General features: G+C 43.9%; 12 protein-coding genes and 1 non-coding gene across 25 annotated transcripts in view; 7 read left to right on the top strand and 6 right to left on the bottom strand.

Moving 5' to 3' along the window:
- Nucleotides 1-19,780, top strand: part of EIF2AK1 (eukaryotic translation initiation factor 2 alpha kinase 1) — a 22,132-nt gene extending 2,352 nt beyond the window's left edge. The window contains exons 2-15 of the mRNA XM_087912713.1: nt 1,435-1,593; nt 2,580-2,716; nt 4,538-4,569; nt 5,026-5,125; nt 6,414-6,494; nt 7,528-7,628; nt 9,081-9,137; nt 10,148-10,439; nt 10,562-10,670; nt 10,831-10,937; nt 17,649-17,769; nt 17,869-17,948; nt 18,797-19,030; nt 19,573-19,780. Of these exons, the coding sequence (XP_087768839.1) occupies nt 1,435-1,593; nt 2,580-2,716; nt 4,538-4,569; nt 5,026-5,125; nt 6,414-6,494; nt 7,528-7,628; nt 9,081-9,137; nt 10,148-10,439; nt 10,562-10,670; nt 10,831-10,937; nt 17,649-17,769; nt 17,869-17,948; nt 18,797-19,030; nt 19,573-19,704 (1,742 nt within the window). The 3' untranslated portion in view covers nt 19,705-19,780. The remainder of the gene's footprint in view (nt 1-1,434; nt 1,594-2,579; nt 2,717-4,537; nt 4,570-5,025; nt 5,126-6,413; nt 6,495-7,527; nt 7,629-9,080; nt 9,138-10,147; nt 10,440-10,561; nt 10,671-10,830; nt 10,938-17,648; nt 17,770-17,868; nt 17,949-18,796; nt 19,031-19,572) is intronic.
- Nucleotides 11,756-25,402, bottom strand: AIMP2 (aminoacyl tRNA synthetase complex interacting multifunctional protein 2). Of its 5 annotated transcripts, none has more exons than XM_087912710.1 (6): nt 25,196-25,402; nt 23,474-23,680; nt 21,998-22,229; nt 16,658-16,785; nt 15,094-15,146; nt 11,756-13,837 (listed from the first exon to the last, which is right to left on the bottom strand). In XM_087912710.1, the coding sequence occupies exons 1-6, from the start codon at nt 25,382-25,384 to the stop codon at nt 12,817-12,819; spliced, it is 1,830 nt and encodes a 609-aa protein (XP_087768836.1). In that variant the 5' UTR covers nt 25,385-25,402; the 3' UTR covers nt 11,756-12,816. The 5 variants fall into 5 exon arrangements, with proteins under 5 accessions (XP_087768836.1, XP_087768838.1, XP_026579937.1 ...); XM_087912712.1 differs by having other exon boundaries at nt 25,340-25,402; XM_026724152.2 differs by lacking the exons at nt 11,756-13,837; nt 15,094-15,146; nt 16,658-16,785 and adding an exon at nt 20,749-21,270 and having other exon boundaries at nt 21,998-22,232.
- Nucleotides 25,403-26,941: 1,539 nt separating this feature from the next.
- PMS2 (PMS1 homolog 2, mismatch repair system component) lies at nt 26,942-40,596 on the top strand. The gene is made up of 15 exons (XM_087912709.1): nt 26,942-27,232; nt 28,166-28,299; nt 28,437-28,523; nt 29,182-29,284; nt 30,126-30,309; nt 30,629-30,796; nt 30,983-31,080; nt 32,132-32,231; nt 32,943-33,027; nt 33,224-33,376; nt 34,205-35,054; nt 36,100-36,267; nt 37,226-37,326; nt 37,674-37,843; nt 37,988-40,596. The coding sequence occupies exons 1-15, from the start codon at nt 27,216-27,218 to the stop codon at nt 38,129-38,131; spliced, it is 2,562 nt and encodes an 853-aa protein (XP_087768835.1). The 5' UTR covers nt 26,942-27,215; the 3' UTR covers nt 38,132-40,596.
- Nucleotides 39,511-62,533, top strand: LOC113438966 (radial spoke head 10 homolog B). Its single transcript, XM_087912708.1, has 21 exons — nt 39,511-39,640; nt 41,005-41,275; nt 41,752-41,827; nt 42,102-42,170; nt 43,814-43,987; nt 45,097-45,182; nt 45,964-46,084; nt 46,812-46,988; nt 47,954-48,095; nt 48,831-48,952; nt 49,660-49,849; nt 52,884-52,992; nt 53,633-53,712; nt 54,708-54,856; nt 55,689-55,796; nt 56,117-56,296; nt 56,845-56,992; nt 58,352-58,432; nt 59,211-59,327; nt 60,397-60,595; nt 61,520-62,533. Exons 1-21 carry the CDS (start codon nt 39,511-39,513, stop codon nt 61,728-61,730), a joined length of 2,940 nt encoding a protein of 979 aa, XP_087768834.1. The 3' UTR covers nt 61,731-62,533.
- On the top strand, nt 51,252-51,442 carry LOC113439018 (U2 spliceosomal RNA). Its single transcript, XR_003374490.1, has one exon. It is a non-coding gene; the product is annotated as a U2 spliceosomal RNA (small nuclear RNA).
- On the bottom strand, nt 62,515-78,728 carry LOC113438766 (vacuolar fusion protein CCZ1 homolog). Its single transcript, XM_026704293.2, has 15 exons — nt 78,225-78,728; nt 76,319-76,416; nt 75,670-75,763; nt 75,068-75,142; nt 74,151-74,198; nt 73,393-73,476; nt 72,423-72,598; nt 68,830-68,911; nt 68,627-68,688; nt 67,912-68,023; nt 67,002-67,035; nt 64,978-65,095; nt 64,308-64,466; nt 63,152-63,279; nt 62,515-62,898 (listed from the first exon to the last, which is right to left on the bottom strand). Exons 1-15 carry the CDS (start codon nt 78,333-78,335, stop codon nt 62,843-62,845), a joined length of 1,437 nt encoding a protein of 478 aa, XP_026560078.1. The 5' UTR covers nt 78,336-78,728; the 3' UTR covers nt 62,515-62,842.
- A 520-nt stretch (nt 78,729-79,248) lies between these two features.
- Nucleotides 79,249-83,271, bottom strand: LOC113439005 (parvalbumin, thymic CPV3-like). Its single transcript, XM_026704639.2, has 4 exons — nt 83,079-83,271; nt 81,865-81,997; nt 81,158-81,267; nt 79,249-80,342 (listed from the first exon to the last, which is right to left on the bottom strand). Exons 1-4 carry the CDS (start codon nt 83,137-83,139, stop codon nt 80,317-80,319), a joined length of 330 nt encoding a protein of 109 aa, XP_026560424.1. The 5' UTR covers nt 83,140-83,271; the 3' UTR covers nt 79,249-80,316.
- Nucleotides 83,272-88,581: 5,310 nt separating this feature from the next.
- On the bottom strand, nt 88,582-95,326 carry LOC113438767 (parvalbumin beta). The gene is made up of 5 exons (XM_026704294.2): nt 95,256-95,326; nt 94,328-94,395; nt 90,954-91,086; nt 89,824-89,933; nt 88,582-89,113 (listed from the first exon to the last, which is right to left on the bottom strand). The coding sequence occupies exons 2-5, from the start codon at nt 94,386-94,388 to the stop codon at nt 89,085-89,087; spliced, it is 333 nt and encodes a 110-aa protein (XP_026560079.1). The 5' UTR covers nt 94,389-94,395; nt 95,256-95,326; the 3' UTR covers nt 88,582-89,084.
- Nucleotides 95,327-120,833: 25,507 nt separating this feature from the next.
- LMTK2 (lemur tail kinase 2) lies at nt 120,834-158,424 on the top strand. Of its 3 annotated transcripts, XR_015739553.1 has the most exons (15): nt 120,834-121,187; nt 134,073-134,197; nt 135,674-135,818; nt 137,487-137,560; nt 137,846-137,964; nt 138,339-138,426; nt 143,154-143,287; nt 143,728-143,812; nt 144,802-144,923; nt 145,387-145,536; nt 146,252-149,006; nt 150,797-150,923; nt 151,601-151,849; nt 153,991-157,675; nt 157,712-158,424. XR_015739553.1 is itself a non-coding variant. In XM_026704297.2 (14 exons), the coding sequence occupies exons 1-14, from the start codon at nt 121,082-121,084 to the stop codon at nt 154,017-154,019; spliced, it is 4,305 nt and encodes a 1,434-aa protein (XP_026560082.1). In that variant the 5' UTR covers nt 120,834-121,081; the 3' UTR covers nt 154,020-158,424. The 3 variants fall into 3 exon arrangements, 2 of the variants coding, with proteins under 2 accessions (XP_026560082.1, XP_026560080.1); XM_026704297.2 differs by having other exon boundaries at nt 137,490-137,560; nt 153,991-158,424; XM_026704295.2 differs by having other exon boundaries at nt 153,991-158,424.
- A 1,028-nt stretch (nt 158,425-159,452) lies between these two features.
- On the top strand, nt 159,453-164,348 carry BHLHA15 (basic helix-loop-helix family member a15). Its single transcript, XM_026704298.2, has 2 exons — nt 159,453-159,573; nt 162,505-164,348. Exon 2 carries the CDS (start codon nt 162,705-162,707, stop codon nt 163,215-163,217), a length of 513 nt encoding a protein of 170 aa, XP_026560083.1. The 5' UTR covers nt 159,453-159,573; nt 162,505-162,704; the 3' UTR covers nt 163,218-164,348.
- Nucleotides 164,349-169,764: 5,416 nt separating this feature from the next.
- Nucleotides 169,765-202,144, bottom strand: TECPR1 (tectonin beta-propeller repeat containing 1). Of its 5 annotated transcripts, none has more exons than XM_087912707.1 (25): nt 202,070-202,137; nt 198,916-199,148; nt 198,307-198,489; nt 195,539-195,661; nt 194,288-194,413; nt 193,506-193,680; nt 193,314-193,414; nt 192,509-192,610; nt 191,219-191,364; nt 190,364-190,833; nt 188,689-188,834; nt 187,008-187,163; nt 184,438-184,587; nt 183,414-183,571; nt 182,086-182,213; nt 181,582-181,684; nt 180,875-180,971; nt 179,681-179,760; nt 178,722-178,778; nt 177,348-177,522; nt 176,105-176,240; nt 174,297-174,389; nt 173,004-173,110; nt 172,509-172,628; nt 169,765-172,163 (listed from the first exon to the last, which is right to left on the bottom strand). In XM_087912707.1, exons 2-25 carry the CDS (start codon nt 199,144-199,146, stop codon nt 171,978-171,980), a joined length of 3,549 nt encoding a protein of 1,182 aa, XP_087768833.1. In that variant the 5' UTR covers nt 199,147-199,148; nt 202,070-202,137; the 3' UTR covers nt 169,765-171,977. The 5 variants fall into 5 exon arrangements, with proteins under 5 accessions (XP_087768833.1, XP_087768829.1, XP_087768830.1 ...); XM_087912703.1 differs by lacking the exon at nt 202,070-202,137 and adding an exon at nt 201,643-201,700; XM_087912704.1 differs by lacking the exon at nt 194,288-194,413 and having other exon boundaries at nt 202,070-202,144.
- A 2,285-nt stretch (nt 202,145-204,429) lies between these two features.
- Nucleotides 204,430-211,174, top strand: BRI3 (brain protein I3). The gene is made up of 3 exons (XM_026704299.2): nt 204,430-204,933; nt 208,090-208,207; nt 210,887-211,174. Exons 1-3 carry the CDS (start codon nt 204,792-204,794, stop codon nt 211,017-211,019), a joined length of 393 nt encoding a protein of 130 aa, XP_026560084.1. The 5' UTR covers nt 204,430-204,791; the 3' UTR covers nt 211,020-211,174.
- A 1,739-nt stretch (nt 211,175-212,913) lies between these two features.
- BAIAP2L1 (BAR/IMD domain containing adaptor protein 2 like 1) lies at nt 212,914-258,462 on the bottom strand. 3 transcript variants are annotated; one of them, XM_026704300.2, is made up of 14 exons: nt 258,167-258,462; nt 242,507-242,582; nt 236,840-236,926; nt 226,118-226,179; nt 225,945-226,016; nt 224,944-225,081; nt 223,160-223,312; nt 221,972-222,139; nt 220,899-221,049; nt 219,824-220,022; nt 218,458-218,535; nt 217,664-217,826; nt 215,098-215,138; nt 212,914-213,688 (listed from the first exon to the last, which is right to left on the bottom strand). In XM_026704300.2, exons 1-14 carry the CDS (start codon nt 258,215-258,217, stop codon nt 213,613-213,615), a joined length of 1,515 nt encoding a protein of 504 aa, XP_026560085.1. In that variant the 5' UTR covers nt 258,218-258,462; the 3' UTR covers nt 212,914-213,612. The 3 variants fall into 3 exon arrangements, with proteins under 3 accessions (XP_026560085.1, XP_087798175.1, XP_087798176.1); XM_087942049.1 differs by lacking the exon at nt 258,167-258,462 and adding an exon at nt 244,947-245,075; XM_087942050.1 differs by lacking the exon at nt 258,167-258,462 and adding an exon at nt 244,728-244,929.
- Between the last annotated feature and the right edge of the window lie 22,921 nt (nt 258,463-281,383).

Here is a 281,383-nt window from a genome sequence, read left to right as displayed (position 1 = left end):
ATATTTTCAGTTAAATAGCTACTTCCTTATGTAATTCTGTTGCCACTTTTAAGTTTTCCTTGCTTGCCTGCGTTTGAAAATGTTGCCTTTGTGCAACAGTGTTTGAAATATTACACTCCAAATGCTGAAGGGTATGGAACGGCTGAAATTTTACCTTATTGATCTCATGTCTTTATCTTGAGGCAGGTAAGGGAAGGAGCCATTTCATCATTTCTCAGAATGGGTCTTGTGACTCCGTTTGCAATATCGTTGCATCAGGCGTCCTCTTTTTGGCTTCAGGGGCAAACCACAGCAATTCTGAAATATGTTCGATTAGTCTGCTGCACACATGCTGCACAAGTGTTAGTGGCCTCCAAAATAAATTCTACAGTCAGGTATAAATCACACAAACTTTTTAGCACATCAATTGATGTGAAAGGGATGAAGAAAATCAGCATTGAGCTACTTCCCATTTAGAATTGATTTATCCTAAGATAAGCATAAGGCTAATTAGCCGGATGTGAATTAATAGGAGTTGGAATTCCACAGTTTGAAGAGCAATCACTCATGCCCAAATACTTCAGCCTAGGTGCGTCGGTATTTTTTTTTTCACAACCCTACAGCGTATACATTGGTGAATCTTCATAAATGCATCTGCATTTCCAGCTATGGTGTTAACTCTCTGAGATGGAATCAGTTTAGTTGTTTGCACAGAGATAAATCCGGCAAAATTATCCTACGTGTTAATTTATATTTTTCTCTCGGGTTTTTGTTCTTAAAAATCTTAATAACTACCGTAGCTCATGCCATAAATATAAAGCAAGTAGGCGGAAAGAATCGTAAAGCTTTTTAGAAATGAGTAACAGCGCTTTGTCCATATAACTATATATGTGACTAATAAATAGTTGGTATAATAATTCTGGGGATGATTGCTTCTTATATACAGGCCCTTATAAAGCCTTAGAAGTGGATGGCATGTTTATTACATCCCATTTGTCATGAAAAGCAAGCATATCTCTTTACGAGCACAGATCTTACAGCTTCACAGGGCTATAAAACAGCATTGCAGCATGGATATTCCAGGGCATAAATAGGAAGCAGAGATAAATAATGGATGATTGCTTCACTCTGCACCCGTTTCCATCTGTTCCAGAAAAAAAAAATATAGAAAGAAGGGGAAAGAAAGCAAAATTGCCTTTCAGTGCATCTGGGTTCTTTACACAGGAGGTGTCAAACCTGGGGAATTTTAAGACCTGTGGACTTCAACTCCCAGAATTCCAACTGGGGAATTCTGGGAGTTGAAGTCCACAAGTCTTAAAAGATGCCGAGGTCGGACACCCCCGATTTACACGTTGTACTTCAAATACACCAATGTCTTTGAAACACCTTTAAATCTTATTTTCAGGGCCCTGAAGATGTAAAACAAGTTTCATTTTTGTTCTTTTTTTTTTTCAGATTCTGACTGGCCTGCCGAATTTCGGGGTGCAAATGGTTCCCAGAAATTAATGAACATCAAGTCCTCCTTTGCCAATCAGCTCCTGCTGGTTTCTCTGCTGGAGCATCTTTGCCACGTCTACGCTCAAGATCGGACGTGTTCGAGACGATTGTTTCAACGTTAGTGAAGGGTTTGCGTTGGCCTTATGGAATAGTTTGGGGTTGATAGCTTCCCAGAGAGTAGCACCACAGAACAGTGTTCCTTTGAGCTCGGTTTTGTTAAATCCAACCGACGCGTTCAATAGGTAAAAAATTAACACGTTCAAGATGCATTTTGTGTGAACTTAAATATTTTATGAGCTCTATGGACATGCTTTGCCATTTGTCTGGCCCACAGCACTATTGAGGGTGTGGCCAGTGATGTCATCAGGACATCCGGTGGGTGGGGCTGATTTTGATCCTTCCTTCCTTCCTTCCTTCCTTCCTTCCTTCCTTCCTTCCTTCCTTCCTTCCTTCCTTCCTTCCTTCCTCAATAGAAGATAATATGGTAGCTCAGGATTGAACTGTGGAGTCCCCTGGGGCTCTTGACCTTGGTTGTTTTCTTGCAGACATTTCATGACCCAACTAGGTAACATCATCAATGCTAGGAGGGAGTTGGGTTTGCAGAATGAAGAAGGGGAGGAGGGGGAGCAAGGAGGTGAAAGAAGACCATGTGGTCCCTGGTGTTCTCTAAGCTTGTTTTCTTGGAAACATTTCATTACCTATCTAGGTAACATCATCAATGCTAGAAGGGAATGGGGTTTGCTCTCTGTTTATATACAAGTGGCCTCACCATTATAGACTTACAGGAAAGCTTAACACCCGTTTCTCCTGTTTCGTTGCTTTTTTTATTTATCTCCCCATGGTTTGCAGCTGCTGTATTTTACTGGATTTTACATTTGGAGAGCTGGACAAGGCTAGTTTTATTATAACCGATAGTTGTATTAATACCTTAACATTTTATTATTCTTAAATCCAACCCCAGGGACTTATAAACATAATTTAAATGAAATGAAAGCAATTGAAGGACTGTAGATGGGAGGTCATAAAAACATAATGAAGGCAAGCACTGAAGAGTCTTCGGTTTATTTTCAAATGGGCTTCTTTCCTCCTTCCCCCAAATACAGTACTCTGTAAAACATTTACTGAGATGGGCTTGCTTTCCGATTTTGCCATCTGTGAAGAATTCAGCAGTTTGCGACTGCAGCATAATCGAGCCATTACTGAACTAATGAAAGCAGCGGAGAAGCAAATACGCAATGAGGTAATTCTCTCTCTCTCTCTCTCTCTCTCTCTCTCTCTCTCTCTCTCTCTCTCTCTCTCTCACTGTTTCCTGGTAAGCCCATTAAAAGCATGCTAGAACAATATTTGGAGTTACAGGTCATCTCCTTTTAATCCTTGTGCAAAATCGGGATGCTTGGCCAGTTCATTGCTATGGCTGTGGTGAAGTATTTTTGTTCTGTTTTTTAACCACCGAGGCAGGGGTGGGTTGCTGGGGGCTGAGGAGAGCTCCTAATTAAGATTCTGCGGGGCTCAGAGAGCCCCCGATAACCTTAAAAAGACAAGCAGCAAGGGAAAGTGCTTCATAGGCTTAATTGAACTTCTGGGCGTTCCGCCAAGAGCATTTCACACCTGGTAAAAGTGTTGCAAGCTAGATAAACAATCCACTTTTGAGGGAGAGCCACTGAGAAAACCAGATAACAGAGCCACTAGTGCCCAAGAGGTTTAATTTCCAAATAATAAGAACCACATAACTCATCAGAAACTCCACTAAGACTCCAAGATCTCTCTCACAGTCACTGCTATTAAGCCTGGTTTCACCCAGTCTCTTATTTAAGTATTGAGTGCACGAAATAATAAACAACTTTTTGGTGTGTGTGTATGTGTGTATGTAATTAGAACAAAGAAGCAACATCGATTTGGACGCACACGCACACATCCAGTCACACAACCACCTAGCTGCACCCACCCAATCACATGACCACCCGATCACATGACCACCTAGCCACATGACCACCCAGCCACACCTACCCAGCCAGTCATTAGGGCAGAGAGCCCCTTGCTAAGAAACCTGAAGCACTGAGGCATCTTATTCTGCTGGCCCAAAGGCATTAAAAACCAGCATTAACGTATTCCAGTTTGTTTGGATATCATGCCAAACAATAGGCCATGTTATAACTGCATGGTGGAATATAAACCTCAACCTTGTCTCTCAACCTTGGCAGCTTGAAGATGCGGGGACTTCAACTCCCAGAATTCCCCAGCAGCCAGCCAAGGAAATCAAATTGCCAAGGTCAAGATTGCCAAGGTTAAGAAACCCTGAATTAGAGATGCAGCTTTCAGATCTAAAAAGGCAACCATGGTTTGGAGCAGCGCCAACGTTATTTATTTATATCCCCGTCTTTATTATTTTTACAAATAACTCAAAAGTGGCAAACATATCCAGCACAGCTTCCTCTTCCTGATTTCCCCACAACTGTGAGGTGGATTGGGCTGAGAGAGAGTGACTGGCCCAAGGTCACCCACCTGGCTTTCATGCCTAGGATGGGACTAGAACTCACCCTGTCCTGGTAATGGGCCCAAAATCATCCAGACAGCTTTCATGCCTAAAGCAGGACTTGAACTCATGGTCTCTGATTTCTAGGCTGGTGCTTTAACTACTATACCAAACCACCCTTTTTCTTATGCTCAGCATCCTAAACATTATTCCCTTTTCAAGAAATGCCCAAACTTCCTATTAAAGCACAATTAATACAAACCTTTGCTTTGCAAACAAGACCTTCAAATCATGGATCTGATTTCTTAAGTGTCTGGAAAATGTATTTTGATTTTTTTAAAAAATTCATTGTTCAGTTTTCTTAGCTAGGAAACTGGAGAGTAAGAATAACATTGGAAAAGAAGCTCAAAACTGCTTCTGTCTCGGATAGACATTTGTGCTTAAAGACCGCTGATTTTTGCTATCTTGGCTTTTCGTTTTATTTTCACATAAAATGTGAAAATAAATGTTTATTTTATTTTATCTTTGTTTTTCGATTGTGCATTTGTTACTGATCGCAACATTTTTTTTCATTTCTCTGTTACATAGGAAGTTGGTCATGGTGATTCCTACAGAAACAAGTACGTATTCAAAGCTCCAGGAGTAATGTTTAAACCAGCTACCTATTTTATTTAACATGTTGACTTTACAATTGCTTTAAGCATCGGCTTCTGGAGTCCCTGCATTGCAGAAATAAAATTCAGATTAACGTCACGTTGGAACCGTAAATTATGTAACATAAAAAGTCTAAAGAAGAGACGGTTGGTTTCTGTTCTGAATGAGAATTTGAGAATTGAATGAGAATTATTCCATGTCTGAATTGTAAAAAGCTGAAGTGCACCTAACTCAGGACATAAATCAGTAGTTTGATCCTTGGTAGGCTGTCACCAATCTGGATATTTTTCTACATCGATGTCTCATTTCTATTTCCATACTTCGCTCCTTTATCTGTGAAAGAAAGTGCTACAGTGGAATGTTTCTCCCTCTTAAATTATTTTTATAACTTCTCCATATTGATACACTCTTTTAAAAACCAGGGAGAACGAAATCCTTTTTGAAGCACAGACATCCCGTTACGTTAACGAATTTGATGAGATTTCGAAGCTTGGGAAAGGAGGGTATGGAACAGTATATAAGGTATGTATAACTGACTGTATCAACCACATTAGCATTGCTTAGAATCGAATGGAGAATAAGGCTCATTGGTGGTGTTGGGTAGAAATTGTGGCAGGCCTTCTTTTGATATATCTTAAGACTTTATTCTGAGCAAAGTTATAGAATATGACCTAAGAGTATGCTCTTAAGACAACAGATGGTTGGAGTTGCTGAATTACATAATTTGTACTGTTTGGGCAATGATGTCTGTCAACTCATAAAATATTTCTATGGTCTTTTTAGAGTTGCCAACAGAAAGGGAGGGGGGAAAGGGGTTTGAAAGAGCAGTTGCGGCAGCTTGGAAATCGAAAGTGCATTCCATAAATAGTTTGTCAAAGATAGTAACTAGATGACTGAAGTGTCTGCCGCGCAAAATTCTAACTGTAGAATATGATTGATGATTCTTGGCTATGGATGTGCCTCGTTGGAGAATATGAATTATGATACACCTAAGGTGGGTGGGGGGGAAAACCAGGGTCAAGCAGTGGTGGTATTTGACCGGTTCTGCCTGGTTCTGGAGAGCCGGTAGCGGCAATGAGCAGTGGAGACCGAACCGGTTCTCTTCGCTGCTCTGTGTTTGGCCCACCCGCCTGCCCAGGCTCCCATACTCACTTTTATGGCCAGAATTCAAAGCACAGCTGCTTTGTGTGGTGCAGAATAGCGTTGCGTGGCAGCTGCTGCAGCAACCAGCATCGTGCAGGCTTGCAGGAGGCAAGTTAGATCGCCTCTGCGCCTGCGCAAAGTGCGTGTTTGGCGCGCGCGTGCACGCAAAGTGTATGCACGCGTGCAAAGCGCGGCCACCAAGCCATGCCCACCGAACCGGTGGCAACTAGTTGAATACCACCACTGGGGTCAAGGGTGACAATGAATGATGTGTCTCAGAGTCAGCTGCACACAGGCAGTGCCGGCATGTCAACTCCCAATAAATCCTTTTGAAGTTTTGGAAGTTTGGCTCAAGACTCATGATTAAAATGGGGGTGACTGCCGGAATCCTGACAATGTCACGATACCCATGTGGCCTTTTTCCCTATTTGCCACCCAAAAACCATATTCTGAATCCAGCAGATGTTATTTTATTTCATTTCATTTCAGTCCTCCTCTTACTGTATGTTGTGAAATCCCAGGGTTTTGTATTGATTTTTTTTTAATTCTCTCTTTTTTTTTTTTTTTGCAAAAAGGATGCTTGCCCTTCGTTCTGAATTTTATCATATAAATTTTATTTTGTTCTACATTTTCTTTACATCCTTCTGCCTTATTGATCTCCTTTCAGGTCAAAAATAAACTTGACGGTCAATTCTACGCGATTAAAAAAATCCTGATTAAGAAAGCCACCAAACGAGACTGCATGAAGGTATGGGCTTGTTTTATGTTGTCTGAAGGGTGTGGTGCAAAGACAGGCATCACAGTTCCCGGCTCGGGGTTAGTCCATATTTAATGTTGAAAGAAACCTGTGAATCGCAAGCAGAAACTTGTCTATTTTATTGCCTTGCTTCAAAAAATCTGCTAACCCCCAAAGTCCTGCATTTCCAGCAAGAATGGAGAGAGAGAGAGAGACAGAGAGAGAGAGAGAGAGAGAGAGAGAGAGAACAGGAAGTTGGGAGCCCCACCCACTTTTGACTTTGGCACTTCCTGCCGATTAATCCCGCCCACTATTTCTTGCTTGTACTCCCTATATAATGTTGAAGAGGGGTGGGGTAGGAGGAGAAGTTGCCCAGCTTTTCAGGAGTCTTCCCCATCACCCAATTCAAACCATTTGCTTGGGGGTGCAGAGTTTTTCAAGGGGTGCCCTTGGGCTTGCAATGCCCGTATAGTGGACATTCCCTCTTATGGTGACTATGGAAATTCATCCAGGTCATGAATGCCCCAAAGGTGTTTTTGGAAAAGGCAACCGGACTTCCTTTGTTTTTCTTCGAAGACGTTTCGCTTCTCATCCCAGAAGCAGAAGAAGCTTCTTGGGATGAGGAGCGAAACGTCTTCAAAGAAAAACCAGGAAGTCTGGTGGCCTTTTGAAAAAGCACCTTTGGGGCATCTTTTGGTGACATAAGAGATGACCAGGCAGAGCCCGAGGAAGAGGTCCAGCGCGTCATCAGTTTTGAATCACGCCCACAAGAGATCTAAGTCTGGCCCACCTGGAACCTTGTTGACTCTTTTATCATTTTGCTTTGACCGTTAATAGTTCAGATTCTTGTAGAAGAATGTTAGCATGCAACAAACCTGCCTTCACATAAATGCCCTTGATTCCTTGATTTCTGGCACCTGACAAGACAGGGCAAAAGCGAAAGGCGCCCTTAGTTCCGTTTCCGGAAACTCCATGGGCATCTTGGGAAAGAGCGGTTTGTCTGGCCATACCAAATGTGATCAAGTCCTTTCTGATTTTTCTGTAGGTCCTACGGGAAGTGAAAGTCTTGGCTCAGTTGCAGCATCCTAACATTGTTGGTTACCACACGGCTTGGATGGAACATGTTCAACCAGCATGTCCAAAAGGGGAGCATTTGTTTGTTGGTTGGTTTGTTTGTCTGTCCATCCGTCCATCCATCCATCCTCCAATATCTATACCCCCACCCCCACCCTGGTCTCATCTGCCTGACTGTGGACAGTTTGCAGCAGTTTATAATTTGTGAGTTTCATCCCACCTTCTCAACTTTATTTATTGATTGATTACCTTTATAAGCCCTCTCTCTCACTGTCTCGAGTGGGCAGCTTACAATATCATGAACACACAGGTGTTAAAACCACTAAAATTAAAATGTACAGCCGTTAAAGGATTAAAACCAAGAGCACGAAAGACACGAGGTCCGTATGGTGGGTTTTTGTCTACAATTCATAAAAATGCTTTTTAAAGTTTTGCTCCCTTGGCAGGCACCTGATAAGGTTTACACTCTTTAATAAATACGTCACTAATATCCTTTCAACCTGGAAGTGCCTCGGTGCTTCTAACTTGAGTGCAAGGCCCCTGTCAGAAAGACTCACAGAGACTAGGAGACTGGAATTAAATTCCAAGCTCCATTGACGGCTGCAGGTTCTGGCCTTTCATCACTATCTTTATAAAGCTGAATAACATGAAAGTGTCACGGTATTAATAACAGTTTGGATACATACTTAAACGTTTTAAACCTGGTTGTGGTGACCCAGGGCATGGCACAAAGGCAACACAGTCACATAAGTAAGAAGAGTCCATTTAGTACCTCCAATTTTGCTCCCAATGTCCAGGTTATCTTTGGCTGGAGAAAAAATTCTCCCCAAGTACAGTCTTTAAGTGGAGGAAATTCAGCCCAAAAACAAAGTACATACAAACTGTAAATAAAAATCCACACAAACCATGCTGCAGTAATTAACTTGACAGGGCAGGAGAAGGAATTGCAGACTTGAAAGGCCAGCAAAACACACACAGTTGGGAAGATGCCAGGAACACAGATAAGCCTCGACAATAACAGATAATTCACGATTTGCTCTCAACAGTTGGCTGTGCGCAACTCCCCTTTTTAAACACTGTGTTCCCAGCTGCAGCTAATGAAGGGAATCAGGGCCCTTTCCTTCCCCGTAAGCCACGCAACTCATGTTGCTCCCTTCTCCATAGCTCCCTGCGTGCCCTAAGATGAAGAGGGGGAGGGCCTGGGTCTTCCTCCGAATTCCCTCTCCCTTTCTCTACCTCTCCCCTGCTCTGCCCAGCCAGCCTTTGCCCTTCCCCAGTTTCCTCCACAGCCAAAGGAGCCACACTCCCACTCCCTGTCAGCTGCTCGGCCTCCCCCTCAGAATCAGATTCTGACAGGGGCATGACACTGGTTTAGCTGACCTGTCCACATGACCCATGACGGCCCCAACAAATAAATTGCATTAACATTAACAACAGTAAAATCCAATTTGATTTTCACCTACTCCGTCTCGTACAAACCCGCCGTTACAAAATTGATGAAGTGCCCTGTTTCTCCACTACAGGTGGCTTAGTCTTAGATCTTCCATCTCTCAAAATATCTTCGGAGCCAGGAAATTCTGAGTACGTATTCTAAGATTCCACACACAAAAAAAATCTGCCTCTTTTTTTTTGAACGAATTCTTTTTTATAAATAAAATTATTTGGGGGGTAGGGTTAGTCCATGAAGGGTGTACAGTTGCCTTCCCTGACTTGATTTTTGATATTATTATCTCTTTTATTCATTAAACATGAAACTCAGTCAACTGAACATTAAAAAATGTATCACAAATACCAGTGACTGGTGCTAATGGATACGGATTACTGCCAGCATCCTGGATATCAACCAAGTATCTTCTTAAAATGTACTATTATTGTTATATACTTTATTCATTTAATATGAAACTCAAGTCAACTGAACATTTAAAAATGTATCACAATTATTAACTGGAACTGATGGTTGATACGGGTTGCTGCCAGCATTCTAAGTATCAACCCGAGTATTTTCTTCAAATATATGATGTCCTGGTGTCATTGCAGGAAGCTGCAATTTCTTGATGTACTGTGAGAAATTCTTGGACGTGGTGCCAAGTGCCCCGATGACAATGGGTATCGCTGTCACATGTTTCATTTATTTTTATTTTATTATTATTATTATTCATCACAGAGTCAGCCAGATGTTCAGACTGGGTTTGGCATTTTTGCCTACCTATCGAGTCCTTTACCTGGGATAGGCAAATCTGGATGTTTGATGGGGTTACAGATATCGCCGCAGGATGGAAGCTGTTCCAAGGCAAGCTGCCTTCTGCAATTGACTGATGGCAAATGTGTCAATGCCAATGATGGTGTTCAGGTGGTGCTCCACTTTTGGGACTGCACCCAAGGCGCCCATTACTATTGATACTACCCTTGCTTGACTTTGCCACAGTCGTTCTATTTCTGTTTGTAGGTCTTTGTATTTTGTTATCTTCTCCAGTTCTTTCTTTTCTGTTCTGCTATCTCCAGGCACTGCCACATCCACTATCCAGATTTTTTTGTCTTTCTTATCGACAACTGTTGTTCTTGTTGTTGTTATTACTATTATTATTATGCAGGGACCAGAGTTGCATTCAAGAAATGGAAGGCAGTTCCATCATCTTTGCCAATCAGACTCCGGAGGATTCTTTCGGCAGAAATGCTAAAGGAAGCAAAGGGAATTCTTGCACGCTTCCTCCTGGGACATACGGCGGCAGCAGTGACAATGACACAAGCAACAAATCGAGGGACAACGGAAATCAGGCCTCGCTCTTACGTTGCTGCGATGAAAATGGGGGCCACGCCAATGCGAATGATTCTTACAGTGATGAAGACTCAAAAGTGGAGATACCTTCACCCCAGTCTTGTACGGTAAATACAAATTCGTCTCAAATGGGTGATAATCATGCTCTGGTGCTTCTGCGGGATAGTTTTAAGCACCTTTGTAAATGCGAAATCTGGCTTCCCTTCTGAAATTTTATTCCTCTTCTTAGACCGAATATCACCTCATGCTTCACATACAAATGCAACTGTGCGAAACCTCCTTGTGCGACTGGATTAGCACCAGGAATGACGTATGTCTGACAGCCAGGGATGCCTCTAGTAAGTCTCAAAGTCTAAGCAACTATCCTGGGAAAAGGTACTTGCTTGCTTCTCATTTTGTTTTAAAAAACAAATAAACACATTTTAAACAGATGCATGAAAAAGCTGTTCTAAAGGCTGTGTGTGCACAACTGTCCTGTTTTTTTAAATGTTTTTAAAGATCCTTATCATCATATCGAGAAACATTGGACCTTAAAGATTTTCCAGGAGCTGCTAGAAGGAGTGTACTATATCCACACTAACGGAGTCATGCACCGGGACATTAAAGTAAGTAAAATACTCCTTCAAAGCTATACTAGGTATTTCATAAAGTTGCGGCTTACTTAGGGCCCAGAGGAAATGTATGAAAAAATCCTGCACTCAAATAATGCATTAAGAACTTGGATATATTTAAATATTCAGAATCAAGAAACCGTTCTATATCGGCATTATATTCATAACTAGCTTGATATCAATGCTTTGCTACAAAACTATGTGGTGGGGCTTAGTTTTTGGGGAGGAAAATAAGGGGCGGGGAATCTGCCTCTGCTTACCAGCATCCATCGGTATTCATCTGGCTAGCGTCCTGTCAGTGTGTGAGAGAGTTGAGGGCTGTTTGGAAACTGAAATGGTATTTGGTGTGTGAGCAAGAAGGAGGCAGCAAGGAGCCTGGGCGTGGCTTAGCTCAACTGTTCTGGGCTAAAGCTGCTTGGTGCTGCTGGGAAACTAAAACTGAAACTGAAATTCCTCTCCTCTGCTTGTGTTTTGCATTTGGAAGAGATTTTCCAGGTGGGGAGGGGGAGTAGAACTCCTTAGAGTATATTAATAACAACAACAACAATAATAATAATATACGAGATACTAAAGCTCTGATGGTCATTTTGAAAAATCCTTTCTTAGTGAGCACCTAGAAGCCAAGAGGAACAGACGTGCCAAATTTCAAGTTTGTAGGCTTTACGGTTCTGGAGATTTTGTGATGATGCGTGAATGGCATTTCGCGTTTATACATAGATATGTGAGAAAATTATACAAGAAAAGCAAGTGGTAGAAGTTTCTACTTATCCAAATCTCTGTTGTTTCAAACCAATGAACACCTTTTTAAATATACATTTGCAGGCAGTTTATTTTGTGACCGTTCAACATTACAACAGCACTGAAAAAAGTTGAGTTATGACCGTTCTTCACACTTACCACCGTTGCAGCATTCCCAAGGTCAGCGATTAAAAATTCAGACCCTTGGCAGCTGACTCATGTTTATGACGGTTACAGTGACCCAGGGTCATGGGATCCCCTTTTACGACCTCTCTGACAAGCACAGTCAAGGGGGAAGCCTGATCCACTTAACTGCAGTGATTCACTTAACTATGGCAAAAAAGGTCGTAAAACGGGATGAAATTCACCTAACAAATGTCTTGCATAGCAACAGATATTTTGGGCTCAATTGTGGTTGTAAGTTGAGGACAACCTGTATTTACTGTGCAGGCCAGCTCCTTCCCACCTCCACAATTTCTGTCCCATTCAGCTATGAATCGCGTTGTTTCCAGCAGGGTTTTTAAAAAGGCTCTGCTAAATAGCACTTAGCAATTGCACTTAGACTTATATACCACTTCACAGAGCTTTCCAGCCCTCTCTAAGCAGTTTACAGAGTCAGCCTATGGCCCTCAACAATCTGGGTCCTCATTTTACCCACCTGGGAAGGATGGAAGGCTGAGTCAGCCTTGAGCCTATCAGGATCGAACTCCTGGCAGTAGGCAGAGTCACCCTGCGATACTGCATTCTAACCACTGCACATCATGGATGGATGGATGGAAGGAAGGAAGAAGAAAAGGGAAGGAAAAGAAAAGAAGAGCAATAGCACTTAAGACTTATATACCGCTTCACAGATCTTTCCAGCCCTCTCTAAGCAGTTTACAGAGTCAGCCTATGGCCCTCAACAATCTTGGTCCTCATTTTACCCACCTCGGAAGGACGGAAGGTTGAGTCAACCTTCCAGTCGTCTGTTGCACCTCTCCAAGGCAGAAATCCCTCTCTGTTTTTCTTCTCTAAATATTCCAACGGACGGAGTGCGCCCCACTGAAAGCAATGTCTGCGAGGATTGACTCAGAACACAAAGTTTTGAAAACACTTTTGGTTTTATTTGATTTTTCACACACACACACACCACAGCTCAGCATCCCAGGAAAAGTGGGTCCTGCCACAGCGCAGGGATCATGCTAAGGAGAAAAAGGAGGAGGGGACTGGCATCCGAGGGCCTTTCGCTTACTTCGGGTTGGCGGCGTCCGGCATCAAAAATCCTTTCGACGACGTTCGAGGCGTACGAGAACGGTTGGCTCGTGTAGATCGAGTCCCATAGCTCGACGGGCATCGCCTCCTTGAGCCAGTACCTCGAGTCTCCCCCGTAGACCTTCCGGATGTTGAATTTGCAGATGTCCTGTAAGGACCACACTTGGGAAGACACCTGGAGGAGTATGTCCTTCAGTGGCTCCCAGTGGGGGTCATCCAACAGTTGGGGTAGGCGGCCCTCAGCGTTAGTGAGCTTCACTGGGTAGGATAGGCTCAGCAGCTTCCAGAGAATGTTGGCCTTCTTGAGGTTGCTTGCTTTTTCCAGGAAGAGGAAAAGGCAGGACTCCGCTTGCGATGTTACGGCATTGGCATCTGCTCCATAACTCAGAAGGAGGTGAATGAGGTCCTCCCGGCCGTTTCGGCAAGCGTGGTGGAGCGCTGCCTGGCCTTTCCAGTCTTTCAGGCCTACGTCGGCACCATTCAGCAGCAGCAGCTCCACGCACGTCCCGTCGGCTCCTAGGACAATGCCGGCCTTGCTGGATGAGGTGTGGACAGCCAGATGGAGCGGGGTCTCTTGGGTTGTTGGAGTGGTGGAGTTCACCTGGGCTCCACAGTGGAGCAACGTCTGAATGGCTGCTTGGTTGAGGGTTCTGGAGGCCAGGTGAAGAGCTGTTTGTCCGGATTTCGTCCTATCGTCGATTCGGGCCCCCCGCTTCAGCAGGTCGGGGATTAGGTGGTGACACCCAATGGCTACTGCCAGATGGAGGGGGTGGTGATCGTGGTGGCCAACCACGTCAGCATGCGTGGCCTTGACGCCCTTCTTGGATTTGATGGGGAGATGTTTCCCATCATTCCTTTCTTCTGCTCTGTGGCGGTTCTCCGTGGAACATTCTGCTTTTGGGGGGCTAAACAGGCAGAGATAAAAAATAAATATTTGCAAGTTCTTTTCCTCTCTAATAGAATATCTAATACAGCGGGAGTAAACTACACAATGTTGTCTAGATATCCAGGATGACATCAACTCCAGGCAAGCCAACAAATATGACTTCTGTCAGGGTTCCAGCAATCGCCCTAATTAAATCATGATTCTCGAGCCCAACTTCAAAAAACTTCAAAGGGTTTAATTGAGGCAACATACTGGCCCCGCCCTGTACAAAGCCAACTCTGGCATACGTCATTTACAGTCCCCCGTGATCCTGTTTCCCACCTCCCCCGAGTGTCTCATAAATCACATTCTCCAACTGAGCACATTTGTGGGCTGGGTGTCATCAATCACATTCTCCAATTAAATATATTTGCGGGCAAAAGCTCTGGTATTTTACTTACAATCTTTTAAAGATAAGAGTTGGAATATACTTTTGATTTAAAACTGCTGCACTGCTCTTCCAGATATCCTTCCTCTCCCCCCCCCTCCTTTTTTTATGGCAACTTTTAAAACAGGCACAGGAATATTTTATGAGTTGACAACCTCATTCTTTGGTCCTTCACTGCTAAACAGCTTGATTTGGCAGTGTTAATGGGTATTTGCAGGAAAAGGACAAGTAGAGAGTCCAGGGGTGGAGGAATCAAGAGAGGAACCAGCCTAGAATCATTACATTCCCACAAACGGTCTAAGCCCAATCCCTCTTGAATTCTATTGACTCTTCTTCTAGCGCCAACCTAGTGCTGACCGTTAGTCAACTAGATTCTTGTGTGCAGGTAGTCCTCAACTTACAACAGCCTATTAAATCACCATTCACAATGACGACGCTGAAAAATACGACCATTACAGCATCCCCATGGTCACGTGATCAGAATTGGAATGCTTGGCAACTGATTCATATTTATGACGGTTGCAGTGTCCTGGGGGGGTCCCCTTTTGCGACCTTCTGGCAAGCAAAGTTAGTGAGGAAGCTGTGTGACCAACTTAACCACTTGCAGCGATTCACTGCACAACTGCAGCAAGATGGTCGTAAAATGGGACAAATTTGACTTAATACACGTTTCACTTAGCGACAGAAATTTTGGGCTCCATTGTGGTTGTTTAAATGGAGGACTGCCTCAATGAGCCATAAATCAGATTGGCTGGAATTTAAAGGGTGGTCCTAATTCTTTGCATCGTACAGTTCTTGCTGTTAAGCATTTCCCAAATCCCGTATTATAATATTTGTTAAAATATTACCTCCTTTCAGGATCTCCACTTTGTGTATTGTCTTGCACAAACCTCCCTTTTTCCTTTGACGGTTGGGGAGAAAAAGATATAAAAGTCGTAATTGGCAACATATAAGCTAGCAGAGCAATCTATGTGTATAGGTGAAATACCCCTCACGCATCATCACAAAATCTCCAGAACTGTAAAGCCGATAAAATTGAATTTTATGCTCCTCTTGGCTTCTAGGTACTCACTAAGAAAGGATCTTTCGAAATGACCATCAGAGCATTAGTATTTCCTATATTATTATTATTAACATGCTCTGATGCTAAGGAGTTCTATTTCCCCCTCTCCACCTGAAAAGAAATCTGTTCCAAATGCAAAACACAAGCAGAGGAGTTTGTTTCAGAGCACCAAGCAGCTTTAGTACAGAACAGTTGAGATAAGCCACGCCCAGGCTCCTTGCTGTCTGCTTACTCATACAGTAAGTACTGTTTCAGTTTCCAAACAGCCCTCAACTCTCTCACACACTGACAGGACGCTAGCCAGATGAATACTAATGGATGCTGGTAGGCAGAGGCAGAATTTTTTCCCCCTTACTTCCTCTCCAAAAACAAAGTCTGACCACAGTTTCGTAGCGAAGCACGGGTAACGAGCTAGTCTATCAGATTTGACGTGGTTTAATCAAGACCATCTGAAGGCTATTTATGCCATCATGCTCTGCTGTCTTAAAGAAGTAGCTTATTCTTTGAATCTGATCTGATCTGAACATTGGCTAACTTTTCAGGTGTCCAGAAAGTGATTGCAGAAAATTTCAATTGTAACACCTTTTGCTGGTAGTTTTTAAAATATGGAAAGCCCGCTAAAATATTCTATAATCTACATTATAATAACTATCAGAAGGATTGACCAAAGAACACTTCACTTTTTCAGCGAGGGCTTAATCCAAATGTATTTGTAAGGTTTTATTTTATCACCATAGTCAAATTTATAGAGCCGCCTGTCTCACCGTCTCACTCTCAGTGACTCTGGGCAAGTGTATAAGATAACAGCCTTATCACATAACGTTGTGAATTAGATTTAAGTCCCATTTAACTTTCCAAGAGTTGATCAGTGGAAATTACTTTTAATTAGATGTGCATCAGATTGTACAAATCATTCTACTGCTTGTCAAAATGTTTAGATCAAAAAAAAAAAAAAAGTCACATTTAAAGACCCTTTGGAATGAAATCTGTGATTCTGAATTAAACCTCTTTTCAGAAGTACTGGCTTTGGACATGCTATATAAAATTTTACGTACAGGTAGTCCCTGACTTACAATGGTTCATTGGACCATTTTACAACGGTTGCACCCTGGTCACGTGATCAAAATTCGGACACTTGGCAACTGACTCCTATTTATGACGGTTGCAGTGTTCTCGGGGGGCGGGTTAAAAAAAAGGTTAAAAAAATGGGAGAAAGCGCACTTAAACCCATGTTTTGCTTAGCAACAGGAATTTGGGGCTCCATTGTCGTCGTAAACCGAGGACTACCTGCATTATGTTTTTAATTCTATTTGTTAAGTCTTTTAGATTGAGCAAGGTAGATAGTTTACCTGGCAGATGACCGTTTGGTAAACTGAATGGGAGGGCAGTAAATCTTGAAGCATGGAGGTGTCGTTGGTCATAATCGCGTCAATTAATATTTTGTCCGTCGATTCGTTTTCCCATCTGTGGGGACGTCCTATCAAGTTACCCATGTTGAGGGGAGGGAGGAAAAAAAATTGGGTAGTTTTGAGCATGGAGAAAAGGCATTTGGGAGCCTCACACTTGAGCCATTGTTCCTTTGTGACGATGACGCTTGGTTCTGGAACCGGTTAGATGATCTCACAGATCTAAAGGCTTCAGGCCAACGGAGAAGATGCGCGGTCTCTAAAAAGATGTCCTGTTCAGCGCAGGCTTACCTCTCCCCTTGTTGGAGAGCAACCTTCGGAGCAGGGGGGGGTCAAGTGAGGAATTAGGCTGGATTCCCTACGTAAACACCCAAGAGCTAGGTCCGAATTCCCTGAAAGCCTTATCTAGTTAGTTATCTCATGTGAAACTGGGGAGAGTCCTGTGTAATAGGCAGAGAGCAATAAAGTAGTCGACTGAAACCTCACCCCTATGGGTCTCTGGGTGTTTGCACCTGTCGCCACCAGAGAAGACGTCTCAAAGCCGATTCACTGCTCACCACCAGAATCTCATCGGCTGTATTTCGACACTTTCGGTTGATTTAAATCTTTTCACACCGAGTGTTAATTGAAATGCAATTTGAAATTTCTCAAATGCATTTGTTTTGTACCAATAAAGGAGGATGTTTGTAGCTTGGGGTTGAAAGGAGGGGTCCTTGGTGCATTCTGAGCTTGTTTGCTTTTGCAGACGTTTCACTACCTGACCATGTCATGTCATCAGGGCTAGGAGGGAAAGTGGGGGGAGGGGTTGGAGGAGAGGAGGAGGAGGAACAGAACCCAAGGAGTCTCTGGTGCTTTCTGAGCTTCATTGCTTTCTTGCAGACGTTTCATTACCCAGCTGGGTAACATCATCAGTGCACTGGTTTTGTTTTCACAGCCCCGGAATATCTTTCTCCAAGGACCTAACCATCATGTGAAAATAGGGGACTTTGGGTTAGCCTGTAGAGACATTATAGAGGAAGATACAATCCAACTGCTAAGCGCAGAGAATAATTATGGTAATTATTCCACTCTAATAGTGCTTTGGTTGTTGATTTGCAATGCCTGATTTTTTTTTTTTTAAAAAATGCTAACATTCTCCCTCTATTTTGGGTTAGCGCTCATCCATACCTCCGGAGTGGGCACTTGTCTGTACGCTTCACCTGAACAACTCCAAGGATCCCATTATGATTTCAAGGTACAGCCACCCCAACTTCCAATCTAACTGGGCCCTTTTTTTTTTTTTTTAGACAAACAGGACCTCGGCGGTTAAATTCCATCTTTCAGATGTCAAAAGACATATTAAGAATAGCAGTTACGCTTATAAACTGCTCCATAGTGCTTTTCAGCACTCAAAACAATCTGGGTCCTCATTTTACCCAATCTCGGAAAGATGGAAGGCTGAGTCAACCGTGAGACAGTCAGGATCGAACTCCCGGCAGTGGGCAGTCAGCCTGCCATACTGCATTCTAACTACTGATTAAAAGGGCATAAAACCCTCAGTGTGAAAAATGATTGAACTACAGATGCTCCCAACAAAGCAGCCGTGAGAAACAACAGAATGATTGCAAGCAGCGACCGTTATTCCTTCCCAAACCATTTAGCCATAAACTTTGAAAATATCAAGCGCCACCGCTCTTTAAAAAGCGAAGAGCTCTCTGCAGCGCCTTACAAAATGACAGCAATGATATTATAGCACCTTAGAAGTCTGGTGGAAAGAAATAAATACAGAAGAAATAAATACACACCCAAGCAAGCTTAGAGGGAGCCCTGGGAACAAGGCTGATCCCAGTTATTTGGGCTTGACACCTAGAAAGCAACACCGCACAGCCTTGAAATTGCCAGGCTGGCCCAGAATGTCAACCCTGGAAAAGTTTCTGCCTTTGGTGAAAAATTTTCCTCCCTTGCAAGAATCACTCCATAGCTGTTCCTGTACAATGCACATCCCTTTATTAATTCTGATAGGCAGGAATAACAAAAAGATGTATTAAAATATGAGAAAAAAAAAAAGTGTGTTCTGACACGGAATATTTCTTCTCTCTCTAGTCGGATATGTACAGTTTGGGCGTCATCCTGTTTGAACTCTTCCAGCCGTTTGGGACAGAAATGGAGAGGACGGAAGTTCTGATGGGCTTAAGACGGGGAAGCCTCCCGCTCACTTTTTGTGCGAAGTGGCCGATACAGGCCAGATACGTGAAGCTGCTGACCAGCCACGCATCCTCGCGGAGACCGACAGCCCTTCAGCTGCTGGAAAGTGAACTCTTCCATAACTCAGCAAATGTGAGCCTTGGCGAGATCCGGTCCTCCTGATGATCCAAATTATCATATACTTATCACATACTTATCATAAAAATTGGAGGTTTTTAAGAAAAGATTGGACAACCATTTCTCTGAAATGGTCTAGGGTTTCCTGCCTCACCAAGGGGTTGGACTAGAAGACCTCCAAGGTCCCTTCCAACTCTTACTATTCTGTTAAAGCCTGAACATAATTTGATTGTAAGACCAATTAGCCCCTAATTATAATTTATGATTATAATTTATGATAATGAGCCCATAATTGTCATAATTTATGGCAGTGAGTTAGATAAATAGCCCCTAATTTTGAATATCATTTCTCCTGTGTTGGTTAACGACCACAATAAAGAAAAAAAAAAGAAAGGAATATAATTTAAATAAAATTAAGATGGCTATTCTTAATTTTAAAAAAAGGAAGTGACCAGCCATGTAGAAAAGTGATCCCTTCCTATCTGGCGGTTCACTTCCCGTGCTGGCATTACTCTATATGGGACTGCGGCAATAATTGTCTGCTCTGCTTTGTTTAGGTCATTTGTGTTCTTCAGCAGAAAGTGTTGGAGCAAGAAGAAGAAATCAAACTGCTGAAAGAAAAAATTAAGCTACTCTTACAAGAGAGGGACGAAAGAGACAGAATTAAGCCACTCGGCTCTCCTGTTTAAGTGAACCAAAAGTGTTTGTCGTTGTGTTACCGTTAACATGTCTTTTATTTTTTTTATATAAAATATTCCAAATCTATAAGGGTATATTTCTCATTTGAGCTAAGTACAAAACAGACTCCTGAAGTCCTTTTGTTCAGTGGTCGCCAACCAATGGGCCGGGGACCACTGGTGGTCCGCAAGAAAATGTTGGTGGTCCGCAGAGAAATGTCACCCCCAAAGCAATTAATCCAGGCTGTGCGGGAACACGAGGCTGCGCCGCCCACATGGCCCCTGGGAACACAAGGCTTGCGTCGCTTGCATTGCAAACAACACAAGGTAGTGAGGGGATGGGGGAAAGGGTAGAGTGGGGGGACTTGCCCCACTCGCCCCATGCGCTTCACCTGGCCACCAGGCTGCTTCTTTCTTTTCTGCTTTTGGCTGCAGGCAAGGAAAGCAGCAAAAGTCTTTCTTTCTCTCCCCCAAACTCCGCCAGAAATGAGTCTTTGGGACTCTGCAAGGCCTCCTGCTCCAAGAGGCTGTGCTGGCAAAGACTCATTTACGGCAGAGTTTGGGGGAGAGAAAGAAAGACTTCTGCTGCTTTCCTTGCACAAAGCCAAAAGTCTCTCTCTCTCTCTCCCTGAGAACAGAGCTGGATCCTGTGATCCCAAATAAAGAACGATCGATCGGTAGGAAAACGGGGTAGGGAGTTTTCCTGCAGACATTTTGGGGGGGATTTTCCCAGGGTCTCTGGTCTGCAGGATTTAAAATTACGAGTTTGGTGGTCCCTGGGGTCCAAAAGGTTGGTGACCCCTGCTTTAGTGTTTCCGACATTAACAGTAATGCTGTAGTTACAGCAGGTAGCCAGATCAGACAATCTTGGTTAATCCCAAAGAAGCTAATCAGGATTGGGCTTGTTAACTCTTAGATGGGAGCAATTAGGAAAACTGGGAGAAAACTGTCTCAGAAGGAAAACCTTCTGGTTACCAAGACTAGGTGGGTGTGACCGGGAAGTGTTTGTGTTGGGGGGGGGCAGTTTTCTTGCTGAAAAAGCACCATTTTACAAAGGACAATTCTGATGAACTTTATTGGCATAACACCTTTGGTTATTTTTCAAATCTGATTTATCCAAATGTCACCCCAGCTTTCATAACCAGAGAGGTCGAAAAAGTGGGATCTGCTTGCCTGTCCATGGGAGAGAAAGCTACTTCAGCAGCTTGAGAGCAGCATTGAAAGGCGCCAGGTTCTCACAAGACCGGAGCCATTTCTGCACGTTGGCTGGGACGGCTTCCGTGCCCCCTGCCTGCTGAAGGGCGCACCAGGTCACGACGTCGGCTACCGTCAATTCGTTGCCCACCAGCCAGGAGGTCTTGCCAAGGGTCGCATTCATGCCCCGCAGAACGGCTGCCTTTTCTTTATTGCTTCCTCCTTGGAGTTGGAAGAGGGCGGTGTCCACCCAGCTGTCTATCAACGTGGCTGCGACTGTGTTGTGCTTTGCGCCGAGCAAGGAGAATAAGAACCGAGCAATGTTCCCTTCGCCTTCAATGGGGCACATGGTTTGAATGCTGAACTTCATCTGGGGTTTTGGCACTGGAAGGATAATCCCAAGGGAGGATTAGACACCGAGGACGCTTGGAGAGCTGGTGGATGCAGGTAGTCCTTGACTTACGGCCACAATGGAGCTCAGCGTTTCTGTGGCTGAGCAAGACAGCAGGACAGTGACTTTTCCCCCTTTTGTGGCTTTCCTTGCCACAGTTGTTGAGTGAGTCGCTGCAGTTCTTAAATTAGTAACACAGTTTGTTAAATGAATCTGGCTTCCCCATTGACTTCTCAGAAGGTCCTAAAAGGTGATCACATGACCCCAAGAGACTACAGCCAGTGTCCAAATTTTGATCATGTGACCATGGGGGGGGTGCTGCAATGGTTATAAGTGTGAAACGGCCATAAGCCACTGTTTTCAGAGCCCTTGTAACATCGAGGCGTCACTAAACAAATGGTTGTAAGTCAAGGACTTCCTGTATTCACCATTCCTTCTCTCATGTTTTACGATACCTCACATAGTTAGAGGAGACATTTTCCTGGCTGCCAGTCTTAGAATATATTGCCCGGCAAGGAACAAATACCCCCAAGCAAGCAACAAATCTACCTTCAAGTACCTCCCCCCCATTTCCATCTTACATCAGATTTATTTAAAATATACAGCCACACAGTTCCAACCGGGGCCCATCCAATCAAGACCCATTCTCTCATTAAGAAATGAAATAAAGATGAAGGCTTAACTCTGTAAGCATCTATTCGTAAGTGCACATGGACTTACCATCTTTCCAAATTAAAGTAACGCCCAACTGGTACTCGTGACGCGACTGTTTCTTTGCCTGCTCACCAAAGCATTTGAGCAGCTTTTCTGGCACGTTTTTCACAGATGAGTGTGTGTGAACCGTTGAAAGTATCTTGTACTTCTCACACAGCATGCTGTGGAGTATTAATAATGAGAGTGGAGGGAAAGTGGGGTTTGCATTGATCACGATGTCCTTCAGAGCACCATAATCCTGCTTTAAAACAAACTTGATTTCATTGAGTGGTTAGGAGATTTTCACTTTATCCTAAAAGCTTTTCCACATATAGTTTTAACATCCTGCAGGGTTTTTTGTTTAGTACTGTTATCTTGCCATAAATTAACTGCACTGCAGTTCTACACTGCCTATTCATTTTCCACACTGCTTAAACTAGCTGTGGAGTAGAAATGGGATAAGTGACATGAGTAGCTCTCATAGGTGACAAAAGATGAACCAGATATTATATATGTCAGTTGAGAGCTTAAAAATGCTAGGCCTCTAAGAACATTACAAGAAAAAACATGGATTTCTGTCCTAAACAGATGGTGAACTGGATCTGGATTTAGTCATAGAAATTAATTGTACATTATGACCACAACATTTGAACACATCCTATAAACACACACAGTAGTTAGAATATGAAATAACGCTAAGCAATATTTTCCAAAATATTCCAAATCATACATTTTTTTATCAGTACCCATTAGTCACTGGCAATTACTACTGATAGAAACTGAGTAATTAGGCGACAATATTCTGCAGAGGTTGGAACTGTGCAGAAAATCTGTTCCAACTTAAGATATTCCAAGCCATCAGAAACAGGAGATGAGACTCAAATGACACTCCCAAATAAAGGAGAAGGAGCTAGTTATTTTTACTTGACTAGCTATTAATATACAAAGTGGCATTTATCGCTAACAGTTTCATTTAAATAGCTTTTTGCTCCTGCTAGCTGACGTAACTGTTTGTAAACAATTAAAAGCAAACAAGTTCCTCTCTTATAATTAAGTATATCTTCTATTTCCTTAAAAGCCCTGAAATTTAAACCTGGCATCAGTGTTGGCTTGGGACAAAATTACAGTATATTGCTATTTGGCTGATACTTTTGCAATATAACTTTGGAGAATCACTATCGCCCCAAAGGTGCAACTGGACTTCGTTTTTATTTGAAGATGTTTTGCTTCTCATCCAAGAAACTTCTTCCATTCTTCAGTCAGAACTGGAAGAAGCTTCTTGGATGAGAAGTGAAATGTCTTCAAGGAAAAATAAAATCCAGTTAGTTTTTGAAAAAGCACCTTTGGGACAACCACGACCTAGATGACTGAGAATTTCCATAGGTATCACTAAATGTACGTTTGGCCAGATTGCAACTTATTTGTTGCAACAAAAAAAAACCACACCAACTTTTGCCAAACCATTCAGTAGGCAGAATGCAAACAGTTCAGAGTCCGACTTGCCTTCCCAAGCAGACTATCGAGTTCTGCAGAGCTGACAGTTAGAGAAACAGGGTCATCTGTTTGAATTATGTTGGTGGCATCGAAGTCCGCATCTGGTGTCTGGATCATTTTTGAGAGCCCATCCACAGCAGCTTTCAATTCATACAAACGTTTCAAGATCTCTTCCTGGCGGAATTCAAGCGCTTGGAGTGATGGGTCAACTTCATCCTGAATGAAAATTAAGTTAGCATTCACTTCGTTTTGTATTGTCTCAGAACAAAACCAAGTATTCTGGCTATCCCTTTTTATATGCAATTTATATTTATATATTTATTTATATATATATATATAAACCTATATGTTTCTAGACTGCCCATCTCCCTCAAGGAGGGGCTGTTGGCACTGATAAGTCAATGGGTTTCAATAAAGGAGAATATTTGTAGCTCAGGGTTGACATGAGGGGTCCTTGGTGCTCTCTGAGCATGTTTATTTTTTGCACACATTTCATTACCCAAACTAGGTAATGTCATCAGTGCTAGAAAAAGTAAAATTTGCAGGGAGGAGGAAGAAGGGAGCAGGAGGAAGAGGAAGCAGAACTGTGGGGTCCTTGGTGCTCTCTGAGCTTGGTAGTTTTCTTGCAGACTTTCACTCCCCAAATTAGGTAATATAATTACCATCATAACATCAGTAGTACTGATGATGTTACCTAGTTTGGGTAATGAACAGCCTGCAAGAAGGATCCCTTCAATGGGTTTATATCAGAGCTTATTCCAAATTCTAATTCTCTCTGTACCATTTGATTTTTATTTGCAAGCTACACAGAGTCACTTTGCGTTAATGCTGTAAATAAATTTCAATACATCTGATATGATCACCAATACACACAAAGCAGTCATTGCAAATAGGTTCCCTGAGGGAAAAGAAAGTGAAAGAATCCAGGGATCAGATCCAGCCACAGAAAGTGATCAGATCCAGGCACTCAAGGGAGGGGGGGGTTCCCCCTTCTCCTACCCCAGCCTGTGTGGGGTCCCAAAGGGTCTCTGAGGAAGGCCGCCTCTCCAAACCGTTCGAACTACAACTCCCACCATCCTGGGCTGGGGCTGATGGGATTCGGAGCCAGGCACCTTCAGGAGCGTCAGAAGGATTTTTTTTAAAGCAAACTCGAAAGAAGTGGCCGGGATGGGAAGGATGGGGATTGTAGTCTGAAAGAGTGGCGGCTTGGAGCAGGGCGAAAAGCACGGGGGTGGGGAGGATGGGGATTGTAGTCTGAAAAGGGAGTGGCTTGGAGCGAGATGGAAAACGGGGGCTGGGGAGGATGGGGATTGTAGTCTGAAAGAGTGGCTTGGGGAAGGGCGAAAAGCACGGGATGGGGATGGTAGTCCGAATAGGGAGTGGCTTGGGACGGGGCAGAAACCAGAGGCTGGGGAGGATGGGGATTGTAGTTTGAAGGAAGAATGGTTTGAGGCAGGGAGAAAACCGGGGAGTGAAGAGAATGGGGACTGTAGTCCGAATAGGGTCATGGAAGAAAACGGGGGAGGGGGATCGGGGAGGATGGGGAGTGTAATCCAAGGGGGGAGTGGCTTGGGGCGGGGCAGAAAACGGGGGCCGGGGAGGATGGGAACGTTAGTCCGAAGGCGGAAACCTTTCCAGGGCGGTCTTGGGGGACCAGGGAGCGCGGCCTGCCCGTCAACCACCCCCATCCCCAGGTCCAAGTGAGGCGCCGCAGGGCCGAGCGGCTCCTACCTGCTGAGGCGGCGGCGGCGAGGAGGCAAGGCCGGAGTCCCCGTTGACCTCGGCCGGGCGGTGGGCGCAGCGCACGCGGTACATGCAGGTGGGGAGGTGCTCGGCCAGAACCGCCGGGCCGGAGCCGTCCTGAAAGGGCCTCACCTTGTACATCGGCATCGCGGCCGCCTCACCGCCGCTTCTCCTCATGCCACGGCTCGCTGACGCGCCGGCGCACCCACTCGCCTCCCATTGGAGGAGCCCTTGCCTGACGCCCCGCCCGTCCCGCCTCCCATTGGCGGCTTGCCACGGCCGCCAAGACTATTGGCCGAAAGAGGCGGGGCTCCCCCGTCGGCCGCGTGCGGTCTTTTTGCTGCCAGCTGATGCAAGCTCCAAAGGGATGGTGGGGGTGTAGAAGGCGGGTGAAGCAGCTCTTGACCTTAGACTTCGGGTTAAAAAGCGAAGCTATGCCTCATGAGGGGAAGGGGGGGGGCTTCTATCCAGATACGTTTCTTGGGGGTCAGGAGAGGAAGGCTCAGCGGACGCCTCTAAAGCTCCTGCTAGGCTTAACTTCGCCTCCTCTCCAAGTAGGTGGAGGACTCTGAGATACTGGGGAGAGAATTTTTTAAATTTTATTTTATTTATTTGATTTGTCAATCACTTACAAGATGATATAAGTATGAACATGAGTAAGAATACTACTACTACTACTACTACTACTACTACTACTACTACGAAGAAGAAGAAGAAGAAGAAGAAGAAGAAGAAGAAGAAGAAGAAGAAGAAGAAGAAGAAGAAGAGGAGGAGGAGGAGAGTAATAATAAGAGTAAGGTACAAATAATTGGGGACAATAGGACAGGGACGGTAGGCGCGATTGTGCACTTGTGCACACCCCTCACACGAACTCTTAGGAACTGGGTGAGGTCAATAGTGGATAGTTTGAGGTTGAAGGAGTGGAGGTTTGAGGATGTAACAACAGAGTGAGATAGTGCATTTCAGGCATTGACCACTGTTGCTGAAGTTGTACTTTCTGCAATCAAGTTTGGAGTGGTTTACTTTGAGTTTGTATCAGTTGTGTGCTCTTGTATTGTTGTGGTTGAAGCGGAAGTGGTCATTGACTGGTAGGACATTGTAGCAGATAATTTTGTGTACTACACTTAAGTCCAACCGTAGGTGGCGTAGTTCAAGGTTGTCCAAGCCCAAACTTTCAACCCTGGTGGTGTAGGGTATTGTGTTGCAAGCAGAGGAGTGTAGTAATCTTCTTGTGAAATACTTCTGGACTCGCACAATTGTATTAATGTCCAATGTACAGTGCAGATTCCAGACTGATGAACTGTATTCCAGTATTGGTCTAGCAAAGGTTTTGTACGCCCTAGTTAGCAATTCTATATTTCTAGAGGAGAAGCTTTGTAAGATTTGATTTACAACTCTTAATGCCTTTTGGGCAATGCTGTTACAATGAGCCCTGGCACTTAAGTCATATGCCATGAAACAGGTGAATTCAGAAAACCAGGTCAGCGTTTCTTGTGAACACAGCTCCAGAAAATAAACAAAGAACCAAAGGAAAAGTTGCTTGAGAAATACTGCTTTGCACGTTTCAGGATCTGGGGATGAGAATATTGGGTTCCATGGTATACCCGAAGCGTTGGTTGTTCACACCGACCCCCTTCCCCTATATACTAAGCTTCGTTAAGATTCCGCTCCACCTTCCTCTCCTCCCCGATTGGTGCGTCGATGGACCAATGAGAAAGCTTCTCCCCGGTGATTGGAGGAGAAGAATTCTACCCAGAAGACATCGCGAGCCTGGGGAACCGGAGGGATGCGCGGAAGGAAGCGAGCCTGGCTCGCCCGGGAAGAAGCGCGGCGACCCAACTGTGGGCGCCCCGAAGGGAGTTGGGGGCTCCGGCCCGTGAAATCGATTGACGGGGAAATGGGCGGGGGAAAAACCGGGCCGCCCCTTTAGGCTCATTTGCATGCCATTTGCATACTTCGTTTGAAAAGTGAGCAGGCAGCAAAGGGTTAAATTGCATCAGGAAAGAGAATGGAAGCTCCTCCAGTGTAAGTGCATTTATTGCATTGCTTTATTTTAGATTCTTTGATGTTATTTTAATTGGAATGGAATTTCAGTGCATGTGTATTTATTGCCTTATTTTATTTTAGTCTTATTTGATGTTATTTTAATTGGAATGGAATTTTGGTGCAAGTGTATTTACTGCATTGCTTTATTTTAATTATGTTATTTTAATTGGAATGGAATTTCGGTGTAAATGTATTTATTACATTGCATTGCTTGATTTTATTGTTATTTTACTTGGAATGGAATGTCAGTATAAGTGTATATATCGCATTGCATTGCATTGCATTACTTTATTATTATTTTTATTCTATTTATAGCCCACCTTTATTAATTTCATAAATTGCTCAAGGCAGCGGACATACCCAGTATTCCTTCCTCCTCCTGTTTTTCCCACAACAACCCTTTGAGGTGGGTTGGGCTGAAATGGAGCCAAAGCCGCCCAACTGGCAGGACTCTGGCAGGACATCAGACTCACCACCTCCTGGTTTCTTGCCTGACGTTTTAACTGCTAGACCAAATTGACTGAAACTATAAAGTCTGACTTCTTGTAAATAGGAATCACTCTTTTAAAATTATTTTTAGTATTAAATTTATATGCTGCTTGACTCCTGGCAACTTGGGTGGTTTACACATAGTTACACACACATACACAGAACAAGCACTTTGGACAAATGTCTGCAAAGGTTTTTTTCCTGCAGCATAGCTCGGAGGAAAGTGAATTGTGCAATTTGGTTTTAAGACACAACATTTTGCTCATCCACCAAAGCTGCCTTTCAGAGCTGTTTAAAACCTGTTTCAGAAGGAAGGTATAACCTTACAGTCTGAAAGCAGAAGTGAAACGAAACCACCGACTACAGTCCTGTGAACTGCGATATTTTCTGAGTGTAAAGCTTTGTTATTTTCCTTTTTTAAAGAGTGGAAAAAACTATCAAGCCAATCGATCACAGATCAGTTCATCAGATCTGCTCAGGCCAAGTGGTGCTGAATCTATGTGCTGCTGTAAAAGAGCTGGTGGAAAACAGCCTCGATGCTGGCGCTACTAACGTCGGTCAGTTACTTGTTGTTTTAAAGTTTAGAGTAACTCAAGACTGTTTTAGTCATGCTATTACTCTCTAGTGGTGTTTGGAGGGAAGAAGACAGAAAATTGTAGAGATTTAATCTTCATGATTTTTGTTTCATTTATAGAAGTGAAGCTTAAAGATTATGGAACGGGTCTTATTGAAGTCTCTGATAATGGTTGTGGCGTAGAAGAGGATAACTTTGCAGGCTTGAGTATGCTGTATCTCTATGTCTAAATCTAAATCTATTAATTTGTAATATTATTTACAGTTAATACGTTAGTTCTTCCACAAAGAACTACTTTTATCCCATCTTTTTAAAAAAGGCAACTGTTTTTGTATGGTAAGATATTTGAACCTCTTGGACCTGTTTTTTTATAATGCAAAGTTTGGAAACCTGGGTACCCCAAACCACAAAGCCTTACGCATTCCTAAAACTAAATATAAAGTGTTTCAAAATGTGCTAGGATTAGCATCATCTTACAACATTTCTGCACGGTTTTACAATGCTGTGAGAGTGTGAGGAGGGAGCGAACACACGGTTCCCTATCTTTTTGCAGCATTTCCACACCACCCAGTCAGATGACCCTGATAGGGTCCAAAATCATCAGTACAATAAGGATCATTTAGTGACCTTTTCCTCCTCCGAAACAAGTAGGAAAATTAAAAGAGTCATAACTTGTTCCTTGCTAGGGGCCACAGCCTGGTTAAAATATATATATAATTTTCAGTGCTGTCTGAATTGAACCAGTAAATAAGTGGGAGGCAATGAACCCTTGGCATCAACCTAACCCGTAATGTGGGAGCCAGCCTAGAGAATCCCTGTCTCCTGGCCCATCCCTTTTCTCACCTCTGTCAAATATCTCTTCCAGCGCTGAAGCATTATACTTCCAAGATCCAAGACTTCTCTGACCTCATCAACGTGGAAACGTTTGGTTTTCGAGGTGAAGCTCTGAGCTCTTTGTGCGCATTAAGGTAAGAAGTGTGTTCAGGTGAGAAGCATGCTAGTTAAAACAATTGATGAATCTCAGGAAGGAAGACCAAGGAGAAACCATGGCACAGAATCTGGTTCGCTGCCCAGTTGCTGGGTGGGCGTGGCCATGGTGGGCCTGGCCTACTGGAACTTCCTGTTTCTGGCTTCCAGTGGGCCTCCAGAGCCCGGAAGAGGCCATTTTTCACCCTCCCAGTGGTCCAGAGGCCTTCCCCCGGGCCTCTGGGTGGGCGAAAACAGCCTCTCCTGGACCCTGGAAGCTGTCAGGAAACTGGAAACAGGCCCGTTTCCAGACTTCCAGAAGGCCCATTTTCCCCCCTCCCAGAGCCTCCATGTAGACCCTACACTTACCTACATCCAAAATGGGCCACATGGAGACTCCGGGGAGGGGAGGGGACGGGTGGGCAGGGCCAGCCGGTCGGTTGAAATACCGAGAGTTATTCCTTGTCTGGCCTACAGGCACTTTAGAAAATAGCTTGACCCCTTCCTCCTCCCTGTGGCAGCCCCTCAAATATTGGAAGATTGCTATCCTGTCTTCCCTGGTCCTTCTCTTTACTAGACTAGCCAAGCCCGGTTCCTGCAACTGTTCGTTGTATGTTTTAGCCTCCAGTCCCCTAATCATCCTGGTTTCTCTTCTCTGTACTTTTTCTAGAGTCTCAACATCTTTTTTATAATGTGAACAAAACTGGATGCAGTACTCTAGGTGTGGCCTTACTAAGGCTATATAGAGTGGTATTAGTACTTCCCTTATCTTGACTGTATCCCTCTGTTAATACAACTTAGGATTGCATTAGCTGAAATGAAATTGCATTCCTTTGCACACAGCAATGTTTCCATTGTCACTTGTCACAAGTCTTCCAATATTGGGACCCGGCTGGAGTTTGATCACAGCGGGAAGATCACTCGGAGAGTCCCATTCTCCCGGCCACAGGGGACCACCGTCAGTGTCCAGCAGCTGTTTCATACTTTGCCGGTTCGACACAAAGAATTTCAGCGTAACATAAAGAAGGTAAGAACCAGTCAGCTCGTTATTAACACGGGCAGGAAGAAGAAGAGAATAGAATATAACTTTATTATGGTCTTAGACCAGCAATAGACATCGCTATTTGCAATATATATAAAAAAGTACTGACACGTTATAATACATTAATGGTGGATAAAAACATCCCTGTTAAGAAAATACATGTTCTCAAACAGCTAGGGGCACTCCCTATAGAATATAGGCTGGTCTTTGATCATAATAAAGATCTGATCAAATCACCTTTTTTCCCCTCTGACACACCCAAAGGAGTGTAACTTTTCTCTCTCTCTTTTTCCACACCTAAAAGGAGTTTGCCAAAATGGTCCAGATACTGCAAGCGTATTGTATCATTTGCACTGGGGTTCGAATTAACTGCACCAACCAAGTTGGCCAAGGGAAGAAACAGGCTGTGGTGTCCACCAGCGGAAGTTCTACTTTAAAAGAAAACATCAGTGCCATATTTGGACACAAACAGGTAAAGGAACAGGGCTGATGGGATTGGCTAATTTGGGTGATGAAACACCTGCAAGAAAACAAGCTCAGAAGAGCACCTAGGACCCCTCGTCATGTGGTTAGTTTGATTCTGGCATGGTGCAGGGTGGTTTGCAAATTAAAAGGCCTGGGGAGTCAGTTTCAATATAGGTTGTTATTTTCTTCCTAGGTGCAAACCCTGATTCCCTTTGTACAGCTGCTGCCCAGCGAAGAAGTCTGCGAAGAATACGGCTTGAATGTTTCTGCTCTGCCCACTAAGCTTTATACGTAAGTATAAAATTGGAAATATATATATATATATATTTGTATTCTTTCTTGTTGTTGTTCATTTGGGCTTAAAAACCAGAGATCCAGGGCTACCGGACACAACGTATATACAACATAGGTAGTTTCCCTAGCACGTCCATGCTAGTCATTCCCAGATCTAGGGGGTGGTGCTCATCTCCGTTACAAAACCCAAGGGCCAGCGCTGTCCGAAGACGTCTCCGTGGTCATGTGGCCGGCATGACTAAATGCGGAAGGCGCACGGAACACTGTTCCCTTCTTCCCACCACAGTGGTCCCTATTTTTCTACTTGCGTTTTTTATGTGCTTTCGAACTGCCAGCTTGGCAGAAGCTGGGACAAGAAACGGGAGCTCACTCCATCACGCGGCGCTAGGGATTCGAACCGCCGAACTGCCGACCTTTCTTATCAACAAGCTCAGCATGTTATCCCCTGAGCCACCGCATCCCTAGCATATACCACATATAAAAAGGACAATACAAGTAGTCCTCATCTTATGATCAGTTGCTTAGCAACGGTTTGAAATTATGAGAGACCCCTCCCAAAGGTAATTATGATGTAGTTCTAATGGTTATACCTCCACCCCAGTGTCACGGACTGCAACTGCCCTGCATTTATGGCCATTTCCAGCGTTCTGGACCACCATTTATGGCGTTTTTGTTGAAAAACTTGTTCATTTCTGGTTTCCAGCAAAAAAGGCCTATAGCAAACAATGGGTTTGCTTAATGACCATTGATTCACTTAAAGACTATACCGATTTGCTTAACACCCCACTGCAAAAAAAAAAAAAAAGGTTGTCAAATCAGGTCGGTCACATGATGATCTCCTTTATGACCGACACGACTTGCAGCCATAACCGGACGACTCCGTTACGGTTGTAAGTCAAGGACTGCTTCTATACGATGGTCTTGAGCTAGCGCAGGGGAGAATTTCTCCAAGTTGGTTTAGATTCCCTTCTAAAATACGTCAAATGACTTTTTTCGGTCTACTTTGTTTTTATGGGACTCTCTTAATGACACGTTCCTTTTTAAACAGCATCACAGGATTTGTTTCACAATGCAATCATGGCGATGGGAGGAGCACAACGGATAGGCAGTACTTTTTTATTAACCAGCGGCCATGCGACCCCGGAAAGGTATGTTTTTCTCCTGCAGGGGTAAATTCTCAATTTATAAAAAAAAAAATTCACTCTGCCAGTCAAGACCCTCGCTTGGAATAGTGCGGTAGCCTGGAGGTGGAGCTCTTGCTTCACAATCAGGAGGCTGTGAGTTCGATCCTAGGTAGAAGCAGATACTTCTTTCTCTCTTTCTGGGAACATTGAGAATATATCAGCTGAACAAAACTCCGCATTGGCAACAGGGAACGGCATCTGGCCACTAAAACACTTTGCTAGCTCCGTTCAGTTGCCCAGACTCCGCCCTGCAAGGGATTATGGCAGTGATGGCTAACCTTTGCACATGTGTGCCTGCATCCATAATGCAATGCATGCACAACACCCCCCGTGTTCCCCCGCCCCCTGCTCATGCACATGCAAACCCCCGTGTTCCCCCTGTGCATGCACACTCATCTCCCGCACACGCCCCCTGCACATGTGTGGTAGATACCCGAAAATCAGCTGGCTGGCAGGAGGTGCGTGCACATATGTAGTGGAACTGAGCCGGGGCAACGGCCTGCGTGCCAGCAGAGATGGCTCTGCACACCACTTCTGGCACACACATGCCATAGGTTCGCCTTCACGGGATTATGGGATCTTTAAATGAAGATGATTCAAGAGCCTTTATATCTTTTTAAATCTCAACCAAATTCAACTAACGTGTGTTGTTTTTTCTTTCTGTTTTCTGAACAGGTTTCCAAAGTTGTAAATGAGGTCTATCATATGTATAATAGGCACCAATATCCATTCATTGTTCTTAACATCTGTGCAGAATCTGGTGAGTTTTATAAATTGTCATCATCGTTCGCTGCTGTATATTTTGTAAATTAGGGTAATTTAGCCTGCTTAATTATTATCATAACATTCCGATGAGGAGTACCTAGTTATCATAATGAGCCCGAACGGTGGAGCCCATCCGTAGGTGCGAAGAAAGAGAAAGATAACCAAAGAATGGTGAATGTTTTTGATTTCAGGATGCGTGGACATCAACGTGACTCCGGATAAAAGGCAGATCTTGCTCCAGGAAGAGAAGCTTTTATTAGCAATTCTGAAAACATCACTGATGGCGATGTTTGGCAGTGACGTTAATAAATTGGTGGTGAATCAAAAGTTGACCTATGTTGAAGGTAGGAAGTCAAGTTGCCATTTAAGCAAAACCTATTTATTTATTTGCATTATTTTAGACAGTCAGGTAACAATAGCTAAGATTTTCCTCTTATTAGCTAGCTGGAAGCTTATAAGCTATTTGCACCAAGACAAATTCCTTGTGTGTCCAATCATACTTGGCCAATAAAGAATTCTATTCTATTTTATTCCTTGTGGAAGAAGGCAGGGCAGAATTTTATGATATATATATATTTATGTAATTTTTATTGGATATATCATATTGGCACAGGCTGGCGAAAACCGAGTCTGAAGTTTCACCTAATTAAAAGTAAACGTTTTTCCCCTTCTCCAAACCATCAGTCACATGGTCCAATCAAAGTGTTGTCTGGTTGCCTGGTAACATTGCTGCTCCTCTCTCCAACCACCTGCGGAAATGTCCTTGGTTCCCAGGAGAAAGTATTTTGTTTCAGCTACCAGCTATCTTTATTCTTCCCTCTGTCTCCCTCAGCTCCAGTGTGGCAACACTGAAGCCTAAAAAATGGCTTCGGTCAGGTCAGCTTCTGAGTTGACATTCACACACTTGGCAACTGACTCGTACTTATGACGGTGGCAGGGTCCCAAAGTCACGTGAGCCTCTTTTGCAACCATCTGACCAGCAAAGTCAATGGGGAAGCCAGATTCACTTAAATTAACGGCTGCAGTGATTCACTTAGCAACTGTGGCAAGAAAGGTCTTAAAATAGGGGGTGGGGGGAATCACTTAGCAACAGAAATTGTGGGCTCAATTGAGGGCATAAGTCGAGGACAATCTGTACTTAGCAAATCACAACGGTTCTCTCTTTTTGGCAGGGAACTTGAAAAGCTTCGTCCGAAACGAGAAAGAAGTGTCTCCTTTGGAATCGTCTACCAGTCCTTTGCCTCCAAATCAGGGTGAGAAATCAGAAATAATTGCTCGTCTGAAGGAATCCTTTTCTCGAGGGAAAACCTCTGCTTTTCAGGAGACCGAAAAGGCACAACCAAAACACAGGCCCACCAACCAAGGAATGTTCCAGATGTTTGCCGCTTTCTCCGCCTCCCCCCGAAAGAAAATTCTTCCCAACGAGGAATCTGAAGACGGAAGCAAGGTAGATTCAAGGGATTCCATGTTTGCAGGCAGGAAGTTGGAGAAATCGAATGAAGATACGGACTCTGGTTTGGGGAGCGTCTCCGCCGAGTCTGATGGGGGTTTGAGCACCCCAGAAACGGGCGTCCATTTTAGAGCCGAAAGCACTGCGGGTTCTTCCAATCGAGAGTCCCGTTGTTTGGGCGCAGAAATCCAGAGCAGCGAATGTGGATCTAGCGGCCTTTCCTGCCCCTCCGAACCAAACCAGAGTGAAGAAGGTGGCTTCTCTCAACGAGCCACTTCACCCCCTAAAGCAAAACGTTTTAAGAGCCTTCAGTCTCTTTCACCAAAAGCCAATTTATCAGCGGCAACCCCTGAGCAGGATTCTGGCGCACAGCCCTTGTACGACATCCCGGTCAAAATGGAAAAGAGGACGGTTCCTTTAGCCTTCTCTTGGAGCACCTTGACGGACCGGATCCAGAGGCAAATTAAGCGCCAGGAGACCGAAGGAGAAATGTTGAAATTCAGACAATTCAAGGCAAAGATTAGCCCGGAAGAAAACAAAATGGCGGAGGATGAATTAAGAAAGGAAATAAGGTATGGCGACTCGCCTCTCTTCGCCAGAGAAGAGAGGCGTTCCCAGAAATGCTGTTGGCTGATGCGACCTTCGTATCTTTGTTTATTCTTTTGTCTTACATTTAGAAAGATTCACACAGGTGGTCTTCGACTTACGACCACAATGGAGCCCAAAACTTCTGGTGCTAAACGAGATTAATTGTTAAGGCAGTTTTGCTCCATTGTACGACCTTGTCACCACTGTTAAGTGAATCCCTGCAGTTATTGAGTCACATGGTTGTTAAGTGAATCCAGCTTCCCCATTGACTTGGCATGTCAGAAGGTCACAAAAGGGGGATCACATGACCCCCCTGGGACACTGCAACTGTCGTAAATATGAACCAGTTGCCAAGCATCCGAATTTGTGTGAAAAACGGTCATAAGTCACTTTTTTCAACTGCCATTGTAACTTTGATGGTCACTATAACAAATATTTGTAAGTGGAGAACTACTTGACAGATTTATAGGATGTCCCTAATTAAGGACGTGGTGGCTCAGTGGCCAAGACGCTGAGCTTGTCGATCAGAAAGGTCGGCGGTTCGAATCCGCAGTGCCACGTAACGGAGTGAGCTCCCGTTACTTGTCCCAGCTTCTGCCAACCTAGCAGTTCGAAAGCATGTAAAAATGCAAGTAGAAAAATAGGGACCCCTTTGGTGGGAAGGGAACAGCGTTCCTCCGTGTGCCTTTGGCATTGAATCATGCTAGCCACATGACCATGGAGACGTCTTCGGACAGCGCTGGCTCTTCGGCTTTGTCATGAAGATGAGCCGAAAATGACTAGCACGTAGGTGTGAGGGGAACCTTTGCCCTGAGTGATTCTACAGTCCTTGACATACGATCACAATTGGGATTTGAACTTCCTTGCCGAAGCCATGCGGTCTTCCAGTGAGTCGCACCTAATTTTGCAACATTTTTTTGAGGGGGGGTGTCACTGGTATTAAGTGAATGGGGGGGGGGGGACCCAGGCTTTAAACAACAGGCAGCTCTGACCATCTATGTCTTTATGGGTTTCTCCCTCTGCGTGCAGGAAAGAGATGTTTGCTAAAATGGACATCGTTGGCCAGTTTAATCTGGGGTTTATCATTGCCAAGCTGAAATCGGACCTCTTCATCATCGATCAGCACGCTACCGACGAAAAATACAACTTTGAGATGCTGCAAGAACACACGGTCCTGCAGGGGCAGAAGCTGATCCAGTGAGCGTCTTCTCTACAGTTTGGGGTGGGGGAGGGGGTGTTCCTGAACTGAGCCGTAATTGGTTCATCTAAGATGCCAAGCCATGAACAAGCAAATCTCACCTGCCATCATCAGGCTTCTGTATTGTGTTCGTCTGTGAGTCAGACTTTTACAGTTGTTTCAGTTTTTTTTCAAAGTTTTTTACACACACACATACACACACATATACTTTGTTCGGGTATTTTCCCACGTCATTATAGTTGTACTTTTAAAGTTGTAGCAACATTTCGGCAGAATCTCATTTGCCATCATCAGGCTTCTGTATTGTGTTCGTCTGATACAGAAACCTGATGATACAGAAGCCTGAGGATGGAAGATGAGATTCTGCTGAAACTTTGCTACAACTTTAAAAGCACAACTATAATGATGTGGGAAAATACCCGAACAAAGCTGAATACCATATATATATAATCTATCTATCTATCTATCTATCTATCATCTATCTATCTGTCTATCTAATCAGTGGTGGGATTCAAATTTTTTTACTACTGGTTCTGTGGGCGTGGCTTGGTAGGCGTGGCAGGGGAAGGACACTATAAAATCTCCAATCAGATGGTATTTGCCGGTTCTCCGAACTACTCATAATTTCTGCTACCAGTTCTACAGAACTTGTCAAAACCTGCTGACCACCTTTGATCTATATCTAGCTATCTATCTACCCACCCATCTATATCTACCTATCCCATCTATGTCTGTCTGTCTGTCTATCGCCATTGACCCACCCAGTTATCCGTCTACACACACACTAACTATCCACACATACTCTGTCTACACATCTATTTTTCTTCGTCTGTCTGTCTGTCTATCTACCCACTTACATACATACATACCACACACAATAGATACACACAGTTCCAGAAGGGCTGCCTTCAGATTTAATAGTTGTTGCTTCCTTTTTTCTGTGTCCCGCTTTTTCAGGCCTCAAAATCTTAATTTAACTGCTGTAAGTGAAAGTATCTTGATGGATAATCTGGAGATCTTCCAAAAAAATGGATTTGATTTTGTGGTTGATGAAAACGGTGAGTTCTACCCTACCATCTTTCCTAGCTTTGGTAGAGGAAGTGGGGAGAGAGTGACTGTCTCTGCTTTGGGACTATGAAACATCTTTCAAATAATTAAAATGGAAAAATTAGCATGCCAAACAATTCCATTTTAAAACAGTCTGAAAGAGTGCTCTTCTAATCGTCTTTGAAATTGGAGCTCAATTGGATATTCTTTTCATGCAAAGAAAAAAAAATACACTCAGTTTAAAACTTAACCTGCAAGATTTAGCTCCTTATTGGCAATTATTACACAAGTAGTTGGGTTAAACATTATCTCCGTGTAAAGAGACTGTGACCATTATGTTGTTTTGAAAACCTTTCAGCTCCTGTAACTCAGAGAGTGAAGCTCATATCTTTACCAACCAGCAAAAACTGGACTTTTGGTCCTCAGGATGTAGAAGAATTAATCTTTATGTTAAGCGATTCTCCGGGAATCATGTGCAGGCCCTCCAGAGTAAGGCAAATGTTCGCCTCTCGAGCGTGTCGAAAATCCGTAAGTATAACAGTTGCTGTAAACTGAAGCTTGGATGGATGGATGGATGGAGCGTTGATACCTGAATGGGTTATTTCAAGGAACAAGGAAGCAGCTAAGCCAAAAGGAATTGATACTGAACTCTAGACTTTGCTCCTGTTACAGGTGATGATTGGAACCGCCCTCACCGCCGGTGAAATGAAGAAACTGATTTCTCACATGGGTGAAATTGAGCATCCTTGGAATTGTCCGCACGGAAGGCCCACCATACGGCATTTAGTCAACCTGGACCTCATTACACAAGAGTGACAGGATTCTAGCACTTACTTTACTGTGGAACGCAACCGCAGTCTCATTTTAGAATCATAAGCTGTCACAAAGCTCTCGATTTTGCTGGACCAGAAGCTTAAATAATGGCTGCAAAAGAAGAACATGTGTGTTTTTTTCTTTTTCTCTCTTTCTCTCAAATGGTTCATGTAGACACAATAACTTTCCATCTCCTGCCCTCTGAAAAAAGACTTTTCACATTTTTGTTTAAAAAAGCAGCCAGAAAATAGAGATTTTTACCCGTCCACCCCCCCAAATGGACTTGTTTTACGGCTACCTTTGTGGAAAGATTGGCTTTCTGTCCATTTTATCGATTTCCTCTGGACAGGAAGAATTAAGTGCACATAACTGACTTTTTAGAGGATTTTCTATTTTAGAACAGACCTGTTTTATAAATAAAGAATAAAAAAAAAATACACAAAACTTCTTTGTGCTTTAACAGAATGGTTTCCATCTACAGTGTACAATGTGATGGCCAGTTCCTGTAGGTATGATAGAGATGGTTGATGCCAGTTGTGAGTTTTATGTCGTCACAGCATTTTAATAATTGGAAAACGAAAGGCTTAAACAATTCTCTACTATTACAGCCTTTAGTATCTGATTTGTCTTCATTGTTTTGAGCATAACATTCACCCTTAAATTCCTTTCTCATCTTCTGTATCTACATGAATTTTCTTGCTCCTGAGTAATAGAAAAGCAATAGGTTTAATAAATAAGGGAGGAATTGGGCCATTTCTAAAATCGGAGCTTGACCGACTTGGAAGTTATCTGTCACTTTGCATCAACTTCTTTATAAAATTAGCTTGAATTTAAAATTAAAAAAAAATAATTTGTGCCTGTTATGTCCTTCTAAAGAATAATTTTGAAAGCATCCAATTAATCGCAAACAAGAGCAGGCAGACCTGATCAATCTCAGATGATCTGTAAAGAATAAAAAAGTTCATATTCTAATTCATCAAATAATGAAGTTAATATACATTATCTCTGCATGCGTACGCTTTTTATTGTCGTGAAAAAGAAATTGGACAACTTGTTTGTCTGGGATGGTGTAAGATGATCTGCTCAAGCAGAGGGTTAGACTAGAAGACCTCCCAGGTCCCTTCCCATCCTGTGATTTTATGTTCTGTGTTCTCAATGTGATGCATATACACAAACAAACAACTATCTAAAGGTGGGACATTTGTGTGCTATTCCGCAGTTGTGCAATTGGGCCGGACTTTCAAAATCAAAACTCCCCCTTTGCAAATCCGAGCCAGTTTTCTACTGTTGTTATACCGAAAAGTCAACCCGGAAGAAGAGCTGACCAAAGCCCCGCCCAACCAGGAAGCTTCTGTCTCGCCCCGCCCAGTCCTGTGGTTGCTATGGCCACCGCCCAAGCCCCATACCATCGTTGCTATGGCTACGACTCAGTCCTCTTAGCAACTGGCGTCGCAGGGAAACTTCAGCCAACTTTTTGCAAAGGGTTGCAAAATAGGAGGGATTTCCAAAGAGGTGGATTTTAATATATATTCCCCCCCCTTGATTTTCTTCGTGGCTTTCAAGTTTGCATTTGCTGCCCAGCCCCTGATAGCTGAAGGACTACAATTCCCCTAATCCCCACCCCACTCCTGTGTTTTGCTAGTACGGTTATTGCAAATTCTTGAACATCCCTCCCAACCTTGCTGGCCCATGCAGTGATTTGGGGGCTAGTTATTATTCTTATTTTCGTTATTGAGTCAAATTTGGATCCATTCTGGGTCTCTCTGTTTGTTCTTAAAAGGCCTTAAAAGCTGGTTAAAAGTTACAGTTTGGAGTGGTCTTTTGCAGTTACATTTGGAGTTTTCAAATGTTGCTTTCTGGAATAGAAGCATTTCCCACCCCAAAAATCCTTACAATCCAAGGGCTATTAAAAATAATAACAATGAGAAAAAGCTCCCGGTTTTTAGAAAGAGGTCGGGGTTGTTCTTTTTTTAAACATGTGTATAATGTATAATGACCATATTTTCTTGGAAATAAAAATATAAAGGCTCCATCAGGGTAAAGAATGTTGTTTATGGATGTAACTTGGCTTTACAAAGGACAATTCAAGAACAAAACTAAAAAAAAAATCAGAAAAATGTGCAGTTTAACATTAATATCTAAAAACATCTAAAAATGATTTTTATTAAGTTATAAACTTTAAACTGAAGGTATAAGAAGTAAGCATTAAAAACAATTTCTGCACTTAGGCTGTGCATTAAGCAGGCCCATTTGTACAACAGAAGGGAAATGGGCAAAATAAAAGTGAATTTTTGAAAAAAATAAATAAATCCATAGGACAATTTTCTGAAATAAAGAACTCTTCTTTGTAATATAACAACATAAAGTAAAAATTTAATAAGGCTTCTATGAAGGCTTTTTTTGTATGTACGTTTCACTATGTTACAAAGTAGTAAATTCTTCGAACATCAATAAAAATTATAATTTTTTTGATTATGTTTCGGGTTTTATTTATTCTACTAGATTGTTGGTCAACAACTATAAATAAGTTTTTATTACATTCAATATGTCATCATTGCCTTTTAATTGCTCAACAAAGAAAATAAGTAATAAACTTAACTAATTTTAAATTTTACTGACCATGTGAGTCACTTAACAACTGTAGTGATTCACTTAAGAACCATGGCAAAAAAAGTTCAGAATGTTGGGTATGATTCACTTAACAACCACCTTGGTTGGCAACATACATTCTGATCTCGTTGTGGTTGTATGTTGAGGAATACCTGTATAATCATTGTTCAATCATTTCTCTCTCTCTGAAGTGTAGGCACGCCTCCTAATGAAGTATTTATTTTTCCCACCTCAAGATTAAAAAGAGGAGCTGCACTCTTTCCCAGGACGCCTAATTCTGTCCTACGTCAGAGCGATGGGTAAAGATAAGAAGAAAGAGAGTAAAAAGGGAGACAAGTCGGCGACTACTCCAGCCCATGACACATCCATGGAGTTAGCCGTTTCCAACCAGAATGTCCCACCTCTGGCAGACCAGGGGGACGAACACTTGGCTTCTCAGGTAGCTTCCAAAGAAGAAAACAAGGACGCAGAGCCTCCCCCTGTCCCTGAACCCATTGAGTATGAAGAACCCATCCTCACACAACTGATTGTTGAAAGGTAAAACCAGAGTTTTGCTAAAAAAATGGAGTATGGTCACAGGGTGCTGGTATCCAGGGGTGGGCTGCTGGGGGCTCGCAGGGGCTCAGAGAGCCCCTGATAACCTCAGAAAGACAAGCAGCAAGGGAAAGCGCTTCCTAGGCTTAATTGAACTTCTGGGCATTCCGCCAAGAGCATTTCACACCTGGTAAAAGTGTTGCAAGCTAGATAAACAATCCACTCAGTGCTTGCAAAGGAGAGCCATTGAGAAAATCAGATAACATAGCCCCTAGCCTCTGAGGGGATTAATCCCCAAATAATAAGAATCATGTAACTCACCAGAAACTTCATTAATTTTAATGGCTTGCATTGATTTTATGATACCGCGAGCTGCCCAGAGTCGCTTGGCAGTAAAACGGGCAGCATACCAATTTAGTAATTCAACAAACCAACCAACAAACAAATAAATTTTCATCTTGAATTTATGTTTTCCATAGCTACGAGGGAGAAAAGGTCCGAGGCTTGTATGAAGGGGAAGGAACTGCCTATTTTCAAGGAGGCAACGTCTACAAGGTGACAATATCTATGTGTTAAATCTTAAGGATATAGAATTTCCTTCCGTGGGATAGGCCATTTCATTATTTCCTTGAGGAGTAGGGTGGATTTAAAGGCTAGCTTCTTTTATTTCCTGTATGTGGATTGAAAGAGTGGCGTGAACTCAACCCTGGTGAGAAAACCAGGGCTGAGTGACTTTCTGGCAGACGTGTAGAAATCTGACTTTCCTTACTGTTCTGCAATTTGAGGGATCATGCCATCCACTCGTCAGCTTCTTCTTGCCATTTTGTAGGGCATGTTTTCAGAAGGGCTCATGCACGGACGAGGGACTTACACGTGGGCCGATGGAGTGCAGTACGAGGTGAGTAACTGTCCCAGAATTTTTAGCAAGACGGGCTATTTTACATGGAGATGTTGGGAGTCAGACTTCCATCTGGAAGGTTCCTGGTTGGGAAGGCCTGGTCTGTCTTCAAATGACGTTCGTCCATTTTTGAAGAGGACCTTGACATCTAACGAGTTGTGGCTGTCCACGGAGTGTCCACAGGTGGCCAGTAAGGCCTCTATGGACATGGAATGTTCTGCCACGTGTTGGGCAGAGATGTGCGGGTACCACTATTGCAGCATTTGCAGCTCTGGCTCTGCGGAGTGCTCTCTTCTGTTGTGCTGTGGTTGTCCTTCCGTCTTCAAATGTCTGGCAGCCTCGGTGGATCAGCGTGGGCCATGTCAATCAATCTCATGCCAGGGTTTCCCAGGAGGTAGGGTCACTATCCAGGGGACTTGAGAGAGGCTTTCAGCATGTCTTTGTGTCGCTTCCTTTGTCCCCCTCCCCTTGTGATCGCTTTCCTTGAGACAGCTCACCCTAGGGGAACTGTTTGTTGTGGTTCGGCGGCAGCCTGTGCAGATGGCAGTGTAATTGGACAATGGGGAAGAACGGGGACCAATCAGGGAGTCTGGAGAGGACTCGAACGAGGGTCCTGCATCCGATGCAGAGATGGGGCCAGGACCAACTGGGGTTGGAGTGCTGACTCCGGAGCTTCCAGAATCTGACAGCAGCAAGGCCGAGGAGCCAGGGGAGCCTGTTCCCAGTGCACACATGCACAGAGCTGCTAGAAGGCGAGAGGTCTTAAAGAAGACAACTGTTTGTCTAAAATATTACAGGGTTTATTACCTGAGCAGGGGATTGGACTAGAACTTGCAGCGGTGGTATTCAGCAGGTTCTGACCAGTTCTGGAGAACCGGTAGCGGAAATTTTGAGTAGTTCGGAGAACCGGTAGCAGAAATTTTCAGTAGTTGAGAATACCACCTCTGACTGGCCTGCCCCCATCTCTTCTCCGCCTCCCTTTGAGTCCCAGCTGATCGGCTGGGTCTTCTTTTGTTGCCCTGCACAGAAGAACAGAGCTGGAAAGCAGGTTAGTGGGGCAGGGAGGGAATGGGGATTTTACAGTATCCTTCCCCTGCCATGCCCACCAAGCCACACCCACAGAACCGGTAGTAAAAAATTTGGAATCCCACCACTGACTGGAAGACTTCTAAGGTCCTTTCACTTCGTTATTCCATTCAGTGTTCCAATATCTAAGGCAAGGGTCTTCCAACTTGGCAAGTTTAAGACTTGTGGACCTCAACTCCCAGAATTCCTGAGCTAACTTGACTGGATTCTGAGAGTTGAAGTCCACAAGTCTTAAAGCTGTCAGGTTTCGAAGACCCCTGATCTAAGGGGATCCCACAAAGAAGAGGGAGTCAAGCTATTCTCCGAAGCACCCGAGGGCAGGACAAGAAGCAATTCATGGAAACTCCTCATCACTGGAGGTTTTTAAGAAGAGATCAGACAGTTCACTTGTCCGAAATGGCTGCCTGGGGGATTCTGGGAGTTGAAGTCCACAAGACTTAAAATTGCCAAGTTTGGAGACCTTCCCTCCTGCTCGACGTGGTCGAGTTTTCCTACCTTTCAAGGTGAAAGGTAAAAGAATGAGCTGCTTCTTACTCCTACACTTTCCTCTCTTGCAGGGAAACTTCGTCAAGAATGTGCAAATGGATCATGGCACTTACAAGTGGCTGGACGGCAGCACGTACGAAGGTGAAGTGAAGAATGGGATCAGAAACGGTTTCGGCATGTACAAATGTGGCACCTATCCTGTTTCGTACATTGGCCAGTGGGTGGAAGGCAAGAGACACGGCAAGGTAGCGAAAACGTGGTCGCTGGAAGCATGCACGGAGTCCTTGTTTTAGAACCGTTCCTTTAGTGACCGTTCAAAGTTACAAAGGCACTGAGAAAAGTGACTTATGACCATTTTTCACACATGCAACCATTGCAGCCTCCCCATGGTCACACGATCTAAATCCAGCCGCTTGGCAACTGACTCGTATTTATGGCAGTTACAATTTCCCGGGGACATGTAATCCCCCTTTTTGTGACCTTCTGACAAGCCAAATCAGTGGGGAAAGCGAGATTCACCTCACAACTATGTCACTAACTGAACAACCGCAGTGATTCCTTTAACAACTTGCAGCAAGAAAGGGACAAAATTTACCTCAGAACTGTCTCACCTAGCAACAGAAATGTTGAGCTCAATTGTGGTTATAAGGGTGAAGTTACCTGTAGTTGCCATGATTGGATTCTGGGCAGGAAGGTCTTCTTTGCAGAGATGTTGAGACTCTTGAAAGAGTGCAGAGAAGAGCGACCAGGACGATGAGGGGTCTCTGGAGGCTAAAACATACGATGAACGGTTGCAGGAACTGGGCCTGGCTAGTCTAGTAAAGAGAAGGACCAGGGGAGACAGGATAGCAGCCTTCCAATATTTGAGGGGCTGCCCCAGAGAGAAGGAGGGGGATCAAGCTATTTTCTAAAGCCCCCAAAGGCCAGACAAGGGAGATTCAACCTAGAAATAAAGTGAAATTTCCTCACAGTGAGAACAATCAACCAATGGAACAGCTTTCCCTCAAAAGTTGTGGGAACATCATCACTTGAGATTTTCAAGAAGCGATTGGACTCCCATCTGTCAGAAATGATGTTCGGTCTCCTGCTTGGGCAGGGGGTTGGACTAGATGACCTACAAGGTCCCTTACAACTCTGATTATCTGAGATCATGGCTGTCCCATCCAGCATCAACTTAAAATCCTCTTCCGGGCCTTTCCTTCTCCCAGCCACAAAGGAGGAAATCTTGGGGTTGGCTTCTTAGCAGACTGACGGATAATCTGAAGTGTTTTAGTAACATGTCTTCTGCTGGTGTAAAAACCTGATGGTTGAGTCGTCTTAAGTGCATTAAAGTATTTGTGCAATTGATTTTCAGGGCACCATTTACTACAACGAGTCCGGTTCTTCTTGGTACGAAGGAGACTTTGTGAATAACATAAAAAGTGGATGGGGAGTAAGACGGTAAGACGATCCTTTCTTCTCTGTGGGGAAGTTAGAACTTTCGGAGGAGTTACATAATGGAATGACAGAGTTGGAAGGGACCTTGGAGGTCTTCTAGTCCAACCCCCTGCCTAGGCAGGAAACCCTACACCATTTCAGACAAATGGTTATCCAATCTGTCCATCACTTCCAGTGATGGAGCATTTACAACTTCTGGAGGCAAGCAGTTCCACTGGTTAATTGTTCTCACTGTCAGGAAATTTCTCCTTAGTTCTTGGTTGCTCTTCTCCTTGATCAGTTTCCATCCATTGTTTCTTGTCCTGCCCTCAGGAGCTTTCGAGAAGAGGTTGACTCCCCCTTTTCTTCGTGGCAGCCCCTTAGATATTGTCCCCCCTGGATCACAAGAATGTTCACCCCAATTTTATGGAGCCAGTAGGACAAGGACCAGAATAAAATGCAACTGCTAGATTTTAGGAAATACTGTTTGGCTCAGAAACCAAGTTTTGGGATGAAGAAAGGGATGATAAGGCTTCAAACTCAGTGGTGTTCCTGAAGAAAATTGCTCCTGCATATTCTGTTTTTGTTTTTTTGTTTTAATGAGAGGAAAGCTTCTGATGTATGACATTTGATCTACACAGGACTTCCAGAATTTTCAACAAAAAGGGCTATTTTCGATGGAGATGCTGGGAGCTGAACTTCCATCTGGAAGGTTCCTTTTTGGGAAGGCCTGGTCTGCCTTAAAATGATTTTCCTCCGTTTATTGAACTATAGTGTTGATGTTCTTCTCGGTCTCTTTGAACAGTTACAAATCTGGAAATATCTATGAAGGGCAATGGGAGAGAGACCTACGCCATGGAGAAGGACGAATGAGGTGGCTAACATCAAACCAGGAATACACTGGAATGTGGGTTAATGGTGTACAGGTGAGACCAAATAGAACAGTTTTTCTTTTCCCAAATCCTCCAACTATAGAGAGTTGCGGCCATGTCACGTGTGGGAATTCACTGGAGAAAGCAATTGTGTTTGGAAGAGTTAGTGGTAAAAGGAAGTCAGGCCATCAAAGAACATGATGGTGGGAGACCATCAAACGGACATCAGCCAGAGCATAGAACAACTCAGAGAAGTCGTGCAAGACTGGAAGATGTTGAGAGACCAGGCCCATAAAATTGCCAACAGTCAGACACCACTGAATGAATAACAGCTTCATCACCATCATCTTCATCGATGGTTATGGCTTAGTCTTGTATGGACCTAAGGGTTTCTCTAGACTTTGTTTCTCAAAGTTTGGATATAGAATTCATTTGGACATCTAAACAATGGCTGAGTTAGATGTGTTAAAAGTCCATGTGTTTCCCCCCCGTAAAACCATAAAATCAGGGGGTCTCCGACCTTGGCAACTTTAAGACTTCTGTACTTCAACTCCCAGAATTGTTGGCTGAGGGATTCTGGGAGTTGAAGTCCAAAAATCTTAAACTGGCAAGGTTGGAGACCTCTAGGACAAGCAAACTTCAGTACCTTTAAGATATTGTAGACTTCATCTCCCAGGATTCCCCAGCCAGCATGAATTCTGGGAGTTGAAGTCCACACCCCTTCAAGTCACTAAGATTGAAAATCACTGCTCTAGGGAAATGTTCTGGTTGATTTCCTTAGCACGGGCAAGGTACCCACACCTGGTATCTGAAGAGGATCGCTGGGTCACAGTATCCCCTAAGGAATGAGTACGTGGGAGAGTTCGTCAACGGTGATCGGCACGGACACGGGAAATTCTTCTTTGCCAGCGGCGCCATGTACGACGGAGAATGGGTGCTGAACAAAAAACATGGCGCGGTAAGGATGAAGAATTTTGGGGAAAGAGCGAGAAGATCAGAGCAGTCATTTTGCTCTTCTAAACACGTAGCCCATCCTTGTTTCTCTCTCCTCTTTCCTAGATCTTTCGTTCCGTTCCTGTTCACACAATCCCCTTATTCTTGTGAATTAAGCCATAGTTTATTCCATGAACCCGTTTTCTGGGTTTGTAGAGCATCATTAACTCCTTGGGCTTAGTCCCCATCACATGTTAGACTGAAAAGTGATCAGCTACTGAGGGTTTGGTCCATCTCAGACATGTTCATGCCAACACTTTTTGGAGGCAGGATCCTGTTTCTTATTTATACATACTTCTGTACGATAGGTAGATATTTTACATCTTCAGTCCCTTAAAATGGATGTTATGCACCTACCCAAGCAATGGAGGTTTTCCATAGGTCTTCATTTTTGCTTCTCCTGAATTTAGGAGTTTGGAAGTTAAGCTCCTTGGCTTGTGATCTCTGAGCTTCCTCCAAAGCCTGCGAGCAAGATTTTATGGTGAAAAACAAACCAAGATTATAAACAATTTCTCTAACACATTAATACGTCAAATTTACCACAGAGCAAAATAACAATCATTTTAAGACCAATTTCTTCAAGTTGAACTCAACTCATTGAACACCTTGATCATTTTCTTGGCAATCACACGCGGAGAATGTTCAACACTACTACCTTTTCTCATATATTTTTTTGGCTTTCTATTCTTCTACATTCTCTGAAATTTAGTCACCTTCCCATCCATGTGCTACTCAGCTCCAACCCTGCTTAGCTGCTAAAATGTTCCCAGCCATGACCTAGCACCCGTTTCTAGCCTACAGTCCCGTCTCTTCCTCTAATGTTGCAAACTCAACAGCCCAGGAGAAGAGAGATCGTGTGTGGGTCTAGTATGGGTAAAAGTTAACCAGGTTTTAAAAGCAGAACCCTGTTCCTTTCCCCCCACCCTTCAGGGCAAGCTGGTTTTCAAGAACGGCCGTGTGTACGAAGGCGAATTTAACTACGATCACATAACGGAATGCCCATCCTTGCAAATAGACATGACCAATATGGAAGCACTGAGCAACCGCTCTTTGAAGGGTTTTTCTGGCATAGGTGAGTTGCTTCAAAGTAGGTAGAAGAAAAGATTAGACTTGATGAGCTTTATCTAACATTCTTGAAACCTTCTCAGCTTTTAAAATAGAAGAAGTTTCAAAATAGAGGTAGTCCTCACCTTTGGACCACAATTGAGCCTGAAATTTCTTATTGCGAAGTGAAATATGAGTGAGTTTGGTCCCATTTTACACCCTTTCCTGCCACAGCTGTTAAGTGAATCAGCTGCACTTGTTAAATTAATAACACAGTTGTGAAGCAAATCTGGCTTCCCCATTGACTTTGTCAGAAGGAGATCACATGGACCCTGTTGGTCATTTGCATCCTTTTTAGAGAGTCGTTGAGGCCACTTGGAGGTTGATCTGCAGCAGTTCCAAAAAGGCTTCACTCTCATTTGCACTCCCCGGGTGACCCTCAGGACACAGATAAACCACTAAGTGGCCTCAGCGACTCTAAAATGGATGCAAATGACCAGCTCCGCCTGCAAGGAGTATCAATGCTTCCCTTCCCCACTATCCAGTTAGAGCTGAAGAAGCTTCTTGGATGAGAAGCGAAACATCTTCAAAGAAAAACCAGAAAGTCCAGGTGCCTCTTGAAAAAAAGCACCTCTGGGACAACCTGGATGAAACATTTGTGTTTGCGTTTATCCTTCCCTGTAGATGCCCTCAGTTTCCACGACGGTGCCTTTCTTTTAAAGAAGGTTGAAGCATTTGTCATTTTCTCTTTTTCACCGCCCAGATAGTGTCAAAGTTGTCGATCATTCCAGGATCTCCTCTTTGTCAGGACCAAACATCGAAATAGATCTTTCGACCTTGTTGGCTTTATTTCCGGAAAAAGATAAGGAAGATGAAATGAAACAGGTATGGAAAGCTTGGTCTACACTCACAACACTGGGGGCCCAAACGATAGAACCAAAACAAGACACTAACAGAAGAAGAAAAAGTTAAGATCCTGGTCTTCCAACCAAGATGGAAAGGGTTGTTGCAATGAACAAAAGGAAGAGCCAAACTCTCTTAGGGTGTTTGGAAGTGGTGTCCACGGTTTATATAATTTGGAAGCTTCACAAAGCAACGTGAGAGGCTGACGTTGCGCGGAATTGTCTGCTGGAAAGAGACGCCGGCAGACACATCATACCACTCCGGGACCAACAGAAGGGAATATTTGTAGCTCAGAGTTTGAACTGTGAGGTCTTTGACGCTCTCTGAGCTTGGTGGTTTTCTTGCAGAGGTTTCATTACCCAAAGAGGTAACATCATCAGTGCTAGAAAGGAGTGGAGATTGTGGAGAGGAGGAGGAGGGGGGAGGGGGAGGAGGAGGAGGAGGAGGAGAACTATTGGATCCTTGGTGCTTTCTGAGCTTGGAGTTTTCTTTCGTTTCATTACTCAACTAGGTAGCTAGCACCGATGAAAGAAAACTGATGACGTTACCTAGTTCAGTAAAGAAATGTCTGCAAGAAACCCACCAAGGATCCCCACACATCTCCAGGCGGGCCCTACTCGCTGAAACATCAACGGGGGCCCATATCAACCCTCCTCTCTTACTCTCGATCCATTCTTCGCTTCTCCTAGACAGAATACGCTGTGCTGAGATACATTTCTGAGCTGAGGAGGATCTACACCTTCTACAGCAGCCTGGGCTATGACCACTCGCTGGACAACACCTTCCTGATGACCAAGCTTCAGTTCTGGAGGTTCTTGAAGGACTGCAGGTTTCACTACTGCAACCAGACCCTCGCTTCCATGGACCGCATTCTCAACGGTGCGTCTTTCTTGTTGCAAGGCCATGACTTCGTGATGGGGTCCTGGTTTATCCCAAACTGTCATGCCCCTGACAGCTGACAGGGCGTGGGAGTGTGGCTCCATTGGCTGGGGAAGAAACTGGGGAAGGGCACAGCCTGGCTGGGCTGAGCAGGGGAGAGGCAGAGCGAGGCAATTTCAACCATTTTCCCAAACGGGATAATATTCCAGAGTCTTCCTTGTCCTTTAACTCTTAAGGTGAGTGGATCCATTTCTGTGCAATCTAAGATCTTTCGGAGTACTAAACAATCTGTCGGTATAGTGACCATTTTCCAGGATTGTGCGAGTGCAATTCTCGCTGCTGTGGTTTATGTGTAAAATCAAATATTTTATCTTTTGTGGTGGGTACGTTCCATTAATAACCGCCAGAACAAACAGTTCTGGCTTCAATTCTATTCGGCATGTTGTAATTTCATACAACCGTTTTTGTATTTTGGTCCAATATTTTTTAACTTCAGGGCAAAGTATGTTTGTGTGTGTATGTGTGTGATTTTAGGTCATTGTTGACTCCTGGCGACTTTGACTTTTAACATGCCCAGCAACTGTGTAAATTGCTCACCCACATTTTTTGCATTTTACAAGATAATCAATCAGTCCTTGAAGTATTCAAATGTAAATTTTCAGTCTCTCTCTCTCTCTCTCTCTCTCTCTCTCTCTCTCTCTCTCACAGACACACACACACACACACACACACACACACACACCTCTCTTACATACTTCTTTCCTTTTGGAATTTTTTTCTGAATGTTTTTAGGATTTAAATGCCTTTTTTTTTTTTTTTTTTTTTGCAAGAAGGAATGAAAGAGAAAAAGGGTTCAAATGACAAAAGGTTGAAAGAAATAGAAACCGGAAGCAAGGGGCTGGAATCGGTAGAGAGATAAATACAGAAACAGATTTCTCTCTCTTTTAAAAAATTTCACATCCAAATCTCTGCAGGATTTGCAAAAACCAGTTGTGTATTGTTGCTGTTTCTTAGCAGAAGATAATAAAACAACATGCAATCTTAAGCTAAAGAGTTTTGGGGTTGTTGTTTTTTTAAAGCGACAAGCTGTTGAAAGGAAACTTAACCAATCCGGAAGATGTAGGGGGCGGAGCTATGCAAATCTAAAACCGACGGCCAGGGCAGAAAGCCCCAAATTTGACATAATCCAGGGAAAAACGATAAATTCTGCAGATCCTCATAACTGGAAGGACTTTGTTCTGGTGGGATTTGGAAAGGGCGTGTTTTTCAGAGGCTAATCCTGAGAGCAGGAACCGGCCAGACCTGGCTTTAGTACTTAGCCCACGCGCAACTCCGATGCGGTCGCACAAACCTGTGATTTCAAGAAAAGGGAAGCCCTTGTGCATCCCGCCAACCCTCAGGTATCGCTTCTCGGCCTTTTGGCTAAGATCAAGTGTAGTATCTGTTCTTATCAGTTTAATATCTGATATGTCTTCTATCTGAAGACTATGTATTAAATGGATTTTTGCAACTGGGAGATGGAACAGGGGCTTGCTCCATCCACTCCACGCATTGACCTGGTATTGCAGTACTTCCAGGCCCAGTGCACCCCCCTAATGTGGTTCAAAATTAGATTTCAGTATTTTTTTTTCTGTTTTCTTTTATTTGTTCTATTTTATAATGCATCTCCTTCTATTCTTTCTTACTTTTCTCTTCTTCGTTCAACATTTTTCTTGTTTCTTCCTCTTTTCCTCCTAGGCTTTCTCTATTCACTTCTAACTCTTCTCCTTGTTTTTTTCCCTTTATTTTAGTTCCTTCCATTTTTTTCCCTTATATGTTTTTCGCATCTCCTTCTATTCTTCCTTCTCTCTTCTTCGTTCAACATTTTTCTTGTTCTTTCTTCCTCTTTTCCTCCTAGGCTTTCTCTATTCACTTCTAACTCTTCTCCTTCTTGCTTTTCCTCCTTTATTTCAGTTCCTTCCATTTTTTCCCTTTATATGTTTTCTTCTGTTTGTTCCATTCTATAATGCATCTCCTTCTGTTTTTCCTTTCTCTCTTCTTCGTGCAACGTTTTTCTTGTTCTTTCTTCCTCTTTTCCTCCTAGGCTTTCTCTATTCACTTCTAACTCTTCTCCTTCTTGTTTTTTTCCCCTTTATTTCAGTTCCTTCCATTTTTTTCCCTTATATGTTTTCTTCTGTTTGTTCCATTCTATAATGCGTCTCCTTCTGTTCTTCCTTTCTCTCTTCTTCGTTCAACATTTTTCTTGTTCTTTCTTCCTCTTTTCCTCCTAGGCTTTCTCTATTCACTTCTAACTCTTCTCCTTCTTGCTTTTCCTCCTTTATTTCAGTTCCTTCCATTTTTTCCCTTTATATGTTTTCTTCTGTTTGTTCCATTCTATAATGCATCTCCTTCTGTTCTTCCTTTCTCTCTTCTTCGTGCAAGGTTTTTCTTGTTCTTTCTTCCTCTTTTCCTCCTAGGCTTTCTCTATTCACTTCTAACTCTTCTCCTTCTTGTTTTTTTCCCCTTTATTTCAGTTCCTTCCATTTTTTCCCCTTATATGTTTTCTTCTGTTTGTTCCATTCTATAATGCGTCTCCTTCTGTTCTTCCTTTCTCTCTTCTTCGTGCAAGGTTTTTCTTGTTCTTTCTTCCTCTTTTCCTCCTAGGCTTTCTCTATTCACTGCTTCTCCTTCTTGTTTTTTCCCCTTTATTTCAGTTCCTTCCATGTTTTCTTTCTATTCCTCCTCCCTCCAACTTTATTTCAAGTTCTCATCCTTTTCTTATTCCATTCTTCTCCTTTCCTTTCATTTTCTTTCCGCCTCTTTCTTTTCCTTCTTTGCGGATGATATTTCTGTGTGATAGATAGGTAAATGAAGCTGGCTACCTACCTACCTAGGTAGATAGAAGATAGATAATAGATGATAAAGATAGATAGGATGTTAGATGATGATAGATAATGGGTAAGATGATAGACAAATGATAGCTAGCTAGGTGGTAGATAGATGACAGGCAGATAAATCTCCTGTTTCTGTGCATGATGGTATTTGTGTTTTTCAGATAAAACGTTACTGGAAGAGATTCATTCTCCATATGAGACTTTGCTACTTCGGATGTTTTTGACGTACCTGATTTACCTGTCCTTCCACATTTATCACAAGGATTTTGAGTAAGTAGAGCGCAGTTGATGACCTGGTCACACCGTTTGAGACCCCTCTGCCCACGTCTATCCAATGGAGGGTATATCTGAGTTTCTGTGCCTCCGGTTTAGATGGGTTTAAAAGGAATTTAGACCAAGTTATGGAGATTTTTTTTACGCCTGGAGAAACCTTTTCCTCGCTGTTTGATAAATATGGATGACTTCCATCACAAGGAGAGGCAAAGATGAGGGGCGTGGGCGGTTGTCGCTTTTTATCACATCAAGGCCAGTGACATTTACCACCTGCAGTTAATTCTCAGGGAAGTTTTTATATTATTGTTTTTCTAAGCGCTGTCCAATTAATCGAAGTGGCTTTTTATTTCGCTAACGCTGTGGCTTTGCACTTTTGCATGTGGCCCAGCCTTCTCTCACTCAACCCTCTTCAGGTGAGTTGGATCTGAACTCCCAGAATTAAGTTTTGGACCAAGCTGAGTATGGAAAGGACCAGGTTGGGTTGAGCACTGAATGCATCTCAGCACTCAGCGCAATGGGGATAGCCTCTCAGATGTAAAATGAACTCGACTTGATTTATTTTTCCCCGAATTTTTGAACCTGCTTTTGTTGGTTCTTCCAATAGCAACCTTATAATAGTAGTCTTCTCTAACCCTAGTGACACAAGCCCTCGCCTATTCAAGTGCTTCTCCAAGCTGATGGTCAAGAATATTTGTCCCCATGCCTGCCGTATCAAAGGTAGGGTCAACTTTTGCGTGGCTGGTGGATTTTCTGACCTTCTTCAGTTTCCCCTCTTATGTTGTCTGACCAATTAATATCCCTGTAGTAACTAGCTAAGGAGCACAGTGGCTGGGGTGGTTAGAATGCTGGAGTGCAGGTTAGCAAGCTCGCGTTCGAGTCCCAAGTGCTGCCGTTGGGCAGGGTTGAGCTCCCGTCCTTCGCTCCAGCTCCTGCCAGAGCCATGAAAGGAGCTGTGATGATCTGGGGCGTGGCACAAAGGTAACACAGTCACATAAGTAAGAAAAGTCCCTTTAGTACCTCCAACTTTGTCCCCAATGTCCAGGTTACCTTCAGCTGGAGAAAAAAACTCTCTCAGGAACAGCCTTTAAGTGGAGGAAATTCAGTCCAAAAACAAAGTACATACAAACTGTAAATAAAAATCCACACAAACCACGCTGCAGTAATTAACTGGACAGGGCAGAAGAAGGAATTGCAGACTTGAAAGGCCAGCAAAACACACACAGTTGGGATGATGGCAGGAACCCAGATAAGACTCAACAATACCAGATAATTCATGATTTGCTCTCAACCATTGGCTGTGCGCAGCTTCCTGTTTAAAACACTGTGTTCCCAGATACGGCTAATTAAGGGAATCAGGGCCCTTTCCTCCCCCTTAAGTCACGCAACCCACGTTGCTCTCTTCTCCGTTCCTCCCTGCATGCCCTAGGATGAAGAGGGGGTGGGCCTGGGTCTTCCTCTGAACTCCCTCTCCCTTGTTCTACCTCTGCCCAGCCAGACTATGCCCTTCCCTAGTATCTTCCACAGCCAACATAGCCAGACTCCCACTCCCTGTCAGCTGCTTGGCCTCCCCCTCAGAATCAGATTCCGACAGGGGCACGACAGGAGCCCTCAACTGGGCAACCATGATGTCACCAGCTAATCCTTTCAACCCGGAAGCGCCTTGTTTTCCCGAGTGCTATGTTAATCCTCTCACCTTCTCCTCACCTTCCCAGGCATTTTGTTCAGCGACCGACAGCAAGCCGTCTATGCGCTCAGCTACATCGATAAGTGCTGGGAGGTTTTCCAGGCGTTCTGTAGACCAAGCACTCTCCCTCCTTACGAACCTACAATGAAGATGAGACACTTCATTTGGATGCTGGAAGTAATCTTAACTCTCAGAAACTTTAGCAGCAGGTCTCTTTAACCCACCTTGACCGACCTGATCTTATGGCATTTCAAGGCCGCACACGATCCAATCTGGGTTCGGTCAGCAGGATCCAGCGACTGGCTCAGATTGGATCTTGCAACTGTCAACTCGTAAAATATTTCTGTGGTCTTTTTAGCGTTGCCAACAGAACGGGAGGAGGGAAAGGGGTTTGAAAGAGCAGTGTGGAGTTTGCAAAACCGAAAGCGCATTCCATAAATGTTCTCAAAGATAGTAACTAGGTGACTGAAGTTTCTACCATGCAAAATTCTAACTGGAGAGCATGATGGATGACTCTTGGCTATGGCTGTGTCCCATTGGAGAATATGAATTAGGATACACCCAGGGTGTGGGGGGAAAACCAGGGTCAAAGGTGACAATGAATGAGGTGTCTCAGAGTCAGCTACACCCAGGCAGTGCCGGCATGTTTACTCCTAATAAATCTTTAAGTTTGGAAGTTCAACTAGAGACTCATGATTTAAATGGGGTTAAGTGTTGGAATCCTGACAACAACATTATCCTGGGACACATATATTTACCTTCCTTTGTAATCTCAAGGTTATTAACATTGCAAAAGTGCTTTTTTTTCAAGAGGCAACTGGAGTTTTCTGGTTTTTCTTTGAAGACGTTTCACTTCTCATCCACGAAGCTTTTTCTTCAGCTCTGGGCTGGAGACATCACACCCTCCTATCTAGGTCCTGCCTCAATCAATCATTGAAGTGCGATTCTTAAGACAAACATGGCTAAAACTAACCTTCTTTTGGGGGGGGGGTTATTTTTCTATCTTTAGGATTTAAGACTCATAAGCAAACAACTAACAGCTACCAAGGTTGTGGGTATCTTGGCCAAAGACAATCCTTTCGTCTCGGAGGCAGAGATTCTGAATTTGGAGCACGAGGTATGAACTGAAAAGAGCTTGTGATGGACAGATTGGCAACAGGCGAAACAATTTCAAGAGAAAGGTTTTAGAGCTTAGAAGTCTTCTGCCTCAGGGTTTTCCAATTTTAGCAACTTTAAGACTTGTGGCTTTCAACTCCCAGAGTTCCTCAGCCATTCATTCCCAGCGTTGAAATAAAACAAGATTTGTTTGGGCTAAACATGTGCTTAATTATGGTTTCAGGAAGCCTTGGTCAGAACATTATCCTTGAATCCTCTTGACTTCTCAGGACTTCTCTTGACTTCTTTGCCTGGCCTTGTCTTCTTCGGTTTCTCTTTCAGCTTGTCTTCCTCGAGTTCTTTGAAGCTCTGGTAGACTGCGCTCTTCTTTATGTCACCGACGAGATGTTAAAGCAGCAGGCTGATGAGGTGGCCCAAGCGGTCACGGCCTCTTACCGACCAGACGAGCTGACAGACAAGAGTGAAGCTGCCTCTTTGCCTCCCGAATTGCCTTCTCCTCAGGTTAGCCCAGCTCTGGTTCCTTGGATGTGCTCACGCCACTAGCAGATAACAGATAATCAGAGTTGGAAGGGACCTCGTAGGTGAAGAAGTCAAGAAGAGACCAAATAAGTTTAGGCTAAGTTTAAATAGTGGTAACCTTGGATAATGTTTGTCATGGCTTAGTGTGTCGAGCGGAGTCTATGCGATTGGTTTAAGCTTTAGCGCAGGGGTGTCCAACCCTGGCAACTTTAAAACTTGTGGACTTCGGCTCCCAGAATTCCATGCCAGCTGGGGAATTCTGGGAGAGGAAGTCCATAAGTCTTGAAGTTGCCAAGGTTGGACACCCCTGCTTTAAATGTGTTGTGGAAAACCAGCCAGGAACTCCCTTGTGGGAATGCAGCTATAGACAATACGCCAAAACTGTGGTTAATGAAATGCGTGTTCCTCCAAGATGGTTGGTAAGAGGGGTTGTTGGCCTAGTCCTGGCCAGATTTTGGAGACAGGCGCGGAAAATGAGGTGCCTTGGCTTCCTTTTTCTACTCACACTGTGTTCTGTTTTCAACCGCTAGTCCACTCGTACTAGAAGCACCAGCAGTGACAGCACTGAAGCCACCGACGCCAGCACCATCCAAATTGGCTCCAAATATTCCTCAAGCAAGATTGTGCATTTCGTGGAAGTGGGCAAGAGCAAGAAGCCGGAAGGCCACAAAAAGGGAAGTCCTCACCCCCTTTCCTTGGCCAGGCGCTGGGTGGGTGGTAGCATAGGCAAAGGAAGAGAAGTCAATGGCCCTTCAGTTCCACCAGCCCTTCCAAAACGGGAGCCAACGGGATGGCAGGGACCTTGGAGGTCTTCTAGTCCAACCCCCTGCTCAAACAGGAGACCCTAAATGGTTGTCCAACCTCTTCTGGAAAGCTTCCAGTGATGGGACGCCCACAACTTCTGAAGGCAACCCGTTTCCACGGGTTAATCAGTTTGTCAGGAAATTTCTCCTTCGTTCTAGGTTGGGCCTCTCTTTGTAAGCTTCCCCCCGTTGCTTCTTGCTCTGCCTTCAGGTGCTTTAGGGAATGGAGTTTGCAGAGTGGAGGAGGAGGAGGAGGAGGAGGAGAGGAGGAGGGGGGGAGGAGGAGGACAACAACTGTGGGGGCCCTTGGTGCTCTCTGAGCTTGGTTATTTTCTTGCAGACATTTCATTACCCAACTAGGTAACCTCATCAGTGTTAGGAGGACGTGGGGTTACGCTGAGCAACTGTCCCCAGTTCTGCACAGGGCAATTCAAAAGGAATGAATTGAGAGGAATCTGCATATCTATTTTTCTGGAGAGAAACATCACACTGTGTCCTTCTGTATCACTCCTTCTTTTCTGTGGTGCCATGCCAAATTTTGCTAACCCACCCTTCCCTTCCTTCCTTCCTTTTCCTTCCTTCCTTCCTTCCTTCCTTCCTTCCTTCCTTCCTTCCTTTTCCTTCATTCTTTCCCTTCCTTCCTTCCCTTCCTTCCTTCCTTCTTTCTTTCCTTCCTTTTCCTTCATTCTTTCCTTCCTTCCTTTTCCTTCATTCTTTCCTTCCTTCCTTCCCCTTCCTTCCTTCCTTCCTTCCTTCCTTTTCCTTCCTTCCTTCCTTCCTTCCCTTTCCTTCCTTCCTTCCTTCCTTCCTTCCTTCCTTTTCCTTCCTTCCTTCCTTCCTTCCTTCCTTCCTTCCTTTTCCTTCATTCTTTCCTTCCTTCCTTCCCTTCCTTCCTTCCTTCCTTCTTTCTTTCCTTCCTTCCTTTTCCTTCATTCTTTCCTTCCTTCCTTCCTTCCTTCCTTCCTTCCTTCCTTCCTTTTCCTTCTTTCTTTCCTTCCTTCCTTCCTTCCTTCCTTCCTTCCTTCCTTCCTTCCTTCCTTCCTTCCTTCCTTCCTTCCTTCCTTCCTTCCTTCCTTCCTTCCTTCCTTCCTTCCTTCCTTCCTTCCTTCCTTTCCTTCCTTCCTTCCTTCCTTCCTTCCTTCCTTCCTTCCTTCCTTCCTTCCTTCCTTCCTTCCTTCCTCTGGTTCCCGATTTATCCTCTTTTTTTCTGTTTACCTTTTCTTTTCTCAGAAAGGGAAAAGCAAGGAGGGGAAGAAAGAGGAGAAATCCCACAGAGGAAAGTCCCATGGCAAAGAAAAACTTGCTTCCCCTCAAAGTGAGTGTGAAACATCCAGGCCGTATAATCCATGAATTTTGGGTGGCTCTCCAGAGAAATAAATGAGGGCAGAATTAAGAGTTTGTCCTTCCTTGAGATGATGTTCCAGGCATCACACCAATCACACCAGGGAAGTTGTCCTTGTGTATGTCAGGCTCAAAGGACCAAGAACAACACAAGGAGTTATTTGGGAGTAGTTTCTTTATTGTTGCTCACCTACAGACAGAATCTTGCCAGACTAAAGCAACTACAGGCAGAATCTTGCCAGACTAAAGCAACTATCTGCATAAGTATAAGCAGTGCCTGACTTACATTCACACTTTCTGTTATTGAGACATTTGTTAAGTGAGGTTTGCCCCATTTTATGAACCTTTCTTGCCACAGTTGCTAAGTGAATTGCTGCGGTTGATAAGTCAGCAACCTGGTTGTTAAACGAATCCGGCTTCCCCATTGACGTTCCTTGTCAGGAGGTCGCAAAAGGGACACAGCAACGGTCGTAAGTATGAACCAGTTGCCAAGCCTCTGAATTTTGATCCCGTGACCACGGGGATGCTGCCAAGGCTGTAGTTGTGAAAAATGATCATGTCACTTTTTCCAGAGCCGTTGTAACTTTGGTCATTAAATGAACTGTAGTTAGTCCAGGACTACCTGTAGTGTGGAAAGGCATCGCGACTCTGCATTTATTTTTTTCCCAACATAATTGGAGGCTTTCCCCACTCTTAAAGGCAAAGAAAGCACTGTTTGATTATTTATTAGTTCTGTGTTTTTTTTCTTTCAGGCGTAACTGTGAATGTCGTGTTTTCTCCCATACCGGAAGAGAAAGAAGCAGTCATTGGACCTCCACCCGTCTTAGAAAAGGAGAAGGATAAAAGTAGTCCAATGAAGGAATTAGCAGGTGTGAGGTTTGCAAGGTGTTTTTGGAAACAAAGGCAATATCACAATTCTGGCTGCCTTTTTTTCCTGCAAGGTTTAATCAGTTGACTTTTTAAGGTGTGAGTGATTAAAAGAAGTAAATATCTTTTCATGTTAGCTTATGAAACTGATTTAATCTAGGATGGATGGATGGATGGATGGATGGATGGATGGATGGATGGATAGATGGATAGATAGATAGATAGATAGATAGATAGATAGATAGATGATAAATGGATAGATAGATGATAGATGGATAGATGATAGATAGATATAGGTAGATAGAATAGAATAAGAATAGAATAGAATAGAATAGAATAGAATAGAATAGAATAGAATAGAATAGAATAGAATTCTTTATTGGCCAAGTGTGATTGGACACACAAGGAATTTGTCTTGGCGCAAATGCTCTCAGGGTATATAAAAAGAAAAGATACATTCGTCAAGAGTCATAAGACCCAACACTTAATGATAGTCACAGGGTACAATAAGCCATCAAATCCTACTAGGAAACTGTCAATATAAATCATAAGGATACAAGCGACAACGTTACAGTCCTACAGTCACAAGTGGGAGGGGATGGGTGATAAGGAGTGATGAGAAGATTAATAGCAATAATAGTGCTGACTTTGTAAATAATTGGACAGTGTTGAGGGAATTATTTGTGTAGCAGAGTGATGGCATTCAGGAAGAAAACTGTCCTTGTGTCTAGTTCTGGTGTGCAATGCTCAGAGAGAGAGAAATGTAGATATAAAATTTCTGGATTTGCCTGTGTTTCGTCTAAAGCAACACATTTTTTTTAATTTTAATTCCAAAATTCCCCCTTTGAAATGGACTTTCCAGACTGTACAATTAGACAGTCAGAAATATTACATTGGATAAATGGGTATTTTCTGCAAGTATCCATGTTCTCACTGGAGGGCGGTAAAGGAACACCAGAGGATAGTAGAAGCTTCTCTTCCTGAGCTATGCAGGGTGCATCATTAAAAGGATGCACAGATCAGATCAGGACGACCTTCCCGCTACCGTTTATTTTGTTGATTCTTTTCCAGAAAAGCTCGAAAAAGAGAAAAACAAGGAAAAAGACAAGCTGAATCTCTGGATGAGCCAGATGTACATTTTCTTTGTCAAAAAGTTTTTTGCCAGCTACAAGAATTGGCAGGTGGTGAACGAAACCATCGTCGATAACAGAGCTCGGGAAGCTGAACTCTTAATCCTGAGGAAAAAACAAGAGGAGGAAGAAGAGGCCAAGTAAGCCAACGTGGTTTGTTCACACGGAATAACGGTGGGTTGGGGGATCTGAATGTAGCCAAGGGGATGACTGCAACCTGAAAGGTCTCTATCCGTGGTCCAAGTTGGGTTGATTTGGATCAAAGCTGCAGCACGAGGTATCAAGACTCCGGTAGTTACCCCCATTTAAATCATGAGTCTCCAGCCGGATTTTCAAACTTAAAGATGATTTATTAGGAGTAAACATGCCGGCGTTGCCTGGGTGTAGCCGACTCTGAGGCACATCATTCATTGTGACCCTTGACCCTGGTTTTCCCCCCTCACCCCCTGGGTGTATCGTAATTCATATTCTCCAATGGGACACATCCATAGCCGAGAGTCATCCATCATGGTCTCCAATTAGAATTTTGCTTGGCAGAAACTTCGGTGCCAGAAGTGGCACACAGAGCCATTTGTGCCGGCACGTGAGCTGTAGGCAAGCTTACCTTACTACACAGGCGCGTCCCTCAGAGCTGATTTTTCGGCTGGTTTGAGGCCTTTTTCGGCCTCCAAGAGGCTTGGAAAAAGCCTCTGCAAGGCTTTCAGGACGAACAATAGGCCCGTTTTGTCACTTCTTGTAATACCGGAAGTGACGAAACAGGCCTATTGTTCGTCCTGAAAGCCTTGCAGAGGCTTTTTCCAAGCCTCTGGGAGGCCGAAAAAGGCCTCAAACCAGCCAAAAATTAGCTCTGAGGCACAGTGCAGGTAAGGGGGTAGTAAGTGGAGGTGGAGATTGCATACACATGCGCAGGGGGCACAGGGGTGGGCAAATTGTATTCTGGATGCTGGCACATGAGTGCGCACAATTTTTGGCACAGGAGCCCAAAAAAGGTTAGCCACCGCTGGGTTGAGGAATCCCACCGCTGGTTTAAAGAGCCTGACAGATCTTTCCTTTCGGTTGGACAGGCTCAAGGCACTGAAAGAGGCTGAGGAGGCCCGAAAATTAGAAGAAGCGGCCGCTGAGAAAGCAGCCTTGGAACTGGAAGAAAATCTGACTCGGGAAATGGAGGAAAATCTAAGCCAGGCCCAATCCCCCCCGAAGGAGGACTCCCCAACATTGGTTCAGAGCACAGCCGGCAGCAAGGCAGTCGTCGCAGGGAAGAAGAAGAAGAAGTGAGACGGGGCCACCCACGGCCACCGTTACAGACAGTTCTCGGCCTACAACCGCCACGGAGCCTGGCATTTGTCGCCAAGTGAGACAGTAGTTGAGCTGAACTTTGCCCCCCTTTTGCGACCTTTCTCGCCACGCGTTCTGAAGCAAATCACTGCTGCGCCCGTTAAGTTAGTAACGCGGTTGTAAAACAAACCAGGCTTGTCCAAAGGTCACAAAAAAGAACGACGACTCCGGGACGCTGCAACTGTCGTTAAGTACATGCCAGTTGCCAAGCTGATGGATTCTGATCACGAGACCGTGAGGATGTTACGACGAGGTCATGAAAAAGTCACCAGTCCCTTTGCCGTATGTCCGTTTAGTGACCGTTTGGAGTTACAGTCACTGAACTGTTTTTCACGCTAACAGCCGTTGCAGCGTCCCCAGGGTCACATTATCTAAATCCAGACTCTTGGCCACCAGTTCATATTTATGACACTTGCCATAACCCAGAGTCACCTGATCTCCCTTTTTGCAACCTCCCGACAAGCAAAATCCGTGGGGAAGCCAGATTCCCTTCACAACCATGTGGCTAACTTAACAACTGCAGTGGTTCACTTAACAACGGTGGCAAGAAAGGTCGTAAAATGGGGCAGAACTCCCTTCAGAAACGTCTCATTCAATGACAAGAAATGGTGGGCTCCGTCGTGGTCACGAGCCAAGGACGATTTACAGGCCCTCAAAACATTCGCAAGGCAAATAGCTGCCTATAAAACCAGCTTATTTTATTAACAAAGAGCACGAAAGAGGATTAAAGTGGTAACAATTCAGTTTTATTTTTCCAGTAAAGTCAAGTTTCCGCCGTGACTGAGACAAGGAACGACACGGGTTTCCTTCTGTCCAAATTTAATCCAGTTGAACATAAATATACTTTAAAATCTTTAAAAAAGACACACACAACGGTTTGCTCCGAGAGGACGTGGTTTTTGTAGAAAGTGAGATTCTGAGAAAGCAAGTATTGCTTTACTATTGCCATTAGGCCAGTCAGTAATACGACTCGACTGACTGGTCCCAGTAAACAAATGACACCTCTTTTAGGGGTCCTGAATCCGTCTTCAAAGAATGAGAGCTGCAGCTGATCAATCCAAGAAGAAAATATTGTTGAACTGGGTTGCACAAAGTTTCTTTACTTCTTCTGAAGAGGAGAAAGGAGTTGTAAGCTGTTACACTACACATTGATGGAATCAAAATGCAAATTCTAGGCCTGCCTCACTCACACCTGCCTTTCCTTCTCTTTCTTCTGCCTCAAAACCTACAGCCACCTCCTCATGGCTCTTCCCCCCCGCTTCACAATGATGGTTCTAGATTAAAAAGGGTGCCAAAACAGGCGAACGATTCGTATTTCCCAGTGAGATTAAAGCCGTATACAATTTCGGAGAGTACCTTACCGTTCACTTCAATCAGGTTGGCGTTCTTCTGATTCAAAATAACGTACAGTTCCCGCTGATCCGACTTCTTGCCGACAATCCAGTAGTCGCTCATGGCTTTCACAATGATTTCTTCATCATCCTCCACCCTTCAAAAGAGGAAGAGGAGGAGATCAGATTCTGATAAAAGAAAATATCTGTAGCTCAGCATTAAAGTGAGGGATCCTTGGTGGCCTCTGAGCCTGGTTGTTTTCTTGCAGACGTTTCATTACCCAACTAGGTAACATCATCAGTGCTAGAAGGAAGTGGAGTTGGTGGGGAGGAGGAGGACGAGGAGGAGGAGGAGGAGGACTGTGAAGTCCTTGGTGCTCTCTGAGTTTGGTTGTTCTCGTGTAGATGTTTCGTTACCCAACTAGATAACTTCAGTACAAGTACTGATGATGTTACCTAGTTTGGGTAATGAAATATCTGGCAAGAAAACAATCAAGGTCAGAGATCCATTTCCAGAAGTATGGAAAACTCAATTAGAAATAAAGTCAGGAGGGAAAAATTGAAAAAAAAAATAAATCATCTAATCAACTGAGGATTAAACAAAAATGTCCACAACCATTTTCTTAGAAACTAAGTGGTTTGTCCTTCCCTTTTCCCTCTGTGGTATCTGTGTCTGTCTGTCTGTCTGTCTGTCTTAACTTCCCAGTCCAATCTACCTCAGACTTTGTGGTCTTCAACCAAATACTACACACAGCTTGTTCAAGAACAATGTAGGTCAGACAGATTGTGAGCCAATCCTAAATACACCAAGGCTTAAATATCCCCTGAAGAAGCAAGCTTTGATTTTTGCTCAGTCCCACATTTAGGGATAAAAACTGCAGTTTTCAACGTTTTGGGCATTCACACACAAAGTAACTGCCCTGATGTGTGTGACACAGTAAAAAACAACAACACCCATATACAAGAAGACTAACCAACAAACAGACCCCAATTTTATTTCGTGGAAAAGTATCCAGGATGTTCTTGATGCCCGCTGGCGTTGTTGGAGGTGCCAATTCCACTTAAAAGAGGCTTAAGATAAAGTCATGAACAAACATGGGTCAAAAATGGACGTATTATTCATCCTGTCATCTGAAACGATAAGGAGAGCGATAAATAGTTAGTGGGGGACAAGAAGGCAGATCACCTCGTAAAATCGTTGTTGATATCGCCAAGGATCTTCATCAAGTCAGGATGGACGGATGTGAGGGAGAAGCTGGACGTTCTCCTCAGATGGATGGTGCTCTTCTCAGCCAGATTCATATGATTGAAGTAGATAAATTTAAACTGAGGCTCCTTCTCGGACCTAAGAAAGAGAGGAACGGAGAGATCAAAGGAGGCACCAGAACTCTTTCCGAGAACAGGACGGAGGTACCTTTCAGGTATATCAGAACTCCTAGTAATTGGTTCATCTATCAACCTGAGGTGGGGATGAAGCCAAGCCCACCGTCGATGGCTTGATTTGTTCAGAGTGCTGAACCCTGGTGCTTTTTCAAGGGGCAACTGGAATTTTCTGGTTTTTCTTTGGAGATGTTTCACTTCTCATCCAAGAAGCTTCTTCAGCTCCGACTGGATGGTGAGGAATGGAAGGATTTCTACTCCTTTTGCAGACAGCTGGTCGTTTGCATCCTTTCTATTGAGTCATTGAGGCCACTTGGTGGTTTATCTGTGTCCTCACGATCACCTCAGTAGTGCAAATGTCCCTGCGGTCTGCAATATTTCTCTGGAAATCCCATTCATACTCCCACACCATTTGAAAGATGTTCATCCCAAACTCTTCCCACCCACCTCAAATTTTTTTTTTTAAAGGAACTGACCCAGATATCCTTTTCTTGAGGTTGTATTGTTCGCAGATATCCGAAGCTAAGACAGTAAGTTGAGGGCCCACCAGGCCATCGAGTCGGCGGCAGAAATCCAACGTAGGTTGCACAGAGGCTGGGAAAGATTTAGGGGTTGAGGAGGGGGGGGAGGAAGGGGAGAAGAAAGGTGAGAATTGCCCCACCTGGAGCACAGGTGGCAGATCCACAGGGCACAGAGGAAAGGTTCCAGGCCTGAGGGTGACACATGCCCAAGGCAGGGCTGCAAGGCCCGGACACACAAAGGGACCGGTTTCCATAAACGTTGAGGTGCCGAGATTTGGACTTCACAAAATTACGTGCCAAAAGGTAAAGAATCTGAAAGGCGCTAGTCAGATCTGAGTTCTCAATACTTCCAGAAAAGGCAGAGCATTTTTTTAAAATAATCACCTTGTTCCTCTGCTCCCAAATTAGAAAGCAAGTAGACCTGCTTGAAGGTAATTTGAGTATGAACATTTGCGATAGGGCAGGCGGTTGATCAGGGTGGGATACAAAACAAACACAGTCACAGAAAACAGGTGAAGCCCCTTTTATTCCCTCACTTTGCTTCCAAGCTCCGAATATCTTTGACGGAAGACAAAAAAACCCACAAACAGTTACATGAAGAAGGAATAAAGCAATGCAAACCAGGCAAGATAAGGGCTGGAGGATGTCCACAGATAACCCACACTGGGAAGGACGCCAAACTCAGAGAGGAACTATAAACTAGAGATATTGACAAGCTTTGTTTCCAGCGTTTGCCAGTACGCAGATCCATCCTCTTATTCAGTTGTCACAGCTGCAGCCCATGAAGGGGATCAAGGCCCTTTCCTCCTGAGCAGACCAGTCTGTTCCTTATCCTCTCCTCCCCAGGATGGAGAGGGGATGGGCCTGGGTCCTTCTCTGACTGCCCAGCCGGCCTCTGCCCTTCCCCAGCCTCCTCCACAACCTCTGGAGTCACCCTTCTACTCCCTGTCGGCTGTTCCTCCTCTCCCTTGGAATCAGTCTCCAACAGGGGCATGGCACAGGGAGAGGATAGTAAGAGTCTCAGAGCCACAATGTGGGGAGAGATATTTATGTACGTGTTAAGATTTTCATCCCACCTTTATTATTTTTATAAGCAACCCAAGGCAATGAAGATAGCCAATAATTGTCCTTCGTCCTCTTATTTTTCCCGTAGCAACAACCCTGCGAGATGGGTGAGGCTGAGAAAGAGAGGGACTGTCCCAAAGTTACCCAGTTGGCTTTCATGCCTAAGGCGGGACTAGAATTCACAGCTTCCCGGTAATCGGCTCAAAATCACCCAGTCAGCTTTCATAGCTAACGTGGGACTAGAACTCACCGTCTCCTGGTGATTGGGTCAAAGTCACTCAGCCGGCTTTCGTGCCTAAGGTGAGATTGGAACTCACCGCCTTCTGGTGATTGGCCCAAAATCACCCAACCGGCTTTCATGCCTAAGGTGGAACTAGAACTCACAGACACCTGGTTTCTAGGCCAGCATCCTAAGTACTACACCAAACTGGCACATGTAATAGAGATTGGGCCAGGCCTTGCTACTAGTTGGGCCCAGGGATTTTATTTGATTCGTTCAGGGGTGGAATATTTCCCTCAAAACTTTTGTCAGGGCTATTTTAGGATTGATGCTACAGTTCCTGCATTGCTAAGTACAAAGAAATAGGAAAAAGCATTCTAGTTTTGACCATCACAGCACCATTTGTCTAAACCCCAGTTTAGACAAATCTTTACTCTGTTCTTGAAGTTTTATTATTTGATGACTTGCTGGCAAACTGTGGCTCTTTGAAAAAAAAACAAAAAATGTATTTTCTCTTTCCTGTGTAACAGGAAATTATTCAAACAATTCGCTCATTACAAGATTCTGGAAACCTTGCAGAGAACAGACTATCGCACTCATATCCAAACGACCATGGAGAATGTTCAAAGGATGGGATGTGGGGAACCGAGACAGGAATGGAATAATAATTCAACAATTATTATTTGATACTCACCATCAATCATAAAGCAGACAGCTGCACTCATTGCCTGGAAGGGACAAAAGATTTATCATACCAGCCATTTTTGAGCTATCTCGTTACTATAATCCGGCTTTATGGCTAGGCGAAGAATGTCGGCCCAAGCTAGCATAACAAAGACTTCTAGTTTGAAGATGTTCTCTTGAGATGAAAGGATAACTTAAGATTGTGGAAGGGGAAGGTCTGGTACCTCCCAAAGTTGGGCTCCATCATCAAACCCAGCTAGCGTGGCCAACGGGTGGAGACAATGGTAGTTGCAACGCCACAAGCACAGGATTCTTGTCTTAGATTCCCCAATGACCTCTAGAAGAATCCATCATCTATACCATGGGTGTCCAACCTTGGCAACTTTAAGACCTGTGTCAATTAAAAAGATACTCCTTTGGTCTTTTTAGCTGCCAGAAAAAGGGTGTGGGGGCATTCTTGAAATGCCTAAATAATCACCTTGGCAGCCCAAAGTTGTCGGAGCATAAGGTGGTTATTGGAGAGCATGATGGATGACTCTTGGAGATGGATGTGTCCCATTGGATAAGTCACATCCAGGGGGTTGGGGAAAGACCAGGGTTAAGGGGGAAATGTATGATGTGATTTAGTACTGGCTGCACCCAGCCACACCCCAACATGGCAATTTCTGATAAACCAATTTACTTTTCCTGAGATGCGGCTAGAGACTTTTGATTTGAATGAGGGTGGATTTGTTGGGGCCCTGACAACCTGTCCTGATTTCAAATCCCAGAATTCCCCAGCCATTTAACTCTGGGAGTTGAAGTCCATGTATCTTACGAGTCGTAAAGTTGAGAAACAGAGCTCTAGGGCACAGCCCCTTTCCATCCAAAATTACGAATTCTCTAGAAGAATTCACTACCTCCTAGAGAACTGAGGTTACCTTATACACAATTAAATGAAGCTCTTCGTAAGCACCGTCCGTGTTCACAAATATTTTGGGGAACCTGCATTTTGCTTCGGGGCCATTCAGATTCAGGGGTCCAGTCAGGAACCTAAAAAGAAAAGATGGGTGTCAGGGTTCCTCAAAAGCACAGGCAACTCGAGAGTAAGGCTGCAAAGTGATGGGCCCTCCCTTAAGAGATAAAAGCCAGCTTTTACTGGACTTCTTTGCAGGAAGCAAAGACGTTTTTGCACTCAAGTAGACGTTCGGAATATCTTAGTTGGTGTTTGAAGACTCTTTTGTGTTTGAAATATTTCTTAGTAACTTTATCTAGTGTTCTTGGCAGCCTTGCACAAGCTTGGCAAGGCTCTCGTTCTTATCAGAGACCATTAGTTTTAATAGCTTTTTAACCGTGAATTAATGGAATTCACAGAGAAGCATTAAAAGGTCTTGCTTTTATCTCTGTTTGGTGTTTGTTTACTTGGAACAAGGTTTGGGTCAGAACACCTGTTTGGGGAGGACTTTGTTATTGTCATTAAGCTTTCCAAGCCTTGTATTATTATTTTTTGCGCGGTTTCAAAATGGCGGAAACCAATGCTGTCCGTTGTCAGTTGTTGGTGCTGGTGTGGCGGGAAAAGGTACAACCAGAACTAGGGAGCCCTCAGACCGAACACTCCATTGGGCATGGAGCGACGGAGAGATAAGGAATGCCCACCTGCCATAGTGTTGCAGATTTCCGGATATTTCTATATGGATGGGGGAATCCCTTCCGGCCAACTGAAACAGAAGAGACAGTCAAGGAAAATTTTCAGGGTTGTTTTTTTTTTTTAAAAGCAAATGAGACTTGTGCCTGACATTGTTTCCCTTTGAACCAGGGTTACCGCATGTGCCCGAGGGAAGGCAGGGCACCCCGCTCACCTCAGGTTCCATGTGTCTTGGAAAGAGCGAAGTGGTGAGGTATTTGTACAAAATCCTCATGTCCTCTTGTTCCAATCCACTCCTGTGAAGTTAAAAAAAAAGTAAAAAGTTACCCCTGTCCAAATGTGTCCAATTTTAGGGCATGGTGCTCATCTCCGTTTGTTTCTTGGCTGAGGGAGCCAGGGTTGTCCGAAGACATTTCTGTGGTCATGTGGCGATACAGCAAAGGCTCACAGAACACTGTTACCTTCCCACCAAAGTGGTACCTATTTATCTACTTGCATGCTTTCGAATTGTTAGTGGTACATATTTATCTACTCGCATTTGCAGGCTTTCAAACTGCTAGTGGTACCTATTTATCTACTCGCATTTGCAGGCTTTTGAACTGCTAGTGGTACCTATTTATCTACTTTCATTTGCAGGCTTTCAAACTGCTAGTGGTACCTATTTATCTACTCACATTTGCAGGCTTTCAAACTGCTAGCATGCTTTCGAATTGTTAGTGGTACCTATTTATCTACTCACATTTGCATGCTTTTGAACTGCTAGTGGTACCTATTTATCTACTTGCATTTGTAGGCTTTCGAACTGCTAGTGGTATCTATTTATCTACTTGCATGCTTTTGAATTGTTAGTGGTACCTATTTATCCACTCACATTTGCAGGCTTTCAAACTGCTAGTGGTACCTATTTATCTACTCACATTTGCAGGCTTTCGAACTGCTAGTAGTACCTATTTATTTACTTGCATTTGCAGGCTTTCGAACTGCTACTGGTATCTAATTCTCTACTCACATTTGCATGCTTTCGAACTACTGCTGGTACCTATTTATCTATTTGCATGCTTTCAAACTGCTAGGGGTGCCTATTTAACTGGTCAATGTGTAGAACTGAAGTAAACACACTTGCCTCCAATCTGAAGCCAACGTTTTGTAGTAAAACCTGGAGGATCCTCTATAGAATCCCATTTGAATCGGTAATTATTTTACACAGGGCTCTAGAATCCCATTTGAATCGGTAATTATTTTACGCAGGGCTCCATCGATCGCTTTTTATCTAAGCCTCTTCTCTCGGCTCCTTAATCACTTCTGAATAGGAAACCTCTTGAGCTCTTGCTCTGAAAAATGAAACTGGAGGCGGCTGGCAGCTGTGCCATGTCAATAAACACTCTTGAAAGCAAACACAGCTGAAGAGAAGCCCTTTGGTTCCTGTTACAAGCTGCAGGCAGCCCTCCTCTGTTTCTGTTTAAAATCCAACATTTTTTCTGCGTGAGGTCAAAAGAGAGAAGTGGGGAAAAAAACCAGCTACTGTTCAACGTTGGGCACGGGCTTTCTTTCTTTCAACATTGAAGCTCTTCTTCCAAGTTTGGGAGGGGGAAAGAAACCTAAGATTCTGGGAGGCTGAGGATCAGATTTATAAAAAAAAATGATTTCATCCTTTTTTCCCTCTGGCCTGCAGTTGGCACAAGGATGTCCTTAGGTCCAAAACAATGGCTGCTATTCAGCTAGTCCCCTGCTTAAAAACTGCTCTGTTTCCTTTGTTAACCGATCTTTTTAGTATAGTTGAGGAAAAAAATAACTAACAGAATAAAGGTGCCGGGAGCAGCTTTGGAGAAAGGAAACAAAAAGTGGATGAGAAAATAAAATAGAATAACAGAGTTGGAAGGGACCCGGGAGGTCTTCTAGTCCAACCTCCTGCCTAGACAGGAAACCCTCCACCGTTTCATACAAATGGTTATCCAGTCTCTTAAAAATGCTCCAGTGTTGGAGCATTTACTAGTTCATTCCATTGATTAGTTGTTCTAACGGTCAGGAAATTACTCCTGAGTTCTAAGTTGCTTCTCTCCTTGATGAGTTTCCACCTATCGCTTCTTGTCCTGCCTTCTGGGGCTTTGGAGAATAGCTTGACTCCCTCTTCTTTGGGGCAGCCCCTGAGATACTGGAACACTGCTATCATGTCTCCCCTAGTCCTTCTTTCCATCAAACTAGACATACCCAGTTCCAGCAACTGTTCTTCATATGTTTGAGCCTCCATTCCCCCTAATCGTCTTTGTTGCTCTTCTCTAGAGTCTCAACATCTTTTTTTACAATGTGGTGAAAAGACGACAAAATATCAGGAGATGGAAGGAGAACACTGAACATAGAATAACGCAGCTGGAAGGGACCTTGTAGGTCATCTAGTCCAACCCCCTGCTCAAGCAGGAGACCCTATCGCATTTCACACAAGTGGCTGTCCAGTCTCTTCTTAAAAGACTCTGCTTTGACTGCCAAAGTCGGTTAGAAGACAGCTGGATTAAGAATTTTACAAGTAGTGTAAATCATATGTGGACAACCAGGTGGCCTGACAGGGAAATAATATATCCTGTGGCCTGGGAAATGCATGGGAATTTTCTCCTTCTTATGCCTAGGTCCCATCCTTGGCACATTCCTACCCTTATGGTGAGACCTACGTGTGCAGGGAAGAATGCTGAGCGTGCCCAGAGAGATTCTACGCCACAAGTGTGCACACAAGCACCCTACTTTATCCTGTATCATGTTATTCCACATTCCACTGGATTTAGGGGACTGGGGACTAAAACATATGAGGAACGATTACAGGAACTGGGCCTGGCTAGTCTAAGGAAGAGAAGGACCAAGGGAGACAGGATAGCAGTTTTCCAATATTTGAGGGTCTGCCACAGAGAGGAGGAAGGGGTCAAACTTTTCTGAAGGAAGGAAGGAAAGAAAGGAAAGAAAGAAGGAAGGAAGGAAGGAAGGAAGGAAGGAAGGAAGGAAGGAAGGAAGGAAGGAGAGAGAGAGGGAGAAAGAGAAAGAAAGAAAGAAAGAAAGAAAGAAAGAAAGAAAGAAAGAAAGAAAGAGAGAGAGAGAGAGAAAGAAAGAAAGAAAGAAAGAAAGAAAGAAAGAAAGAAAGAAAGAAAGAAAGAAAGAAAGAAAGAAAGAAAGAAAGAAAGATATCTGAGCAAACCATGGATGGACAGAAGACATGTCTAGTTTAAGGAAAAGAAGGATGGGGTGACATGAGAGCAGTCTTCCAGTATCTCAGGGGCTGCCCCAAAGTAGAGGGAGTCAAGCTATTCTCCAAAGCACCTGAAGGCAGGACAAGAAGCAATGGATGGATAATCAAGGAGAGAAGCAACCTGGAACTAAGGAGAAATAGTGGCAGGAATTTGGTATGTCTAAGGAAGAGAAGGACCAGGGGGGTGACATGATGATAGCAGTCTTCTGATATCTCAGGGGCTACCCCAAAGAAGAGGGAGTCAAGCTATTTTCCAAAGCACCTGTAGGCCAGACAAAGAACAATGGATGGAAGCTGATCAAGGAGAGATTCAACCTTAAAATAAGGAGAAACTTTCTGACAGTGAGAACCATCAACCAGTGGAACAGAAGTTGCTTTTTTCAGAAGTTGTGGGAGTTTCATCCCTGGAGACTTTCAAGAAGAGACTGGATTCCCATCCGTCAGAAATGGTGTAGGGTTTCCTACTTGGGCAGGGAGGTTGGCCTAGATGACCTACAAGGTCCTTTCCAACTCTGATTATCTGTTATCCCCTGAGACAGCCATCTGCAGAAGCTCCTCCAAAGCTTTCCGGTGCTCACCAGATCAGCTGATCGTTGTACAGGAAGGCCGTGTACTTGACAAGGCTCAAGCTCTCCTCCATCTTGTTGATGAATGACTGGATCTTTAAGTAGGTCATCTTATCTAACGGGAAGAAGCTGATGCCGCAGAAGACATCCAGCAGGTCGCAGGACTGCAAGTGAAGCGTCTGCAAGTACTGAAACACAAGGGGGAAGGGTCTTGAGGAGGAGGAGAACGATCAGCAGGCAGGTGGAAGGACTCCGTTACGGTGGTGATGGGGGGGGGAGGGGCAGCATCGGGAGTGCTGAAGGACCCGATCCGGGACAGATTGTCATGGGTAAAATTTATCTAGGTGGCTCCTAAAAGTCAACATTGACTTATTGACACATAATCCGTTGATCAATATTCTCCTGATAAACAGTTACAGGAGAAAGTAAGGGTTGAGAGCATACTTTAAAAAATATCTAGTGGATATTCTGAGTCACCTTATTATAGAATCTTGCCAGGATTCTAAATTAACTCCATCCATCCATCCATCCATCCATCCATCTGTTTTTCCTATCCCATTATTGAAGTCCTTGGTTCTCTCTGAGCTTGGTTGTTTCCTTGCAGAAGTTTCATGACCTAACTAGGAAACCTCATCAGTGCCAGGAGGAGTGGAGTTGGAGGAGGAGGAGGAGAGGAGGAGATGGCAAAGTAGAAGGAAGAATAGAAAAAAGAGAAGGAATAAGAAACAGGAGGAAAGAAGAGATGGAGTGCAGGAAGGTAAAGCTTGGCTGTTTTCTTGCAGATGTTCCATGATCCAACTAGCACTGATGACGTTGCTTAGTTGGGTCATGAAACGTCTGCCAGAAAACCACCAAGCACATTTCAATCCTGAGCTACAAATACTCTCTTCTATCGGCAATCCATTGTATTTCTCTAGTAGAAGTACTAACACCTTAACTAACACCCACTTGTTCCGATAAAAAGAAGGGGAAAATGTCTCACCCGATGGAAGAATTTCTCCAGTCTTTCTTTCAGAACCCGGATGCCTCCATCTTCCATGGCTTTTTGGAACGTGCCATTAAAAAGCTAATCATTTATTTTCAAGAGGAAAAAAATAATGGGTTAACTAAATCATCATTTAATCGCTTGTTTTTCAAGACATAAATATTGAACTGAGTGTTGGCCCTGGGATTCCAGCTTCCCTGGATTCAAAGGAAAAAATCGCACTCCATTATTTTAGGAATAATGCTTGCATAGCACTTAGGAGTCTATTTACGGAAAGCTTATAACAGATGACAAACACTGTGTATTTCTGATTGCTAATGGGTAACATCTTTCCCCTCAACCTATATATTCCCAAAAATAGCACGCAACTCATCAATGAGACATACATGACAGTCAACAGTACACATTATTTTATTCATTCCTTTTGCATCCTATTGCAATCCAAAGTGATTATCACCTGCAATTGCCTTGTCTTCCTTTTTCTTTCTACAACAGACTAGATTTTAATCCTTTTTAAAAAAAATCTGTGTGCCATCTGGAAGGCATACATACAAAAATGGAATAGTTCATGACAAGAAATAATATGAAGGAAACGTGACACGGAATAAGTATCAATAAATATTCAGCGCTGGATTCATATTTCTGCTGCTCACACTTCAGAAAAACTGAAGCAAAGTATTCCATTTTACTTTGGGGAAGTAAAAGCTGTTTTACCCACTCTTAACTTAATTAACAAATATTATGGTGAAACTGACCTTATACATGTTGTAACATTGCTGTAACACTGAGCTATAAACTTTGTCCTGTAAGAGATTCGGAATCAGTCAGAAAGTCATTATCACAAAGACACAAAGGCAGTTATTTTGACTAAGGATGCAGTTACACAGGCTTATTTTTTTAAAAAAACAACATCAACAACCTCAAACAAAAACAGAACTGCCCATCGGTACTTTTCCATCCATCTATAAACGACAACTCCATTTTTTTTACGCTTTGTATGTGGCAGCCTTTCTCTCAAACCATATTCCCAGAGGAATGCCTGTGAGAAAAAAAAACCACTCCAAGAAGTTGCAAATCGCACCATTAGATAACTGCTGTTTTCAAGAGAAAACTTTTTCAGGGAAATAAGTTTAACAACTCATGAAAACCAGCTGCAATTGGATCGGATCCAGATGTAATAATCTTAGAAACAGTGGCTCTGGCTTCTGAATAGGTATTGATCACACTACAGGTAGGTAGTCCTTGGCTTATGACCAAAATTGCGCCAGAAATCTGGGCATAATGTGTTACCATAGTAAGTCAAGGCATTCATGCAACCGGAAATATATTTTTTTTCAATGGTCATTAAGCAAAGTCATTCATTTGAATGGGAACAAGGAAAAATGCAATAAACTAATACGATAAAATGATTAAAAAAAAAAAAAAGAATAATGGTCACCGCTGAAGAATGGCCATTATGGGCCAGAAAGCTGATCCCTTGCTGTGCTGTCACTTTATTTTAGAAGCGAAATGAGGGGAAAGGGGTGCACTCTGGAGGTCAGAATTTCAGAAACTATTTACAGATGTTGGGAGAAAGAAAAGACGACTCTTAAGGGGTTCAAGTCGTCAAAGAAAAGGAAAACAACACCTAGATATATTTGCTAACATTTCCAACGTGACATTTCATTCTTACCAGCAGCTCTTCTTCTTGGTATTCGACAACTGTTTTGCCATCTTTGTGTTTTTCTATCACCGGATTCCGTACGACCTTGAAAACGGAACAAAACAGTTCATTTAAGCAATTTTGTTTTGCCTGTTTTAGCTTCTATAGGCTCTTTTGAGAACCTTTATAGAGAGCAGCGGGCAAATAATGGTGGATTAAGCACTATTTTGGCTCCGGATAAGGGTCATTGGAATTCATTTGTGCCTACGTAGGGATTCTAGACTGATTCTTCTTTTGACCCCGCCTCCAGATGCTACCATTCCTTCTCCTACAACTTCTGGTCAAACTGTCATCCAACAACAGTTATTCCACCAGACTCCTGAATTGTTTCACTGCAACCATCATTTCTAATCATCATAGCTTAGCAAATGGGACCTTGGTTTTTATTTATTTACTCCTCCTAGCCATCCCTTTTATTCCCCTTTTGGAATCTGATAGCATGGATTGTCCAATTATTCATCTGTAAACCGTTTCAGAGAAATTTTCAGCATAAAGGGTATAAAAATATGACAGGACATTCAGAAAGTACAGAAAAAAATTGCTTCAAAGAACAGCACGATGCATTTATATACCATAACCATCCAGAAGTTTTCTTCCGGTTCATTGAAGAACTGTCTATTTTTCTGGGTATGTAGTGATTTTGCAGGTTTTGTAGGACTGAAGGTTCTACGAAGAAAAAATATATTATTATGAATTAGCAGAGTTTAAATGTTCATCAGGACCAGGAGAGCATGAAATAATCCATTATTGTGTTTATTTCCTCATAAAGGAGGAAACTATTCATTACAGTGTTCTCAAATCTCCTCGTTTAAGTAATATGTAAACAAATCAAGATGGACTGTAGAAATTTAGTTTAAACCTTAATTAGCCAAGAAATTCACAGGGCAATTTTAGTTCTATAATTCTCCCAGGCTGTTTTTCATTTTTGGGGGCGGGGGACGGGGGGGGTGATCAAAACATCAGAAAAAAGTAGATACACTGTTTTGGGTGAAATGTGGGATTTGAAGCATCAGTAACATGCCTCAAGAACATCAAGATGACATGAGTTATGTCATCATTACGGAAATGAAACAATTTAATATTTTTGGCCAAGGTTTCGTTTCGTTTACTTTACTTTATTGTCATAGCACCTTGTTCACGCCACTGATCCAAGAGGCAAGTAAGTTTCATTTTTCCCAAATAAATGAAATACTAGACATGCAGTCCTAGGGAGTGTGGTACCTTGTAAACTGAACAATGGCCTCACATAATCCAACATTTCTGATTTTTTCATTCTTCTCTGCTTCATTTGGGTAATAGAAGAGAATCTTCTTTTCTTCCTGAATTTAGAAACGAAACACCTAATTCATTATTTTAAATATTATCCGTGCAGCACCTTTAAATACAAGGCCTTCACAACTTATTGCATTTTACAATTATTAACCCATTTTAAATTAATTCACAAGTCTATGAATAGGGCCCTTAAAAGATACATTGTGCTGAAACGTTAACATTCTGAAATATATCTGTTAAGTTTTTTTGTGAAAAAGGAATTTGCATGTACTCAAGACAGAAAAAGTACACTTGGGTCTGTGTACACGTATGCAATATGTACACGCATGTAAGTGTACACATGTATCCAAAAGGGGAAAGAGAATAGAGGTGTGTGAAAAAGTGTAAAGGATCTGGGAAGTCTTCTAGCCCAACCTGCTCCTCTAGCAGGAGGTAGGTGCTAAATGAGACATTTGTTTTGCCCCATTTTATGACTTTTCTTGCCATCGTCGTTAAATGAATCACTGTGGCTGTTCAGTTAGTAACCCAGTTGTTAAGTGAATCCGGCTTCCCCATTGACTTTGCTCATCAGAAGGTCCCAAAAGGGGATCCTGTGACCCCAGATTACTGCACTATGAATCAGTAGCTAAGAATCTGAATTTTGATCTCCTGATAATGGAGATGCTGCCACAGTCTGAGAAGCGGTCATTATAAGTCACTTCTGCCGACTGCCTGAAATCTGGCGGTTCAAATCTCACCAGGCTCAAGGTTGACCCATCCTTCCATCCTTCCGAGGTGGGTCAAATGAGGACCCAGATTGTTGGGGGCAAGAGGCTGACTCTGTAAACCACTTAGAGAGGGCTGAGAAGTTCTGTGAAGTGATATATAAGTCTGCTACTGTTAAGGAAGGGAAGGGAAGGGAGGAAGGAAGGAAGAAAGGAAGGTGGGTAGTAGATAGGTAGGTAGGTATAGTGGCAGAGTAGTTAAAATGCAGTGTTTGAGGCTAACTCTGCCCACTGCCAGGAGTTTGATCAAGGTTGACCCATCCTTCCATCCTTCCGAGGTGGGTCAAATGAGGACCCAGATTGTTGGGGGCAAAGAGGCTGACTCTGTAAACCACTTCGAGAGGGCTGGGAAGTTCTGTGAAGTGATATATAAGTCTAAGTGCTATTGCTATTTTCCGTGCCATTGTAACTTCAAACGGTCCCTAAGTGAACTGTTGTTAAGTTGGGGATCACCTGCACCAGAAGCATTCAGCCTTGGCCACTTTTAAGACCTGTCAGCTGGGCCATTCTGGGTGTTGAAGTCCAAAAGTCTTAAAAGCAGCCAAGGCTGGACACACCTGTCCTCTACCCATCCCACACAGACAGCCGTCCAGTCTCTTCTTAAAAAGCCCCCAGTAACTGAGCACCCACAACTTCCTTTACCTACTTACTTGCTTACAGATTAACAGAGTTGGAAGGCCCCTTGTAGGTCATCTAGTCCGACCCCCACCCACCCAAGCAGGAGACCCTACCTGCACCATTTCAGTCACTATTGCAATTGTACAAAATAGTCCCACACAACAACCCTAATCCACATCTATGTCTCTCTAGTTTGTTACACACACAGACACAAAACAACACCTCCCACACACCCCAATTGTGCATCCACCCCCTCCACCACCCCCCAGCCGTGCAAGCGCTCCCGTCCCTCCTGCCGGCCGGGCCTCGGCCTGTCCGGAGAGAAGGGCCGCCTCTCGCTTGCGTCCCTCCGCTGGGCCCGGCCGCCAGAGCCGCTCCCCCGCGAGGAAGCCCCGGCCGGCCCTCCGTCTCCCCTGCCCGCCCTCTCGCCAGAGGGTCCCGGCTCTCCCTTCTCGTCCTTCCGCCCGCCCCACCTCGCCCTCTCGCGGGCCCAGCCGCGGGTTGTAGACGAAGAAGCCGAGCAGGGCCGGCCCCAACAGCTTCTCCGGCCCGGTCCCCGACTCCGCCGCCGCCGCCGCCGCCATCCTGCCGGGGGTGGGAGGGGACCGCGGAGCAGAGCAGCCTCGGGGCGGCCGCTTTCGCCTCCTCCTCGTCCGCCTCTCCGGCCCGCGGCCTGCCCGCCGTCCGAAGCCCCGGACTCGCCTGGCCCGCCTTGCCGCTGCGCGCGCGCCCGCCCAACCCGGCCCAGAGGAGGGCGGCCGCGGCAGGCAGGCAGGCAGGGAGGCAGGCAGGCCGAGCCCGGAGCGAGTGAGGGGAAGCGGGAGGATGCGGCCGCCTCGGGACTGCTCTGTTAAAATGGAAGAGGAGGAAGGCCTGCGCCGCCCGGTTCTGCCCTGTCTTGGTGGTTAATAAAGTTTATTAAAAGTTTTAAAGTGGGCATAAAAACTTAAGACGAAAGGGGGGAAGAGGTCCAGTAAAAAGGAAGGAGAAGAAAGAAAAGAGAGAGAAGGAAAAGAAAGGAAAGGAAGGCAGGCAGGCAAGCAAGAAGGAAGGAAGGAGAGAAAGAAAGAAAGAAGCAAAAGCATTGTGAGAAAGAAGAGAACTTCCAATTTCCACCGCAACAAATACAATTGCAGAATTTATGAAATTATTTTAAAAGCTCATTTTTTATCTTTACCTTTTTATATATATTCAGCAAAGTTGACATTTGTGCATTTCCCCCCCCCTCGCTTTCATGCAGAAAATGTATAAGGGATTTCCCATCAACAATAAACAAATTCTTTCCTACAATCAAGGAAGTTAATTTAATCATCTTTGCAATAATACGGGTTAATGATGCACTATAAACTATGGCTTCTGCCTTTTAGGTTCAACCACCAACTAGCAGAGATCCAGCAGACAGTAACATTGCCCCGTTTCCTTACTATATTTGTTTTCATTTGTAGTTTGCAAAGTTTCAATAATGTCTGTTTTTAAAAATAATGGAGTCGAGAAAAGTGGAATTCAAACACGTTTATTTCTGTGCAAAAGCAAATTGTCAAACAATTTCAAAGACAGGCTAATATCAGATTTTTATACTGTTTGCATAAGTAGACAAGGTTACAGTTTCATTCATTGGTTATTTACCGCTTCCCGGATTTGCTTACTATGCATGGACTCAAGTCTACAGTAATCCTCAACCTAACGACCATAAATGAGCCCAAAATTTCTGTGGCTAACCAAGGCAGTCGTTAAGTGAGTTTTGACCCATTTCGCAATCTTTCTTGCCACGGTTGTTAAGTGGTTAAGTTATTAACACAGTGAATCTGGCTTCCCCACTGCAACCATTATAAATGTGAGTCAGATGCCAAGTGTCCAAATTTTGATCACGTGACCATTGGGGAGGCTACAATGGTTTTAAGTGTGAGAAACGGTCATAAGTCACTTTCCAATGCCGTTGTAACTTTGAATGATCACTAAAGGAACTGTTGTAAGTCGAGGTCTTATCTGTACATCCAAAATCTTTTGTCCAGGTCTAGAAGCCATAGAAGAAATGCTGACAGCCCACCTTGGGGTCAACAGGCTTAGTTTTTATTTTCCCCACCTCCCCTTGTGTCTGATACCTGAAATGGCAAGTTGTCATCCTGACTTGGAAAACAGATGTCCCTGTTCAAAGAGAGATATCTGTCCGTTGTACCACAGAGACAGTGACTTTGAAATGATCTTTATTTGGTAGCTTGAGAGAATTAAGGAAATTGGACAGCTTTGGAAATTGGACAGCTAGTCCTTGTGATGTGACATGTTCACCATTACAACAGAGGGTCCCAAATGACGTATGACCCTGTTTCAAAGTTACAACAGTGGTCATTCATCCTTATGAGCAACCACAGGGATAGAGCTGGGGTATGCGGTCAAGCTTTAACTTAACGACTGTCACAATTGTAATGGGCATTACGGTCGTATCTTGAGGACTATGTGCAGCGCACCACTGAATAGGAGGCAAAGCATAACAAAGGATCCTTGGATTTGAAAGTTTCAAGAGAACTTTTTCGGGTTAGCAGAAGTTCTTCCGCCACTTCCGGTCCTTTAGGACTGCACCATCTCCTGGAATTCTGCAATAAAAAGGAGAAGCAGTTCGAAAATTTTTGAGTGGACTCATTCTTCAATAGAAGAGTTGAAGTTGAACTACCAACACTAAACTTTTCATATCCAGAAGTTCTAAACTCTTGATGGAGACCATGGTTGGCTTCACACACAATTTATAGTCAACAATAACTTGTGTGCCTGCTTCACAAGGAGGGGTGGAGTTACTATTTTTGAAGTATATTTATCAGCGTTCAACTATAGGGACAATTAATTTGTGTGTGTGTGTGTGTATGACTTGTTTTTTTCATTTTATACACTCTTGTGTCTTATTCTGTTGTTTTTGCATTACTTAGGGAGTTTGTATTTTAATTGGAATAAAATAAAAAAAAATAGATTATTAAAAATAAAAAGGGAGGCTATTGTTACCTTGCTAGACTTTTTCAGTGACCATTGTTGGAAATGGTTCCCAAGGAACCTTTTTTTCACCAAGGGCAGAGTTTTAATTTGAATTCTCTCTTCCTTTTTCTTCTCACTGCCTCCTACATAAACCTTCTCCGTTGAAGGTGATGGGCAAAACAAAGGCACTCCCAGGGAACAAGAGAATATCTCAGATAACTCTAGAAAACTTCTTTCCACACCTTAGCTTGTTATGAGTAATGGGTCATCTCAAACCATTTGCTCACTTCACGTTTTGAAACTAGAATTTGGCTAGGAGCTCCTCTGTCGATGGTGCCTGGAGCAATGATCCCATTCCTCCCTCAAAAAGATCCATCTATGGATTGCATTTTTCTCTTCGGGAGAGACGGCATGACAGAACAAATCCGAGTCAACCAACTCGTACCTTCAGTCCCAACTCTGCCATCTCCATCGTGGTCTGCTGCCGCCATAAATTTTTCAATTTCTGTCGCTGTTAACAAGCGAGCCCCGGGATCAAATCTCTGGAGGAAGTATCTAGAGAGAGGAGGAGGAAAGCAATTTCATGCGGTGAAATTCTTTTGAGCCGAGTTGATACGTTAGGAATGCCAGATAAAACTCTAGGCCAGTTTTTCTCAATCGTGGCAACTTTAAGCTGTGTTGACTACCAATTCCTAGAATTCCATGCTGGCTGGGGAATTCTGGGAGTTGAAGTCCACACAGCTTGAAGTTGCCAAAGTTGTGAAACATTGCGCTAAGTCATTTGGCATTTTCTCTTTTTTAATTGGCTTTCCGCTAAGTCTTTTAACTATTTTTTATTTTGAAATCTCTTGATATATGAGGACAGACGTTAGTATATCATGTGCCATAAGTTCAAGAAATATTCTTACATGCATAAAAAGATTTTAAATTCAAAAATGTTTGCCTTTTACACCAAAAGTTTTCTCAGTGCGTAGATGCAATTTTAAACGAGAAGCCAGAGATCTGCAGCACCATTTCAGACAATCCTGTCAGGAAGGAAAGTCCACAGATTTTATTTGGGCTTCCCTCCCACGTAAAACAAACCAGGATTGTACCTACAGTACTCAGAATATATTTAAAGAAAGACAGAAGAAAATTGTGGGGCTTCCTTACGTTAACTCTTGTTCTTCAATAAATCCACTTTGATTGTGGTCTAATATTTGGAAAATGTCCTTGATTTGGCTGCTGCTCTTTTTGGACATTCCAATAAGCTGGAAGAATTTTCTGTGGTTGAAACTATCTGGAGCTAGGAAGACAAGAAGAAGAAGGGGAAAAAAGAACCATTGTGAAGGACCTTGGAAGGGACCTTGGAGGTCTTCTAGTCCAACCCCCTGCTCAATCAGTAAACCCTATAACAGTTCAGACAAATGGCTGTCCATTTTTGGAGCAGCCACAACTTCTGGAGGCAAGTTGTTCCACTGATGAATTGTTCTGACTGTCAGGAAATTTCTCCTTAATTCTAGATTGATTCTCTTTTTGATTAGTTTCCACCTGTTGCTTCTTGTTTTGCCTTCTGGTGCTTTGCAAAATAGACTGACCCCCCGTCTTCTTTGTGGCGGCCCCTTAGATATTGGCAGGCTGCTATCACGTCACCCCTAACCCTTCTTTTCATTAAACTAGCCACACCCAGTTCTTACTTACTTACTTACAAATTAAGTCCTTGCAACGGTTCTTCGTATGTTTTAACCTCCAGTTCCCTAATCATCTGTGTTGCTGTGGTTTTGCTGTATACATTACATTCTCTTACTAAAGATGCTCAGTTTGTAAAACTTCCATGTGGAAGACAAGTCGACTTGGTTTGCACAGACACGGTTCTTCCAAGATGCTAAACCCAATCCCGTCGACAACAACCACACACACACACAAATCCAAAACATGGACTGATAATTTTAAAAGGAAAGTCATATCTAGGGGAAAGTCCACATTTGGATGTCAACATGTCGGTAAGAGCCTACAGTCTTCAACTCTTATTAAGAATCAAAATCATTAGTTACACATCCTACTTGTTAGCCAGACAGCCACGATAGAACTATAATAGAAACATCTCAATTCAAGAGGTAGTTTTGGACAAACATTAATTAACAGGCCACCCGCATCCCCAATTTTGAAGGGATCAAGACACATTTAACGTGCAAGGCACCATCTAAATTGGTGGCCTAATAATTACTTCCTTGCCCAACTCATCCTTTGTCTAGAACGCTGGAAATTCAGCTCTGTTTGTAAATTTCTCAATCTAAGACTCACAAAAACAGTCTTAGGCTGCATCGGAGCTTTTGATCTGCCCTAGTAAAACAACTCTTAATTTATTTACCCCAATGTCCTCTTACCTTGACAATCTTGGAGTGCAGCAGCAATATCCGAAGGACTAAGGAAGTCACTTATGCTCATCTTGGACCCTGATAAAGGAAGGTATAGCAAAGCAGTATTACAAGGAAAGGAAAGGCAGTATTTTCACTCAAGCAATGTAAGAGAAATAAGAAGAAAGAGAAGAAACAACCTCTTACAAATTGCCTTACAAATGGCATAACCACTATAACCAGTATAATCATTCATCAATCACTCTTGTTTTTATCCATCATATTCAAATAGTCCTCTCTCCCTTCCTCCCTTCCTTCCTTCCTTCCTTCCTGCCTGCCTTCCTGCCTTCCTGCCTTCCTGCCTCCCAGTATCAGACTAGAATTTTTCAGCTTTGTAGTTCATCCAAGTCACAACAATCTAATCACAATTAAGAGCGGAGGCACTTTTGTGAGATGCTTTTTTTTCATACGTGTCTCCTTTACACTATTCCTCGAAGGCAAATTGCAAACTCCACTTCACAGGGACTGGTTTGTACTTTCTGCTTACTTTCCTTTGTACGGATTAGCAGAGCAGGGATGATGGAGCCCCAAAGCGCAAATAATGTCTAGCCAGGCGGCACCTTTGGCAAAGAGTTCTCTATCGAATTTATATGAGATTCAGTGAATGACAAGAGCTACTTGGGTTACCTTTTTGAGGATTAGGTGCTCCATGTGAGACTGGGCTCAGGTGTCGCGTTTAACTAATGAAATGGGTTTTGTCCCCCCGCCCTCCCCCGTCTATTTATACCCAAGGAGGATAGGATGGGGAGAACTCTAGAGATTCCCACATCTAATAACACAGAAAGAGAATGAAAATGGGTGGCAGGCCAACTTTTGTGCTTAGCCCAGCATCAAGGCCCACTAAAGCTAGATGGTCTGGAAAGGAGAGATTAGTACTCAATGCTTTGAACAAGGAACGACATCTCCTGGGGGGGAGGGAGGGAGGGAGGAAGGGAGGAATCTAGCTATATTTATTGAAGAACCTAGAAAGAGAGAACAGAAGGTTGTCATCTAGCTATAGGTATTCAAAGAAAAAAAGAAGGAAGGAAGGAAGGAAGGAAGGAAGGAAGGAAGGAAGGAAGGAAGGGAGGGAGGCAGGGAGGGAGGGAGGAATCTAGCTATATTTATTGAAGAACCCAGAAAGAGAGAACAGAAGGTTGTCATCTAGCTATAGGTATTCAAAGAACGAAGGAAGGAAGGAAGGAAGGAAGGAAGGAGGGAGGGAGGGAGGGAGGAAGGAAGGAAGGAAGGAAGGAAGGAAGGAAGGAAGGAAGGAAGGAAGGTGATTCCCCACTGATAACTCATAGAAGTCTTACCCCAACTTGGATTCTGGCAGCGAAGGAAATAGCTGTGATATTACCATGTGGGCATCTTTTAGAACGTGCACATATGTGGTGCAGGAGATCCTTTGGTCTTGTTGTGGGTTTGACTGACGCATGTCCTTCCCAAGGTCCATGCAGAGATAATGAGGACACTATGACACTATTTGAGCTCCTGCTCTGGCTGCGGTATGCATTTTGCCTTCCGTAGGAATGCTTGTCTTATCAATATTCAGATAGTGCAGAAATCAGGGACATCCAATTGTGAAATAACTTTTTGCCCAATCTTGTCCTTCAGCAATGACCTGGGAAGAATGAAATGGTTCAAGAGAATTGACTGGTTCTGTAAGGAGCCCAGAAAAATCAAGAAAGTAAGTGAAATGAATCCATTTCGTCTCACGTTAAGGCACCAGGCTAGAAAGCAAGAGACAATGAATTCTAGTCCAGTTTACGCATGAAAGCTGGCTGGAGGAATTTGGGCCAATCACTAGGAGACAGTGAGTTCTAGTTCTGCCTTACTCCTGAAAGCCGGCTGGGTGACTTTGGACCAACCACTAGGAGACAATGAGTTCTAGTTCTGCCTTAGGCATGAAAGCTGGCTTTGGACCAGGAGATGATGAGATCTAGTCCCACCTTAAGCATAAAAGGCAGCTGGGAGGGCCACTACCTCTGTCAGCCCAACCCACCTCACAGGGTTGTTGTTGTGGGGAAAACAGAAGGAGGAAGGTATGTTGGGTATGTTCTCTACCTTGAGTTGTTTGTAAAAATAATAATGACAGGATACAAACAAATAAACAAAGAGAAGATTGGATGAAATCTCATCCCGGAGTTCCGGATAATACTAATCCTATCCAAACGTGTCTCCAAAGTGAAGCAGAATTGCATTTCAGAACTATTCTTCCACAGGCGACAATCTTTAGTTACTGATGCTTCTTTATTCATTGATGATAGCTTTCATCTCAGGCATTGCTTTCTGCCTCCCTTAATTAGAATAATGACATGATTGGGGTCAGCCGGACTAATGAGAGGGCTTTTCTTACCTCTCTCCACAAATAGGCCCTGAAATAACAGAATAACAGAAGACTTGGAGGCCTTCTAGTCCAACTCCCCTGCCCAAGCGGGAGACCCTACACCAGTAGACTTCCTACTAAGGCCTCTGAGATAGTTTCCTGTTTTGAAATATTAAAAGGAAACCCATGACTAGCGAATAATACATATTTTCTGGGGACAATTGGTGAGTCTCTCCCAAGACGAGGCCATCGGCACGAAGTATGAAACCTCCTGCCTTCTCTGTAGGAAAATGTCCAAATTAGAGACGTGTTTTCGGAGTGACCTTATCGTTCCGGCCTCTTGGAGAGAGATTAAGATTCTGCTCGATCCGCAATTGGAAACCAAATGGCTCTAAGCTGCCGTTTGATATTCTCCACCTGAGGATTGTCAAAACAGATCATCTAGAATCACCCTGGCGACTCCGTAACCGTATCTCACCGGCTGGGGCCGTCGGTGATGTAATCCGGGAGAGCCATCCCTTAAATTGTTGAATTATTTAGGTTTTCTTCCTTTCGCTCAACAATAAGATAGCCCCTAAAGATTAAGGGAGAGTTAACCATCTAGAAAACAGCTCTTAAGAATGGTTGGGAAAAGCCACAAGTGCCAGCATTGGAAGCTGTTTTTTTTCTTGAGAGCTTCAAGGCTGCCACATTCAGTGCCTAGGAATTTGGGAGCGGGGGGATTTCATAGAAGAATAGACACAACAACATTCCTTTCTCAGAGAGTCAAGGACAAGTTGCCCTGCACCTGGAGGGGAGTGACTGAAGGGATGTCTCCAAGTGGGGCGAAGGTTTGATTGGGCCATGTGATGGACTGATGGGTGCAGGGGGTGGATCTTTGATTTCTCTTTTGGGAAGGGAAAACACGCGACTCTCAGATTTGAGTTTTCCCAGATGTGCCATTAGGACAACTCTAATAAAATGGACCCTGGAGGAAATGTTGATCTGGGGAGTTTATTGATTTGGAGCTGGCTAGTTGGAATGCTGACAGCAAGTATTCAGCGGTGGACAATTGACACATCCATTCCAATACACTGTTGGCCACCAGCTGAAAATAATCGTTGCCCCACGCATGAAGTTTGTAGTAGGGTTGAAAGGAAGACGTGCTTAGAACAGCAGGACAGGCAAAAATAGTCCTCGGTTATGGGATATGTCTTTAACTCTTGGCCGCATTAGAGACACAGACGAGAGGACAGTTTTGAAAGAAGAACAGATGCCTTCTTGAAGAGTCAACCACAGGCCCCAGCCTTGACGATTGAAAGAATTTATTTGCAAAATATGAGGACAGAGAACTCAAAAGTGTGTTTATGGTGTCCCATGTGGCTTAGATTTTTTTTTAAATCTTTTAATAAAGCCATTTGCAATGGGGAGTTGGGGTGTTACAAGGCAAACCTTCACTTTCTAGCATTCCTCATAAGAGTGCTTCATAAGATACCACTTGAGTATTTCTAGCAATTGAAGCTGTTGGATAGCTACAGGGCAGCCAGTAGCAATAGCACTTAGATTTATATACCGCTTTATAGTGCCTGACAGCCCTCTCTAAGCAGTTTACAGAGTCCGCATTTTGCCCCTAACCATCTGGGTTCTCATTTTACCATCCTTGGAAGGATAGAAGGCTGAGTCAACCTTGAGCTGGTCAGGATCGAACTCGTGGCAGTGGGCAGAGTCAGCTTGCAATACTGCTTTCTAACCACTGTGCCACCATGGGAGTTTCTTTTGGAGATGACTCCCTCAGTCAGGAGGGACTTTTTCCCGAGTCTGAGGACTAGAAGGTGGGATGAAGGTGATTATCCAACATTGCTAGCCAGTAGGGGCCACTGAACTGGTGTTTAAACCCAACCATCAAATCCGATGGTTAAGGATCAAGTGCCAAAAGCCATCAATATCTATTCTCATATCATTGTTTTCTTTCTTTTTTTTCTGGTTTATTCTGTTGTTCCATCACTTTATGTTTACGCTTCTTTTCATTCCTCCATTTTTTATTGTTGTAAGCTGCCTAGAACAGCCGGCAAATAAATTGAACCAACAACAAATAGTCATTTTGTTATAGGAGCTGTATCCTAGGTTATATGGTTTTCCTTTTTTGTTTTTTAAAGGAGAACGGAACAGAAGCAAAATAGATGTGGAAAGCTTCCACATTGATTTTGCTTTTTAAAAAAACCAAAACATTATGTCATTACCATGCCTATGACTGGGACAATGCACTGTTGTTGTTTTTATTGGTCCTATCTGGATTTTGAACATCTCCAGAGGATCAGGACTTCAAGTGAGACTTTGAATCATGTACGATTTCTTGCTATCAATCAGTCAGTCCAATGCACGTTGATATGACCCCTAATTTAGACCCTGCTTTAAATACAGATATTCTGAGCTTCCGGGTTCTTTCCTGATTTATGATGGACCAGAGTTAAAGATCTAGCACAGACCTCCAACCCACCCAGCAATGCTCTATTTAAAACTCTAAATGAATTTTGAAGCCAGACTCTCTCTCTCTCTCTCTCTCTCTCTCTCAAATTATGGCGTGTTCATTCATCATTTGAAGCAGCCTTTTTCAATCTCGGCAACTCTGCGTGGACTCCCAATTTCCACGGTTCCCAAGCCAGCATGCTGCCCTGGGAAATTCTGGGAGTTGAAGTCCGCGCATCTTAAAAATTGCAAGGTTGAGAGTGATGAAGGTATTGTGAAGAGAAGGACCAGGGGAGACATGAGAGCAGCCTGTCCAATATTTGAGGGGCTGCCACAGAGAGGAGGAAGGGGGTCAAGCTATTCTCCAAAGCACCCGAAGGCCAGACAAGGAATAATGGATGGAAAGTGATCCAGGAGAGATTCAACCAGGAAATGAGGAGAAATTTTCTGACAGGGAGAATAATCAGCTAATGGAACTGAAGTTGCCTTCAGAAGATATGGGAGCTTCATCACTGGAGGCTTTCAAGAAGAGGCTGGACCGCCGTCTGTCAGAAATGGTGCTAGATCTCCTGCTTGGGTGGAGGGTGGGGGTGGACTAGATGACCCACAAGTTCCCTTCCAACTCTGTTAATCTGTTAAATCTGATGGATTGAAACTAAGCAAGGACAGGAGGGGTGTCACCATGGTAATTGCATCCGGCAAAGAAACAGGCTCAAAATCTGTGAATGATGAAGTCACTTTATATGGATGAATGGACAATTCCACGGGTATGACTAGTAAAGGGTTTTGTGAACCTGGTTAGGTAAGGCAAAAACTTCTTATTTAACTGTTTTTCCAATATCATGTCATATACTAGGTTGGGAAGGAAGGCGGTCGCTTGGTTAACTCTTGATGAAATTTCTTAGAAAACTCCCCTCAACTGAGTTGTCGTCTTAAATGGACCCTACCAACAAAACGAAATATCCAATTTCTTTTCCCTTGGGCCGCGACTCTGTCCTGCTTTTTGATGTAGAAAGCCCTTTTAATTATGAATTTTACAACAATGGACAATAATAAAGGTCGAACAGTGCATTGGGAGTTAACACAGTTCCCAAATAGTAAGAAACAACTTGCTGGCCACTGTCAATGCTGTTTCACTGTATAAAATGTATAAATAAATAGTTGACTTGCAATAAGAAAGGATGTTGTACAATACAATTGGCTTGGTCTTCCCTTGAATCGCTTTAACACTTGGAAACCAGGACTACAAACTCTGGAAAAGAAAAGAAAAAAAGGGAAAGGGGAGGAAAAGGGGAGGAAAAGGAAAGGAAAGGTTATATTTTTTTGAATCTTGTCTACTCAAGTCCATAGATAACAGGTTTCTAGATTATCGTGGATAGCAGATGCTAAAGAAAACAGTTTCTATCCATTTCAAGTGGCTGACTTGTTTTACTTATTAATGTATATCGATTTATTATCTAACCTTAGGAATTAATTCCAGGGATTGTCGCCATATGAAGGTGGCAGACGTAACACTTACCTCACTACATTCTCGTGGCAACCACCCCTTCCCCTTCACCATCTGTCTCTGAGTCCTGTTTTTCCCCTCTGTAATTTTTAAATTTGAAATAGCCTAATTTTCATATTTTAACTATTTATCTCTTGGTCTTTTTACAATCTGCAAGATTGCACCCAGACAGTCGCCTTATAAGGGAGATGGGCAGCATATCAATGTAAATAAATATATAAAATAAAAAATATTTGCCCTCCCTCTGGACAATTGATCGGTTGATTGATTAATTGATTTCATATGCCAGTGTAATTATTTAGGCTCTCAGCAGTTAGCTACAGAATTAACTCAACTCTGCTAAATAATTCTAAACCTGCGGATGTTCGCTGTCTACTGTCTGAGGGAATGATATTTGAGTAACATGGCCATCGTTCTGGACATTGGAGAGGGGGGATCCGTGAAGTCTTCCTTACCATCCACGCCAATTTTGCCATCTCCATCGGTGTCACCTGCTTTCAGAAACTCCAAAGTCTCCTTATCAGTCAGCACTCTGGCTTTCCCATCAAAATTCTGCATGAACATTCTAAGGGACAGATAAACAAGAGGTAACTAACAAGGTGATTGGAGTGCCATGACAGTTGCAATAGCACTTAGACTTATATACCGCCTTCACAGTGCTTTACACAGCCCACTTTAAGCGGTTTACAAAAGTCAGCCTCTTGCTCCCCAACAATCTGGCTCCTCATTTTACCCACCTCGGAAGGATGGAAGGCTGAGTCAACCTTGAACTGGTCAGGATCGAACTCCTGGCAGGTGGCAGAGTTTGCCGGCAGTGCTGCATTCTAACCACTGTGCCCGCACAGCTTCCTTCCTTCCTTCCTTCCTTCCTTCTTTCCTTCCGTCCTTCGCAAGCAATAGCAGACTTATATACCGCTTCACAGTGCTTTTACAGCCCTCTCAGAGTCAGCCTCTTGCCCCCATAATCTGGGTCCTCATTTTACTGAGCTCGGAAGGAACGAAGGCTGAGTCAACTTTGAACCGGTCAGGATCAAACTCCTGGCAGGGGGCAGAGTCAGCCTGCAGAACTGCATTCTTACCACTGCGCCCCCACAGCTAATCAGCAATAGCTCTTAGACTTATATACCGCTTCACAGCGCTTGACGGCTCTCTCTAAGCGGTTTACAGAGTCAGCCTCTTGTCCCCAACAATCTGGGTCCTCATTTTACTGACCTCGGAAGGATGGAAGTCTGAGTCATTATTAGATCTTTTTTTTTTTTTTTTTGGCTAGAAAAGAGATGTAAACGCTGGTGTCCGGTAAATAAATAATGCAAATCACAACTGTGTAACTGCAAGGTGCTGCAATCAGCTATAAATATGGGCTAGTTTGTGATCATATAACTATGGGGGCGAGGGCGGCGATGTCACAATTTTGAATCTGGGTTGTAAGTCTCTTTTGGTGTGTCTTTCATAATGCCCATCACTCAGCGACCGGTCATTAAGAGAGGATAAGGCAGTACAAAGGATTGATGATGTGTTTGTATTTGGAAATGGCCGCTTGGGTCCCTAATCAGGGATGGAGGGAGGTTGTTTAAGTTTGACTCACTTCAGCTCCCCTTCCTCAATGTATCCACTCTTGTCTTGATCAATAACTTCAAATACTTTTGTTAGCTGATCCTTGGATTTGCCCTGCAAACCGGATTTGGCAAAGAATGTCTTGCAGCTGAAGGAATCGGCAGCTGCGGAAAAGGAAACCGAAAGAGGAAGAGAAAAAGAGGACAAAATATCAGGAGATGTAAGACGTGGTCAGCGTAAAGGCGGGTCATAAATCATTTACCCCACTGCCATTGTAACTCGGAACGATTGCCCCCAAAATGATTAAGTTTGAGGACTTCCCGTAAATCCAGCATCACCTTTTTTGCTGTCCCAATCATGTCAGTTGGGGGTGAAGTAGACATTTGAGGTGCTGACCTTAATTGACTTTACGCTTGGACACCAATTAAAAAAAAAGTTTAGGGACAGATTAAATATCAGCCACCCCAAAAAAGCAAAGTAAATAGGAACTGATTTTTAAATCTAGATGTGCCCTGAACTTCTTGGTTGCGTGGCCAGTTCTGACTCAAATTCTCTGTAGCTATGTTCTGACATCAATCCTGGGCTGGTGGGTAGGGGCCGGTGGGTTTTCAAGCAGCCAGAATGTTCCATTTCGAACAAAACATTCCTCGTTTTTCAAAACCCAGGTGACGAGTTTAAGGAATTACGTTAGGTAGGCAATAATATTTCCTGCAGAATTTTGTAGGGGGTTAGAATTTGTCTGTGCCTGCTCTGTCTTTTTCTAATGGGAATTGAGACATAAACATCTTCCATCGTGTTCCCGATCAAGGGTGGCATTGTAGTTTGCCTCCTTCCTTTCTTTCTTCCTCCCTCCCTCCCTCCCTCCCTCCTTTCCTTCCTTCCTTCCTTCCTTCCTTCCTTCCTTCCTTCCTTCCTTCTTTCCTCCCTCCCTCCCTCTTTCCCCTCCCTTCCTTCCCTCTTTCCTTCCCTCCCTCTCTTCCTCACTCACTCACTCCTTCCTTTCTTCCTGCCTCCCTCTTTCCTCTTCCTTTCTTCCTCCCTCCTTCTTTCCCCTCCCTTCCATCTCTCCTTCCCTCCCTCCCTTGCTCTTTCCTTCCTTCCTTCTCTCCTCCCGCCCTCCCTCCCTCTTTCCCCTCCCTTCCCTCCCTCTCTCCTTCCCTCTCTCCCTCCCTTCCTCACTCACTCACTCACTCTTTCTTTCTTCCTCCCTCCCTCTTTCCCCTCCCTTCCATCTCTCCTTCCCTCCCTTCCTTGTTCTTTCCTTCCTTCCTTCTCTACTTCCTTCCTTCCTTCCTTCCTTCCTTCCTTCCTTCCTTCCTTCCTTCCTTCCTTCCTTCCTTCCTTCTTTCCTTCCTTCCTTCCAGCCAGCTAGCCTCACTCCTTCCTTCTTCTCTCCCTCCCTTCCCTCTCTCCTTCCTTCTTTCCTTCTTTTCTTCCATCCATCCACCCAGCAACTGGGAAGTATAGAAGTTAACATCCACTATATCTGAAAGGCATTAACTTAGGAGATGCTTATACAGAGAGGGCCGATGAATTTTCCGAGACCCTTCTCAGCTCCAAAATACCTATCACTCATCCCTGGAGGACTTCCTTCAGATTCTTTGATCTCCTGAAGCTACTGCAGGAAGCGTAAAGCCCAGAGCAGCACACTCTCCAGAAGAGAACCATGGACAACCCTGCCACCCACAGCCCAGACAGCATCTCTGTACTATCCCTCCTCCCTTGGGAGAAGAATGTGTCAAACCCAAGAGCCTTCCAGCCTTTGAGCTCTCAAGCTTTAGGTCGGCATGTAAAGAACACAGTTTCCTTAAGAAGCTGTTGAGCTAGAAGCTTCAATCACCCTGCTTCGCTTTGTGGTCAACATGGCGTCCTTACAACATCTACTAACCTCATCGCTACAATCCGTTCTAATGGATCCTCCTGAGCAGGGGTCGCCAACCTTTTGGGCCTCAGGGATCACCAAACTCATAATTTTAGAGACCCTGGGAAAAATCCCCCCCAAAAGTCTGCAAGAAAATCCCCCACCCCGTTTTCCTACCGATCGATCATTTTTTATTTGGGATCGAAGGGTACCGTCTCCAGCTTTGTTCTCAGGGGGAGAGAGAGAGAGAGAGACTTTTGGCTTCATGCAAGGAAAGCAGCAGAAGCCGCAGAAGTCTTTCTTTCTCTCCCCCAAACTCTACCAGAAATGAGTCTTTGTGAGACTCGTCACACCAGCGCAGCCTCTTGGAGTCGGATGCCTTGCAGGGTCCCAAAGATCCATTTCTGGTGGAGTTTGGGGGAGAGAAAGAAAGACTTTGGCTGCTTTCCTTGCGTACAGCTAGAAGCAGAAGAAAGAAGTGGAAAGAAACAGACCGGTGACCAGTCGAGGTGTGTGGGGCGAGTGGGGCAAGTTCCCCCCCTCTACCCTTTCCCCCCTCCCCTCACTACTTCGCGCTGTTCACAAAGCAAGCGACACAAGCCTTGTGTTCCCACGGGCCATGTGGGCGGCGCAGCCTTGCGTTCCTGAGCAGCCTGGATTAATTGCTTTGGGGGAGACATTTCTCTGCGGACCACCAAAATTTTCTTGTGGATCACCAGTGGTCCCCAGCCCACTGGTTAGCGACCACTGCTCCAGAGAAGTAGTTCGGTCCCATTTTTTCATACAGGAAAAATATCATCTCTCTTCTTGTCTGAATTATACGTGGGCTTTGCAGGGCCATATTTAGAGACAGGAAGGAATGTCTGGGGTCACATTTCAATACTAGGCAGAGTTCATAAGTGGGCGGATAGGTATCTAAATCCCTAGAAAAGTCCTTCATCCACTGTGCACATCCACTGATCACACACCAAAGTTGAGGAAATGCTCCAGATGTTTTGGCTTGCAGTACTCCCTGCCCCATCAGCCCTGCTGGCTGGGGATGATGGCTACTATAGTCCAGAACAGAGCAGCAGACGATGGGGAAATGCTAAATTGTAACCATCCTAAATATTACAGTCAAGAGATTTAAGGGGCGGAAAATCGATCACCTCTGTCCAAGGTCAGAAAATAACTCAAAAATGCTTTACAATGACTGATTTTTAGTTGCGTAATCTGCACTTTCTTTGGGAATTTGTTAACCTTAAAAACAGGTGTGCTGGTTTAAGATGTTAAATTTAGGAAGAACTGTTTTGTCTCTAAAATATTAAAACTGTAAAACATTCAGAGACCTAACAGCAAAAATACCAGATGGTTGTTTTTTTTTTTCTAAAATCACCCAAGACATTTGGGAATTTTGGAGTGCTGATGGTGGGGGTCAGGACAAAAGTTGGAAAGTTTATGACCTCTCCTCTCCAATATTTGAATCCAAAAGTTTTTTTTTCCAATACACAAGTTTATTTTTTAAAAAAATAATCTGTATATAGGCATATGTATATAGAAATTACCTTGGCAGCTTTTCAAAGCAGCTGCAATGTCAGCATCATTCAGTATTCCAGAGAATGCCATCTCAGAGCTGGGAAGAGGTTAAAAAAAAAAAAAAAGAGAGAGAGAGAGAGAGAGAGAGAAGGAGTTTGAATTTCATTGCACACAAGTAACATTTTTGGACGAGATCTGCAAAACGCAGGAATCTTTGCAAGGAAGAACACTTGCAGAATCAAGGAAGCAAATTTGCAGCCTCCCAATGCATTTCTAGAAGTGGAGTTAGAGGGTAGATTAAGATATTAAAAACAGCCAAAAACTAGCAAACAGAATGTCTTTCATGAAATCTCCCTGCCTCTTTATCTCTTCATCTCTATTCCCCTCTCTCTCTCCCTTTCTCTCTCTCTTTAATTCTATTTCTGTCTCTCTATTTCACTTTAGCTCTTTCTGTCTTTCTTTCTGTCTTTCTTTCTTTTTTTCTCTCTCAATCTTTTTCTTTTTTGCTTTCCTCGTTCTTTCTCTTTTCCTTTCTCGTTCTCTCTCCTTTTATCTTTCTTTTCATTTCTCTTTATCTTTACTTACCTCTATTTCTTTCTGTTTCTTGCTCTCTCTCTTTATTTCTCTTTCTCTCTTTATTCCTCTCTCTTTATTTCTCTTTCTCTCTTTCTCTTTCTCTCTTTAGTTCTCTCTTTATTTCTGTTTCTCTCTCTCTTTCAGTCCCACTGAGATGGTCAAAGGTAGCTTCCACATCAGATTCCCAGTTTGCGCAATTTCAGCAACTTTGGCCTGGCCGAAAACCCACAACAAAACACAACTGCCGGCTTCCTGTCTTGGAGATGCCAAATTCCTCCCGTGCAGTTGTGCTTCTTAAGATCCTAAGGCTTGCTCTGGACTGGAACAACAACAAAAATCATCATCGTCATAGTAAGTGTTCTTGGCTAGGCTCAAACTCACCTTGAAGCTGCTTTTCAACGCAGGGAGAAGAGGCAAGACAATGATCTAAGGAGTTATCTTCCCTTGCAGTCTTGGCCGAAGCTCAGCCCCTGTCTTATATAGGTTTGAGTTAAGACCCCACAGCCTTTTACAGAAACCTTCAGACCACGTCATCGCTCAAATGACCGAGGAGATGAGACACTGTATCTGACAAGACCTGCTAGCTAATCAAATTGATATTTATATCTCACCGGAATGTACATTCGGCCTTAGACAATCTAAGAAGTTTTCAAGTTGCAGCATTTCCTTCTGAATTGCTGATTCTCAGCAGAAACAGAGGTTTTTCAGAGCTGTGGTGGGCTTACATAAACAAGGCCAGCAAGTCAACAATATTGGTTTATACAGGGAGTCCTCAACTTACACTAGTTCTTTGTTCAAAGTTAGAACGGCGCTGAAAAAAGTGACTTACAAATGTTTTTTTGGACACTCACACACGCAACCATTGCAGCATCTCCAGGATTACTGATCAAATTTCAGATGCTTGGCAGCAGATTCCTATTTATGACAGTTGCAAGTGTCCGGGGTGGAGATGGTGGCGTTATGTGATTCGCCTTCTGATGAGCAAAGTCAACAGGAAAACCGGATTCACTGAAGAACCACGTTGCTAACTTAACAACTGCACTGATTCACTTAAGCAACTGCGGCAAGAAAGGGGGCGTAAAATGGGGTGAAGCACACTTAGCAAACACTTCGCTTTTAGCCACAGAAATTTTGGGCTCCGTTGGGGTCGTAACTCGAGGACTACCCGTATTTGATATTTTAATGATTTGCCTTTGAGTTTTATTTACTTCTCTGAATGTTTCGCTGGTGTTCCGTGAAATGAGCTGCCGGGGACATTTTCCAGGGATCCTGGATCACTCTGGGAAGTATAAGCCGCTGGAACCAATAACGAAAGGAAAATAAATAGTGAAGAGACAAAGGAAGAGCCAGAAATTGCAGGCTTAATCTGTCTGCTTCGTAAACAATGATTGGCCTCCCATTCTCTGGTTGTTGGGAATATTGTTTGCTCTTTGATGACGAAGAATGCAATCCTTGGTTGTATAAACAAAGGCATAGAATCAAAATCACGTGAAGTATTACTACCGCTTTATAAATCTTTTTAGTAAGGCCACGCCTGGAATATTTTGCATCCAGTTTTGGTCACCCCATTACCAAAAAAAGGATGTTGAGACTTTGGAAAAGGTGCAGAAAAGAGCAACTAAGATGATTAAAGGCCCGGAGACTAAACCATAAGAAAAACGGTTGCAGGATTTGGATTTGGCTAGCTTAGAAAAAAGAAAGACCAGGGGGTTATATGTTAGCGGTATTCCAGTATTGGAGGGGTGCCACAAAGAAGAGGGGGGAATCAACTTATTTTCCAAAGCATCAAAAGGCAAGATAAGAAGCAACGGATGGAAACTAATCAAGGAGAGAAGCAACCTGGAATTAAGGAGAAATTACTTCCTAATAGTGAGTGGAATGGCTTGACCCCGGAAGTTGTAGGTGCTTCATCACCAGATAGCAAAGACTGGGCGGCCACTTATTTGAAATACGAGGGCTATCCACAAAATAGATTACGTTTTCGTCTGCAGCAAGAAGGGGCGGAGCTAGCACGGCCATCTTTGGCCTGTGCATCCGCCGCTCAGTCTGCATCTAGTCGTGCTAGTGGGAGGTTCATATCGTTGCCCGTTATTTCACAGCAAACATTTGAAATGTGTGCTGCAATTGAAAATCCCACGAGTAGTGAGGTGCGACCAGTGATCAGGTTTTTGTTGGCAAAAAACCATAAACCGATTGAAATTTTTCGGCAACTGTGTGAAGTGTACGGGGACAACATCATCACTGAAGGTGGAGTGCGCCAATGGTGCATTAAGTTTAAAAATGGCCGAACTACGGCACTCAAGAAGTCCTGAATGCTTTCAAGTGGGAGATTTTTCCTCGTCCGCCCTACAGCCCCGATCTTGCACCAAGCGACTACCACTTGTTTCCGAGGATGAAGACCTGGCTTGGAACACAGCGTTTTGACGACGACGTGGAAACTGCGGGTGGGCGTGACTGACTGGCTCAAATCTCAGGCGGATGAATTTTATGACAATGGAATTACAAAGCTTGTTCACCGCTATGATAAGTGCCTCAATTGGTTCGGTGAATATGTTGAAAAGTAGTATTTAAGTGTCACTTTCAAGTGTATATAATAAAAATTTTTTCCTACACTTTGTTTTTTTTCTATCGCAAAACATAATCTATTTTGTGGATAGCCCTCGTAGTATAGGATCGCCTGTTTGAGCAGGGGGGGTTGGATTAGAAGACTTCCAGCTCTGGACGGATTCTGAACAAGACCACTAGGACAATGGTATTATCTAATTTGCCCCCTGGAAGCCATTCCGGTTAGAGATTGACCCCGCCCTGCAGACCAAATGTGTTATATACTGTATATACTCTCTGACCTTAAAAGTTGCCTATTGCAGTTTTTTCCCTCCGGGTTTCACGGAGGCTTATCCTGCTTAGAGATGCTAGGGATCACATTTCAGTTGCTCTGCCACTCTTCCATGGCTCTCGGGCTCCTTCCAAAGATGGTGACCCCGACACAAATCGGGAACTCCGCAACAGCTTCCTCTTCTACTGGCTGTTGTGAGCCAGGTTTCCACGGACATCCCAGATCCATAAGCTCCAGAAGAATGCTTGGCCCTCGGACTATTTAGACCCCCATGAATGTCATGCATTCGAGTCGGGATAACTTTGTCTTCGCTGTCTCGTGGCTGCCTCTACATTTGCAACTTCTCCTGGCAGGGAGACGAAAGGGGCACATGTTGGAGAGTGAGTTGGAGACGCACCAGAAATATGTCACTTGGAGAAGGAACTCCCTGTACGATATTTCACCGTGCTGGAGATCGGCCCATGACCGAGCGATGAGCTCTTTTAAATCCAGCAGCTGAATGCAATGAAGCTCCTTGCAGAAGACCTCATGCCACCAGACTTGAAATTCTAGACCTAGAAAACCTAGAACTACGCTGCCTTCGGTCCGATCTAAGTATAGTATATAAAATTATCTACTGCCATGTCCTACCTGTCAATGAATACTTCAGCTTCAACCATAACAACACAAGAGCACACAATAGGTACAAACTCAAGGTAAACCGCACCCAACTTGATTGCAGGAAATACGACTTCAGCAATGGGCTCGATTGTGGAAGACTTGAGTTTCTCCGTTGCTTTTTTAATGGGAAGTATGTTTATAAATGTTGGTTTTGCTTTCACGCTGTTTCTCTCCCGCTTTAACTGCCAACCGCTTGTAATTATGTAAATGAAATGGATGGCTGTATAAATCTAAAAAATAAATAAACAATCATTTCACCGAAGCTTTTTGGAGAACCGTGTGTAGCTAAGCTATTTAGCTGTAAAGTGTAGGTGACTGAATGGCTTGGTGATGGGTGCCGTTGTGCCAATAGGTGGCACCAAAGGAAGTAACTTCTACGGAAAATGCTTCTGATGTTTTCTACAGAGGAATGGCAGTCTCTTCTCGCCACCTCATCCTCTGGCACCATAAATGGGGCCTGGATCCATGTTCCTACAGAGATGTGGTCTCCTCTTGAATGGACCTGTTCAAAGATGGCCATGTTTCAATTTGGATTCTTCCACCAAGCAAACAATCTAGAACCACGGTGGCCTGTTCTGACCCTGTTTCTATTATTAAAATAATTTAATTCTTCCAAAGAGGAAACTAGAGTTTCCTTAAGAGATCTTAGTCTCATGCCAAGAACTGCTTCCTGAGGTCTCTTTGGGCTCCGTTCTATGAGGAAGTCTCTATTCAATCTCCTCTGTGGTCATTCCTGGTATCTCCAGGTCGGGCTGGGAAATTAAATGTGCCTCTGTTGGATGAGACCCAACGACTTTCTAGAGCAATGCTTTCTCCACAACAGCTGGTGGATGAGAAGCCTGCAAAGATTAGAAGCACACCCAGCCCTTCGTCTGTGGATGGAAGTTGCTGGAACTTGCAGCTTCCAAGATCTAAAGTAACGTAGGACCTTCCTACCCAGCGGCCATCGACAGCTTTCTCCTCCTTTCTAAATTGGTCAACCGTGATGGCTACCCACAAGTTCATTTTGCAAGTGGAATTTGCACTCCGTGAGGGTGTTTATCCCGTTAACCCCCGTAAATCATGGATGAGCCATGTCCAACTCTTAGCTCAATATTAGGCCTTCTGTAAGGCTCTCATCCATACCGATATGGATATTTTTCATTTGTTGACCTCCTCTTCTTCCTTCTCCTGGCTGGCTTCTAAGCATGACCCACGGTTGGTCTGATCCAGAATTAGGGTCAGGAATAGCACTCAAGAGACCTGAATTCCCAGTGCTACTCGTAACATGGGGACGCAAGGCAAATACTTGTCTTCTTCTTAAAAAAATGGAGCACTTATGTTAGCAGCTCCGGTGGCCTAGAGGTGGACTTCTCACCTCACAATCAGGAGGCTGTGAGTTCAATCCCAGATAGAGGCTAATGTTTGAAATAGACTCTCCTGCTTGAGCAAGGGGTTGGACTAGATGACCTTCAAGGTCCTTTGCAACTCTGTTATTCCATGAAGCCTACAACTTCAGGAGGAAAAAGCCTTTCCACTGATTACTTGCTCTCCCCGTCAGGAAATTTCTCCTTAAGTTCTAAATTGCTTCTCTCCTTGATGAGTTTCCATCCGTTGCTTCTTGTCCTGCCTTCAGGGGCTTTGGAGAATAGCTTGACCCCCCTCTTCTTCTTTGTGACGCCCCTGCAAATACTGGAAGACATCTATCACATCACCCCTAGTCCTTCTTTTCATCAAACTTCATTCAGTCCTGCTGAAGCCCACAACTTCCTGTCTCTTCAGTTGGGCTCCGAGTTTTGCCCTCTTCTTTAAGGGCTGGCAGAGTTCTGCAGGAATCTCAAAGTTTGTTTATCGTTGCTGCAACAGGCAAAATCAACCCAATGTACCTACCTACATTTGTAAAAAAAAAAAAAAGCACAGCCATGGGGATTTACATCCTAGATAAGATTTGGGACTTTTTTTTTTTGATGTTGTTGTTGCAAGAAAACCAAACGGCTGCAAATTCCATCCTGGCGGAGTGAGAGACAGCGCCCGTGTTTTAACATTTGGGAAATCAAGGTGAGACTGAAAGCTTTGAGGGTCGCAATAATTTGGCAAGAAGCCCGTTTGCCAAGGCATTTGGGGAGAAAGCTCCGGAGATTTCCTTCTCGGAGTTCACAGCCTTACATTTGACATGGGGCTTAGCTTCGGTTTTGGCTGTAATCGAGCTGCCCTCCGCATTACGTGATCGGCTTGAAATTCAGGGCTATGCTAGCGTTGAAAGTTATATAAATGTCCCAAGATGCTTCAATGGGGCAGTTCTTTTTGAAAAATAAAGAGGAGGAAGGAAGGAAGGAAGGAAGGAAGGAAGGAAGGAAGGAAGGAAGGGAGGGAGGGAGGGAGAGGGAGGAAGGAAGGAAGGAAGGAAGGAAGGAAGGAAGGAAGGAAGGAAGGAAGGTTGACATCTAGCTATATGTATTCAAAGAACCCAAAGAAGAGAGAGAGAGAGAGAGAAGGAAGGAAAGACAAGGAAGGAAAATAAAAAGAAGGGTGGAAGGAAACAAGGAGAGAGAGAGGTAAGGAAGTCAGGAAGGAAAGAAGGAAGGAAGAGAGAAAGGAAGGTTGACATCTAGCTATATGTATTCAAAGAACCCAAAGAAAGAGAAAGAGAGAAGGAAGGAAAGAGAAGGAAGGAAGATAAAAGGAAGGGTGGAAGGCAACAAGGAGAGAGGGAAGGAAGGGAGAGAGGGAGGGAGGAAGAAATCTAGCTATATTTATTAAGAACCTAGGAAGGAAAGGAAGAAGGGAGAACAGAAGGTTGATATCTAGCTATATGTGTTGAAAGAACCAAAAGAAGGAGAGAGAGAGAGAGAGAGAGAGAGAGAGAGAGAGAGAGAGAGAAGGAAGATAAAAGGGAGGGTCGATGGATGGATGGAAGGAAGAAGAGAGAAGGAAGACGAAAAGGAGGATGGAAGGAAGCAAGGAGAGGGAGATAAGTCAGGAAGGAAGGAAGGAAGGAAGGAAGGAAGGAAGGAAGGAAGGAAGGAAGGAAGGAAGGAAGGAAGGAAGGGGCAAGCAGACCAACTGTAACCCTCCTACATACCTGCCTCACCTGGTCTCCTGTTCACAGGTCTTGCTAAGATGACTGCAAATGCTGGCAAAGAGGACTCTGTTCTCCCTGATGTTTCTCTGCAGCTGGAAAGTTGCAGCTGATCGGTTTTGCAAGGAGAAATCAGAGAGGGTCCATCTTAAATCAGCATTTATGCCTGCAGCTAGAGCCAGTTCTCTGCCAAAGTTAGCTCAGGAATTTTGGGAGTTGAAGTCCACAAGTCTTAAACTTGCCAAGTTTGAAGACCCTTGACATATTGGGACAATCTTTTGGGGTGTACCCATCATTCTTTAGTATCTTCTCCACTCACTTAGTCAACCATCTCATGGACCAAAGGTCAGTGGAGCCCATTCCCTGCACGTCCCAAAGAGGCTCTTTCAACAGGCAACTGGACTTCCTGGTTCTCTTTGAAGACATTTTGCTTCTCATCCAAGAAGCTGTTCTCAGAACCAAAGAAGCTTCCTGGTTGAGAAGCGAGACCTCTTCAAGGAAAGCAAGAAAGTCCAGTTGCCTCTTGGGAGTAAAAACTGTGACCTGGATGATCGAGGATCTCCATAACCTTCCCTGGGTGGATGATGTGGTCTCCCATAGGAGGTCCACAGATAGAAGATGGAGATGCTACCTCTGGATTTCATGCATCAACAAGAGGACCGAGATGGTAAAGGTCCACCCAACTGACGTGACCTCATTCCCTCACCTCACCCTGCCCAGGAGGGCGTTCCCTTTCGGATGCGGGAGGCAAGTATAAAATGAAAATAGACAGAAAAGCTACTGCCCCACTGCAGCACATTTTCAAAAGAATGGGATGGCCCAAAGAATTGGCAAGATTGAGCCATGACAGCTCCTGCCATGTTTAACCTCTGGCGCTGGAATTTGTGCGTAATTTGGAGTCTCTCTCTCCCTCTCTCTCCGCCCCTCTCTCCCTCCCTCCCTCTCTCCCTCTCTCTCTGTCTCTCCAACAGATGGGTTGCTTTCGGTTTCACGCCTACGTCTTCCTTGCCAGGTTGGACATTCAGCCACCCGAAGTCCTGGGTGGTGAGCAGATGTTCAGCGAAACACCTGTTCCGCAACACCGGTTTGGCATGTCCCGATTTTTCACATACCTCCCTTTTTCCTCTCTCAATGAGATGCAGTAAATGCAAGCTTTGGGGTCGCCGTGGGAGGAGGAGGAGGAGGAGGAAAGAGAACGGGAAAAGCATCGGACAAACAGAAAGAGCTGGAAGAGATGCCCAATTAGGGCCTTTGAAGGAGAAGACACAGGAGCTGCTGTGGAAGCACATTCCAGCCGAGTGTCTCCCTCCTCTCTCAAGCTCTGGCTAAGATTAGCCTATGCGCCAACAAGAGATGACACCTGTTCGTCTTGGGCCGAAGCAGCCCAGCGTTTCACAACACCCTCCCCTCCTCGGGCATGGTCGAACAGAGAGATGCCCTGGTTCTTCTTCTTCTTCTTCTTCTTCTTCTTCTTCTTCTTCTTCTTCTTCTTCTTCTTCTCCTCCTCCTCCTCCTCCTCCTCCTCCTCCTCCTCCTCTTCTTCTTCTTCTTCTTCTTCCTCCTCCTCTCCTCCTCCTCCTCCTCCTCCTCCTCTTCTTCCTCCTCCTCCTCCTCCTCCTCCTCCTCCTCCTCCTCCTCCTCCTCTTCTTCTTCTTCTTCTTCTTCTTCTTCTTCTTCTTCTTCTTCCTCTCCTCCTCCTCCTCCTCCTCCTCCTCCTCCTCCTCCTCCTCCTCCTCCTCCTCCTCCTCCTCCTCCTCCTCCTCCTCCTCCCTACAAAGATGAATATGAAATTGAGTTTGTGTCTGTATGGAAAAGGGACAACCCAAGATCATGCTATTCTCAAAAAAAAAGATATTTTATTTGTATTATGTTTTGTGAAAAACCAAATAAAATTTTTTACCAAAAAAAAAAAAAATCGGGCAAGTTGTCTTTTTTTCTCCCAGCTGTGGTGATACACCAACTTTGTGATTAAGCCCCACGCCCTAACATGTGTAAACCATCCTTCCTAGGGCTAATGATGATCTATCTCAAAAAGAATTCTCGTCCTTTCAAATGTTCTATGGACAGTATAATCTAAAAACAAGGTTTGTAATCATCTTGTCTTCTAGTTGCCATTTTGCAACTCACAGCTGAGGTTCCTCTCGGATCGTCTAATACATTCGGAGTCCAAGCAAAATTCGAAAGAAAGGAACATGCAGATTTCTTTAAAAGAGCCAGACCCTGAACGAGTTAATTCCATTTACATTCAAATATAATTAAAAATGAGGATAATTTAATATCACGAATATACAGTACACTCTGAAACAGAGGTGGGGATTCAGCAGGTTCTGACCAGTTCTGGAGAACCGGGAGCGGACATTTTGGGTAGTTCGGAGAACCGGCAAATCCCACCTCTGACTGGCCCCGCCCCCACCTATTCTCCGCCTCCCATCGAGTCCCAGCTGATTGGCTGGGTCTCCTGTGGTTGCCCTGCACAGGAGAATGGAGCTGGAAAGCAGGTTAGTGGGGTGGGGAGGGAAATGGGGATTTTGCAGTATCCTTCCCCTGCCACACCCACCAAGCCACACCCATCAAGCCACGCCCACACAACTGGTAGTAAAAAAAATTGAATACTACCACTGCTCTGAACCTATTGAAAACTTTCTTCGGTCACATTTAAAATTAAAAATGGTTGAAGGGAGTCCGTGAGCCATTCTCAAGGTTTTTACGGCCGCATTCAGCTCTTAATTCTAAAGTGAAGTCCTTTGAGCTATGAAGCCATGTTAGATATTCCGTTGCAAGGTCAGTTAATACCTCTCTTGAGACAAAAGAGAGCTTAATTAATTCTTGAAGTAACTCAGCATTTGGCCTAAGCTTCCCTTTTCTTGCAAGAAACATGGCACACACATCGGGGCAGCCAAAATACGACTTTATTTATTTACGGATGAAATAAATCGAGGGGGCGTACATAAGTACACTGGCGTGCCTATCGTCCCTGTCGTTGTATTTTTTTTCCCTTATTCTTGTTCTCGTCTTTGTTTGACAAATTCCAATAAAGAGATAAAATAAATAAAATACAGTATATAAAGTTGCCTGGCTCCATAATGGTTTCAAACGGGGTACAATATATTTATTTTTTTTAAAAAAGCAACAGCAATGACCACTTTTAATGGGTGACCCCCACCAGATGGCACTTCGTTGGTCTTTGGGCTGCCATCTAGTGGAAGTCCTTAGTATTACCCCCCCAGATAGGATAAACCTCCTTCCCCCCCCAAAAAAAATGCAGAAAAAAATGTAGGAAAAACCCTCAAAAGTCTCCTCCTTCCTCTGCTGAGAGTTTTGCCTGAGAAGCGGAGCCCGTAAAAAGACCTTTCCCTTCATCCAGAGGAGCATTTCCGAATTGTGATCGCATGGAATGAGGCTGAGCATGTCCATCTGCTAAAAAAAAGAAAGAAAGAAAGAAAGCCGACTGGCATTGTAACATCACTCCTTCGCTCTGGCAGCTGGAAAGGAGAGAGAGAGAGAGAGAGAGAGATGGAGAGAGAGAGACAGAGAGACAGAGAGAGAGCGACGGGGAGAGGGAGAGAGCGACAGAGAGATGGAGAGAGACAGAGAGAGAGAGAGAGAGAAAGACGGAGAGAGAGAGAGAGAGAGAGAGAGAGAGAGAGAGAGAGAGAGACGGAGAGAGAGAGAGAGAGAGAGAGACGGGGAGAGAGAGAGAAGAGAGAGAGAGACGGGGAGAGAGAGAGCAGAGAGAGAGAGAGAGAGAGAGAGAGAGAGAGAGAGAGAGAGAGAGAGAGAGAGAGAGAGAGAGAGAGAGAGAGAGAGAGAGAGAGAGACGGAGAGAGAGAGAGAGAGAGAGAGAGAGAGAGACAGGGAGAGAGAGAGAGAGAGACGGGGAGAGAGAGACAGAGAGAGAGAGAGAGGGAGAGAGAGAGAGAGAGAGAGAGAGACGGGAGAGAGAGAGAGAGAGACGGGGAAAGAGAGAGAGAGAGACGGGAGAGAGAGACAGAGAGAGAGAGAGAGAGACGGGAGAGAGAGAGAGACGGGAGAGAGACGAGAGAGAGAGAGAGAGAGAGAGACGGGAGAGAGAGAGAGAGAGAGAGACGGGGAGAGAAAGACAGAGAGAGACGGGGAGAGAGAGAGAGAGAGAGACGGGGGAGAGAGAGAGAGAGAGAGACGGGGAAAGAGAGAGAGGAGAGAGAGAGAGAGAGAGAGAGAGAGAGGCTCAAAAACATTTGCAGGAATTACATTCGTGGCATTGAGTATGCATTAGTGAGATAAGCAATTTAGTCCTTAAAATAACTCCTACATCCTGGGGTAAGGCTGGGTTGGAGCCTGGGACCCTTCCTGAGCTAGAATACAACAGAGATAGGAGGGACCTTGGGGGTCCTCTAGTCCAGCCCACTTCTCAAGCAGGAGAACCCATATGCAATCTGTACTGTTTCGGATAAGGGACTCTTCTTACAAACTTCCAGTGATAGAGCACCCACGATTTCTGAAGGCAAATGGTCCCACTGGTTAAATTGTCCTCACTGTTAGGAAGTTAATTCCAGGTTGCTTCTCTCCTTGTTGAGTTTCCATCCATTGTTCCTTGTCCTGCCTTCGGGTGCCTGGGAAAATAGCTCGACCCCCTCTTCTTTAAGGCAGCCCCTCAAATATTGGAAGACTGCTATTATGTCACCTTCCACCAGACTAGACATACCCAGTTCCAGCAATCGTTCTTTATAGGTTTTAGCCTCCGGTCCCCTAATCATCTTTGTTGCTCTTCTGTAGAGTCTCAACATCTTAGTATCAACTCTGACATTGAATAAAAGAATAACAGAATTTGGAAGGAACCCTGGAGATCTACTTGTGCTACTCAAGCAGGAAATTTTATATCCTTTCCGACAGATGGTTGGCGAATCTCTTATCCAAAACCTCCATTGTTAGAGCAGTATTGTGTTGTTGTGTTGTTGCAAAATACCCCTCATGCATCATCCCAAAATCTCCAGAACCGTAAAGCCTACAAACTTGAAATTTGGCACATGTGTTCCTCTTGGATTCTAGGGGCTCACTAAGAAAGGATTTTTCGAAATGACCATCAGAGCTTTAGTATTTCATCTATCATCTATTATTATTATTAACTCGCTCTGATGCTAAGGAGTTCTACTCCCCCTCCCCATCTGAAAAGAAATCCCTTCCAAATGCAAAACACAAGCAGAGGAGAGGAATTTCAGTTTCAGCTTTAGTTTCACACCACCAAGCAGATTTAGTACAGAACAGTTGAGCTAAGCCACGCCCAGGCTCCTTGCTGTCTCCTTCTTGCTCACACAGCAAATACCATTTCAGTTTCCAAACAGCCTTAAAGTCTGTCACACAAACCGACAGGACGCTAGCCAGATGAATACCGATGGATGCTGGTAGCTTATTTTCCTCCCTCAAAACTAAGCCCAAGCACATAGTTTCATAGCGAAGCACGGGTATCAATATGATATATATATATCTTTTCTTTGCATCCTTCACATGTCTGTTGGCCGGCATTAATCCCACTCTGCAAAAAAAAAAAAAAAATAGATTTTTAAACCCGCAACCATTCTCTCTCGCTCTTCTCTCTTCCCCCAATGTCTTTCAAAGATAATTTTTAAATTGCCCAACAGTGGCTGTACCATACTATGTTCACACAGCCTGCTTATTCCCAGAACGTTTCACAGGGTTGATCGAACTGACTGGGAGTTTGCACGATGCCACCGATAAACAAACCCACTGCAATTTAAGATAGATGCTAAACTAAGATACAGGGATTATCCAGCCCCTTGAAATCATCTGGTGCTCTGTGTCATAAGCCTGTTTCTTTCTCTCTCTCTCTTGAAAAAAACAAGCTGAATATATTTTTTTTTCTTAAAGAAAGAGGGAAGAATATATCAAATCCTCAAGGGAGCAGATGAGAAATCAATCTTAAGCAATATCTTTTATTTTATTTCATTTATTACGTATGCTTGCCGCTCTCTCGCGGCAACATTCCTGCTTCAAACCAAAAACGACACCAGGATGCGATCCAACATCCTGCTGGGTTGTGAAAGTCTTCCAAAAATTGGGAAGCCAGGTTGTTTCGCTCCTTCCACCTAATAATAAGAGGTTATAAACCTGTTTTCTTTGTCATCCCTCTAAAGGTGATCTCAGGTGAGCTAGGGTAGAATACTTCAGCAGCTGAAGTGCCCCTTGGTGGAGCTTTAGAGAGCTGCAACATGGAACAAGGGGCTTTTCCTGTTTATTTGGGGCAGGGGTGTTTCATTTTCCAAGGAATTTTATTTTTCCTTATGGCACTTATCGCTTGGCTCTCTTCTTCCAACACGTTTAAGCAGGTTTATTAATTAATCCGCATTTGAAGTTTGTTCACATACAATGACTCACCCATGAATCATGCACCCATGCAATGATTTTCACACCTAACTAATATTAAAGCCGATCTAATTTTGCAGGTTGGGCAAATATAATGTTGGAAGTTAGCACCCACACCTCTCCTAGGAAAATGAAATATTTGAAAATGAAATAATATGAAATGTCTGCAAGAAAGCAACCAATCTCAGAGAGCACCAAAGACCCCACAGTTGTTATCCTTGTTGTCGTTGTCCTCTATTACTCCCCGCTTCTCTTCCACTCCACAAAGCCCACTGCCTTCTAGCACTGGTGATGTTACCTAATTGGGTCATGAAATGTCTTCAAGAAAGCAACCAAGCTCAGAGAGCGGCAAGAGGCCCTGCCCATTGCATCATGTACATGATGACCTCACGATGCAATGTGAAGCCATCGTGATGTCCTACAAACGCCAACGGAGGACATTGCACCTGGATCTAAGGTGGCACCGTGACTTCAGTTCCCATGATGACACTCTTAGTTGACTCTACTGTGGTTTACTCAAAGAATCCCCTTTTTAAAAGCTCATCACCACCGACTAACCATACACCATATACGTATGTACAAGGCTGACATGAGGTTGACCACTTGGCAGAAGCTCTTGACTAAGCGGGTTCTAGATTGCCCAGGTTCTAAGCTGAGTCCTCGGTTCCTCCCAACAGTGAAGGTTGAAAAGTAGTTTCTTCTCCTGAAAAAAGCCAAACAACCTGAAAGGTTTGTCCTTAAGTCACTAAAAAGGATTTTGCTGAGGGCCTTTGAGCTATTTTCGGGGGATTCTGTTTACGTAAGATCTGCTGACTTGGAAGCAGAGAGAGAGAGAGAGAGAGAGAGAGAGAGAGGGAGGCTTTCCCAAAATGATCTCTTTCAAAGATCCCCTTGCCCCCACCTCTCCCGACCACGATTTTACCAAGTTTCACGCCATGGCTTAATTTAAGCTCATTTTTTTGCGGGGAACGGTTTAGCCCGAGTTCTACGGTTTCAGCCAGTAAGGAAATTCCATCTTGGTTTGTGCAGATCAGATATCTCTGCTTGACCCAAATCCCCCCATGGGGCCTGCTTTCACACCATTCTTAAGGAATATCACAGGCTTGCTTGGAAGAAGCTGTTTTGCAGCATTGCTACGACAAACTTACAAGCGTTGAAGATTATTTTGTCCCGATTTGGGAGCACTCGCGCACACACACGAAAAAGTGCTCTTCCCAGCCCTTCACTCCATACCATGTTGGATTTCGTGCAGTTCCTACACAACGCTTCTGGCAGACTTCCTGATTAAGTGCCCCCAGCTATTTAAGAGATGGGGTAGATTCTACTAAGCCATTTACTCACAGTGGATTGCGTAAACCATCACTGGCTAACGGGTTGGTGCAGTCCACGAAGCCTAAATCGTCAATGTATGCATTATAAATTTATGAATTATAAGGGCTTCTAAATTATATTTATAATTTATAAGGGCTTCTAAATTATATTTATAAATGATAAAGCCTTCTAAATTATATTTATAATGTATGAATTATAAAGCTCTAGTAAGGCCACCACCTGGGATATTCTGCATCCAGATTTGGTCACCGCATTACAAAAAAGATGTTGAGACTTTGGAAAAAAGTGCCAAGAAGAACAACTCAGATGATTAAAAGCCTGCAGACTAAAACATACGAAAAACAGTTGCAGGATTTGGGTATGGCCGGTCTAGAGAAAGGAAGGACGAGAGGGAAGATGATAGCAATATTCCAGTATTTTAGGGGCTACCAACAAAGAAAAGGGGGGTCAATTTGTTTTCCCAAGCATTAGGGGACAGGATAAGAAACAATGGATGGAAACTAATCAAGGAAGGAAGCAGCCTGGAATTACTTCCTAACAGAGAGGACAATTAACCAGTGGAACAGCTTGCTACCAAACATTGGACTGGAACTGAAATTTGCTTAGCGCACTTGAACTAATTTTTCAGTGCTTTATTCCCACTCAGGAGAAGGAATATGTTCTCATTCTTAAACTAAAAGTGGTCCTTGATTTACAATTATGGATTTAGAGACAGTTCAAGGTGTCAACAGCATGGGGGAAAAAGTGAATTACATGCCCGGATCTCGCACTTATGGCCACTGCAGCATGTGACCAAAATTTTGGCACTTAGCAACGAACATGTATTTATGATAGTTACAGCATCCACGTGATGGACATTTGCGAGCTTCACAACTGGCTTCGAAGAAGCAAAATTCATGGGGAAACTGGATTTACTTAACAAGCGCATGGTTGATTAAGAGCCGTGGTGGCGCAGTGGGGAGAATGCAGCATTGCGGGCTAACTCTGCCGACTGCCAGCCGTTCGATCCTGACCGGCTCAAAGTTGACTCAGCCTTCCATCCTTCCGAGGTGGGTAAAATGAGGACCCAGATTGTTGGGGGGCAAGAGGCTGACCCTTCAAACCACTTAGAGAGGGCTGGGAAGCACTGGGAAGCTTGGGAAGGAAGGAAGGAAGGAAGGAAGGAAGGAGGAAGGAAGGAAGGAAGGAAGGAGGAAGGAAGGAAGGAAGGAGGAAGGAGGAAGGAAGGAAGGAAGGAAGGAAGCCCTAGTGGCGCACTTGTTACAATGCAGTGTTGCAGGCTAACTCTGCCCACTGCCAGGAGTTCAATCAAGGTTGATTCAGCCTTCCATCCTTCCAAAGTGGGTAAAATGAGGACGCAGATTTGGGGGATGATAGGCTGACTCTGTAAAGTGCGTAGAGAGGGCAGTAAAAGCACTATAAAGCGGTATATAAGTCTATGTGCTATTGCTCTTCCTTTCCTTCCTTCCTTCCTTCCTTCCTTCCTTCCTTCCTTCCTTCCTTCCTTCCCAACATTTCTGTTGCTAACTGAGACAGTCGTCAAGCAAGTTTTGCCCCCTTTCACGACCTCTCTTGCCACTGTTGTTAAGCGAATCATTGCAGTGTCGAAGTTACTAACACAGTTGTTAAGTGAATCAGGCTTGCCCCATGGACTTGGCTCATCAGAAGGCTGCAAAAAGGGGGGAAATTGCGTGACCCCTCGACTCTACAACGGTCGTAAAGACAAGCTGCTTGCTGGGCGTCTCAATTTGGATCACGTGATCCTGGGACTACCGCAGAGGTTGTGTCGGTGAAGAACAGTCCTGGTTTGTTTAGCGGGGCCATCGTATCTTCCAACGGCCAGTAAGTGAAGCCGTTGTAAGCCGAGGACTGCCTGTCAGGATGTCCAAAAGCCGTTTTCCCTTGGGGCTTCGGGGGACAAGGTCATAAGGACGCACTGAGGGATGTGGCAAACGCTCCCGGGTGGCGACACCCAACCACGAAGAGCGTTTGATGAAATATCCGGGCTCCTCCAAAGAAGCCTAAATCCTCTGAGAGCAGCCTGCAGATCTCGGACGGAGCTATAAGGTTACCGCCTTGCCCGGGCCCTGCAAGGCTGACGCGCCGCTTCAGGCATAGCGCTAGATTAGGGCTATATTTAACCCAAAAAAGCTGCAATTCAGTGTCGTGGGTTGTTTGTTTTTTTCCTCCTCCCCCAGGAGAGTAAAAGATGCAAACTCCACTCTTTGGATCGGGGCATCGAAGGTCACGTCGTGAAACCTCGCTGGATTTCCCGCTTCACTGATTGGAGATGTCCCTTCAATATATTGTAGTTTATGCCATCTTGTAGCTTTATGTACACTGAGAGCTTATGCACCAAAGACAAGTTCCTTGTGTGTCCGATCACAATTGGCCAATAAAGCTTTGCTCTTCCCTTCGCCTCTACTCCTATTCTGCTCCTACTCCACTCCATATACTGTTGTCCTATTCTATTCTATTCTATTCTATTCTATTCTGTTCTGTTCTGTTCTGTTCTGTTCTGTTCTGTTCTGTTCTGTTCTATTCTATTCTATTCTTATTCCTATTCCTATTCCTATTCTAATTCTATTCTATTATTCTATCCTAATTCTATTCTTTTATTCTATTCTAATCCTATTCTATTCTTCTATTGTATTCTATTCTAATTCTATTCTATTCAAATTCTATTCTATTCTATTCTTATTCCTATTCCTATTCCAATTCTATTCTAATTCTATTCTAATTCTATTCTATTATTCTATCCTAATTCTATTCTTTTATTCTATTCTAATCCTATTCTATTCTTCTATTCCATTCTATTCTAATTCTATTCTATTCAAATTCTATTCTATTCTTCTATTCCTCTTCTCTTCTCTTCTCTTCTCTTCTCTTCTCTTCTCTTCTACCCTAATTTCTATCCTAATTTCTATTCTATTCTATTCTATCCTATCCTATCCTATCCTATCCTATCCTATCCTATCCTATCCTAATTTCTATCCTATCCTATCCTATCCTATCCTATCCTATCCTATCCTATCCTATCCTATCCTATCCTAATTTCTATTCTATTCTATTCTATTCTATTCTATTCTATTCTATTCTATTCTATTCTATTCTATTCTATTCTATTCTCTCTTGTATTTTATATTTCTCTAGTATGTCTCTTCTGCCCCCATGTTTGGGAATTAGCCTCACAGATTTAGGAGGGAACTTAAGAAGCCATCTAGTTGGATCCTCCGGTCCGTGCAGGGTATCTGGGGCGGGCGGCCATCTCTTTGGCCATTGCAAGAGGCCGGGGGCTAAGATGGACCTTCGGCTGTCCAGCGAGAACGATTTGTGTGTCCTCCTGGCTGGATGAAGCATGACCTACACTTGGGATTTCTATCTTCCACTGCAAAGTCATCTCGCCAGCGGTGTAAAGACTTTCGGCTTCCCACATTCCCGTCGGATCTCGAGCAAATCCCTTAAACTCCTCTGCTCCTTCGGAAGTCCAGGCAACCCGGAAGATCTCTAATGTCATGGTTCTTCCAAGTAATAGGCCCAGGGGTTGGCTACTGGGGTTTTTTTTTCAGGGATTCAGGAGAGCCCCTAGCTAAGATTCTGCGCAGCTGGGAGAACCCCCCCCCCAAATCCCACTTCTGGCTGGCCCCGCCCATTGCTCCCCTCCCCTCCCAGAAATCCCCAGGTGGCCCGTCTTGGGTGCAGGTAAATGCAGGGCACACACAGACACTCCACGAGGGCGAAAAACGGGCCTCCCGGAAGTTTGGGAAGGCCGGAAATGGGCCCGTTCCAGCTTCCAGAGACTCCCTGGAGCCTGGGGAGGGCAAAGACATTCCCCCCAGCCGGCACCGTGGTGCAAGAGGACGACTAGGCCATGCCCACCATGCCCACACCCACCCAGCAACTGGGCAGAGTTACTAAAAAAATCGAAGCCCACCCCTGAATACGCCCATAGCAGAGGTGGTATATTCAGCCGGTTCTGACCGGTTCTGCAGAACCGGTGCGGAAATTTGAGTAGTTCGGAGAACCTTCCTCTGCCTCTCTTCCTCCCTTCCTCCCTCTCTTCGTCTCTCCCTCCCTTCCTCTCTCTCTCCCTCCCTTCCTCTCCCTCCCTCTCTTCCTCCTTCTCTTTCCTCTCTCCATCCCTCTTCCTCCCTCTCTCCCTCCCACTCCTCCTCTCTCTCCCACTCTTCCTCTCTCTCCCTCCCTTCCTCTCTTTCTCCCTCCCTTCCTCCCTCCCTCTCTCCCTCCCGTCCTCTCTCTCTCTCTCCCTCCCTTCTTCTCTCTCCCTCTCTTCCTCCCTTTCTTCCTCCCTCTCTTCCTCTCTCCCTCCCTCTCTCCCTCCCACTCTCCCTCCCACTCTTCCTTTCTCACCCTCCCTTCCCTCCCTCCCTCCCTCCCTCTCTCTCTCCCTCCCTCCCTTCCTCTCCCTCCCTCCCTCCCTTTCTTCCTCTCTTCCTGCCTCCCTCCTTCTCTTCCTGCCTCCCTCCTTCTCTTCCTCTCTCTCTCCCACCCTTTCTCTCCCTCCCTCTCTCTCTTCCTATCTCTCTCCCTCCCTCTCCCTCTCTTCCTCCCACCCTTCCTCCCTCTCTCTTCCTCTCCCCCCCCTCATATCTATCCATCATCTATTTACTATATATAGTGTGTATACATATTCACACACCGATCCACACGCCATACCCTTAGTGACACACAACCTCTAGGTCTATTATTTGTGCCTGTGTATCCCCAGGTAGCCAACTCTGCACGGACGCCTTCGGACCAGGCTAAATTTGTCCGGGTGTTGGGTTCCCCTTGGCCCGGGTTGCATAATGGTAAGGGGAGGACACCACGGGAAGGAGGGAGGGAGGGAGGTGAGGGACTGCCTGGCTCCCCTGGGCCCTTCTCCTCCTCCTCCTCCTCCCCCTCCCCCCATGACTGGGTGTTGGTGAAGATCGGCAAGATCCCCTAGCCCCTAGACAAGGGGTCCCTGGATCCGGTGCCCCCACATTCTTGGGGGATGATGTCATTCTTGGAGGCAGTTGGAGGCCTGGGACGTTCCAGGAAGCACCGGCCGGACTGTCTCTGACTTCGGGACTTATATGGGGCAGCTTGAGTAGAAGGCTGCTTACCGCTGCCTGCAGGATCCAGGCTTCCCACCTCACCTGTGTCTTTCTTGGTTTACTTAGCGTATTTTATGTTGATTTGATTTGATTTATCAGTCGCTTATGAGATAATAGGAATAAGTCTAAACAGGTGTGAGAATACAGGAAATAGGTACAAATCAACGGGGATAAGAGGACAGGGACGATAGGCAAGATCGTGCACTTATGCACGCCCCTTACAGACCTCTTAGGAATGGGTATTCTCTCCCTTCCTTTCTCTCCTCCTTCCATTCTTTTCTCTCCTCCCTTCCTTCCTTCTTTCCTTCCTTCTTTTATTTTTTTATTTTATTTATTTATTTGATTTGTCAGTCGCTTACAAGATAATAGGTATAAGCATAAACACGAGTAAGAATACAGGAAATAGGTTCGGATAAATGGGGACAGTAGAACAGGGACGGTAGGCACGATGGTGCGCTTATGCACGCCCCGTTACAGACCTGTTAGGAACGGGAGTGAGGTCAGTAGTGGATAGTTTGAGGTTAAAGGAGTGGGGGTTTGAGCAGGCGACAACAGAGTCAGGTAGTGCGTTCCAGGCATTGACCACTCTGTTGCTCAAGTCGTACTTTCTGCAATCGAGTTTGGAGCGGTTTACATTGAGTTTGTTGTGTGCTCTTGTGTTGTTGTGGTTGAAGCTGGAGTAGTCACTGACTGGTAGGACATTGTAGCAGATAATTTTGTGTACTATGCTTAAGTCTAACTGTAGGCACCGTCGTTCAAGGTTGTCCAAGCCCCAAATTTCAGGCCTGGTGGTGTAGGGTATTCCGTCCTTCCTTTTTCTCAGTCCCTTTCTTCCTCCTTCCCTCCCTCCTTCCCGTCCTTCTACCCTCCCTCCCTTGCACCCTCCCTCCTTTCCTCCCTTTTTTTTATCAGTCCCTTCCATCATCTTCCTCCCTCCTTCCCTTTCCCTCCCTTCTTCCCTCCCTCCCTTTTTCTATCAGTCGCTTCCTTCCTCTTTCCATCTCTTCCTCCCTCTCTCCCTTCTTTCCTTTTCCCCATCTATATTTCCTTCCTGTTCTCTTTATCTCTCCTTCCCTTTCTCCCTCCCTCCCCTCCACTTAGGGGAGCATCAGTGGGCTCCCCAAATGCCGCGGGGGTGGTGGTGACCCCTCCTAATAGCCAACCTCCTTCCACAGCCCCGGAAAGACTCGTTACTCCAATTATCTGGCCTTGTAACAGGAGAAGGGACAGCCCTTCGGGATGGGGCGAGGACGTGGGAAAGAATCCGCAGGCCATACAGGTGGCATTTGAAGATTTAGAGCCCTCGCCTGGATTCCACAGATGCTGCTGGCACTTACAGGGAAGCCCAGAGAAATGTGAAGAACGTCAACACCATAGAGACGGTCAACACCAAGGTTAGTTCCCGGAATACTCACTGAAAGGAGAGCAAACAATGAATGGTGTGTCATGCTGGAGGACAAACCAGTCTTCCTTCAGCTTCTCCCCGAGGTTTTACACCCCTGTAAGGGTTCAAGGATGTGCCCGGCTGGTTCTCCTGGACAGAGAGAAGGTCCATCCATGCTCTTGGAGACTCTTCACTGGCCCGGCTTAGTCCTCTTGCAACAGGGCGCCATCTTGTGGCGATCTGGCTCCAGGCTCTCACTAATTCGCAGCTGGCAAAAACACTCTCGGCCTCCCTCGTCTGCGGGACGGCCCAGGGAAATTCGCCAGCACACCAGATATCATGACATCCATCCATCAATCCATCTCGATCCATCGTCTCCGAGAAAAAGAAGTTTATTTCCATTCTGCCAAATGATTTTCTCGACGGAGCCCCGTTTTCCACCTACAGATTAACCCCATCCAATCTTGCTTAGCTTCCAAATCCAGATAAGGTGGGTTATTTATATTTACTCACCAGCTCTCTTCTCTATAATTTCTGCTGCCTTCGCTTACGTCTCAAAATAATCTCCTGGGTTTGCATGGCATAATGGAAAAAAATAAAACCATATCTAGCTAGATTGCGAGACTCCTTAAGGAAACAAACAAACAAAACCCCAACTCTAGCAATCAACATCCAGATAAGCAGGGATTAACACCAGACAAACGATCAAGCAGAAAACAATACCCTAGATAAGCAAGGATTAACACCAGAGAAACAATCAAGCAGAACACAATACCCTAATCAAGGAATTAGCAAGGAGAAAACCACACCCTCATCGACATTGGCAGGGCAAGCTATTGTACGTAAACTATGGAGTGGGGGAACAAACCTTACACCCCTTCACACTGATACTGTTACCTAGTCGGGTCCTGCAACGTCTGCAAGAGACCAGCCAAGCTCAGAGAGCACCAAGGACCCTATTGAAAATTTGGAAGTACACCCCTCTTAAAAAACTTGGTCAAGGTTGAAAAACGTTGTCTTAGAAGGAGGAAGGATCTCTCACGCGGTAAGATATTACTGTGTCAATGGGGCATCGCGTGCATGATGATGTCACGACAAAGATGGCATCATTATGGCTTCTAGCATACACTCATGCTCCTACGGCAGTTAATCAGGCCGGGCACTAACTCAGAGGTGGGATTCAGCCGGTTCTGACCCGTTTTGGAGAACCGGTAGTGGAAATTTTGAGTAGTTTGGAGACCCGGCCAATCCCACCTCTGACTGGCCCCGCCAACCCCATCTATTCCTTGCCTCCCATCGAGTCCCAGCTGATCGGCTGGGTCTTCTTTGGTTGCCCTGCACAGGAGAACGGAGCTGGAAAGCAGGTTAGTGGGGTGGGCAGGGAATGGGGATTTTGCAGTAACCTTCCCCTGCCGCGCCCACCAAGCCGCGTCATGCCCACCAAGCCAGGCCCACAGAACCGGTAGTAAAATTTTTTGAATCCAACCATTGCACTGACTCATCCTTAGATAAAAAGCCAATTCTGAGGCAGGCGAAATCATTGGAGAATTAAATTATATGAACTCTTTCCTAGCCATTAAAGGTCATTATTTTAATTAATTCCCCCCTCGCTCTCTCTCTCCTAAAATGTCTGCCTTGTGACCCTGGGGCATTGCTGAAGAATAAAAGCAATTCAACAGACTAAGGCAGAGCCAAAACTTCATTATTCTGCTGATAATCAGTGCAATTTATTCCTGCATAAAATTAAAATAAACGATTGCGCCTTCAGACAAAGCATCCGTACAGGTAATTCTCGACTTAGGACCACCATTGAACCCGAAATTTCTATTGCTAAGCGAAACATTAGTCCAGTCAATTTAACAGATCCACAACTTAACAGATAACAGATAACCAGAGATGGAAGGCACCTTGTAGGTCATCTAGTCCAACCCCCTGCCCAAGCGGGAAACCCTACACCATTTCTGACAGATGGGAGTCCAATCTCTTCTTGAAGGTCTCAAGGGATGAAGCTCCCACAACTTCCGAGGGCAACTTCTGTTCCATGGGTCAATTGTCCTCACTGTCAGAAAGTTTCTCCTTATTTCCAGGTTGAATCTCTGTAGTAATAGTCGCAGAACACCAGCATGATTAAAAGTGGGTTGTATTATTAATATTAACAGTGCATTAAAATATATTGTTGAATTTAAAACTTTTAAGGATTAGAAATTGCAGGGATTTTGAGATATAATCCCAGGATTGACTGACTTTGGTTAATATTTGGTCTGATTAGTAGTTTGGGTTATATGAGGATATTGAAAGTATGGTGTAATAATGAGTAATTTTTAAAATATTAAATATAAGTGACTTAATAGGGGATGGTGAAAAGAAACGTTTAAATGAAGTAATGGAAAAAATGAGAAAGAATTATCAAGAGAGAATGGTATTGTTGACGTTGGAAGATTAGGATTATATATACTTATTTGTATTGTCATTGTTAGCATTGTTTAAAAAGGACATTGGCCCAGTCAACGCAGTGTCCACAAAATATGTATGCTGTGGAAGGAAAACTGTAAATAAACATTTTTTTTTTTTAAAGTGAGAGATGAAAACAGATTTAAACTGGTGCTTTAACCCATAGAAAAGCTTTTCGAACAAGCCACTTTCGTATTGAAATACAGGAATTATTTTTTTTCCCCTTCGTACCAAAAATTGGGTTATCTAACCCAAACAGCTGCAGGTTTCTTAATTATGCACCGCTATTGTCACCAGCAGGCTTACGCAAATTGCTTGGCGTGGGAAGTGTTGGAAAAAAAAATCTTTTTTTAGAGGATGTTAATTGGATCTTGAACAAGAGGTGGGATGTTTTTCTTTCTCTCTTTTCCCCCTCTCTTCTTCTGCTTGTTTTTTTTTTTTTAAGTATTTCTCCTTTTTGTAGAGAGCCTGGCTGAGTCTACCTGAAATACAGAGAAGGAAAGGGGAAATAAGCAACGGAGCTTCCAGGGAGAATGCCTCTGTTAAACCGCTAAGGACTCACTCAGTCCTTGAGTAGAGCTAGTTCTTGGCTTACAACCACAATTGAGCCCAAAATGTATGTTGTTAAGGGACAAATTTGTTAAGTGACTTCTGCCCCAGGTTGCAACTTTTCTGGCCACCTTTGTTAAGGGAAGCACTGCAAGTCGTTAAAATTACAGTTGTTAAGTGAATCTGTCTCTCCTATTGATTCGGCTTGTCGGAAGGTCGCAAAGCGGAATGACATAACCCTGGGACATTGCAACCATCATATTCTATTCTATTCTATTCTATTCTATTCTATTCTATTCTATTCTATTCTATTCTATTCTATTCTATTCTATTCTTTTTCCATTTCTGTTCTATTCTCTATTCTCTTCTCTTCTATTTTCTCATCTCTTCTATATTCTATTCTATTCTATTTTCTATTCTATTCTATTCTATTCTATTCTATTCTATTCTATTCTATTCTAATCACGTGACCGAGGAGATGCCGCAGTGGTCATAAGCGTCAAAAACAGTCCTAAGTCACTTTTTTCAGTGCTGTTGTAACTTTGAGCAGTCATTAAACAAAACTGCTGTAAGTCAAGGACTATCTGTAATTTAAAATAAAGGGTTTGGAGCTTCATAGCAACGGGTTCAAACCACTTCCTAGGATGTTTACCACACAAATACCAAGGAATATGGTCATTTGCTCTTTTATAATAAGAAGGCTCTGTTCAGTAACCAGTTTAACTTGCGCTGCTGTATAATTTGAACAAGTTTAATTTGCATTTAGCTGGGTTTGGCTGGTCTTGGAAAGGTACGCAGGCTTGTGCCTCCAATTGATTTCACAAAGAGAAAACTATTTCCCCCGCCCGCCCAAGAAATATTAAATCCATTACAGTGCAGCTTATGTAACAGTTTTTTTTCCCCTCCTGGGCAAATATATGCAGAATTAGCCAAATTGAGTACTGTACTCAAGAATCACAGACTAATATTTAATTAGAATAGAATAGAGCTGGAAGGGATCTTGAAGGTCATCCAGTCCAGCCCCCTTCTCAAGCAGAAGAACCTATAATATTTCAGATAAGTGACTGTTTAGTCTCTTCTTAAAAACCTCCAGTGACGGAGCACCCACAATTTCTGAAGGCAAATTGTTCCACCGGTTAATTGCCCTCCCTCTTAGGGAGTTTCTCCTTAATTCCAGGTCGCTTCTCTCTTTGATTAGTTTCCATTTATTGTTTCTTGTCTTGCCTTCTGGTGCTTTGGAAAATAAATTGAAAATAAATCCTCTTTGTGGCAGCCTCTAAAATACTGCAACACTACTGTTATGTCACCCCTAATTCTTCTTTTCTTTAGACTAGGCAGACCCAAAAACCTGCAGCAGTTCTTCATACGGTTTAGTCTCCAGGCCTTTGATCATCTTAGTTGCTCTATTTTTATTTTATTATTCATTTAATTTATCATCTTATTTATATGTCAGGTTGTCCCAAGATAGAAATTGGGACAGGGGCCGTGACTCAAAGAACACCAGTCATTCACTTTACCCTTAACTCCAAGCTCTCGCAGGCACCAGTTAAGATAAGGAGAAAGAGTTAAACGATAAGAATGGGTGTTTTGAATTTTTCCTTTTATCCTTTCCTTCTGTGTTATGTTTTCCAAGTCTGCAAATCTCCCTTCACTTATCATTTGCTTTATTTATTTATTTTAAAAATCAAGCTTATTAAGGAAATTAGCCGTAGAATAAAGTGCAGAAATAAAACATCACACACACCCCTGAGCATGCACAGAGCGCATTTGGAAGGTTTGAACCAGGACAGTCTTAAAAAGCCTTTTTTTTTCCGTTCCAGGCCCGCCCTCGCTCTTATCCGATTGGTGGCGCCTCTTGCCAATTATAAATCTCAGCCGCCAACTCTATACTGTCCCCTCCCTCCTTGGAGTGAAGATGAAAAAAAAAAAAAGGTGCAACATTTTAATTGCTCGCTTCTCCTGCCAATCTGGACAGCCAAAGCCCGCCTCTTGCAGCTTCACCTTCTTCCCCCACCCCTCCTCACGCGCTGCTGTCTTAACGCGGAGGAGGAGGGCTCACGCCTCCGGTTGGCTGCGACGCGGCTGTCACTCCACGGCGGACTCCCACCCCCGCCGCGCTGGGGCGCCTCCGCCTCCTCGGGGAGCGGATCCCGCGCCGATTGGCGCGCCGGCCAGCCAATCCGTCTCCGGCGACCAATCCCCGCGTCGCCCTCTCTCAGGTAACCCGGAAGATGGCGGCGGCGGCGGCGGCGGCGGGGACGAGGCGAGGCGCCGTTGCCGGCCGTGCCGCGTGAGGGAAACGGCGGCGGCTCCAGCGGGCCTCCCTCCTCGGCCTTCTCCTCCTCCTTCTGCTGCTTTGCGCCGTCGTTCTCCGGCGGGAACCCATGCCGGCCCCTCCGAGGAGCCCCGCGGGCTGAGGCGAGACAGGCCTGGCCGCGCTGAGGACTCGGCTGGAGCCTCCTCTGAGGCGGCGGAGGGATGTCGGGCCAGCTGCTGCTCCCCGGGCTGGGCTGGGGCGGCCTCAGACTCTTCTGCTTGTGGCTGGGCAGCGGGCAGGCGGCTCCGCTGCCCCCGGCAGGGCCAGGTGAGAATCGATCAATCAAAAATAGAGCTGGAAGGGACCCTGGAGGTCTTCTAGTCCAGCCCCTAAAGCCGGGAGGGGCGGAAAGACCCCTTCTCAGGGAGAGAGGCAGGGCGGGGGAGAAAGCGCGTTTGAGGAGGGGCGGGGATTGGATTGCCCCCCACCCGCAGCCATGACCCCCTTTCTCCCCCCGCTCAGCCTGGCCTACCTGGCAGGGTTGTTGTGAGCCCTCAAAGGCCGGGGGAAGTGGGGTGGGGGTCTGAAGCCCCTGCAAGGAAACCGGCGAGGCGGGTTTCGGTCGAGGGGGTGGGTGACATCAGCAGCTTTTCTTTGAATTCGGTTTTCCCCCCAGTTTATCCTTATTTATATTTATTTATTATAAGACAAATCTCTTCTGTGTCCAATCACACTTGGGCAATAAAGAATATTCTGTTCTATTCTATATTCTATTCCTGTTCTCTTCTCTTCTATTCTTTCCATTATTTTATTCTGTTCTGTTCCATTCCATTCCATTCTATTCTTTATTCTATTCCTGTTCTGTTCTATTCTATTCCATTCCATTCCATTCTATTCTATATTTTATTCCATTCTGTTCTATATTCTATTCTATTCTGTTCCTTATTCTATTCTATATTCTATTCCTGTTCTGTTCTATTCTTTCTATTATTTTATTCTGTTCTATTCTATTCTCTATTCTCTATTCTGTCTCTCTGGGATTCATGGATTCAACCATTCTGGGCCTGGGGAGTGGGGGGGGGGAAATGACCCCAGAGGGGGATGGAGACCTTCAAAGGGGCTCATTTGATTGATGGTTGTTGCGAGGTTGAGTGTGTGTGTGTGTCATTGTGTGGGGGAGGTGGTAGTGGTGTTATTGCTTGTATTCTTTTTATATTGAGATTATATACGGTCATCCAAAGGGAGTTTTATGGTGTGTAAGCTGCCTACGGTCACTGAAAATGACTGAACGGCCAAAGGAATCCAGTCAATAAGTCCAGCCAATCAATAAATCCAAATCAATAAATATAGCCCTATAAATCCAATAAATAAATATTATTGCCATATCAGTCCAATAAGTAAGTAAATAAATAAATATAGCCATATAAATCCAAGAAAGGGAAGGGGAGGGAAGGAAGGAAGGAAAAAGAAAGAAAGAAAGAAAAAGAGAAAGAAAGATATAGTTCATTGGGGGTGGGTGGGTGTTTTTTCTTTCTCTGGTTGCCTTTCCTATTATGGTTCACCACCACCACCACCAGCTTGGAACCTTGCACTGACCCTTTCCCCAAGGCTCCAGCATCCATCCTCCCCACTGTTAAGTGTTGCCCTGGTAGGCCAATATCTCTGGAGAGGGCTGGAATGCAATAATAATTATAATTAATAATAATAATCTGGCTTGGTTTGATTAGTTTCATTTCAAGATCCACTGCTGCTTGTTCTGCCTTCAGGTGCTTTGGGAAATAGGTTGACCAACTCTTCCTTGTGGCAACCCCTCGAATATGGACCGCTGCCATCATATTGAAGCGTTTCTGTTTAAACATCTGGACTGAAGGAGACTTCACTGTCTCCTGAGGCAGCCTAGTTCATGGTTAGTCTCACAGGCTTAGGAAATTCTTCCAATCTAAAATAATAGGGAAAGGCGATCAAGTCCCACTCCTGCCCTTTGCTTAACAAGTGCCTGGCTAGTCTCTGTTTAAACATCTGTATTTCCCAAGGTAATCTTTTCCATTATGAAATAGCTGACCGTCATGACATTCTTCCAGATGTTCAACTTTCTGTTTTAAGTCCTTGGCCTCTTAACCTGCTTTCATGTCCTCCCTGATCCATTCGTCTGATCCTTTTCTTATGGCACTTCTTCATCATTAACATCCATTTGCTGACCACAATCAGTGATTACAATTCTTTATTTGTATCTTCCATTGGGGTACATCCTAGGAAGTGCACAGCTTGCAAGGGGCTTTGGTAGAAAAAAAAGTAACATGGAAACAGCAAAGAATGTAGGTGTAATATCTCTCCATCTTTCTATCTCTCCGATGTTATATATTTGCAGATGTGTGTGTTGATGTGAGAAAGAAAGCATCTCACCTTACACGGAAGGGGGAGGGGAAGTGAGGATAAAAGAAAGATTCTTCAGCTCTGCTGTTATAAATGACACTTCGCATATTTTCTAAACAAACCTGAGTTTTGGGTAGAAACATCACAGCCTTAAGATTCTTTTTGCATTTTGACCTGCTTTTGTGTGTTTGTGTGTTGATGTCTAAAAATTACCCAGATAACAAAAATGCTTCGTGCCAATAGTGATGGTATGCTTTAGTTTGTGAAAAGAGCTATGTTAAGCAGGTTAATTTTTAAAATGCCATGAAACTCTTGACCTCTGAGAATACAAGAGAGATAAATATAGGTACTTATAGGCTATCATCTTCAAACCTTCCCTTACACATGCGTAAAGGCTTTCCTTCACTGGAGCAAGCCTATTGTGTAGGCAACGGACACAAACATTTAGTAGCACAACATAAAAAAAGGAACTAGAATGGATAAGAATCACTATCTTATCACTATCCGGTCTTGATTCTATTTGTTCTCAGGGATTTAAGAACCCCACAAATCATTCAGTGTCTTTTTGTGTCTAAACCTAGATATTCAGTCTGTGACAAGTTGTGACAAATAACCAGAGATAACCATTCTGAATGTTTTTAGAAACAACTTATTGGTTATTAACATGCTTTTAGATTTCAAACATTTTATGAAATGGTTCCCCATAGTGATTCAGATGCTAACCAGTCTTAAGGGAAGTAATACAATTGAATCTGTTAGCTTGATTAATTGAGTCATCTTTGTTTTATTAATCTCTAATCTCTGTAAATCTCAGGTCTTGAATAAATTATAATTGCCCTGAGGAGATTATTGTTGTTGTCTGAAGTTTGGTAGAGATCAAAAATAAGCTTATCCTAATATTTTCCCATCTATCTTTTGCTGCAACTGGTGCAACCTTTCGTCTTCCATATTTTTCCCTCGAATTTGGAAACTATTAGAATGTGGTTCATGAAGTATAAATTCAGCAGGGGCAAAAGGGGATTTTAAAATAACCAAAGGGCAACGTTTGAAAGAGTTCTTGATATTGTTGGGAGGAGCTTTCAAAACATAGTGTGTGTATATAGGGTAAATATATTGTATTTTGCTTTGTAATGGTAGACATGGGAGCCATGATGTGCAATACCTGAAGTGCATATTTTCGCTCTCGCACTTTCACAGTTTCTGTGTTGAAACAGGAAGCGTAGCTACCTTAAAACTGACTGGTGTACCTTGATCAATTTCCTTCTGCTTTTAAAGTAGAGAGTCATCTTATTTGTAACAAAATTCCCACGTACTGTACTAAGACTTTGCTTCTGTGCACCCTTGCTAGATGCCAGCTCCGTTGTTGAACGTAACAGCTTTCAAAGTCAATAACAGAATAACAGAACAAACTAAGAGTAGAGGCCTTCAACCTTCTGCTCAGGCAGGAAACCTTATTCCAGGGGTCTCAAACACAATTTACCTGGGGGCCGCTGGACGCAGAGTCTGGGTGAGGCTGGGCCGCATAATATTATACTTTATATTATACTTTATATTTATATTATACACTAATATTATACTTTCATATCACGGTGGGGGCCACAGGATATCGTCCTGCGGGCCGCAATTGGGCCGCGAGAATGAGACCTCTGCCCTATACCATTCCCGACAAATGGTTGTCCAATCTCTCCTTAAAAAATTCCAGTGTTAGCATAGATAAGTTTCAAGAGTAATCGTCCTTAATATATAAAGATTTACAGCCTTACATTTCCATTATTTAAACTGGGACAAGGGCTGTCGTCCTGTTCAGAACTGGATGATGAAATGCATAGGCCAGCAAAACACCGAAGGAAGAATTTAAGCAGACTTTTTTTGTCAGTTTTGGTGCCATGCCCCTTGGCTATGCTATTAATAAAAGCTAAGGAAATTTGTTCTTCCGAGTAACTGATTTATCAGAGTCTGTCCTTGCAATCTCAGAATTGAGTGAAGATATCTGCTCTTTTTTTTGTTTTTTTAGAAAGTCAGTGAATGTGTGGTCATAGTGTACATTCAGGTGTGAAAGCAAAGCACCTTTGACCTTTGATCTCATGCCATGAGACACAAGTTTTACCTTTGGCAAGGAATTAATTATTACTTTAAAATGTAAAGATCTTCATTTTGCTTTCCAAGTATACCTGCTTGATGGTCTGAATCAGCGTTTCTCAACCTTGGCAACTCTAAGATCTGCAGAATTCAACTCCCAGAGTTCCGCAGCCAGCCAGGCTGACTGGGGAATTCTGGGACTTGGAAGTTCACCTATGCCAAGTTTGAAAGACACTGATATAAGATGAAACTACTGCAGTTGTGTTGCCCTTCTTAAGTCTTCTCAAAGTGGTGGAATCCAGATGTTTGGACCAACTTCACAGAGTGACAATTAAAGCACCACCACCCCCATCTGCCAAACATAAGATTAGCAAGCTTGCCTGACTCTGTGTAGATCTTGTGTATAGATTGAACATTGTGAGCACAAAATACACATACTGTGTGATAGGAGTAACTTTGCCCCTTCAATTGAAAGTCCTAAAATTTGGGGTACTTTTAGTTCAATCCCAGGTCTTTACGAAATTACAATGACCCGCCTTTTCTTTCTGAGCTGTTCCAACTGTTGTTTTCATATATATTTTTCCTCCTCTTTTATTGTGCTTTCTTTGGGGGTTTGGTCTTCTGTATGCAGACAATTTCTTCCTGCTTTCTGTACACAAGGATTTTGTTTCTTGCTACTCCAGTTTTGTTACATACCTCCCTGGGTTCTCACTGCTCTGCATCATTGAACTTACCAGATGTCTTTTGGGTTAGGTTTTAGTGCAATCTTTATGATTCAGAGTTCTCTCTTTTCTTAAAACATTTTACAGTTCTGTTTTTCCCCATGCCGGGGCAACGTTTGAAATGGAAAATGCAACTTCCAGTAAAATGAAGTGTTGTATTATTGCCGTTGTAAGAATGAATGAGAAGGCCCTCCTTTGTTTAACCCCAATCATTAAATGCCTGTGCAAACAGTGAATCTCACAGAGTTAACTGAAAACAGCAAGTCTTAATTTTTGAATTGAATCAGGAAAGTAATATATATAACCAGCCACAAATCTTTTGATGGATTGGCGCCTACCTTTTGCTTCATAGGTTATGTACAAATTACACTGCAGGTATCTATCCTTTACCCAACAGGAACAAATGGCTCCTCCCTCCTCCCTTTTTTGGCTACTGCTTGGAATCTGCTTATTTTTCCCATCTTCTCTCCTTTTGTCCTTGGCAGTGTTGTTGAAGGGCTGGTAAAAGGTTCTGTCACAGTGCACTGAAAAATAATTGACCAGATTTCCTGCCCGTTTCATGGGAATCTGGAAACGCAGAAGTGGAAACTCATCTCCAGCTTTTCGGAGGTTTGCGCAGCTGCCTTTTGTGGTTTTCTTGTGCTTAACGATTAGAAACATTTAACTGTCCTGCAGATAATAGGTTGCTTATATTAGCCTAGAAGATAGTTGAGAAGCACCCTCCACGGATTTGCTATTTTGAGTTTGCTATATTACTGAGAGATTTAGAATTCAAGATTATCTGGAGCATGGAAAGGGGATAGGGAGGTTTGCCTGATTGCCCCTGAGATTATGACAGAAGTTAAACAGACCAGGAATTGTGTCTGTGGCTTCTTCGGGATTATTATGCAGGAGTTGCCTTTTTTTTTTTTTTTTTAAGGGAGCTGTCTTTGGTATCATGTTAAACAGTGATTTGGCTATCCTGACTTGATGCAATTCGGCTCTGATTCTGTTTGGATCATTGATGCAATAATCATGTTCATTAGGGAAAGTGAGTTGATTTGATAAAATAGTTTTTGTGATGAGCAAAATCTTCCCAGCAGTGTGGAATATGTCTTGGTTATTCCAGGAGAGGTCAAAAAGCTGCTTTAGAGCTGGGATTGATTTGCATTTGAAGTTCAATTTCCAGACTTGAATCTTTGTGAAACTGGGGTACTTCCTCATTCAAGGGTGGGAGATAGGGAATCTGAACACATCGAAACATGCCAGGTAATAAAAGCTGTTATAAGATTTTGAGGGCATGTATGTCTGTGGCTTTTTTTTTTTTTTAATAGAATAAATCTGGTGGTGATGAGCAAATTCCCTTGGCTTGAATAACCCTACTAGACTTGACTGGCTGATCATCTTCAATATTGGAGGCTCTGCTTGGAATGAACACATCTTTTTACATGTACTGCTTTCTGAGTTGAAAGCGGGATTAATAGCTGCGATTATTTTGTTTGTTAAGGGAGAGGCAAGGTGACTTAGCAACTTCAGATTGGGTGTGATATAATTGTGGCACACTCTTTCCCTGTTCTTCTAGCTAGTTAATTTCCGGCTTTGCTGGTACTCCTACAAATAGGCCTCAAATAACCATTTGTTTAACTTCTGATTGTACAGTTGCATGATGATCATATGTTGTGTCTGTGTACAGAGCTCCTTCTCTTTTCAAATTATTATTTTGTCTCTGTGCAAGAGTAACATTGGCACTATATTAAAACTTACCTGGCTAACATTTAAAGAAGTATTTCCAAGATGAAGACTCAGAATAATTCTTAGAGATAGAGAAGAACGTTCATTTTGGATAGGTCCAGGCCGAAAGGCCATTGGCAATCATAAAAAGTATTGCATGTAACAATCCATTTTTCAGAGTGTGCATTATTTGCTAAAGGTGAATTTATCCATTAATAGGAAAAAAGCATATATTTCTAACCAATGAAAAGCCCAAGAAAACAAGCCCAAGAGGAATTTGGAGCTGGGACACCATCATTTAAAAAAAAAACACACGAGTGGGTATCATAGGTAGGCCTCCTGGAGTGACTGCCTTGTACAACAACCACTCACAGTTATGATGTTGATGAAAAGAGTAATTTTGTGACTAATCTTCAAATTGCTTTATAAAGCAAAGAAGCCGAAGTGAGATAATAAACAAATGCACTGTTTCACTTAGCAGCCAGTTCTCTTTAAGTTCCATTTGCCAGCCCCAGTTGTGGTTGCTAAATGAGGACGATCTGTGACAGACAGTTCATCTCACTTAAGTATATTGAAAGAGAAAACCCTTAGCTAGGCCTTGGATCTTAGGAATTAAATTGGAAACTGCCATCCATCTTTCAAGGACCCTGGCACTTTAATGTCCCAAAAATGATTTTTCAGGAGGCAACTGGACTTTCTTCTTCTTGTTGTTGCTGTTTTTTTTGAAGACATTTTGCTTCTCATCCAAGAAGCTTCTTCAGCTCTGACCGGATGGGTGGGGAATGGAAGGATATATATTCCTTGCAGGCAGCTGGTCAGAGCGAAACGTCTTCGGAGAAAAAAACCAGAAAGTCCAGATGCCTCTTAAAAAAGCACCTTTGGTGACTACAGTTGACCTGTATGACTAAGAATCTCCATAGCCTTCTGGCACCTTAATGTTTAGCTCCACGAAGATCCATGGTGAAGGAAGTCTTCAAGAACAGCCCCTTTGATGTCTCCTTTTTTTTTTTTGAGTCAAACTCCATAAAGCCAACTCTTTAACAAGCGAGGTCAAGCATCCTCACGGCTTCCTGTCCAAGCAGCCTGGATAAAATTGCAGCGGGAACGTCTTTCTACCAGTAGCCAGAAAAGGAACCAAGATAAAGAAAGCCGGTCCTTCTCAGGTTCAGGCACGCTCGCTTAAAAATTAATTTACATTCATGACTTCGCTTATGTTTTGGGATGACTTCCAGCGCCCCATGAGGCATGCCTGTATAAGCACGTCTCTCAGAGACCCTCAGGGCCAATAGAGTATGCAGATGAAGTAGAGGTTGAAGACTTGCTCTTTGATCTTTTGGGGGGTGATCTCCAACTAAACCCCTTTAGAAGGGAGCTGTATGCTCTTGTCCTCTCCTCGTTTTCAATAGAGCATCTTAGCAACTGTCTCCGCTGTGATTATTCAGTAGTTCAATTCTTCTGCCTTTGAGACTCCCACCTGCCTTCTGTCAAAACAGGGCTGTAGTTTTATTCTTGCTGAGGTTTCTTACCCAGCATGGGTGTGTGTGTGTGTGTGTGTGTGTGTGTGTGTGTGTGTCCCTGTACAGATTATCCTCGGCATACGACCACAGTTGAATCCCAGATTCCTGCTGCTAAGCGAAACATTCATTAACTGAATTTTGCCCCATTTAATGACCATTCTTGCCACAGTTGTTAAGCGAATCCCCGAAGTTTTTACATTAATATCACAGTGGTTAAGTAAATCTGGCTTCCCCATTGGACGTTGCTTGTCAGAAGGTCCCAAATGGGGATCGTGTGAAATTTGAGTCAGTTGCCAAGTGGCCAAATTTTGATCACGCGACCACAGAGGGGTGCTGCAAGTGTGAAAAACAGTCATAAGTCACTTTTTTCAGCACTGTGTAACTTTGAACAGTCACTAAATGAACTGCTATAAATCGAGGACTGCCTGTATGTTGTGAGCCTTTATGGCCAGCCTAAAGCGTAGATTTTTTTAAAAAATTGCTATAATAAAATGTTGAACTGGTTTTTGAAGAAAAATACATAAAGTTCAGACAACTTCATTGGCATTTATTACAGGTAGTCCTTACTGTTGTAGTCCTCGACTTACAACAGTTCACTTAGTGACAGTTCAAAGTTACAACACCACTGAAAAAATGGACTTATGACCATTTTTCACACTTAACGACCTATGAGGCATCCCCATGGTGATTTACATTCAGATTCTTGGCAACTGACTCATTTATGACGGTTGCAGTGCCTCGGGGTCACGTGATCCCCTTTTGCGACCTTCTGGCAAGCGAAGTCCATAGGGAAGCCAGCTCCACTTAACGACCATCTGACTAATTTTAACAATTGCCGTGATTCGCTTAACAAATGTGGCAAGAAAGGTTGTAAAATGGGGCAAACTCAACAAATTTCTCAGCAACCTGTATTCTGGGCTTAGTTGTGGTTGTAAGGTAAGGATACCTGTACATTATTTTTTTTTAGGTTGCTATTGTTTTTAGGAGATGCTGTATGTATCACAAGGCTCCACTGCTCATTTTGTTGAATTTTCAAAGCACTGTTTTCCACCAAAATATAATTCTGATTCTTCCTAGGTGGAAACAAAGCTATTACTGAACTATTTATTTATTTATTGCCCATTGTATCTGGCTGATAGTTATTTAAAAACTGGAATGTAACCTCAGAATTTCGTCTTTACAGCTTAATTTAGAGTCATTTCATCCTTCTCAGTCTCCTCTATCTTCTGTATAATTTCTTTTAGAGATTCTTATTGATCGTAGGTACTACTCAAAGACTTTGACCTATTGGAGTGGGATTAAAATTCTGTAGCAAAATATGAATACATTTTTATACTTATCGTATTCATCTCATAGTGCTCCTATTACATTTCAAAATAGCTTTTGTTCTAATCAAAACAAATTATAATACTTAGCTAACAGCTTGGCAAAGAAGCTTTAGGCAGTAATTTAAAAATAATTGCCAATGCATGCCATCAGTGGATCCCTCCAAGACATAATAATTAAAAATCTTTTTAGCCTGTGCAGGTGTTATATGTGGGAAGACTTATAACTTCTGTTAGTTGAGAGAAAGATGTAATAATCTTGGACAAAATCCCGTCTTCATCTAACCTTTGGTTTAAGGTGTGTCCAGTCAGATGCTGCTAGACTTTCATGGAGAAATCTGTCTTTTCCCAACCTCTGAAGAGCTGGAGACATCCTGCTACTGAATGTGGAGATCCCGTTGTGGTTATACCACATGTCTAATTTAGATAATTTGAAAGTCGTTCACTTGTAATAACTTGCTTCTAGTGCAAGATATTCTGTGGTTGATTTAAAGCATATAACCCATTTTATGCCCAGGATAACAAACAAACAATAAAAGGATATCCACTTCTTCTTGCAATGGAATTTTCTCATTTTTCCAATTTTTTGCAAATACAATCCTAGCAGCAGTCAATACATTTACAATCAAATATTTCAACTCTTTACTATAAGTATCTGGTAGTATTCCCAATAGAAAAAACTCCGGTTTCAAGTCTATATGCTTCTTTGTCATTTTTTCCAGCCACATGTGGATTTTAGTCCAATATTTTCTAGCATCCTCACAAGTCCACCACATGTGATAGTATGAACCAGGTTTCTGATGACATTTCCAGCATTTTTCGGATTTGTTCTTAAACATTCTTGCTATCCTTGTCGGGGGAAAATGCCACCTGTAAAACATCTTATACAAGTTTTCTTTATAGGCTGTAGACATTGTCATTTTATAATTTTGCGACCATAATTTCTGCCATTTCTCTAAATCAATCCCATATCCAAAATTCCTCCCCCACGCAATCATAGTTTCTTTAACTTGTTCTTCCTCAAGCTTAATTTGCAATAAATAACCATACAATTTTTTAATCACCTTTTCATCAGTACCCATCAAAATCTTATCCAAGTCAGTTTGCTTATCATAAAATCCCTCTGCTTTGGAATCCTCATAGTACTTTGAATATATTTGCAAATATGAAAACCAATTCATCCGTATACCTTGTTCTTCCAATTTTTGCATCGATTTAAGTTCACCCTTTTCATCTAATAATTCCCCATAGTTAACTGTTTGTTCCTTTTTATAGATTATAGGATAAGAAAACGCTTCTATCGTCGATAACCAAACTGGAATTTTCAAATAACACTGTTTTTTATCTTCTCCCAATTCAACCACAGAGACTCCCGTATATAATGCCTTCTAAAATACCCTGTGTTTTAGTTCCCTTGTACCATAAAAAGCATGCCAGCCCAACAACAAATCATGACCTTCTAATGTCAACAATCTAGTTTTCCTTAATGTTATCCATTCTTTAACCCACGTCAAGTTTGCAGCTTGGTAGTACAACTCCCAATTAGGCAGTCCAAACCCTCCTCTAAATCTAGCATCCTGTAAAAGCTTTAACTTTATTCTTGCTTTCTTACCTTGCCATATATACTTCAAAACAATTTTATTTAAATCCTCAAAATATTCTTTTCCAAGCCTAATTGGTATTGTTTGAAACAAAAATAAGACTCTGGGTAAAATGTTCATCTTAATTGTTGAAATCCTTCCTATTAATGACAATTGTAAGTTCTCCCATTTTTTCAAGTCTTGAGCTATCTGTTGTTTAAGTTTAATATAATTATTCTCCTTCAATGTACTACATCTTGATGTCAAATATATCCCCAGATACTTAACCTTGTTTGTAACTTGAATTTTTAACAGTTCTGCCAACTCTTCCCTTTGTTTCAGCAACATATTCTTTGACAAAATCTTTGTTTTATCTCTATTTATTTTCAAACCAGCCACCTCCCCATAGACCTCTATCTTTTCCAACAGTTTCGAGGCTGTTTCTATAGGGTCTTCCAAGATAAAGACTAGGTCATCTGCAAAGGCTTGTAGTTTAAATTCTTCCTTTTTAATTTTCATTCCTTTTATAGTTTTATCTTCTCTGATATTTCTATTCAACACTTCCAAAGTCAATACAAATATCAAGGGAGAAAGAGGACAACCTTGTCTTGTGCCTTTTCTTATATTAATAGGATCTGTAAATTCTCCCTCCATCATTACCTTAGCTGTTTGTTCATTATAAATTGCTTCTATTGCCTGAATAAATCTTCTAGCAAAGCCCATCTGTTCCATTAAAAGTAACATAAATCTCCAATTCACGTTATCAAATGCCTTTTGAGCATCTAAAAATATCAAAGCCATTTGCTTTTCAGGATGAGCCTCATAGTATTCCAGGGTGTCCAGAATTACTCTCATATTGTCTCTGATTTGTCGCTTTGGCAAAAACCCATTTTGGTCTGGGTGAATAAAGTTATTCAAGTACTTTTTAAGTCTTTCTGCTAATATTGAAGCAAAAATTTTATAATCTGCATTTAGTAAAGAAATCGGTCTATAAAGAAAATTTTGGAATGTGCTGAGATGAGTAGATTGACTTTTGAAATTAGAGAGCAAGAAGATAAACAATTTTATTTAGTTTGGGATCTTTTCTATCAATGGTTGAATGATGAAATATTAAAATATAAAAGTTAGATAATAAGGAATAATAATGACTTTATTTTCCCTTTCCTTTTATTGGTTTTTGATACTATATTTATATAATAGTTTTCTTTGTTTCTTTCTTTTTCATATTTGGGATAGAATTGGTATGATTATAAGATTTGTTTTAGAATAAAATATTTAAAATATAGTTATCTCATAAAGGCATGACCGAATAAAAGTTTAGTCAAATTTTTTTTTTTTCTCTTTAATAGAGATACTAGGATTTATAAATTTGTATTGATAAGAGTATTATATAAAGTAACTGTAATTGTGACTATGAGGTGAATGCACAAAACCGATGGACCAACCGACTTACGGTGTGTACAAAAATATGGGGGAGCTGATACTTTTATGTTTTGTTGTTGTGTTTTTTATGTTAAAAAAATAATAAAAATTTATATAAAAAAAAAAAAAAAGGATATCCACGCAACATTTTGTCTGCTAGCGATAATCTAGTTGACGGGCTGCAAGAAGGAACAATGAAGAAATCCAAGTGCTAATTGTGTTAAATTAGAAGTGTGCATAGGAAGGAGAATTGTCACAAATCAAAAGCCGTAAATTGAGGTTCACTGATCCTTAAAACCTGATTGCTTATTATTTATGCTGTCTTCCTTACAAAAGATTCCTTAAATATGCCAGCAAGTGGGGATTTATTACCCAAGTAAATTATGAGAAATGTTTAAATTATTTTCCCCCAAAGCCTGCAGTATTTGCTGTGCTATATAGTATCCTAAACCACATTAATGTTAAGTCCCATTTTATCTTCCAGGAGAAGAGACAGCCTTTGAAATTTCCTACTCCTTGGTGGTTCTTTCTGCCGGCGGCCTCTTAGTTTTGATACTACTGCTTGTCAACTGTATCTCCTGCTGTAAAGATCAAGAGATTAACTTCAAGGTGAGTAGTATCAAGAAGTCCTTTTGTACAGGTAGTCCTGAACCACAAATTGATTGAGCCCAAAACTTTCTGTTCCTAAGCAAGACACTTATTGAGTGCGTTTTGCCTCGTTTTACAACCTTCCTTGTCTCGGATATTAAGCGAACCATTGCCATCGTTAAATTAGAAACACGCTTATTAAGGGAATCTGGCTTTCCCCATTGACTTTGGTCCTCAGAAGGTCGCAAGGGACGGGCACATTGCAACCGTCATAAATGTGAGTCAGTGTCATTGTAACTTTGAACAGTCACTCAATGAACCTGTGTACATTCATGTAGGGGGAAAAAGCGAAGCAAAACCTTTTTGACAGCCATACCCATGTACCACTTAAGCTATGCATATATTTTTAGTGTTAACTTATGGTTGGTTTGGAGTTATTTTTGTGCTACGGTGAGGCGTGCTTTGCATCTCGATGCTGTGTTTTAGCCGTTCATTGCTATTCTTGTATCTTAAAATGTGTAAGAACCTTTGGAAATTATACGTCAGTTAAAAATCATTCTTTTAGCAAAGGAAACACATTTATCTTATCTCGGATAAATGTGTTTCACGGTGATTTTGATCCTGTGTCTATTATGCTATGCTGTAAGCCCCCCAGAGTCCTTTGACACAGGACTGTCAACAAATAAATTTCATAATAAAAAATAAACAAATGTATTGAAATTATAAGATCTGCTGCCTCTGCAAGTATAGGTACTGACATGAGGGGTCCTTGGTCCTCTCTGAGCTTGGTTGTTTTCTTGCAGATGTTTCACTACCCAAACCGGGTAACATCATCAGTTCTAGAAGGGAGACAGAGCAAACCCCACTCCCTTCTAGCACTGATGATGTTACCTAGTTTGGGTAATGAAACGCCTGCAAGAAAACAGCCAAGCTCAGAGAGCACCAAGGACCCCTCATATCAACCCTGAGCTACAAATATTCTCCTTTATAGGTACTAACCTCACAAAGGATAAGGTATCTCTGGGTGGCTGAACATTTGTTTCTAGTAGTCCTAACTAGTGCGGGAGATGAACAGTTGATGTTTACCAGCATCTGGGAGGCCACTGCATTCAAGAAATACATCATGTGTTGAATGAAACACTTATCTACATCAAGGTTCTCAGCCTTAGCAATCTTAAAATGTGTGAACTTCAGGGCTGGCTGGAAAATTCTGGGCGCTGAAGTCTACATGTCTTAAAATTGTTGAGGTTGAGAAACACTGCCCTAAGCCAACCCAACGTTGACGAATCTTTTTCTTAACAAAAGAATAATGTGTATTCTTCTATAAAACATGGCATTATAGCATTAGTAATTGGCTTAGGAGCATTTGATGTCTGAGATCTATGTCGTGTTGCAACTGGGTTTGCAGTATAAACTGGGTTTGGCTTGTCCTATGCAAATCACGTTCTTTGCGTAGGGCATGTCCCTGTTAGTCTGCTAATCTCTCTGTCTTCATAGGAATTTGAAGACAATTTTGATGATGAACTAGACTTCACCCCACCCGCAGAAGACACCCCAACCATTCAGTCTCCAGCGGAAGTGTTTACCCTTACGGTACCCAGTGTTTCTCTCCCAGCTCCATCCCAGTTCCAACTTCCAACAGGTATGAACATCGTCCCAATCCGATAATTGCCTTTCCTCTCCCGTTCCCTCCGGTATGCCATCATGGCACCGGTTGGTTCTCCGATATTTCTTCTTGCTATTCTAGGCACAGATTCCATCTTGGGTATGCTCACGAGAGGGAGACACGCTTACTTTTGAGGTTTTGAGGCTGTTGTGCCCCCAGCACAGGGTCTTGTTACAATCATTGGCGCGGATACAACGTGGAGGATGACTTGATCAGTTAGTTAAACACTGTGGATGTCTAATACTTAAACATTGTGGATGTGCCTTTTAAGAAATCTCACTTGACTCGAAAGGATGGTCGTTAAATCTGTTTGAGTTCAGTGTGGTTTTACCCTCCAGTATACCCCGTTGGGTGGTGGAGACAGAAGCGGAAGTTGCTTTTTTTCTAAGCCTGAATGAGATCAGGTTTGGCGGATAGGAAATTTGCCTCTATTTTGTTTGGGGTTTTGTACCTTGATGAAAGTCACAGTGAGGAGGTGTGCCTCAGCTACTGAAATCACTTGGTCTCTCCTGGAAATGTTCGTGAAGCTGGATGCCGTGTTCATAACTACACAAAGGGCTTATGGAGTGGTGGAGGGGTCTTTCTAACACAGGAAAAAAGAAGCTGAGGACCGCTGTCTTTCCGTTTGCAGAATATGCAAGGAGAGCCAAAGTAAAGCGGTGTAGGACCCCGCTACGGTCTCAGTATATTGTATGAAAGAGGCCATGGTGCTATACCCTAATATAGAATATTTGTTTGAGCGTTATATAATTACAATTATTATGTTACGTTAACTGTTTAATTAGAATTTAGAGTTCAATGTGCTACATCAAGTCAGTCTCAGTAAATATAGAATGGAATGGAATGGAATGGAATAGAATCAGAATAGAATTAGAATTAGAAATAGAAAAAGAATTAGAATTAGAAATAGAATAGAATAGAATAGAATAGAATAGAATAGAATAGAATAGAATAGAATAGAATAGAATAGAATAGAATAGAATATGGAATGGAACATGTAGAGTTGGAAGGGACCGTGTAGATCTTCTAGTCCAACCTCCTGCCCAGGCAGGAAACCCTACACCACCTCAGACAAATGGTTATCCAACATCTTTTTAAAAACTTCCAGTGTTGGAGCATCTACAACTTCTGGAGGCAAGATATTCCACTAATTAATTGTTCTAACTTTCAGGAATTTTCTTCTTAATTCTAAGTTGCTTCTCTCTTAATTGGTTTCCACCCTTGCTTCTTGTCCTGCCTTCAGGTGCTCTGGAGAATAGCTTGACTCCCTCTTTCCCTACTCGGTGGAACCAGAAGGGTTTGATTCAGAATGTCATTGGTAGAGCGGAAGGAATACAAATATTGGGTTGTATCCAGTGGCCTCATTTCACTGGCAGATGCTGTTACCTCAACAGAACAATTTCTAATCTCACTACACATCTCAAAGCAGATGTTGGAAAGGAGACATGGAGAATGCCAGGAAGTCTGCTCAAACAACATTCAGTGTGGCTTCAAATTACTGGATAGGGTAGGATAGGACAGGACAGGACAAATATGATTTTGTATTGTAACATAGGAGTTACATTGGATTTCTCTGAAAAATCGTTTATCTAGCCAGATAAAATTTTAATGCTTCTTTTAATGTGTTTTCTTTCTTTCTATCACAAGACCTGAAATCTCAGGTGGCTCGTCAGAATTTAAATTATATCCAAGAAATAGGAAGTGGCTGGTTTGGAAAGGTAAGAAATCTGTGCCCTGAGTATTACAATGCTTCTGTTCATTTATCTGTCGCTTAAAATATTTTTAGTGGTAAAAGTGAACCCACCGCAACAAATCTCTTGAATCAGTTTTGAAGTATAAGCTGGCCATCTTCGCCATAAGAAGCTTTAGAGGAGGGATAGTCCAAGCTTGGTCACCTTTAAAACCTGTGGACTTCAACTCCCAGAATTCCCCAGCCAGCCAGCCATGCCAGGATTGTTCTTCTCTTTGAAGTGGAACTGAGGTTTGATTCTTTTGCTTTTCAGGTTCTGCTGGGGGAAGTTTACACTGGCACTAGTGTAACCAGAGTCATCGTGAAGGAGTTAAAAGCCAGTGCCAACCCCAAGGAGCAAGAGCGGTTTTTGAGACATGGGGAGCCATATTTGTGAGTAGCCCCTTGGGCCTTTGCTAAGGATACATTTGGAGCGAGTAGGACTCCGGCAACGAACCTTGGCCTCCCCAGCCTGGCACGTCTTCCATTCCCCAAAAAATCTCAAGCCAGTTTAATTGTGGGAAGATGAGCCAAGAGTTCTGGTTAGCTAACATTTGGGAATAGGAGGACGTATACATGTTTGCTAACGGCATTCACACCTGCAAACCGTTTCATTGTGTTCAGTTTCAAATGTTTTCCAATATATCAGCGGACCGAGAATCATACTCCTTTCTCCCCCCCCCCCTCCAAGTTTCAATGTCACGAGCCACAAATACAAACCAATTGTTCCTGATCTTAATTTTTCTTGTCCGGACTTTTCTTTACAGTATCCTTCAGCACCCCAATGTTCTCCGCTGTACCGGCCAATATGTGGAAGCCATTCCTTATCTGTTGGTATTTGAATTTTGTGACCTGGTGAGTAAATGAAACCTCAGTTCGAGATCTACGTGGGTTTGATGTCTGTGTCGCTGGTGGTTCCCTTAGAAATTCTGCGAAGTTGAGGAAGGTCCTTTTTTTTATTTTCTTCTCCTGGAGCAGTGAGCTGGGGAAGGAAGCACCGTTGGGTGATAGCCTTAGGTGAGAGGAAGGCCAAACGACCTGTTGCTCTTGTCCATGGCTTCACCTGAACCCTGGCTTGCATTTCAGGTAGCTAGAATAAACAAGGCAAGTCAACAATAGAAACAATTAACTGGTCTGATAAAATAGAATAAAGGTCAGTTGGAGATCTGCTAAGGTAGAGGTTGTTTTGCAAGGCAGATTGGTCTTCTAACATCTTTTTAAAGTTTCAATACATTTGCATGCAAACAGAATGTATTACAATCATTATTCAGCGACATGATAGGGCAGTTGCATTTCCTAGCAAAGCTACCTCCCTTCCAGATTCATCTCTCTCTCTCTCTCCCTCTCCCTCTCCCTCCCCCCCTCCCCAGACCTCTGTCTGAAATACACAAATCTAGGTCGCTCTGCCCTCTTTATACTAATTCTGTAATGATTTCTTGCATCTCTGGAGATATTCAGTACTAATTATTTTTCATTTAATTTCCTGGCCTCTGAGGGAGGGTGACAGAGATCGTGTAAAATAAACTGGCATTATCTTTTTTTTTTTTTTTTAATCCCCTTCTGGTGAAAAATGCCTACTGCTTGGAGATACTTTATTTGCAAAATACGGTTCTGATAATTCAGCTCGTTCGCAAGAAGCTTTGGCGTATTAAACCTAAAAGAAAGCACTTTCTTAACGTTCTTAATGTTAAATAGCAGCAGAAACCCCAGTGATCCTGGACTTTGATTCTGTGCACGTGACTCATACAAGGACTTTGCTTCTCAGGACATAATGTGATGCAATAAACTTTGCATACGAAGGGGCTGGAGTCCCATAAGCATACCTGCTCTTTTAATTATGGCCACTGGAAGAAACTGCTGCGGTGCTGTCTGTTTTAGTCAAATTCAAGCTTGCCTTGGAAGCGGAAGAACATAATATACAGCAGCTGCGAAAACACTTAGCCCGTTGCACATATGTGAGAAGAGTGTAGCTTTGGAAGTGAGAAAAAGAGTGGGAGGTGATGGTAGTGTTAATTTGCATTTGTGCCCCTCAGCCCTACGAACACATACATTTATAGCTGCAGCTACACGCAAGAACGTTCGTAAAATGAGGTGGTAAAATATTCTTCTGACTTAAGCAGATGAGTCCTGGTTACTTGGCTATACAGTCATATTCCCACGTGGCAGTTGGTGTTGGCCTTGCAGAGCGGTTGAGACAGAATTTCGGAGCGGTAAACACGGCCTGCTTTGTCAGCATTAGTGGGATGCTCTGATTTATCTGGGTCTAATTAATTTATCTAGATATCTGGTGATGATGTCGTTATCCATTTGGTTGTGTCGGACTCTTGGGTGATTCTATCTTCCAGTCTTGCACTGCCTCTTTGAGTTGTCACCATGTTCTTTGGTTGCCTGGTTTCCTTTTACAGCTAACTCCTCTTCCAAACATTACTATTTTCCCCAGTGAATTCCCCCCATATGATATGGCCAAAATAAGTAAAATGCAGTTTTGTGATTTTGCTTTAATGCAATGCCAGGGATTTTCAATTCAGTGTATAGAATGTGAAGGACATGTGTCTATGTTTATTTTCATAGTCATAATGTGCACTAGAGATGGAATTTAATTTCGTTGTACAGGTGCAATGACAATAAAGTAAACTGAACTAAACTTTCTAGAGACATGTCTGGTGTTATGAGCCATGGTGGCACAGTGGTTAGAATGCAGTATTGCAGGCTAATTCTGCTGACTGTCGAGTGCCAGCAGTTTAGCAGTTCGAATCTCACCAGGCTCCAGGTTGACTCAGCCTTCCATCCTTCCGAGGTGGGTCAAAGGAGGACCCAGATTGTTGGGGACAAGAGGCTGGCTCTGTAAACCACTTAGAGAGGGCTGTAAAGGACTGTGAAGCGATATATAAGTCTATAACTCCCTCCCTCCCTCCCTCCCTCCCTTCCTTCCATCCATCCATCCATCCATGCATCCATGCAATATTGCAGGGCTGACTCTGCCCACTGGCAGAAATTCGATCCTGACCAGCCCCAGGTTGATTCAACCTTCCATCCTTCCGAGTTCAGTAAAATGAGGACCCAGATTAGATTGTTGGGGACAAGAAAGAGGCTGACTCTGTGAATCGCTTAGAGAGGGCTGGAAAGCCCTGTGAAGTGGTATATAAGTCTTAAATGCTATTGCTATTGCCATGCAATAGCCAATCACCTTGTTAGTCACCTCTTGTTTAGCTATGCCTAAATTAGAGTTTCTGGTCTTTTCTAAATGAGCAATTGCTCTCTACTCTCCTTTTGTCTAGGATGATTGTGTAGTAAGCTTCCATGGAACCACTTCATCTATAATTAACTGAGGGTGTTTTGTTTCCTGTCTGTCATCCAGGTTACCCTGGGTTAAAAATAGGGTAGTAACTAGTTTAATAGCAGTAATAAATTAGCTGATGATATGTGGCCAGTCGCCACACCAAATTCCTTGTTGATAGAAGGATGAATGATGAGCCGAGATTTGTATTATAAAGCGGTGCTGCTGTTTCCATTGCCAGGTTAGCTCGCTTGGCAAGCCAGTCTGGCTTGTGGAGGAAGTCTCTGGTTTTAGTCGCCTGGTACGGAAGGCGGAAAACGAGCTTTTTGGTCTGTGCTGGTGTCCTATTTCTGTTACTACCGATGAGAGAAAGAGAAAAACAAACTATAAAAAAATTAGAGAAATAAAAAGACGTCCAAATAAAAGATCAAACAAATGTGGAAAAAAGGAAGTTGTAGCAGTTGCCAGTTTTGGCTGGAGCAATTAGTGCTTTTCTCAGAGATCTGAAAAGCACCGTCCTATAACTGCACGTAGTCGCTAAATGAAGCATGAGGCTAAATGAGATGCCTTCCCCAGATGCCATGCATGGAATTGTCAAAGATTAGAAAGACGCCCCTTCAAGCCCTCCGTAGCTAATTAACAAGGATTGCTCTGGAGCTGTTCCCAAGGGAGGCCTTACGTCCTCTGGGAGGCCAGTAAGCGAAGCAAATACATCCTTGCCCTGCCTGCCTGCCTGCCTCTCTGTTTGCTAATGAGAAAGAAAGCCTGTAATTAAATCGAAAAACAGGGATGTCCCTGCCTGCTGTGCCTTGAGCAGCCATGTCTTAAGGCTGTGCCTTTCACCGGGAATTCACCTTTAGCAAATCAGACCGTCCGCCCTCTCAACACACAAAGGCAAGGGAGGCACATTACAGGGCCTGGCAAAGCTTCCAATTCAGCCCCCCAAAAATTGCTTTGGAAGGTGCAAGGACGCCCTCGTCTGTAGCCCCTTAAAGCATTTGTCCCAAAGGTACTTTCCCAAAAGGTCCAAGTGGGCTTTCTTCGTTTTTGTTTTCCTTGAAGATGTTTCGCTTCTCGTCCAAGGAGCTTCTTTGGCTCTGACTGAATGGTGGAACTGAAGAAGCTTGTTGGATGAGAAGCAAAACGACCTGAAGGAAAAAAAAAAGGAAAAAAAAAGTCCGCTTCACCTTTTGGAAAAGCGCCTCCGGGACAAACCATGACCTTGGATGACTGACCATCTCCGTTGACCTTAAAAGCAATTGAGTCTTTTTCTGGAATTGCACGTGCCTGCTTGGAGGGGTTGCAGAGAAGCACTTTGTTCATGCTCCGAAGCCCCTTTTGCAAGCCACGTCTTTGTGTGATTCTTAGCTTCTACAGCTTGTAGGGAAAAAAAAACAAACTGCTGTACATTTTGATTTTGATGCATTTAGAGTCAAGGCCTCTAAGAAAAGTAACTGATTTTTAAAAATGAATAAATGGACTTTAGACTTCACAACACGATGATCCTTAATTTGCAAATCCGTAGCAAGTCCTTTCTTTTTTTCCCCTCTTCCTTCTGGAAAATTGTCTTTTTTTTTTAATCTAGTGTTGCACTGCCCTCTAGTCAGTTCCGTTCAGTGTTTCTTTCACTTTGGTAGCCAGCCTAATACCTTACTAATGTCTTTTTGGCTCCTAGGAAATATTTTAATGTTATTCTGAACCCGGTAACATTTTAAGTCTTCAGACAATTAAAATCTTGTTTGAAGTGCTTTTGTGGCTGCAACATGCTGTTTATGTGTCTGGGTTGAAACTTATTTCTCTGGAGCAAATTCTGATTTCATCATGTTATGTTTCTGAATCTAATATTCCCATTTCAAAAGATTTCAGAAGACTTGAACTATTATTGTGGAACTGCAAAGCCCCAATATAAGCTTTCTTTGCCCAGCGATCACAACTGCTACCTTTCCAACTTATACTTTTTCCTCTCTTAATTCCTAATCCTTTTTCCTTCCAAAGAAAAGCGGTGGATCTACTTTTTCATCTTCCTATAATCTTAAACCATGTGGTTCATATCTAACTGTGTAGTTTTAACTGCTGGATGGCTTGAAACCATCATGTTTTTGTGTGTCTCTTGCATGCTACCTTAAGGGACTTGAAATTTAATGACAGTGCTCTCTTTAAGTACCCGTTTATTTATAACTACTACTAGTGATGTTGTTGATGGCCAGGGACTAAACTATGTGTTTAGTTGCTGTTTTCTTAAATACCTGTTAACTGCCCTTGGCAGGAGAGGCTGTTTATAACCATTCTCAAATTGGTTTTACAGGGTGACGTAAAAACCTATCTTTGCAACGAGCAGGATAACATTAAAGGAGACTCTCAAATAATGCTGCTACAGAGAATGGCCTGTGAGATTGTGGCGGGGCTCGTCACGATGCACAAACACAATTTTGTGCACGGGTGAGTCTTTAAAACCCCGAATCCCCTGTAGACTTATATAGACTTAGTGAAGTCTAGTGTCATGGAGAGCTGGGGAATTCTGGGAGTTGAAGTCCAGGCTTCTTAAGAGTTGCTAAGATCGGGGAACATTGCTCCAGATGGTGCTGTTTGCTAAGATTGACCTGAGATCTCTGACTCAAAGGATACTAAAAGTCCACTTGCAACACAATGCTGATCCTTCAGGTTTAAAATAGTGAGGCAAACATAACTGTTGAATGGCTGTTGCTATGGCACTTCAGAACCAAGCTGAATTTACAGCTGAAATTTAACATTGCGATCTCAAAGATAGGTTTAGTAGCATTAGTTACGTTCTTGAATTTTCTCGTTTCATCTTGTGTGCAGCTTTTGCTTTTTTTCTCATCGCAATATTCTGGGTTGTTTCTTCCTTTCTTTTTTTACAGAGATTTAGCTTTAAGGAATTGCTTCCTCACATCTGATTTAAATGTAAAAATTGGAGATTATGGAATAGGATTCAGTAGGTACAAGGTAAGTCAACACACAAGTAGAAGTGCTTCAGATTAAAAACCCGATTTCCATTTTTATTTAAAACCCTGTTACTCAGTTGTTGGGATATTTCATGTAGCAGCCAATACGTTTATATGTGTACTGATATTGATTTGCAAATGATTATTAGATATTGCCATGCTGATCTAAAGTATCCCCGTTCTTCCCTTCCTAACTGGTTTGCTGACATTTGGTGTAATCTTTTGGGTCCGTGTTGACTCAGGGCAACGCTAAGGAAGGTGTGCAAATATATCCCCTCCCCCTTTCTAATCCTGTCTGGATGCAGCTTAATGAGGCTGGTGCATTTTCCTTCAGGGAGGAAAGATTTCCCTTATTGCTTAATCTATGAAGGCCATATTCCAGAAAATGCTACAAGAATACAGTATGCCCAAGAACGTTTTTCTGACCGAGAGAAGAGAATGTGTGTAGCTCAACTGTGGGGGTCCTTGGTATTGTGTGAGCTTGGTTGTTTTCTTGCAGACCTTTCATGACCCAACTAGGGAACATCATCAGTGCTAGAAGGAAGACAGAGAGCAAACCCCACTCTTTTTTAGCACTGATGATGTTCCCTAGTTGGGTCATGAAAGGTCTGCAAGAAAACAACCCAGCTCAAACAGCACCACAGATCCTGCAGTCTTCTTCCTCCTCCTCCTTCACTCTGCAAATCTCACTCCCTTCTAGTACTGATGATGTTACCTAGTTGGGTCATGAAACACCTGCAAGACAAACAACCAAGCCCAGAGAGCACTAAGGAACCCACGTATTCTTTCTGATCTTTTTTTTTTAACTGTTTATCATATTTTTTTTTTCAGTTTTGCAAAAAGCCAGGAAGGTGGGGAGGGATTTCTAATTCCACTTTCCAGTAGTGGAAAAAGTCTCTTGTCTAATAGATCCAGGGGCGGGTTCATCTAAACAAATGGAAAGGCGTTTGATACGGCCTTCCGTTTAAGACGTGGCTTTTGAATGTCTAGGAAGATTACATCGAAACGGATGAAAATAAATTCGTACCCCTCCGGTGGACTGCTCCAGAACTGGTGACCAGCTTCCAGGACCGGCTGTTAACAGCAGAACAGACGAAGTACAGCAACGTCTGGTAGGGAAATGCCAAAGTTACAGGGAGGGGCGGGGAGGAAGAGTGGCTTCGTAGATCCCAAAATCAACTAGAGGATTCCATAACTTGGATGTTCATGAAACCCCAATAGCTCCAACATTTGTCGCACTTATCTGACGATGAAAAAAATTGCCTGAATTCTAAATACTGGTAAACCGAACTAAACTGCCACTGTAAACAAAATCCCCCCTCATAAGGGCATTGTTTTCATCCAGTCCTATAAATTAAGTCTCCCACCCCAGCTGTATTTTAAAACTTAAGACCCTCTACGCTGCAGTTTTTTGTGATGCAGAGAGGTACAACGTGAGTCCACTCCTAATATTTCTTGCAGCCTGCTCTCAGGTAGTAAATCCCCTGAAAATGTGAACAGTGAGGGGCAAAAAAGCCAGCATTCCATTAGCCCTTTTGTGAACTGACCTCTTACTGAAGTCTCCTCTTTTGTCAGGGCCTTGGGAGTGACACTGTGGGAGCTTTTCAGTGGCGCCGCGAAGCCTTATTCTGAGCTCTCTGACGAGGAGGTTTTGACACAAGTCATCAAAGAAAAACAGACCAAGCTGTCGCAACCACCCCTCGAGCAGCCCTCTTCCGATCGATGGTAAAAACACCACGTTTTTGGCTTTCACGCAGGCTCTGTTATACAATAAGAGTTTCAGACTGGTTCGGAAAGCTTCGGGCAGTTTCTTAGCCTACAAAGGATGGATGGATGGGAGGAAAGAAGGGAAGGGAAGGAAAGGAGAATGGGGAAGGGAAGAAGGAAAGGAAAAAGGAGGAGAAAGGGGAAAGGGAAGGAGGAAGAAAAATGGAAGAGGGGAAAGAGAAAGGGTGAGAGGGAGGAAAGGAAAGGAGAATGGGGAAGGGAAGGGAAGGGAAGGGAAGGAAAGGAGAATGGGGAAGGGAAGAAGGAAAGGAAAAAGGAGGAGAAAGGGGAAAGGGAAGGAGGAAGAAAAATGGAAGAGGGGAAAGAGAAAGGGTGGGAGGGAGGAAAGGAAAGGAGAATGGGGAAGGGAAGGGAGAGGAGAGGAGAGGAAAGGAAAGGAAAGGAAAGGAAAGGAAAGGAAAGGAAAGGAAAGGAAAGGAAAGGAAAGGAAAGGAAAGGAGGAAGCTGAGATCAAGGCCATTTGTGGAGCGTCCCTCCCAGAGTTCAAATTGCTCTCCAATTTGTAATTTTGAAAATTACAGAATAAAAACTTGCCAGGTAAAATCACTTCAAAGAGCAAGGTTACTTTAGAAAACTCTTGCAAGAACTCTTGACCTGAAATAGTATCCTTCCCTTGTTACAAAACAGTATATTTGAAATCTCATCCTCCCAGGTATGAAATCCTGCAGTTCTGCTGGCTGTCTCCGGAAAAGCGAGCCACAGCGGAGGAAGTCCATAAGCTTTTAGTCTATCTCTGCATGCAAAACCAAAGGGACTCTGTCATTGATCCGGAACAGTGGGACGATCTCAAGCCGAACATTTCAAACCGAGAACCCTTGGGGAGTTCCGCTTTTCCGATCCTGGATCATTTCACCGGCAGCCGATTTGGCCGCGAGATGGAAGAGGTTCTCACCGTAACCGAAACAAGCCGAGGACTCAACTTTGAATACATCTGGGAGGCAGCCAAACACGACCACTTTGAATGTAACCAGTCAAACCCCATTGACACGAAGACTTACACAAACATCTTCTTCCCGGTGGAGGTGTTTGAGAACACGCTGACCGACCAAGGGCCTGGAGCTCAGGTTGAAAGTGGGCAGGAAGTTTCCTTACTGGTGCCTGGAGAACTTCCCGTGTTTAACGCCCGCAAACCTTCAATGGGAAGTGATTATTACATCCAGCTAGAAGAAAAAATTGGAGGCCTTGGGAGCATCAACTTTGATCACCAGGTTGATGAGTTGACAACAGAAGTGGACAACCCTGAAGTTCTGAAAGACAAAAATTGTCACGTCGTGGTTCTGGAACACTCTGCTGCTGAATCCAGTACAGATGGGGATATTTTCTGTAATAGTACAGATCCCAAGGAAGAGAATTTACACTGTGTTGGTCTGGTTAGCCCTTCCCAAAATGGTGGTATCATTAAAAATGAACAGTTGGCAAATGGGGTCAATAGACTTGATTTAGCTGACATAAATGATATCCATCCGGAGCTGGAAGCAATTGCATGCTCAGATCTTGAGGAATCCACCCATGGCTTGCCCAAGAAGGAAAGCTCCCCACCCACTTCTCAAAATGAAATGCAAGAAGATACCTCACAGGAATCTAAATTTAGCCAACTGACTTTAGAGGAGCTATCTGATAACTTCCTTTTTCTTCAGGAGAAGAATTTATTAAAGGGGACAACGAGGGACGAAAGTGGTGGCGATCTCCATAGAGACCCAACAGATAAACCAGACCCACCGAATACGAACTCTTGGGGAGTTGAATGTAACATGAGTGGAAAAGTTCATGACACTAAAAAGGACCTTCTTGGGCCAACAGGGGCACTTTCTGGTTCCCCTAAGGTTGATAAGCATCTCCTGTTCTCCTTTTCCAGCCCAGAGAAAAACCCTCCTAACAGAGAAGTTGGAGATGACTCTACCAACAATGCTTCTCTTCTTGGAATGGAACAAGCCTCCAAACTCGGTTCAACAGGTATCCATTCCACCCATGTCCAAAACCAGGCCCCTGGCATCGGCTCCTGCCCTGGTGTCGTCTCTCTCCATGCTCAAGAAGAAAGAGAGGAAAACAGACAGGAACTTCAGCGCAGCAGTAACTCCTGGGAGTTGACCCACCATTTAAACTCCGAGAAACTTGAGCGAGATGACGCCCACGTTCTGAAGGAAAGCGATAGGACTTTTCAAGGTGAAAGGTACAACCCAGAGGGTTGCCTTCCCACCGATCGCATCAGCCATGATAGCCTACTAGAAGACAGTTTATCAGGTTCGACCCCAAGCCTGGGGCAACTGGTAGACACGCCAGACTCGTTTGAGACATTAGACATTCACGAAGTTTTGGAATCCTTTGAACCAGAAAGTCCCCGGAAATGTTTACCCCCCGATAAACCCGCCGATAGTGGCTACGAAACGGAAAACCTGGAATCTCCCGAATGGACGTCCCACCTGGTTGGCAGCGATTCTAGTGAATCAGCTGGGGAGCTGGCGCAGGAGAACCCCACGGTCATCGTGTCAGCGGATGTAAATTCTTACGCCGACCCGACAAACGTGGGCGATTTTGAAGCCACTCCTCAGACAGCCTTGGAGGGCATCCATAATTCGTACAGAGATTCGGCCTATTTCTCTGACAACGATTCGGAGATTGATAAGAAATCCGAGGTCATGAATCTATCGAAAAAGCCAACAGTATTAGCCAAGGACCACGCCGATTTCTTTGAAGTGGAAAATGCTGGGAAGACAAAAAATCCTTCCAAGGGCAGTGAAATAGCTAATTATCAGTTCGTCAGGGACTTGGCCTCACAGCTGGAGGTGGAAGGAGGAGGAGGAGACGACCATGAGTCTGACGGAACAAACCAGGAGTGGCTTCATAAGGCCAAAGATACACCTTCGTCTCCCCTCGTCCCTGACCTAGAACATACGGATGAAGGTGACATCTATGAGGATTCCCCTAAAAGTGTATCTTGCACGGGCACCAGCACGGCCGATTTTTTCCCCCAGGGCGATCCGAAGCTCACGCCCGCCTTGTACGGTGCTCCCGAGCTCTTTGAAAAATCCCCTTTGAGTCAGCTCGAAGGCCCTAAGTTGAAAGAACCAGACATTGAAGGAAAGTACCTGGGGAAACTTGGGGTTTCTGGGATGCTGGATCTCTCCTTAGACGAAGAGGACGCCGACGAGGAGGATGGGAACAGCGACGATTCGGAGGACGACATGAAGAGCTTCCACCTCCACGGGCTTAGCTCGGACAGCGACGAGGACGTGGTGGTGCACCCCGTGCCGGAGATCATCAGCGATGGAAGTGATGGGAGGCATCTCAGAAGCTTGCTGAAACAGGCAAAGCAACCCCAGGAGAACCACTCGACCGAAGCCTTTCAGAAGGACGGGAAAAAAGCAGTAACGTTCTTCAATGACGTCACCTTGTATCTTTTTGATCAGGTATCTTCCCTTTGTTGTTTTAATTCTTGGCTTTCAGAAGAGGCTCTTCTTTCCTTAAAAAAGGCTGTTTCCTTCCCTGCCCAGGTAAGGCAGAAGGAAGCATATGTCCTAAGTAACGAAAGACAGGTGAGACTCTACCCAGTGCTGGCAGCCATTGTCTGTTCCTATGGCGGTTGGTTGTAGAGGGACACACTCGGCACCACATTATTAGCCTGGCTTGGCGTGACACTCAAGTCCAGCCAGTGACAGGGTTCATGTCCCTCGAAAGCGATAGAAGGAGCGGAGAGGTCAAAACAATGTTTTTTTTTTCCTACTGATTCTAAGAGCCGCTTGCGGGGCTCAAAGGCCGCCTGTCAGGACTCCATCATGCACCCCCATTCAAATCAAAAGTCTCCACCCGCGTCTCTCAAGAGTAAAAAAGATTGATTTATTAGGAATTGACATGTCGGCGTTTCCTGGTTGCAGCCAACTTTGACACCTCATTCATTTCCCCATTGACCCTGGCCTTCCCCCCCAACCCCTGGATGTATATTCTCCAATGGGACACATCCATAGCCAAGAGTCATCCATCCTGCTCTCCAGTAATATTCTTGCGCGCCATCAGCTTTGGGCTGCCAAGGCGATTGAGGCATTTAAGGAATGCACTGCTTTCCCCCACTCCCTTTCTGCTAGCAACTAAAAAGACCAAAGGGGTATTTTTTTAGTTGATACCATCCTCTGTATCAACGCTGGTGAGCTGTGCTGTTTTTTTTAGCTCAGCTGAGGCGCGGCCATCCGCTCTGCCACTGTGCATCAGCTCAGCTAAAAAATCAAGGGAATAGAGTCGAGAGGTAATGGCAGGGGGAAGGTGGGTGATATATCCCCTAAATATCACCAGAGATGATATTTACCGGTTCTCCGAACTGCTCAAAATTATTGCTACTGGTACGCCAGAACCGGGCTGAACCAGCTGAATATCACCTCTGGATCAAAGCAGCAGCAAAATCTCATCTTGGAGAAGGATTCTAGTATTTTCTACAAAAAAAAAAAAAGAGATTTGTGTTCGGACAGTTGTTTCTCAACTTTGCGACTTAGGATGTGTGGACTACAATTCTCAGAATACCCCAACCAGCAATGGGGAATTCTGGGAGTTGAAGTCCACACGCCTTAAAGTTGCTAAGGTTGAGGAAAAACACAGGCAGATTAACAGAGTTGGAAGGGACCTTATAGGTCATCTAGTCCAACCCCCACCCACCCACCCAAGCAGGGGAGCCTTACATGATTTCTGACGAATGGCAGTCCAGTCTTCTTGAAAGCTTCCAGTGATGAAGCTCCCACAATTTCCAAAGGCGCTTGAAAAACCATGTCTAGCTGGGTGACAGAATTATACAGGTAATCCTCAACTTCCAACCACAATTAAGCCCAGCATTTCTGTTGCTAAGCGAGGCAGTTGTTAAGTGAGTTTTTTTGCCATCATTGTTAAGTGAGTCACTGCACTTATTAAATTAGTAAGACACTTGTTCAGTAAATCTGGCTTCCCCGTTGACTTTGCTTGTTAGGAGGTCACAAAACATGACCACATGACCCGGGGCACTGCAACAGTCATAAGTACATGCCAGTTGCCAAGCGTCTGGATTTTGATCACGTGACCATGGGGATGCTGCCACAGCTGGGTGGAAAAGGGTCAAAGGTCACTTTTTTTCAGTGCCGTTGTAACTTTGAACGGTCACTAAAGGAGCTGTTGTAAGTCAAGGACTCCCTGTGAGAAGCTAGTTGCATTTCTTGTGATCCTTTTTTTTTTTTTTTTTTAGGAAACACCAACCAAAGAACTTGGAAAGCGTATTGCTGAATCAAACTCTAATCACACTCCTGCCCTGGCTGCCAGTTTTGGTTACTTGAATAAATTCACCAGTTCAGAAAGTTCTACGGATGAAGAAGGTATACATTATCTCTCTTATTGGTCATGAATACAAAAATAGGTTCCCTTTACGAGAAAACCTAAATTTTGGAATTGCCAGCTAACCCCGTTCCTCTTAATATCCACAAAGGCCTTTATTTTCCAGTTAAATTTCTCCAAACGTCAATTTTCCAGGCCAAGTCGATCTCGCTTTTATCCCATCCATGCTTGCCTCCTTATCTGACAATTCCAAAATCCATCACCCTCTAGGAGGGTGACACAAATAATGTTAGTGTACTTTGCACACGGAAGGCTAAATGGTGGCTGGGAAGATCTTTATCGGGGCATTTTTAAAAGCCACGTTACCAGTAAAAGAGACTATTTGTAGCTTGACATGAGGGGTCCTTGGTGCTCTCTGAGCTTGGCGGTTTTCTTGCAGACGTTTCGTGATCCAGCTAGGGGACATCATCAGGGCTAGAAGGAGTGGGGGACTTGTGGAGAGGAGAAGGAGGAAGACTTTGAGGTCCTTGGTGCTCTCTGAGCTTGGTGGTTTTCTGGAAGTTTCATGATCGAGCTAGGGGACATCACCGGGGCTAGAACTATGCTGTTGATTTGAAGCATCATCGATCGAGAAGAACCGTTGGATTCCATACGTTGTAGTGGACACCAGATGACCCTCCTCTTTGTCTGACATGTCTGTCCGATCTGCTTGTTCCAGGAGGTTTTGAGTGGGACGATGACTTCCCTGCTCCTGGGCCCTCCGTGGCCTTGAAGGCCGCCAGCACTCTCATCAGCTCCAAGTCTTCTTCCCTTCAGACCTCAAAGTACCTCTCTCCGCCACCGCCCCCCCGAAGCCCTGAGCAGGACTGGTTCCGCCCGTCCCCTTACTCCAGGTTCTCCATCTCACCGGCAAACATTGCAAGCTTTTCGCTCACTCACCTGACCGACTCGGATATCGAACAGGGAGGTGAGTATTTTCCTCCAGCCCATGGGCTTGGCCGCTCTTAACAAGCAGAAGCCCCAAAGGTGCTTTTTAAAGAAGGCAGCTGGGCTTCTGTTTTTCCCTGAAGGGGTTTCCCTTCTCATCCAAGAAGCTTCTTCCGTTCTGAAGACGTTCTTCTCAGAACGGAAGAAGCTTCTCAGGTGAGAAGCGAAGCGTCTTCAGAGGAAAACGATAAAGCCCAGCTGCCTTCTTTAAAAAGCACCTTTGGGACAAGCGTGACCTGGATGACAGCGTATCTTTATAGACATTACAAGCAGAAGCTTTCTGTCGATTTATGGAGGCCAGGCGCAAACTTCTCCTTGGTGGTGGCCTTCCTCCTTGGAAAAGGTTATCCTAGATTTTTGGACTCTTCCTCTGAAAGGCAGCAGGTTGGGAGGCAGATCGTACTACCCCAATTAGAAAGAGAATAGGGAAAGGGGGAGGAGGAGGAGGAGGAGGAGGAGGAGGAGGCGGCGGCAGCTAATAGGACACCAGATTGCTGTCCTGCTAATCTGGAAGAAGGAAACTCCAAGCCAGATGTCTTCATCAGAAAGAGTCCATTTCACATATATAATGTATGACAGGTCAGTTGGGTTGCAAAATAGATGTGTAAGCTTATAAAAGTTGGATCTGCTTTGCAAGGAGGGGAAATCTATTCTCGTTGCAATAGATTTGCCAGGCTTCAACTAGGAGGCATAGTATATAGGGTTGCGTTCTTTTTTTTTTTAATTTACGTTTTTTCAGTGTTTTTGTTTAGTTTAGGTTTGTCTCTGTCCAATTTTTTTTCCTTTTGCATTTTATTTATTTTTTTAATAAAGTAACGTTGTTAAAAAAAGAGAGCCCTGGCCTGCATTTAAAACACGAGTCTCTATTTGCTCTTAGTTTTAACTCCTACCAGCCCCATTTAGTGCAGCAAAGACGTTTAGAACTGGGATCCAGGCATGAACTTGAAAACTAGTTTTCTACACATAGATAAAGCAGATTAAATAAGCAGGTTCTTCACCGGCTCATTTACATATATATATATGTGTAGGTCTAGGTGTGTTCGGGTCTTTTCCCGTGTAAGATTAAGAGTATCTTGGTGACGTTTCGGCGAGGTCCCACTCACCATCCTCAGGCTGGTGCTTTCAGCTTCATGCTTGCATATATATGTGTGTGTTTTTCTTAAGTTTTCACGGGTACTTACATGTATGGTATTCAGCTTTGTTCAGGTATTTTCCTACGTCATTGTATGACGTGGGAAACTACCCGAACAAAGCTGAATACTATATACACACACACACACACACATATATACACATACACATACACACACACACACACACACACACACACACACACACACACATATATATATATATATATATATATATATATATATACATATACATATATACACATACATACATATATACACACAGAGAGAGAGAGAGAGTATATGTGTGTGTGTGTGTTATTGTGTAAATAGGCTGACTCTCGGTCTGCTCTCTGATTGCCTCGAGAAACACTGTTTGCACTTGGCCAAAATGCTGATTAGATAAGCCACACGTTGCTTGCTTTAGCTGGTAACTCAACGGGCAGCTTCCTTTGATGTTCCTCAGCAGTGACATTGAAGTGTGCGAGGTAGACAGTTGTGCTTGGGGAGACTTGCAGGTGTGTCCACTTTTGTGGATTTTGTAATAGGGGGTGGAGAACACTGCCTTGTACATCAGAATGTCCCTTACAAAGAAGAGGGGGGAAAACTTGATTCTAACTCTTGGGGGAAATTGTTATAACATCCCTCTGGAGCGGGTACCTGCCACACACCTTTTGCGCAGGTAATTTTTAAGATTCTCCGACTTTCATTTCGATTCAGTTCGCCTGCTAGAAATTACCACAACAAATTAGGCCTAAACAAATCTGCAGAGTTTTAAGGCAATGTTTTTCAACCGTGGCCACTTTAAGATGCGTGGGCTTCCAACTCCCAGAATTCCCCAGCCAGCCATGGCTGGCTGGGGAATTCTGGGAGTTGGAAGCCCACGCATCTTAAAGTGGCCACCGTTGCGAAACACTAACTTAGAGGGGTCTTTCCACAAGCAGACACTCCCAAGTTATTTGTAATTGTAATAACTTTGTTTCTTCAACAGGGAGCAGCGAAGACGGAGAAAAAGATTAAGAACTGAGGCTTCTCTCGGTCTGTTCTCGTGATTGTGGGGAATACCTCCGGTTTGGACTAAGAGCCGTTTAAAAGAAAAAAAAGGGAGTCGGGAGCAGAATTTGGAATGGATGTATTTCACAGCCTGCTATACAGACCTCCCTATGCTAGCTCTCTCCCAGTACTTGAAATAATCCTCCAGATGATTTGTACCACAGTGACGTTCTGGTTTATATATAGGATTGTAATATACTTTTTTTTTTTTTTTGGAGAGGGGTAGAGCCATGTATTATCTGTATGAACGTGTACAATTGTATATAGTTGAGCTGCAGATATACTACATTCCTTGATCAAGCTGAGAGCTGTTGTGTAGCAAGCCATATTTTGCAGGTTTCACTCATTGCTTAGCCGTAGGCGTGCTAGTTGTGTCCTTGCCAAGTCCCTTTGCACTGTACAAAAGCATTCTGGACCAATGGGAATTGTAGTACTGGCATATTTAAATCGGTTTTATTTTATTCCTGTGTCTCAGAACTTGAGTTGTCCCATTGTTGTTTTCTTTTTAAAGGATTTCTGCCACTTTTACATGCTGCTCGTGTTTCTGAAAGGGTCGCTCACTTGGAAACAGACAGGAAGATAATGCTCACTTGCAATTAATGGGGGGCAGTGGGTTGACTTATTTTTATTTGTGGTTGGCTAAAAATGGTGATGGTTTTGGGGTTTTCCTTGGTTTTTCGTAGGGCAAATCGTCTGCGTTTTTGTTGGATGTATGTGTGTGTGTGTCCAAATGATCTTCTTGGTTACTGGACAACTTCTAGGATGACATTGTCCATGTCAACTGTTGACATTGTCCAGGTCAACTTTTAAGGATCCGTCCACGGTTCTGGTCACAGTCTGATAGAAGATTGTTTCCCTTCTGCCATCAGTTATCTTTTTTTTTGAAGTCAAGTACCTGTTTAAAAAAAAAAAGAAGTTTTAATAAATTTGGGCTTGTTGGGTCTTGAGCCTGAGCATGGATTACAACAATCTTGAGTAGGTCATTGGCTATGCCATGACTGAGGCATGAGTTCTGAAACTTAATTGTCACAAGGTCTTTCAGGATGCAAGCTTCAACCTATGGGCTAATAGGCAGCCTTCAACCCTCTGCTTAAAGGATCTTTTCTGAGCTCCAGCCAACTTTGTATAGATGTATCCTGAACGTTCCCAAAACAGGCAAAGACCCTGATGGTGACAAGCACAGCTTTAGTTACACCTTGTGTGGGCAAGCAGCTTTGCTTCTCAGGAGAACCGTTCTCTCTCGTCTTAAAATGTATTCTCATTCTAAAAAGAAGCTTATGTGCTGTTTGTGTCATTTGCACCCATAGTTTGGTAGGGGGAGAACGTGCTTGCTGTTGGGTCGTCCGACAAAATGAGCTGCTGGAAGGATGAATTTTTGAGAAGAACTAGATAGAATGAAGAAAAAAAAATAATGTGGGAAGGATTGGAAAGAAACACGCATGCTTTTAACCCTTCACCTGTCTTAGTTCTTGGAAGCTATGTGAAGGGTAGAAACGGTCATGCGTGAAACATGCCAGGGAGTGGTCGAGTGTTGACATAGTGTAAGCATCTAAAGAACTCCCACCCACCCAAAAAAACAGTAGCACTTTGAGAAATGCTTTTGTTTCTTGGGTTTAACTTCAGCACTTGCCAACATGCCTTAGATCAGGGGTCTCCAACCTTGGCAAATTTAAGACTTGTGGACTTCAACTCCCAGAAGTCTTCAAGTTGCCAGGGTTGGAGACCCCTGCCTTAGAGAGAGCTCTGCTCTTGACATGGTGGTCCTTGACAGATCCAACCTCTCCAGGCACTGAATTCCCCCTTAACTGACAGCCTTGGATCTGGCCTTCTCCACCCTTTGAGGAAGTTGCAGTCTGAAGTGAGACCTCTTCTATTAGATGATGATACGTAGGGAACTCAAAAGTGAGCCTTCTCAACTCCGTGATGGGTCCCAGAGCTGCCTTGGCCTTGTGTGGTAGGAGTTTGGACGTTGTTTGTGGCAGCTGTCCTCATGGACACCCTTCAAACACCTTAGATCAACACCCTTCCGTGCAGAAGACACCTTCATGGTGTAACACCATTTGGTAAAGTTGAGTGAAGTGGATGTTAGCAGCATTCTCTTCATTTTGGAGTCTTTCCATTGAGTATTGGAATCAGACTTGGGCCAAACACGCATTCTCCATCACAGGGTTTTCTCCAGATTCTCGGAGTGTCTTCCTTGTTGCCTTGCCCCTCACTTCACATCACCTCACTTCACTTCACTTCAATTCCAAGTCTAAATTTTAACACAGATGGCAAATGCCTATATTTGGATAAGCCCAGGGCAATTCTATTTCATTAGAAACGTAGAGTTCCAGGTATACCGTGCCCTAGGCTGCGCCAGAAGTCCTTTCCTTCTGGTCGAAATATACATGCATCTCTTTTAGGTTTTCGAGCCTTTAAAATTAAAGTATGAACCGCTAAAAATCCGACATTAGCATTTATTTAGCTGAGGTGGTATCCTCAGCTTCCCAAATCCATCCCAGCTTGTCCAAGTTCCTTAATAGATCTCTGAAAGATCGACTTACATATCATCATGGCCAGATTATATCTTTTTCCTTGAGTTGAGGCTCCTGAATTATTATTATTATTATTGTTGTTATTTTGCACTATAATTTCCCTGATGATCTGGCCATGTTTGGAGAATTGGGAGCAGGTTCGAGTTTGGTGTATTTGGTTAGAAGAAGCAGTTCCGTTTAGCATTATTTCTGTTTTCTGCAGGACATCAAAGCTAGCAGATGTCCAGAAGTGACCGCGAGGGTCCTCCTGTTTGGTCAACCAGGGGGTCGTCCTCCTGTTCTGGTCTTAAGAGTGGTCACTTCTCTGTCCTCTCCCTGTCACCCCAGCTCAGCCCACCTTCAGCCTGTGACCTGTTCCTTTGAACAACTGTAACAACTTAGCAGAAATCCCCTGAGCATCTACTTATATATACGTGTGCGTACGTTGTGCCAGAGTGGAGATGATTGACCAAGGAAACTTTCTGTTGGGTCATTCAACCCATGGTGGAGCTTTTGAAGGCAGCTGAGCCTCGCCAGATGTTTTCAGCAGCCCCAACCATCCTCTTCTCCTAGTTTCTGAGGTTCTGCAGGATAACTAAGAGGTTATTCAGAGCGCAGGTGCTGATGGAGGCTGTTTGCACTACAATGTAGATGGGATGAGGAGCCCAGAAGCATTGCAACCAGGTTTTTAGTTGGAGTAACTTGAAAAGAAGATACGTCAGACCTGGGTGTCTTGACACAGTTCTCTTATATAGGAGAATGCCTTGTTTACGGTAGAGCTGCTCTTAGAACGATCCCTAAGAACGCAATTTCAGGAAGGCTCATAAGCTCCCAAGATAAACCAGCCTGTCAACCTTTGTTGGGGTTGGCGGGTGTGTGTGTGTGTGTGTGTGGAATGGACCAGTAGGAGTAATATTTGTAGTTAGGCTTTGAATGGCTAAATCCTTTCCGAGTTCCGTCCTTTATAAATGAAACGCTGCTGCCTTTTTTTCTTCTTTTTTTTTTTGGAGGAGAGGGGGAAATGAAAGTTTTCTTTTTTTAAAAAAAAAATGACACTAATGAAAGCTGCCTGTGTGTACATTTTAAACACTTGTTTTAGCTTAATTTGTATGCAGATTTTGTTTTTCCTTGTTTGAGACAGAGAGAGAGAGAGAGAGAGAGAGAACTCTGGGGGTTTGGGTAGAGAAAAACAATTGGCTAACATTTGACGGGGGGCAAAGGGGCTATTTAGGTTGGAAGTAGAAATGTAGACTGCTTTGGAAGGAATAGCCCCGAATAATAAAAACAAGAGAGAGCGTATAGCCTCAGCATTAATCTGTATAAAATACTCACTTCTGAAGAAAAAGAAAAGAAAATTAAAATGTCTTTCAGGAAATATGCTAGAGGAGAAACATTTCATGAAGAGCAGGTAACAAAATGTTCCGTTCCACAGCCTGGTTTTTATCTTATTTTATTATTACTATTATTCAGTTAAAACTTGAATGAATTTAAGACGTCCGGTTCTGTTTAGCCATTTGTCTGAACTTGCACAGTGGTGGGTATAATGGTAAAGCCGTTTCAATTCTGTGTATATACGACGTTTTATTCTATTTGTACATCAGGAAATTTATGTAACAAAAATCATAGGGGAGAAATTTTCCGATTGGGGGTTTAATACAGCTATGAGGTTCGTGGCAATACGCTAGCTAATTAAATTCCAGGTCGAATTTATCTTTAAACTGTGTGTAAATTTTAAATCTGTTAAGATTTCTACTGTATATTGATCATGCATAGTGTGATCCAAGGCTGCTTGTAATTTAAAGAACCTTATTTAATATTCAAAATAAAAATAAAGCTATATATTTATAAGCCTGGAATCTGATGTTCCTTCTGTTTTGATGCACATGACATTGATTGATTGATTGATTGATTATGAGTCATCAGGTCTCTTTCCTAGCGACCACATAGATAGATTTTCTCCCTAAAAGCTGCCATTTAAAGAGGGCAAAATATCCCTGTAGACTGTATCGTCTTCTTCAACTTTGGCTTCTTGGCCTGAGAAGATCTGTGATAACTTTGTTCTACAATAATGTTTCCCAAAGTTAAAAAAGCATAACGTTTGGAGGTTGAATAAATGAATTCTTAAGTGGATATGATATCTGATATTGGCCAGAGTGTATGTGTGTGTGTGTGTGTCTGTGTGGTTGTGTGTCTGTGTGTGCTGGGGGTGGTGGTGTTCAGAAATAAGCAACTAGGTGAACCAGTTTGTAGCTTGGCCTGCACCCAAAGAGAACATTAAAGTACAGTCCTCCCTTTCTTTCAATCTCTTGATTTTTCTCTTGGATCTTCCATAGTTGTTCTTATTCGAGCCAGAGGTCTTTTCCCACCACAGAAATGTAGATCAGAACTTCAGCTTTTGAGGACCAAATGTCACACTCCTGGTTTCGGCTGTGTCCCGGATTGGCCCTTGTCCCCAACCACAGCTGCCCCACCTGAGGGTCCCAGAGTTGTAAGCGAATGTATCTAGGGAGCGCAAGCAGCTTAAGGAAGGCTGAGGGGCTTCAGAAATGATGGTTGCTTTTAGTGGCCACTTCCCCTTTCTGTGCTCAAAGAAACGTGCGCAACCGGAGACAGAGACCCAAACCTGCAGTTGACTGAAGGGCTTAAGACCTCCAACATTGGCCATCAGTACCCCCAGAAGAAGAACACCCCAAGTTCTGGGCCTCGGTCCTAGAATCCAAGTTGAGCTGCAACCACACAGGAAAAACATTCTGCTTGTCATCTTGTCGTTCTTGGCTTATTTGCAATAGACTTGGCCATGCCAGACTCCGCCTCCTTACCTGTTAGTGCATTAAAGTGACGTGTCCTAGCCCAGGTGAACAGCCTGTAGCAGGTGGGGATGGGCAGACGGCTTTGTTTCCTGGGCGATGATGGTCACCGTCTCCTTCTGAGGCTGGGTCTGCGTCTTTCATGATCCATGCCAGGTTGGAACAGTTGAAGGATGATGCCGTTGGCCCCTGCTCCAGGTAGGCATGGAATCATTTCTGGCCTCTTCCATTCAGACCCATCCTGGGCAAATATTTGGGGGATTGAAAGAAGGGCTTATCAAATTGATAGGTGGCTCTTGCACGGTGGTCTACAAAAACTCTGCAAGGCCGACAACCAATCTCTTGAAATGTCTCTTAAAATCCTCTTTCCCTAAATGGAAAAGTTGGGAACTTACTTTTCTTTGCATGGTTAACTTAACCATAACAGAGTTTGAAGGGTACCTTGGAGGTCTTCTAGTCCAACCTCCTCCTAAGGCAGGAAACCTTATATCATTTCAGACAAAGCTTTGTCCAATCTCTTCTTAAAAACTTCCAATGTTGGAACATCCATAATTCCTGAAGGCAAATTGTCCCACGAAATTGTTTTCCCTGTCAGAAAATTTATCCTTAGTTCTAGGTTGCTTCTCTCCTTGATTAGTTTCCACCCGTTGCTTCTTGTCTGGCCTTCTTGTGCTTTGGAGAATAGCTTGACTCCCTCTTCTTTGGGGCAGCCCCTGAGATCTTGGTACACCGCTATTTTGTCACCTCGAGTCCTTTTCATTCACCGTCTTCTGGTTCTCAAATATGGAGAAAACACACCAAGGAAGCGATTTCTGAACCTCCCCCCAAAACAAAAACAAAAACAAAAAAAAGGGGAAAACAGAGATCTTTAGTCCTAGATGAGAAAATCACCCCAGTGTGAATATTATTCAAAGACCAGTTCACCTACCTGGGCACAGACTTAGGTTGCCCAACCCAGAGATGTGCAAATGGTTAGCAGCAGATAATTATTATTACTACTAGGGACTTCAGGGTCGTAAAAAAAGGGAGAACACAGGACTTCCTTCTCTCCTTTGCTGTGTTGCGTGTGTGTCCATGTAGAAACAACATTGAAATTTGGGGTGCAAAAGATAAACCTAGAATTTGAGGTCTTTTAGTCTAACCCTTTGCGCCAGGCTGGAGATCTTACACCACCCCAATCAAAGGGTTTATTACAATGGACGAGCCCGTGTCTTAGGCCCACGTAGAAGAATCCTGTGTCGAACCGAATACATTTTGCACCAACAACAGGTGAGCTGCAAAGGGAAAATAATAATTCGATGTCTCTCTCCCTCGCCCCCCCGTTCCATCCAAAGGGCCGAGAAGTTACATGACGTCCAAATTCCCTTCCCTTCCCCTCCCCCTCTTTTTTGGATGTGAACACCTGATTAACCTTTGTTGCAAGGACAAATGATTAGATTGTTCTGTGTCGTACATTGTACATTGCTTTACCTTATAACAACACTTGGCTGGGGAGGGGAGAGAAGGAAGGCTGTGCGTTGCTCTGTGAACACCAGAGCTTGTGCATTGCTCCGTGAACACAACCCGTGGGCTGTGGGTTTCGCTCAACATTTTTTTTTTCATTCAACTTGTTTCCATCTGAGATTTTTTTTTTAATTTGGGTCTTTGTCCTGGGGAGTTTTCTCAGCTCTGCAAGACCTCTTTGAATCCCGTCCAAGAATTTGCAAATTTTGGCTGCCTTGGCTAAATTACCCTGATAAAGTTCTATATCTAAGGTATTTCGCCCTTCGAAAGCAGGGCGGTAGGAGCAACGAGGAGTTTTTAAAGGTAGGTCCAGCCTTGAAATGTATGTATTGGAAAAGCTTTGCAAGAAAATGGGCTTTGGTGGATGGCCTGCCACATACACACCTCCTCTCTTCATTTGGGAATAATAACTTCTGAGTGGCCTTTCTTTGCCGTGGAGTCAAAGCAGGGGTTGTGTTCTCTTTAAAGCAGGGGTGTCCAATCTTGGCCACTTTAAACCTGGTGGACTTCAATTCCCAGAATTCCCCAGCCAGCAAAGGGAATACTGGGAGTTGAAGTCCTCCAGGCTTAAAGTTGCCAAGGTTGGAGACCCCTGCCTTAAAGGGTTTCTCCACCACAATGTCTAAAAGAGTAACACAATTATAAAGGTTGATGATACGAGTTCAGTTCAACAAAATGTGTGCCTTATTGATCTTATTAACCCATGTAAGATGTTGGCATGACTAGGGACTCCCTTTTCTTACGACCCTTAATTCGGGGTAGAATCGGGGTGACTGGATGGAACGGAGCATTTACTGGCCAGGTGCCCTTCCTGACACCTATGTGGAGTTAGCAGCAGATAAGTATTATCACTAGGGACTACATGGTCGTCAGAAAGGGAGAACACAGACCATTTGGATCTGCGAATGCTTCTTTTTCTCCTTTGCTGTGTTGCGTGCATGTCCGTTTAGAAACAACATTGAAATTTTGGGTGCAAAAGATAAACATAGAATTTGAGGTCTTCTACTCCAACTCTTTGCTCCATCTTACATCATCCCAATTCAATGGTTGTCCAGCCGATTTTTGAAAACCACTAGGACGGAGCACCCACAATTTTGGGAGTGTATAAATTAAAATTAAAAAAAGACCACCCCTTTTTTGTACATATGTTTTCATTCTTATTTGAGTGCCAAGTGTTTCTCAACGTTGGCAGCTTGCTGACTGGAATTCTGGGAGTTGAAGTCCAGACCTCTTCAAGTCACCAAGGTTGGGAAATACTGTTGTAGATTTTCTATAGAAGTTCAAAATATCTCAGAAGCTGATCCTTCTGTGCGATTTTAATATGTGAGAGAAGTAGGTTTGATGAAGAGGTTTTCACGCTATCTAAATGTGCCCCTTAAGAATAAATGGAAATATGTAGTCAAACAAGGTAGTTGGGTGAATTGCCACTTTTAAACACAAGAAGACGTGTCATGTCTTCTTGTGTTTAAATTATCGTAAAACTCCTTGGAATTCCTTGAAAAATCAAAATATAGCTTGAGAGTGGAAACGTTCTAGGCGGGCATTATTTCTTTCACCTCTAGAGAATTTTTCATTGAAGAAATCTCTCAAAAGTGATCTAGTATTTTTTATTATTATTATGCCCAGGATTCCCCTACTTCCATGGATCCTGGCACGTCTAGATCAAGACCCTGTTGAGCTGACAGCTGAGGAAGATGAAGATGTAACTAGATGAACCCTCCAGTTGATGTCTTTGTTCAATAAAGGATCCGTCCTTGGGTTGATGTTGGGCGTTCCTTCTGCTAGGAGATGAAAGTCTAGTTCCTAGATCTTTGGTTCTACCAACCATGAAGGCCAAGAGCAAAGGAACCAAGTGTCGGAACGCAGTCAGTGAAGAGACTTTAGGACAAGAATCTACCCAGAGCCGAGATGATCTTCTAAAATATTCACGGCGCAAGGAAAAGAGGAACAAGGAAAGCCCAAAGGTGACCTCCAAACTTCCTTGGAGTAGCAAGGATCGGCGCTTGCGGAGGCTGGAGAGCAACGAACGTGAGCGTCAACGCATGCACAAACTCAACAATGCCTTCCAAGCGTTGAGAGAAGTCATCCCCCACGTCCGAGCTGAGAACAAGCTCTCCAAAATCGAGACCCTCACGTTGGCCAAGAACTACATTAAGTCCCTCACATCCACCATTCTCAGGATGTCCAATGGACACCACCCAGTGGTTGAAGGCACGGGCTCTGAAGGCAAGTGCAAACTCTATGAACACTATCAACAGCAGTGTGAGGAAGGAGATGAACCGAAGGAGCAACTTCAGAAGTACTCCACCCAAATTCATAGCTTCCGACAAGGCAGCTAAAGCTGGCTGTCCATCTGCCGTTGTCTTCCAGGACCCAAGAAGAAGACATCCCAACCATCAAGTGGACGTGTCTGACTTTTCCCCGTAGTTTTGCAAAATGGAAATCCAGTTTTGAACTTCTGATTTAGGAGAGGACCTGGGTACGAACCCAACTTATGTTCACAAATACCCTGTTTTTCCTTGAAAATAAGATCCAACTGGAAAATAAGCCCTAGCGTGATTTTTCAGGATGCTCGTAATGTAAGCCTTACCCTGAAAATAGGCCCCAGTTAAGATTGTCAGTCAGACAGGCACATTTAGTTACCGTTTTTCCCCCAAAATAAGCCGTAATGCATTTTTTGGAGCAAAAATTAATATAAGACCCAGTCCTATTTTTGGGGAAACACGGTATATAGAGTCTTATAGGTCATATCGGGTCTCCCAATTGTGCAGGGGATTGAATTAGAAGACATCCAAGATCCCTTCCAATGCTGATATTCTATTATAATCCATCCAGGTTTTTTTAAAATAGTTTAGTTTCTTAAAAAGTAAGCATTTTTTTAATCTTAAAAAAAAAGAAAAAAGCCAATATTTCTAGAATGAATGTAAATGTTGCGAGCTGTTAGGTGTCTCATGCCAGGAAGATCCCCAGATGTTTTTTAAGTTCAATTCCTATTAGTTGTAGCCCTTGAGGAGGGATGTTAGTGTTAGCTCCTCAACATCTGGAGATCGATAGATCCCACATTTCTGACTTTAAGCTCAAACTAGATGAACTCATGTTAGTTGTTGGAATTTGTATGACGGTTGTATGCGTTGTTTTCAATTGATAAATCAGCATGCAAGACTCTACGTGACACTTAGGCATTGTTCAAAAAAGAGGCTTTAACCCCATAATCTCCTTTGGGATCAGGACAAAATAATGTTTTTATTCCAATAGAAATAGGCGCTTCAGGATAGAACCACAGTTATGGATAGAGAATAAAGATTCCTTTCTCCCTGTTTTTAGTGTTTTGATCTACAAGGTCTACATTTCGTGTTTAATATTTTTTTTTAAAAAAAAAAACATAAATAGCCTCTCATTTAGCTGTCTGTATTTTGCATGCTGAAGGAAGATTTATGTTTTCAATCAATGAATTAAATAGTCAAAGAGTGTTTTGGTCTTAATTTTCATATTCTGGGACTCAAGTTCTGCTATTGGTAAGAAGCATCAGATATTTCTCCAAGCTGTTCATGGAGACCGGATGACTGCAGAACCCTTGACCTCTTTCTGGAAGCCCTCTGGAGCTCTCTAACTTCCACGTTGGCAAAGTTGGGTTCTTTGTGGAGGTGGGAACTCTAAAGACTGAAACAGGGTCTAGATCTACCCTTAGCTTGAAACATCCAAAGGGAAACACACCTTTGTTCTTCTAGAATGTTGAGATGACAACAGAAAGGCCACCTCTGGCCATGTTTTAGCAGGGAGTCCCACTTGTTTACGTTAAATCGCTCTATCCACAAGAGTAGCGTTTCTCAAACTTGGCCATTTGGAGATGGCTGGATGTTAACTCGAAGATTATCCCTCCCCATAAGCTGGACTACAATTCCCAGCTTCCCCTGCCACCCTTGCCCCACTGCCAAACTATGTCAGGTGATCAGACACTGTAAAAGGAGGATCAATGGTCTTGGTGCATCTCATTAGGCCATGTTCTAGACACATTGAAGAGGTGGATTTCACCTCTTGGCAAAGGGAAGAGGTAGACTTCAATTTCCAGAATTCCCCAGCCAGCCATGGCTCTCAAGAACTCACACTTCTCCACTTGAAGACCCCTAGCTGTAAGAAAACCATGAATTCCTTCCCAGCCTAGCTGGAGATGGACAGGCCATTCCATTACTTCATAGCAGAAGTAATGGCAGACGGGATAACCACGTCCTCTTTCACCAGCGTTCTCTTTCATCCATTTCTGTGAGGTCATCTGCTCCCTGAGGTCCTTCAGCCTTGTCAGCTGCGCTCTATTTGCAGTGGAGATCAAGCAGTGTTTCTCAACCTTGACGACTTTAAGACCTGTGGGCCTCAGCTCGCAGAATTCCCCAGCCAGCACAGAAGGCTGGGAGTGGAAGTCCACACATTTTAAAGTTGCTGCGGTTGACAAACACCGAGTTCAACTACTATCCTGAAAGAAGAAAAAGCATCTCTTGTGTTAGAGGAAGTTGTGACTCCTGTGTGGGAGAAAAGAGAAGATCTCTTGAAGAACGGTTGCAGGAACTGGGTATGTCGTAGTCTAATGAAAAGAAGGACTAGGGGAGGCATGATAGCAGTCTTCCAAGATATAAGGAGCTGCCCCAAAGAAGAGGGAGTCCATTTATTTTCCAAAGCCCCTGAAGGCAGGACAAGAAGCAACGGATGGAAACTAATCCAAGGAGAGAAGCAACCTAGAACTAGGGAGAAATTTCCTGATAATTAGAGCAATTAATCAGTGGAACAACTTGCCTCCAGAAGTTGTAAATGCTCCAACACTGGAAGTTTTTAAAGCAATGTTGGATGACCCTTTGTCTGAAGTGGTGTAGGCTTTTCTGCCTAGGCCGAGGGTTGGACTAGAAGACCTCCAAGGTCCCTTCCAACTCTGTTATTCTATTCTATTCTACAATGGTTGTGAGTTGATGGCTGTCTTCTAATACTCATCAACCTCTGATCCAGTTCCATAGTGGTGGAATTACACCTAGGAACATCAAAAGCTGGTGCCCAACAAACCAGACATCATTCTGTGGGGGGCAACAAAGAAGAGAGGAAGCAACTTAAGATGTGCCTGTTTTGTGCAAGGAGGCGATCCAATTCATGGGCACACATGGATTTGGAGCAGTTTGAGTAAAAACTACACACACACACACACACACACACACACACACACACACACAAAGCCCCCTGGGAATCTATCTTTGCAACGTACAAAAGTGAAAAGTGACTGCTATGATAAAATCACCAAGATCCAAACTCTGTCCATGCCAAAAAACTAGACAGGAAAAGACTCCATTATTGAAAAAGAACATTTTTTTTAATAGGGTGTCTTTTCTTCTTGCAATCCAAAGCACTGCTTCAGGGGTCCCCAAACTTGGCCACTTGAAGACTTGTGGACTTCAACTCCCAGAATTCTCCAGCCAGCATCGCAAATTAATTTTGAGTCCACAAGTCTTAAAGTTGCCAAGTGTGGGGACCTCTCTGCCACTAGCTACTTAGGAACCAGTTGTTTGTGCTTCCCCTTTCTCTCCCCCCTGCACTTTTTTTTTCTTTTTAAGACTAAAGAACATTTTATTTCAGGTCAGGTCGTTTCTGTTTCCTTCTGGGGAGGAAGCCTAAAACAATAGCTGCCTTTAATCGGATGTCCTGAATCAGCCACACTCCTAATCCAGTCCGCATTTTTTTTAACGTTAAAAAAAATAAAAAATATATATATTAAAAATTCTGCAGAACTACCGGTATTATTGCTGGGAGTGAGATGCCAGCGGGATCATTTCAACAGCCCAGCAGTTGTGCAGCCTCCCAGGTTTGCCTTTGGTGGCATTCAAAACGTCCCCGGTTGCAAGGAGAACAAAGCCCTGGAAAAGGTACACAAAAGAATGGTTTGAAAAAGGTCACCGTTGTTTACCGCTTTTGGCAGAGGTGCCCTTGATCAGAGTCGAATCTTCTGCATCACTTGGGACGAAGAAGAGAAGACTTATTCAACACAAAACAATGCCCTCTTCGCCAAGAACAAGATGATTTAAGGGAGGTGGCCGCGGAGAACTTGAATCTGTTCTCCGGAGTTTGATCACGCTTCCAATGGCCATTGTTTTAAGTTCACCCACTTAACAGAGACCTGGAATTGTTCTCGGTCGGCCATTTCGAGCGCAGATGTCACACACGACAATCTGCTGGATGGGGTTCAAGGCAGAGTTGAAGTCTGGATCTGTGGTGTGTGGAGCCATCAGAGGTGGCATCCAAGTGACAAATCACCATTGGTCAGAAATGGTGTAGGGTCTCCCGCTTGGGCGGGGGGGTTGGACTAGATGACCTACAAGGCCCCTTCCAACTCTGATTATCTGTATCTGTATCTGATCTCTAGAAGACCCCTTTTCTGTAGCTTACTGAAGGACTTAAGGGACACACTTAAGATGTTCCTTGGGGTAACGTCTCAGTTAGGTTCCTCTTCTCTGTTCCACAGTTGGAGGTTGGACACAGAACGTAACATGGAGATTCTAATCTCATTTCCCCTCCTGCTTCCAACACTGATTCTTATATAGGTTCTCCTGCTTGAGCAGGGGCTGGACTAGAAGACCTCCAAGGTCCCTTCCAGCTCAATTCTAATTCTAAATTTTAATTAATTCTAATTCTAATTAATTCTAATAATTCTTATTCTACTCTACTCTACTCTACTCTACTCTACTCTACTCTACTCTACTCTACTCTACTCTACTCTATTCTTTTGAATCCTATTCCATTCCATTCTAAAATTGTTCTATTCTTCTGACCCTGGAAAATCAACTTCAGAATGTGGTCAAAGAGGGTTGGGCTGTTTCACAGGGAAGGTCTAACCCAAGGGTCTTCAAACTTGGCGAGTTTAAGACTTGCGGACTTCAACTCCCAGAATTCCCGAGCTGACATGACTGGAGGAGAGATTCTGGGAGCTGGAAGTCCACAAGTCTTAAAAACTGTCAAGCTTGAAGACCCCTGATCTAAGTTCTACCACTTCTCATCAGCCAGCAGCTCTCAGGTAAACCTCGCCTAAGCTTGCTCGAACCGAAGAAGGAAAAGAAACCAGGTTGGCCATTGGGTGAAAGAGGAACAAGGAGACCCACAACTTAGACTGGGAAGTTGCGGGGGGCGATCTCTCAGAAGATGGCGACAAATTGCCTTGCCCAATAACCCTTCAGTCCGTGGAGCCCTCAAACTGAAACGGAAGGTGGTGTGTAACTTTTTAGAAGTTCTGCAGTTCCTCTAAGTTAGCGAGAAGGTCCAACATGTTGGAAGGAAGGAACTCAAGAAACTGCAAAGCACCAGAAGGCAGGACAAGAAGCAACGGGTGGAAACTAACCAAAGAGAGAACCAACTTAGAACGAAGGAGCTATTTCCTGACAGCGAGAACCATTCATCGGGGAGGCTTTCAAGAAGAGATCGGACCCGTCATTTGTCTCAATGAGCGACGGTTGACACTTTTGACCTGCAAGCAGTTAAAAAGAGTCCAGTTGTACCAACCCAGGAACAATCGCAAACCCCTTTGCACAAATTAAGCAGGTAAAGATATTACAGGATCCACTTTCCACCTTGGTGCCAACCCAAACATCGCTCTTCTTAATCTCTGCAGAAGACACTTATAGGGCAGAGCAGAAAAGCCAGTTTGGGAGGAAGAAAAAAAACCAACAACCCACTCCTTTCTCTCGATTTTCTTCGGTGCATCTGCTCACGTCTCTTCCGGCTTGAAACCATCCGCTGAGATTTGGCAGAGAGGAACAACTCAACGCTCCAAAACCCTGCTTGTAAAATCAGGTTCATGGTGGTTGGTTCACCCGCTCAGTTGCAAAACCAGGAATCGCGGAGGGTCGTTGTTGCGGGGTAGGGGGGGGAAAGGAATCGTGGTGGACGCCTTCTCATAGAGAGCAACTTAACTCAAGAGAGAAATACTACCTCTCCTTCTGTGTAGAAAATATTGCCATATGATTTATATCCAGTTCCTTCTATTTTGGGGTGGGAGGACAAATTAATCATTATTTTAATTTGCAAGCCACTTTTATTATTTTTACCATTCAAGGCAGCCAATATATCTGACCCAGCTTCCTCCTGTTTTGCTCACAACTCTGTGAGGATTGGAACAAGAGTAATTGGTCCAAATCATCCAAGCTGGCTTTCCTGCCTAAGGCGGGATTCGAACTCATGGGTCTCCTGGGGATTGGTTCAAAGTCATCCAGCCACCTTTCCTGTCTTAAGGCGGGACTAGAACTCACAGTCTCCCGGTAGACTGGGATCAAACTGGCTCTGTCTTGTAGTGAGTCTATTTGATGGGGAAAGCCAAGCAGGGAAGAAACAGCACAGCGATAACTTGCTGAAAAGTTGCGCGTTGGCAATAGAATTTACTAACCCAGATTATTGCGATTAAATAACTTCCCCGGTCTTCTTTGGACTCAGCTCAAATCCTGGTGTCTGCATGCACCCATCATTATTCTGGAAACCCAACAGAAAGGATCTTTTATGGTTGCATCCTGCAATCTATTTTTTTTTTTAATTAAATCCCTAGTCAACTAGTTTTTTTTAAAAAAAGAAACCAATCAAAGATGGCTTAGGGTGACCCTCAACCATGTTTTCAAATTTTGCATGTGGGATTATACTCCCCCCACAAAAGCTCAGTGCTTGCAAAAAAAATCTGGCCATTTGATTAGATAATGCGAACATTTGGCTTTTCAGATATTTTGGGATGTTGGACTATTTTAAGGGAACAATAGTCTGCTCCCCAGGGCAGCTTTTCCTATTCCAAGAGGGAGGCCTCCTTCCCAAAACTGCTGTTTTCCCAATTTCATTTGAAAAGAAATGAAACATTCAAATGAAGAAATGAAATGTGCACGGTTCAACATCCGACTTGATTTTATTGTCCATTTCTACGTTTCGTTGGGTTTCGATTCTTGGCGTGGGTGAGTTTTGATTTAGGTATACACACGTACATTCTTTACTTCTCGTTCCTCAGCAGAGAGCGAAAAAAAACAACCCCCAACTGTGTCCTTCAGTGTTGGGAAGGGAAAATAGGTCCCACTTTTGCTTGAATATTGAATAAAATGTGAATATTTCATAAACAAGTGTCCACGTATCAAGAGCCACCATTTTTTTCTCTCCCCACACCCCGCCCCCAACAGCAATAAATACAAAAATATCACTCTGAAAAACCGGACACCGGTGCAAAAGGAAGCGTCCTGCTTTTAAAACAGAACAGTTATTCCCTCCCCCCACCACTTTTTTTGAGAACATGATGCTTAAAACACATTCATCCCTCCTGTATTTCTTCCCTCCATTTACTTGGCGTCGGAGCTACCCAGGCGCTAAAAGGGAAAGAAATGCAAATATATTGATTTCAAATACAAAACGGCTCACCTTACTGTCTCTCTCTCTCTCTCAAGAAGCAGCACAAGAGAAAATACATAACTGGAGACCTATCTCCTTGTGTTGATTAAGTCAACAGGACCAAACAAGGAGACAGGAGTGTCCTTCATTTAGCTATTTTAGTGTACAAAGAAAAGAAAGAAAGAAAGAAAGAAAGAAAGAAAGGGAAGAAGAAAGGAAGGAAGGAAGAAAGAAAGAAAGAAAGAAAGAAAGGGAGGAAGAAAGGAAGGAAGGAAGGAAGGAAGGAAGGAGGGGAGGGGAAAAAGAAGAAAGAGGGAGGGAGGAAAAGAAAGAAAAAGAAAAGAAAGAGGGAGGGAGAGAAAGGAAAAAGGAAGAAAGGGGAAAGAAGAAAGCAAGAAAAGAGAGGGAGGGGAAAAAGAAAATGAAAGAAAGAAGGGGAAGGGGGAGAGGGAAAGAAAGAAAGCAGGGAGGGAAGAAAAAAGAGGAAGGGGAAAAGAAAGAAAAAAGAAAAGAAAATGAAAGAAAGAAGGGGAGGGAAGGAAAGAGAAAAAGGAAGAAAGCAAGAAAGAGGGAGGAAGGGAAGAAAAGGAAGAAAAAAGACAACCAAAGAAAGGAGGGGAAGGAGGGAGAAAGGGAAAGAAAAAAGAAAAGGGGAGAAAGAAGGGAAAGGGGAAAGAAAGAGGGAGGGAGGAAGGGGGAAAAGAAAGGAAAAGGGGAAGGAGGAAGAGAGGAAAAGAAAAAGGACAGAAAGAAAGAAAGGTCAGTCTCTCTATCTTTGAGTAGCTGAGATTCATAAACTGCTCTAGATCAACAGGCAACTGACCATTTTCACGGCTGTTTTTTCCCTCAGGGGTGGCCAATCTTGGCTTCCAATCCCCCCCAGCTTCTTCTCTGCTAATTGTCAGTATTGGGTGACAAATGTAAGGACCCCTGGGCCTTTGGAGAAATTTAAAATATATATATATATATAGAAGTGCTTGCTATAGAATTAACTAAACTGGCTCCGTTTATTTATGTCAACTCTGTCAGGGAGGCTGGCTCAGCCTAGATCAGGTCCGGCCTGTGGAACATCTAAGAAAAGCCAGGGTTGAGGGGGGTCAAAGATACTCTTGAGTGGGGGCTTATAATAGAAAGGGTTAATGGACCCTGGTCGAGCTGCATGTTGGGTCATGTACTGGCCAGCATAAACCATGGCTTACTGGATGGGAACCAATCCAGAGCTACTGGAGAACATCCGATTCCACCAGGCCTAAGGAACACCACAATAAATTAAGGGGTTAAAACAACAACACAAGCAGGATTCGCACACCACATACACACAAACATCCAGTTCTCCCACTGGGGTGATGGACATGCAGTGTTTCCATTCAACCATCTCCAAACCAGATCTTCTCCCTCTTGCACCTTCTCCACTGTGTGTGTGTGTGTGTGTGTTGAATCTTAACTCCCAGAAGGCTCACGGAGAAGCGGGGAATTCTGGGAGATCACAACCGCACAACACCTGGCAGACACCCAGGGTGGAGCATCCCTTCGAGGAGGACGACGGGGTCAACACTCCTGCTCTCTCACCAAAGGGACACAAGAAGGAAGGGTCAGGAGACGGCATGCTTGGGAGTTGACTTGACCTCTTGGCACACTCAGAACGGGCGTTCAAACACCAGCCTAGTCTTCAGGGTAGCTTCCGTGATCCAGAATGAGCGGAAGGTGGAAACTTCAGAGACCAGTCAACACTGGACAGCGTTTTGGTCCAAGCCTTGGACGCCGTCTACAAAAATGGTGGTTCGCGGCTCGTAGCTTCCGTGAACTTCTAAGCTACTATGGTCCCGAGGAGAGCTGCTTGGACCATCCTGAGCTGCCATCTTGGTCCTTTCGGTGGCGTTCCCTCGTACGGTGATGTGTTCCCAGCCTCCCTGCAAAGTCAGGAAGGGGAGGGAACAGGTTAGAAAGGGGGTGTTGGGAAAACCTCACTCTTTGGAGTGTCAGCGTTGGAAGCCATTTTATACTTGGAAGCTTCCAGGCCGCCACATTCAGTGCCTGGGAATTTGGGAGGGGGGATTTCTTAGTGAGGTAGGAGACTAGACACAAAAACATTCCTTTCTTGGAGAGTCAAGGACAAGTTGCCCTGCACCTGGGAGTGACTCAGTGGTGGGATTCAATTTTTTTTTTTTTTACTACCAGTTCTGTGGGCGTGGCTTGGTGGGTGTGGCAGGGAAGGATTACGGAGAGAAGCCAGGTTTGGTGTTTCTGAGGCTCACCCCAATGCCATAGTCCCAAGAGGTGCCCTTGGGTTCCAGAGGTTGGACGCCGGTCCGACGGCAGACAGTTCCACAGCTCAGGCTGTGACTCCCTTGGACTTTGTCAGCTATCACCCAGATCTAAAAAAACAAAAACAACATTATCACCCGACAGGCATTACAAGCCACCCTTCATTAACACACAACGCCCACGTCAAAGATGGCTGCCCTTTTGGAGCTCATGGGGGAATTTTTTGAATTGGGAGAAGAAGATGGCTGAGGTGTTTTCCCAAAATGGCAGCCTGGTGGAGTATTTTTCTAGTCATAAAATGTATAACGTGGCAGGTATCACCAATCACAAAGTGCCCGTTTCCTAGGATTTCCTCCAGCTTCTAGAGAACTGGAAAAGCTTCTTGGAAATCTGGTAGTTGAAGTCCACTCACCTTAAAGTGGCTAAGGTTAAAAAAAACACTGGCTTAAATTCTTAAAATATATATTTTTCTACTATGGCCACACCTGATCCAAGGGTCCCACAGAAACTTTCCGGACGTTGTTTGAAATATGTTCCCAACTAGATCCTTGAGGGTAACTCGGTGTGATTCCGGCACGAAACCAAAGATTACCTATAAAAGACAAGAAGGGATTGAGAAATTTCAGACCAAGCAGAAATAAACTCATATACTTGTTTGTCATTTTATTCCTCGTATGTCTTGTCGACAAGTGTTGATTAATCCAGTACAGGTAGTCTCAGTTTACGACCACAATTAATTTTCATAGCCAAGCAAGGCAGTTGTTAAGGGATTCATGTTATGACCTTTTTTTGCCATCATTAAGTGAATCACAGCAGTTATTAAGTTAATCGTGCGCTCATTAAGCGAATCCATTCTTTCGCCATTGACTCTGCTTGTCGGAAGCCAGCTAGGAAGATGGTGATCCTGGGACATTGAAACCATCGTAAATACGTGCCAATTGCAAAGCCCCAGAATTTCAACCACGTGATTGTGAGGATGCGGTGTTGGTCATAAGCATGAGGACTGGTCCATAAGTCGCTTTTTTCAGTGCTATTATAACATACTAACAATCTCTCTATATAAAAGCAAAATACCCCTTATGCTTCATTACAAAATCTCCAGAACTGTAAAGCCTACAAACTTGACATTTGGCATGTATGTTCCTCTTGGCTTCTAGGCGCTCACTAAGAAAGGATTTTTCGAAATGACCATCAGAGTGTTTAGAATATTCCCTATATTATTATTATTATTAACATGTTCTGATGCTAAGGAGTTCTACTCCCCCTCCCCACCTGAGAAGAAATCTCTTCCAAATGCAAAACACAAACAGAGAAGTTTCAGTTTTAGTTTCACAGCACCAAGCAGCTTTAGTACACAAGTTGAGCTAAGCCACGCCCAGGCTCCTTGCTGTCTCCTTCTTGCTCACACAGCAAATACTCTTTCAGTTTCCAAACAGCCCTCAACTCTCTCACACACTGACAGGAAGCTAGCCAGATGAATACCGATGGATGCTGGTAGGCAGAGGCACAATTCCCCCCCCCCCCGCTTATTTTCCTCCTGACCACATAGTTTTGTAGCAAAGCACGGGTATTGAGCTAGTAGCTAATGAATGAATGGTTAACAATTCAATTGCTAACCGCAAACTATTATGGACTGTTCAGTGATTTTATAACTGCACTTCCTTTCCAATGGAGCACTTACAGAATTGATGAGCAACTCAAAGAAACCAGAATTTTTTCCCCCAAAAAACCAACATTAAAAAAAAAACCCAACCAGGAAGACAGGATTCGCTTCTCACCATTTTTATCCACCGCCAGCACAGCCGTTCGTCCCACGGACACTTGCTTTAACTTCTGTTTCAGAGGAGAAGGAACGTGGTACCAGCATTCGCCTGGATATTCCCAGAAAACCAGCAATAAGTAAAATAAACAAGAATAATTTCCTTACTTATTTGAATTCATCGAATTAAGGCAGCCACCGAAATACAAACTTGACTTGTTTTAACAACTGGTAGCTTCTTGGATTAGGTTCAACGATCGCAACGTTGGGTGAAGCCAACGTTTTTGATTTGGTCGGGTGGGATTAACGGGCAAAGGCTGAAAAGTCCTGATTTTGGGTTTTAAAACTTTGGGTAAGGGGAAAAGAATCATCCTTTCCACACGTTTAACTGGTGGGAAACTTAAAGGCATTTACTTTGTTCCTTTCAAAATATCAGCAACACAACTTCTGCCTTCTAACCTGAATGGGACCATTTCAAAACACAGCAGGGTTGTGTCAGTTTGGTGTTGTGGTTTAAGAGGCTGGATTAAAAAACCAGGAGACGGTGAGTTTTAAGCCTACCTATGAAAACCGGCTGGGTGACTTTGGGCCTGGCTGCGCATAAGATGTGCAGGAAACCAGAGTTGGTTTTATCTTTTTAGGATAGGATGGGATGAGATGGGATGGAATGGAATAGGATAGAAGAATAAGAGTAGAATATAATAGAAGAATAAGAAATTGAATATTTCATGATACATATTCTAACAGCAGCAAGAATAATCTATGCCCAAAGTTGGAAACCAGATAGTAACCCCACAGACAGTGTGATCATAAACAAAATTATGGAGTGTGCACAAATAGCAAAACTCACGTTGGAATTACAAGAGAGGGAAGAGAAGGAATATTATACAGTCTGGAAAAAAATGGTATAATTGGCTGGATGATAGGACAGCAAGAATAAAAAATAATATAAACAAATAAATGTATATATAAATATACAGGAACTGGGAAAGTAGATGTCACAACATTGTAAAAATGGTATTTGTGTTGTTGTGCTGTTTTGTATTTGTGTTGTTTTTAATTGTGTAAAATTTAATAAAAAAATTATTTTTTAAAAAAGAGTAGAGTAGAATAGAATAATAGACTAGAATAAGAGTAAAGTAGAATAGAATAGTTGAGTAGAATAAGAGTAGAGTAGAATAGAATAGTAGGGTAGAATAAGAGTTGAGTAGAATAAGAGTAGAGTAGAATAGAATAGTAGGGTAGAATAAGAGTAGAGTAGAATAGAATAAGAGTAGAGTAAAGTAGAATAGAATAGACTAGTAGAGTAGAATAAGAATAGACTATAATAGTAGGGCAGAATTAGAGTAGAATAGAATAATAAACTAGAATAAGAGTAAAGTAAAATAGAATAATAGAGTAGAATAATAGTAGACTAGAATAGTAAGGTAGAATAAGAGTAGAGTAAAATAGAATAATAGACTAGAATAAGAGTAGAGTAGAGTAAAGTAGAATAGAATAGAATAGAATAGTAGAGTAGAATAAGGGTAGAGAGTAGAGTGCAATAAGAGTAGAGTAGAATAGAATAACAGAGTTGGAAGGGACCTTGGAGGTCTTCTAGTCCAACCCCTTGCTCAAGCAGGAAACCCTACACCACTTCAGACAAATGGTTATCCAACATCTTCTTAAAATCTTCCAGTGTTGGAGCATGCACAGCTTCTGGAGGCCAGTTGTTCCACCGATTAATTGCTCTAACTGTCAGGAAATTCCTCCTTAGTTCTAGGCTGCTCCTCTCCTTGATTCGTTTCCTTCCCTTCCATCTTCACTCTCGGCCGGCTCAAAACTTACCTTCTGGTTTCTTTGATGACACTGAACCGCGACAGAATGCCGAGCCATCTTGGGCGACAGCCCAGACTTGGTAAAACATGCCTATGGTGACTGAAACAAAGGGTTGGTCTGTTCCCACATGCAGCCAGGAGGTGCCCTGTTGGGAGGAGACAGCAAGGATGACAAAACCTTTGTGAGTCTTGGGAGACCTTAAAAAGATGGAACTTCTATCTCCATCCCTTCCCATCCCTTCTTTGGGCTGTGCAACCTGTGCCCAGGTAGATCTCCCAAATTTTGAACCACTCTGAAGTTGAAGGCTCCGGTGAGATAGCAAGTTTTGCAGCGTTAATTCAGTGCCGGAAAAATAAACGCAAATGGCTGATGCTTCATTTAACATCTTTATCAACACAATAAGTAAATTTTACACACCAGTTGTAGATTTCTCCAACATGGAGCAAACTCAGACAGAAACATGTTACAAGTTCAAAGCAGAGCTCCAGTCTTCAGCAAGCTTGCATTTGCACCAAGACAAATTCCTTGTCTGTCCAATCACACTTGGCCAATAAAGAATTCAATTCAATTTAATTCAATTCTATATTCTCTTCTCTTCTCTTCTCTTCTCTTCTCTATTCTAATTTCTATTTCTATTTCTATTTCTATTCTATTCTATTCTATTCTATTCTATTCTATTCTATTCTATTCTATTCTATTCTATTCTATTCTATTCTATTCTATTCTATTCTATTCTATTCTATTCTATTCTATTCTATTCTATTCTATTCTATTCTATTCTATTCTATCCTATCCTATCCTATCCTATCCTATCCTATCCTATCCTATATTCTACTCTACTCTACTCTACTCTACTCTACTCTACTCTATTCTATATTCTACTCTACATTCTATTCTACTCTACATTCTACTCTACATTCTATTCTACTCTACTCTACTCTACTCTACTCTACTCTACTCTACTCTACTCTACTCTACTCTACTCTACTCTATATTCTACTCTACTCTATACAAGAGTGCAGTACTGCAAGCTACTCCTACTGCAATTTGGCAGTTTGAATCCCACCGGGTTCAAGGTTGGCTCAGCCTTCCTCTCCTTCCTTCCTTCCGAAGTGGGTAAAATGAAGAGCCAGATTGTTGGGGGCTGACTCTGCCAACCGCTTAGAGAGGGCTGGAAAGCTCTGTGAAGCGGTGTAAATCTAAGTGCCCTGCCTGGCGCTAAGATCCAAGAGGAGGGAAGGTTTATTTTTACCGCTGGGTTTTGGGGTGTGACTTGCAGCCGGCACAGCACGTCTCCCTTGTCGCTGATGGCCCAAAGGGGAACAAAATCCTCCGTCGACCCAGGAGGCTGCGACATGATAGAAACATCTCGCAGGGCGATGGGAGGCCCTTCCAGCCAGGGCCCACTGGTGACAATCTTACATTTCCTGGAAAGAAAAGACAAAAGACAAAGAGGAGAGGATGTCAGGCACGTTTTCAGCCCTGAGGATGTTACCTAGTTGGGTCATGAGACATCTGTCAGAAAATCACCAAGCTCAGAGATCAATGAAGATCCTGTAATCCTTCTCCTTTCTACTTCTTTCCTTTTTCCTTCTCTCCTCCTCCTGTCTTCTCTTCCTCCTCCTCTTCCTTCTCTCTTCCTCCTCCTGTCTTCTCTTCCTTTCTACTTCTTCTCCTCCTGTCTTCTCTTCCTCCTTTCTACTTCTTCTCCTCTTCCTTCTCCTCCTCCTCCTGTCTTCTCTTCCTCCTTTCTACTTCTTCTCCTCTTCCTTCTCCTCCTCCTCCTGTCTTCTCTTCCACCTTTCTTCTCTCCTCCTCTTCCTCCTCCTTTCTTCTTCCCCTCTTCCTTCTTTTTCCTCCTCCTCCTCTCCGCAAGCCCCACTCCCTTCTAGCACTGATGAAGTTACCTAGTTGGGTCATGAAACGTCTGCAAGAAAACAATCAGGCTCAGAGAGCACCAAGGACCCCACAGTCCTCCTCCTCTTCCTCCTCCTCACTCCCTCTCCACTTAACACCTCTCCTCTCCAGCCCTGATGATGTTATCTAGTTGGGTCGTGAAACGTCTACAAGGAAAACCACCAAGCCCAGAGAGCACCCCGTTTCCTTTCATCACGTCACATCTACAAATAGTCTCTTCTATCGAAACTTAAGGAATGGCCCCCAGCCAATCTCACCCTGGCTGAAATCATTCATGGGCTTCTCTGAGGGAAACATTCTCATAAACGGCCTTTAGAGAACGAAAGAACGAACGAGTAGACCTTGCTGTCCCCTTGCCATTTATTCAGCAAGGCCCCTGAGCCAAACAAAATACAACTTTGTGCGAAGTGTCAACGAGTCCAGCACAGGCTTTTTTTTAATTCCGGGCCCTTCTTTCCCCGGTGCTCCCTGAGGTAAAATTTTGCTTTCCAATTGAGGCGTAAAAGGCCCAGTGAGGAAAAAGCAGGTTTGGAAGATTCCATCGGGCTTATCTTTTATCAGAGGCCAACACCTTCCTCATTTATCGGCCAAAGCAAACGTTGTGCTTGGAATGGCACCCGATGTTTAAAAGAAACAACAACCAAGAGGAGAAACGAGGAGTTCGGGGACGTGCTTTAAATGGACTTTTGCAAGAGGTGACGGGGATTACCTGGCCCAGCGTCTCCGGCGCACAAAGTCCTTCATTGTTTTGTAGCTGTGATAAGACCTGTTGGAACAGAGAAGAACACAATAACAAATGTTGGAAGGGACCTTAGAGGTCTTCCAGCCCAACCCCCTTCTCCGGCAGGGAAGCCCTACCATGTCCAAGAAACGGCTGCCCATTTCTTAAACACCTTCCGTATTGGAGCACCCACAATTTCTTCCAGTGATTAATTATCAGAATAACAGAGTTGGAAGGGACCTTAGAGATCTTCTAGTCCAACCCCCTGCTTAGGCAGGAAGCCCTATATGCCATTTCAGACAAACGGTTGTCCAAACTCTTCTTAAAAACCTCCAGTGTTGGAGAACCCACCATTTCTGGTGGCAAGCTGTTCCACTGGTTAATTATCCTGTCAGGAAATGTCTCCCTTGTTCCAGGTTGCTTCTTGTCCTGCCTTCAGGTGCTTTGGAGAATAGCTTGACTCCCTCTTCTTTGGGGCAGCCCCTGAGATATTGGAAGGCTGCTATCCTGTCTCCCCTGGTCCTTTTATTTCATCAAACTAGACATGCAATCGTTCATTGCAGCACCTGTTTGCAAGTTGCAAGGCCCCCCCGAAACATTTGACTTTCAACCCGTCCTCACACTTACGACAGCATCCAGCATCCTCTTGGACGCGTGATCAGAATTTGGGTTGTTTGGCAACCAATGTGTATTTATAACGGGTGGAGTATCCCGTGGTCCTGAGATGCCCATGTGCCCAGCCGGCTTCCAACAAGCAAAGTCAGTGTGTGTGTGTGTGAGTGTGTGTTTGAACTTCCAAACACTTCTTTTGAAAACTACACTCCCCCCCCCAACAAAAAAAAATTCCTATTCCATTTGTACCCTCATCAGCTAAGGCCTTCCACTTCGGCCCCATGATCTAACCCAGTTACTTGGAGGTGGGAGGGGGAGCAGACCCACATCCTTACGCGGGAAAGTCGGCTGCGTACTGCCAACCTTCTCGGTCGGTCCCGCCCGAAACACTGAAATCGATGGCCCAGTCGGACACCTGCGTGGCGGAGAGCAAAGGAAAAAAAATAACAAAATGAAATTGCATTCCTCTGCTTCACTCTGGAATCCCTAACAAAATAATAATAATAATAATAATAATAATAATAATAATAATAATAATAATAATAATAATAATAATCTGTTGACATCCCAGAATGCTCCCCCCCATGATGGTGGAGAGGGGATTGTGTGAATCTGAATAAGACAAGAGTCCTTTCCAGGCTGTGAGGCAACATTGACAGGGCAAGCCACTAGAATATAAACGGAGAGCAAACCCCATTCCCTTCTAACACTGATGATGTTACCTAGTTGGGTCATGAAATGTCTGCTTAAATATAACCAAGCTCAGGGTCCCCACAAGCATCGGGATCTCCTCTCGAGCACTTGATGATGTTACCTAGTTGGGTCATGAAACGTCTGCCAGGAAAACCACCAATCCCAGAGAGCACCAAGGACCCCACAGTCCTCTTCTCTTCCTCCCCACTCCCTCTCCACTAACACCTCTCCTCTCTAGCACTGATGACGTTCCCTAGTTGGGTCGTGCAATGTCTGCTTAAATACAACCAAGCTCAGAGAGCGTCAGGAACCCCACAAGTCCTGCTCCCTTCTAACGCTGATGATGTTCCCCAGTTGGGTCATGAAACATCTTCCCAAATATAGCTAAGCTCAAAGAGCACCAAGGATTCCACAGTCCTACCCCTCCCCTTTTCTTTCTTCCCCCTCCCCCTCCTCTTCTTCTCCTTCTTTCCTCCTCCACTTCCTCCTCCTTTCCACAATCCCCACTCCTTTCTAGCACTGATGATGTTCCCTATTTGGGTCATGAAACGTCGACCCAAATACAAACAAGCTACCACAGTCATTGTCCTCTCCTCCTCCTCCTCCTCCCCGCCCCTACAAGCTCAGAAAGCACCCAGGACCCCAACAAGTTCTCTCTCTCTCCTCTCCACAAGTCCCACTTCCTTCTAGCACTGATGATGTTAGCTAGTTGGGTCGTGAAACGTCTGCAAGGAAACAACCAAGCTCAGAGGGCAACCAAGGACCTCTCATTTCAACCCCGAGTTACAGACTTTCTCCTTTATCGGTACCAGGGGCCAGAGTTCAAGTTCACTTACCCAAGTCCACAGCGGGGATGGGGGCTTGGTGTTCGCTTTGGTACACTCGCATAAACCAGAGGCGTCGCTCCACATATACCGGTCGGTGGGCAGGCCTCTGTTAAGGCAAACAGGCACAAGATTCAGCAAATCGGCCTTGTTAGGTCAAGGACATTTGCAAGCGGGGAAAAAAAATGCAAATTGACAGCTGTTCATTTTTTTTTTAGGACATGAAAATGACCAGGTAGAGTAGCGCACAGTGGCGCAGAGGCAACGCTCTCGCCTCGCTATCAGGAGGTTGTGAGTTCCATCCTAAGTAGAGGCAGATATTTCTCTCTCCGGGCACACTGAGAATATATCTGCCTAACAAAACTTCTCACTGGTGACAGGAAGGGCATCCGGCCAGTAAACACTTAAGAATAGCGCACAGTGGCCCGGAGGCAACGCTCTTGCCTCACTATCAGGAGGCTATGAGTTCCATCCTAAGTAGAGGCAGATATTTCTCCCTCCGGGCACACTGAGAATATATCTGCCGAACAAAACTCCTCATTGGTGACAGGAAGGGCATCCGGCCAGTTAACACTCAGCTCCATTCAGTTGCTAAGACTTCACCCCGGAAGGGATTATGGAGTCATTAAAAGATGATGATGATGGAAATGATCAGGTAGCATAATTCTTGTTGCAACAGGCTGGCACAAACTGAATTTTTACCTGTCTGCTTTGCCTACCTGTTACTGTAGCCCGTCACGGGATTCCACCGTTGATTTTCGTAAATATAGACGCCCTTCACATCAGTCTGGGGGTGAATATTCTCAGGGCTGCCTGCCAAACCTGTTTAAGGCCAAACCATGAAAATTATCCCTCTATTTCATTTTCCTTCCTTGTTTTTTTGACTTAGGACTGAATGATCCTCTTCCACCCCAAGACTCAAAATATTAACGTAATGAATATGAATTATAGCAAATGTACAGGAGGCTTGAAGTACAGCACCCTCATAAATTAATCCAGGGTATTAGTCAACCACGCAAAACTCTAGGAGGACTTCAACTCCCAGAATTTCCCAGCCAACATGAATTCTGGGAGTTGAAGTTCACATAACTTAAAACAACCAAGGTTGAAAAAACACTGTTCCAGATGAGAGAGAGAGACAGATAGAAGTTCTTGTAAAATCGGCAGAGACTCACCCCCCCAAGTTCAACTAAATAAGGATGACTGGAAGAGGTATTTCTTACCTGACAAAAAACTTCCTCCATAACCCCCCGTGTAAATCCAGGCGGTGTGGTCATAACCCACTCCCCACACAATGCCATCGCTGTTGCATTCAATCAGGCGCAGATGTCCCCCGACTTGGCGCCAAAACCTGCAAGGAGAAGGGTCCGCTCAGTCTTATTCCTTTTTTGTGGCGGAGCTGGTAGCTGATTCAGACAGTGAGGAGGTTGGGGAGGAACATGGGCCTTGGAGTCTGGGGAAGGCTCTGCGTCGGAGGCAGAGATGGAGCCAGGGCCGTCTGACAGCTATCAGCTGCCTTCGGAGTCGGAGATCGGTGAGGCAGAAGAACAGCCGGAGCCTGTTCCCAGGGCGAGCATGCACAGAGCTGCCAGGTGAAGGGAATAGCCAGGGAACAAGGGTCGACTCGGGAGTAAGGGCACAAGTGGACATTGAATGAATGGCCTCTCCTATGGGGAATAAAGAGGAGTGAAAGGGGAGGCGCGTTTGCAGGAGACAATTAGTTCAATCCATTCGGGTGAAGATCTGACTTCTTGCCATGTACCTGCTACAGAGCAGCATTTGGAAGATATCGGCCTGGCAGTTCTCCAAGCCTAATAAAGGTCTGTAATGGAGAAATCTCTTGAAAGACTGTTGGCCGGGACTTTGCTGGAGAGGAATTCACTTTAAATTAAATAAAAGGGTTTTTTTATTGCGATGAGGAGTCAGCTTCGTGCTTTTGGGAAGCCTAAGTCAGAACATCCCTTGCTGGATCTCCATCCTTTCATGCTAGAGCTGCGATGGTGAACCTAGGGCAAGCGTGCCACAGGTGGCACGTAGAGCCATTTGTGCCTGCACATGAGCCCCAGGGTAACTTACATTACTGCACATGCGCGTGGCTCCCAGCTGATTTGGGGGCCTTTTTCGGCCTCTCAGAGGCTCGGGGGAAGCTTCTGCGGCCTTTGGAGGCTAAAAAACAGGCCTGTTTCATCACTTCCGGCATTTCTAGAAATACCAGAAGTGATGAAATGGGCCCGTTTTTTGGCCTCCAAAGGCTGCAGAAGCTTCCCTTGAGCCTCTGGGAGGCAGAAAAAGGCCCAAAAATCAGCACACAGGCAAGGGGGGTGGGGTGGGGATCGTGAAGGCATGCACAGGGGGCATGGAGGGGGGCGCGCGCACGCATTGCTTTCTGGGTGCTGGCATGGAAGTGAGTGCGCGCAAGCAATTTTCAGCGCAGGAGCTCCAAAAGGTTAGCCGCCACTGTGCTGGAGTTCTCCAAAAGAGAGATATTATTCTCGGTTCCAAAATCATTTTATTTGAGCAAGGGAGAGATTTTGAGGTCAAGGTTACTTACATTTGATCACAAGGCATCGGGTTTGTTAGGGCCTCCAGGTTGGGGCTGGGCTCGCTCACAAAGATGTCACCTTTGCAGGTCAGCGACCAGATGGCTTCAGGAGATGGAGGGCCCTGCAGCTGCCGGCCCTCACAACAAGACATGTTCAGTAGTGCCAGCTGGGAGACCCAAAAGGAATTGGGAGAGAGATACGACGTGGTTCAAACACTTCCTAACCTTAGAAGAGGATATTTGTAGCTCAAGATTGAATTGTGGGGTCCTTGGTGCTTTCTGAGCTTGGTAGCTTTCTTGCAGACGTTTCATTACCCAACTAGGCAACAAAATCAGTGCTAGTAGGGGTTTGCTCTGTGTTTACATATAAGTGTCAGTGTTGGTGGGAACGTTCTTGGTGGTTCCTTGACTAGGCTGTTGTTTACTACAAGGGTGTTTGTCTGAGTTGATGGTTCCTTGATTGGGGCATGTTTCTTTATTTTTTGGCTTTGTGATTGTCTCTTTTGAATGGTGTATAGATGTTATTTATCTCTGTGTGCCTGTTGATAGCTAATTGATCTGAGTGTCAAGAGCAAATCCCTTCTACCACTGATGAGGTTACCTTGTTTGATAAAGAAAGGTCTGCAAAAAAACAACCAAGCTCAGAGACTAACAAGTACTCTACACTTCCTACTCTTTCTAGAAGACCAAACCAGTCCCAACCAACTTTCCATCCTTCTATCGGATGGTTGTTGATCCAGGGCCCTTCCATGTTTTCCTCACCACCTTTAGAACTGCATTCCCAAAACAACTGGAGGACGATCCCATTTCAAGTGCAAATTTATCTCCTTCTAAACCATCATTTGAAAAAACAACCCATCGCCATGTGACTCTACAACTTGAGGTAAGCCACCAATCATGGTTTACGAGGCCAGGTCTGGGCTCAGCAAACAAATTAAGTCCAAAATCAACAACTTGCATTGTTTTGGGCCAGTACGTCAATCGTACTAGAATTAAGTATTTGGCCAGCTTTGGAAATCACCTCTAAACATACCCAGTCATGCATTTCTTGTTCGGTGCTCGTAGCTAGACGGACGGGCCACCGTTGCTTAGTCCTCTCCGGCGTATAGAGAGCGAAAGAATGTTTGGCCTCGTTCAGAATCTCAACCAGGATGGTGACTTCATTGAGAAACATGTGGATGTACTGGGGAACACACAAAATATGTGAACTCAGATGCTCAAGTTAAGGAGTGCAGTTAAACAAAGAAAGAAAGTTGAGAAGCATTAAGCAACAGTTTAGCTAACATTTCAAACAACGTCCAGAAAGTTTCTGTGGGACCCTTGGATCAGGTGTGGCCATAGCAGAAAAGTATCTCTTTTAAGAATTTAAGCCAGTGTATCTTAACCTTAGCCACTTTAAGATGGGTGGACTTCAACTCCCAGAATTCCCCAGCCTGCTGGCTGGGGAATTCTCGGAGTTAAAGTCCATGCATCTTAAAGCTAACAGATAACTGATAATCAGAGTTGTCCAAACTCTGCCCAAGAGAGAGACCCTACACCACTTCTGACAGATGGGAGTCCAGTCTCTTCTTAAAAGTTTCCAGGGATGAAGCTCCCACAACTTCCCTACGGCAACTTCTGTTCCATGGGTTGATTGTTCTCACTGTCAGAAAGTTTCTCCTTATTTCCAGATTGAATCTCTCCTTGTTCAGTTTCCATCCATTGTTCCTTGTCTGGCTTTTGAGTGCCTTGGAGAATAGCTTGACCCCTTCCTCCTCTCTGGGGCAGCCCCTCAAATATTGGAAGACTGCTCTCATATCTTCCTTGGTCCTTCTCTTCTCTAGACTAGCCAGGCCCAGTTCCTGCAACCGTTCTTCTTATGTTTTAGCCTCCAGTCCCCTAACCATCTTGGTTGCTCTTCTCTGAGCTCTTTCCAGAGTCTCGACATCTTTTATTGCCATGGTTGAAAAATGCTACTTTAGGTCTAAAAGCAAAAAAAAAGTTTCACACTTCACCAGGGTCCCCAAATGGTCTTTCTCTAGCGGCTAAGTAGAATTTAACTTGGCTAAAGTTTGGATGGGGGAACTACCCAAGCCGTAGGCTAGAAGTGAGAAAGAAAGATACCTGAGAAAACGCAGGTAGAAAAACCCTTTCCTGTGGTTGCCGTAGGAACAACACGGACGTGTTCTTTGGTACCCGATGAAGAATAAACGAAGGGGCTAAAATGTGTCACGTGGCTCATTTTGCAGATTGCAAGATTTCTGCTTGGTAATATTGCTCTCCAGTGGATTCTTTTTGAAATTACATTTGAGAAGTGATTTATCTTCTGAAATGTGCACGTTTCAAGAGCACTGGCTGTTCGTTTCCGAGGCATTTTTCACACATTTTTATTAGTTTATCAATATATAAACTTACGAAATTTTAAAAAGAAATAGAAAACTAGGAAGGGGGAGGGAAAAAGAGAACACGTGGAGTAAAGAGGGAAAAGGAAACAAAAAGGCAACCGACTTCCAACTCTCTTTAGCACAGCAGAAGATAACAACATCCCGTTCTCAAACTTTTCACTTTTGCACCACCATTTCTGTAGCAATAAACTTATCTAATCAGCAAAAACAGAATCAAAGTTTCCTCTTTCTTTTCATTTGCAAAATTTCGGAGACCGTTTTCATTCGCCGTTGACCCCTAGTCCCATTGCGTCGGGATCTTCTTCATTCCATCCCTACTTAATTTTTCAGAACAGAAATAGGAAAATTTACAAGCAGGGGAAACGATAAAAATGTTCTGCTCCTATAACATGAATTTTCAACCGTTGCAGCATGCCTGGTGTGTGTGTGTGTGTGTGTGTGTGTGACAGGATCACCCTCTGCAACCTTGGATGGGGTGGGGGTTGGACTAGATGACCTACACCCATGATGGCAAACCTTTGGCACACGTGCCACCGGTGGCACGCAGAGCCATTTGTGTGGGCACGTAAGCCCTAGGCAAACTTACCTCACTGTGCATGCGCGTGGCCTCCCAGCTGATTTTCGGGCCTTTTTCGGGCCTTGAGGGAAGCCTCTGCAGGTTTTGCAGGCCGAAAAATAGGCCCGTTTTGTCACTTGCAAAACGGGCCCATTTTTCCGCCTGCAAAGGCTTCCCTCAAACCTCTGACAGGCTTAAAAAGGCCTCCAATGGGCTGAAAATCAGCCGGGAGGCGCAGTGCAGGTAAGGGGTTGGTGTGTGGATTGCCTTCTGGGCGCTGGCATGCGAGCGTGCAAGCACACACAGAATTTTTGGCACAGGAGCCCCAAAAGGTTAGCCACCACTGACCTTACAAGGTCCCTTCCAACCCTGTGAATCTCTTAAACCTTCCCAGCTAGCTTCCAACAAGCCAAGTCCATGGAAGAAGCTGAATGACAGCACGATTCATTTAACAACGGGAGCGATTCTCTTAACAACAATGTCCAAACAGCCCATCAAATAAGCGAGGTCATGTGCCAACTCACTCAATGGCCGCATGGCTTTGCCGTGGCAGTTCTGCTCCCAACTGGGATTGTAAGTCGACAACCACCTGCATTTTTTGTGTCAAATTGGGGTCAGGAACTGGGTGCGAATTCAACCCCCCCGCGGCTCGGACACTCCTACCTTCTTTTCCTCATTGTGCGTGTAGTAGACAAAGAGAATGCTGTCCCGCGTCCCGTCGTTCGCAGTGAATTGTTCCAAGGCCACCTGCACGTCCACCCAACGGTAGGGCTTCCAACTTCTCCACCACTGTAAACTTCCGGTTTTCACCCAGACGGACTGGAAGAGGCAAAATTCCATCATTCCATCAGAATCAGGTATGACAAAACAACATATTGATTCAAAACCAGAAATATTTCTGGTTTGGGGGAGCCTAGCTGAAAAATAGAGTAAGGAAAATGCCTATTTAGTTATTCATATTTGAACTGCTGCCAGAATGGTATTTGCACAAAATTGGAAGAGTGAAGAAATAACCTGCAGATAAGAATGTGAATAGGAAAATATTAGAATGTGCAGAAATTAACGCTGGCAATTACGGAGAAAGAGCAAACTGAATACTATATGGCATGGGATCTATTTTATCAATGGTTAAACGATAAAAATGGAAGTTAGAAACAGGGAAACAAAATAAAGAAGATAGGTTAAAAGAAATAAGCGAATATTATGACTGGTATGTTGTATATTACTATGTTAACACTGGAGAATGAATAGATGGCTAATCTATTTACTATGTTAAATATTGCAGAATTAATATTAATGATCACTATTCAATCTAGTTTCTTGGATTAATTCTATACAGGAGGAGGAAGCATTTTAAAGATCCAAGAAAAAATTATGGGAGGAGGGAGGAATACAGGACTCTCGCTTATTGATTTATTTTTATTGGTATCCCGCCTTTGTTATTTTTACAAATAACTCAAAGTAATGAACGCATTCAAAACATTTTCCTCCTTCTATTTTCTCCACAACAACCCTGCAAGGTGGGTCAGGCTGAGAAACAAGAGGGACTGGCCCAAAGGCACCCCGTTGGCTTTCATACTTAAGGTGCAACTAGAACTCTCCGTCTCCTGGTGATTTGCCCAAAATCGTCTAGTTGATTTTGGGGCCTAAGGCAGGACTAGAACTCAAGAGTCGCCTGGCGATTGGCCTAAAGTCCCCCAGCTGGCTTTCATGCCTAAGGTAAGACTAGAACTCACAGTCTCCTAGTGATTGGCCCAAAGTCCCCCAGCTGGCTTTCATGCCTAAGGTAAGACTAGAACTCACAGTCTCCTAGCGATTGGCCCAAAGTCCCCCAGCTGGCTTTCATGCCTAAAGTAAGACTAGAACTCACAGTCTCCTAGCGATTGGCCCAAAGTCCCCCAGCTGGCTTTCATGCCTAAAGTAAGACTAGAACTCACAGTCTCCTAGCGATTGGCCCAAAGTCCTCCAGCTGGCTTTCATGCCTAAAGTAAGACTAGAACTCACAGTCTCCTAGCGATTGGCCCAAAGTCCTCCAGCTGGCTTTCATGCCTAAAGTAAGACTAGAACTCACAGTCTCCTAGCGATTGGCCCAAAGTCCTCCAGCTGGCTTTCATGCCTAAAGTAAGACTAGAACTCACAGTCTCCTAGCGATTGGCCCAAAGTCCTCCAGCTGGCTTTCATGCCTAAACTAAGACTAGAACTCACCATCTCCCAGTTTCTAGCTTGGTGCCTTAACCACGAGCCCAAATCTGATTCTCTCCTTTGAAGACTTTTTGGTTCCAACATTTTGACAGTAGAATCACCACAAAACCCCATCACCCGCTCTCCCCTTTCCCCACTTTACTTGCTCCACCGCTTGTTCATAATGTCTGAAGTTGTCCAACTCTCGGTGGGTCCTTTCCGACAGCTGGCGAACGATCTGCTTCCTCCATTGGGCGGTATGGCTGGGGCTGATGGAAAGTGCCAAGGAATGAGCGCAGGAGGTTAAAGCTATATAAAAAAAGAGAGAATTCCCCATCAAGCACTTCCTTTCAATTCTTCCCTTCAACACAGTTTTTAAAGCATTGTTGGCATTTCTATCCTGCTCCACTCCAAACAATTCTTGAGTGGCAGAGGGTAACAAGGATTTTAAAAAAACAAGCAAATAAATAAATAAAAATAAAATAGTTCTCAACTTTCAACCATTTACGAAGGTCCTGGAAAAAATTGATTTACGACGGGTACATTACAATTACATTAGTGGTTAGAATGCAGTATTGCAGGCTGACTCTGCTCGCTGCCAGGAGTTTGATCCTGACTGGCTCAAGGTTGACTCAGCCTTCTGTGCTTCCGAGGTCAGTAAAGCGAGAACGTTGGGGGCAAAAGGCTGACACTATAAACCTCTTAGAGAAGGCTGTAAAACTGTAAAACTGTATATGTCTATTGCTCTTCCTTTCCTCCTTCCTTCCTTCCTTCCATCCATGCATCCATCCATCCATCCATCCATCCATCCATGGTGCAGTGGTTAGAATGCAGTAAGTAAAGGTCAAAGTTCCCCTTGCACATCCGTGCTAGTCGTTTCCAGCTCTAGGGGGCGCCAGTGCTCATCTCCATTACAAAACCAAAGAAGAGCCAGCGCTGTCCGAAGACGTCTCCGTGGTCATGTGGCCGGCATGGGTAAACGCCGAAGGCGCCTGGAGGAACGCTGTTCCCTTCCCACCAAAGGAGTCCCTATTTTCCTACTTGCATTTTTGACATGTTTTCGAACTGCTAGGTTGGCAGAAACTGGAACAAATAACAGGAGCTCGCTCCGTTACGTGGCGCTAGGGATTCGAACTGCCGAACTGCCGACCTTTCTGATCGACAAGCTCAGCATCTTGGCCACTGAGCTACCGCGTCCCTTTTAATGCAGAACTGCAGACTAATTCTACCCACTGTCAAGAGTTCGATCCTGACCAGCTCGAGATTCACTCAGCCTTCCATCCTTCCGAGGTCAGCGAAACGAGGACCCGGATTATTGGGGGTGTCAATAGGCTGACTCTTTAAACCACTTAGGGCTGTAAAAGCACTACGAAGTCTAATGGCTACGGCTACTGTTCTGAGCAAACACAGTAACTCAAACTGTCACATCTTTAATCTACAAATAAACTTCTTTGTAGATAAAAGATGACTTGTAGCCAATTAGTCTAATTAGAAAAACCTTGACAGAATTATTCAGATAAACCTTGGTCTCTAATCACAAAGCTGAGTCCTTCCAACGTTTTTGTCTTTTGCAAAGGTAAAAACCTTTTGAAACCAGGCTTATATTCCCTAGAGGGAGAGGCTGTTACATTGTATCCTTATTCCCGAGTCGCCTGTGCTGCTCCAGCTATTCTCTTCTACGAATCATCCTGCGCTCACAAGCACTTGGCACAGGCTCCTCGGGAACCTCCTCATCGCTGCTGCCAGCTCCCTGATGGTCCCGGCCCCTCATCCGAGTCCTCGCTCTCCTCCACCGTCCTCACCTGCTGCCGGCTAACCACAACAGCTACACCACCCACCTGACTGAGCCGTGAACCATTTCAGCGGGCTCTGGGAATCCACAAGGCAGCCTCTGCTGGAGACCCAAATCCAGAGGGGGAGATCGTCGGTCGCAAAATGGTCTTCAACCGCAGCCGGTAAGAAGGAAGACAGACTGGGGGTCTTGTCTTGGAGCACAGTCGCTTTGGACATCCTGCTGGCTTCTTTCAGGTCGATGTTGGTCCACTGAGGCTTGGGAGGAAGCGAGTCCAGATTGGAGGGAGGCTTATCTGGACCAGCTTGGTGGTCTCTATCTGACCCGGCAGCGGCTTCCTCCAGAACGGTGGCTAATGGGTCCATATCCAGCTCCGGGACCGGATGGGGACTGTCAAGGGTCTCTGGATCCAGTCCAGGAAGAGGAGCATCGTTCAGATGGGATTCTGACTCTCCATCACTCTGAAAGACGGAGGCGTTTTGTTCTTTGATGTCGTCCGTAAAGAAGCATCCAGCACTGGAGATGCAAGAGGGAAAAACAGATCTTACTCCCTCCATTATGAGCCTCGCTGGTGCAGTGGTGAGAGTGTGGTACTGCAGGCAACTTCTGCTGACTGCCGGCTTGCCTGCAATTTGGCAGTTCAAATCTCACCAGGCTCAAGGTTGACTCAGCCTTCCGTCCTTCCAAGATGGGTAAAATGAGGAGCCAGATTGTTGGGGGGCAAGAGGCTGACTCTGTAAACTGCTTAGAGAGGGCTGGATTTGCCTAACGACTGCAATTCACTTAATAACTGCAGTACTTTGCTGAACCACCATGACAACAAAGAAAAAAAGAAAAGAAAAAAAAAGAAAGGTCGTAACATTGGGTGTTTTGTACTCCGCTTTGGATAACGGTTACTTACCTAAGGAGGCTGGTAGAGCTGCCGGTTTGAGATCGGTCGCTCTCTCGGTTGCAGGCGATGGCTTTCCACATTTTCCCGCTCAGCTCGCTTGGTGTGACGCCTTGACGGAAGTAGATTGCTCGGTCCTCACAGCTGATCCCCCAAACCTGTGTCGGAAGGGGAGGGGAGGAATGGATATGAAAGGAAGGGGAGGGAAGATAAAAGAGGGAGAAAGGAGAGGGAGATAAAAGGAGGGGAGGAGAAGGAAATATAAAACAAGAGGGAAGGAGGAGAGGAGAGAGAAAGAAATATAAAACAAGAAGGAGAGGAGAGAAGGAAATATAAAATAAGGAGGAGAGGAGAGATGGAAATATAAAACAAGAAGGAAGGAAAGGAGAGAGAAAGAAATATAAAACAAGAAGGAGGAGAGGAGAGAAGGAAATATAAAACAAAAAGGAAAGAGGAGAGGAGATAGAAGGAAATATAAAATAGGAAGGAGGAGAGAGAGAAGGAAATATAAAATAGGAAGGAGAAGAGAGAAAGAGATATAAAACAAGAAGGAAGGAGGAGAGGAGAGAGAAAGAAATATAAAACAAGGAGAGGAGAGAAGGAAATATAAAATAAGGAGGAGAGGAGAGATGGAAATATAAAACAAGAAGGAAGGAGAGGAGAGAGAAAGAAATATAAAACAAGAAGGAGGAGAGAAGGAAATATAAAACAAAAAGGAAAGAGGGGAGGAGATAGAAGGAAATATAAAATAGGAAGGAGAAGAGAGAAAGAAATATAAAACAAGAAGGAGGAGAGGAGAAAAAGATATAAAACAAGAAGGAAGGAGGAGAGGAGAGAGAAAGAAATATAAAACAAGGAGAGGAGAGAGAAAGAAATATAAAACAAGAAGGAGGAGAGAAGGAAATATAAAACAAAAAGGAAAGAGGGGAGGAGATAGAAGGAAATATAAAATAGGAAGGAGGAGAGAGAGAAGGAAATATAAAATAGGAAGGAGGGGAGGAGAGGGACGAGATAAACAGGAAGAATCACATCTGCCTTCTAGAAGGATCTGGGATATCCAACCATGACATTGTCCACCCTTTGCTTTCGCCTGGAAGATGCTGTTGGACATGACCAGAGTATGGAAACTGCAAAAATGCTTAGCTTAACTACCAGTATGTACAAACGAAGCAACACGCAGTTGAGTTTTCAGTTCCTCCTTTGCAAAATTTATCTCTCCCCATCCCCTGACTTGTAATCTCTACTGTTCTTTTCTCTCTTTCCACCCAATGGACTCAACCAAGTTTTTCCCAAGAGACTCACCTGGTCATTTAAGCCCACGTCCACCATCTGCATTTCACCAATCATCTCGATCCAGCTGGTGCCACAAGGATTGTAGGAGTTCACGCCACGCCTGAACCAGACCTAGATGAGAAAAAGCCTCAGTATATTTGATATATTTTGCACCAAAAAGCGTCAGGGACAGAGGTTTGGGGTTACTCTCCACCTGCCACCAAAACGAGCTCCTTAAAATCCTGTTATCGGGATAATGTTATGAGGAACAGCAATAGTCTCATCCCAGATTATTATTATTATTATTCTTCTTCTTCTTCTTCTTCTTCTTCTTCTTCTTCTTCTTCTTCTTCTTCTTCTTCTTCTTCTTCTTCTTCTTCTTCTTCTTCTTCTTCTTCTTTTCTTCTTCTTCTCCTCCTCCTCCTCCTCCTCCTCCTCCTCTTCTTCTCCTTCTCCTTCCACTCTTCCACCACCTTCTCTTCTTCCTCCCCTTCCTCCTCCTTTTCCTTTCTTCTTCCCCTCCTCCTTCCTCCTCCACCTCCTCCTCTTCTTCTTCCTCCCCTTCCCCTTCCTCCTTCCTCTTCTTTTTCTTCTCCATCATTTAACGACCCCATAATCCCTTACGGGGTGGGCCGGGCAACTGAATAGAGCTAAGCAGAGTGTTTGGATGGCCAGATGCCCTTCCTGTCACCAATGTGGAGTTTTGTTCAGCAGATAACGGGCCACCTTTATTCAGGTAAACCTTTGTAGCTGATAAAACATCGGCCTTTTAAAATTCTCCTACAAACAGGACGAGGAACTTAAGTCAACCTATACAGCTCCAAATGCCGCTCACTTTTCTGTCTTTCGTGACCGCCCAGACCACATTCACCCCGACAGACACGTGGGAGATCCCATTCTCGGCAACCGGTGGGTCCACAATTGTCCACGACGTTCCTGCCCAGAGAGAAGAGGCAGAAATCAGTAGAAGGAATGACCCAAACTCCACGGCGGAGAAGCAACTTCCTTGGGCCACCAACGAACCTACCCTGCGGGTTGTTTCGGTCGATCCCTTCTCTCACGATCGCCTGCCCTTCCCAGCAGGTGGCCCAGAGGAGATCGTACGGTCCACAGCTGATCTGTATGGCTTCGCCCGGAGCAGGGATTAAGGTCCAGGAAGATCCTTCAGGATTGTGATGAGTGACATCGTTCCGATACCAGATCTAGGAAGACAAAAGCCGTTTTTCAGGCACGGTTGCTCAGAAGGAAGCAAACTTTTTTGTACATTTAAGAGAGAGAGAGAGAGACAGGATTTAAGTGACTTCTTATCTTGCACCAGGGATCAAAATCTGCAGGCCCTTCTTGATATTACTGTCGTAAATTTCATTTAGTAAATTTCATTACATTGATGGTTATCAGGTGGCCTTCATTTCCTCCGCGTGATGACCCGGGGCGTGGCACAAAGGCAACACAGTCAGATAAGCAATAATGGTCCCTTTGTTACCTCCAACTTGGCCCCCAATGTCCAGGTGACCTTCGGCTGGAGCAAAATCTAGAAGTTTAGAGCTCCTTCTGAACCCCCTTGCCTGCCTGTCACTCTTATTTATTTTATTTATTTATTTTATTTATCTTGCCGCCTAATTCGCCCGTGGCGACCCGAGGCGGCTTACACAAGGTAAAACCATATTTAAAACAAAAAATAAAAACAATAAAAAAATAAGAGAAAAATAAATAAGAGAAAATAGTTAAATAAGAGGAAAGGGGGAGGGGAAGGGGAGGAATTTCCACATAGCGCGTAGACATAATTAAGGAGCGACGAGGGGACATTACTTTGCCTTGTAGAGTGACCGTCCAGACCGAGAGTCGGCCCAGAGGTTCATCGGTGATCTCCCAGCCTCCCACGGAGATGTCATTAAAAGGATCGGGTAACTGCTTTAGGTCTTGATGGGGTGGAATCTATCTCAAAAAAGAGAGGAGAGAGACTTGGGAGTTACTTTGCTACTTTTGAAGGCCAGAAAAACAAAACATTCAGGATTCACATCCTTGCTCTCAACTCCACCTGATGGGACAGCCTCTACTCTGGAAACCTCACAGTCCGGGGTGGGCTACTACGGCTTCGGGCGATCTTCTAGCTAGGATTCTGCGCACTTTGGCGAACCAGGAAATCCCACCCGCTGGCTGGCCCCACCCACCCCACCCGCTGGCCCCGCCCCGCCCACCCCAACCCTCCCAGGAGTCCCCCCACATGGCCAGGTAAGTACAGGGCCTAGGCAGAGGCTCAGGGAGGGTGAAAAATGAGCCGCCCAGAAACTCCGGAAAGCTGGAAATGGACCGTTTCCGGCCTCCAAAGGGTCTCCGGATCCCAGGGGAGGACATTTTTGCCCTCCCGGAGGCTCGAGAAAAACCTCCGGAGCCCTGGGAGGGAGAAAACATTCCCCCACCAGTGCCATGGTGCAGGAGGCCGGCTAGGCCACGCCCACCATGGCCACGCCCACCCAGCAACCAGGCACAGAACCCTTTGCTAAAAATTTTTGAAGCCCACAGTACCTTCTAAAATGAGAGGTGGGGAGAGAGAGGAGAGAAGAAAGAGGAAGAGGAGAGAGAGAGGGAGAGGGAGAGAGAGGGAGAGAGAGGGGAGAGTGAGAGAGGGAGAGAGGAGAGGGGGAGAGAGGGAGAGAGAGGAGAGGGGGAGAGAGGGGAGAGAGAGGAGAGTGAGAGAGAGAAGAAAGAGGAAGAAGAGAGAGAGCGAGAGAGAGAGAGGAGAGGGAGAGAGAGGGAGGGAGAGAGAGAGGAGAGCGAGAGAGAGGAAGAGAGAGGAGAGGGGGAGAGAGAAGAAAGAGGAAGAGAGAGAGAGAGAGAGAGAGAGGATAGCGGGAGAGAGGAGGAGAGGGAGAGAGGGGAGGGAAAGAGAGCGAGAGAGAGGAGAGAGAGGGAGAGAGGAGAGAAAGAGAGGAGAGAGAGAGAGGAGAGAGAGAGGGGGGAAGAGAGAGGAAGAGGAAAGAGAGGGAGAGAGGAGAGAGAGGGGAGGACGAGAGAGGGGGAGAGAGAGAGAGGAGAAAGAGAGGAGAGAGAAGCACACACCTTTGCCCAGGTGTCCCGTGCTTTGTACCTTCTGTACCGAATCCACCTTCTTCGTCGGACACAGGAATTCCATCGCTTGTCCTTGGTGTACGTAGCCGGGAAGTCAATGGCGTAAGTCCAGCCCTTCAAAAGAAGAACAAAGTGACTGAGGTAGAACACGATGAACCTGGGCGTGTGTGTGTGTGTGTGTGTGTGCGCGCGCGCACGTGTCAAGGCTGCAAAGAGCTCAAAGTACAGGCAGTCCTTGGCTTACAACCACAATCGAGCTCAAATTCCCAGAATTCCTCCTCCAGTCATGTTAGCTCAGGAATTCTGGGAGTTGAAGTTCACAAGTCTTAAATTTGCCCAGTGTGAAGACCCTTGTTGCAGACAATAAGGACTTCCTTTCCTTGCCCCAAGGATTTGAAAAACTGAACCAGAGAGAGTTGTGTGTCTTCTGCCAAAGCTGAGAAATCTTGGTACGCAGCTGGACTTTGGGGTGGGGGTGGCAACTTGAAGACAGATTCTCAAAAAAACAAACAAACCCAGAGCAAAAAGGAAAGGAAGAACCAATGAGTAGTCTGGTTCTTTCTAATTCCTCTCCGGACAAGTAGAGGACATGAGATTGCCCACAACTGCTCCAGACAGCGGCTCCTTGTCAGGAGACAACCAGACAGCAGCCTGCAGCAATTTTTTGAGCTCTGAAAGAGGAGCGAAAAGCCTCTTTGATCAAAGTCATAGTCAGCAAAAAAAAAAAAAAAAAGAGGATGTCTTAAAAGGGATATACAAATAACAAATTAAGACAATAACCCATGTCATTTTTCTAAATTGGATTTACAAAATAGGCTTGTTAAAGCTTTGGATAATTTTGTGAGAGAAGGGACAAGGGCACTTTCCCAGAAATTTATTATTAAATGTATTATTACTACAGGGAACAAGAAAAACACCTGCATTTCCCAGCAATTGACATTATCAGTGAGATGAACATAGAAAGTAGCATTTCCCCCCAGCAATTCTTGATTAATATATGTAGTTCTTGACTTACAACCACAACTGAGCCCAAAATTTTGAGCCCAACGTTTCTGTTGATAAGTGAGACAGTAGTTCAGCGAATTTTGCTCCATTTTACAACCTTTCTTGCCACAGTTGTTAAGGGAATCCTTGCAGTTGTTAAAAGTTAGTGACCCGGTTGTTAAGTGAATCTGGCTCCCCCACTGACTTCGCTTTTGAGTAGGTCGCAAAAGGGGATCACGCATGACCCTGGCACGTTGCAACCGTCACAAATACGAGCCAGCTGCCAAGCACCTGAATTTTGATTATGGGACCATGGGAATGCTCCAAAGGTGGTAAATATGAAAAAACAGTCCTACGTTAGCTTTTTTCAGTTCAAATGGTCACTAAATGAACAGTTGGCTGTAAGTCGAGGACTACCAGTGTACTGGGAAATGAAAAAGGAGTCACATTTTCCCCACAATTCACATTATCAGAGGTATTTAGACCCTGATCTAATTTTCAATCAATCAGAATAGAGCTGGAAGGGGTCTTGAAGGTCTTCTAGTCCAACCCCCAGCTTAAGCAGGAGACCCTAAGACCCATGATGGCGAACCTATGGCACGCATGCCACAGGTAGCACACAGTGCCATTTGTGCCAGCACGCAAGCTGCAGGCAAACTTCTTACTGGACATGCGTGTGCTTCACAGCTGATTTTCAGCCGGTTTGAAGCCTTTGTCGGCCTCTCAAAGACTTGAGGAAGGCTTCTGCAGGCCGAAAACTAGGCCCGTTTCATCACTTCCTGTTTTTCTGAAAATACCGGAAGTGACAAAATGGGCCTAGTTTTCAGCCTGCAAAGCCCACAGAAGCCTTCCTCAAGCCTTTGGGAGGCCCAAAGGCCTCAAACCGGCTGAAAATCAGCTATGAGGTGCAGTGCAGGTAAGGGGTGGATGGGGTGGGGATTACGTGTGCATGCATAGGGGGTGTGGGGCGGGGCGCGCATTGCCTTTTGGGTGCTGGCACGTGAGCCCCAAAAGGTTAGCCAACACTGCCCTGGACCATTTCAGAGAAGTGACTTCTTCTTAAAAACCTCCAGTGATGGAGCATCAACAATTTCTGGAAGCAAACTGATTTACTTTTCTAACTGTCATAAATTTTTTTTCTCTTTATTTCTAGGTTGCTTCTCTCCTTGGTTAGTTCCCATCCGTTGTTTCTTGTCCTGCCCACAGGTGCTTTGGAAAATAGGTTAACCCCCCTTTGGAAAACTGAAGTATAATTTAACAGTAATGTTATCTTATAATTGACTATTACAGAATGACTTTTAATATAAATTAAAATTGGTAAGAACCGAGATTTGCTCTAAAGGATAATGTGGATTTGAAACTAAGATCTAATGATGGTGTAATAATAATGTAAGATGACATGGACGGTTGATTAATGTAATAGGAACGTAAATTTAAACTTAAGGAAAGACTATACATATTGCGCACAAGAATTGTGTACCAACCGACACACTGCACAATTGAAAGGTGGTTTTATTGTGTTGTTTTATGTTTGCATTTGTCTATGTTTGTTGTTAAAGCAGTCTTCCGGTATTTGAGGGGCTGCCCCCAAGAAGTGGGAGTCAAGCTATTCTCCAAAGCACCTGAAGGCAGGACAAGTGGGTAGAAGCAACCTGGAACTAAGGAGAAGTTAGTGCGGACAATCAACCAGTGGCACAGATCCAACTTTCTCAGGCCCACATTCCCTTTTAACGCGGCTTTCCCCCGAGACGGCGGATCCCATACGGTTCACCTACCCCTTTCTCTGTGGCTTCCCCTCCAAAATTTTCATCCACGTACCAGTCAGACTCCCACTCCCAGTGAGGAGAGGGCAGCGCAAAGCTTTCCAGCTGCTGGTGCTTCAGCCCACTCACGTCACTCCATGGCCAGCGGTCGCTGGGCAGCAGACTGTTGCAAAAACCCACCACCGGGTTCCAGCGCTGGCAGGGAAGGCAAAAGAAGAAACAGTCACGCATCCCAAATGACCTCATCCTTTCCCCCCACGCCCCCACCCTCACCCCAGATGTACTCAGGACGCTATTCCCAGGCTGGGGGAAGATGGGCTATGCTGGGTGTTGGCAACCCACGGCTCTAGAGCCACATGCGGCTGGAGAATTCTGGGAGTTGAAGTCCACAAGTCTTAAAAGTGGTCAAGTTTGGGGACCTCTGATTTAGAGGCTACTTTCTGACTCTACGAGCCATCAATCAGGGGAACAGGCTGCCACTTGAAGTGGAAATTCTCCTAAACAGAGGAGATCTTCCAGCTGGAGGCTTGAAAATCCTTTAGCAGAGTCTGCACCGAGCACAAAAAAGGGTTGGGTTGGATGACCCCTGAGAACCCTTCTGGGTCTCTGTGCTCTCCGTACCTGATTCTCATAGGTTTCCTCTTTGAATCGGATGGGGACGTCGCTGGAGTGGACGTAAACGTAGATCTGATGATCGCAAGCGAGCCCCCAACAGCATTGTTTGACGGCCGAAACTCGCTTCACTTCCAGTTCTCCATCCTTGCACAGCTCCCAGTACTGGCCGGTGGTGGATAAGGTGTACACTCTTCCAAAAATATCCACAGCCCACAGGAGCGACTGGGAGCCGCTCATGGCTGCAAAATACAAGGGGCAGAGGTGGGTAAGGGGGATTTACCCTTTAATTGCATGATACATGGAAAGACTTCACTCTCATTTCAGCCAAGAAACTGTGAACATTGCAGATGAAGCCAAGTCCAAAAAAAAAAGCTAGCAGATTCTTGGAAGCCTCAGACAAATTAGCCATCAACAGGTACAGAGAGGTAAATGATGTTTACGCACTGTTCAAAAAAGCAAAAAAAAAAAGGCCAAAAGGCCTCCTTTCCAGCACTCAACACCCACATAAACAGAGATTAACATCAAGGTTAATACCTGACCAACAATTAAGACTCCAACCAGGGAACTACGGACTCAGATAAATACTACACAACATTAAAATTGATGCTACCTAGTATGGGTAGTGAAACATCTGCAAGAAAACCCTAGACCCTCTTTCAACCCTGAGTTACAAATATTCTCCTTTACTGAAATAATAAACAATAATATAATCAAGCAACCAGCATGAATACGAGTGCAGATACCGACAAGGCAAGCTTTGTATATAAACAGAGAACAACCTCACTTCCTTGAAGCACTGATGATGTTACTTAATTGGGTCATGAAACGTCTGCAAGAAAACCACCAAGCCCAGAGAGCACCAAGGACCTCATAGTCTTCCTCCTCCTCCTCCTTCTCCCACTCCTTTCTAGTACTGATGATGTTATCTAGTTGGGTCACGAAAGGTCTGCAAGAAAACCACCAAGCTCAGAGAGCACCAAGGACCTCACGGTTCAACCTTACGCTACTGCAGGAAGTTAGCACCCACCCCACTCCTAGAAAATTGAAATATCCTAGGAAATATTAAAAAGGCAGAATATTTCCCCTAAAAAGAGTAGAAACTCAGAAGCAGAAACTCACCACAGAAGCAGAAAGTCACCCCCACCTTTGTTAACGGGTGGGCCATTAAGGCCTGGGCCAGAATACTTTACATAACAAAGATCTCCATGGGAGTTAAATAGCAGGGTTTTCCACCAAGTCAGCTTGTACAGGTCAACAGAATGGAACACAATGAAAGCCCTCCCCGATTTCTTAAATAACACTCATTTATTATCTGTTAAAACATTGTTTTGATTGATCACCTTGGCAACCCCCCCTCTCTCTATTCAGGATCCAGGCTGCACTCCGGGATTAGATTCTTTTTTTTTTCTCTCTGTAAATCGCATTTACAGGAAAGCCGGATCTAGGGCCCCGCCCCGCCCCTTTCCTCCCCTTCAATGCAACTGGACCGACTCCAGAATAAACCAAAGCCAGGATGTCACTCCCAGAGACGCAGCTGGAGGAGCCTTTTCAACGGAAGCCAGTCATTGTAAAGGGGTTTGCGGGGTTCAGATGAGGGTGGGTGGGAGGCAAGGAGGGGGAGGCATATTTTTCTTTTATGGACAGGGGGAGCATTTGCACCGAAGACAAATTCCTTGCGTGTCCAATCACACTTGGCCAATAAAAGAATTCTATCCTCTTCCATTCCATTCCCTATTTTATTCCCTATTCTCTTCCATTCCATTCCTTATTATATTCCCTATTCTATTCTTTCCATTCCATTCCATTTTATTCCCTATTCTATTCCATTCCTTATTTTATTCCCTATTCTATTCTTTCTATTCCATTCCATTTTATTCCCTATTCTATTCCATTCCTTATTTTATTCCCTATTCTATTCTATTCCATTTTATTCCCTATTCTATTCTATTCCTTATTCTATTCCCTATTCTATTCTTTCCATTCCATTCCATTTTATTCCCTATTCTATTCCATTCCTTATTTTATTCCCTATTCTATTCTTTCTATTCCATTCCATTTTATTCCGTATTCTATTCTATTCCATTCCTTATTATATTCCCTATTCTATTCTTTCCATTCCTTATTATATTCCCTATTCTATTCTTTCCATTCCTTATTATATTCCCTATTCTATTCTTTCCATTCCTTATTATATTCCCTATTCTATTCTTTCCATTCCACTCCATTCCTTATTTTATTCCCTATTCCATCCCAACCCATTCCGTAACTGATTCTCAGACCATGATCAGTTCTGTTAATATTTTAAGAGAAGAGGCCCTGTCCAAAAATATAACCTAATAAACCATTTATAAAAAAATTTCTACCATATGATTTGCATTTTGTTTTCTTCTGAGCTGATCTTTTTTTACAACTACTTATTCGTTATTAACCCAACCGATATTCAATGATCATATAAACCCATATAAACCCACCTTTTGAAGAACTTCCTTTAAAATGGAATAGAGTTATAGGAAGCCTAAGCAAATGGCACGACCTCCGTCCTAGATAGAAGCAATACGTTCACTTATACGACTTGATTTAACGGTTGCTCATTTCAACATCTGCGATTGTACCATTGTCAGAAAAGGGTCGGGAAATGAAGAGGGAAAGTGGTGGGAGGAGAGCAAAACGACAAAGGCGCAATAAAATACAATGAAATACAAAATAACCTTAAGGTCAGCCACCTGTCCCTACTCTTTTATAACACGCCCTGCAAAAACCGAAGCAGCCTTGGGGAGGGGAAGGCAACGTCCGTTGCAAAGCGGCCCAAAGAGACCCTGATTTTTGAAAAATAATAATAATTTAGATTTAGTTTAGATTTACTTTATTGTCATTGCACCTCGTACAAACACCATCTTCGGTGCACATCACGACCATGAAAATACACACAACACACATCCTTCACACTCCACACATTAAATTCAAAAAACCCCACACCGCACCACAACACTGCACTATACAGTGATTTAATTTAATCTCAGCCAAGGAGGGGTTTTTTGGGGGGAGGGGGAAATCTTTTCAACGATCAAAGGCTGCATTTCCGTCCCTCTTTTTTTTTTTTTCCTTCTAGAGCCCGGCCGTCTCTCTCTCTCTCTCTCTCTCTTTTTGTGTGTGTGTCTACCTGAGCCTCCGATTTGCTTTCGCTTCGCCTCTTCCGCAACCGGCGCTGCAACGGCGGCCGGAGGAGAAGCGCGCAGCAAAAAGCAGCAACACACAAGAAAATATAACTCCTCCTCTCCCCCCCCGCCCCGCACGCTTGAAGTGGCGGCCTGCTCATTGGCTGGCAGCACGGAGGCCTCGGCTCCGATTGGCCGGCGGGAGAATCAGATGGTTACACGGCGTTCTATTCGCCCCGCCCTCTTCTTTGCGGGCGGATGGGAGCGAGTTGCTCGCTTGGCCGTGACGTCACGCCTCGCGGAAGAGCCCTGGCAAGACGCGTGTCGGCTGGTCGTGGGGAAGGAGGGTCCGTGGCAGGTTCTTCTGCAATTTGGTGGGTTTTTTTGTTTGTCCCCCCCCCCCCTTCTTTGGAACAGGAAGATTCAAGCCTAATGAAATAGCATTCTTCTGTTTGCTCCTGGGATAAATACACAGTTTATGGCTTCACCCCGGTTTGTTCAAGGGTGGTCTACTTCCATAAGTTAAAACTGGCTGGGGTTACGCCAACGTGCTAAATCACAGGCCGCGGATTACCCATAATTTTTATTTATTTATTTTTCCAGATTTTGTTCTATTGTACTTGATTCATTTATTTGATTCTTTTTGTTAGTTTTCATTGTTTTTTCCATTTTAAATATGGCTTTACATACTGTAAGCCGCCTCCAGTCGCCATGGCTGAATAGGTGGCAATATAAATTCAATAAAATAGATAGATAGATAGATAGATAGATATCTTAGATAAAATAGATTACATAAAAGATAGATAGATAAATAATAAGCTCAGCATAAGTGCACAATCGTGCCTACCATCCCTGTCTTATTGTCCCCAATTATTCGTACCCATTTCCTGTATTTATTGTTATGTTTATTATCTTGTAAGCTGTGGACAAATAAATAAAATAAATAAATAAACTGCATTCACACATTGCCCTGAAACCAGAGGTCTTCAAACTTGACAGCTTTAAAAAAAGACTTGTGGACTTCCAACTCCCAGAATTCCTCCTCCAGTCATGTGAGCTCAGGGAGTTGAAGTCCACAAAGTCTTTTTTTTTTAAACAAAGTTTTTATTTTTTACAACAAACATACAAACAAAACATAAAAACATAAAACCCACTTTCAATTATATACATACAGTGTGTCAGTTGGTTACAATCTTTTGTGCAATCCTTTTTTTACCATTACTCACAAGTTATATAAATTCTCACCTTATCAATCTAGCTTGTGCTTATGCAATATCAATGATTAAACATTCATTTGACTATTTTTCCATCATTTTATACGAGATATTCTAATTTTCTTTAAGATTTAATCTTATACATTCATCCAATATTTTATATTGTATTCTATATCAATCTATTAACTGTTATTGTAAAGCTTACTAATCTATTTCTTTACCATGTCTTTTTATCTAACCATTGATAAAATAAATCCCATATCCTATAAAATTGAAGTCCACGAAGTCTTAAACTTGCCAAGGATGAAGATCCCTTGCACTAAACCGGGGTGTCGGCAACCCCGCGGCTCTGGAGCCGCATGCGGCTCTTTGGGCCCCTCTGCTGTGGCTCCCTGTTGGGTGATCTTACTGGGATGGGATTCAAATTTTTTAACAGCTGGTTCTGCGGGCGTGGCTGGGTGGGCATGGCCACGTGAATGGGTGGGCTTGGCTCTTTTTTTTTGCAGCACCCCCCCCCCCCATTTTGGGGGCCTTCTGGGCCTCAGGGAAGCCGCCTTCGGGGGGGGGGCATTTTTGTTCCCAGAAGGCTTCCCTGCACCCAGGAAGGAAAAACATGGAGGGGGGTGGGGGTGCTGTGCGCCCCCTCCCTCCATTTTTTGGCTTCCTGGGCTCCAGGGAAACCTCCTGGGCAAAGCAGAGAGACTGCAGAGGAATCCTGGCACAGCTGATCATAGGAACAGCTGATTGTTGGGAAGGGGAAAATAGTGACTGGGAGTGACTGGGCAGAGAAGAACACAGTCAAAATAAAATAAAGTAAAGTAAAGTAAAGTAAAGTAAAGTAAAGTAAAGTAAAGTAAAGTAAATATAAATATAAGTATAAAAAAATAAAAATAAAAATTAAAAAATATAAAAATAAATTAAAAAATAAGAATAAAAATAAAATTAAAAAAATAAAATAATAAAATAACAATAAAATCAAATCAATTTAAAAAAAAATCAAATCAAATCAAATCGTATTTCATGTCGCGTCCCCTTTAAGAGAGGGTTTCCCCCCGCCTCCTTCCCTCCCCCCCTCCTTCACCGGCGGGCGGGGCGGGGCAAGAGGAGGAGGAGAAGAGAAAAAAGGGGGTGGGGGGGGCGCAGGCGGAGTCACGTGACCCGCCAGTCTTGTGACCGGGCTGAGTCGCCGCCGCCGCCGCCCGCAGGCACGAAGGGTTTGCGTTGCTGCTGCTGCTGCTGCTGGTGCGGGGACTCTCCGCGCGGAGCTTCCTCCGGGGCGACCCCCGGGTTGCCCCCTCCCACGTCTTCTCCCCGCTCCGCCCCATGCCCCGCCGGCTCTGGGCGCAATTGCTGCTGCCTTCTCCTTGAAGGAGCCGAGCGAGCCGGGACCCAGCAAGCCCGCCCGGGACTGAGAGCCTCCTTCCCCGCCCTCCTCCTCCTCCCCCAGCACCCCCTCCCCCAAAAAGGAATCCCCGCTCCAGGCTTCTCTCCGGTCCGACGACCCCTCACCGCCATGGACGGCAAGCCGCTGCTGCAGGACCGGCCGCCGCCTTACAGCCCTTACGGGCCGCCGCCGGGCAACTATGCACCCCACACCTACGGGACCATCCCGCCGGCGCCGCCCTACCCGTTCCCCCCGGGGACCACCGGGCCAGGTGAGACTATAGGGGGCGGAGGTGGGAGGGGAGGTGGCTTTTCCCGGGCGGGATCCCCCTCCCCCTTGGAAGAAGAGAAGGGGCTGCCTGGGGAAAAGAGTGCCTCTGAGCGCGGGCAGAGCGCCTCCCCGGGCGTGGGGAGGGGAGGCTTACCTGGGGTTTCTCACCTTTGGGGGACGGGGGGGGGAGAGAGAGTGGCTTTCCGGGCTTTCCAGCTGGAGGAGGGGAAACCCAACTCTTGCGAAAGGGGTGTGTATGGGAGGGGGGTTGAAGGCCACCGCCCTCCTCCTCCTCCTCCTCTTCTCCAAGCCTGGATTTGCCTTGGCCCGCCCGATGGGGTTGGGGATTAGGGTCAGGGTATATACCTGGAGGGGGCGCCCTGTTGGCGAAGGGGGTGGAGAAAGGGGGGCGAAGGAAGGAAGGAGTTGCTTAGGAGGGAGGGAGGGAGGAGTTAGAAAAGTGGAAGGAAGGGAAGGAAGGAAAAATGGGAAGGAAGGAATTGGTTAGGAAGGAAGGAAAGAAGGAAGGAAGGAGTTTGTCAGGAAGGAAGGAAGAAAAGAATTTGTTAGGAAGGAAGGAAGGAAGGAAGGAAGGAAGGAAGGAAGGAAGGAAGGAAGGAAGGAAAAATTGGAAGGAAGGAATTTGTTAGGAAGGAAGGAAGGAGTTGGGAGGGAGGGAGGTAAGAAGGAAGGAAGGAGTTTGTTAGGGAAGGAAGAATGAAGGAATTTGTTAGGAAGGAAGGAGTTGGGAAGGAGGGAGGTAGGAAGGAAGGAATTTGTTAGGGAGGAAGGAAAGAAGAAAGGAAGGAGTTTGTTAGGAAGGAAGGAAGGAAGGAAGGAAGGAAGGACTCAGATGGAAAGCAGCTGGCTGGGTTGGGAGCTTATGTAATTTTTTTTTCTCCCAAAAACTTCTACCAAAGTTGTTTTTTTTCTTCTTCTTCCTTCCTCACCAAGGAACCCATTGTTATTGTTTTGTTTCACCTAAAAATTGGGGAACTTGAGTTCTGCTGACCGGGCAGAAGTGATTTCAGAGGCCTTTTGGATTTGCACATTTGAAAAGAAAAAGAAAAAAAAACCTTGGGTGACATGGTTGAATCTGTGATGATTCATTTGAAACTTTCAAGGGCCTCTTTTTTTTTTTTTTTTTTGTAATCACTTCCTTCGGTAAAAACCAGCCTTTGAATTCAGTTGTCGCTTTTGAAAATGAGAACAAGAATTTTTTTTTTCATTAGGAGCCATAATGGTGGTGCAGGAAGAGGAAGGGTTCGAATATCCTGCAATTTGCTCCTGGTTTAGTGTAAGGTGTGAATTCGGCCAGTGTAGCGTGCAAAGATCATCTGTATTTTTTACATCGGCTGGCTGGCAAAGATACATGGAGCCTTAAAAGGAAAAATCCTGGCCTCTCCATAAGGCAGAAATCATTAATAAATCATCATTATTACCAAAGAACCAATATGTAATCAGGGTTATGGTTTGAAAACTTGTGCAAGCCAGCCAGTAGTGACTGATGGAGTGTTCCTCAACCCTGACAATTTTTAAGATGGGTGGACTTCAACTCCCAGAATCCCCTAGCCAGGCATCATATTATTATTATTATTATTAATAATAATATTAAGGCATAATAATAAAAATGAAAAGGATTTACCAGACTCCTGATTGTGGGGCTATTTGTTAACTTCTCTCACTATCATATCCAGCGCAGAAATGTTTGGTCCGTCAACCACGCTGGCTTTGCTTCATCATGGTTTGTGGATTAAACCCCCAACAAGCTGGGTTTGTGCCTCCCTTTAGAGTGGAAACCATGATTTGCACATTTGAGGGCTGGCCTGTTGCATTAAAGCCCTACCAAGAAAATTGCATCGCGGCTTATAAGGATAGATGGATGCAATGAACGGGAGAACACTTAACTTGAGTGCATCTGAAAAGATGTGGCTTTTTCCTTGGTTGAAAGCTTTGTCTGGTTTGGAAAAATACCAATAAAGGAGAATATATGTAGCTCAGGGGGCCTTGGTGCACTTTGATCTGGCTTGGGACAAGTGACTAGCATGTTACCTAGTTTGGGTAATGAAATATCTGCCAGAAACCAACCAAGCTCAGAGAACCCCAAGGTTTTGGAAAGGGCTGGTCTATTTTTTTCCCCTGTTCTGGTCCTGCCAAGGATCTGTTTGGAGACGTTAATCATTAACCCCAGAATGCTGTCATTAGGCCTTGACTCATAGAAGAGCAGAAGGACCGGGTTACTAGGGTGAGTAACAATGATTTATGGGGCATTGAGAAGAATTTCTCTGAGCTCCATTTGAGTGGATACTGTTGACACGTGGAGATGGAGCCAACCAAGAACATCTCAGAGGGCCTTCAGCTTTAAAAGGGTTGGGGATTCTTTGAGGATTCTTTTTGTGGTGTTGAGTGGAGTTGTGGTCTTGGTTAAGGGGACTCGCTTAAGCTCCGAAAGGACTCTGGTGGTCAATTATTTTACGTTTGGTGGGAGATCTTTCACACCAGTGGTGACGTTCTCCCAAGCTTTGGACCTCAGCTCTTCTCGGTGGCTTCTTCTGGTCATCAGGTGTTCCTGATCCTCTTTGGACCAAGTCCACCTGTGAAATGAAGACTTGACCATTGACTGACCAGAGGAGGAGATGTCCCTACTTCTAATAGGAGAATGAGCTCGCTAGTTACCTACTACAGATAGTCCTTGACTTACGATCACAAGCCCAAAATTTATGTTGCTAAGCGAGACATTGGTTAAGTGAGTTTGGCTCCATTTTACGGCTTTTCTTGCCACAGTCGTTAAGTAGATCACTGCAGTTGTTCAGTTAATAACACGGTTGTTACACAAGTCTAACTTCCCCATTGAGTTTGTTTATCAGAAGGTCGCCAAATGTGAGCCCGGCCGGGACAGTGGCTGAATTTGGATCCCATAACCATGAGGATGCTGCAGTGGTCCTAAAAATAGGTCATAAGTCATTTTTCCCAGTGCCGTTGTAACTTGGAACGGTTGTGAGTTGAGGATTACCTGTAGTGCCGTTGGTGTACATGGGCGAACTTACCCGAGGGGTGAAATAGGCAGTGGAGGCTCACTGGAGAATTTCCACGGTCCTGTTAATTGGAAGCCACAAACATGGTTTTATTTATCTTTCTGTTTTGTTTCTCTGTCCAGGATATACCGCTCCGGCTAGTTCACAGCCGCACAACTATCCCAATACTACGTATACAATAATCCAGCAGCCCCCTCCTACCACATCTGTCATAGTTGTGGGTGGCTGCCCGGCTTGCAGGTAATTTTCCTTTTTGGGTGGGTGGGAGGAAACGAGACGGTTGGGCCCAAAATTTCCGATGCTAAGGGTGATGACCCAAAGGGGCGTGTCACAAAGGCAACACAGTCAGATAATCAGTAGGCATCCCTTTATTAGCTCCAACTTTGCTCCCAATGTCCTGGTTACCTTCTGGGCTGGAGAAAAACTCTCCCAGGAATAGCCTTTGGCTGCAGAGAATCAAGTCCAAAGCGTGGTCAACACACACTGTAACTATAAGTCCAATCAAGGCAAAATGAGATAATTAGTCCTGTAGGCCAGGAGTAAGAATTCCAGATGTGAAGGCATGGCAGTGATTTAACACGGTTGGGAAGACACCAGGAATGCACATAACCAAAGTCGACGCAAGATAAACTCACATTTGTTCCCAGTAGCTGTCGCGCTCAGCTTGCATCTTTTTAAAACTATCATTCCCAGCTGTGGCTAATGAAGGGAATCAGGGCCCTTTCCTCCCCCGTAAGCCACACAACCCATGTTGCTCCCTTCTCCGTTCCTCCTTGCTTGCCCTAGGATGAAGTGGGGGGGGGGCTGGGTCTTCCTCTGAACTCCCTCTCCCTTGTTCTACCTCTCCCCTGCTCTGCCCAGCTGGACTTTGCCCTTCCCCTGTTTCCTCCACAGCCAATGGAGCCACACACTGTCAGCTGTTCCTCTTCCTCCTCGGATTCAGACTGACGGGGCGTGACACTACGCTTCCCTTCCCTTGTGAAGCAAATGGAGTCCAATTTTACGGGCCTTTATTATTTTTTTGGCCAGGGTGATGAAGTGAATAGCTGCAGTTAAGTGGGAAACTCACGGTCGTTAAGTGAATCCAGCGCTCGCCCCCATTGGCTCTGCTTTCCGGAAGCCAGCTGGGAAGGCCGCAAATGACCACCATGTGATCACAGGATGTTGCAACCATCGTGAATACATGCTGGTTTGCAGAGAGCCAAATTTTTGTCACGTGTCTGTGGGGAGGGAATGCAACGGTCATGTGTGTAGGTCATAGGTCACTATTTTTGGTGCAAATAAATACAAAGTAGTTCTGGACTTACAACTTCTCATTTAGTTGCTAGTCCAGGACTACCTTGTATTTATTTGCTAAATGGAGCAACTTATCTGGATAGTGTCACAAAATGGCTGGATTTGGTTCGCCCTCCGAACCTCACAAATTCACCTTGTCCCTAAAGACTTAAACTCTCCCCCCTACAAAAAACAAAACAAAAACCAACCCTGGAGTTTTACTTGCTTTCTGGAATCCTAGCAAGGGAATTCCGGAAAGCAATTCAATTTTAAATTAAATGAATGTTTAGGGAGGTCCCGAGAAGGCATATGAAACGAAGCAAAATCATTAAATCGTGGTGCACGAGGGACGAACTCAACCCTAAAGAAGGGATTTTTCTTGCAGATTTGCAATGTCTGTGACTCTCTGAGCAGGGAGGTCAAGCCCAGCTTCAAACCTGAATGTAAACATTCATTCTCTATTTTTAGATGGCCTCAGGAGCAGCAACTGTAAACCACGGGGAAAGTCATTTGGGTTATCCCCCCCCTCCCTCCCTGGCTAATTCTTACTGTATTAGCTAAGATTAGCCTTTCTCTCATTGGAAAGTTTTATGGTGTTCCCCGTTAGCCGACCGACGGAAGAAGCTGTGATCTTTTGTCAAGAAAATGTCTGCAAGACGAAATGGGTAGATTGACATTAACAATTAAGAGAGCAGGAAGAAAAAGAATGTGATAAACTACGGGATTTATTTTATCAATAGCTAGACAGGAAAATAGAGAAATGAAACCTATCACAATGTAAATATAATAATAAAGATAATACAATGAAATGATATGTTATAACTGATTACTATGGTAAGAATTATAATTTGCTGGAAAAGGATGAAGTAAATTTGTAATTAAAGTTTAATGACTTAACGATGAGATAGCATGATATGGATAGGTTTTTTACAATATGAATTTTAATCTAAACTTTAGAGGGAAAGACTGTTGATATTATGCACAAAAGATATGTACCAACCGACACACTGTACAATGGAAAGGAGGTTTTATTTATTATTTTATGTGTTTGTTGTCAAAAAAAATAAAAATAAAAAACTTCTGCAAGACTTAAAATGCAGAGAGATTATGGCTAGTTGTCCAGTTACAACTGGAACCTCTGGGCCGTTGTTAAGTCGGTTGCCCCAATTTTGAGATCTTTTGCCGTGGTCGCTAAGCAAATCACACGGTCTTTAAGTGAACCCAGCTTTGCCCACTGACTTTGATTATGGGAACTTCCCCTTCAGTTCTGCCCCCAGTTTATGACCTTTAGCGTCCCAGTTAAGTGTAAGAATCACCGCAGTTGATTAAGTTAGTAACCCGGTCGTTAAGTGAATCTGGCTTCCGCCTGGACTTTGTCAGAAGGTCCCGTGATGATCTGGGACACCGTGACGGTCGTAAGTATGAGTCCACTGTCAAGGATCTGAGCATAAATCAGTGGTAGGTGTGAAAAACTATCTTAAGTCCCAGTTTTTGGTGCCGTTCTAACTTTGAACCTAAATGGAACTGTTGTAAGTCAAGGACTGCCTGTTAAATGTGCGCCACTCCTGGGTGTCATTCGCCTTTGGTTTAACCACAGTGTGCAGTAACCTTCCTTCCTTCCTGTTGTGTGATTTCCTCTGGCAGGGTTGGCGTGCTGGAAGACACCTTCACTTGCCTTGGCATCCTGTGCGCCATCGTTTTTTTCCCCGTGGGGATCATCTTTTGCCTCGCCTTGAGACAACGGACGTGTCCTAACTGCGGGGCGACATTTGGTTAAGAGATCGGAGCGCCTACAACCCCACAACCCGACCACAACCCAGAGGCTTTGAGCAGCTGTACCCCTTCTTTTTTTTTTTCTAATGTAAATGTCATGTACAATCAAGTTTATGCATCGGAGCTGATTTTGTAAAGAAATACAATTATTATCAAGCACTGGCAGTCTTTTCTCTCTTTCACGTGCGAAATTGATATTCATCTGTTAACGAAGCCCCCAGTTTTGGCTTTTGTGTTTTAAAATGCACCTTTTTTTCTTTTGGTGGGGAGGAAATTTCAATAAAAGCACTTTTGCAAACTTCGCCCGGCCTTTCCACCCACCCTCCGAATGAAGGGAAAAATCTCTTGCTGTGTAGAAGCCATATTGATGTTCATAGATGCTGGGTCAGCCTTGAAACCCAGTGTGTGAAATTAAAAAAAAGAAAAAAGGGCTGATCTGAATTGTGTACCAAATGTTAATGCTTCTTTTGACAATGTATAGACTAAATGTCAGTCATTCTTCTCCAACCAGGCTATGATTCAAATGCTGCTTCCAATAGTTTCGAGAAAAATATGGGGTGAGTATGGCAAGTTTAGGCAATAATAAAAGAACCAGGCAAGGTTGGTGTCCAGCTAAGGCATCAGGCTAGACCAGAGGTTGCCAACCTTTTGGACCTCAGGGACCACCAAACTCATAATTTTAAATCCTGCGGACCAGACACCCTGGGAAAATCCCCCAAAATGTCTGCAGGAAAATTCCCCACTCTGTTTTCCTACCAATCGATCATTTTTTATTTGGGGTCGCAGGATACCATCTCCAGCTCCATTCTCGGGGAGAGAGAGAGACTTTTGGCTTCATGCAAGGAAAGCAGCAGAAGCAGCAGAAGTCTGTCTTTCTCTCCCCCAAACTCTACCAGAAATGAGTCTTTGTGAGACTTGTCGTGCCGGCGCAGCCTCTTGGAGCAAGAGGCCTTGCAAGGTCCCAAAGACTCATTTTTGGCAGAGTTTGGGGGAGAGAAAGGAAGACTTGCTGCTTTCCTTGCGCGCAGCCAAAAGCAGAAGAAGAAAGAAGTGGAAAGAAGCAGCCCAGTGGTCAGGCCAGGTGCGTGGGCTAAGTTCCCCTCCTCTGCCCACTACCTCGTGTTGTTCGCAATGCAAGTGACACAAGCCTTGTGCTCCTGCAGGCCATATGGGCGGCACAGCCTTGTGTTCCCACGCAGCCTGGGTTAATTGCTTTGGGGGTGACATTTCTCTGCAGACCACCAGAATTTTCTCACGTACCACCAGTGGTCCCCGGCCCGCTGGTTGGCAACCACTGGGCTAGAAATTGGGAGATCGTGAGTTCTAGTCCCACCTTAAGTATGAAAATCAGCTGGATGACTTCGGGCCAACCACCCAGAGGCTGTGAGTTCTAGCCCATCTTATCTACAAAGCCAGCTGGGTGAACTTGGGCCAATTACTTTCTCTCAGCCCCTAGGAAGGCGGCAACAAGAAATCACTTCTGAAAAACCTTGCCAAGTAAAGTGAAGGGACTTTTCCAGGCAGTGTCTCGAAAATGAGACCCAACTGAACAGGGAAAAAAAAAAATCCCATTTAATGTTTCCAACGATCCACAATCAAAAAAACTGCTTTCAGACAATCCTGTTAAACAGGATCCACTAAAGGAAAATATTTATAGCTCAGGGTTGAAATGAGGATCCTTGGTGCTCTTTGAGCATGGTGGTTTTCTTTCAGACTTGCAAATTTCATTACCCATCAGGGTTAGCACGGATGATGTTACTAGTTTGGGTCATGAAACGTCTGCAAGAGAATAACCAAGCTCAGAGAGCACCAGGAACCCCTCAAAAAATAAAATCCTACTTGAAGAGAAGAAAAGATTTCAGCTTTTACGTACTGCAAACCAATGAAAGAATGTCCCATTGTTCTGATCAGAGCATTTTATTATTACTGTATCCCTAAGACATTTTATCTCAGCTTATGTAATGAAAATATTATTTGGCGTGATATTCTGTTAGGTCATCCTTAAATGTTTAAAAAGCAGCGACTCTCGTAGCCATCTAAGTAAATTGTACAAGCAAAACTAAACGGAACTGATCCCTAGGATTAAACCACACCATTGGCACAGAAGTCTAAGCAGCGATGCTGGTAATAGAAGACTAAAGAGGATCAGTTCTGCTGGTTTCCCTATTTGGCTTATTTCTGCTTTCCTAAATATAGTTGTCTTCCTAAACAAGGCACGCTTCTAAACTCAAAGCAAATCTGCAGGCATCTCAGCCATCGATAATTAGCAGAAACGAGAAGCCAGCAAAAACAAAACAAAAATCATTTTAAAAAAGTCAGAAACTTTGGCAATTTGCAGCTGCTGTACACATTAATTAACATTTAAATAAAGGTTTAAAAACAACTTCAGACAGTATTTGGAAATCATATCGCCGAAGACAGTTATGGCCACCGCCAACCGGGGGAGCCTCCAGTTGCTGCGTGGTCAGCAAATTTGGAAACCATCTCAATGCAACACCTGAAGGGACCTGCAGGCTGGGGCAGGCTGTGCAATATTGACAAGGTAGTAGGATTAAACAACAACAACAAAAAAGATCAGGTTTTTATCCAATGCCGCCTCATCGAAGGATTGGCGCCGATCTGTCGTTTGTGACTGTCGGTCGGAGTTTGACGGTTGCAAAGGGATTCTCGCCACTGTAATGAAGCAGACAGGCAAATTGAAGCACAGCGAGATGGGACGATAAGCTACGTTTTAATTTTTACGAAGGTGGTTTCAACCCATTTCCAGGAATGTGATTAAGGCTTTTGTGTACCTATTCTTGGCATCACCTGGCATAACAAAAGTTCCAAGTGTTGTGGTTCGTCGGCAGCCTGTGCAGACGGCAGTGGAATCGGACAGTGGGGAAGAACAGGGACCAGTCCGGGAGTCTGGAGAGGACTGAGATGAGGGTCCTGCATCCGATGCAGAGATGGGGACAGGACCATCTGGGAGTGGGGTGCAACCTCCGGAGCCTGGCAGCAGTGAGGCAGAGGAACAAGGGGAGCCTGTTCCTAGTTGTGTGTGTGTGTGTTTGTGTGTGTGTGTGTGTGTGCAGGGCTGCTAGAAGGCAAGTGCAGCTGAGACAAAAGGGGCGACTCGGGTTGGGAGGTGATTGCCCTTCCCATAAGGTATAAAGGACAGGCAAAGGTGACGAAACCTTTGCAGGAAGCAAAGTCGTTCATTCTGTTCAGATTAATCCTTGAAGCTGTGTGTGGAGTTTGTACTTCGGTTGGCTTTTTACAGTTAATTTGGCACTTTAGTTGTCAGCAATTCAAAGGAGAGAAAGGTGGGTGTTTATCTCGAGGAACTGTTTGGGACTCATTACGGGCTGGGAATGAACATAATTCCCAGCACTGAAATAAAACAGGAATTGATTTAACCGAGCGTGTGCTTAATTACGGTCTCGGAAGCTTTGGTCAGAACACCAAATAGCGCAGTCTTGGAGCGTGCTGGAATTCCTAGCATGTATATACTATTGAAACAGTGACATCTATGCTGGCTTGGGCATGTCGTGAGGATGGCTGATGGGTGGGTTCCGAAAGACCTCCGGTATGGAGAATTAGTGCAGGGAAAGCGCCCGAGAGGGAGACCAGGATATCTGCAAGAGGGATCTAAAGGCCTTGGGAATGGACATCAACAGCTGGGAAGCCTTGACCTCTGATCATTCAGCTTGGAGGCTAAAGAGACAGCCTGGCCTTCTCCAATTCGAAGAAGAGACACTTGTTCGGCAGGCTGAGGCAAAGGGACAGTCCCAGAACCAGTGAAATCCGGGGACTGGATGGGACAGACCGTATCTGTCCTCAGTGCGGAAATCCTTGCCGCTCTCAAATTGACCTTTTTAGCCACACTAGATGCTGTTCTAGGACCTCTTTTCGGAGCAGGATACCATCGTCTCTCGAGACCGAAGGTGTGATGGGCATGACAGAAGGATGCCAAGACAGGATTAAGGCCACCTGAATGGTTCTCCAAGGTGACCTCATAGAAAGATAAACCAAGGCTGGATTTTTTTTGGGGGGTTGAGTTTGTTGCCTGTTTTCAATGATATTGCATGATTCCAACTTACCTTAGGAAAGGTGGCTTCATAATGCCGTTCATGGTAGGTTTCTGAGGAAGGAAAGAAAAGTCATAATCGCTGAGTACGGAAGAAAAGGAAGGCCATCCGAAGAAAAGGAATAAGCAGGAAGGGGACTTTAAATGTCTGATTAAGCACGTTGGGGAATCGGGAAATGTATGGACTTCAACTCCCAGAATTCCCCAGCCAGCATGTCGGGGAGCCTCAAGCAGAGGTGGTGTTCAGCCGGTTCTGACCGGTGGAAATTTTGAGTAGTTCAGAGAACCGGCCAATGCCGCCTCTGACTGGCCCCGCCAACCCCATCTCTTCTCTGCCTCCCATCGAGTCCCAGCTGATTGGCTGGTTCTCCTTTGGTTGCCCTGCACAGGAGAACGGAGCTGGAAAGCAGGTTAGTGGGGTGGGGAGGGAATGGGGATTTTGCAGTATATCTTTCCCTTGCCACGCCCACCAAGCCACACCCACAGAACCGGTAGTAAAAATATTTGAATCCCACCACTGTGTCAGTGTTCCAGCATACCTGAAATAGTATGGACTTCAACTCCCAGAATTCCCCAGCCAGCATGTTGGGGAGCTTAAAGAAGTGTAGATTTCAACTCCCAGAATTCATGGCTGGTTGGGGAATTCTGGAAGTTGGAAGTCCACACATTATGAAGTTGCCAAGGTTGGAAAACCTTGACTTAAAACAGCCACACTCTCAACCACAATTTTCTAAGCCTCTCCTGGTTGTAATCCCTCCACTTGGTCATTCTACGCTAAAAACTTCGTAGTTTTACTTTATTTCGATCTATCAATGCAGTATTTTTTTAAAAAATTTCTAGTTTAGACTGATCGATCTTAGTTTTAGGAGCAAAGGAAGCAATAACTGGAACAAACTTTGCAGGATGATCTCTTGTAATCATTTCTGACTTTAAAGAGAGGCGCCTCCTGCATAAGTAATCCCTGTTTTGAATAACGAGGGTGTGATTCAGGGAAATTGACTCATCACAGTGGCTTATGAATTCAAAGAGAGTCAATTTCCTCTTGCTAATTTCATATATTCCACTTTCACTGAGGTCTAAACTGCAATGGCTCCTCGAGACCAGAAGGTGGCACTCCAGCTTCCCCGTAAGACCTAAGCATTGTTGCTGGAGTTTTCCTTTGGATCCCTGTTTTTCAGACGGAAGTGATAATAAATTAACTCTATGAATCAAGGCCTAAAATGCTTTCGGTACTTTTCAACTGCAAAACAACCTCATTGTTTGAAAAGGGGCAAAAACTGCTGAAAGAATCCAGGTGTTTACAAGTGCCGTTATTTAGTGCCTGCTTTCCAGTCTGACTTACAGTGGCTTCCCTGGCTGGTTAATAGCACGTAACTCTTGAGCAAGCAGGAATGACAGTATCTGAACTTACAAGCCTTTTCTCGGCCGCTGATAGGTCTCCTTTGTTCAAAACCCTGAAATATCATTTGAAATGTTTAAAACTGAATCTGAACCAAATACCTGTCCTTTGCTGTGTGCAACACAAAAGTTTAAAGCAACTTTTTAGCTCTCCACGGTGAGCTCTGATTATACCAACACTGGACCGGTATGATTGACACAGTGATGGCGAGTTTGTGAAATGCCATTGAAACAAGGAACGGATTCCCCTCCCATCAATTATAGGTAGTCCTTGGCTTACAACCACAAATGAGCCCAGAATTTATGTTGCTAAGTGAGAAATATGTTAAGTGGGTTGTGCTCCATTTTATGACTATTCTTGCTGCATTCGTTAAAACTGAATTTCATCACCATCATTTAACGATCCCGTAATTCCTTGTCTGGGCAACTGAATGGAGCTAGCAGAGAGTTTTAATGGCTGGATGCCTTTCCTGTCACCAGTGCCGAGTTTTGTTCAGCAGATCATACTCTCATTTTGCCCAGAGAGAGAACTATCTGCCTTAAACTGAATTGCAGTTGTTAAATTAGGAATTTAATTGTTAAGTGAATCTGGCTTCCCCATGGACTTTGCTTGTCAGGAGGTCACAAAAGATGATCACATGACCCCACAGGACATTGTAACTGTCATAAATGTGAGTTATTTGCCAAGCATCTGAATGTAAATCATGTGACCATGGGGGTGCTGCAATGGTCATAAGTGCGAAAAATGGTCCTAAGTCACCTTTTTTCAGTCCTGTTTTAACTTGAAACAATCACTAAAGAACTGTTGTAAGTCAAGGATGACCTGTAAATACTGAAATTTAAAAGAACGATGTAACTAGCAAGTTCAAAAAGTTTTAAGTTCAGCCTGGCATTACTCGGATAGCTGGATAAAACCAGTGGTGGGATTCATTTTTTTTTTTTTACTACCAGTTCTGAGGGCGTGGCTTGGTGGGCGTGGCAGGGGAAGACACTGTAAAATCTGTAGTCAGAGGTGGGATTTTCCAGTTTTCTGAGCTACTTAAAATTTGCAGCTACTGGTTCTCCAGAACTGGTCAGAACCTGCTGAATATACCACCTCTGGATTAAACCCGTCAGCAAAACTATTTTCAAAAGCTGAGGGTTTTTTTTTTATATATAACAAAACTGGTCGGTCTACTCACAAGAGATACGCTTTCTCCTTGAGCTGCTATAGTTTTAGAAGTTTCAAGTTTTGGTTCTGAAGCTGGTTTGGTTGGCCCAGATATGACATAATCTGGTGGGGGGAGAATGGGGCTTTCTCTGTTGGTCAAGTTGACTGAGCTGACACTACGGATGGGCGCAGGGCTAAAAGAAAAGAAAACCACTGTTAATAACAATAGCACTTAGACTGATATACCACTTCATAGTGCTTGATAGCTCTCTCTAAGTGGTTTACAAAGTCAGCCTATTTTCCCTCAACAATCTGCCTCCTCATTTTACATACCTCAGAAGGATGGAAGGCTGAGTCAACCTTGAGCCGGTCAGGATCGAACTCCTGACAATAGGCAGACTTAGCTTGAAACACTGCATTCTAACCACTCTGCCACTATGCCTTCCTTTCCTTTCCTTTCCTTTCCTTTCCTTTCCTTTCCTTTCCTTTCCTTTCCTTTCCTTTCCTTCCCTTCCCTTCCCTTCCCTTCCCTTCCTTCCAAAGCAATAGCATATACCGCTTCACAGTGCTTTGCAGCCCTCTCTAAACTCTTTACAGAGTCAGCCTCCTGCCCCCAATAATCTCGCTCCTCATTTTACCGACCTCGGAAGGCTGGAAGGCTGAGTCAACCTTGAGCCGGTCAGGATCGAACTGCTGGCGGTTGGTAGAGTCAGCCTGCAATACTGTACTTTAACCACTGCGCCACCAGGACTCCATAGCCCAACCAGAAGCAACAGATTCTTCAGCTCGGTTCTCAAAAGAGCTTCTACGCCAACCCACCATTACCTTGGCACCGGAATGCGCACGGTCTCTTCTGATGGACCTTCGAAGGGCGTTGTGTAAGAGGATGGGAACCAGCCTTTCCTAGAAGGCAACGTTGTAATAAATTACTGCTTTGAACAAACCTGGCTGTATACCATAAGAGAAGACATTTGTGGGATCCTTGGTGCTCTCTGAGCTTGCTTCTCCTCCTCCTCCTCCCAATCCCCACCCTGTTGTTTTTATGTCCTCAAGTTACTACTGATCATTCAGCGATCGTTCAAAGTTACAATGGTGCTGAAGGAACAGACTTATGAGCAGTGGGGGGGGTGATTCATCCAGTTTGTGCCGGTTCACACGAACCGGTTGTTAAGTTACCCAAGCCCCCATGATCAAAGGGGATCCTGGTTGCCGCGCTGCAATGCAGAAACGGGCACCAGAACGGCTGGTGCGTTCTGTTCCTCCTTCCCTCTGCTCCTCCTTCCCTCTGTTTCCCGTTTCTCCATTGAGGCATAACGCCCAGGATCTACTTTGATTGTGTGTGTGTGTGTGGGGGGTGTAATTTAACAACCGGTTTGCCCCATGTTCAGGTTGGCCATCGCGAGAGGCTTGTCCCACCTGTGTTGTGGTTCACCGGCAGCCTGTGCAGACGGCAGTGGAGTTGGACAGTGGGGAAAAACGGGGACCAGTCTGGGAGTCTGGAGAGGACTCAGATGAGGGTCCTGCATCCGATGCAGAGATGGGACCAGGACCATCTGGGAGTGGGGTGCAACCTCCAAAGTCTGGCAGAAGCAAGGCAGAGGAACAAAGGGAGCCTGTTCCTAGTGTGCGTATGTGCAGGGCTGCTAGAAGGCAAGAGCAACTGAAACAAAAGGGGTGACTCGGGAGTAAGGCCGGGAGGTGATTGCCCCTCCCATAAGGGATAAAAGACAAGCCAAGATGATGAAACCTTTGCAGGAAGCAAAGTCGTTCATACTGTTCGGATTAATCCTTGAAGCTGTGTGTGGAGTTTGTACTTCGGTTGGCTTTTTACAGTTAATTTGGCACTTTAGTTGTCAGCCATTCAAAGGAGAGAAAGGTGGGTGCTTATCTCGAGGAACTGTTTGGGACCCATTACGGGCTGGGAATGAACATAATTCCCAGCGTTGAAATAAAACAAGAGTTTGTTTTAACTAAGCGTGTGCTTAATTACGGTCTCAGGACACGTTGGTCAGAACAATGTGTGGCGGAACTGGTGGATGGGGCTGGGCCACGTCTCCCATGATAGCCAACCTGACCCTGGGAGAACCAGTTGTTAAATTCTTTGAATCCCACCATGGCTTATGAGCAGATAAGACGTTCTGAAAAGTGGTTTGGGGTAATTAATGCAAAATTTTGAGAAGCCCTGACATACACTTTGGTGACATCATGTTCTCCGTACAGCCAGCCGTCTCTTTCTTCTGATACGAGCAGCGTGATAAGGTCGCCCTGGGCGAAACTAAGGAGAGTCTCGTTATTTCCAGCGGTGTGCGGGAAGATAGTCTTCACTTTCTGACGCTTCATTATGTTCAGTCCAGTGGCCACAGAGGTAGATCGCAATAAACTGGAATCGTCTGCATAATATCACCAAAAAAAAAAAAAAAAGGAAAAGCAGACAGAAAGAGGCAGGGGAAATAAAGCATCATTAATCATGGAATGGTCCAGCAGAGAGCATCAAGCTAACAATGTGCTCCTCCGAGCTTAGTGGCCACAAAACAGAGCTCAAGATGGTTGGCCTAGCTTATGTCTGGATTCTGGCCCCTGCAGAGAGGGCTCACTCCGATGTGTTGCTTGTCAATGCAGTCCATGCTCTTCTAGGTGAAAGTCTAGTTCCATGATGGCAAACCTATGGCAATGCGTGCCACAGGTGGCACACAGAGCCGTTTGTGCTGGCATGCGAGCTGCAGGCAAACTTACCTCACTGCACATGTGCGTGCCTCACAGCTAATTTTCGGCCTTTTTTGGCCTCCCAAAGGCTTGAGGAAGGCTTCTGCAGGCTGAAAACTAGACCCGTTTCATCACTTCCGGTATTTTCGGGAAACCAGGAAGTGACGAAACGGGGCTAGTTTTTGGCCCGCAAAGCCTGCAGAAGCCTGCGGAAGCCTTCCTCAAGCCTTTGGGAGGCTGAAAAAGGCCTCAAACCGGCTGAAAATCAGCTGTGAGGCACAGTTCAGGTAAGGGGGCGGCGGGGGATGAGGGGGATTGTGCGCGCATGCGTAGGGGGCGTGGTGGGGTAGATTGCCTTCTGGTGCTGGCACGCAAGCACGAGTGTGCAAGCACATGCACAATTTTTGGCACAGGAGCCCAAAAAGGTTAGCCACTACTAGTCCAGTTTAAATTCAGCACTTCTTCCCCAAATCTAATTTATCTATCTAGCTACCTACCATCCATCCATCATCTCTTGTTCTCCCTCCCTCCTTTCCTCCCTCTCTTTCTCTTTCTCCCCTTACCTGTTGCATTGCTTAATTTCTCGGAAGAGGTCTTTGGTATGACAGGTGGGTTGTTGAACATATCAACTAAAGGGCTGGTGTAAGCTCTCCCCGGAGGGGCTGGGGGCACCTTAGGAGAATGCCTTCGGAGGGAATCATAATTATTTCCAACCTGCCGACCAAAAGGTAAAGCGTCAATATTGTGAAACAGTGCACAGAGGCATGAATAAATACTAGCGATTTTATTGGCTTATCCAAATTGAATTCTTTCCTTTGAAAAGTTTTTTCCTTAATTAGATTCACTTGCTGGTTTTCCAGGTTGATTCTATCCCAGAATATACGGAAGCTCCGCTCGGGAATGAATGCAAACGAGATTATATTTGGAGGGTAAAAATTAGGGGCACCGGTGCAATTTGAGACATTCATAAAGTAACAGGTGTGTTCCTGTGGGGAATTTAAGGTGCCTGACTAGAGACCGGGAGATGGTGAGTTCTAGCCCCGCCTCAGGCATGAAAGCTGGCTCAATGACTTTGGGCCAATCACCAGGAGACGGTGAGTTCTAGTCCCGCCTTAGGCATGGAAGCTGGCTCAATGACTTTGGGCCAATCAGCAGGAGACGATGAGTTCTAGTCCTGCCTTAGGCATGGAAGCCAGCTGGATGACTTTGGGCCAATCACCAGGAGACAGTGAGTTCTAGTCTTTCCTTAGGCATGGAAGCTGGCTCAATGACTTTGGGCCAATCACCAGGAGATGGTGAATTCTAATCCTGCTTTAGGCCTTCTGGGTGAGTTTGGGTCAATTACCAGGAGAGTGGGAGTTCTAGTCCCACTTTAGGCATGAAAGCCAGCAGGGTGACCTTGGGCAGTCCCTCTCTCTCAGCCCAACCCACCTCACCAAGTTGCTGTGGGGAAAATAGGAGGAGGAAGGACTACTGTGTATATTATGTTTACTGATCATAAAAGTAATAAACTTGGGATAAGCATCTAATGAATAAATATGGGTGGTGTTTGAATTGTACACTTGCGTCCACCAGGTTGGACTGCCTGTCTCTCTCTCTCCTCTACTCAGCTCCTCAGGTGAAATGGGAATCTCACCAGGTTGTTCCTCTCTATCATTGGGGAAGGCAGGGGAGTCCCCGATATCGAAACGGATCCGGTTGACTTGATCTCATCGATCATATTCATGACGGTCTCTGGAACCTTGGTGGCATCGCTGCAGGTTTCCAACCACGCTGGCAACTTGGTGGCAAGTATCTCTGAGCACTACAGGGAATCCGAGGAAAATATAAATTTAAGAACAGAATAACAGAGTTGGAAGGGACCTGGGAGGTCTTCTAGTCCAACCCCCTGCCTAGCCAGGAAACCCTATACCATTTCAGACAAAGGGTTACCCAATATCTTTTTAAAAACTTCCAGTGTTGGAGCATTTTCACAACTTCTGAAGGCTGTTCCATTGATCAATTGTTCTCACTATCAGGCAATTTCTCCTTAATTCCAGATTGCTTCTCTCCTTGATTATCCCCCCGTCGCTTCTTGTCCTGCCTTCGGGTGCTTTGGAGAATAGCTTGACTTCCTCTTCTTTGGGGCAGCCCCTGAGATATTGGAAGACTGCTATCATATCTCCCTTAATTTCATAGAGAACCAGAAGAAGAAGATGCTTCTCTCAAGCAAATCTAGGAATTGGCTACGGTTTGGATGACAATTTTGTTTCGTGGCGGCAAATGTTTAGAGATGCCTGTTTTGGGTGTACTTGGGATACAGCATTCACATGACCACCACCACCCCCCAAAAAAAAAAAAAAAGATAAGATGTTGAGACTTTGGAAAAAAGGCAGAGAAGATGATCAAATGCCTGGAGACTAAAACCTATGAAGAACGGTTGCTGGATTTAGGTATGGATAGTGTAGAGAAAAAAAGGACCAGGGAGCACATGAGAGGAGTCTTCCAGTGTTTGAGGGGATGCCCCAAAGAAAAGGGGGTCAATTTATTCTCCAAAGCACCAGAAGGCAAGATGAGAAGCAAAGGATGGAAACTAAACAAGGAGAAAAAACAACCTGGGACTAAGGAGATATTTCTTGACAGTGAAAAACCATGAAACAGTGGAACAACTTGCCTCTAAGAAGTTGTGAGTGCTTCATCCCTTGTGGTTTTTAAGAAGAGACTGGACAGCCACTTGTCTGAAAAAGGCCCTCCTGTTTGAGAAAGGGGTTGGACTAGAAGACCTCCAGGGTCCCTTCCAGCTCTATTTTGATTGATGGACACAGGTCCTTCTCCCACAACTCACCTCCACATGGTAATGGAACAGGCGTTGAGCAAAATTGCAGTGCTTGTCCACCAGGAAGCAAAACCTTTTCTTCTCTTCAAGCAAGGCCTCTCTGCAACCCTCCGCAATAAATCTTTGGATATCGCTCTGCCGGGAGCTTACGGTTTCCAAATACTAGATAAAGCATGAAAATACCAGATTCAGACAACCACGCACACAAATCTTGCGCTATTTAAGATATTTCCAGCCATATTTTCTAGGAAATCCCATCTCAAGTCAACAGTCCAATAATGAAACTCTCATTCTCATTCTCTCTTTCTCATCTGTCTGTCTGTCTGTCTGTCTCTCCATTATTTCATTTTATATGCCATCCCTCTCATCCAGCTGTAAAAAAGTGTGGAAACAATTAAAATCACAACTGTGCAACGCTAAATAAAAACTAGAACCAATGAAACGGACGGCACATTACATGTATTAAAATAGTAAGGAGTAGCAAAATAAAAACAACTCAGTATTCTTCCAATATTCAGGCCTGGGAAAGAGGGATTCTTGTACAACTTGAGTTTAATGGCAGCTTCAAACTTTAATTTTTTTCTCAAATAGAACTGCGGCAGTCTAGTCACATTCTGCCACTCTGTATCAACACGCACAAATATCATTTATCTTCCAACGCATATATTCCCTTGATAAGGCTGCCAACCTACACAATAGCCAATTAATTTTTCCAGGACTGGAAGATTATCTGTTGACATGAAGAAAGGCGATAAATATTCTTGCCACATCATGTCAAGAGACTAACTTTATTCCCCAACAAGTTTAAAAAAAAAAATCTTTCTTAAGGCACTTTGGGATACTTCAAGGAGAAGAAAACAGGTTTGAATCCAGGTTATATGTGAATGGATGTCAAGAATTCACTTCTCCTTCCCACTTTGGTTGAGCTTAGTATAACGGAAGGTGAAGGTGAATGTTAATTGTTGGTCATCTGTGTAAATGAAGAGCAGAAGTCAAAATACTCGTGCTGTGCATGTTCAAAGAATCCTTTGCTTTTCTGAAAATAATCTCAATATCAATTCATAGTGTTACAGGTAATCCTCAATTTACGGCAGTTCGTTCAAAGTTACAGCGGCACTGGAAAAAGTGACTTATGACCATTTTTCACACTTTCGACTGTTGCGGTGTCCCCATGGTCACGTGGTCAAAATTCAGGTGGCTGGCAACTGACTCATATTTATGATGATTGCCGTATCCCTGGGTCACGTCTCTTTTGTGACCTTCCGACAAGCAAAGTCAATGGGGCAGCCAGATTTATTTCACAGTCGAGTTATTCACTTAACAAAGGTGGCAATAAAGGTCGTAAAATGGGGCAAAGCTCACTTATCCAATGTGTCACTTAGCAACATATATTTTGGGCTCAATTGTGGTCGTAAGTCAAGGACTACCTGTATTAACACTGAAGAGGAACATTAATACGAAAGGTTATTTATGTAAGTAACAGCATGAATAACACTAAATTGTGGTGTGGTGGCCTAGAGGTGGAGCTCCCGGCTCACAATCAGGAGGCTGTGAGTTCGATCCCAGATAGAGGCAGAGATGTCTCTCTCTGGGCGCACTGAGAATATATCAACAAAACTCCGCATTGGTGACAGGAAGGGCATCCGGCCAAGTAAACACTCCAAACACTCATTACAAAAGGCTCGGCCTCTTTAAAAGTTACAGGGTTTGAATTTTAACAAGCATGAAGTAAGCTTGACTTAACGTTCAAACTAATACGGGAAGGAAACTTGAGTCAAGGTGAAGGTACCAACCTCGGATTCTCTGTGTTCGTATTTAATGGCGTTCCGTCCCCCTTGGCTTTTCCGCCTGATTTTTTTCAGTTCGGCCTGAGATTTTTCCAAAGAATCTAATTTGCTTCGGTGTTCGGTTTGGTACCTCTTCAGAGTAGCCTGTAAGGAGAAAGTTCACAGAGGTATTTTTGGAAAGAAGTCCGTCGGGAGGTTGGGAATCTGGTATCCACGGGTTCCTACTTAGGGGAGGAAAGCTGACGACGTCATGCTAAAAAAAAAATATAGGAGCCTGTTCCCTACTGTTCTTCAACTGTAGGGAATAACAGCATTATTATAGTTATTATAGTTTATTAGGACATGCTCCAACCCGTTGAAAAATTACGAGAGGAACATGCATGAGAAAACAGAAAAATAGAAGTCAAGAAACTGTTCACAGAAAACTGGAGGTTCTTCATATCTCTTGCTGCCTTCTTTTATTTTATTTTTATGCATGGCGATATTCTCTCACCTTTTAGATCAAGGGTCTTCAAACTTGGCAAGTTTAAGACTTGTGGACTTCAACTCCCAGAATTCCTGAGCTAACAGGATTGGAGGAGGAATTTTGGGAGTTGAAGCCCACAAGTCTTAAAGCTGTCAAGTTTGAGGACCCCTGTTTTAGATGATTTCTAACTGGAAAAAAGGCTTTGGTTGACATCAAAGCAGGAGAAGGTTTGGCAGAAGGAACCAGCAAATGAATCCACAGCTTCTTCCAAGTTAAAACTATATTAGGGGGGTCCTTGGAGCTCTCTGAACTGGGTTGTTTTCTTGCAGAGGTTTCATGACTCAACAAGGTGACATCATCAGTGCTAGCATAAAACTATGTTACTCACAACAGACTAAATTCCTAGATTTTACAGAGGTTGGGGAAGGAAGGTTGATGGTCATCTCAGAGACATGACTGATTTGTGGCTGCTATCAAGAAACTAGCAAATTCTTACATGTAATCTTCTCAGGCACTTAAAAAAAATAAATAATACACTTACATTCATATATTTTACATCTAATTCGGTTTTCTTCTCCAGCTCCGATATAATTTCTTTATGGAATTTCTTGAACTGTAGTCATGAAAAATTGACAGAAAGGTGAGAAGGTTAGCATATCTTCATAGGAAAATATGCGTATAATATTTTAAAGCACTGTGGGCAGATTTACTTACGTTTTCTTCTAGCTTGTCGTTGAGTTTCTTTTGAGCGATAGAAATCTCAATGAGGACGTGGCCTGTTGACAAACAAGATTAAATTTTATTTCTGGTTCCTTGGGCCCTTCAAACAAAGGGAGAAGGGCAGCACAAGTCAAATATCTTGATTTCTTTTTCAAATTCCTTGCCAAAAACAATGGAAGAAACTTTGTAGGAATCCGGCTTTGGTTATAAGGAACTGGGTTTTTTATGTTTTGTTTTGTACATTTTATAGAGATAATCGTTCTTTATATACATTTAAAATATACACCAAAACTTCCAACTTAAAAAGACCCTATATATCTGCTTTCTTATAGCTCTTTATTTTATTTTAAAAAAGCTAAAATGCAAAATCCCCCCAATTCTTTTAAAGCAGAGCAAAACCGTGAGATATTAAAAAGTGCATTAAAAAACAACCACATATACACACATTATCTCCCCTAGTTGAATACTAATATATTACAACAATATTAGATTCCACCTCTTGTGAAACAGCCCCCCCATTTTTAAACTGTTAAATCATTTGGAAATTACTAACCTTTCTATATCTCTATATAATATGAAATGGTTAACAAGCAGAACAATCATAGTAGAAAAAGGCAAGATTGTTGTCTCAAAACCCTCTGTTAACCAACTGTTACTGTAATCCACACATGGACAATTTACCACGGCATCTTATCTATCTCAAATCATCACAATAATTAACAACGATTCGTAGTGGATCGAATATCCATGGACTTTTTCATGAGTTTGTAGAATTATAGAATAGAGCTGAAAGGGGCCTTGGAGGTCTTTTAGTCCAGCCTGCTGAAAAAACAGGAGAATCTAATCAATTTCAGATAAGTGACAGTCCAGTCTCTTCTTGAAAACCTCCAGTGTTGGAGCACCCACAGCTTCTAGAGGCGAGCTGTTCCGCTGGTTAATTGTCCTCTCTGTTAGGAAGTTTCTGCTAAATTCCAAGTTGCTTCTCTCCTTGATGAGTTTCCATTCTTTGTTTCTTGTCTTGCTTTCTGGAAAATAAGTTGACCCCCTTCTTCTTTGGGACAGCCCCTCAAGTAGTCAAAGACTGCTACCGTGTCTCCCCTGGTCCTTCTTTTCATCAAACTAGACATAACCCGGTCCCTGCAACCGTTCTTCACATGTTTTAGCTTCCAGTCCCCGAATCCTCTTCGTTGCTCTTCTCTGCGCTCTTTTCCAGAGTCTCAACATCTTTTTGTACATCTTGGCGACCCAAACTGGATGCGGCATTCCAAGGGGGGCTTTACCAGGGCCTTATAAAATGCTATCAACGCTTTGCCTGATCTTGGTCCAGTGCCTCTGCCTCTTCCAATTTGGGTCTAACTGGGGCACAAAGCCACTTGGCCAATGTTTTTCACTCCATGAGGCCGCCTTCAACTCAACCCATGAATCAGGACGGTTAAGCTACCCTTAGCTCGACCGCTATTAAAGTTGTCCTGATTTGACACCCTCTGACGCCAACTCAGAGAGAAAGCATGCTCTTGGCATGCTGAAGACCTTTGGCTTCGATCCCCGACAGTCGTGGGAAAGGTCAGGAGCTGCCTAGCCTCTGGGAAAAGGGTGGCCACCCAGGGTAGACCATCCAGAGCTTAAGGAGGCCATGCCCCCATCTGATTGGTTAATATACAGGCATTTTTCTCATCAATAAATCTTCCTGTGCTTTGGTAGTATTTCAAGGGACAGTATGAGAGAGTTTCGGTCTGTTAGCATTTCAGATGACACCAGAGCCTACAAAAATACAGAGACTCAAGTCAACACGCTCATTGGATGCTCTCAAAACTTGGTTGTTTCTTGGAAATGTTTCATTTCCCAGCTAGGTAATGTCTGGAAGAAAACCACCAAGCTCAGAAAGCATCAAGGACCCCACAGTCCTCCTCCTCCTCCTCCTCCTCGCACTGATGATATTACCTAGTTTGGTAATGAAACATGCAAGAAAACCACCAAGCTCAGAGAGCATCAAGGACTCCATAGTCGTCATCGTTCTCCTCTTCCTCCTCCTCCTCCTCCTCCTCGCACTGATATTACTTAGCTGGGTAATGAAACATATGCAAGAAAACCACCAAACTCAGAGAGCATCAAGGACTCTACAATCCTCCTCCTCCTCCTCCTCCTTGCACTGATGATATTACTTAGCTGGGTAGTGAAACGTATGCAAGAAAACTACCCAGCTCAGAGAGCATCAAGGACTCTACAGTCCTCCTCCTCCTCCTCCTCCTCCTCCTCCTCGCACTGATGATATTACTTAGCTGGGTAATGAAACGTACGCAAGAAAACCGCCCAGCTCAGAGAGTACCAAAGGATCCCACAGTTCAACCCTGAGCTACAGATATTGTCTTTTATTGATAGTCACAGATCTGCCACCTTTTCCCTTTCCCCCTTCCTGGAGAATTCAACACAAGACCTAACAAGTACGATTTTGTCTTTCTTCTGCTGATAACAATTCAAGAATGAGGTGAGAATGGAGATGGCATTACTTAGGTAGCTGGGGGAAAAAAAGAAAAACCTTCAACAAAAGTATTTTCAAAAGCAATGTTTTTTTTTTAAACGACCCAACCTGGTAGGTCTAACTCACAAGAGATACGCTAATCGAACTGTCGCAACTCAAGGACTACCTGTATGTCGTCTCTGCCTGAGCTCTTCAGCTCTCTTAAAACAGGACTAGCTCAACCCCTCAAGTTGCAAATGGAAACAGGAAAACAGGAGTGGCCCCGGATTACGGTTATGCCTGGAGAGGCCCCACCTATTTAAATGGGGCTTACACATCGGTTAACTACGGGAAGGATTGGAGGTGCGGTCGTCACTATCCCTTTCACACCTATCCGTAGGCAGAACGAAGCCATGGGGACACCTTTCCCCTTTGCCGTGGAGGAGCTTAACTGAAGCCCCAGTCCCGCGGAGAGCAAAGTTTGTGGAGAGTGCATGGGTTTTAAGAGCTTGTTTTTAACCTTTCCGATTACGGGTCAGGCAGTAAATGCTTTGCAGAACGTGCTGCTACAGCAACGCAACCGGCCTGGCGGTTCCCTGTTTGCAAAGATTAACATGTCAGAATCGGGGACTTAAGCAACGTTCTGGTGGTTTCTAAAAGGGCTTTGCTGTCCTCACCGCTTGCGGACGGATGTGGATACGTTCGGGAAACGAACAATGAATTTACCTGGCAGAGCAAGGTGGGGGAAAAATCCTGTCTATATACTGTTGTTTTGCTTCTGGGTGACATACAATAGCAATAGCACTTAGACTTACGGTATATACCGCTTCACAGAGCTTCCCAGCCCTCTCTCAGCGGTTTACAGAGTCAGCCTCTTGCCCCCAACAATCTGGCTCCTCATTTGACCCACCTCAGAAGGAGGGAAGGCTGAATCAACCTTGATACAAACTGATTATTGCTTTCAGAACGGCCAGTCCTCCTGAAAAATATATTTTTTTTAAAAAAAACACACTCGTAACACAATAACAGGCGGCGGGGACCTTGGAGGTGGTCTAGTCTAACCCAACTGCCCAAGCAGGAGATCCTACACAGGTAGTCCTCATCTTACGGCCACGATTGAGCCCCAAATTTCTGTTGGCTAAGCGAGAGGTTTGTTAAGTGAATTTTGCCCCTTTGTATGACCTTTCTTTGCCGCAGCTGTTAAGTGAACCACTGGAGTTGTTAAGTTAGTCTCAGAGTTTTTAAGTGAATTGTCTTTGATTGTTAGAAGGTTGCAAAAGATGACCCCATGACCCCTGGACACTGCGACCGTCATAAATATGAACCAGTTGCCAAGCATTTGAATTTTGATCACGTGACCACAGGGGACGCTGCAATGGTCACTAAGCAGACTGTTGTAAGTCGAGGATTAGGATATAACATTTCCTAAAGTCCACATCCTTCCGCGTGAATGCATGAATTTATTAAAATTATACCAAAGGCCCCCGGGGGAAACCACCTAGACTTTCTATATAACATGCAAAGCAGGATTAAACCAATCCTGCTCAACGTGTGAAATGAAACTTGACTTATTAGCGATTATTAGACTATTAGCGTTTGATTTTTTAAGCCAGCGTTTTGACTAACAAATGAATTCGTATCACATGAGCAGTTTTGAGTGTTAGGGGGATGCCTTTTCTTCCCCGCTGTGATTCAGGCCTTTATCCTTTTTTTTTTCTGTGTTGCAAGCCAAGAGGTTCAGATATTGTTCAACACTGCCTCGGATGAGCTGGCCCTGCGTTGAGAAACTGCTGAGCAGGTTAGAGCTGTCCTTCTCCTACCATGCATCCAAGAGGTAAGCTCTTAAGCACCATGGCTTAGAGTCTATTGCCCTTGAAAAAAACAGTCCCCAAAAACACGATTTACTGACTTACTGGCAATGCCTATAAATGGACCAGAAATGGATCAAGCCCCTTGATTGATCCAAGGAACGGACTCAACAGCTGGCTTGTTATCTCAACTTTGTTTTAATATTCCTATGAAAATGTGAGATTTTACTCTCAATGGAAAAAAAATAATCTATTTTGTATTGGAACAATGCTCCTGTGCTCTTTCTCTTTCTCTCTCTCTCTCTCTCCCCTTGTCTCCTCTCTTTCGCCTTCTGTCTCTTTTTCTCTCCTCTTTCTCTCTGCTTCTCTTTCTCTCCTTCTCTCCTTCCCCTTCTGTCTCTCTCCTTCTCTTTCTCTCTCCCTCTCCTTCTCTCTCTTTCTCCATTTTTGCCTTCTTTTCCCTCCTACATTCCCCTACATTGGAAACATAAAGCTCTCTGCAGCTGACCAACTTCATCTCTTCCACACCACTATTAGGGAAAGAATCTCAGCAAATATGTGGAGGTTAAAAAGACACCTTGAAGAACGGTAGAATCCCAGTTGTAGGTGGAGAAAGATTTGGGAGCGCTGGGAAAAGCACAGCACAAATGTGATAGATAGATAATAGACAGATAGATAGGCAGATAGATTGGTATATGATAAATGATAGATAGAAAATAGAGATAAAAGATAAATATATAGAAAAGCAGATTTATATATGGTAAATGAGATAGATAGATAGATAGATAGATAGATAGATAGATAGATAGATAGATAGGATAAAAGATAGATGATAGATAATAGATGGATGGAGATTTTTGTTGTGAGTTGTGAAGTCATGTCCAACCCATCGCAACCCCATGGACAAGGTTCCTCCAGGCCTTCCTGTCCTCTACCATCTTCTGGAGTTAGATAATATATAAATGATGGATGATATAAATAATAAATGATAGATATACAGATGATAGATAAATGATAGTCTATAGATAGACAAAAAGTCACTCTCCAAACAACCATGACCACCTTCCTAAAACAAAGGCTCACTCAACACAACTTCAACACAACGCAACACCTACAGGGCAAAAAGGCACCCACTGAGTTGATAATAAGCCAAATCATGTTTGCAGGTGCTGAATAGGGTTTTTTTTCCCCTTCCTTCTTGCCAGAGGGTGTGCCATTTTGCACAACACGGCCGATGCATTCTAAGGTGGTGAGTGTGCATCCTTGAGCAAAATTATCAAACCCATCGCCGTGGCTTGTTGTGGGGCGTGGCGGTTTGAAAAATGAAGCGGAAGGCCGAAATATTCACCGGGGCCGTTCCCGTAATTCCTATCCCGAACATCGTTTTGCGCTGTTTCTCCGAACAAAAAATAAATAAAACCTTGACTGGGCTGTTCTTAACCATATTAGGGCCCTCCAGAGTCATCAACCATGTTCATAGCCACCTTTGAACCCTGGTTCTCTCTCGCAGTTCTCCCTTATTCCTCCTCGGTTGAGTGTGGAGGTTCTCAAAAGGAAGAAAAGTGACCTTTGATTAGCTGATAATTAGAAACAGGATGTGGTTAAAATCCTGGAATTCCTGGCTGATGAATCTTCAGGGGAAACCAACCGAAGATAAGCCCTCAATCTCCAGGGTGTCACAACAGACAGACTAATTCCTGCTGGCTGGAGGGGGTGGTGGGGATGTAGGATGGAGTCATATCTCCTGGGTTTTTATGTCCTGTCATGTTGCTCCTCTGTCTAGGAGAAGGCACGGAAGTTCAGCAGCCTTAAAGCATTAGAATAGAATAACAGAATTGGAAGGGACCTTGGAGGTCTTCTAGTCCAACCCCCTGCCTAGGCGGGAAACCCTACATCACTTCAGACAAATGATTGTCCAACATCTTTTTAAAAACTTCAAAACTCACTTAACAATAACAGAACATGTTAACAACTGTGGCAAGAAAGGGTCAAAATCTAATTTAACAACTGTCTTGCTTACCAACATAAATTGTGGGCTTAACTGTGATCAAGGATTACCTGTATGAGCCACGGCGGCACAGTGGTTAGAGTGCAGTACTGCAGGCTATTTCTGCTGCCTGCTGGCTGCCTGCAATTTGGCAGTTCAAATCCCACCAGGCTCAAGGCTGACTCAGCCTTCTGTCCTTCCGAGGTGGGTAAAATGAGGACTCAGATGGTTGGGGGCAAGAGGCTGACTCTGTCAAGCGCTTAGAGCGGCCTGTAAAGTCTACTATTGCTTGGGAAGGAGAAGTAGGCTGCAGTACTGCATTCTAACCACTGTGCACCATGGAAGGAAGGAAGGAAGCTATTGTGGTGCAGTGGTTAGAATACATTATTGCAGGCTACCTCTGCCTACTGTCAGGAGTTCGATCCTGACCAGTTCAAGGTTGACTCAGCCTTCCATCCTTCTCAGGTGGGTAAAATGAGGACCTACATTGTTGGGGAGCAAGAGGCTGACTCTGTAAATCGCTTAGAGAGGGCTGGAAAGCACTGGGAAGTGGTATATAAGTCTACGTGCTAGTGCTGTATAAGGGAAAGGGTCTCCTGGAGAAATTCCTCTAGGACATTTCTGAGTGAAGGTCTCCTCTTAGCCCCCTTACACAGATTGTTCGATCTGTAGTTGCCACATAGGGAACCCTACTTCAATGGGGAACACCAAGGGTTAATGGAGAAAGATCCAGAATTCTCCCCTGACCAGGAATGAATGACTAAGGTACACTAAAATTCATGTCAGGCCTTCGGATCATTCAGTCCGCAATGTTGGCTACACTTCATGCCTATCCAACACAGAACCAAAATAAAACCTGTCCTTTATGCTCAGGTGGCCATAAGAAAAGAAAACTAATCACAATTTCAAGAACAGGCTCAGAAATGGAACAAAGGAAGGGAGGTTTTTCCACTGACCGAATCCTTGGCACAGCGAAGACGTCGCTGATAAAACTGATTCAGTGGCACAATTAGGATTTGATTACATGGAGTACTTTTGGGGGGGATGGAAATAACGGCATTTTTTCTATTTAAAACACCCGCCTCATGAGCAGCAAAAAAAAATCAGGTAAACGTTACTGGCTGCTTTGCCTTTTGAGCATGACAGTGCAAATATTGGCATAATTTTTGAAAGGCAAAATCAATTAGGCCTCTTTCATTTAAAAAAAAAATGTATTTGTCCAACAGAGAATTCAGAAGTTTTACCTTTAACCACCTGGAACAAAGAATACATTTGTGGAAAATTGTAGAGTGACTTTATGCACGTCTGTATTATCATCATCTCTAAAGCCTGTGAAATTCTTCTTTCTCGTTGTGGGGCAAATTATTAGATTAATCTGACCCGCGTAACTTTCATTACAATTAGTTTTGACCCAAAGAAGAACAATTACAGCATAAAGAGCTTCTTTTTATAGAAAAATAATTCTATTTGTTTTTTTGAAAAGGGAGAAGAACTCGGATATCCACTGACTTGCATTAATCGTATGAAAAAGAGTTTAAAAAACACATTTTGGTTCATAATCTGGATGTCCGAAAGGTTCAAATCCTACAAGGAACTTGCATTCTAAATATAAATGTAAGCAATTGTGTAACTTTATAGTAAGGTAAATAACAATCTTCGCTTTCTCACAGTTCTCTGAGGACGCGCTACCAGGAAGTTTTTTATCTTATTTCATATCTAGGTAGAAAAATAGCTCAGGGTTGTTGTTTTTTCAAATATTGATTTAGAAAAAGCATTAATGTAAATATATTTTAAGGAACTTGTTATTCTTGCTTGATTTATACAGCCACAAAAGTAACAACACATCATACATCTATCTATTCTCTCTGTCTGTCTGTCTCTCACTCTATCTAAAATCTCTCTCTATAATTTTCTTTGTCTCTCTCTTTCTATCCCTGTCTATTTCTATCTATCTATCTATCTATCTATCTATCTATCTATCTATCTATCTATCTATCTATCTATCTATCTATCTATCTATCTACCTACCTACGTACCTACATACCTATCATCTCCGTTTGTCTCTGTCTTCCTATATTGAAATCTTTCTCTCTCTCCACCACCCCCAAACTTATATTTTTTATTAAAAAGCTTAAATCTTTGAACTGGTTCAACGAGAAACATAAGCCACTGGAGGGAACGAAAACTCTTGTATTTTATGAGGGAACAAAAACTCTTTTATTCTACCTGTATTTAGCTACCTAGTTCCCCACATATAAAGGCACATCAAAGATTAACCCTGCAAGATTTAAGGCAGAGATCTTAAGATTCCTTGGGAAAACACCTAGACAGAACCTGAACCTAACCATGGGTAACCTTCCATGGTTAAAAGAACTCGGAAACAACCCTTCCTAATTTAAGGATGACTTGCTTTGAGTCTTAAAAGTTGTTTGAAGGGCCCATTTGCAAACGACTAAAAAATATGACAGTGCTTTGTTCAAAGATCTCTGACCTTTTGTATTTTTTACATCAAGGACTTTATCCAAAATTAACTTGGACAAAATCCAAAGGCTGTCTTTTCAATGAACATAAAAAAAAAAGTCCTACCAGAACTTTTAGGATCTATTTTAAGTCTCTATTACAAAACCATCGCGGTGACGGTCTTCCAATAATTTGTACATTTCAGCACAGCCGGGGACAAATGTTATGTATTACATGGCATTATTCACCGATTTTGCTCCTGTGGTTGATTTATTTTCTTCAATAAAGCCTTTGCTCAAGAATGGAGAGCTGCCTGTCATGATATTAGCAGAAGTAAAAAAAGAATGGCTTGAAATGATCCCACAGGAACGAAGGCAATCTCTCCGCTCCATAGCACGGGGACATCAGCAGAATAATACGTTTATATAAAAATAAATGAGAACATAAGACTCTCTTCGGGTGGCAATGACTAGGGACGTGCCAAAAAATGCTCTTTCCAAAAGGCAACTGGATTTTCTTGGGGTCTTTTGCCCCTTTGAAAACATTTTTAATTTGGAACTTGGATGTTATTCTAGGAACAAAAATGGAAATACACTTTAATTCCTATAACGGACGGATGGCTGCCAAAGTTGATGGAATTAGCAGAGAGGGTTAAACTGACTACATTGATTAAATGAACAAAAACAACACAATTACTTTTATTTGCTACCTGGAAACCACTTCTGGACTTTGTGCTTGAGGTGGGGAAAAAACCCTGAATCTTTGATTTTAGGGTTATACCGATTGGATAGGTTTATTGCTATAGAAACGACTAGTTTATATTATTGTGTCAAAGTAAAAAGTTGAGGTTTGATGCTATTACCTTATTCTACTGCAAAGGCAATTGGAAGTCAACCTCTTTTCTTTCGTTTTTCCCTTTGCCCTATGTTTTCCCCTCCCCTTTTCCCACAATTTTCTTCGGTATATTTTTTGCATTATGTATCATAAACTAATAAAAAGAAAAGAAAAGAAAATGCTTCACTTCTCATTCAAGAAACTTCTTGGGTTCTTTTCTTCTCCTTTAGTTTTTTTTTCCCAAAGGAACCCCCACCCCCCACCAAAAAAAAAAAGTCCAGTTGCTTTTTGGAAAAACACCTTTGGGACAACCATCACCTGGATGACTGAGAATCTCCGTAGACAATGGGGCTAGGAGATAAAATTCTCCTGTTTCAGGTTCTTATCCTGCCTGTTTATCGAAGGGAGTGTTGTGTCCGGGCTGTATAAAGACAAAACATCTGATCTAGCTCTGGGATTCACTCCCATTCAGAAATTTTCATAGATAGGGCATGCCTTCCCTTACAAAAATGAGATCTGTGTGGAAATGACGTCCTTTGTAGGTATACAGTGGAAGGCAATCTGCATATCAGAAAAAAGAAATGAGAATATATTAACCTTCTGAAGGCATGTGTTGTGTTCTCTATCTTGGGATGAAGCGAGTGGTGGGGGAAGAGGTGATGCCAGAGGATTCATGCATCGTGATGAGCTGGATAAAATTCTGCTAGAAGATGCATTATCTCCTATGAAGGAGAATAAAAGAGGAGAGGAGTTTGATTTAATATTGTTAGGTGCCAGGCCAGAAGCTGGGAGACTGTGAATTCTAATTCTACAGTCTCTTTTTTTTGAAAACCTCCAGGGATGGAGTGTCTACAACTTCTGGTGGCAAGTTGTTCCACTGACTAATTGTTCTCACTGCCAGAAAGTTTCTCCTCAATTCCAGGTTGCTTCTCTCCTTGGTGAGTGTCCATCCGTTGCTTCTTGTCCTGCCTGCAGGGGCTTTGGAGAATAGCTTGACCCCTGCTTCTTCTTTGGGGCAGCCTCTCAAACGCTGGAAGACTGCTCTCATGTCACCCCTAGTGTTTCTCTTTGTTAGACTAGACGTTGCCGGTTCAGTCGAGCGTTAAAATGGCAAGATTAGTTCAGTGTCAAGAATCCTGCAATGTATCTGATTTATTTGGCGTACTTACCCAACTCTTTAGACACGGGTGATGCAACGGCAATATCGCCTATTTTTGCAATACCATCATAGTAAGCTCTTCCAGCAAGGACCATACCTAATAAAAAAAAGAGGAGGCAAAAAGAGAAAAAGCTGATAATCATTCTTGAAGGCAATGTATTTAACCATCAATTAAACATCTTATGAGAGCCACTTTGTCGTCGTGCCTAAGTCATCAGGCTAAAAAAAACTAGGAGTTGGTGAGTTCTACTTTTGCCTTAGGCATGAAACCAGTTGGGAGGCCTTGGGCCAATCACCAGGAGCTTGTGAGTTCTAGTCCCACCTTAGGCATAAAAGACAGTTGGATGATTTTGGGCCAGTCACCAGGAGGTTGTGAGTTCCAGTACTGCCTTAGGCATGAAAGCTGATTGGGTGGCTTTGGGCCAGCCACTCTCAGTCAGCCCTAGGAGGGAGGCAATGGCAAACCACTTCTGAAAAAACCTTGCCAAGAAAACTGCAGAGACATAATTGAAAGGGAGAAAATAAAACAATATAGATGACCCAGCCTTCCCCAGATAGGGACGGAGTGGTCATCTATTCTCTTGACTATCAAATTGAAGCTGCCTTCCGAAGTTACATCCCACTTGGTCTACAACTAGTTCCCTCCTCCCCGCAAACTTGGGAACTTGAAAACGGGTGGACTGTAATTCCCAGAATCCCCTTAGCCAGCCTGACATACAATAAAATCAAGGGCTGCCTGCAGAATATTTGACCCAGAATTAAATGGTGGGTTATTGAGCCCCTGAAATGGGCTTCCTTCCCTCATTTAAGTCGCTCGAAATCAAAGCTTAAGTTGGTTAAGGTGGAAGGAATTTAACCCAGTTTACAATCCTAGCACTCCCTTTGCCCTCATTCCGGAATGGAGAACAAACCAATTTGGACGCTGTCGTGTTTGCTAAGCAACGGGTATTTTTTAAACATTTACGAGAAACGGCTCCCACGGAGTAGGAAGTCTATAATTTTCTGATTCAGCCAGAGTGGAGATTTTAATCTTTCTGGACGAAGGGTCTAGTTCTGCTTCACATTGAAGCTGAAACCAGTTCAATGTTTTAATGAAGCCAGAGTACAACTTGGTTTTCCTCTGTTCATTATTTCCATATCACGACTGCACAGGAGATGTTAATTTATTAGAATCATATCTTGCCTTGTTAGTTCAGGATCTCAGCTGCTTCCTCTTATTGGGTCTGCCATCAATAAGCCTGGGAGATAAGCTGGACAGAGGGAAGGTTCTATAGGTCAGGGGTCGCCAACCTTTTGGACCTCAGGTTTGGACCACCAAACTCATAATTTTAAATCCCACTTGGACCACTGGTATGAATTTTGACTGACGGTGGCTTGCTGACGTCGGTGGGAAAGTCGGTGCCATATTCCAGAGCTGCACTAGTCACAGGACTGGCTATTTGGTCATCCCGGAGTAGCTACTCCTCCACCCAGGTGCACCGGCCTGCCATGGACTGGAGGAGCTGCTCTGGGATGACCAAAGGGCCAGTCCTGTGACCGCTGCAGCTCTGGAATAGGGGACCGACTTTCCCACCAACAAGCCACCCCGGGGCGGATTTCCCTCACCTGGTCTCACCTTCCAGTTCCAGCTTGCATGACTACTCAAGGTAAGGTTTGTGCTAAGCTGAAGGGTGGGCAGGCCATGTGGGTGGTGCAGCCTTGTGTTCCCGCACAGCCTGGATTAATTGCTTTGGGGTGGGGGGGACATTTCTCTGTGGACGACCAAAATTTTCTTGCGGACCACCATTGGTTGGCAACCACTGCTATAGGTAGTCCCTGACTTACAGCCCCTCATTTAGTGGCCAAAGTTACAACGGCACCGAAAAAAACCTGACTTACAACTGAACCTCGCATTGCCAACTGAGCATCCCCCACAGCCACGTGATCAAAGGCAGAATCATACACATTTCATAGACCATCCCAAAGTTACTCTAGCCGAGAGAGAAATGCAGATGGACATCGACTTATAGCCGTTCATTGAAGGACGGTTTCGAAGTTATGACAGCCTTGGGGCAAAAATGATTTATGACCTGACAACCAGCAGATCAACTTGGTGGTCACGTGATTGCAATTTGTGGGTTTTGGCACCCGGCTCACATTTGTAACTGCTTCCTGCGTCCTGCAGTGATCCGGTTGTCATTTCTATGGCAAGAATAATTCTGCAACAATAACTACAAGAAGAATTCTGCTCTTCTAGCCTTAATCTTCCGAGCCAGATGCTGACAAAAAAAGTAAGTTGGGGAAGTTAGGTTCGCTTAATAGTCACGTGATTGGCTTAGCAACTGTAGAGATTAAAAACCCAGTGGTGGGATTCAGCCAGTTTGCACTGGTTCAGAAGAACGGGTTGTTAACTTTCTGAGCAGTTTGGTGAACTGCTTGTTGGAAGAAATCATTAGGGCAGAGAACCGGTTGTTAAATTATTTGAATCCCACCACTGTAAAAACCGGTGTTAAAATGGCCATAAAATTTGGCCCAGACATGTGACATGACCATTCCAATTGTGGTCACAAGTTGAGGACTCTAGTCGAGACCGTTCAGACTGCTATGGATGTCTTACCAAAAAGCCGAAGGCATACAGATAATTTATTTGCATAGGATGCATAAATACCCTGCATTATAGTTAAATAATGCAATTGGCAGGGCTTTCTTTCAGCAAAGCACGTTGTTAAATTAATGGATGTAAATGGAGATTTCTAAGGCTTCTTTCATCCGTCTCCATCAGGTTTTAATTTGCTACTTTCCAAAAAAAGCTACTTGAATGGAAAAATATGTCTCGCAGGCCGACTGGAGGAGAGCCCACGTATGTAACATCTGACAAGTTGCCTTTAAAGTCCTGAATTGCCAAAAAGAATAATCTAAAATTACGTGTGTCCCAAACAAGACCATCGTCTCTAGGAATAGACTGCCTTTTGATACGATGCCAGAGTGGGCTAACTTCAGTGATCAGCCAGGAAATGGGAATTCCCCCACCTACCCACCCCTTTCTCCTTTTTCCTGCAGCCCCTTGCGGAGCAAATGGATTCCAAATAAAAAGAGAAATTGGAATCTAACTGTTGGATCTAATTCTTGGTCTCACGAGCAGAACGGAAATAAGCTTCAAAACAAGTCAAACCGGCAAAAGTTTAGGGATCTACTAGAGTGGTTAAGAGGCTGGCCTAGAAACCAGGAGACGGTGAGTTCTAGTCCCGCCTTAGATATGAATGCCAGCTGGGTGACTCTGGGGCAATCACCAGGAGACGCTGAGTTCTAGTCCTGCCTTAGACATGAAAGTTGTCTGGGTGACTTTGGGCCAATCACCAGGAGACGCTGAGTTCTATTTCTACCTTAGGTATGAAAGCCAGCTGGGTGACTTCGGGTCACTGATTCTCTCAGCCCGACCCACTCCGCAGGCTTGTTGTGAGGAAAAATAGGAAGAAGGCGTATGATATATGTTCACTGCCTTCAATTATTTATAAAACTAGCTCGATACCCGTGCTTCGCTACGAAACTATGTGACCGGGCTTAGTTTTGAGGGAGGAAAATAAGGGGAAAAAATTCTGCCTCTGCCCACCAGCGTCCATCGGTATTCATCTGGCTAGCGTCCTGGCAGTGTGTGAGAGAGTTGAGGGCTGTTTGGAAACTGAAACGGTATTTGCTGTGTGAGCAAGGAGACAGCAAGGAACCTGGGCGTGGCTTAGTAGCTCTGGTTTGCTTTTGTTTATTTAAAATTGACTGCAGAACGACTTTGGATCCCTGACAATAAATAAATAAGATTCCAATAAGATCAGCAATGACTCATCTTGAGGTCAGCAAGCTGTCCCTTTGCAACACCGGCTCATCCAGCTGTGCAGCCCATAAAATTTCTTCAGCTGCTGATGCGTCAAGGTTTTCCAATCACACAGGGTGGTGGCGGTGGGGAAAGGCTTTTGCTAACATTTCATAGCTGGTCACCTGGATGCTTTTCTCATTTTTAACCTTCCCAGTTGGCTTCCATCAATTGATTTAACGATGGTGTGTTTCACTTACCAACTGCAAAGATTTGCTTAACAACCATGGCAAAAAAAAAAAAAGTTAAAACGGGGCTCACTTAGCAACTGCTTTGCTTAAGCAATGGAAATTTGGCGGCTCAAATTGTGTCGGTAATTCAAGGACTGCTTCTCTTGTCGTGAATAAAAATGTATAAAAACGAGATCTTTCTGACTTGGAATGGGTAGCGCACAGATCCCTGGCCAAAAACCTAATTCGGTCTAATTTGCCCCGTTCTTTTCTTCCCAAGCAGCCTTGGGGAGCTTGTCCAAATCGTTTGATCAAAAGAAACCCCTGGATTATAAATTCAGGGAAGAGAAGATTCCGAAAAGTAAAATCAGGTTGTATTGAGAAAAGAGGGAGAACTTAAGATAAACGCTTAAAAGTATCCGGATCTTTAGCCTGGTTCCTAGGAGTAGCAGTTAATTATATCAGTAGTTAGTTGATATTTTGGGGAAGGGGGGATACAGGTAAGCCTCGACTTGCAACAGGTCTTTTAGCGCCCAAAGTTACAACGGCACCGAACAGAGTGGATTTTTTTTTTCCAGTGCCGTGGTGACTTTGAACAGTAACTAAGCCACGAACAAAGGGGACTTATGACCGTGTTTCACACTTACGGCCATTGCAGCGTCTTGTTGGTTACATGATCGAAATTCAGACAATTGGCAACCGATTCATATTTATGACAGTTGCAGTGTGTCACGTCCGTCAGAATCTGGTTCGGAGGGGGAGGCAGAACAGCTGACAGGGAGTGGGAGTGTGGCTCCGTTGGCTGTGGAAGAAACTGGGGAAGGGCAAAGTCTGGCTGGGCAGAGCAGGGGAGAGGTAGAACAAGGGAGAGGAAGACCCAGGCCCACCCCCTCTTCATCCTAGGGTACTCAGGGAGGAATGGGGAAAAACGTAGGTTGCATGGCTTACGGGGGAGGAAAGGGCCCTGATTCCTTTCATTAGCCACAGCTGGGAAGACAGTTAATAAGAAAGGCAGGCTGCTGGTAGCAAGTGTGACTTTACTTTGTATCGTCGTGGCTTATTTGTGTTCCTGGCGTCTTCCCAACCGTGTGAGTTTTGCTGTGCTTTCAAGTCTAAAATTCCTTCTCCTGCCCTGTCAAGCTAATTACTTTCAGCTTGGTTTGTTTGGATTTTAAGTTACAGTTTGTGTGTACCTTGTTTTGGACTTAATTTCCTCCACTTAAAGGCTGTTCCTGGGAGAGTTTTTCCTCTAGCCGAAGGTAACCTGGACATTGGGGGCAAAGTTAGAGCTAATAAAGGGACTCTTCTTGCTTATGTGACTGTGTTGCCTTTGTGCCACACCCCTTTGGGTCATCACATAGTGTCCTGGGGTCACGTGATCTCCTTTTGAGGCTTTCTGATGAGCCAAGTCAATGGGGGAAGCCAGATTCACTTAGCAACTGTATGACTTTTTAAACAACTGCAGGGAATCCCTTAACGACTGCAAGAAAGGTCGTAAAACGGGTCAAAACTCACTTAACAGCTGTCTCCCTTTGCAACAGAAATCTTGGGCTCAGTTGTGGTCATAAGTCAAGGAGTACCTGTATTTCACTGCAAGGCAGCTATTGGATTTTCAAAGGCAAAATTAAAAAGTTTGACTAGACAACTTAAACGTGAGACTTACTGTTAACAGCTTTTTCATAGTTTTTCCCCAGGTTTATTAAATTCCGCAGCCCTGGATTGAATTGTTCCATAACATTCTGTGGAGCAACAACAACAACAAAAGTAAAATGAGAGACAGAGTGAAAGTCTTTCCTTAAATTAACACAAAATTCTAGCTATTCATCCCTCTGTCATTTAACCTTTAAAAACGCTTGTAGACTTTTGACCCAAGGGCCTTTCAGGCTTGCTAAAAAAATGGTTTCAGACTCAGGAAAAAAAAAGCATTGCTTCGTGTTTTGACATTTATGTATTTATAAATTGGGTGGCCTGCTTTTCATTACAATCACCCCAAAATGTGATATCCAGCCCTACAAGATGGCATGAGGCAAAAACCTTTGATCAAGACAGAAAGAATATAAATATGTTATTTTTATATATAAGACATAAGAATTTATTTGTCATTACACTCGCAAGCGGGTGCAACGAGATGAGGTGCTCTTCCACAAGTAAAACTGGACAACACCATTGAAAGAAAAATAAAACTAAACACAACAGACCATACAATAATCTCTATACAATTTAAAAATGTAAATACCCCATTACTCTCAGCCATTAAATTCCACAAAAATCTTATGACCCTGCATTCAAACTCAAAACTGCACTTGGATAAAAACTGTTCTTAAATCTAGTCGTCCTTGTTCTTAATACCCTGAATCTCCTTCTCGATGGTAATAGTTCAAAGAGCTGATGTCCCGGATGAGAGGAGTCATTCAATATATTAAATATCTTCCTCTTACATCTATTCCTATACAGTTCTTCCAAAGAGGGGAGTGTGCAGCCAATGATGTTTTGGGCCATCTTAATCACCCTCTGAATTGCCTTTTTCTCTGCCACTGTGCATATACATGTACATATACATACACATACATACATACATACATACATACATATGCTTTCCATTTGCATATATATCCATTTGCAACAGGCACGTGATTACTAAACAACAGATCAGTGCATATAAATTAAAATAAACTCAATTTCAGGAATTAAGTCCGTTGTTTTCCCATGACCTATTCCCACAAAAGTTTGCCCCAAGTGTTGGCTTTGGTTAAGACAGTCTGTGTTTCTCCTAACTAATTAATCTTAAGCTTAAGTGCAATAATAAACAGACAATGCTGACTCCGCAGAGGAAGGATATTTTCTGAATCTGGTTTGTCAACTTGCTCACGTACTTAGCAAGAAGCCAGGATGAACCTCAATCCGAGTGTGATTAAAATCTTTCCAACAGTAGGAAGTTGCAAGGGACTTCAGATTAATTTTTTACCAGACTATTTCAGAATACGTATTTCCTGATTGTTTTTGTTTTAAATAAAAATTAAAAACTTGCAAAGTATGCTTTTGAAGCAAAGAACTATCGTGTTACTTTAAACGTAATCCTTTACACGGTGAAAAAAAAACCACACACATCGAAATATCCACACAGATACATCTGTGACCTGATATGTTTTTAAAAGAAAATTAACAGCTTTAAAATGAAAACAGTTTACGTAAATTAAGGAAGAAGACAAAGGTTGCAATAGGTATAAACATAAACAGAGTTGGCAAAACGGATTTAATGTAATCTGATTCCGCCCAGCTTCACGTAGGATAGCACTGCAGTTCCTAGACTTTATAGCTACAAAGATGATCTTGCAAACCCTTATAATTTTAGGAAATGTAGTTCCAAATCTGTGAACAAGCATTTAATATTACAATTCCTCTTAAAATAGCAAGCCTGGAAGGAGCTGGGTATTTCCATCAGCTCTTCCTACTCTTTGTGCGGCCATAAAGTTGATCTTAAACCACTCACTCCTACGCAGCGGGCATGAAAAGTGCAACAGGGTGAAAGTATTTTTTTACAGAAACCCTTCCTTGTTGCACTCAACTCACACACCTTCCGGCATGAGGCATCTGGAGGAGTCAAACGTTTCGTCAACCACGTTCTTCAACCTTGGCAATGTGAAGATGTATGGACTTCAACTCCTAGGATTCCCCAGCCAGCCATGGGGAATTCTGGGACTTAAAGTCCACCCATCTCCATGTTGCCCAGGCTGAGGGAAACAAGGTAGAATAACAGAGTGGGAAGGGACTTTGGAGGTCTTCTAGTCCAACCCCACCCCACCAAGCAGGAGACCCTACACCATTTCTGACAGACGGCAGTCCAGTCTCTTCTTGAAAGCTTCCAGGGATGTAGCTCCCACAACCTGTGAAGGATTTCCACTGGTTAATTGTTCTAACTGTCAGGAAATTTCTCCTTAGTTCTAGGTTGCTTCTCTCCTTGATGAGTTTCCACCCATTGCTTCTTGTCCTGCCTTCAGGGGCTTTGAAGAATAGCTTGACTCCCTCTTCTTTGGGGCAGCCCCTGAGATCTTGGAAGACTGCTAACACTACTCTACACCATTTCTCTGTTACATCATGCATACCTGAACAGGATGTCTTCTCTTAGCCAACCCTATTTCACAGCGACTGTTCTGAGTTTTGCTGGGTAAACACAGATCTTGGCTCGGCCTTGAGCCCAGGGACGAAAAAACTGGCATAAATCCCTCTGGGTAAATACCATAGAAGACGGCAAAGTAACCTTTTGAATGGTCTTGAGGACTTTGGCCTCTCGTTCAAGTTGGATCAAGCCGCTGTTGTGAAGAGGCCAACTTGACAGAAGTCCACTCTGCACCTTCATTTGTGAAAGTGTAAACAGAGAGCGGAGGTGGCAATTTGATTTGATTTTTCACACACTCACCTGGATGAAATAATAACACACACAAGGGGTGACATGATAGCAGTCTTCCAATATCTCAGAGGCTGCCACAAAGAAACGGGAGTCAACCTATTCCCAAAAGCCCCTGAAGGCAAGACAAGAAGCAATGGATGGAAACTACTCAAGGAGAGAAGCGACTTAGAAATAAGGAGAAATTTCCTGACAGTTACAACAATGACTCAGTGGAACAACTTGCCTCCAGAAGTTGTGAATGCTCCAACACTGGAAGTTTTTTAAAAATACGTTGGATAACCATTTGTCTGAAGTGGTGTAAGACTTCCTGTCTAAGCAGGGGGTTGGACTAGAAGACCTCCAAGGTCCCTTCCAACTCTGCTGTTCTACTCTACTCTACTCTACTCTACTCTACTCTACTCTACTCTACTCTACTCTACTCTACTCTATTCTACTCTACTCTTTATTCCATTCCATTCCATTCCATTCCAGGCACTGGAAAAATAATGCAAGGGCTTGCCTTTCTGGTCACCATTACAATACGGAGTCTGGCCCATAAGATTTAAAAATAATACATGGAAATTTTACTTTATAGGTAGTGCTCAACTTACAGCAGTGTAAGTGACCGTTTGAAGTTATAGCGGCACTGGAAAAAAAGCGACTGATGACCATGTTTCACATTTACGACCATTGCGGCGTCCCTGTGCTCCCATGATCACAATTCAGATGCTTGGCAACTGAGTCACAGTTATGACGGTTGCAATGTCCCAGGGTTATGTCATCCCCTGTGGCAACCTTCTGACAAGTCCATGGGGAAGCCAGATTCACTTAACAACCGGGTTATTAACTTAACAGCTGCAGTGATTCCCATAACAACAGAGGCAAGAAAGGTTGTTAAATGGGGCAAAATTCACTTAACAACCATCTCATTTAGCAACATAAAATTTGGGCCCAGTTGTGGTCGTAAGTCGAGGAGTGCCTTTCTTCTAAACACGAATAACAATATGGACAACTGATTTTGCTGCAAGGCATTTGCCTCAAAATATTATATTTAGTTATGATTATAGGTAATGCCTGGTCTTAATGTAGAGCCTTCTTATAAAACGGAAAGGATCAGGATGAGCTTAATTTTTAGATGGTGAGGTAAACCTGATATATACACAAGTTCAGTTTATACATTAAAGGGTTCTTCTGCTCTTTTGAGTACTGTATTAGAGAGGGTTTTGCTGTTCAAACAGAAATCCCTCTCTGAAAACTTCACCTTTGTTCCTTAAGACGTGACACACACCCCTGAAATGAGAGTTGCTAGCTACCTCTTGACAGCAACCTGGGAGGCCTGAGGTTGCTAGTTTTAAATTCAGTTCGGAAACCTTACAATAGCCTTAACTAAACAGATTCACTCATTCAATTCATTCATTTTTTTTTAAAGTTTGCAACAAGGCAATACTGAATTAAATACTGAATTAAATTAAGACCCCTGATCTAATGATACCGTGTCTTTAAGGTTCCCCCCTCTCCTTCTGTTCCATATTGGGCCCAGTTCTTGGACCCTCCCTGGACTGGTCAATTTTCTTGGCAAATTTTTTTTTGGAAACAGTTTGCCGTTGCCTCCTTCTTAGGGCTGAGAGAAGGTGGCTGGCCCAAGGTCACCTAGCTGGCTTTGTGTCCTAGGCAGAACTATAACTCTTGGTCCCCCAGTTTCCAGCCTGATGCCTTAACCCCTGCACAAGGGGTGCCCAACCTTGGCCACTTTAAGATCAGTGGAAATATTCTGTGTTTACTCTTCGCTTGGCGACTCCTCTCTCCTTACAGAGGCCAAGTGCCAGTTGCTTTAACACGTGGTCCCTTTTATTGGCTTCATATCAGAAGATATTTATTCCTGTTGCACAATATTCTTCACACATACTTTGAAAAGAATGAAAATATGTATAGAGGGGAATTTGAAACTTGTTGCGTTGAGTTTCCTGAGAACTATTGGGGGGCCTGTTTTGTTTATCCTAGTTCACCACAATGCAGTGTTTCTTACCTTGGTAACTTTAAGATTTGTGGATTTTGACTCCCAGAATTCCCTAGCCAGGCTGGGGAATGCTGGGAGTTGAAGTCCACAAATGGCTGGCTGGCCAATTCTGGGAGTTGAAATCCACTGATCTTAAAGTGGCCAAGGTTGGGCACCCCTTGTGCAGGGGTTAAGGCATCAGGCTGGAAACTGGGGGACCAAAAGTTATAGGTTAGGTTTTTAAGTTCTTGGCGCCTCCAGCCAACCCCCCCCCCCCTAAAAAATATCTAGAGATCCTGACATCTGACAGGTATCTGAAGCACCCTTCAAAATGACCTTGATTATGTGCCAGAATGGTCAAACAAATGGCAACTTCAAATCTCAACAAACAAATGCTTTGTCTTATTTGTTGGCAAAAAAATAATAATCAGAAAATAAAATACAAGCTGAATAAGTCAAGACCTTGTTGATGACCCCAAATATGTCAAGGACCTTGGAGTTCTCATCTCTAATAATCTAAGTGCTAGAGCCCACTGTAACTACATAGCTAAAAAGGCATTAAGAGTTGTTAACTTAATCCTACATAGCTTCTTCTCTGGTAATATCACACTACTAACTAGAGCACACAAAACATTTGCTAGACCTATACTTGAATACAGCTCATCAGTCTGGAACCCGCATTACATATCTGATATTCATACAGTTGAGAAAGTCCAGAAATATTTCACGAGAAGAGTTCTCCACTCCTCTACTCGTTGCAGAATACCTTATGCCACCAGACTTGAAATTTTAGACCTAGACAACCTAGAACTACGACACTTCAGTCCGACCTAAGTCTAGTACATAAAATTATCTACTGCAACCTGTCAATGAATACTTCAGCTTCATCCAAAACAATACAAGAGCACACAATAGATACAAACTCAGGGTAAATCGCACCAGACTCGATTGCAGGAAATACAACTTCAGCAACAGAGTGGTCAGTGCCTGGAATACTCTACCTGACTCTGTGGTTTCTTCCCCAAACCCCAAAAACTTTAACCTTAGACTGTCTACTATTGACCTCACCCCTTTCCTAAGAGGTCTGTAGGGGGTGTGCAGAAGCGCACCAATGTGCGCACCGTCCCTGTCCTATTGTTTCTTTTATTTTTCTTATATGTATCCATTTCATGTATTCATAACTATGTTTATCCTTATACCTGTTATCTAATACTTGCTTGACAAATACATAAATAATAAAAGAATAAATTTACTCTCCAGAATCTGCAGAGTTCCTTTTGACTTTTTTATTTCATTTTTTTGGTGCAGCTTATCGTAGTTTGGCCTGCAGAATTAGCAGAGGTTGAATTGAATGTTGGCTTGTGTCAACAAGGCAATGTACAGTAAATCCAGAAATAAACAAGGGCCCGATACCCTAAGAAGGTTTGCCTGAGCAAGTGGTCATAAGGAGAAGAGGCTATTCAAAGGTGAAGAGGAAAAATACTTGGATTTTTCTGGAGAGGTTGCCGCTTAAAAGCAGCCCTACAGCTCTTGGGGGTGGGGGGGTGGAGGTGGGGGCGTAGAATAGGGTTTCTCAACAGTGGGAATTTCCAGGAGTCTGGACTTCTTGCTGTTAGTTATTAAAAATAATAATAAAGGTGGAATAAAACTAAACTGATAAAAAAAATTTTTTTTATAATGCAGGTGGTGCTTGAGTTATGGCCATTCGTTCTGCAATTGTTTCACGTTACGACGGTGCTGAAGGAAGAGAGCTACGACCGGTGCTTAAAGACTTTCTGATAGGTAGTTTGGAGTATTGATAGCTCTCAACTTACGACCATAATTGAGCCAAAAGGCCCGTTGCTAAATGAGACAGTGGTTGTGTGACATCTCGAGTTAAACTTCACCTTATAGATTCTATAATATAGAAGTTTTCTTTTAAGTTATAATTTAATGTACATTTCTTTTTTCCCCCTTTTCTTTCCTCCCCTTTTCTCTTCCCCTTTTTTCCCCATCCCTATTTTTCCTATTATTTACTGTTGTATTTTCTTTGCATGCTCCATTATAAACTAATAAAATTGTTATACAAAAAAAAATTGAGTTGAGTTGCATCTTGCTTTGCCTCTGTTGTTATGCAGTTTTTAAGTGAATCATGTGGTCATTAAGTGAATCCCCATGTACTTCGCATGTCGGAAGCCGGCAGGCAAGATTGGGAATGGTGATCACGTGACCTCAGGACAGGGCAACCACCATCAATACCTGCGTCCAAATTTTGATCCTGTGACCATGGGGATGGTGCAATGGTCCGAAGTGTGAAAAACAATTGTAAGTCACTTTTTTCAGGGCCTTCGTAACTTTGGTCCCTAAACAAACGACTGTAAGTTAAGGACTACCTGTAATCATCATCATCTTCTTTTAATGACCCCATAATCCCTTGCAGGGTGGAATCTGGGCAACTGAATGGAGCTAGCAGAGTGTTTTAATGGCCGGATCCTTTCCTGTCGCAGGTGCAGCGTTTTGCTCAACAGATATATTCTCATTGTGCCCAGAGAGAGAATATCTGCTCCTACCTAGGATCGAACTCACAGCCTCCTGACTGTGAGGCGAGAGCTCCACCTCTAGGCCACCACACCTTCGTGTTCCCGGGGGTCACCTGATCCTCTTTTGCGGCCTTCTGACGAGCAAAGCCAATGGGGAAGCCAGGCTCACTCAACAACCCGCGTGACTAATTTCACAAGTGCAGTGATTTTACTTGTGGCAAGACAGGTCGTAAGTCAGTGGACTGCCTGTAAACGTGCCCCCGATGGGAAGGGCAGGGCAGATTCCAAGATCCTGAAGTTGTGGGGGTAGTTTCTGTCCTTTATCGCCTCGGAATATGCGCCTCATTATCTTGCTGGGGCTTAGAGCCAAAGCAAACGAAAGTAATCCCTTATCTTATGGGCCCTGCCCAACAGCCGACTTCTTTCATACCCTCTTTGTTAGGAGTAGCACTAATGGATCAAATCTCACACGGTCTCAAGGGCGATAAGGAACCTGTTCCTTCAGGCCTTGGTGCACTCCGAGTTTGATCCTCGACTTGGAGACGTTTCATTACCCGGCTGGGTAACATCACCAGTGCTAGGATGGCGTTAATGGTGCTTTGACAGTGATGATATTGAGGATGTTACTGAGTTGGGTAATCAAATGTCTCAAAAAGAAAAAAAAATAGAACCAAGCTCAGACAGCACCAATCTTCCTCCTCCACACTGTAAACCCCACTTTCTTCTAGCCCTGATGGTGTTACCTAGTTGGGTAATGAAACGTCTGCAAGAAAACTGCTGAGCCCAAGCTGCAGATAGTCTCTTCAGCTGGATGGAATTGCCTTTAACAGAGGGCTATTAAAAAGGAGGTACGTGGTGGCTCAGGGGATAAGACGCTGAGCTTGTTGATCAAAAAAAGTCAGCAGTTTGGCGGTTCGAATCCCTAGCGCCCTGTAACGGAAGGAGCTCCTGTTACTGGTCCCAGCTTCTGCCAACCTAGCAGTTTGAAAGCACGTAAAAAATGCAAGTAGAAAAACAGGGGCCATTTTGGTGGAAAGGGAACAGTGCTCCGTGCGCCTTCGGCGTTTAGTCGTGCCGGCCACATGACCACGGAGACGTCTTCGGACAGCGCTGGCTCTTCTTCAGCTTTGTAACAGAGACGAGCACCACCCCCTAGAGCCGCAAACGACTAGCACGGATGTGCGAGGGGAACTTTTACCTTTACCTTTATTAAAAAGGATCTGGGTTGCCACTAGATGGCAGCAGAGCGGAGTCTTCCTGTAGCCCTCTCTGGCCGTGGACTCTAATGGCTCTCTGCAAAAGAGCAGGCAGAGTTAAGTGCGCCATCGGCTTGCACTGGCTGGGGAATTCTGGGAGTTGAAGTCCACCCAATCTTAAGAGTTGCCCAGGACAGGTTGAAGAACACGAAGCCCTTTGATGCTCTAATCTCCCAAACTTCCCTTTGTAGAAGAACAAGCACCTTCCTTGTCTCAGCAGCACCGCTGGTTGGTTTAGGGAGGTGCTCAGAAACACTTGCCATTATAAGTGCTCTTCCCACGCTATCCAAGTCCTTATTTCTGGCCTCGGGCCTAAGAGATACTTAAGATAGTGTTCTAGTAACTGGAAATTTCCATGAGCAGATATGGATCGCAAGGGTTTACTTTCTTTATTTGTGTTGAGAAGGTTGATCCTTTGATCAGATCAACCCCTATTTTGGGTCCCATTCAAGGAGTTATCACTTTTAAAGCAGTTTATTGGCATGGAAACAGGATAACCAAGAAACCGTCTCATCCCAAATGTTGTGACCTGTCCCAAGCTGAATACAGAAAAACAGAGTTGGAAGGGGCCTCTTAGGCTCAGGGGCGGGGGGGTGGGATTCAAAGATTTTTAACACCGGTTTGGCGGGTATGGCTTGGTGGGCGTGCTTTGCACGCATGCACACACATTTTGCATGCGTGCGCAGGCGCAGAGGCCTTCCAAGTCGCCTCCTGCAAGCCTGCACTCTCCCGGTCGCTTCAGCAGCTGCCGCGCGGTCAGGGGTGGGATTCCAATTTTTTAAGAACCGGTTCTGTGGCCATGGCTTAGGTGGTGGGCGTGGCTTGGTGGTCACATGACTGGGTGGACATGGCTTGGTGGTCATGTTTTTGGCTGGGCGTGGCCAACTCAACATCACTCACATCGAGGCACACATCTCCTTGCCTGGCCTCTCATGACTGTGCGGATGCTGCAACAGTCATAAGTGTGAAAAACGGTCAGAAGTCACTTTTTTCAATGGTCACTCCGCACAAGCAAAGTACCAGCAAGGGAAGGGAAAAAAACTCCAGAGAAGTTCCTGAGACAGGAAGTCTAGTCCTGCCAAGAATATAATAAGGGTTAATGGAGAGGCAGTTTCTGTAAGCAACACCAGAATGTTTCCTTCCTGCCTTCCTTACAGGATTAGGCCAGGAATTTCTTCTAACAACCGGTTCTCCGAACTGCTTAGGATGTTAACAACCGGTTCTAGCAAATAGGTGCAAACTGGTAGAATCTCACCCCTGCACGTGCTTCAAAAGCAGGGAATAAAGGTGAGTATGGGAACCCTGGGCGGGTGGGCAGGCCCAACAACAGAGCAGTGGAGAGAACCCGTTTGGTCTCTGCTGCTCATCGGCGCTACCAGCTCGGCAGAACCAGGCCGAACCGGTAGAATACCACCACTGATCAGGGGTCAGCAACCCTTGGCTCTGGAGCCACATGTGGCTCTTTCATCCCTCTGCTGGGGCTCCTTGTCGCTGGTCGGTTAGGACAGGTAGAGGAAAAAGGATGCTGTGCTAGGAGGAGACTCTATGGTGGGGGAACCGGACTTCCAATCGGCTCCAGAATTGAATTGGGGGTGGGGGGGAGGCTTCCGGTTAGGATCTTTGTGGCTCTTTTGAGTGTTTAAGGTTGCCGATCCCTGTCTTAGGTCCTCTAGCTGAACCTCCTGCACAAGCACAAGGACAAATGGCTGCCCAGTCTCTTCTTGAAAACCTCCAGTGATGGAGCAGCCACAACTTCTAGAGGCAAGTTGTTCCCTGAAGAATTATTCCCATGGCCAGGAAGTTTCTTAATTCCAGGTGGGATTTTTCTTTGTTAAGCTTCCATCCATCCATTACTTCTTGTCTTGCCCTCAGCTGCTTTAGAGGATAGGTCAACCCAAGGAAGCCATGTTGTGTACCTCCTTGGTCAACTGGCAGGATCTAGGAGGACAAGCTTAGCTGCTGCCCCAGCCCTATGGGACATCTTAGCTCCAGAGGTGAAGCAAGCCTCCGTTCTTCTGGTTTTCTGGAAGAGTGTTAAGACCTGGTTTTGCCACTCAGCAGGGAGGTCTAAAAATATGCAGCCATAGGGGTGTCTGGTGGCCTGAGGGCACCCCTGTTCCTTCTTAACCTCCTAGCGTTGACTTTTTAACCTGATTTATTTTTACTCGTCAGTTTCAACTTGTTTTTAAGCTGTGCTTTAATGTATTTACTAGTTCGTTACCCCTGCTTCGCTACGAAACTATGTGGTCAGGCTTAGTTTTGGGGGAGGAAAATAAGGGGAAAAAATCCTGCCTCTGCCTACCGGCATCCATCAGTATTTATCTGGCTAGAGTTGAGGACTGTTTGGAAACTGAAGCAGTATTTGCTGTGTGAGCAAGAAGGAGACAGCAAGGAGCCTGGGTGTGGCTTAGCTCAACTGTTCTGTACTAAAGCTGCTTGGTGCTGTGAAACTGAAACTCCTCTGCTTGTGTTTTGCATTTGGAAGAGATTTCTTTTCAGGTGGGGAGGGGGAGTAGAACTCCTTAGCATCAGAGCATGTTAATAACAGTAATATACAAAATACTAATGCTCTGATGGTCATTTGGAAAAATCCTTTCTTAGTGAGCCCCTAAGCCAAGAGGAACATAGGTGTCAAATTTCAAGTTTGTAGGCTTTACAGTTCTGGAGATTTTGTGATGATGCCTGAGTGTATTTCGCTTTTATATATATAGAATAAAAATGATTTTTATAAAGCTGTTGCAAACCACCTAGAGTCCCTTACATGAAAAGGTTGGCCTAGAAATTTCATAAATAAAAAATACTTTAGAAGATTTCCCAACCCAGGTGAGACATTCTGTTAATGCTAAAAGTTGGGCCTTTTTTTTTTTTTTAACTTTTCATATAACGAAAGATCTTCAAGGTCTTTCATTCGTTGCCCTGGAGAACATACCGGCTCTTATAAAAAGTGGGGTAACTCAGGTGGCTATTCATTAAGCAGGACTACAGTGGCCACACCTCATTTGATAGGTTATAAAAGTACAGTATATTAGTGCTGCTTCCCTTTCGGAGTAAACATACAGCCTCCTTTGACTCATGAAGACGAAACATTTTCATATCTCCAACTAATTATATTGTTGAGATGTAAGCTGTTTTATCCAGACCGTTTTAATCCAGAATAATTTCTATGTTCCATTCTGCACATAGTTCCTTTCTGTAAATCAGAATTTCCTCTTTAAATCCCATCAATGTTAGGTCGAAGCCATCTTCCCCCCCACACCCCACCCCAGCTGGATGGTGAGTGTTTTGTGATCCGAACACAGGTAACTTTCCTTAACCCCACCCAAAGTGAAAACCACATGCCTCTCTTCTGCCAAATAAACACACCCGACAGTGTGAATCAGACTTGGTTTCTACCCCCTCCAAGGAAGCCAACGAGGCATGGGAAAAGGGGCTGACTCACAATTCACAGGATGGGCCCGGATCCTGTTGCTGGTTTTTCGGGCAGAAAGGGCTGGGAGGCAGCAAAAAGTGTGGTTTGGGGTAAGAACTTCTAGTCAAAGGCCAAACCCAGGTTTGTTTGCCATGTTTTCAGGCATGGAGGCTTTGCAGAGAGAGCAGTCTTGGATCTAATAAGCTCCAGTTAAAAAACAAAACAAAAACGAGCATCACAACCGATGCAGGCCGTATACAACATCCAACAATCAGGGCTAGATTTTTCACTGCTAAAGCAAGAGGGTTGATAAGTGAGCCGTACCTGGTTTTATGACCTTTATGGCCGCCTTTAAATGAATTGCTGCAGTTGTTTAGTAAATTACGTGGTTAGTAAGGGAGTCTTGGCTTTCCCAGTTGACTTTGTGCTTGTTGGAAGCTGGGTGGGAAAGTCCTAAATTGGGATTGTGTGACCAGGGCACACTGCAGCCATCAGAAATACCTGCCTGTTGCCAAGCACCTGAATTTTGATTGACGCTGCAGCGGACAAAAGTGCACTGTCATTTTTTTCAGACCCATCGTAAGTATGAACAGTTTTTGATAGAACGGTTGTATGTTGAGAACTACCTATATACAGTACTCAGAAATGGCTTTTTATCCTGGAGAACCATTATCAGCCAAGGTGACAAGACTTTAACTTAGACCCACAGTCTGTTTGTGTTCACATGTGCATTTGCACCTAATGGGACATGAAGAGAGCACTCTTGCGCAGGGTAATGGAAACGACCTCAAAGGTCATCTACCTGGCATCTGCAAAGACGGTGAAAGCATCTCTCCTCTAGTTACAGACCCCTCACATCCCAGACATAAACTGTTTCAACTCCTACTCTCAAAATGACGCTATAGAGCACTGTATACCAGAACAACTAGACACAAGGACAGTTTTTCCCCGAACGCCATCACCCTGCTAAACAAATAATTCCCTCAACACTGTCCAACTATTTACAAAGTCTGCATTACTATTACTATTAATCTTCTCATCACTCCTTATCGCCCATCCCCTCCTACTTGTGACTGTGTGACTATAACTTTATCGCTTGTATCCTTATGATTTATATAGACTGTTTCCTAGTATGGTTGGATTGCTTATTGTACCCTATGACTATTATTGAGTATTGTACCTGATGATTCTTGACTCTTGACGAATGTATCTTTTCTTTTAGGTACCCTGAGAGCATTTGCACCAAAGACAAATTCCTTGGGTGTCCAATCACACTTGGCCAATAAAAGAATTCTACTCCCCAAGTCTGCTCGCTGGTAGCCATCCCTGATAAGTGTCCTTGACAGCTACTGAGAATAGATAGCGAAACAGGAGGATTTATTTGCCAGTGCAAAATGATGGTAAGATTTTTGTGGTCACTTTGTTCATAAATAATAAGGCAGGCCTGGAAGACAATACTGCATGCGTGTTTGCTTGGCTTTATCCAAGTTCCTTCTTCTGACCTTGGGGCCTATCAGGAGAAAATGCTCCTCTTGTTCCCCCACCACCACCCAGAATTTGACCTTTGTAAGGTCACTGAGAGTTTACTTCTAGGTACAGCAAAAAGAACTGGCAGCACATGCTGATAAAAATAAGGGAAGGTAGCTTGGTACAATGGCTTGGTTGAAACCCAAGGCTAAAGGCAATGTTTTCCAACCTCGGTAACTTTAAGATGTATGGACTTCAAGTCCCAGGATTCCGCAGCCAGCATTGACTCTGGGTGAATGGAAAACAACTTGCAGCGCTGATAGGATAGAAAGAAAAAAAGAAAAAGGAAAAAATGGAAAGAAAAAGAAAAGGGAAAAAAATAGAAAGAAAAAAGAAAAGATAGAAAGAAAAAAGAAAAAGGAAAAATGGAAAGAAAAAAGAAAAAGGGAAAAATAGAAAGAAAAAAGAAAAGATAGAAAGAAAAAATAAAAATAGAAAGAAACATAGGGCTGGAAGGGACATTAGAGATCTTCTAGTCCAACTCCCCTGCTTGAGTAGATCTTATATCATGCCTGATAGGAGATGGACAAATATTTGCCTGAACTTTTCTTGAAAACCTCCAGCAATGGAGCATCCTGAATATATCTTGATTTTTTTCCCCCTCCACCAGGAGCAATTCTTTTAAAAACAGAACATGGGCTTCTGAGCATGTGCAGAGGTTTTTTTTTTTTTTTTTAGGAGGAAGCTCCTTCTGGATGGTGCATCTTCCCCTGATCCCTTCCAATCTTTGCATACTTGCTATGAACAGATAAGTTAACAGATAATCAGAGTTGGAAGGGACCTTATAGGTCATCTAGTCCAACCCCTGCCCAAGTGGGAGACCCTACATCATTTCTGACAAATGGCAGTTCAATCTCTTCTTGAAAGTCTCAAGTGATGAAGAAGAAACGATTTAGATCTCTTGGGCTAGCTTAGTTCACTGAATAAATCTGGATCCCACTCCCAGTTGGTGATTTTCCTGACTGGCTTGCTGATAATTCCTTTCAACTGTAAATCAGCTCAGGTGTGTCAGGCTACAACTCCCAAATTCCTGTCATCCTCAGTCAATGGTGTGTCCTTCTAGGGAACTACAACTCCCATCTCCTCCAGCTAAAAGCCAACGGGAACTGTAGTCCAATCTGCATTTAATTGGGAAAGTTGTCTAGCTTTGTACTCAGTTTCTAAATATTGTGAGAAAGGGGAAAGGGAACTCACAAAATAAACACACACACACACACACACACCCTATAGCACATCTATTTTTACCAGCACAATCTCGAAGTAGCTATAAAAATATAGTCCTCCTTAGAAAACCAATAAGCAATCCATAAGAAACAAGATCAGCAGATCCAAAATGACAGCAGGAAATTAAAAGAAAATATCATTGCATAACCCCCAACAACATTAAACAATAAAAAGCAGTCTTCCCTCATCCCACCACCAAATAGCCAACAAAGAGCAATAAAGCAAGAACAGCTAAACATAAATAGCCACTGGCTTTAAAAAAAAAAGAAAAGACACATTAAAAATGTGCTTTCCTGTGACTTCTTCTATTTAAATCGTTTTTGGAACTGCTCCCTTAAAAAAAAAAAAGTCTATCTCTTAACTGCTTTAAAAAGGAGCGAAGCAAGTAAGGACTTTGAAAAAGGCCACAAAAGTGGGGAGAAAAAAAAATATATATCAGGAAAACAGCCTGGGAAATGTTTATTTTAAAGTAGCAATTCAACACATGCCCTTTTTTATAAAGGAAAAAAACAAATCACATGAAAGCAGTTACAGACAGATTTTTTTTTTTTTGTAAGTAGCACCGCAAGAAAAGACTTTTTCCAAAAATAGGAAAGGACAGCAACCCCCGGATATGATTTTTTTTTTTTAAAAAAAGGAGCAATCCAAGAAGTGATCTGTTTTTTTGTTTTTAAATCCCACGAAAGCAGCCAGGGACAGATTTTTCCTTTTTATTATTATTTTTTTTTTAAAGGAGCAATGCAAGAAATGACTTTTTTTTTTTTAAAAAAAAAGTCGAAACTCCCACGAAAGCAGCCAAGGACAGAAAGTTTTGCTTTGCAACTTCCCAGCACATAAAAGAGCAAAAAATTAAGTTTGCACTGAGTCAGGCTGGGAGGGGAAAACTCTCGCCTGGTTGCATTCGGGGGTCCCTGTTTCGCCTCAAGGTGTGGGGGGGGGGAACAAGCCCAGCTTTGGGGAGGGGGCTGGGGTCCCCCCTCCGTTCCCTTCCGCCTCCCCCCTCACCTTATAGGTGCTTTCAGTCAGTTTGTTGACCTCTTCGGGACCCCGAGACATGACGGCGGCGGTTAAAGGAGGCGAAGCCGGCGGGCTAGGTGGCCCCGGGCGGGCAGACGGGCGGCTTGGGATCCCCTCGGGACGGACGTGTGAGGCGACGGCTCGGCTCCCTCGGCGGCGTGAGGGGGGAAGAGAGAGAGAGAGGGAGAGAGAGAGGCGAATCGCGCAGCGACGTAGAGACCCTCCTTCCCCGACGGCGCCCTCCGCGCCAACTGTCAAACTTGCGGAACCGGCCACCTCAGCGGAGGGAGGGGAGGCAGGGGGCGGGCGGTTCCCTCCGCGCGCGCGACCCCGCCCACCCCTGAGGTGAGGCGAGGCGAGGCGAGGCGGGGTGGGCGGAGCCGGGCGAGGCCGCTCGCGGAGGGAGGGTCGTCCCCCCCAGAGGGAAGAGCCGGGCCGCCTGGCCTCCCTGAGGAGGAATATTAGACTCCGCCGGTTTTTTTTCCCTTCCCCTCCTCTTTTTTTTTCGCCCTTTCTTCTCGTCCTCCCTCTCCACCGAGGAGGTCAAGCCCCCCCTCCTCTTCCTCCCCCGCACTGGCCGCAGACAGGGGCCCAAGCTGGTGCTCAAAGCCGGGCAAAGGGTGTATTGGGGTCCCGGGAAGGAGACCACCAGGAGATGTCTGCCCTTGGTTGCGGTGCATCTTTTCGAGAGGGACCGCGCTTTCAGGAGAGGTGCTGCCCTCTAGTGGAGTTTTAATGCTAAGATACCTTAGGAAGCAGCCTAAGTTAGGAAATGGGTGGTTTTGTGTGTGTGTTTGTGCACAAGACAATTTGTGAAAATAATTGTGTGTGTGTGTGTATGTGTGAGCGAGGGGTGCGTTTTGGACAGTGCCCAAAGAAAAAGGTTTAAAAGCCCCCCCCCTCTTCTTCAGCCTTAATGAATAAAGACATTCCTTTTGCTCTCTCTTTTGGACCTTCCCTCGTTTGCAATTTGGGTTTCTTCATTGCATTATTTAATTGCATTAAACTATTGTGTTAACTGCACTCTTCCCCTCCCTCCAGTCTTTTCAGTTTGTTTATGCTCAGAATATATTTATTTATTTATCAAAGGACCTGGAAGAGCTCCAGCCCTTGCAACAACCGAATGCAACGTGTCGAAAGGCAGATTTGTAGATGTCTTTGTTTCTCTAAAGATTTTTTTTCTTCCCTTCTTGCGTTTTCTTACCCCTGAAGGCAGACGGGCAAGCCAGGACCAAGCCAAACTAGCATGGTGTGAAAAAAGGCATTGTGGGCGGAGATGGTTGAAGAGCTGCCCAGTTTGCAAGGATGATGTTTACCCCGGCCTGTAAACCAGGTCTGCAGCTTGTGACATTTGCAAACCGGGTTGAGACCATCAAGATCAAATTCCAGAGGCCTCCTTGTGTTAACTTTGCTCAGAAACCAGCTGAAATGCAAACAGGTTTGTGATGGTGGCAGGGGCAACTCTCTGCTACTGGAGCCTGCTTGTCAGTCTGCAGAGGGCAAAACCTTGTTTGTGACAAGCCCCAAATCCCTGAATTCAGTGGCCGAGTTAGTTCTCACAACTCCTTTACCCCTTGCGGGATAGAACCTCGGTTGACGTACGTTGGTTCAGGTGTAAATTGAGCTATGTAGATGCAACAAACTAGGATGCATTTTTTAGGCAATCTGTGGTCTGTTCTGCAACCAACTGGGCATTATTTAATAAACAAATTACATACCAACCCTGGCTTGGTGTAACATGTGAATTCAAGAAGCTTTCAAGAAGAGGCTGGACTGCCATCGGTCGGAAATGGTGTAGGGTCTCCTGCTTGGGTTCTGGGGTTGGACTAGATCAGGGGTCGCCAACCTTTTGGACCTCAGGGCCACCAAACTCATAATTTCAAACCCCGTGGACCAAAGACCCTGGGAAAATCCCCCCAAAAGTCTGCAGGAAAATTCCCCACCCTGTTTTTCTACCGATCGATCGTTCTTTATTCGGGATTGCAGGATACTGTCCCCAGCTCCGTTCTCAGGAGGAGAGAGAGAGACTTTTGGCTTCATGCAAGGAAAGCAGCAGAAGCAGCAGAAGTCTTTCTTTCTGTCCCCCAGGAATGAGTCTTTGCCGGCGCAGCCTCTTGGAGCAGGAGGCCTTGCAGGGTCCCAAAGACTCATTTCTGGTGGAGTTTGGGGGAGAGAAAGAAAGACTTTTGTTGCTTTCCTTGCGTTCAGCCAAAAGCAGAAGAAAGAAGAAGTGGGGAGAGGCAGCCCGGTGGCCAGGCCAGGCGCGTGGGGCGAGTGGGACAAGTCCCCCCCTTCCCCCTTCCCCCCTCCCCCCACTACCTCGTGGTGTTCGCAAAGCAAGCAACACAAGCCTTGTGTTCCTGCAGTCCCTGTGGGCAGTGCAGTCTTGTGTTCCCACACAGCCTGGATTAATTGGGGGTGACATTTCTCTGTGGACCACCAACATATTCTTGCAGGCCACCAGTGGTGCCCAGCTCACTAATTGGTGACCACTGGACTAGATCAGGGGTCGCCAACCTTTTGGACCTCAGGGACAACCAAACTCATAATTTTAGATCCCAGGGACCACTAAATTGGCGTTGCTGTTTAGGAATCCATGCCGAACTTGACTTGGAAAGTTAGGTGTGAAGTTGTAGAGAGAGGCCTAGCTTATTCTCTTCACTCGTGTCTGCGGGGCTGTGTGTGCTTCTAAAGTGTGTTTGTGTGTGTAGGAGAGAGAGAGAGAGAGAGAGAGAAAGAAAGAGAAAGAGAGAGAACTATACGTTCTCCCGGTGCAGGACTATGCCATCGATCTGTGAGTGAGTCATGCGTGTGAGCGGGCTGCCTCCCCGTGTTTTTCAGGAGGGACATCGTGCGTTCAGAGGTGAGCAGCTTGTACAGTCCTGAGCAGTCAAGTGTTAGCTCCACATTGTGAACCAAGCGAGTGTGAAGGACAGTGCACGCTGCTCCCGCAGAGGGGCCAACATCCTGGATGATCGATCACACAGAACCCACAATTAGATTCTAACCTCTGCCGTGCGTTCGCCATTTTATCCTAAAAGATAACAACTCTGAAAATCTCAAAGGTGCTTCCCCCCCCCGGCCCCCAAGAGGCAACTGGACTTTTTTTCTTGTTTTTCTTTGAAGATGTTTCGCTTCTCATCTAAGGAGCTTCTTCAGTTCTGACTTGGATGGTGGGGAACGGAAGGATCGATACTCCTTGCAGACAGCTGGTCATTTGCATCCTTTTAGGGAGTCGTTGAGGCCTCTCGGAGGTTCATCTGCAGCAGTCCCATTAAGGATCCACACCCATTTGCAGTGACCCTCAGGACACAGATAAATCTCCAAGTGGCCTCAATGACTCAATGACTCAATGACCCAATGACTCAATGAAAAGAGCATAAACGGAAGCTAGTAGAACAATAAAATAAACAATGAAAAAGAACGCGACGAGATTACATCAATAGGATAACCAAAAAAAAGATGGACGGGAGGATAGCAGAGACTAAAACGGGGAGGTAAATGTTGCTTTTAGTTTAGTTTAGTTTACTTTATTGTCACTGCACCTTGTACAATGAAATCAAACCCCATCTTCAGTGCACGTCATGACCATGAAAATAAACACAAACACACATCCTTCACCCTCCACACATTGAATTGAAAACCCCCAATATTGCATTAATGTTGCACTATACAGTAGAATTCAAAAGAGCTTCTGCCCTGGGATAGAAGCTGTTTTTCAGCCTAAATAATTCCTGTTTTTGGGAATTATAAAACAAAATGCTTTGGGTAGATTCTCGCCTCTTGGTTTTATAACTTCACAGTTGCCTTTCCCAAATTTTTCTCTGCTTCAATGCCCTGATTATACCCAAAAGCAATTGGGTAGGCAACCCCAAACTCTAGTGCTTGTAGACTAAGGGTTGATAAACCAGCACGTTAAATGTAGGCACAGGCCAAAGGAGGCAGAAGGGTTATATATTGAATATATTTTCCCCATGCCTTTCTTCCTTGAACGATTTCTGACTCCAGGTTCTCAGGTGCTTTCCAATCCTGGCCGTTTATCTAGTGGTTCCCGTTGAACAGTTATACTGGTTCTTTGTCGTGTCTGTTCAGCTTATCATGTGGTCTCATTGGCACTTCCCTGTTTGACCTCTCTCGGATGTTCCAGTGAAATCCTTTGAGGATCAAAGACAATTTCCCTATTTAACTTGTTCTCCTAAATTAGGACAGTGAAATGTTTTAGGTTGATTTCTCGAGTATTGGATTCTTTTGAAAAGTTGTTCTTTTCACCCCATGTGAAAAAATGTGGCATGTTCTTATAAAAAAGGACTTAACCAGTATCACCATTATCCTCTCTCCCTCCCTCCCTCCCACTCTTCCTCTTCCTCCTCTCCTCCTCCTCCTCCTCTCTCCTCCTCCCCACCTTCCCAAATTCAACAGAACAGACTACATTTCATTTGCTTTTTGTGCAGCTCAAGGCTGTTGGGGGAAGAAGAATTGAAATAGCTTTCTTAATTCAGTAACCCAGGGATGAGCGAAAACTCAGAGGTTTAAACTTAAATGTTAAAAGTTTACTCTATATTGTGATGATTGAAGCACCCTTGCTGCCTCCCCACACTTAAAAAATACATTTCTATAACAAGGACCAGGCTATGAGAACAAAAGGAAAAAACAACAACCCATGCTTGCTAGAATGAGTGCCAATTTTTCCTTAGCTGATCTAGCCTTGGTGGTCCAGGTGACACAGGTAGAAAAACAGATGTAAATCTGCAAATCCCTCCCAGCCTTGGGATTTTTTTTTAACCTTCTTTAGATTGGCTTTGCACATAGCAATAAGGCATGGGGCGCTTACCCAGTGGATAGGTGTGTGTGTGTGATCTGGCTGCAGCATCTGCCGCCCCATCGATTAGCTGGGCTGATGCGACTGATCTCTCTGCCTGTGTGGGCATCTCGTTCTTCCTCCACCACTCCTTGTGTGGTTCTCCCCTGCCCTCTCAAAAAACCTGCATCCTCGGGGAATAGAATAACTATCCTATTTATCCATGTTCTGTAAGCCGCCTATGGGGACGGGGTGGTGGTGGCAACAATCCAAGACAACAGAATTAAAGTCCCCCAAAGTTTGGTTTTCTGAGAAGTTACTAAAGCTCAGAGGTGCCTCTGGAAATTCTCAGTCATCCAGGTCATGTTTGTCTCAAAGGTGCTTTTTTGCAGGAGGCAACTGGACTTTCTGGTTTTTCTTTGAAGATGTTTTGCTTCTCATCAGACTGAAGAAGCTTCTTGGATGAGAAGCGAAATGTCTTCAAAGAAAACCCAGGAAATCCAGTTGCCTCTTGAAAAAAAGGCTCAGAGGGTTGATGTGATGTTGGCTTTTTCTGAATTGCTTGGTGTCGCTTTTCCAGATTGTAGGTTTTGACAGTTGCTTATATTTATTTATAAATTTTATTGCTGATCAGAGTCCCTGGGGAGAGAGAGGGAGAGAGAGAGAGAGAGATGGATATAGATATAATAGATTTATACACAGAGAGAAAGTATTTAAACTGTATATACACATACACACATGAGTGCATGTGCACACATATACATATAGACACACATACTCCACACAGATGCACACATATGTGTGTGCTTACACATACTCCTCTGTTTATAATGCTGAGCTCTGATGATGTGATCTAACCCCAAAACTAATATACCTCATGATTATTTATGTGCAAACCAGATCACTGGGCAGAAAAAAGCCTAATTTTGACACTGGAGGAAAACAGTGCAAACACACGCACACAACAATTTGCAATGAATAGAATAGAATTAAGAATAGATTACAGTAAGAGTAGAGTAGAATAGAATCTATTAAGAATAGAATAGAGTAGAGTAGAGTAGAGTAGAGTAGAGTAGAATAGAATAGAATAGAATAGAATAGAATAGAATAGAATAGAATAGAATAACAAGAGTTGGAAGGGACTTTGGAGGTCTTCTAGCCCAACCCCTGCTCAGGCTGGAAGCTGTATACCATTTCAGGCAAATAATTGTCCAATTTCTTCTCAAGTTGTGGTAGTACCGTAGTTGTGATAGAAAACTTCCCGATGTTGATGGGCAGTACCTGAAATTGAGAAAATGTTTTAGCAAAAAGAGAGAGAGAGAGAGAGAAGTCGAGAGTAGTAATAGCCCAGCAAGAGAGTAAACTAACTTCATACAAATCCAGTGTGATGAGTAAAGAAACTTTTTTTTTAAAAAAAGATCCACAACTGAGAAAATGCTGTGCTAAAAATACGTTTTTCTTTCAAGTGGGTTTAGTTCAGAAATGAAAACATGGAGGAATGTTTACTCCCTCATCTTGGAAACGTTGCTTAAAGCTCAGTAAGGCTTTACTAAAACAATCTGCTGCCTTTTTTTGAGTTTTATGGCCAGCTTTTGTGTTTTGAAATGCAGCGTGGCCGTGATAAAAAGCTATTTATTTCACAATTTCAGATGTGAGCACAGTTTTGATGATTAAGTGAAACTCAGGAAGATATTTTATGCAGAATGTCTGGGAATAATTTATACCATGTTTGTATATTTAAAATGCACCCTTGAATAATAATTTATCTTATCGCTCTGTTTTTTAAGAGTCTCTGGAGTAACAGCCTAATTTTTTAAAAAATATTTCAAACATCTAACTCCTTGCGGCACATAAAGTAAATCTTTAATTTAAATGGCAAATGTGCGTGAAATTGTTGGATTAATTGCTTGTGGTATATCTATGGTGAAATCAGCCAGCAATGGATAAATTTGTAGTCTAGTGAGTTAAAGCTGCTGTTTTGCCCTGAGCCCAAGTCCATTGTTCACATCTATGTTAATAGTAATAATTTAAATTTACTGATACATGTATTGATACCATTCATAATTTAAATCTGATAAAGTCTTGGTACATAACATACTAGAAGATTTAACTGTGGCTGAAAAGAAAAAAGTGTGGGTTAATTAATGTGGCAGTATCAGAGGATAGGAGAGTGTAAGGCAAAGAATTGGAGAAGGTAACCAAGAATCAAGATCTGAAAATCAAAGTTGAAAAATTATGGTATAAACTGGCTGTAGTTCCTCCTCCTCCTCCTCCTCCTCCCCTCCCCCCCCCTTTGTACACCTACTCCCTTCTAGCACTGATGATGTTACCTAGTTGAGTCATGAAAGGTTTCAAGAAAACAATCAAATTTAGAGCACCAAGCACCCCACAGTTGTCGTTGTTGTCGTCCTCCTCCTCCCTTCTAGCACTGATGAAGTTACCTAATTTGGTAATGAAACGTCTGCAAGAAAACCACCAAGCTCAGAGAGCACCAAGGATCCTACAATCCTCCTCCTCTTCCCTTCTGACACTGATGATGTTCCCTAGTTGGGTAATGAAACTTCTGCAAGAAAACACCAAACTCAGAGGACCCCAAGGAACCCACAGTTCAATCCAATCTACAAATATTATCTTCTATGTGTAAATATGTTCCCCATAAACCTAACAGCTGTTGAGGTCTTGTCCTTGCAAATACTGTGGAAGCACCAACGATTATCAGTATGTTCCTTCTGACAGCGTGAGCTACAGGCTGATGCACCAGGAAAACAACAACAACACAGTTCTTTGGATCAAAAATTGGCAGGTCAGGAAAGAGTTGCTGCTTTGTTTGAGAAAATATGGACCTGAGGATGCTTAATTCATTTTGGCCGATTGTTTTCTCTTGTTCTCACTCATGACAAACCTAGGAAAGAAATATCACGGTAATTACAGTAGATGTAACTGCAGTAACTGCAGAAAAACTAATTGCTACCAACCTGCCTTCCATGGAGGACCTGTGTACTGCACAAGTCAAAAAGAGGGCTGTGAAAATGCAGTATTTACAGACCCCTCACATCCTGGACATAAACTGTTTCAACTCCTACCCTCAAAACGACACTATAGAGCACTGCACACCAGAACAACTAGACACAAGGACAGTTTTTCACTGAAAGCCATCACTCTGCTAAACAAATAATTCCCTCGACACTGTCCAACTATTTACAAAGTCTGCACTACTATTAGTATTAATCTTCTCATCACTCCTTATTGCCCATCCCCTCCCACTTGTGACTGACTGTAACTTTGTCGCTTGTATCCTCATGATTTATATTGACTGTTTCCTGGCATGATTTGATTGCTTATTTGTACCCTATGACTATTATTGAGTGTGGTAGCTGATGATTCTTGAATCCTGATGAATGTTATCTTTTCTTTTATGTACCCTGAGAGCATTTGCATCAAGACAAATTCCTTGTGTGTCCAATCACGCTTGGCCAATAAAGAATTCTCTTCTCTTCTCTTCTCTTCTCTTCTCTTCTCTTCTCTTCTCTTCTCTTCTCTCTTCTCTCTTCTCCTCTCTTCTCTCTTCTCTTCTATATTAAAGTTTTTCATTTGAGAATCAGAAAACGATGGCTTGTTCTGCTGGTGTAGAATTTAAGGCAGCAGGGGATATATTTGAATATTTGCTTTCTTCGCAGCAGATCAAAGCCCTTCTCATCTTTGGATAACATCAAGCATTCTTGAGTTCCTATTGTCGAAAAAAGGTACCTATACAGAGGATTTGCAAAACTTTAGAACCTTTTTTACCCTAGCAGGCCACTAGATGGTGAGCAAGCTTTGCAAATGAGGCCCAGATGTGGAGGACTGTCAATTTTTCTTGAAATGTATAGACATTTGCTTGCTTGCTTCTGCCTCTCAAGCTCTGGCAGAACTTGAGTTGCAGTGAACCACTACTTTGTGAAGGGAGTTGTAACGCCACCTCACAAGGTGAACCCCTTCAGCTCTTTAAGCAACAGGCATTACCTTAAAGGGCTTGGACACCCCCAAAGAACTGATGGAAGAGAAGATTTGTAGCTCAAGAGTTGAACTGTGGGGTCTTGGTGCTCTCTGAGCTTGGCTGTTTTCTTGCAGACCCAACTAGGGAACATCATCAGTGCTGGAAAAGATGATGATGATACTTTATTGTCATCACAAATCTACACAATACACACATAGAATGAATTTCACATAACACCCAGAGACCAGACCCAACAAGCACCCACACACATGACAATCCCCAAACATCCCCCCACCCGCCAAAATTCCCCGCCCCCTAAAAACACACAAGCATCCACACAACAGAACCAAGTAATACTGTCCAACAGCTCACTGATGATGGTCCTTAAGTGCAATTATAGCTCTGGGATAAAAACTATTCAGAAAACGTGTGGTTTGCAGACAGGAGGAAGAGGAGGAGGAGGAGGAAGAGGAGGAGGAGGAAAAGGAGAAGGAGATGGAAGGGGACTGTGTGGGGCCCTTGGTGCTTTCTGAGCTTGGTTTCTTTCTTGCAGACATTTCACAACCAAACTAGGTAACGTCATCAGTGCGTATGATGATCAGTGTATCATTTTCCCTCCCCCTCCCTACCGCTCACTTTCCTGGGCTATTTTAGCATCAATGATGTTACCCATGCTGGTTTGAATCGTCTGTTCAGGTCCACATTTTTTAAAATCAAAAAGTCAGACCGCCTTAAAAAGAGGTGCTTTGAAAACCAACCAAGAATGGTTCTTCTAAAGGGGCTCCCCGCTGTTAGTTGTTACTTACCCCTGCCCACTCTTTAATTAAAGATGGTAGCCTCGTCTTCCAAGGTTGAGTGCAAAAGCCAGTAAAGTTTGAAATGTCAAAATGCAGCCAACCTCGGACTGATGATTCCAGAGCGGCCGAGGCTCCACAAGAATAATGATGACGGATCATTTGCATCATGTTAGAAGTTAGAGATGCCAGTCAGAGCTGAGATCCCCACCGTGGCGAGCAAACTGTGCCCATACATAATGGAAAGGGTTGTGTTTTTCTCTCCAGAGGGAACCACTACCTCTTCCGGCTCTTTAATTACATCTAGATTCAATCACAGTTTTATTTCATATAGTCGTATGTGTTTTGGTAGTTGCCATAAAAAAAAAAAAGAGGAGGGGAGGAACGAAATCTGGAAAAGCAGGTTAAAAGCCAAAGTACATTCCAACTCTTATCTTGTGACTAAAATACCAGAGCTGTTACCCACCGAATAGATTTAATTGGAGAAGGCGAATGAGGACGCCCAGCCTGTTGAACGTGCTCACTTGAAGAATCTGGTTTATGAGACACCCAGGGATCTCATAAACCACCTCGAAATCTATCTCGAAATCTGTTTCATGTCCCAAATCTTATTTTTGTTCTCCCCCCACCCGCCCGTTACAAACAACGAATGAAGGGAAATAACAGGGACGGAGTTGAACGTGTGGCAGTTGTAACCCAGAATTCAGAGTCAAAGAATGGGCTGAGAGGAGAGAGAGAGAGAGAGAGAGAGAGAGAATGATTGATGAAGGGAGCAGAGAAAACAGCCAGAGCCATTTCTTTTTCTTTTTTATATTTCTGAACTAACTTGCACTGCAGGGAAATCATCCGTTTTGATGTTAGTCGCCCCAGGCTATTACCAAGAAGAGAACGAATGAGAAATGTTGTCAACAGAACAGAACCATAAAGGTTTCCTAGACTGGGAGTTGAGATCACACAACAGTCGCATTGGAAGTTTGCTTTTAAAGAAAGTCCCCTTCCTCCTCCAGTCTCTCTGTATCTCCTGAAGTTTAACAAACCTCCAGCAAGTTAACCATATCCTAGACAACAATTAAACCAACCTGGATTTGCCAGAGATTTGTCTACAGGGTTTCCCCAGGGAGCGTCTTAGCAATCAAATTGCTGCTTTGTTGAATTTGCTGTCTCCGGCTGCACGAATATCCCTTCAATTTGCAAATGTTGGCTTGCTGTGCTAAGTGTGGGTTATCTTCCTTTTCCTGACAGCGAGGACAGACTTGCCACCAGAAGCTCTGGGGGCTCCAATGTTGGGAAGTTTTTTAAAAAAGCGATCAGATAAGCTATTGGTCTGAAATGGTATTGGGCAGTAGTAGGATTCAAAAATTTTTTTACTATCAGTTCTGTGGGCGTGGCTTTATGGGTGTGACTGGGTGGGTGTGGCTTTTTTTTTTTTGCTTTTTTGCAGCCAACCCCCCCCCCCTGTTTTTCGGGCCTTATGGGCCTCAGAGGAGCCTCTGGGGGGCATTTTTGCTCCCAGAAGTCTCCTCGGGCTCAGGCAGGCAAAAAATGGAGGCAGGGGAACTGAGCCCCTCTCTCCATTTTTTGCCTCCCTGGGCCTCAGCAAGGGGAATCCCGGCACAGCTGATTGTATGAACAGCTGATTGTCAGGAGGGAAAAAAAAGAAAGAAATACCTTAAGGGGCCAGCATCAGGCGGGCAGAGAGAGCGAGCTTTGGGCGGGTGGCGCAAGCGAGCCAGTGGCGACTGGGCAACCAGGTCAGCGACGTGGCCAGCCAGACTCACGCCAAATCCGTGCTACCGGTTCGCACGATCCGGTGCGAACCGGCTGAATACCACTTATATAGGGTCTCCTGCCTGAGCAAAGGGTTGGACTAGAAGACCTCCAAGGTCCCTTCCAACTCTGCTCGTTCTGCTAATTGATATCTTTTTAAACAGTGGCGCTTTTCATCACACGCAGTAAAGGGAAGGAGTGAGGGCTTGTTGGAGTCAGGGAGAGAAAGAATAAGCACAAGTGAGAAGCTCTGACACGTCCCGATGATGGTAGAAACAAGATATTTGATGAAGTTTCTAGCAGATGCAGTTGTCACCTTGAGATGTGATTCATCCCCGCTTTCGTCTTGGGACTGCAGTGACTTGACACGGAATTAATGGGACTTCAACAGCCCAAGTTGCATTTTGAACCACAACACCGATGTGAGAATAGATTTGACACCCTTTAAAGCAAGAACACATCATTACCCAGCTGGGTTTTTTTTTTTTTCTCCTTTTCCCTTTTCTCTTTTTCATCACATAGGATGAAAGCAAGTTGCCCCAATGATGATTTAAGAGTTCAAGAGAAATAGACATATGGAATATATGGACATATAGATTCTGGTCGGCACTGTATCAGGCGGACGAAAGTTGAGAAACTATGTGTGATGACCTGGGGCGTAGCACAAAGGCAACACAGTCAAATAAGCAAGAAAAATCCCTTTATTATCTCCAACTTTGCCCAGGTTACCTTCAGCTGGAGAAAAACTCTCCCAGGAAGAGTCTTTTTGTGGAGGAAATTCAGTCCGAAAACAAAGTATATATAAACTGTAAATAAAAATTCACACAAATCACTGTGCGGTAATTAACTTGACAGGGCAGGAGAAGGAATTGCAGACTTGAAAGGCCAGCAAAACACACACAGTTGGGAAGGCACCAGGAACCCAGATAAGCCTCCACGATACCGGATAATTTACGATTTGCTTCCAACAAGTTGCTGTGCGCATCTTCCCTTTTTTAAACACTGCGTTCCCAGCTGCAGCTAATGAAGGGAATCAGGGCCCTTTCCTCTCCCCCGTAAGCCATGCAACTCACATTGCTCCCTTCTCCATTCCTCCCTGTGTGCCCTAGGATGAAGAGGGGGTGGGCCTGAGTCTTCTTCTGAATTCCCTCTCCCTTGTTCTACCTCTCCCCTGCTCTGCCCAGCCGGACTTTGCCCTAGTTTCTTCCCAAGCCAATGGAGCTGCACCACCCCCACTCCCTGTCAGCTGCTCGGCCTCCTCCTCCGAATCAGATTCCGACAGGGACATGACACTATGGTTTGTTTGATTATTGGGGATACCCCAGGAGTCAGACAGCTGGAAAAATCACGACAGTATAACAGCCCGGATGTAACTCCTTGGGATGTGAACAGGGCCCCAGAGTTGACAGAGCTAAAATAATATTTATACTCCTTCACACGAGCTGGAATTTTATGCCTCAATTCACAAAGGGAAATGATAAATAGATTAAGCCACAGCAGATGGTTGATTCACACTTTTCTCCTGCAGCACACCTCTACCTAATAGAGGTTTTTTTTTAAAAAAAAGATTCTCCCCTCGCTCGGTTTCACAGCTAGAATCAATTTAGCAGATCGGGACAATGTGTGAGAAACTAATAAGCTTTGTTCCTCCATAAAGCCTCCCTTGCGTCATTCTGTCCATTTTCCATTCCCCGAATTTCTCACCTTGACCCAGCTGGTGGTTTCTGGGAGTGGAGAATATATATTTTTTTTAAAATGTTAATTAGCATTTCTGAAAGCCGGCAAGAGAAGCGGGAACGCAACCTGCTTATTGAAATAAACGAGCATGAAAGGGTTCTAAAAGAAGGCAGTAAAGCCCTATTTGAAAAATGCTGTATCGTGTATATCTACACACAGACACACACACGCAGACACACACACGGAGAGACACACACACACACACTGTTCATTGGTTCATTCATTCTTCAGGCAAAAGAAATCCCCTGGTGGTGTAAGGACAAAATGCACCATTCAAAAAGGCAACTTAGATGTTTAAGGCAAAAAAAAATCAACAACCACCAAACAAACTATTCAGAAGAGATAACCAAGAGAGATCTCGCACCTTTGTTAAGATGGCAGACACAACAAGATCTCCTCTGAGTTCCACTCAACAAGATTCCACACCAGAGTGGGGTGTCCGGTGAGCAAACAGATGCAGGAGTTGAGGATTTCAAGCAGAAGAGATTATTTATAGCTCAAGAGTTGAACCCCTGGGGTCCTTGGTACTCTTTGAGCTGGGCTGTTTGCCTGCAGACGTTTCATGACCCAACTAGGTAACATCATCAGTGTAGAAGAGAGTGGGGTTTGTGGAGTAGAGGAGAAGGAAAAGGGGAGGTGGAGGAAGAAGAAGAGGAGGAGGACTCTAGGGTCCTTAGTGCTCTCTGAACTTAGCTGTTTCCGTGCAAACGTTTCATGACCCAACTAGGTAGCATCATCATTGCGAGAAGGCTCAGCTGCTTCGTATCTGACTAACCTACCGCATATAAACAGGCAGCAAAACCCGCAGTCCCTTACCCTGACAACATTGCCTAGTTGGATAATGAAACGTCTACAAGCACACCATCAAGCTCAGAGAGCACCCAAAATCCACAGTTCAGGATTTCATCAGTTTACATCCTAATTCCTTAGCCTGCAATCAAAGTTCATGGAGCCGACAGACTGATGGATTAATCCATGTATACGGCCTCCGGTCTTGCAGATGTGACTCTGGACGGCTAACCGCCCATTCAGAACAAGCACTGTCAACAAAGCATTAAAAACGTAACAGTGGCGGCCAAAAGCAAACCCAGTATAAACACTCGCCAGAACAATAGTTTGCTGCCAGACTCCCTTGGGTTATGCAAACACTGCGTACCAACGAAATGATGCATCATTTTAATGCTTAATTACGGCTGGCCTTCTTTAATTTTTACAGCCTGCTGTTATTTAGCTAGGAATTAAGTTGGTTTCTCCTTGTAACACCTTCGGCTATCCATTTTGTCAGGTTCTCAAGCTCGCATAACTCAGGGTTTGCCCGTAAAATTGCTTTGACTGGTGTTCTGCCAAAGCGGAGTAATGTTAATACTAGCTAACCCTCCACTTGGTTGTAATCTCTTTATGTGCTCCACGGATGGTTCTTTTCCACAGTTCCTCCAGTTTTTTTGAGCCTCGGTGGCGCAGTGGTTAGAGCGCAGTACTGCAGGCGACTTCTGCCGACAGCCGGCTGCTTGCAATTTGGCAGCTCAGAGTTCACAAAGGCTCAAGGTAAATCAGAACAGAACAGAAAATTCGTCACTGCAGTTTTGAATAAACGGCGGATCAAATCCATCTATAAGTCTTCCAATCTTTTTTAAAAAATGCAGCTGGTGAAGTCTGTATCTGGCAGAATTGTTATCTACGTAATGTCTTTGCTGGCCTGTGTCCAAAATAAAATTAATTAACAGAATGACACAGTTGGAAGGGACCTTGTTAGGTCATCCAGTCCAACCCCCAGCCCTAGCAGGTTGACTCGGCCTTCCATCCTTCTGAGGTGAGTTCAATGAGGACCCAGATTTTTTGGGGGGGTGATAGGCTGACTCTTGTAAACCGCTTAGAGAGGGCTGTAGAAGCACCGAGAAGCAGTATATAAGTCTAAGTTTTATTGCTATTGCTATTTTCCAAGTTGGAGTGTTTTGACAACAATCTTCGTAGCCGTACCGTGGATGGTCAGACTATCTAAACTATCCACCTGTTACTTCTTGTCCTGCCCTCTGGTGCTTTGGGAAACACCATCAAGGATCAAGGAGAGATCCAACCTAGAGCTAAGGAGAAATTTCTTCACAGTGAGAACAATCAATCAGAACTTGTAGGTGGAAGTTGGCAGCCATTTGTCCAGAATGGTATAGCAACTAAGTTGATTAAAGGGCTTGGAGAGCGGTTGCAGGAATTTTGGGTATGGCCGGTCTAGAGAAAAGAAGAATTAGGGGTGACGTGATAGCAGTATTCCAGTATTCGAGGGGCTGCCCCAAAGAAGAAGGAGTCAAGCTATTCTCTAAAACTCTAAGAAGGCAGGACAAGCAACCACGGGAGGAAATTAATCAAGGAAATAAGCAACCTGGAACTAAGTAGAAACTTCCTAAAAGTGAGGACCATTAACCCAGTGGAACAGCTTGTCTTCAGAAGTTGTAGGTACTTCATCACTGGAGGTTTTTAAGAAAAGACTTGACAGGCACTTGTCTAAAATGGTATGGACTGATATATTTCTGTTACCAGAGATTGACATTTAGGGTTTCTTGCTTGAGCTGGGAGTTGGATTAGACCGGGGTCTCCAACCTTGGCAACTTTAAGACTTGTGGACTTCAACTCCCAGAGTTCCTCAGCCAGCAAAGCTGAAGTTGAAGTCCACAAGTCTGAAAGTTGCCAAGGTTGGAGACCCCTGGATTAGACGATTTCCGGGGGCTCTTCCAACTCTGTTATTCTATAATCTGAAACTTGAAGTAGGACTAGAAAGCCAAGGATGTCACATGTCTCTCTAACTCTCTCTGCGTCCTGGTTAAGCTTAGGTTGGGCTGAACTGAGGGGTGGAAACGTTGAGCCCAGATCCCGCGCCTCCGAAAAACATTATTAGTCACGCAGAGGTGTGAATCCGAAGACCAAAAGGCCTTCGTTAGCCCTGAGAGTCATGAAAAAGGAATTGTCACTGACATGTTCGGATTTGTACATGAAGTACTCTTTAGTTCTCTGCTCATTATGGCAGTGGCGGAGAAAGTCATCGCAGGTGCTTCTGAAGGCTTCTGTAAAGGCAACGTAGGAACAAAGCCAGCATCGCTTCCTTTCTCTCTCTAACCTTCAAGCTTTGTTTTGAGGCTTAATCGGATGCGAAAGAAAAAGAGAACTAGATGATACCTTTTTGAATTTTCAATAGAGTCCGCTCACAAAGAGCTTTCTCGGCCAATGGGATTTGGTTGTTCCCTCGGCACGAGGCAGGGGAGCTTAGAGGGACGTAGCTGCTCACAGTTGCTTGATCCTCATTAGTCAAGCATTAAATTATATAACCTGCTTTTCTCTTCAGGCCTGGGAGCCATTTTGAAAGAGGGTGAAAGAAGAGCAAGGTAGAAATATTGCAAGGGACTCTGGAAAGAGTGCAGAGAAGAGCAACAAAAATGATTAGGAGACTGGAGGCTAAAACATATGGAGAACGGTTACAGGAACTGGGTATGTCTGGTGAAAAGAAAGACCAGGGGAGACACGATAGCAGTCTTCCAATATCTCAGGGGCTGCCCCAAAGAAGAGGGAGTCAAGCTACTCTCCAAAGCACCTGAGGGCAGGACAAGAAGCAACGGGGGTGGAAACTAATCAAGGAGAGAAGCAACTTAGAACTAAGGAGAAATTTCTCCATAGTCAGAACAATTAATCCGTGGAACAACTGGCCTCTAGAAGTTGTGAATGCTCTAACACTGGAAGTTTTTAAAAAGATGTTGCCAAGTTTAATTAAGTGAATCCCTGCAGGTGGTCCTCAACTTACAACAGTTCCATTTAGTGATCATTCAAAGTTACTATGGTGCTGAAAAAAGCGACCGAGGACCATTTTTCACACTTACGACTGTTGCCACCTCTCCTACAGTCATGCGATCAAAATTTGGATGCTTGGCAACGGACTCAAATTTATGACGGTTGCAGTGTTCCCGGGATCAAAAGATCAGACCTCCAGCCCTTGCTTATCCAGGGAGACAGAGTGGAGCAAGTGGCCGGTTTTAAGTTTCTGGGTGTTACCCTAAAAGAGGACCTGACCTGGGATGCTCACATTGCAGCCAGCCCTGGTCAAAACCAGGGCCCAGCAGAGATTAGACTACTGAGGCTTCTCAGGAAACAACAACTGAATGGAAAACTGCTGGTGACCTTCTACCGCTGCACCGTAGAGAGGATCTTAACTCACTGCACCTCTGTCTGGTTTGCCAATTGCACAGGGACAGATAGGACAGCACTCCAGAGGGTTAACTGTCATTGCCCAGAGGATTGTTGGTTGCCTTCTCCCCTCTTTGGAAGAGCTTTATAGCTCCCGCTGCCTTAAGAAAGTTCAAAACATCCTCAAAGATCCATCTCAACCCTGGGCTCCCTTTTTTTGAACTATTACCATCTGGCAGACGGTACAGGACAATAATAAAAACAAGAACAAATAGGCTGAAAAACAGCTTCTATCCCAGGGCAGTAACTCTCTTGAATTCTACTGTATAGTGCAATATTCATGCAATACCAGGGGTTTTCAATTCAATGTATAGAATGTGAAGGGTGTATGTTTGTGTTTTATTATCATAGTCATGATGTGCACTGAGGATGGTATTTAATTTCGTCGTACGAGGTGCAATGACAATAAAGTAAACTAAAAACTAAAAAAAAAACCACCCTCACTTTTGCAACCTTCTGACAAGCAACGTTCATGAGGAGTCGTCCAGATTCACTTAAGAGCCGTGGCAAGAAAAGTGGGACGAGCTCACTTGGCAACTGTCTCACTTAGCAGCATAAATTTGGGGTTCAATTGTTGTCGTAGCCCGAGGACTACGGGTCCTCCGGTGTAGAGAGGCCGCGTTTTGTTCTTGATATGCCGCTAATGACGTCTTATTTGTGTCTTGTTTTCCCCTGTAATATTTCCCGTGTGCTTAGGGGGCCGATAAACATGACGGATGACCCTGAATAATGAAGTTTTGCCCAGGTGGATGAAATAAATAAATAAAAATAGCAGGCATCTCTTTTACCATTCCCTTCGGTTCTCATTTGCTTCCGAGAACAACCTCTTCTCTTTTTGCTTTTTCCTTTTCTTTGCCAGTCATTAATTTACTCGCAAGCCGCTGATAGAAACACGTAAAATGGCGCAAAATTCCCACCTCTTTTTTTTTCTTTTTTTTACATTTCCGTAAAAATGCAGCTAATTTGAAATACAGGCAGGCTTACGCCCGATTGTGTTTGTAAGTCGAGGACTCCCTGTACAGCAGTGATCGTTTAATAAACAGAAGCTTCCGAGCTAAACTTGGCAGCAACCTTTTAATGCAAGGCTAATAACGAAGAAAAGCAGATGATTTGTGGGAGGTTGGCGATACAGCAGCTCTTAGCACTCTTCAGCAACAAAACTGACACAATCAATCAATTTTTTTTTTTTTTAAATTAAGAGGCTGAAGTTATCCTGGCACAACTTTTAAAAAGTTGCCTTCTTAGTTTGCCGATTTCCCCCCTCCAAAACAAAAATTAATCCCTGTTTTCCCTCAAGCCTTTCCTTTGTGTTAACCTCCTCGTTGTGATCTACATTTTTGTCTTTTAATGGGAGGTTCTCTTTTTAAAAATAAAAGAGTAAGCGACTGGCTAAGGTAGAGATCAAAAGAAGTGTCACAAATCCAAATAGATATTTCAAGAAAAAAAAAAGTACATTAAAAGTTTTAACATTCGAGTAACAAAACATCCCCAGCTTGGTTTTGTGTGGACTGCAAAATTCTATTCTATTCCTTCTCTTTTTACCATAAAATTGTGTGTGTGTGTGTGTGTGTGAGAGAGAGAGAGAGAGAGAGAGAGAGAGAGAGAGAGAGAATAGGATGCTGTCAGAGCCATTATACTGTTTTCAGGGAGCAGAGAAGGAAATTGCTGAAAATCTTTGAAAAATAGATGCGTGAGCATTTTTTAAAAACCTTCCGGCAAAATCCTTGCAGATTTGAATAGAAATAACCTGGAGGAAAAAATGAAGTCCTTGCCCTTCTTTCATTTTCTTAATGCTTTAATTCAGATTCAAGACATGCAGCAAATGAAAGGAGAATGAAAGGAGAATTTTGATTGTGACTGAAAGCTTCTCCCTCTCTCTCCCCCTCTCCACCCCGCTCCCCCCGTCTCCCCTTATCTTTCTGTCTCTTTCGCTTCCTCTCTTTCTTCCTCTCTCTTTCTATCTGCCCCCCTCTCTCTCTCTCTCTGTCTTCCTTCCTTCCTTTTTTCTTTCTTTCTCTGTCCCTCTCTTTCTCTCTCTCTCTCTGTCTTCCTCTCTCCCTTCCTCCCTCACTCTGTCTCTCTCTTTCTCTTTCTCTCTTTCTTCCTCTCTCTTTCTATCTGCCTCTGTCTCTCTGTCTTCCTTCCTTCCTTCCTTCCTTCCTTCCTTCCTTCCTTCCTTTTTTCTTTCTTTCTCTGTCCCTCTGTTTCTCTCTCTCTCTCTGTCTTCCTCTCTCCCTTCCTCCCTCACTCTTTCTCTCTCTCTTTATCTTTCTCTCTTTCTTCCTCTCTCTTTCTATCTGCCTCTCTCTCTCTCTCTGTCTTCCTTCCCTCCTTTTTTCTTTCTTTCTCTGTCCCTCTGTTTCTCTCTCTCTCTCTGTCTTCCTCTCTCCCTTCCTCTCTCACTCTGTCTCTCTCTTTCTCTTTCTCTCTTTCTTCCTCTCTCTTTCTATCTGCCTCTGTCTCTCTGTCTTCCTTCCTTCCTTCCTTCCTTCCTTCCTTCCTTCCTTCCTTCCTTCCTTCCTTCCTTCCTTCCTTCCTTTTTCTTTCTTTCTCTGTCCCTCTGTTTCTCTCTCTCTCTCTGTCTTCCTCTCTCCCTTCCTCCCTCACTCTCTCTCTTTATCTTTCTCTCTTTCTTCCTCTCTCTTTCTATCTGCCTCTCTCTCTCTCTCTCTGTCTTCCTTCCTTCCTTCCTTCCTTCCTTCCTTCCTTCCTTCCTTCCTTCCTTCCTTCCTTCCTTCCTTCCTTTTCTCTCTCTCTCTCTCTCTGTCTTCCTCTCTTTCTGTCTCTTTCTGTTTCTCTCCCTCTGTTTCTCCCTCCCTCCCTTTCCCTCTCTCTCTCCTTTGACAAACGAAATAGCCGTTCTTGGGTGAATTAACAGATCAGCCCTTGTTGGAATATTTTTTCCTTGCCTCTCTTTGCTCTGTTTTACAGAACTCAGAGATACTCCTAGCCTTGGGAATGAGATAACCAAAAGGTCGCGTTTCCATTTTCAGCTTTCTGATCTGAAGCGGATGCTTTCTCGTCAGCTTGAGAGTCAGAAGGCTACCAACCCAAGTGCAAAGATTGTTGTAGCCTCTGAGGAATGGTTTCTCTTTCTGATTAAAACCCTGGGCTGGGCTAGGAGCTAGGATGAAGGCCCCTCCCAATCCTTCCATTTCCCTTCTTGACTTTAACTGGGCTTCTGCACTGCACCCAATTTAATTTTGCTGCAGGCCGCTCTTTCTTTGTTACTAGAAGATTCTTGTGTTATTAATTGAGCAGCCTGGCATTATTTCAGCTCCATCCACAATTCATGATTCCACACCCCCACTCCCCCTTTATTCCTTCTAGTGATGTCGCCTGCCCATCCGGAGGTGGCTCTAAACATTCCTACCACCCACATCCCAAATCAAAATTTATTGGATCACAGTCAAGAAGAGCCAGCAAAGGAAAAAAAACAGGAATAAAAAGCTAAAATCAAACTCTTTGGAAAGAATGGCCAAACACAAGGCCATCCGATCGAGTTGAACTCTGTTATTACGATCGTAGATCAGAAAGCAATACGGCAAGTCAAATCAAATCTCAAAGAATTAAGATTTAAAAACCCAAGAGAGAGAGAATTGCATAAAATAAAGAAACCGTATAAAACACAAGATGACACAGAAACTGAGTATTAAATAAATACAATAAAATAAGCGGGGAGGAGAAATTTTTGTAGCGTCATCGTTTCACGGTTAGGCTATTTTATGCCCTCAGCTAGAAGTTTAATACAGATAGTCCTTGACTTATGGCCACAATTTCCCATTGCTGGTGTTAAGAGGATTTTCTTTCAACCTTTCCTGCCAGAGTTGTTGTGAATCACTGCAGTTGTTAAATTACCAACCCAGTTATGAAGTGCATCTGGTTTCCCCATTGACTTTGCTTGTCAGAAGCTGGCAAAACAGGGTCGCACAACTCCAGGCACATTGCAACCCTCATAAATGCATCTCGGTTGCCAAACATCTAAATTTTGATCCCGTGATCTTGGTGATGCTGGAATGGTCGTAAGTGTGAAAAACAGCCATAAGTCCCTTTTTTCAGTGCCGTGGTAAATTTGAATGGTCTTTACAGAACAGAACAGAACAGAATAGAACAGAACAGAACAGAATAGAATAGAAAAGAATCTATTAAGAATAGAATAGAATATAGAATAGAATATATTGGAATAGAGTAGAGTAGAATAGAATCTATTAAGAATAGAATAGAATATAGAGTAGAATAGATTGGAATAGAGTAGAGTGGAATAGAATCTATTAAGAATAGAATGTAGAGTAGAATAGAATAGAATAGATTGGAATAGAGTAGAGTAGAATAGAATCTGTTAAGAATAGAATATAGAGTAGAATAGAATAGAATAGAATAGAATAGAATAGAATAGAATAGAATAGAATAGAATCAAATATTAGAACACTGCTATCCTGTCCCCCCTACATGATCTGTTGTAAGTTGAGGACTACTTGTAGTATTCCTTTTGCCTGGATTAGGCTGACAGTTATCAGCACTGATGCATTTCATGACTGACTTTATCAGATGCATGCAGGCTGGTGATGGCATGACATCACCAGAAGGGTGGTAAGCCATTCTTGACTCCCCTTTTAAAGAAAGATCGGGTGTATTTCTCCTTCCAAAAATAAATGAAATACATCCAATATCTTGGGAAGGCTGCTGCCCCTTTTGTTACTAACTTGCCCTGCAGGAATTTTGAATGTGCAAAAACGGAGACCCGGAGCGGAATCTGAACAGCAAAATCCCCAAGCGGCAAACACGGGCAGTAAGTGACAAGCTTCATGCAAATTCAATGCAGCTTCTCTGGGAATTTCTCTCCGAACACTGTTTAATGCCAGAGCACTTTTGATTTGAAAGAGGATGATGATTCAGTGATTTCTCGCAGTTTCTGGATGTATTCCATTACGCCGTGTTTTTAACTGATGGGTTATCGTGAGGGATCAAAGCAGAATGCGGCAACCTTCTTCCCTCATAGTCACACACACACACACACACACAAAGAGAGAGAGAGAAATAAAGGAAAGGAAAGAAAAGGAAAAAAAGAATAATGATAGTTCCCTGTTTGGGCAAAAAAGAAAAAAAGCAGCAGTGTTAATTTCAGGAACAGATATTAAGTTATAACTTTTATTATCCTGTTTTAGATTTATACTAGCATAAACCTCCCTCCCACATCTGTAGCAGAATCCTGGCAACATAATTCTCCCTCCACCCCACTCTCTCTCTCACACACACACTGTTTTCCCTGCAGGGTTTTTCCCACAATCCTGTTTTCTTAAGAATTTTTGCTCTCCTGTTTAATAGAGTTGTTTTCTTACTGCCAGAAAGCAGGTTCCTTCCGTTTTAATGATTGATGCATTGGCTGGGTGTACATGATAGCAAAATCTAACCCCATTTTAAAACTTTGCATTCAAGAAAGGTGGTTAAATTATTTCTTCTTCTTCTTCTTCTTCTTCTTCTTCTTCTTCTTCTTCTTCTTCTTCTTCTTCTTCTTCTTCTTCTTCTTCTTCTTCTTCTTCTTCTTCTTCTTCTTCTTCTTCCTCCTCCTCTTCCTCTTCTTCTTCTTTTCTTCTTCTTCTTCTTCTTCCTCCTCCTCCTCCTCCTCCTCCTCCTCCTCCTCCTCCTCCCTTGTTTCCCTTCCTCTTCCTCCTCTAGTATGAGAAAGAAGACTGGCACTTTACTTTATTACTGAAGGGGTTCCTAGGATTTGAAACCTTTGGGATATAAACTTAGGTAAATCACTCGAGCCTAAAGCAAAATAATTCCTATATTTTCATAGCACATAACACAATAATTCTTTCCCTGAACAATAATAACTTTCTCGTTGACTTGCTTTGGCAGTCAAAAATAAGGGCATTTAGCCTAGTGCCGCGGAACGTACTTTCTAT

Source organism: Pseudonaja textilis, chromosome 14 (genome assembly GCF_049901715.1).
Source record: "Pseudonaja textilis isolate UNSWEBS1 chromosome 14, rPseTex1.2, whole genome shotgun sequence".
Taxonomy (NCBI): domain Eukaryota; kingdom Metazoa; phylum Chordata; class Lepidosauria; order Squamata; family Elapidae; genus Pseudonaja; species Pseudonaja textilis.
This window is presented reverse-complemented; position numbering and strand designations above follow the sequence as displayed.

Excerpts from the sequence above, each read along its gene's own strand:
- AIMP2 (XM_087912710.1), bottom strand. The coding sequence starts at position 25,384 with ATGAGGAGAAGCGGCGGTGAGGCGGCCGCGATGCCGATGTACAAGGTG. Across the intron at positions 22,230-23,473 it reads TCGATAGTCTGCTTGGGAAG|GATTATGGTGCTCTGAAGGA; the intron begins GCAAGTCGGACT and ends GTTTTAAAGCAG. Across the intron at positions 15,147-16,657 it reads ACCAAACGGTCATCTGCCAG|GAAAAAGGGAGGTTTGTGCA; the intron begins GTAAACTATCTA and ends CAACCGTCAAAG.
- PMS2 (XM_087912709.1), top strand. Across the intron at positions 28,524-29,181 it reads GGATAACTTTGCAGGCTTGA|CGCTGAAGCATTATACTTCC; the intron begins GTATGCTGTATC and ends TATCTCTTCCAG. Across the intron at positions 33,028-33,223 it reads TAACATCTGTGCAGAATCTG|GATGCGTGGACATCAACGTG; the intron begins GTGAGTTTTATA and ends TTTTGATTTCAG.
- LOC113438966 (XM_087912708.1), top strand. The coding sequence starts at position 39,511 with ATGGCCACCGCCCAAGCCCCATACCATCGTTGCTATGGCTACGACTCA. Across the intron at positions 46,989-47,953 it reads TGAACAAAAAACATGGCGCG|GGCAAGCTGGTTTTCAAGAA; the intron begins GTAAGGATGAAG and ends CCCACCCTTCAG. Across the intron at positions 58,433-59,210 it reads AAAACTTGCTTCCCCTCAAA|GCGTAACTGTGAATGTCGTG; the intron begins GTGAGTGTGAAA and ends TTTTTCTTTCAG.
- LOC113438766 (XM_026704293.2), bottom strand. The coding sequence starts at position 78,335 with ATGGCGGCGGCGGCGGCGGCGGAGTCGGGGACCGGGCCGGAGAAGCTG. Across the intron at positions 68,912-72,422 it reads TACAACGATCAGCTGATCTG|GAGTGGATTGGAACAAGAGG; the intron begins GTGAGCACCGGA and ends TTAACTTCACAG. Across the intron at positions 67,036-67,911 it reads TTCATTTAATTGTGTATAAG|GCAATGAGTGCAGCTGTCTG; the intron begins GTAACCTCAGTT and ends TGTCCCTTCCAG.
- LOC113439005 (XM_026704639.2), bottom strand. The coding sequence starts at position 83,139 with ATGAGCATAAGTGACTTCCTTAGTCCTTCGGATATTGCTGCTGCACTC. Across the intron at positions 81,998-83,078 it reads TGCACTCCAAGATTGTCAAG|CTCCAGATAGTTTCAACCAC; the intron begins GTAAGAGGACAT and ends TTGTCTTCCTAG. Across the intron at positions 80,343-81,157 it reads TGGCAGAGTTGGGACTGAAG|AATTCCAGGAGATGGTGCAG; the intron begins GTACGAGTTGGT and ends TTTTTATTGCAG.
- LOC113438767 (XM_026704294.2), bottom strand. The coding sequence starts at position 94,388 with ATGGCATTCTCTGGAATACTGAATGATGCTGACATTGCAGCTGCTTTG. Across the intron at positions 89,934-90,953 it reads ATTGAGGAAGGGGAGCTGAA|AATGTTCATGCAGAATTTTG; the intron begins GTGAGTCAAACT and ends TCTGTCCCTTAG. Across the intron at positions 89,114-89,823 it reads TGGCAAAATTGGCGTGGATG|AGTTTGTAGTCCTGGTTTCC; the intron begins GTAAGGAAGACT and ends TTTCTTTTCCAG.
- LMTK2 (XM_026704295.2), top strand. The coding sequence starts at position 121,082 with ATGTCGGGCCAGCTGCTGCTCCCCGGGCTGGGCTGGGGCGGCCTCAGA. Across the intron at positions 145,537-146,251 it reads CAGCCCTCTTCCGATCGATG|GTATGAAATCCTGCAGTTCT; the intron begins GTAAAAACACCA and ends TCATCCTCCCAG. Across the intron at positions 150,924-151,600 it reads AAGTTCTACGGATGAAGAAG|GAGGTTTTGAGTGGGACGAT; the intron begins GTATACATTATC and ends TGCTTGTTCCAG.
- BHLHA15 (XM_026704298.2), top strand. The coding sequence starts at position 162,705 with ATGAAGGCCAAGAGCAAAGGAACCAAGTGTCGGAACGCAGTCAGTGAA.
- TECPR1 (XM_087912707.1), bottom strand. The coding sequence starts at position 199,146 with ATGAGCGGCTCCCAGTCGCTCCTGTGGGCTGTGGATATTTTTGGAAGA. Across the intron at positions 192,611-193,313 it reads CGGTCACGAAAGACAGAAAA|GTCTGGTTCAGGCGTGGCGT; the intron begins GTGAGCGGCATT and ends TTTCTCATCTAG. Across the intron at positions 183,572-184,437 it reads AACAAGAAATGCATGACTGG|CTGGCACTACTGAACATGTC; the intron begins GTATGTTTAGAG and ends TGGGTCTCCCAG.
- BRI3 (XM_026704299.2), top strand. The coding sequence starts at position 204,792 with ATGGACGGCAAGCCGCTGCTGCAGGACCGGCCGCCGCCTTACAGCCCT. Across the intron at positions 204,934-208,089 it reads CCCGGGGACCACCGGGCCAG|GATATACCGCTCCGGCTAGT; the intron begins GTGAGACTATAG and ends TTCTCTGTCCAG. Across the intron at positions 208,208-210,886 it reads GGTGGCTGCCCGGCTTGCAG|GGTTGGCGTGCTGGAAGACA; the intron begins GTAATTTTCCTT and ends TTCCTCTGGCAG.
- BAIAP2L1 (XM_087942049.1), bottom strand. The coding sequence starts at position 245,060 with ATGCCAGTTTTTTCGTCCCTGGGCTCAAGGCCGAGCCAAGATCTGTGT. Across the intron at positions 226,017-226,117 it reads ACGACAAGCTAGAAGAAAAC|TTCAAGAAATTCCATAAAGA; the intron begins GTAAGTAAATCT and ends TCATGACTACAG. Across the intron at positions 220,023-220,898 it reads GAAATTAAGCAATGCAACAG|ACGATTCCAGTTTATTGCGA; the intron begins GTAAGGGGAGAA and ends GATATTATGCAG.